Source organism: Ochlerotatus camptorhynchus, unplaced genomic scaffold (assembly GCF_037179485.1).
Source record: "Ochlerotatus camptorhynchus isolate MF236.1 unplaced genomic scaffold, CSIRO-AGI_Acam_v1.1 ptg000305l, whole genome shotgun sequence".
NCBI classification, from domain to species: Eukaryota; Metazoa; Arthropoda; class Insecta; order Diptera; family Culicidae; genus Ochlerotatus; species Ochlerotatus camptorhynchus.
Genome location: NW_027040793.1, coordinates 57,414 through 329,797, shown reverse-complemented (window position 1 = coordinate 329,797; position 272,384 = coordinate 57,414). Strand labels below are relative to the sequence as shown.

General features: G+C 38.4%; 4 protein-coding genes across 7 annotated transcripts in view; 3 read left to right on the top strand and 1 right to left on the bottom strand.

Moving 5' to 3' along the window:
• Positions 1–63,984: 63,984 nt before the first annotated feature.
• On the top strand, positions 63,985–234,767 carry LOC135707225 (protein expanded-like). Of its 3 annotated transcripts, none has more exons than XM_065228990.1 (6): positions 63,985–64,303; positions 209,487–209,621; positions 216,498–216,643; positions 228,875–228,954; positions 229,042–232,504; positions 232,568–234,767. In XM_065228990.1, the coding sequence occupies exons 2-6, from the start codon at positions 209,530–209,532 to the stop codon at positions 233,083–233,085; spliced, it is 4,299 nt and encodes a 1,432-aa protein (XP_065085062.1). In that variant the 5' UTR covers positions 63,985–64,303; positions 209,487–209,529; the 3' UTR covers positions 233,086–234,767. The 3 variants fall into 3 exon arrangements, with proteins under 3 accessions (XP_065085062.1, XP_065085061.1, XP_065085063.1); XM_065228989.1 differs by lacking the exon at positions 63,985–64,303 and adding an exon at positions 200,572–200,664; XM_065228991.1 differs by lacking the exon at positions 63,985–64,303 and adding an exon at positions 201,912–202,024.
• LOC135707233 (uncharacterized) lies at positions 153,915–155,690 on the top strand. The gene is made up of 2 exons (XM_065229003.1): positions 153,915–154,680; positions 154,752–155,690. Exons 1-2 carry the CDS (start codon positions 153,982–153,984, stop codon positions 155,688–155,690), a joined length of 1,638 nt encoding a protein of 545 aa, XP_065085075.1. The 5' UTR covers positions 153,915–153,981.
• A 33-nt stretch (positions 234,768–234,800) lies between the features above and the next one.
• LOC135707228 (amino acid transporter heavy chain SLC3A1-like) lies at positions 234,801–248,372 on the bottom strand. Its single transcript, XM_065228993.1, has 2 exons — positions 247,700–248,372; positions 234,801–236,170 (listed from the first exon to the last, which is right to left on the bottom strand). The coding sequence occupies exons 1-2, from the start codon at positions 248,236–248,238 to the stop codon at positions 234,808–234,810; spliced, it is 1,902 nt and encodes a 633-aa protein (XP_065085065.1). The 5' UTR covers positions 248,239–248,372; the 3' UTR covers positions 234,801–234,807.
• An 8,499-nt stretch (positions 248,373–256,871) lies between these two features.
• LOC135707219 (mitochondrial basic amino acids transporter-like) overlaps positions 256,872–272,384 on the top strand; it is a 16,204-nt gene continuing 691 nt past the window's right edge. Inside the window, exons 1-3 of one of the 2 annotated variants that reach the window (XM_065228978.1) lie at positions 256,872–257,108; positions 270,933–271,252; positions 271,895–272,384. The exon at positions 271,895–272,384 is cut by the window's right edge and continues 691 nt beyond it. In XM_065228978.1, coding sequence (XP_065085050.1) covers positions 271,219–271,252; positions 271,895–272,384 — 524 coding nt within the window. In that variant the 5' untranslated portion in view covers positions 256,872–257,108; positions 270,933–271,218. Of the gene's footprint in view, positions 257,271–270,932; positions 271,253–271,894 lie in introns of both variants that reach the window. The other variant, XM_065228977.1, reaches the window with a different exon arrangement.

Below are 272,384 nucleotides of genomic sequence, written 5' to 3'. Positions count from 1 at the left end.
AATTTATTGATTCCGACAGACGACGAAGACGACGACGATGGTAGCTGGGCAAGAACATGTCAGAAAGAAGTAAATTACCAGCTGTCGTACCTTCTTTAAATGGTGCCACGGAAATTTTGGCAATGCGTGTTATCAGCACGAGAAAAATAACGATGTTTATCTGCATCGAAAAATGGATGATGGATGGAAAGCTCTTTGAAAGAATGAACGGTCGATTGAACTTTCCACAAGCATATTCTTTAGATGGTGGTCTGCGTTGAACTGAAAACAATGCCAAGGATATTGTTAACGTCTTCAATCTCTTTCGTATAAGTGTGAAAACCAAATCAATGAGTAACTGTTCATGGCAAATCCAGAAGACTTAGAATACATGATGATAAATTTTAACAACTGATGTTTTCCAATTGGTAAATAAATCACAACTATTTTTACAATTTCTGTTACTCATAACTTTGCATATCAACAAAGTTATAATTTAGTACAAATTCATTAAAAAGTAATAAGGTTTCCAATAAATGAATTGCATCTACTCGGTTTTCAACCGTGTCTTTCCTTAATTTTTTGAACAAAAAATTCAAAGTTTGTACCAAATATTTTGTTAAAAACACTAAAAATCACATTTTATTTAGTTTTTTTTTTTAAACAAGCTATTACATTATTATTTTTTTGGATTATTATCCATAAATTATTAAGCATTGAACACACTCATTTTCTGAGAAATATTGACCATTTACTATTTTGTTTACGTCTGGTAAGGTCTGTTTATAAATTGTTGGCTTTTGAAAAAAATAAAGCTCTACATTATGTCAATGTTTAAGCACTTTCTAAAAAATTGAAACATCATTTCACATATTTTGACCATTGCCACTTTGTGAAGCATTTAATTAACTGTACAAATAAAATAGAATACATAAAATAAAAAGTCTAATTTTTTTCTATTTTGCCCAGGGTTTTGTTCTACTGCTCTGTGCGGTGTAGCTACTTACTTTACGTTGAAAGATTGCTTGTTATCAAGTAAAAGATTTGATCTGCAATCATTTCGAAAACCTGCTGCATTTTGTTCTTCAACTTTGTTTCGGCGATTTTAATAAATTGGCAAGGCACCACAGCTACTGTGATCTAATAATGCAAACAATCTCTTACAAACTCCAACCTGATCCTGAAAATTCTCCCATCGGTAAAGCAACGCGTTAGCCACAAACCGCAAAACAACAAGTTGAGACTTTCGTTCCAATGCTGCCTGCTGATGCTGACAAGGTCCAGCTCACACCAGGATAGGTCTTTGACCTCCTCCCAAAAGCACGATCGCAACGTGCAAGCGCGATGGCGCGCTTTTTTGGCCACGGCACGCCGCTGCTGATGATGCTGATGCTGCTGCTGCTGGACTGGACAAATGAGCAAACGTGCAACACACGGGACGCGGACGGCAGGGAGATTGACTGAACGATCAGAAGGAGAAAGGCAGACGGCCGAAAGCGATTTGTGGCCTTCATTTCAGTGTGCGGAATGTTCGGAGATGGTCATCAATGGCGACGGAATTGTGATGAAAATATTTGATCAAAATTTTAAAAATTTGGATTTTATCAATCGAGACACGTTGAGAACTTCCTGCCCTCGCGGGCAAATATTACAATTTGAGCATCCCAACAAAAGCCAATCTGCTGGCCATTCCCGCGTAGCCATGCCAAATATGTGCTGCCCGATAAAATAAATAAAAGATGATAAATTTGCTTTTCTTAATATTGCTGATGTGTTCAGTCCAGCATCAGGTCGAAGCGATCGAGAGTGAACAGAGAATGGAATCCATCCAGAACTTTGAAATGAAGGAAAACCATCAAAACCCATACAGAAAAGATCTTGTCTCTCTCCTTCCCCTTTTGGTTTCGGTTTGGGAAGCACTGCGTGCTTCGTTTCTTGATGCAAGGTGTACAATTTGATCTTCTTTCTGCCCGAGCATCACAGTTGGGTCTATCTAGAAGCAACACAACTGGTGTAACCTATTTTAAGCGCAGTAAATGATAGGGTAAGAACGACATTCTTCCTCTTTTTTTCCTGGCTTTGGCGTTCTTACGCGAGCTTGCGCCTACTATCAACTTAGTGTTCTCTGAAGAAATTCCGCAATTATTAATTGAGCGCTTTCTCTGCCAACAAATGCACGAGTTTGTGAGGTAAGCACAATTATACTCTATGTCCAGGGAAGTCGAGAACATTTCCAACCCGGAAAATGATTCAGCCCGACCGGGAATCGAACCCTGCTTTTTGCCGGCTCTCAACTTAGTGTTATAGATGCACTACCACAGTTTTCAATTGAGAGCTTTATATGCCAATCAATGCATACATTTGTATATTGTGTGGCAAGCACTATGATACTCTAGGCCCCGGGAAGTCGACGAAAATTCCAAACCAGGATGATAATCCATTCGCGCAAATGCTATGCAGATTTGTATGGACACTATGTTCTAAAAGTAACAACTGAGAAAATCGCGAATAATGTTTCGTATCATTTCTGCTCTTTGAAAGAAATATAAGTTAGTGCGTTGTTCGCATTTCAACAGAATCAATTTGTTCTAGTGAAAACTACAGAAATTATCTTCAATGAAATTAGTCAAGCCTATTTTTATACGAAAACAATTCAGTGGGACTGTTATGCTGAGAAATTAGCAATGAAGTAGGAAATTCTACGAATATCAGTCCCACTAAGAACTATTACTTTCCGTGTTGCTTTGATGGCCATGTTGCGTTTGACGTCTTTACTCTTGTGGTTGTGGTTGTGTTTACATGAGCGTGCTTGAGTTCTCCGCGAAGTTTTGAAAGTGGATAGTTTGCATAGGTTTGCATCATTAACTGAAACCAACAATAAGTGAGTTGACATTGCTGCAATCGTCGTTTGCTACGTCTATAAAGCCTATAAGTATGGGCATCTTGAGAAACAAATGATGAATGCTCTGTGTAGAACACAGCAAGATTGTCGATCATGGACTTCGATGATTTCAAGAAAGACTTTGGAAAAGTTAACATACACTTAAGGATTTCATTATATTCAACCAAATGCATCCACGGTAGTATATTGAGAACATTCTAACGACTAACTTTATGAAAGGACCATATGACAACGGATATTCTGAATCAGTCAACAGGAACCTTATTTTAACTACAAAATATGGTAGCAGCTATCTACTAGACGATTGAACACATCAAGTGACATAAAGTACCATCATTGTTAACCGCGTTGCTTCGAGTTGTTTTTAGACAATAATACGTACTTTTTTTAATCATGCCAATAATGGAAGATGTTTATACATTGTTGCTACATGCAATCTAATTTTAAATCATGCTATTTTGTCTTTGGTTTATTTTAAGACATGATAATGCACAGTTTGACAACTTAACTATAATCTGGTGTTTGAATATGAATTCCCGTTTCTCTTAATATTTTTCATCATAAAATAAAGATTCTACTTTTATTTTTCATCATAAAACAAAGCTTCTACTTCCCTAAATGACTCATTGAGTTTCTTTTGATCATATAAATCTTGTTTCAATCATTCGTACACTCAAATGGATTCGTTAATAAAAGATTCAGTAAAAAATCTTTGTGGGACATTTATGCGTAGAATTTCGACATGGAACAATTAAACTTGATGTTGTTTTTAAATAAGCCCAAAACAAATAAAATGTTTTTATATTTTCATTCGAAAGTTTACCTAAAAAATTACTGTTATATGAACAAAATGGAAAAACGTCCAAAAGTAACATGGGACAGATATGCGTAGAACGGCAGTATACTACTATTCAAGATTTTTGATTTTCACTTACATCGCTCTAAATTTGGTTCTATTTAGTAGTCTAAACTTTAACAAATATGTGGTTGCCATTGATTAACGAGCCTGTCGTTGTTGGAATGACAAATATTCAATTATCAATGTATATGTATGTATATAATGTCATAATTTTACATTTCTATCTCTCTTGAATTGCTTCAAAAATGACCGTAACAACAATAGATTTATTGGTCAATGTCATAGCAGCTACATGTTAATTTTGTTCAGCGTTCAGACTACTAGAACCAACGTAAGAGCGGTATTTTAAAAATTTCAACTTCTTACATAGTAATCCCCATACAAAATTTTAAAGCACGACCTCTATTATGTTGCAAATACTTTTTTTTTTCAAAATAAAGCACCCAAGTGGACATTTGGCTGATTGTCTGAACACTGCAATAAAGGTTCACTTGGCCCGTGGATAGATCACCTTTCAGTGGTACGTTATGAGATGTTAGACCTACCACCGATTCCTAGTCCTGACTACTTTAAACTAAGGAAGCAGGACTTTTCAGTATTTAAAGGAACACCAAAGATGATCTTGAAACAAGGAAAAAAATTAGTTAGTCTTCATCTATGCGATTCCTAAGCTTCTATTCGTTTTTCTCTAGTTTGAAGTGGTTTAGACTAGGGTTCTGATGCATGGTCATTATAGGTGTCATTCCTTAATTTTGTTACTAAGGAATCCAATTTTGACTGACAAAGGGGTGCGCCTTTGGAGGGTGTTTCAACACTCCTAAGGGTATAAATAGCGGGACCTTTTAATTAGAGACGGATCCTTGCGATAAATGCAAAAAGGTCAACTGTCAATCAAATCGAATACTTCATCATTTCTAAATAGTGATGGAGTAATACGACATGCACCAAATCTAAAAAAATCTATTCCATGTGATTAAAAAATAATCAACTGATTTTCCCGTTAATTTTATTGAGCATTCCTATGATCTTCACATAGATTTCACTTAAAAGCACGTGAATTTTCAAGTCAAAGCAAATGGATTTTACTATAATGTGCAAGTGGAAAAGTGGAAGATTTCATGTTAATTTCGGTTTATTTTTTTATTAAATTTATCATAAACAATGCATTCAAGTTCAGTTGGTGGATGCTGTTTAATTATAGATATGAGGATTATTTCGTCCGCAAATTATAAAATGGTATTAAAAAATTGAGATTTTGTATTGAAAAACATTGATTGTATTTGGTTTTCATGGTTTGTAAATAGAGGCCGCAAAATGTTTTTAAATTTTTCCTTGAAAAATTAGGGGTTTTTTCACATTATATCACAACATCAGCAATGTGTTTTTTTTTTTTTCGTTTTTGAGTTATATTTTTATGAAGTTAACAAGTTTTGGGGTTTCGCTCAATACTCCTATGCGACTAGACTACCATGTGTCGTGACCATGTTACAGTCGCTATAAATCGATGGAGACGTATGGCAGTCTAGTCGCATAGGAGTATTGAGCGAAAACCCAAAGTTCTTCTTCTTCTTCTTCGCATTTCAAGCTTATTGCATATCGCATACTAGCTTATTGCGTGCTCTCAACTTAGTGTTCTAGATGCACTTCCACAGTTATTAATTGAGAGCTTTCGATGCCTGTACCATTTTTGCATTGGTATAATTGTGTGGCAAGTCCAATCATACTTCTATGCCCAGGGAAGTCGAGAAATTTTCCAACCCGAAAAATTCCTAGACCGGACCGGGAATCGAACCCAGCCACCTCCAGCATGGTCTTGCTTTGTAGCTGCGCCTTTACCGACTGAGCTAAGGGAGGCCCAAAGTTGATAACATCATAAAAATATAACTCAAAAACGAAAGAAAAAAAACACATCGCTGATTTCGTGATATAATGTAAGAAAAAGTCTAATTTTTAAGTGAAAATATAAAAACATATTGCGGCCTCTATTAACGAATCATGAAAACCATAAAAAAAACAATACAATCAATGTTTTTCATTATTAAATCTCAATTTTCAATATCATTAAATTTTTCCTTAAGAGTATTTCTAATTTCTAATCAGTGTCTTGTACCTATACTCGACTAAGTAATAGTCGAGCATTAGTATAAGACATTAAATAAGTATTTTTAACAAGGGGTAAGTCACTCAGCACATTGTGCCGGAATTATATTCTACACAGCTTGGGCACATCCATCGGCACATTTTCGGCATACCTTCGGCACAATCTCGTAGGCATTAGATTGGTGTAAATAAAATGGGAGTACTGCTGGACAACTGTCATTGAAGTTGTTCAGAACATTACGTGCTGTTTGACTGTATGCTCAGGAACATCTTCTAATTGACCTCATTAGTACCCTTAATTCAAATATTGCTGCAACTCACACAAAACCAACTAAAGAAGTCTATTACCCTCTATAGTCGGTCTCCAACAATACTACCCACCGGTTCCAACTCTGTCCGGCCGAAAGGCTAGGTTTCTGGTCTGCCTTTGAGGGCATAAAACACTAAAACACAGAACTTTCATTACCCTATGGATCACAAAACACCGACATTTCGCACACCCGCCACATCCCGCGTCATCCTGAATCCGATTTATCCTTGCGATTTCAAACCAAAACATTCAAGGTGTCAGAAATACCGGGTTGCCGGGATGGGTATTTTTTGACCGGCACAATCAGCATACTTGCGGCACACTGACAAAAAATATGACCCAAAATTGGTGTGCGAAGTGACCTACCCATTGATTTTTAATTACCTTTTATTTAATGTTTTGATCGCTGAAATCGGCCCAGTGGTTCAAAGTTATGAATTTTTGAAAAAAGTCATTTGTGAAAAAATCGATTTTTTGGACCAAATGGTCACCCTTATGAAATTGATTTTGATTTTTTTTTCAAAAAGTCATGGCTTTGAACCACTGGGCCGATTTTACCGATCAAAATATCAAATGAAAGGTAATTCAAAAATACTTCTTTAATGTATTATACTAATGCTCGACTATTACTTAGTCGAGTATAGGTACAAGACACTGAAAATATCTGCACATTGTAGACGAAATACGCATATCTGTCAAGGATAAGCAAATAAGGTAGTGGAATTAAATTGAAATTACTAATCTTTCTTTCACTCTTTATACAGGTATTCCACTAAGAATCCCACATTCATCAGCATTCTTGAAAAGTTGCTGCATTACTGCGCATTTACTAAGAAATATTGTCCTGCCCGTCTTTTTGTTTTTCGTTATAGGTTTGGAGCGACCGGTAAGCGTCTAGAATTCGCTTCCAAAAGAAGCTTCTATTATAATCTTCTTAAGAATAAGAACCTCCCTATGGATGGTTCTTTTAGAATCTTCTTAAGAACCAAACCAACAATTTATAAAAAAAAAAAACTAACATTTTTTATGGCTCAAGTGACACTTGCCTTTGATAAAAACACGTCTACTGAGGATCCGTACATCTAAAAAAAAATCATCTAGCAATGAAACCGTCATCGGTCGTCATTGAAAAGCAATGCAACTATGTTCTGTCAATCTAATTGAAATTTTTATTGTCTCTGTTGTCTTGTGTATTTTAGCTATAACGGCCTCTTTTCTGATTTTTATCTCGCAATCTCTGGAATCTACACGAAAACTATATTTGAACAAAATTTTAACAACAGTGTATGGAACAATATGCCGTAAACTACACATTTTTATACCATATGGGTGGAGAGTTCGTAAAACAAATACTTTGAAATTCTTCACTTTTTAAGATATCTTCGAGCATGAAACTAAGTCAAACTTTATTATAATCACTTTGAAAAGTCAACCTATGGTTTCAAAGTTGGTAGATAACATATTGAGCTTTGCTATGAAAGTTATTACAGCAGTTTTCGTTTTTTCAGTTTCGAGATACAAATATTATAGCACCTCTAAATCATTACCGATTTTGCTGAAAAATTGCACAGAAGATCAAATTAACATGACGAACTGCCTATCACAGTATACACAACAGTTGGCGGTAGTGTTTTAGCGACGATGTATTATATTGAAAAATATTCAATGGGTTATGTCTGTTTGTCTGTGATCAAACGATTACTGCTGTGTGAAGGCGAGGTTCCCGTTTATGTAAATTCACGTTGCTGCTTCTTTTCGTTACTCATCGTGACAACATGTCGGGAGCAACTAGGCACGTAGATCCTTGGATGCATTCAAGGATGCAATTGTGGTGGGTTATGATAGCCTGATTGATTAGCTAGACCGTGCTACTGAATGATCCACAATCTCGTCTTAGATTAATTAAAAAATCAGCGCTACTGATAAACGACAGTGCCAGCGCCGGTGGTGTATTTGTAAGCATGACTGCTCTCTCCCCAATTCATAGAGGGCAAAAATTGACAAAACCGCGACTAAATTGAATATCTCGGTTGCCAAACGGTTTCAGTTAGCGGTGCCGGTGGTGTAGTGGTAAGCGTGATTACCTCTCACCCCAGCAAGCCTGGGTTCAATCCCAGTCAGCGCAGCCGGGATGTTCTGACCTGAGGCATAACATCTCTGATCACGTCTTCCTTCGGAAGGGAAGTAAAGACGTTGGTCCCCGTTTCATGCGTTGATGGATCGATAGGTAAGGTCCAGGTGTGGGAGCTGCCTTCCTGGCGTCGGTAGCATTGGTGCTCAGTACGGAAAACAAGATCGATGGAAAACAAACCAAAGAAAAAAAAAACGGTTTCAGTCAACATGTTATACATATTCTCAAACAAAAAACTCTGCTTAATCGATTGGTGGTGGTCTCATTGGCCTTTGCGTACCGAGATAGAGGGCCGGGATCAATCCGAGTTGCCAGTAAAGTAGGAAATGCCACTATCTATCGACATAATTTTACACTTTACTTAACGTATACTACTGTAAATTTATAGTACTAACCTCAGGAAAACTTTACTGGCCTAAAGGAGGATCTGGAACGACCGATAAAGTGGCCACATTATAAAAACTGTCCTAGAACATTGTGATTTTTTCTGTGTTGTTCAGAATCAATAAATCAAAGCGTATTCAATATTGAAACTATATCTTGGGGGTATAGTGGCCATATTATGGTTCTCCGAACAATCTGGATTGACCGATAATGTGTCCACGTTATAAAAATTGTCCTAGAACCTTGAGAACCAGAGTCAAGATTTCAAAGCGAATTTAATATGAAAACTATACTATTATTTTTAAAATCGAAAGGTTCTAGGATCATTTTTATAATGTGGCCACTTTATCGGTCAATCCAGATTATCCGAGGAATCAGGATATGGCCACTATATTTCACAATATTTATTTCAAATTATATACGCTTTGATCTCGTGATTCTGAACAAAATGGATAAACCACAAATAATCTAGGACAATTTTTATAATGTGGCCACTTTATCGATAAATCCAGATTATCCGGAGAACCAGAATATGGCCACTATACCCCCAAAATATAGTTTCAATATTAAATACGCTTTGATCTCTTGATTATGAAGAACATAGAAAAAATCGCAAGGTTCTAGGATCATTTTTATAATGTGGCTACTTTATCGATCAATCCAGACTATTCGGAGAACCAGAATATACCCACTATACACCAAAATATAGTTTTTATATTAAATACGCTTTGATTTATTGATTCTGAACAACATAGAAAAAAATCACAAGGTTGTAGGACATTTTTTATAATGTGGCCATTTTATCGGTCATTCCGGATCCTCCTTTAGGCCAGTAAAGTTTCCCTGAGAGCGTATATGGTGTCTTAACACCATATATACTTAGTACTATAAATTTCCAGAAGTATACGTTAAGTAAAGTGTACAATTATGTCGATAGATAGGGGCATTTACTACTTTACCGGGAACTCGGGTTGATCCCGGCCCTTGATCTCGGTACGGAAAGGCCAATGAGACCACCATTAATTGATTTAGCAGAATTTTTCCTTTGAGAATATGTACAACATTTTGACTGAAACCATTTGAAAGCCGAGATATTCAATTTAGTCGCGGTTTTGTCAATTTTTGCCCAGTGTGCAATGGGTCTGGGTTTCAATCCCAGCCGAAGTCGGTGGGATTTTTCTGAGGTATAAAAATCTCTGGTCACGTCTTCCTTTGGAAGGGAAGTAAAGTCGTTAGTCCCGGCCCATGGGTGCGATATCCTACGCAGGTGTGGAAGCCGTTGGTCTCCTGGCTCTTGAGTTGATGGGTCGATAGGTAGGGTCCAGATGTGAGAGCTGCCTCCCTGGCGTCGGTAGCACTGGTACTTAGTATGGAAAACAAGATCGACGGAAATCAAACCAAGGAAAACAACAATTCCTTTCGAAATAAAATATCCAAATTTACCGCAATTACTTAAACAATACAGCAGATGTGTGCTGTATAAACTGAGAAAAAAATAATTCCCCTCAACCCTTTGACATGATATCAAATACAACATTCATCCAGAAAGTTTCAAGAGAGTGAAATTCTTACGAGTGCTTCATCCCATCTCGGAGGCTTACTGACTCTACGCCCGGCCGCTGCGGCTTGCCGTTGACAAGTGGTTTCAAGAGTGAGGAGGAACCCCCATCGGACTCGTGACGTCCCATCGTTCTTAGAGTTCACGTCGAGGTGCAAGTTGCTGCGCTGAGCCTGACACTTGGCCACTTACACTTGAAGCAATCGACACATCCGATTATCCTGCATTCCTAGTTGGAGCATCACTTCTTTCGAGACATTTCAAACCAATTGTATTCCAGTCTGCTACGCCAAACGTGACAGGGCTTAATTTCCATGAATCCGTATGTAACATCTCTGATTCTTCTATTATTTGATTTTTTTTTTAACTCTTTATTTGTTCCAAATTCAAAATAAATTACATTTCATTTTTAACCTAGGTGCTCCAGTTACTACAGTAACTTACCAGCCTTAATTGTTATGATATATATCTAAGTGTTTTTACATTGTTCCTGTCTTGGCAATTCAGTATTTTAAACAGGTTTTTTAAACCTGCATGTCAGTATAACAATTGTTCTATTATTTGATATTTTATTTCTTTACATTATGTTTCAATCAGTATTCGTAAAAACTTTACCAAATATGGTCCCTATGCGCCTCCAAAATCACATCGACTGCTTGATGTGATGTTTACATATACTAATCTCTAATCTTATCTAATCTAATACAATCACAGCCAGTACGAGAAAGCATCCTGGAAAATGATTAGGTTAGATGAGGTCTAATCATTTTTCTTGTCTAATTTATGTTTACATCATATCTGAGATATGATATCAAGAGCAAATTTTCATTATGTCGTAAGTAACATTCGCACCAATCCGAGAAAAATAAAGTTTTGTTTTGATGACCGAAAAGTTATTCCTATTTCCAAGTAAACACATATAATCTCATAGTGATAGCAATGTTTAACATATTTAGCAGGGTTTTAATCATACAAATGCAAATCGCTAGCTTTCATGCTAAAAAATACTGGTTTTTGAGTCAAAAGTTATTATACGTCGTTTGGTGGCCCCTATTGTTACTTAAGTCAAAGTGTATTTACCAGGATATTCGGGAGAATTATCAATTACGTCTCCTTACGTGCAGCCCATTCATCATTTTAGGACCACCGAAATCATCTTAGCAACAAACAGTTCGATTTATTCACTTTAATAATGAGAAAGCGAAACGACGAACGTACACTTTTCACGGGTTTCTCAGCGCTGTTACTTAAGTCAAATGGCATCTCCATAGAAATTGGGTGACTTAAGTAACATCGAAAACTATTTTGATCGGAAGGTGATTACGTCAAAAAGCAATTTGACTGGCAAATAAATTTAAAAATGGGATTTGATCCTATATTCGGACAGTATATAGTGTAATAGCAGGAGAATCGATTGACACTGATAGCTCGACTTTGTTTACCTTTGTTACATTCGACGTAATGAAAATTTGCTCTTGATATAAACATCAATACGGCCAGGCCTACTAGGATCTTACCGAATTTTCTCCTATGTTGGTAATGATTCTTTTGCGCTTAAAAGTTTATCAAAGGGTTTGGGATGCAGTTCCTCGTCATTGCTCGTGGTTATGTTTAGTCCGTTACGTCCGGGCCAGATCATTAGCCATAATGTTGACCGCATCCATCTGATTTTCTTTGGCCAGCTTTTTGATGGCGGCGATGATCTTCTTTTCCTGCTGTTCCATTTTCATCTTCTCCCGTTCCAAATCCCGCATCGCTTTATTCAAAACCCTGCTGGTTCTTGCGCATCATCTCGTCCGGAGACATTTTCTTACCGAACAGCCGCTCCATTGCTGCTTGCTGGTTGTTTTCCGGATCAAATAGTGGTAAAACTGGTTACATAAAGCGGAACTTCGGTGGTCTCACAAGCTAATCTTGCACAAAATTGGATTCTAAATTGTTTTTCGAATCTAACTCTACTTGTTATCGGAATACCGGTCATAAATGCACTGGGAAAAAAACCTTCTTTCGACCATTAAAATAAAAAATATTCTCAAAAAGTTTATCGATTTTCAAAACTGGCAAATCATCTTCAGATAAAATTTGGAAAACGGTGACGAAAACATAATATACGAGTAATTTGACAGTAAAATTTTTTCGCCTCCGTTTTGAAGCAGAGCACACTTCGATCCTGATGAGGTGTTTACATATACGGTGTTTAACTAGCGCTAGTATACTAGAGCTGTACCAGCATTATTGAAACAGGTCGTCCGCAACTACCAGCATGAGATTTCAGGACCAACTGAAATTATCGCTAGTTGGTTGAGCTGGTGGAGCTTGTGAACTAGCCTAAGTGTAAACAGCTTATAAGCTAATCCTAACCCATATCCCATCCAACTACCCAGCTCCGTAGCATCTATGGGGGCGTCGGTAAGTCGCTGGTCTTCCGTTAAGAAGATGTTACATCAATAATATCCTTCTCAGTAACAGAGAAGATGGGCGTTGCCGGTAATGTTAATTGTCTTGTGTTTTTTTTTTTCTATTCTGAACTCTGATTGAAGAGCTCCCAAATAGTTTCCATAAGCAATTATATTAAGAACGTTAAAGCAGATACATATCAGTTGCCAGTAGCAATCTACAAATTACTCAGTTACAAACGCAACGCACATACAAGATTCGTCATGAATATGGAAATTTAAAACCAATGATGTCTGAATTTTTCCCAACAGTTCGATAAGAGAATAACTGAATTCAATTATATATTCTAAGTGTTATCAAATACCAAAAAATCCAAGCCGCTGCGCATAAGCAAACACTACAATGTAACGAACCCATTCTACCCTCCCTGGCCCGGCCCGGCCCGGTAAATAAGGTGGGACACATTTGACCCTCGCTCGCACGCGAGAGCCTCCAAAGGTTCCACTCACGATATTGTTATTAAAAAATGTAAATTATTGCCAGAGTTATGAATCCTTCAGTCCAGCAGCAGTGGTAACTGCAGCAAACTGTCCGGGGACAAACACGAGCCTAACGACTTTCGAGATACTTTCGTGTCCGTCGTCGTAGTTGGTCGATGTGACGTGCGCGGTCGAGACTTTCTTATTACTGAGCAGCCGCCCCTGGTGGACCCTGGTGGAGTTGGCATGCATCGTCCGTTTTCTCGTTGCACGATACACTCCTACAAGTTTTGTCGTTTTGAACATTTCTGAAAAAAAAAAATCAAATTCCTCCAACACACGATGGACGTAGGCGTCTGCGAGTGATCCAAAACTCTTGCCGTCGCCGGTCGTCACTGCTCTCGGACCTCCTTTACGGGGCTGTTAGACATCGTCAGTGACGAGGGGACGATGAAAAACAAACACACAAAGTGCTACATAGTTGCACGCTGCAAGAGGAAGAGTTTCATTTCTGCATCCTATGGTCCCGAATGCGCTTTCTGCATGTTTTTATTTTCGTGGTTCCGTGCGCTGCCCAGTACTGGGAGGTAGGAAGAACCAGTAGCTAAATTGGTCGAGGCATTTTGTATGTTTTTGCTTTTTCACCTTCTTATTGGCTTTAATTTTTTTGCTCTTTTCATACATTTCTGCGCTGGACCTTGGTGTGGTGAGTAGGGTAGGGCCCATCAGGCCACAGAGCGCAAACACGCAGAGTCCTTATTAAATTTTATTTTATTCACTGCTGGAATGTGCAACATCACCGGCCTGGCCAAACCAAGTGCCTGCAAAGCGGGAGGAAAAAGCTTGTTCTGTAAAAGTTGAACAAATAAATCTTTCTGGCTGTGGCATTCCTGTGCGCGCTTTTTTGCCTTTGGCATGGCGCGACGCGCGAAGTTTTGCCCTTTCCGTTTGCTTCAGAGCGCTCTTTTCCAGCGTACGCGCACGACTCACAGCTGCCACTACGAGGACACTTTGGAGCCTGGTGCAATGATAATTCTTACGTGATGCAGCATCATGTTGCATCAAATGAGACGTCATTCATAAAACGACCCAGGAAGCATGCAATCCACGGCAGATCCTGAAGCCCATCGTCCAGTCGTCCATCGTCGGTTTCGTCGACGAAAATGGGAATCTCGTGTTGCAGCTTCTTCATCCTAACAAAACATCATTGATCTTCATCACAGTTTGGCGGACGGATGTTGCTACTTTGTTGCTTGCGAAGAAAGATAAACATACAGTACTCAAAACGTTGACTTGCAGCAGTAATGGCAAATGTGAATATTTTTAAGATGCAGTAATTTTTCTCGCTAACAACTACAGCGCATAAATCAGGATGGACTTCTTTGTTTTCATTTCGTGCTTTTAACATGCCACAGGCGTTGGAGCGTTCAGCTAGGATGTCGAGTTTACTTTGCATATTAGAGACTGCTGCACCAACAATGAAAGCTGAAACGTAACTTACGAATCCAAAAATACGTTTATTTAGGTAAAAAATGACTTATTCATCGTTTAATCAATCGAAATGGGTGCAGGTTAGTCAAATTTTGATGATATTCCTGGCTTTGAAAACTATTGCTAGAGATCAGAAAAATGCGAAGACCTAGAACAGCTGATGCTGAGATGCCTAGAGAATGTTTTTCAAAATTCCGGTCGAATGGGTTATTGATTCGAAATTAAGATGACTAGTTCACATGACTGTGGGGTCGAATCTAAAGCTAACTTTCGCACCCTCATCATTTCAGCATTAATAAATAATGAGCATTACAATTTGGGAACTAAAATTTCCTTTCTAACACGGATCGAATACCATGTGTCGTCACGACAGTGGCTATTACATTCACGGTACATAAATCATCCACAAAGTTGTTCCTTATAGTTAAGTCCTAATTTTGGTGTCAATTGATAGCTGTACGGCTATTAGGTTAATGGTCATAATGCCGAATGACTACTATGCCGAATGTTCACTAGGCCGAATGATTTTCATCTTTCTTCTTCTTCTTCTTCTTCCTCGAATTTCAAGCTTATTGCTTATCGCATATTAGCTTATTGTGTGCTCTCAACTTAGTGTTTTAGATGCACTTCCACAGTTATTAATTGAGAACTTTCGATGCCTGTACCGTTTTTGTATTAGTAAAATTGTGTGACAAGTACAATCATATTCTATGCCAAGGGAAGTCGAGAAATTTTTCAACCCGAAAAATTCCTAGACCTGACCGAGAATCGAACCCAGCCACCTCCAGCATGGTCTTTCTTTGTACCTGCGCCTTTACCGACTGAGCAAAGGGAGACCCCAGATTACCCAGATTTAAATCAACTATGACGAGCTTCCTCGAACAGCTATGTTTTTAAGATTTTAAACACTTACATATTTTTCAGACTATTCGGTTCAATTTGTGCAATCCATTAAAATGCAATGTTTTTAAGAATTGCAATTTTTCCTATTTTTAAGAATTTTTCCTTCTTTCAAACATGAGCAGTTCATTCGAGTTTTACTGTTTTTGTGATTTTGGGCATTACGAATAAAATATATCATCACAATAATTTTCCCTCTATCTTTTATCACAGCAATCTATGTGACATAGATTGTTTGCGGTATTGAAGACATTTTTTATATCCAAGCACTGAATTTTTCGAAGATTAGGGTTTGGCAATTTCCTAACTAACATTTCCAGCTAGCTTTATGAGCCATATTTTCCAGCGTTGTGCTGTAAATTAGCTGAATAAGGCTGTAAATACACAAATACACAAGCAGAAGCTAGCAAAATAGTTTTGAAGAGTGTTTCCTAAACTTTTTCACAGCCATTAATCAATTTGTCAGTCACACTGAATAACATGAGCATGAGCATAATTGACCGCCCACGGTTGCTAATCTGCCATTGCCAGATCAACTGAAATTACACAGAGAGCCAATAGACGATGCTTGGGACTAGAATTCATACTCAATTTGTAAAAACTGGTGATCTCAAACTAGGCACTACCAGCGCCGGCCGCGCCCGAACGCAGGTCAAGAAAGGAATAGGTAGGAATGTGTTGACGTGACACTCGCTTTGATCGAAGCCGAGGAGTCCACTGTACTCGCACGAGAAATCACTGGGATGTTGAGTTTGCAGCAGGTTTCGTTTTGGTAAACGATAAGCTAGATTGATGTTATGATCGTTAGTGAAGGAGCTTGGGATTGAACCCACGGCTCAGTAAGAAAAAACGTTTGCTACTAGGCAAACGAGCTCCTTTTTAATCATCGAGTTGCTGTTATTACCATGTAGTCATATTTACAAAACCTTCATATCTTTTCAGATTGTCTACTGATTAATAACACATTCAAACATTTAAGAATAAAATTTCAATAAATAAGAAAGTGAAATCACTTTCCTTACCAATCAGGCTAAGACCTTGTTGCCCTCTGCTGTCCGAAGAAGTCGTCTTCACTCTATTCGATCCATGACCACACGTCGTCAACCTCGTAGTCTGCGAAGGTTCCACTTGGTCGGTCAACCTTGGCCGCTGTGCATCTCTTCTTCTTGTTCCTGTTGGGTCGCTTTCGAAAACCACTTTCACTGGGTCGTCGTGCGGCATTCTTACGACGTGCCATGCCCACCGTAGTCGCCCAATTTTTGAAATGTGGATGATGGATGGTTCTCCCAGCAGCTGGTGCAATTTATGGTTAATTCGCCTCCTCCACGTTCCGTCATCCATCTGCACTCCACCGAAGATGGAACGCAACACCTTCCGTTCGAAAACACCAAGGGCACGTTGGTCCACCACGAGCATACTCCAGGTCTCGTGGCCGTAGTGGAGCACCGGTCTTATAAGCGTCTTGTAGACAGTCAAATTCATGCGGCGGCGAATTTTATCCTACCGGAACTTCCTCCGGAGTCCAAAGTAGGCACGATTCCTTGCTATAATGCGTCTTTGAATTTCACTGCTGGTCACCTGTGAGCCCAAATACATGAACTCGTCGACCACTTCGATTTCGTCACCGTCAATCTGAACTAAGGGTGGGAGGATAACATTATCTTCCCTAGAACCTCTTCCTCTCATGTATTTCGTCTTCGATGCGTTGATTGCAAGTCCAATCCGCCTAGCTTCAGCCTTCAGTCTAATGAACGTTTCCGCCATCGTCTCAAAGTTCCGTGACATGATGTCGATGTCATCGGTGAAGCCAAGAAGCTGGATAGACTTCCTGAGGATCGTGCCACTCGTGTCTATTCCAACTCTTCTGATCACACCTTCTAACGCGATGTTAAATAGCAGACACGAAAGTCCATCACCTTACTGTAACCCCCTTCGAGATTTAAAGGGACTCGAGAGTGTCCTCGATACTTGAATAACGCACATCACTCGATCCATCGTCGCCTTGACCAATCACGTCAGTTTATCCGGAAATCCGTACTCATGCATAATCTTCCATAGCTGATCTCGATCGATTGTGCCGTATGCGGATTTGAAATCGATGAACTAATGATGTGTTGGGCACGTTGTATTCGCGGCATTCCTGCAGAACCTGCCGAATCGTGAAAATTTGGTCCGTGGTAGTGCGGGCACCCATGAATCCCGCCTGGTATTGCCCCACAAACTCTCTTGCAAATGGTGACAGGCGGTGGCATAGAATTTGTACTCTCCCACGCATATAATTTTGTAGGCGGCGCTCAGCAGTGTGTTCTTTAGAGAGATATAATTCTGACACATATTTCAATGAAGTTCTGGGAGAAAATTCTTAGGATAAATTTCATGAATTTTTTGGAGTATTTTGAAAAAATTTCTGGATTTTTATATAGAAAGCAAGCAACTTTCAGATATAATATTAAAATTATGAAATAGAAATTCTGAAAATAACGCTATGAAGGGGAATGATTCCAAAACAAATTATTAAGAACATTCCAATAAAATCTTGTAAAGACTGAGCGAAGTTTCAAAAGCTCAATCATAAACAAATTAAATAGACCGAACGTAGAAACAAAGTCAATATTCAGGAAAAAATTTAGCTTTCTTTGTGATTGTTTGCGCCACTAAGCATAAATTCATATTCAGATTAGGCAAACTCTTCTGTCAGCAATATAATCAAGCAGCTACAAACAGCCGAAATAATAGTAGGAAACAGTTCATAAAGGCTATTTTCTTGTGCTTCGGGCAAAGGTCGGCTCTCCCGTCGCTATACAGTCTCGGAAGACTTTAAAACTCCAGTATGTATCCATACAAATAAGTAATTAGTTTATAGGTATCCTGTAGTAACCGTCCTAATCATGTCTATTTAGTTATAAATCCGGCTAACATTTTCAAAGGTGGTCAAGAACGCGATTATCCTTTTCAAAAGGAATCAAACCTGCATATGACGGGACTAGTTTATGTTGATCTACACGCGAACCGTCTTTGATTGGAACTAAAATGCAACAAAAGCACGGATGCTTCCTGTGGACTCATTTGGACTAACTTGGTGAGATCGTAGCTGATTTTATCTATTTAAACTAAATTTACATGATTTTCTTAAATTTGACAAATTCTTAATGGAGTTTTCCCCACACATCCCATTTTTGTGTCTTTAAAATCATCATTGAACGCCAAATGGATTGTCTACACATTTTTGAGCATAAACATTATATTATATACTGGGTTGGGGGGGGGGGGAGGGGGCAGCCTAAGGGAATCAAAGGATTTGTTGACTGGACGAGGGTTCGTGGATTTGCCAGTCCCTTGTCACGTGATTACAGATGGCCATCTGGTCGTTTTGTCTTCCAAAGGTCTCCAATGAAGCTGATTCACCCTGCTGCAACAAACTATCAGGCAGAACTTTACAACCGGTAAAGTATCTTCAGACATTGGTAATCCTTGCACTGATGGTGAATTCTATTCATATCACATCACATCACATCACATCATCCAGTAGTAACCGTCCTAATTATAAGTAAATGTACCTAAAAACTGACTAAAGATAAGTATTATGTATACCGTGTTCCGTCGAATAAAACCTTGACCATCAGTGTAAATAGCTCGTGTTTTCCGTTACTGTGCCCGAGCAAGAAACAATGGAAGAGTCCAGTAATTCATATCCGTGTTCCAAACTGTAATCGTCCTTACCAGACTAGATTCACGGGACCGATCCAACAGACGCTAGAATATGCGTTAACAGTCTCATTTAACCTATTGATCTCTACGGCAAAATTGCATAACTCAACAAGGCAAATTCTAAAATTCCGGAAAAAGGAAAAAACGGAAAATTGCGGACCGGGATTTTCTGGTATTCTATTGATGGGCCCATCCACATAGCGAAATATCGAAACATGTAGAAGTTGAGATGAATGACAATGTAAAAATTCCTTTAATGAAATTGAGATGCAGTACATAGAGATATGGATATTTGTCTGTAACCCATTTTGAAGTCCTTTTTGAATGTTCCAGTTCAGTTTTTTAAAAAAAGGAGTGAAGCAACGGGCAAGCCTCTACGATAGGCTTCTAAAAGAATATTCTAAAGAGAAAGCTTCTAAAATAAGCTTTTTAAGAAGATTCTAAAAGCTTCCAGAAGGAGCTTCTTATGAAGATTCTAAAAAAGACTTCTTTTGGAAGCACATTCTAGACGCTTGCTCATTTGAACAAAAAAAAAACACGGCAAGACAGTATATCTGAGTAGCTATGCAGTAAAGGGCATTTTTCAAAGGATTGTGGAGCATTTCATCAAATTAATATTGCATTTCCTTGTCTGCTCTTCCGGATTAGAGGGTAAATGGCATCTGACTTGAAGCTTTACTATACGGTAATTATATTTTAGCGTATATAAACTAATAAATGATCCATAAAAAAAACGCTCCTTAAAATCACTTAAACTATGTATCAAAATTATCAATTCAATCCATATTTTATGCAAAATTTTACAACATAATTTAAAAAAAAACGTGCCCTTTCCATAATATCCATACCATTTTCGTGACCTCTAATCATCCATCAAACTTTACCATTTCTTACACAGGGTAATATGTTGGTGTTATGAATCAAACTAGAGGGTAGCCTATTTTTTTTAAATATTGCGTTTATTTTTCCAGGCTTATTTGCCGTAGGTTTGCGGAGCCGATTTTCTTTGTTTAGATTACAAAATTTCTTAAAACTAACGTTAGTAAAGCGGGGGCCGATTACTCGCGGCTATCTCGAGGTTAGGGGTAACAAATTGTAACTAATCCCAAGTAACATTTTAAGTTTTATGAAATACTAAAAAGCAACTATAAAACAACATTCATAAAACCCTGGTCAAGGCTATTTTGTCATTAATGCATCCACCAAAACCTCATTAAGACTAGAATATGTCTAGTTGGCCCACCCTGGAGAAGGTTCTGAAGGGTGTATTCTCGAAACTCGTCAAGATTGATTTACTGCAAAAGGTTGTATGACGAACGCATTCAGAACCATTTGAAAGCTACAATAGAAGCTATTTAGCAACAATTTAGCAACCCTTTCCGAGCTATTTTCCCTAGCCGCATGCTGAATCCACTAGGAAAGCATCAATGAAGATAGAAATGGATTTATTAATCCGATCTTATCAAAATAATTAAAATAGAAACTGATGGTATAAAAATATTGTTGAAAATCCAAATTTATTAGAATAGTTCTCATTAAGTGACCTAGTTTTAAGTGCCATATCCAATTTTATGTGAAATGTACGTGAAAACATCGAAAAAATTATGTCCACCCTCGTAAAACGTCGATAAGACCAATTATTTAACATTGAAAAAAAAAATATGTTGTTCAGATCGCTGACATTTTTTTAAATGATTTGGCCGACATTTTTTTAAATGATTTTCGCATTTAAATGTTTGCTCATTGCTAAATTTACCAAAATATAGTTATATCCAAGGCAACATAGATTGAAAATCGAAGATTGTAAATAATATGCAAACTAATTGTAACATGGCGGTGGCATAAAAGTTGATTTTCATGGGTCATTTGTGAAAAAGTTGTTTTGCTTTCAAGAATTCCTTAACAAATTAATAAGGTTTTAAAATGGCTTTTATGAAGAAAACTTGCAGGCTGAATTGTATTTATCTAAAGTCATTTTGCTTGATCCTAAACCATTCAGATTAATGGCAGCATTTATGGAGGCAAAGTTGCCTGGAGAAAGTTAAACGTCAAAGTTTGTTTATCTTTCGATAGTTGCGCTGTGAGATCCAGGATTCTTCCAGGCGGTTTTCTCCCGATTGATTGTGAGCAGTTACTCAGATAGTTTGCGATACTGTTCTACAACATTTCGCATTTCGAACAGCTGGAAGCGCAATCGTTCCCGAAAAAGATCCCCTTCTTCCGGATGGTTACAGAAGTGCACGATCCAATGATGCAGAGATGTACGGTTGAATAAAATTTTCGAAGAGTCTTTCGCCGAATAAAATCGCTGCTTTGGATCGGAAACCAGCTGATCTCCGCTAGTTTCAGTGGTTTGCTGTCGGTTGCTATTTCGATTGTCATCGCAAGATCTGGAGAAGGCTGGTATGTTTTTCAACTTTAGACAATGTTTTATGAGTTCGAGGGCCCCGCTCACTTTACTCTTCTCCGACAGATGGTCAGTCGTTGGTGGTGTGCTGGTTCTTCTAAAGAAGTAAATTTATCTGAAATTGACTTGATTTTTTCATCCTACTTCGTCTATCCTTCGAGATTTCCTTTTCATAGATTTGGCATTTAGTAACTATGAGGAACCATCTTTTAAGCTCAATTTGTAAACAAAGTAATTGGGGAGTTAATGATGCTTTTTAAAAAGGCTAAAAAGCAACAATAAATGCTTTTTTCTCTAATGCAAAACCTAATAGTTTTATGGTGGCTTTTATAATGATAGAACACGTTTATAAAGTATTTTAAAATGACATTAATAAACAATTGCTAATGACGTTTATGCTTGAATTATAGAACAGTTTTAAGGAGGGATTGATAACTGTTTTAAATTTATTTTTAAAACAAGACAGTTTTTGACTTTCTTGCCAGACTATAAAAGGTTTTTAAAACAGCAAAAAGCTGAATTACTAAGCAGGAATGTTTTACACTTTAAAATGCTATATTTAAACTAAGTGGATTGTTCATTGCCGTTATAAAACCATCATAAATCAGAGTGGATGCTAAATGGTTACTGAATTGCTACTTGGGATGGATGGCAGGGTAGGGATTGAGAACACAAGGTTTGGAGAGCAATGTGCTCTTGATCTCGAACTAAGCGACACTCTTATGAAAAAGACAAACATGGGGGTACACCGATGGGCAGCTAACAACTTGGGAGAACACAAGATGACACTAACTACTAAATCCTCAGATCTATCCGTTTTAAAAACACATAAATTAAATTGCAATAGTCGAGATCTTGGCTCGCCAAGATGTCTCTAACGGGCCACATAGGTTGTTTTCCTCGGGCCCTGAGGGATGCGGATAACTCGGATCTAGCAACACAATGGAGGGTGCATGACTAAAGCACGTGGTCAATATCGTGATAGCCACTACTACAAGCGCACAAATTGCTGCCTGCGAGCCCGATTCGGAAGAAATGCGAGTCTAACGAGTAGTGATTGGACATGAGCCTTGACATGACACGTATAAAGTCACGGCTCAAGTCCAATCCTTTGAACCACGGCTTGTTCGATACCTGTGGGAGAATAGAATATAACCATCTTCCCAGATCACTCTCATTCAATTTTTGTTGCCAGAGGACTTGCTGACGAGTAATTGAGAAAAATTCTGCAAAGGCGATTTGTCGATCAAAAATATCGCCTTCCATAGCGCCCATCTTAGCTAGCGAGTCCGCTTTATCATTACCCGGAGGGTAGCCTATTAGATGCCAATACTTTGTTTTATTCAAAATGAAGCACCCTACTCCAAACAACGTAAGAAATTTTTGAGTTCTTCACCCCATGCTTAGACATTTTGACATAGAACAACGTCTTTGTCGACTATACTGGGGTGCAAATCAAAATATATGTGTGGTGAAATGGTGTTAGGTTTTGAACGCTTGTAACTTTGTCATTTATAGATGAAATTAAAATCCAAATACGCCAATCGATAGGATATTACATGACAAATCTACAGAAATGCTTATTTTTTTTTTCAATTTTCCATAAAAAACTTTTTTTAATGTACAAATGATAATGTTATCACTGTTTTCATGAAATAAACGTTTTTCCCAAACCCAGTCGTAATAATCGAGTACCACTTGGTTGCACATCATTCTGCTTCAACGTTAAAAGAAGTAAAACAGCGCTGCTGTCGTGCCTTAACTCATTACCGTTTCTGACGGCGTGGCACTGGGTCCTGCAGTAAGCAGGAGCAAATCAGCGGTTAAATGTGGATCACGGCGTGATCACCTTGACAACCAGCGATGAAGTGCAATGAGACTTGGGTCCCGTTTAACTAAGGGGCTGTTCATTAGCTACGTAGACAGGTTAGGGAGGGGGGTTGGAAATTATCCACGGCCCATACAAATTTAAACAGATGTCTACGCAGGGGGAGGGAGGGGGTCAATAATCTTTAAAAACTGTTATTCAATAACTGAATCCCAGTAATTAATTTAATAAATTCCCAATTTAATTAATTAATTCCCAATTAATCTTGTACTAAGCACCTACCTTTGATTTGAGAAAAGTCACAATATTCTATGTTGCAGCATTCTACGAACACGCTGTAAAGTTCATAATGATGATGCATGATAATTTTATGTAAGTACCGTCTTCTGATAGGAAAAAAGAAAACTACCTGTTACGTTATTATAAAAATCAACCTTCACTCTCTTCTCTGCTTCAAAGACCTTATTTAAAAGTAATGATGGAGCTACTGAAAAAACAGTGTTTTTGAGAATTGTTCAAACCCACAACATGCATGGCGTTTTTGTGTACTATACTGAGGTGCAAATCAACAAAAAATGTGTGACGAAATAGTGTCAGTTCCTATTGTAGTCGATGTCGATGTCGAGTGCACATTGATCACAGCAAACTAGCTCAACATTGAAGATACTTAATGTAGTTATGCAGGCAAAATTCTGTCAATTCTTAACCATTACATTAAATTTAAATACCTCATGCGTAATATGAACGTTGGTTTGATTATGCTAACATGAATTGTCGCGAGTTTTGACCCATAACCGAAACATTGAAATACTTGAAAATTTTAAGATACAGTATAAGAGTCAAAAATGCATGACATACATCAATTTGTCGTAGTTCTATGTCGTACTGCGGTCGTGTCTAGGACGCAACCCTTTAATTTTTTTTAGTTTGTTTGAACACAGCAAAAAAATAATTTTGATATCACATCAAAGTGGATGCACTACAATCATGTCGAAAATTTCATGTAATTTTTATGACCACATAAATAAACAAATGCGGTAAAAGCAGCGTAATGTCAGTTCATGCATTGTACTAATGATAATTTTGTCCTTTTTAGCAAGTAATATTACACCATATTTTCGACATGATTGTAGTGCATTCACTTTGACGTGATATCAAAATTATTTTTTTGCTGTGAATAGTAAGCCCTGGTCTATCAAATAAATGAAGAAATTAATTATGGTAAAGGATTTATGGAAGTTATACATTATACATACATCTGCATTAAAATAAACGAAAGCAATAATTATATTTAAATAGGAATTTAAAAAAAAATATAAAAGGAATCAATGAACGCCAAATTCGTAGGCACGCCAAACATACGACCCCTAGCCGTGAAGTGAATGTACCGACGTAGGCACCCATTGTACCCAATAGTACCCATATCATTGGAATTTGAAGAATTTATTTGACTGGGCTCACTCGATACACGGCATTTTTGTATATAACCTATACCCGCTCCACTCGTTTATATCTCCCGTCTCTCGCGCTCGCGCCAATAAAGCGTCGTCGATCGGATCGTCCAGAAGGAAGAAAGTTGAAAAGAAATAACTACAGAGAGGTACCGTTGTCTGCGGATGGGGTTTTGGCGGGTCGCAGACAATAATTCTGAAAATTACCATTCCTGTAAACTTGTATTTAGAATACTGAATACAAGAAATACTGCATTCAATTTTACTAGGCACATTTTTTAAATTTGTTTGACACATTTCATGAAACGTCTCATAACTTTACATACCTTTTTTTTTCTTGATTTGTTTTCCGTCGATCTTGTTTTACGTGCTGAGCACCAATGCTACCAACGCCAGGGAGGCAGCTCCCACACCTAGACCCTACCTATCGACCCATCAACTCATGAACAAGGGACCAACGGTTTTACTTCCCATCCGAAGGAAGGCGTGATCAGAGATGTTATGCCTCAGAACACCCCGGCGGCGCTGACTGGGATTGAACCCAGGCCTTTTGGGGTGAGAGACAATCACGCTTACCACTACACCACTGGCGCCGCTAACTTAACATGATGTGAAGTTGCATGATTTATGACGCACCATTTATGTGTAGCATATTCAACAGGATGCACACTACTTTTTCGAACTGTGGCTTCCTAAAAACCTGATTTTTAGTAATACAGATACCATTTGCAGTCAGTATTCTTACTACTAAAGCTAAGGTATCAAGAAACTCAAGTCCCGCTGCCAAATCATATTCAGCTTGGCGTTGTATGAAGGGCCAAAAACGGAGGGGTGTACCCGTAACCCACCGGGAACAGAAGACTAATCTCCTTCCAACAAACAATATCATATAATTCGCTATGGAACAAACCCTCGTCCTAAAGGATGCCCCATGAGTGTGGGAAAGAGCCCGCCCTTTATCCAAGAAATGTTAGCGACATGAAGTTGGCAATCCCATTCTCCTAATACAAATCACTTCAATCGGGTGTCCGGTTGGACCCTCCCTTCCCTTTTGTATATGTATTTATATGTGTATTTATATGTTATACATAATGATTAATCACTTATGCGAGTCGATTGAAATCTGCCGAAAATAAATGAGGGCTAAGTTGAATTTTAACATAGAAGCTTAGATGCATTGGTGAAGGATAAGAGAAAGGAGAGTCTAAGGGAGCGATTGAATGCGCAGTTACCAATCATATACCTTCCTATAAACTGGGAAAAGAGAATTCCGACTAAACCACCATCCGCAAACAATGGTACCTCTCTGTATAGATACTAAAAGAAGAAAATAAAAAAGAAAAAAAGCCTAAAACTCCACCTTGGCCGGCGAAGGCGAAGGAGCCCACAGAGAGTAAAGAGTGAAAAATACGAGAGAAAAAAAACCATCCAAACATTCCTTTGCGCGAACATCTTTTCTTCGACATCTTCCTTCACTTTGGGCACCTCTTATATTTTGTCTGCTTCTTTCGTGGGCAGTTTTCCGCCTCTTATTAGCCGCATTCTTCTTGCGATCTCCTTATTCTCCCCCTATACTCGCGATCCGCGCTTTCTGCTGGGCTGCTGCTGCTGCTGTTATAAGTGGTTAAGCGTAAATAAATTTTTATATTCCCTCTTTCTTCGTCTTTTATATCATTTTATTTTATTATATATACACGTTTTATGTGTACGAAGCATTTTTGGTGAATATCAAAAGCCCAGCATCACCTTGCTGCTGCCATACTACCATCATCATCTTCATCATTGGCATCCATCCCGGCCAGACTCTGTTGCCCGTGCCTATAGTTGTTATTGTTGCTTTTTGATTGCCTCGGATGGCAGCAGCAGCCTCGGACGGCTTAAACTCATGACGGTGTGGAGTTGGGGCGGGAAGGAATCGGCGTCGTCATCGTCGTGTCTTCGCTGTGGAACGATTGGAGTGATCATTTTCTCCCGTGGTCACGCGCTGCTGTTCAGCGATCCAGGCGTCCTTTTGATTGGTATTTTTCTTGTGTTTTGTTAGCAATCTTTCCGAATTTGACGACTTTGGCTTTGTGATGCTTCGAGTGGCTTTTGATAAATTAGGACAAACTTCAAGCTTTCTGTAAATAAGACTACAATAGTAGATAGAATCAAGCGATGGTTGTGCTATGCTCAGTGCCAAGATGTTCACATTCTAATGTTTTCCATTGAAAATATGTCGAATGAATTTACTTTGAGGAATCCATTACTAAGATTTGGAAAAACTACTTTCAAATATGAGTAAGGCTTTTCAGCGGTCTTCTAGACTTCTAGACTTCTCAGGGAAGTTCAAGGCACTCAAAAGAGTATAAAACTTCTCAGCAGTGATCGTTTAATATTTGAGCGTGAAAACTTTGTTTTACGCATGAAAATTCTTCAAGATGGCTAAAAATGCTGAGTGCTATCTTTTGATGCACTCTGTAGTTTGATTAATCGCCCTAGAAGTGGGATGAAAAATCAGCTTCAACGTTTTAGACAGCAAAAAGGGGACTTTTTCATAAACGACCCTTAGAATCAATTTGTTTATATTTTCTTGAAAGTTTTTCATTAGCATTGGCGTTAGCATCGAACAAGTTGCACAATATCGTAGGTGGTACGAATTCAAAACTATTAAGAGCAAGACGGATATCTATTACTGGACAGATAGTAAGTAGGAAATAATTACTATCTCCTAGATAAAGACATATCCCGCTCCAATAGTTGAGGATTGTCCTGGCCACGTCCTTACAACTGGTAGGGATAGGAAAGGTATGTTAGTCCAACATTTACTTAAGAGAGATGCAGAGAACTCTACGACCCCTCATAAATGTCGCGGGAATTCCGGAATTATGTTAGCAGGGAAGGCAAGCCACAGGATACACCCAGTCAGTGTAGCTGGCAAATGTAGATTTTTTTTTATAATAGTTGAAATTGCTGTCCAGAGCTTCTGCTGGAAGATACAGCTGCTGAAATAAAATGAAGATATAACATGGTGAACTCACCATCGTTGTCACATCTGCGAATAACTTTACTAGCTCTTCTCCCGTAGGCACAAAACCTCTATGTCTTTTCATCTTGAATCATAATCAATTACAAATTTCAAGAATAAATCATCATCATTATGTCATCTATTAAATGGTACATTATATGTTAATAATGGAAAAGTCTCACCATATAAATCCAATGTTTCAAGTAATCCCGTCCAGTTGGTTGCAAGCTAGTGGTATTGGAACGATCATGGCATCTAAATACTCCTTTGAATAGGTGACGAATCATCTCAAGGATCACACCAAGTTATTTTTGATCTACCATTTTTACTTCATATGATACACAGAACATCATCTGCCGCACAACAAGAATATTCTCCAACTTTTCCGTTTCCGCAGGAGAAAATACTCAACTTCCGATGGAATCAAAAGCAACGGAAAACTGAGTCACAGATCCAATGAGCGGAATACCGTTCAACGCACCTTACAGCGCGTAAATAAACTGAAATTAAACGTTATCACTCGCGATGCCACAAATTTCTGGTCTGGGAGAAAAAAAAACAAACAACGCAGATAGTGACATCTCTTCTGATGCTTGCAAACATGATGAATCACGTTTTCATTCTCGATTCGACAACTTCCCGGAAAGCGAGAAAACCACCAATCACACACGTATAACCGTCCGGGAGGCAAAGTGTCAGCGCAAATCCGGCGAATGCAGCCGAAAACTATGAAAGCGAACGCACGCACAAAACAGAGAGCAAACTTAAAACACAACCGTATCCGAAGGAATTCAAAACTGCACTCCAACTACGAAATACGGCATTGAGATACCCAAAAAACGATACCGTTACAAATGCTTATGTTCTTGAAAGTTTGTATTGAACCTTGTTTATGCATCAAAAATAGTCAATTTTTGAGTCTAGATTACTCGATGGATGGCAGGCGGCAAATCAGACTGCAAGCATCAAAAACTGGAAGATAAATTCTGTAAAATCCATAAAGTTTCATTAGTAGCTTCTAGCATCTAGAAGTCTTCGGAGATGAACAAGCCCATGGCTAAAAATCTCCTAAATAAAGTTTAAAAAACTAACAAAAATCTGGTGGTGTTGTATCTCTAGTAAGACGCATTGTATATAGTACCCATAATCAGTGCCCTTTTATGTATTTGCACTTTATTCATTAGATAGAATTAGATTGTAAAATGGGATAAGAAGCACCCCCGGGGAAAAATTACTTTTTGGCGATAGCATACCTTTCTTACCTCTTTTTCGAGGATCTATTAAGGCACATTACTAGTTCTACTAGCAAATCTGCATGTCATCACGAATACACGATTATATATTAAAAATTTATTCAACTTATGCACAAAATCATCTTTCCCCGGGGTTGTATCATACCCCATATTTTCCTTCTAATTTTAGAAAAAGAATCAGTAATTGCTAATACCGATGGTAACCTCCACATGGACATGAAGATTGACTGTACTGAAGCAAAAGGTTATGTTTAGACTCTTTAATTTTGCAACTATAAATTATTTCCCATAGTGAGACGTATCACCTTAATAATGCTTCAGTATGCCTGTATGTAATCCTTGGTATTCAGTATTCCACGATCTAATTGGCTGCTTCATGCAGACTGAGCAATGCTCATTATAATATCAGATGTGTTCTGTAAACAGCGGAGCTCCGAAACTTTTCACCAATAAAGTAATGATCTTTTCGTAAATTTTACATAATGTTTTATTGAAGTTTTATGATAGCATATTATTTTCGATATATTCAATTAGCATTAGCACACGATACAAGATATTCAATATTACTTGCTCGTTGATTTTACTTGTAAATTTGTAGCATTTGAAACGTTTTAAGATTTTGATTTTGTTTTTTTTTTATGATTGGACAGATATCCTAGTTTGGTTAGAAGTTTTGAAGCTAACGTATGTCTATACGACTGATGCAAAATTTGAAATTTTCGCTCCACAGTGCTTAAACGGTTCCAAATTGGGTCCTGATTAACCTCCCAAAATTTGAACTCCTTTAGTAAGAACCTGACTTGGCACAAACCATTTGAAGTTTATATGGAAATTACTTTGGGGAAATCATAATTTCGGTTCATATCTATCTCAAAATTCACCAGTTTGCTCTACTTTAAAAAATGATAACTAAGCTTGTTGAAAATTTTCTCAGCTACAACTTTGTTCAAGACCACTTTTCGATCAAATGTAAGGAACAAAAATTATCAATGATTCAAGTCACTGATGTCTTATGATAATGCTCAATCAACTGTTTAGCAGGCAACATTGGTGCTTATGGCGCGTAGAATAGAGGACAAAAATCATGGCTACTATGTCACACTGCAGAATACAGTGTTGTCCACAATATAGTTGTTCAATCTTGCCATAAGATTATCAATTTCTTAAGCAATTAATAACTATTTAATTTGACGTTTGGCTGAAAAACGATTTTCTGCAAAGTTGTAGCTGATAAAAAATCCCATGAGAATAGCAAAAGAACTTGTTAACAGTACAATATGGAAAAAAGGCTTGAAGACAATGAACAAAAAGTTTGGTTTTCCCATAGTAATTTCCATATAAACTTCGAATAGCTTGTGCCAAGTCAGTTTCTTATCAAATGAGTTTAAACTTTCGGAGGTTAATCAGGACCCGATTTGAAACCGTTTGAACACTGTGGAGCGATAATTTCAAATTTTGCATCAGTCTAATGTCCATAGGCCTAATAGAAAGAGATAGGAAGAAAAAAGTGTATCATTTAAAATGAGTTTTTTAGAGTTACGTATTGTCTGTAGTTAATATTTTAATTCTGTCATGTACACAGTGTACCTCAAAACTAAGCGTACAGATGTCCTCAAATTTTATAAAAAAAACAGCTTTAAAAGCAAAATTTAAAGAGATACGTTTCTGAATTTCTAACTGCTGAAATTATCAATTATTGGTACAGTGTTGGGCTTATTTGGTTGCGTTTATTAAATGTAAGAGCTATTTGAGAAAATCGCCTTCTCCTGGAAAGACATTAGTATCTTGAAATATAATGAACTAAACTTTTTGAAATTTCGCTCATTTTAAGTCATAATAAAGATCATTTATATTCCACTAATTTTACTGAAATTCGTCCTCTCGTTAATCAAATAAAGTCCTAGAACGATAAATCAATAAACATCTGTTTAATCATTACCCAATATATATAAAGGGGAAATGGATGTAATGTCGGCCCATTAGTACCTTCCTAATGACGTGTCCATCTAGATAAAATAGATACATAGCAGATTTTAAGAGATGAACCCAATCTTAGATCCATAGGCCAACATAAGAGTCATTTCCCCTATATAAAATCCACAAAAGACACTGAATTGGAGGCGGATTATGGTTTTGATTTACAGGCTGCTATTTTGAACATCTCGTCATGAAATTACAAATTACATTTCGGTATTAGTCAACATATGTGGATAGTAAGTTGGACATGTTATTGTTTGAACTTTTACCTCGTTTCTTTACGGTTAAGTACTCTTGAACGCAGTTAAAAATATGAGATGAGGAAGAAATATAATCATTTGATGAAAATACACACAGAACACAGTGAAAAATACTTCCACGGATACTTAAATCATTACTGACATTCACAAGATAAAAGATCTGAGATTGAGAAAACACTTATAATGCCAATGGTACTGACTAATACCGATTCTCAAAAAAAAAATTCAAGAAGATTTTGTGAGCTGATTTCGATAGTCCGGTGTTTAATCGATCTCCGTAGACTAATCCGTCCGGCATAGTCACTTGAAAATGTTCAAACACAAACCCCGATCATTGTAATCCTATGGGGATTTAAAAAAAAGTAATTGCTTATTCCGACAGTACATGATACAGGTGAAATCTTGTTTATAGTATTTATCATCTGCTGATCTCCCACCATTTTCCGCCCTTCGAGTAATCTATACTCAAAAATTGACTATTTTTGGTAAATAAAAATCATAATACAAAAATACCTTGAATAGTGCGGCAGGAAGTGTCAGCCACCAATCGCAATTTCTCTGAACGGAAGATGCGATATACCAAGCTGCGGCCCAATGCAAGAAAATGGAGAAAGAAAAATGTGGAATGTATTAGTGAGTGAAATGAATCATGTCGGAAAAAAGGTTGCCGTGGGACTCGAACCATGAACATTGCGATTATCAGACCTGTGCTTTCTTCACTGCTCTCTCCATGCTTCGGAATATGCATAGGCTAAAAGCAAATAAGAAACGCTCATAGTACTATAATATGATTTTGCATGCTCTGCTGCTTTACGAGAATCGAAGCAAGTGTGTGCGTCGTTCTACAATGTTATAAATAAAAAGCTTGGTGTTATAGTCAAAAGCGTAAAAGAGATAAAAAAAATCATTGCATCATCTGCATGGCCAGCTTATGTCATTCGTTGCGGGATTGGCTGCGGAGGATGATTGGAAATTCAACTAACATTGAATGTAATAGATTTTTGGTTTGCGATGGAGGCGAACCAGCCCAAGGCTGAAAGCCTCCTTAATAAAGCTAAATAATAATAATTTTTGGTTTGCGTGTGGTGCTATTAATTTAGAGCGTGAAAATGTCATATAGAGTAATGTCTAAATGACTTCTCGGAGGAGTTCATATAGCTAGGGTGTCTAGGGCACACTTGCCGCCATTTCTACCCCGATTAAGACAGAAGCAGGCCACTCTCGATGTGTGCCACGCTATCCCCTGTTTACTCGGCAGCAACTATTGTGTAGTCCTCCTCATTGTTCTTCATCAGCAGTTCTTTCGGTTGATGCGTCGTCAAGTTTGGAAAGCAACCATTTTGTGATGAGTGTGTGAGTGCTGACCAAGTTTTGCATCCATTGCTGCAATGCAAGCGCTCTGCCCCCCGTTGGCGATACTACCATACAATGAAACCACTTTGCTTTTGTTCTTATACTGTCTGCGGCTGTGGAATAGTTCTAGCGACGTTTCATCACTACCTAAAGCCCCACGTTGCCGAAAGCATTTCCAGTCGATGGTGTGTTATAATACAATTCTTCTTTACCCAACAATTGTGTTGCTCCTCTCGTAATGACCAACGTAGTCATCTCAGAGAGAAAGCAGTAGAATGGTTGTTGCGTGCTCTGAAAATCGCAAACTTCGCGTATGACTCTAACCAACTCTGAAAATCGCAAACTTCGCGTATGAAGTAACATACAAACACTTTGAATAGTTTTATTGATTTTTTGTTGAGTTACGACCGTTTAAAGTTGAGAATTAGTCTTTTTTGCACAGAGGTTATTGGGGTATATATCAAGTGATTTTTTTTTTACGAGGAACAAAAATATGAGAACATTGCATAAAAAAATGGGACAGTCACTTGCACATTTATCGCTGAAAGCTATTTTTCCAATCATTATTTTATTTTAAGTCAAACTTAACTAGTTATCTAATAAATTCCAGTATTTTAAAGGTAATGTAGTGAATTCTATTAAAATATTTATGAGGATATATGGCTAGATTCTCACTACTTTGTTTATGAACAAAACAAGGAGAACTAAGCGTTAAATTTATTTATTTTTATTGGGAATATTGAACAAATCGCAGAAAATCACGGTTTAAAATAAATTTTATAATAACAACACATTTTGTTGTGTTTTTTTTTCCTGCCATAATAATTAAAACACATTGGTTACTTACATAGTGTAAATTTTCAAAAATAGCAATATCAAAAGCCATACATTGATCTGTTATCATGAACGCTAAATTTGTTATCTTTTTAATAACCTTCATAATACCGATTAGATCTCATTTTTGTTATCATTAATGTTAACTCGACCACACGACTGGCAAAATATGTTATCATGATGTTTTATAAAAAATTTAAAAATTTTGTATTCATTTTGTTTCATTCTCTGCTCGGGTGGCCACAAATGAGGCATGATGAAACCGTTTATTGGGTTTGGAGCGCTTACATGCTAGTCAAGGAGTCCACTAGCAGGCCATGGAATCTCTTTATATAGGGTGGGCGATGTAGTCCACTAACGAGGTACAAGGAGCATACCGCTGGATACTTCCGGTCATCCGGAACACTGATGTATTGCGAACCAAGGTATACCGAAGGGCTGCTTTGGCAAGAATAGCCCAATCAGTCGTTGGGAATGATGAGGTTGATCAGTAAGGTACGCTGAGATTGCCGAAAACACGGTTCAACCGAAGTATAACAGCCGTAGAGAACGCTGAACTAAGGTCAAAAGGAGAAATCAATGTGCAGGTTGACGGGATGTCCTGCTATTGATATGCAAGCGGTGTGAAAGAGTCCTGTTTCCTTGTTGGCAGGCTAAGTAAACGGTTAGACATTGGATAGATTTGACAATTGTCATTTCCGCCAAGGGTGCTGGATATTCAAGGAAGGTATTCGAGTCTTTACAGGAACAATACCACGATCACGTTAAATGAATCAAAATTACATCGTGGGAAGTGACAGGGAATGTGAGCTGCTGTATACGATAGCGGAAAAATGTGATGGTGGCATGTGGTAACATTCAGCTATTAAAATTGTCAGCTCAAAGCAATCTGAATCTCTAACAAGAACCAGGTCAAGAATCTTACCATTTATTTGTGTTGACCAGATCACCGATTTGCTTAAGTACTGCTGAGGGTAAGGACTCGACTACAACAAAGCTCCTATTCGGATGATGCATGGAGAGATATAAATCCTCTGACCTGCTCATAGAAGTCAAAAGCTACGTTAGGCAGGTTCTAATGGCTATCACCTATAGATGTATCATGAAGGATAGACAGCTGTTACACTGGTATTTGATTTAAATTTAGGGTGCTGTTAGAACGAATATTGTAGCATACCAAAAGCGGTTGATGTTGAATGAAAACTTGTACAATAGTATATCCGATATTCGAGCTACTAAAAAGATGTGCGGATTTGTAGTTCAAATTGAATTTCCATTTCAGGGCAATTGAAATGCCACCACTACGTCGTGATATACCGGTGTGATAATTCTTGTTACTTTGGTAGGTAGTGTAGCTTAATATTTGCGAGAGCAAGAAATCTTTCTGAACCTCGATACTATCATGATCTAGTTCTGAACTGCTGGTTGGCTGAGATCTTTAGGTATATAAATATATTTGTGTATCTATATATGATTTCTATTTATATAATCATCAATATTATAATTCAGAGCAAAATCAGGCTTGCAGTTTACTGACGAAAATATGTTCTCAACAACTCCAAAGTCACTGATGAAAATATCCCCGATTGACAAAAAAAAACATGCATAAATCTCAGCAGCTTAAGACGATTTCCGAGAAAATCCGTTCCGAAAGCTGTGAAAGTATAAAATCGGTATTTTTCCACTCAACTATCAGCACCTTTCGATCTGGATGATTTGTCATGAAGATCATAAATGTCAAAATATCCGCTCACTGAAAATTCAACGACAAAATGTAACCCAAAGCCTACCACGCGGCTATCAATTCCATCAGCATACAGCCAATTAACAACGTGCATTGATTCGAATCTAGCAGTAATACTCAAATTTTACGACCCTCCCAACCGGGCATACCTCGGCAATTATCATATTTGGTTTCAATCTGCCCGCACCAGTCATACAATCTCATAAGCATTCTGAATGAAATTAAAACGAGCTCGCGTAAAATGTGATATAAAGTCGTACAATCATGAGTTTTTCGGAGCCTCTGCAAGCAAGCAACTCGAACGTACCCTACCCTACGAGGCAAATGCAAACAAACAGGAGATACGGAACGTTTTCAAGTCAATAAACTTCTCTCTCCATCCCATAAACGAAAGCACACAAATAAAACAGCGTGCAAAAATTCCAACGTATCCCATTGCCGAAGCCACAGCATACCGGAGCCCAGGCTGATAAGCCCCACAGACTGTGGCTCCACCATCCGAAGAAAGCATTATTTTCATATCGAATTAGCGTCGTTAGCGATTTCGAGGTTCGTCTTTTGTGCTGGCGACCATTTCTTCCTTGGGGGCGCGAAGAATTCCAACAACAATCTAAAACGCAATGGGTCCTCCGCTAGCTAGCGGGATCAATTCATTCGGATGAGACAAAATTGACATTACGAGATCACGTCAACAATCGAGGAGAGTTATTCGAATCTCCACACACAGATGGGAAGAAAGCCAACATCAATCATCCTTCCTCCTTCGAGTGACCGAGTGCAACAAAGTTGCCGAAAGGAATGTGTGGCAGCTTACATATTTCTTGGCCGGCTTTTATGTGACTGGTGTTTGGGAAGCCATACCAAAGTGGGGTACGAATGTTTGATGTGTGTGCCGAGAAAGGGGCTTTGTTGTTTTGTATGTGGATCGATCTAACTGGTTACGTCCATGGACAACAACGCAGCATGCACTAAATTCCTCTGAAGCACCTAAGCCGCTAACCACCAACAGGGGCTCGTTAAGAGTTGATTGAGTGGCGGATGTTTCGGGTAAAATATATCCCAGTAAGTGCCATAGAAATTATTTTTTCATTCACCAGCTCAATCACAATTTGGCATTTAACAACGATCTTCCGTACACCGACATCATACCGCACCACGACGGCCAAGCATCCAAGGCGAGGATTCATGATCACAAATCACCCAAACTGGACAGGCATGTATGTAAATTCAAACTAGATGCGATGTCCCCTTAGGAGGATGCACCGGCTTTTAACTGCACAACACCCTTGCATCTCTGCAGAGATAGAGAGAGAGAGTCATTGAGCGCGCACAGTGAAATATCTTGTAGATAATGAGCAGACACATGCCATAGTCAGCAGGAGCCACCATTCCAAACGGTGCAACGGCAACAATGTTGCGACAACTAAGTCTTCCCTTGTCCATATCTGCAAGAGGTCCGGTTTGTTCGGGGGAGGACTGATTGATAGAGCTTTGACTGGCAGCGAATAGCATACGCGCGGTCAATTGGCATTCCAAGTGTGGTCAAGTGAGTAGCCATTAGCGATTAGTTGATCAAAATGAAGAAAATAGTGGTCACCTGATGGGCGAGCGGAATTGAAATGCCTCGCGGTGGCACTCATGGCCGTTTTGTGAAGATTATAATGGGAATGCAAATAATTGCATGTTTGCTGGGGATCAGATGAACATATATCTTAGTTACTGAAATGATGTGCCATGCAATAAAAGGTAGCCAATTTCTAATTATTCTCAGTTAGTATGGATGAAGATACAGACGTTTCAGTGAGGTCGTATAACTGACTAAATGCAACTTGTTGGGATCTCATTGGCACTTATTTTCTTTTTCTTCATCTTCTTTTTCTTATACTCGGCATATTGCGTTCCTACTGTAAAGACAACCGATTTTCAACTTATTGTTCATGAGCCCTTCTACAGGTGTTCTGATTTGTCACTATGGAATAACTGTTAGCACATTCTGTGTCAAGTCCAAGTAACATTTCTGATTTAAGCAATGATGCTTGGGAAGCACAATGATAGTCACCACCAGAACGTTAAGGATAAAAGACTCCCTATGAATGATCAATTTTTCTTTGCCTAATTTTTCATATTCTTTGATTATTAAACTGTTTTTCACGATGATTAATGATTATGATAGATGAATAAACCTTTTATTTCTATGATTATTTATTACACAGAGTTACACAACTTTTGAAGTCACCCATTGTAGTTTTTAGTATTGTTAAGTACAACATGAAATCACAATTGGAATTGTTTTAACACATCCAAAATTTAATTGTTAGAAACCCGATTTTTAAATAAAAACAAACGATTTTGGGTAAGTGACCGCATGCAATCAAATGTAACTCAATCATTTCTAAACCATTTTTTAACGGTTTTGTAAAACAAAAAGTCAGAGTTGGACAATTTATCGTCAAGGTATTTAAATGTGATATTTTAACCAGGTTAGCAAAAATAATCGAACTGGTTACAGTTACAAATATAAATTCCCTCTAGAGTTTATAGTTCCTTCACATCGATATAAATGTGAAAAGCTCAGGTGTCCACCTCTTAGTTTGCCTTTTTTACCACCTAAAATATTCATAAGTATTACAAGCGATCAGGAGCTAATGAACAATCAACAAAGCATCCTATTACACTAGCAACCCCGCAATCTGATGCTACCATAATTTTCAACAATGTCAGGAATCCTCACGAACCCCCAAAATTTGCCAGAAAACTTACTTCTAACTCATGGTATCTTCCAAATAAGTTTCAAAATTGCATTTTTTTTTTATCAAATGTTAAATTCAGTCCTCTATATCTGTAATACGTGCACGAACCTCCTATTCTTTGTAGACTACTTTTTTTTTAAATGATCTACTACTATTAAATCAAATATTAAAAATCCATCATCACCATCGTGGCGAACAAAAATAGTTTTTGCAGAGCTACAATAATTATTAAAAAGTCGTTATGACAGCTATCCATACAAAATAATCCGTTATAGATAACTAAGTCAAGATAAATAATTTGTCAATTCATAAAAAAAAAAATAATTGTGAAATTACACACAGTGTTCACTCGGAAGCAGACCACTCTCGATGTGTGACACGCGATCGTCTGTTTACTAGGCAGCAAACATTGTGTGGTCCTCCTCATTGTTCTTCATCAGCAGTTCTTTCAATCAATGCGTTGTCGACTTTGGAAAACAACCGTTTTGTGATTAGTGTGAGAGTGCTGACCACGTTTTGCATCCATTGTTGCAATGGCTGACCGCCGTTGGCGAATCTGCCATACAATGAAACCACTGGAAGCGGCCCCGTTCTGGTGGAGGGGGCTTATTTGATAGCGGAAGATAAAGTGTTTATTGTGTTGTACCTTTTGACTATAGTTTTAAGATGTATTGTATAGTAAACAAGAATCCTTGGCTCTGTAAAGTTAATTCGGTTGAATTAATAAACAAATAAAAAATCATAAACAAATCACTGGATAATTGTTCACACGAAATTCTGTAACTGTTGCTGAACGTTTGATATGTCTAGGCATCGAGTTGAAAAGATTTATACATTTAAAATATAATGAATTTTGGGAAGCACAAGTCAAGAATTGTGGTGTTCTTATTTCAACCGCGTTTCTGCTTAACCGACAACCATTATTAGGCGTGTAGTATCATAGTAGAGAAAGTGAATCTATTATATTTCAAAATCAAACGCATTATTATATTCTGCAAGCGCTGTAATCTCGATATTTGTGTTGCATTGGCCAGATATAAAATGGAAGGGCAAAAGTCTAGATGAGAAGAGATGATTGATTAGTATAGCTGTATATTACTGGCAATAGTTAAATCGTTTTTCAGTCGACATAGACTTCCATACTTCTTGACAATTTTCTTGATGACATTGTCGATGTGAGAGTTGAACTTAAGTTTGTCATCAATAATCACGCCAAGATATTTAATCTCCCGAACGCGATCAATAGTCTAATCATCAATTACAACAGAGACGTTCTCATTTAATCGATTCCGCGAAATTACCATAAATGTTGTTTTACTTGTATTCAATTTCAACTGCTTATATATAACCATCTACTTAGAGAACGCAAATCTTCATTCAAGTGTGAAACGGCATCATCTAAATCCTTAGCTACAATGAATAACACAGTATCATCTGTAAAAAGATTAATGTCGCAAAGTCGTAAAACACGGCGAAAGTCATTAATATACATATTAAATAACAAGGGCCCAAATACACTTCCCTGGGGCACTCCATGGTTATCCCCCACGGGACTGGAAACAGAATCATTAAAAACAGTCCGTTGAGTTCTGTCAGACCAATAGCTTTCAAACCATTTATATGCAGTACTCGTAATTCCAAAGCGCATGATTGATCTTAACAATAAGGACCTGTAAATTGTTTCAAAAGCGCGTTTAAGATCCAAAAATCAGCAACAATCGTATCTTTACACTTCAAGTTATTTTTCCACTTCGCTAATTCCAAATTCAACGCGGTTTCACAAGAATGCCCTTCCCGATATCCCGTTTGTTCTGGTATCAACAAGCTATTACTATTTAAATACTCCAACAGCTGGCCTTTAACAACAAGTTCTAAAATTTTCTCTAATGAGTGCAACATGGGACGAAACTCTTTGGCTTTAATCGTTCCAGCAACTTTTTGAATAGGAACCACTAAGGATTCCTTCCAAATTTGTGGCACATGTCCAGTTTGTAATGATTCATTAATAATGGATGTTTCAATTATGAGCATTTATTTTTTTTTCCTTGATTTATTTTCCGTCGATCTTGTTTTCCGTGCTAAGCACCAGTGCTACCGACGCCAGGGAGGCAGCTCCCACACCTGGACCCTACTTATCGACTCATCAACTCATGAACCGGGGACCAACGGCTTTACTTCCCATCCGAAGAAAGGCGTGATCAGAGATGTTATGCCTCAGAACATCCCGGCGGCGCCGACTGGGATTGAACCCAGGCCTGCTGGGGTGAGAGGTAATCACGCTTACCACTACACCACCGACGCCGCTATTATGAGTATTTCGAAACATAAAAATATCACATTTATGATGGTGACACACCTTGTTTTAATGACAAAATGAAATATCAATCAAACACACCTTGTTATGTATTTTAGCTGCAAAAAATATATCTTTATATTGAACAGTCTTAAAGTCAAAACTTAAGTGGCAAGAACATTCAACCAAACCTCCGTGCCATTTCCTTTTCACTGGAAGCATAGTTTCTCTCGAAAAATCTCATCAGAAGTACCTCAGCTCTCAGCACCGACAGCAGCATGAATGCCAATCCGGACTATTACAAAAGACAGAATGCACATGATGCCAATGAGCAAGGACAAGCTTAAATTAATACGTGAAGCACCTCTCTTTGCCTGATACATGGTGTATCGTTCAGCTACCGGTTACAACCTGGGTAGAAGGTAGGTACTTATCTTCTCAGAAATAATTATATTATTTAAATTTCATTTCACCCATCTCTCCACGCCGAGCCAGGAGGAGTTCGGCGGCTGCCCTCGTCCAGCCAGCCTTCAAAATACCTATACCGATGCTAAAGCGCAGATACTGATGAGCGCTGCTGCTGCTGCTGTGCGGCAAATTAAATAAAAATTTTGGAATTCGCTTCGAGCTTTGTAAAAAGGTCAAAAATTTCTTCTCTTCCTTCCAGAAAGTAATTCCAAGTAGCTACCGAGATGCCGTAGCAGGCTGCCGTTTCATTTTGATCGAAAACAACCAACCAACCCAGCCAAGCACCACAACCTGAAGCATTCCGCCACCCACCACCACTGCCGCCACCATCCCGTAGCCAGAGCCTGATGCCTCCTGGAACTCCTCTAACGACGCTCCACCCAAACCCGTCTTTCTCTCCACACACATATCTCTCTTCCAAAAGCAGGCAACTCAACCGAACGAGATATTTTGCTGCTATCGCTTTTCAAGTTACAGCTTTTTTGCGCGCTAATGTATGGAGATTTAAAACGCGCGAGATGTCGAAGAAGACAACGACAACAACGACGACGACGACGACGAAAAATTAAGAGAAAAAATCAACTCACGCACACATCTGCTCCACAACAGCCGGGACTCGCCGGCCGTTCTTCGTTCCGGCACCCAAAACCCAGCCCGGTTCAACCCCGAAACCAAAACTCAGAGTGAGCGCGCGCGCGGTTCCTGGACCACAGCAACACCGGCGAGGGGAGGGCTGGTTTTCTTTACCAGAGTCCACCAGCAACTCTCCAAAATGCCGTCCAACTCCATCGTATCTCCTTCGCTCGCTCTTTCTTCCTCCGAATAGCTGGGCCTGTACGAACGAACTTTCAGGTATCGCGGATCGCGCGCCATCGAAATATCATCATAACATGCGAATGTTTTCTCTCTCCGCAGTCGCACCAGGCTGCTAGGCTGCTATAAGGTGTGTGCGCAGTGGCCCAGCATCAGGCACCGATCGGTGGAGGAGGGGACTTGGGGCGATGGACACAGGTGGTGAAGGTGGTTTCCGCGGTGCCAAAGCCCAGCATTCCTGCTTGCCGATCAGGCGTTAGGGATGATCGTTTGGACGCTGCATTTGGCTATCTTTGTCTTTGCATTTGTTGAAGAGTTTCATTAAATTTTTTTTTTTGAAATTGTGAACAGACTTTAAGAGAATTTCGTAATGTTCATGGTAGTTTCAAACTTAAAAAAATAGCAAGAATTTCAGCGATAATCAGTGAACTTCTAAAAAGTTTTGAGATTTTTATGAAGTTTCATTATATTTAGGAATGTTCCAAGTATTTCAAGGACGATCAGATTCTCTGATTGAAAGATCTTCATAGCAGTTACATTAATTTTATGAATATTGCAGGAAGCTCCATGGAAATCCAAGGAAATATTGAGATATTCCGAGAATTTAGGAAATTGCAGAAATCAAAGAAAATCAGAGATAAAAATTAATTTTAGGTGAATTTCCATGAGCTTTTAAGATGTTTCCAAAACTTAAGTAAAATTACGGATACTTTAAAGATATCAAGGAACTTCAGGGTTATTAAATTAAGTTCATTAAAATTACAGAGACATTTAAAATATATTGATTAATTCATGGAAGTCTAGAGCACTTTTGTTTTCCCTTGATTTGTTTTTCGTCGATCATGTTTTCCGTACTGAGTACCAATGCTACCGACGCCAGAGAGGCAGCTCCCACACCTGGACCATACCAATCGACCCATCAAACTCATGGACCGGAGACCAACGGCTTTACTTCCCTTCCGAATCCGTGATCTGTGATTTTATGCCTCAGAAAATCCTGACGATGCCGACTGGGATTGAACTCAGGCCCTTTGAAGTGAACGGCGATCACGCTTACCACTACACCACCTGCGCCACTAGAGAACTTAAGGGAAGTTCAGAGATCTTTCTGGTAGTTCCAATAAAATCAGGAATGTCACTATTGGGGAAATTTCAAAATGATCAAAATGTTTTCAACGCCCGAAAATTCTGGAAAATTTGTGAAAAGGTTTTCAATCCAGAATTTCCAACGAACACAAGGGTCGTTACGATATTTCAGAAAAAACTACGGGGACTGCATAGAATTCCAGAGAACGTCTGGAAAGCTCAGAAAACTTCAGAGAAATGCTGAGAACAACAGGAGAATGCAAAATAATTGTAAAATAACCTTCAGGGTTGTATAGAGAATTGAAAGAACGTCGTGGTAGATCATTACAAATCTATTATTTTTTTTAAAATAGCAGGAAATGTTTAGCATCAGAGATGTTAAAAAAACTTAAATGTTTTATAAGTTCAAAGAAGTTCAGAGAATTTAGAAGAACGATAAGTTCAAGGACTTTTGAGTAGTGAAGAGACCTTCCATCTTCCATTCCAGGACAGTTCCATTAATTCAGGGAAATTACAAAAAAATAATAACGATGTTTCGATAACGTTATGGAAATTGTTCCTAGAATTCCTGAGAAAAATGCGGGAGCTTCAAATATGATAAATTATCGTTTGAAAAGTTGAGGGAACTCTAGAGAATGCACTTCAGAAAAGATCAGAGAAATTTAAAGATTTCATGGGAAGTCACCACAGTTATTTTTATTTTTTTCGAAAACTTCGGAAGAACTTCATGGCAGTTCCATTAACTTCAGGAAAATTGTGTAGCTTTTAATAAGTTCTAAGGTCTTCCAGAGAACTTCAAGAAGTTGTAAAGAAATCATTAGCATATCATTAGCATAAATGTAGAAAATGTCATACATGTTTTCGGATTTTTAGGGCAGTTACGTATACTTCAGCACAGTTCCGAGAACTACGTCTCAGATAGTGTTTTGGTGATCTGAATGCAGACAAGTTATCTGAGTGTCTGATTGATGGAACTACAATGTATGTATATAAAGAAATACATATATGGGGGCGACCCTGGCGTAGTGGTTAGCATCCATACCTCTCACGCCAAAGTCACGCAGCGTTGCCAGATTATTTTAAAGTTTATCGGTATCAAAGATTTTGAAAAATCGGTATTTATCGGTATTTATAGTTTTAATTTATTTTATATTTTAGCTATTTTGAAAGCGAAATTTTATATTTTGATCGGAAAATTCTGAAAAAAAACTCCGGGGAATGTTTGAAAAGCTTCTGAAGGAACATCCAGAGAAAGAAGAAAGAAGCTCTTCTGGAGAAATTCGGAAGTCAGAGCGCCTTCGGAACAGTCGAAATAAACAAAGACATAATTCCGGAAGAAAGAGATTTCTGGGGATGCTCTTATGCTCCATAAAATTTTCCTGATATTCATAAAACATCCCTGAAAACCCCGGAATGCTACTGAAGTTTTCGGAACATTCCTGAATTGCACTTAGGAATATTCCATAATTCCACGGAATTCCTTAAAAGTTCTTGTAATTTTCTTGAAGTTAATGGGGCTGTTTTAAAGTTTTCTGATCATCCTCCAAGTTCTCGGAATTTTCCTGATTATAATGAGGTTAATTTTTTTTTGTTTATTAATTTATTTGATAAGGCTCAACCGAATTAACTTTACAGAGCCGAGGATTCTTGGTCACTATACAATACATTTTAAAACTATAGTCAAAAGGTACAACACAATAAACACTTTATCTTCCGCTATCCAAAAAGCCTCCTCCATCAGAACTGGAGCCGCTTCCAGTAGTTTCATTGTATGGCAAATTGTTGTACGCCAACGAGGGTCAGAGCGCGTCCATTGCAGCAATGGACGCAAAACGTGGTCAGCACTCACACACTCATCACGAAACGGTTGCTTTCCAAAGTCGACGACGCATCGACCGAAAGAACTGCTGATGAAGAACAATGAGGAGGACCACACAATGGTTGCTGCCGAGAAAACAGACGATCGCGTAGCACACATCGAGAGTGGCCTGCTTTTGTCGACAGCCGAGTGAACACTGAATGAGGCTACCTGAATATCTTTAATCATCTTTGAAGGTATCTGGACTTTCTTGAAGATTATGAAATTTCTTTAGTGCTCTCACAATTTTCTTGAATGTATTGTATCATTAGTATTAGCATCCCATAAAATGTTCTCAAAGAATTCTAATGTTCATGTAACTTAACTTCCCTTACGTTTCCTAGATTTGTGGAACATTACCTGAGTTTCTCGGAAATCCTTTAAAATATCATCATTTCCTTGAAATTAATTGATCTGTCCTGATGTTCACGGTCACTTATGTTCCTGATGTTCACAAAATATATCTGATGTTTTCGTAAGTTCACTGGTGTTCGCTGGACTTTCCTGAAATTTTCGGGTTTTGGAATTTGATATGAAGTTAATGAAACTATCTTGAATTTATTGGAATTTACTCAAAAGTCTAGACTTTTTTGAAATTTCAGAACTTCTTAAAAGATCCTGCAGCAAGTGTGAATCCGCAATAAAAATCTGGAAACATGCTTGAAATTCTGTGAAAGTTGAAAAAACTGGTGGGAGAAGACGGAAGACCATTCGAGTGAATGGCTTTCAAGGAAAGTTGAAATAAATTTTCGGGAGGAATCGAAAAATGAATTATGGTGCGAGGTGAAAGGAAATTCCAGGCGAAATTTGGAAGACAATTCAATAAGTAAAAAATAAACAAAATCTTTAGCCACTTTAGGAAGTAAAACAATGATTAAAAAGTATCTCGCGATTTCTAAGGGATAACCGAAAAGAGCCATCAACAGTTTCTCGATTCATGGGTAGCCAAAAACGATGAAGAAATGGAAACATTAGTCAAAAGAGTAACAAGCATATAAAATTTTCAAAGATGATTTTTTTAAAGAATTTTGAGGGCTCCAAAATTTTAGGTTATTCAAAAAGATACAAACCCGAAATTCGAGCGCGTGTAGCCAATAATAATTTTGATCATTTAAAAAAAATCGATATAAATCGGTATACAATTTCAAAAATCGGTGTTCTGAGGAATCTTATCTGTATATCGGTATCTAGTTCGGAAATGGGTATAAATACTGACAAATCGGTATATCTGGCAACGCTGGTCACGAGTTCAAATCTCACCCCCGGACAAGTCACGAATGACGCAAGAGCGTTAAAGTGAGTATAATAAAAAAAAGATATACATATTAGAGTGGATCGAAATAAGGATTGACCAAGCTCAATTGATTTCAAATCAGGCCTTGATAATTCTCCCAAAATGTGAGTTTATTTGAATTCGAACTGGCTCTTTAAAGTTCATAAGAGATTTAGTATGGGAAAAGTGACCTTTATATTCTCAACATCCTAGCACATAATTTATGGAAAAGCTGACTATCTGCTTTTATGTGAAATTTCATCTGCTACAACTTTGCTTAAGACCCCTTTTTGAGTACACTTCAAGGTGATTTCGAAGCCAGTAGCTTTCTGATATGATTATTCGATTTTTTTTTGCCCTATTATTCGGGCAAATACACCAATTTTGCCTGCTGACCAGTTAATAGAGCATGTCAGAAGAATATCATTTTTAAAATTAATTAATAACTAATTATCCTGACGATCAATCCAAATGCGGTCTGGAGTACAGTTGCAGCTGAGAATTACATTGATACAGATAGCAAATTTTTCCGCAAATGATCATTACACCACTTTTCCCAAATTATTTGTATGCGTTTGCATTCAAATGAGTTCAAATTTTGAGAGAATTACCAGGACCTGATTTTAAATCGATTAGGGTTAGTGGAGCAAAATAAATATAATATTTTACATATATTAGAATTTTCGGCGCTCTTGAATGAGGGCGCATGGCCTTAAGCTGGGCTGGACGCGCGGATTAAAAAAATCAGTGAGTAACCAGCTTTAAATTTATCATGAATTTACGGACTGGTGCACGTATCCAAGTCAAAATATGATATCACTACTAAAGTAAAGGGTTTGAGTGATGCCAAATATTCAAAGGATTATAGATTTACGGAGGTAGATTTAAGAATTATATTTATAAAAAGTGATCAAAATAACAGCAACATTTTCGAAATTACGCTGAAGTTTCACTGTGCTTGAGAAAATGTAGTTGAACAAAAGGTAAACTTCTTCAAAACATACTGATATATTCATTTGATATTGATAAACTCAAGACCAACAATTGAAATGGCCTTAACTCCATTTTGTAAACAAACCTTGTAAGGCCATTTTCTCGCGAGCTAGGACAACTTTAAAGGAAGGTACAAATCGGTTTTTTCATCTCTCTTTACCAAACTCCCCCTTTGGAGAGGGGTGGTGAGGGGGAGTGCATTTGTTAAACTGTTGCACAAAGCTTCCTAATAACAACATTCTCAGAATTCTTGCCCCATCAAAGATCGCCTGCCAAACCACACCAGCTGCACATCCCTAGTCGTCCTCCGTTCGATGGCATCGATGAAAAAAAAAGTTGAAACTTCGCGCGCGGACATAATATCTGCATACATTTTTATATGCCTGCCATCTCTCCTGCTCGATCTCTACATCTCACTCGCTCACCGCACAATCCCCCACCCCCTCCTCGTTTGTCGAAATCCTCTCCCATCCGGAGGAATCCAAACACCATCGAAGTGGATCGGAGGAAGAACGGTGGGGGTCAAGACGAGATCGACGACGACGGGCGGCACGGAAAACTGGTTGGTAACATAAGCTCTCGCGAGGATACCAGCATGATGCTTTTTCATTATCTTTCTTAAATCGACACCTGATATTAAATACGAAAAAGGAGGCTATTCATATCGACAAGAGAGCTGCTGCCCAGCCCGAAACCGGAGGCTCCGACAACAAGGGAGAGAAATTTTACACAACACCAGTGGCCTGACAGGCGAAATAATGTTGCCAACTTAGGTAAGCAGACCGCCACCGCACCGCCTCGCTCGACCAGGTCAACACCAAACCGCGACAGGGCCATCAGCGACGACGCACCTCTCGACATTCATTTCTACCGCTCCTCCGTGGCACGACCCGGTCGTCGTTGCGTAAAGGAAGCAGTCCTTATCGGAGACAGAAATCAAAAAAATATGTCTTCAGCCTCCAAGAGATGACTGACGATGCAAAATGGGCGTACGTGACTCGAGGAAAAATGTGATTATTTTTAATTAGATAAGCATAATACATGAGATGCTTTGGATGGTTTTGCCAAGCCTAATCAACAAATGTGAAATTCAAACATCGGAACGCGACGAGGAAGTGGCAATTTTCATTGAAATTCCATTCGATTGGGAGGCTCATTCTACCGTGAATCGGTTCTGGTCGGGTCGACCGAAGGATCTCAACCACAAAGGTTGAACCCTACTTAGAAAAAAACAGCAGCAGCCATCGGGCAAGATGTATCAATCATTCCACAGAAATATATAATTTTAGCACTGTGTGAAATTTTCACCAGCCGTGCATATTTCGATGTCAACCGCTTATTTGCATATTTTTCGGCCGTTTTCCAGTTCTCTTCTCCTTTGGAAGCAGGCGGGCAATGGCAGTATTCGAGGTGCCACAGCCAGCCAAACAGTGGTGGAACCAGTCATCGAGGGGACGCACCAATGTGGCATCATTTATTTCCTCTCCCGAGAGCTGCGTTCAGAAGATACACCAGAAATACCTACACACGACGACGTGCGTATTGTTGTGCATGGCGAAGACGCTGTTGACGCTGAAAAGATCGCTTTGATAAACGCGCATACGGTAGCAGCCGGAAACCGACAATTATTAGTTGTTTAATTTAATAAGGAAATGTTTAATTACGTCTGAACTTTCCTTTCGCTTCGATGGCAAACGGAACGTGGCGCGCACGGATGGAATGGATCGAGCAGAGTGGCCGTATCGCGGTGTGACGAGCGGGACGGGTCCAAAATGTTGTCGGCGGCAAATATATGCTGTGTAATGGAGCACGATAGAGCAGATAAAGAGATAATATGCTTGCCGTCAAAATTATGCAATCGATAGAGTTAGGCTGGGAAACGACTGTAAATAGCTGATTTTACAGAGCATAAGAAAGAAACAACTGATTATGAAAAGTAAAAAGAATTGGAAATTTTAATATTCTATTGGAGAACTAACCATGGTGTTTGATGAAATGACACACTCATAGCGAGCCAAAAACATCAAAATATGTGCGATATGATACTGTTAATATAATGACTCTCATTCCTTCACTGCCACGCGTACACAACATTACAGGAATCAACTTTTTAAGTTATTTTAATAATCAATCGTGATGAGCAGTAGGGTGGGTCAAGGTGGTTTACAACCCCTGTACCTGACAAAAAATCCCACTTTACATAATATTTCCCATACCTCTGGATAAACAAAAACTTTATGAGCTAAAAATATAATACTTTAAACATGAATTTAATAAATAAAATATAAAACTATAAATGTGAATTTCTGGCAAATTTTATAAAACTTCGTACACCTCAATTGTTTGGAGGTGTACAGCTTTTATGTCTTCGGCAACTGGCATAAAATTCTACGTTGTACCACTTATCCCAAGACAGCAAACCCCTATCTTGTGAAATAAAAAAATGTATTGCTTCGCCATCTTTGCGGCCAAAACTTGAACTATGTTTGTCCACCAAATTGTAGCTCTAATTAATCCAAGGAGCCTCAACGTGTTATAATTTTTTTCCTGCAAGATTTAATTCCAGGTCCACTGTGCACTGTGCACACAGTTACCTTGAACCTACATTTTGTCCGTTTTATGTTTGTAGGGGAGAATGATGTAAAATGAACCAGCGGAGTAATATGACCAACTGCAATTTTTCATGGACTTTTCAAACAAAATTTGATAGTTTTTCATCTAGAACTGCTAGGTGGAAACGATATGAAATAATTTGTCTCGTAATTGGAGCACATTTGCCGTGATTCGAGATTCCAGTGATGACCTGTGTTATATTTATACTTGGGTGCTGATCCGGTCAACAACTACCATAGATGGACCTGGATTCGATTGCCCGGTTCTGGGTCGCCACCAAAGCCGAGATTCAAGAAGTTATTTTCACGAGCAGCTCAATATATGGCCAATCATCAGCAACGGAAGATCTTCCATTCGGAACACCGCGAGTTCACGTACATCGACCGTCTGCAGGACCTACAATATCCCCAGCTTGTTCCTGGGTCCGCTGTCAAGCCAGCAAACCCCCAACGTCTAATCGTTCAGTGCGATCATGTTGCCGATGTAGGACTTTCAAGTGCCGGGGAGAAGCTTACAGCTGGCAAACGAATTTGGTTAACATTGGAGGCATTTGGTGAGATCCACTGTATTTTATATAACATTCGTTACATTGCATAATACTGTTACATTCACTCATAACCTAGCTCGGAGCATTTGATACGGTATGTCCAGGCATCCTTCCACCCCTGAAGATTCACTAAATGCATAGCTGTTTAGATATACCATGCCAGCACCATATATGAAGCGTCCCTAATGAAGACGCACTCGTTTATTTTGACAGGATTTTTTTAAAACCTTGTAACATCATCATCCCCAGAGCACTGAAACTAATATTTGCAGAAGTAACATTTCAAAAAAAAAAAAAAATTAAAATAGTCGTACATTATGGAGTGCTACGAATTAGGAACTGCTTGGAATATGGTGCCTCCACGGTTTATTTGAACTCGAATCCTTCACACAGAATCATCTTTGCGGCAAATGCAACGCAGTACCTGGCCATTTTGATGTTTGTGTCATATCTCAGATATGCTGCAAACATCAATGTTGACAAGAAACATGATTAGGTCTTATCTAATCTAATGATTTCCCAGGGTGCTTTCTTGTTCGGGCTGCGATTGTATTAGATTAGAGTAGATTAGATTAGATTAGAATTGCTAGGTGGAAACATTCATATAAATTGCTGCTTTGAAAAAAGGTCTTTGATCGCTGCACAGTGGTCCAAACGGTGAAAAACGTGATCGTGAGGAACAATTTGAAAACTTTTTGTTTTAGGTATATAGTATCATCGAAGAAGTTTCTAGGTATACAAAGCCCCAGCTTTTGACGGTACCCGTTGGTTGATTAATCCTCCTTCCTAAAAGTGAGACTTGAAGAGTGGAGATATAGGGTATAGAGGATGTCTTCAGCAAAGTTGCAATAGATGGCACAACAAACAACTTTGCTACTGCAACAAAACAAACAAGACACCATCATCTATCTGTATAAAACTGTCCCACATAGATAAAAGTACTAAATTTTCACGGGCCAACCTCTAGATTTGAGAATTTAGGTGCGAAAACCATTCCCTGAAACTTTAAGCTCATTTGGTTGTAGGATGAGCTGGTGCTTTTAGTTTGAATTGTGTATGGAGCATTTCCAGCCCAAAACGCAAACCGGTTGGACATGAGTGTTTCCGATTTGAATGAAACATTTCTCACGTGTTCGCTGCTACTAATGGTTGCATTTTTCATTTAAATATGATTTTTTCCTCCAGAGTAACTTTTGGAAAGGGCGTATAAAAAAATGGATTATTTTTTTTTCAAAAAATCATAACTTGAAAACTATTGATTTGATCAAAATGGCATATGAGAAGAAGTTTTAGGTAGTTAAATTATCTTTGCGGAAAAAATACACTGAAAGAAAAACTTAGTAAATTAGTATTTAAAAACGTAAAACGATGATCATCTCAAAACACCCCCCCCCCCCTCCCTTCGATCTTTGGCTAAAATTCACAAGACAACAGAACCAATAAAAGTCAGTTAGATTGACAGAACATATGTAGTTGCATTGCTTTTCAATGACGACCGATGACTGTTTCATTGATATATGATTTTTCCGTAACTATGAATCCTCAGTAGACGTGTTTTTTTATCAAAGGCAAGTGTCACTCGAACCATAACAGCAATTTATAAAATAACGAATATTTTGAATGGTTTGAGTGACACTTGCCTTTGATAAAAAAACACGTCTACTGAGGATTCATAGTTATGGAAAAATCATATATCAATGAAACAGTCATCGGTCGTCATTGAAAAGCAATTCAACTATGTTCTGTCAATCTAATTGACTTTTATTGGCTCTGTTGTCTTGTGAATTTTAGCTAAAACGGCCTCTTTTCTGATTTTTATCTCTCAATCTATGAAATAAACACGAAAACTATGTTGGAATGAAACTTCTAGAACAATATGAGGAACATTATGCCGTACACTACACATTTTTATATCATACGGGTGGAAAATTCGTAGAACAAATACTTTAAAATTCTTCACTTTTTAAGATATCTTCGAGCATGAAACTAAGTCAAACTTCAATAAAATCACTTCTAATAGTCAACCTTTGGTCACAAAGTTGATACATGACACATTAAACTTTGCTATGAAAGTTGTTACAGCAGTTTTCGTTATTTCAGTCTCGAGATACAAATATTGTAAGCCGCAAATTACCTTAAAACATAAAATTAACTTGAAGCACCTCTAAATCAACACCGATTTTGCTGAAAATTTGCACAACAGTTCAAATTAACATGACGAACAGTAATCACGGTTGACCCGTTACATTCCGAACATTTCGTTTAAAATGAACAGGTCTAATATATATTGGGACGTTCTTCACCTGTTCCATTCTATCATCTCTCTTAGCGTTTCAAGTTAAAAAGCAAGTAGTTTTTTACGATGGATAACAATTTCAAGTGTTGTAAACCTCTACCTAAATCAAAAAAGTGTTGTTCAGATACAAGAAACTTGTCAGATGGAGTAATAGAAAAATTAAAATGTTTTGGCTGTAAAATACCTCTGGATAGTTCTTTGAAAATTTGTAGTAGATGTCGTCTTCAAGTTTACCGTTTGCCATCAAACAAAACGCCTTCGAATGACGGAATGCAGCAAGATCTGGAACAACCTTCTACCAGTGGTGTACGCTCAACAGCACCCATAGATATCGAGAGTGAATCCATTGTGAATATCATCCCATTGGTTACGTCTCTGGCTTCATCGACTTCAGCAGATTCTGTTGTTAATAGAATCAGTTTGTCCCATAATATTGAGACATTCAACCAAGGCATCATGGGTATCCATGTATCATCGATTACGACAAAGAGGCTGAGAAGCGCGTGTTATCCTCAACAGAAAACCAAAGAAATCATGGATAGGGTTAAGCGACACATATTCGATCTTTCGGAAGATGATGACCAAGGAATCCTCAACGCCAAGGCTAAGGATTACGATGAAATGATGAGCTAACTAAAGGAAAAATACGCAGATGCAGAATGCACTCGAGAAGAAAAGACACAAGTATTATTCGTATTACCGAAATCTTGGCCTGTACAAAGAATCATGGATGAATTCGGTGTCAACAGATATACTGCAGCACAGGTAAGATTTATATTTTTTTTAAACACATTAAAGGAAAAATTAAAAATAATTTTCATTTTCTTTCTTCCCAGGTAAAGATTTGGTCGCCGAAGATGGAATATTATGTTCCCCTCGTTCCAAAGCAGGACATGGACTGAGAGCAGAGTTAGTAGATACAGTTGTGAAATTCTACGAAGATGACGATATAAGCAGAGTTATGCCGGGCCAAAGAGATTATGTCTCTGTAGTGACGGGTGGTGTACGCCAGGTAATACAAAAACGGCTCCTAACAATGTCGCTCAAAGAAACATACTTGCATTTTACGGAAACCCATAAAGATATCAATATTAGCTTTAGCTCATTTGCAGCCTTACGGCCAAAAAATTGTAAACTTCTTAGTAAATCAGGATCTCATAATGTTTGTGTATGTACGATTCACGAAAATGTTAATCTAATGTTGAACAGCCTGAAAAAAAGATCGCATATTGTGTGATCGCACTATCTATATGGAACAACTTCTTTGCGATTTACAATCTAGAACAGACTTTTGCCATCTTCGAACTACATGAATTGTTACGATACGTCATTATCCGAAACAAAATTATTAGAAATATTGGAAGAGAAACAAATATTAGAAGTGTCGTTTGAACAGTGGACTACGACAGATAGGTGTAATATTTATTGAGTTGAAAACTTTGCCTTCCGAAGATTTTTCATTTTTCTTAACGGAAAAGTTAGACAAATTAATATATCACGATTTTATAAAAAATAAGCAGGCAGAATTCTTAAAAACAAAAAAACAAACACTAGAAGATGGCGAAGTCGTCGTTATTTGCGACTTTTCTGAAAACTACACATTTGTTCTGCAAGATGAGGTTCAAAGCTATCATTGGAATAATTCTCCATGTACAATTCATCCATTTGTCGTTTATTTTAATGATAATGGTACACTAAACCATTTAAGTTTTGTGGTTATTTCGGACATTTCAAAGCATGACACAGTAGTTGTTTATCTCAAAATTATTAGAACTTTTAAAGTCGCAAATAACAGTCCAAAAGTGTATTTTTATGTCAGATGGAGCAGCATCACAATATAAAAACATAAAAAAATTTGCTAGCCTTTGTGGATTTAAAGATAAGCATAATGTAGAAATTGAATGGCATTTTTTTGAAACTTCACACGGCAAAGGTCCTTGTGATGCGATTGGCGGTACCCTTAAGAGAATGGCAACCAGAGCAAGTTTAGCTAAGCAACACGAGCACCCTATAACGAACCCTAAGCAACTGTACGACTGGGCAAAAAGTCGTAAAGAAGATCTTCAAACAAAAATGTCATTTTGTTATGTTTCTACAGAAGAAAACAAAAAGGCTAACACGGAATTTGATCTAATTTTTAAGAAAGTGAAACCAATTCCTGGGACTCGAAAATATCATTGCTATATTCCAGTTTCAAACAACCAAATTGCAGTAAAAATATTCCCTAATTCAAACGATACACCCAAATTATTCAATGTATTCAAATAATATGAGTTGTAAAATAAAATAATAAATATATACGGTTTCTTATCTCAACAAATCTTTCATTTGACCACATCAACGTGCTTCTCTTCCGCTGCCTCTAGATAGAAACGGGTAAGTGTTTTGAGATAATCATCGTTTTACGTTTTTTAAATACTAATTTACGAAGTTTTTTCGTTTAGTGTATTTTTTCCGCAAAGATAATTTAATTACCTACAACTTTTTCTCATATGCCATTTTCATCAGATCAATTGTTTTCAAGTTATGATTTTTTGCAAAAAATCAATCCATTTTTTTATACGCCCTTTTCAAAAGTTACTCTGGAGGAAAAAATCATATTTAAATGAAAAATGCAACCATTAGTAGCAGCGAACACGTGAGCAATGTTTCATTCAAATCAGAAGGGGTCGAGACAAAATTGACATTTTTTTTAACGATTTGAGCTCGATCATAAAGAACGTTTCCGTAATCTCAATTTTATTAAGATATACATAACTTGTAGTTGAGATATTTGCTTTTTAATGTATAGGAAAATTTTGTAGATGAAAATTTCAACCAAATCTCCTATACAAACATTAAACCAAAAGCACCAGTCCATGTTACGTCAAAAACAGTTTGAAACATTCAGAAAGTGATTATCTCACCTATTGACATGAGTCTGGATGTTGGTCTGTGGAAAATATGAACATTTATTTTTTTAGTGGTAATCTAGTTGATACGTTGCATAAGCTGCCTGTTTTTTTGTTGAAAGATACGAACAAATCCATATATAAATTAAAAAACGAATATCTCCATAGTACCAACTTGAATCGTTATGCTGGCTTGAGCAAAACTGTTTCTTATAGTTCAAGCTACGTGTGCTGAAATTCTGAGGTTAATCGAATTTGCTGAACCAGTTCTATGTACGAATGAGTATATGAATGTTATTTCTTCATATATTTTAATCAATATCCCCATATAGATTTTAATTCAAAATGGGGTTGACCCGTTAAAAATTATAAAAAAAATCTCCCATATAAATGTGGGCCAGTCTAATCTGCATAATAAAGATATGATCCTTACTTACCTTACCAATCAGGCTAAGGCCTTGTTGTCCTCTGCTGTCCGAAGAAGTCGTCTCCACTCTACTCGATCCATGGCCACACTTTGCCAGCCTCGTAGTCTGCGAAGGGTCCGCAGGTCGCCTTCTACTTGGTCGATCCACCTTGCCCGCCTCTGCGTGTCTCTTCTACTTGTTCCTGTTGGGTCGCTTTCTAGAACCATTTTCATTGGGTCGTCGTGTGGCATTTTTACGACGTGCTCAGCCAACCGTAGCCGCCCAATTTTTGCAACGTGGACGATGGATGGTTCTCCCAGCAGCTGGTGCAATTCGTGGTTCATTCGCCTCCTCCACGTTCCGTCATCCATCTGCACTCCATCGTAGATGGTACGCAACACCTTCCGTTCGAAAACACCAAGGGCGCGTTGGTCCTCCACGAGCATAGTCCAGGTTTCGTGGTCGTAGAGGACCACCGGTCTAATCAGCGTCTTGTAGACAGTCAACTTCGTGCGGCGGCGAATTTTATTCGACGGGAGCGTCCTTCGGAGTCCAAAGTAGGCACGATTCCCTGCCATAATGCGTCTTTGAATTTCTCTGCTGGTATCATTTCCGGCGGTCACCGTCAATCTGAACTCGGGGTGGGAGGTTAACATTGTCTTCCCTAGAACCTCTTCCTGTTCATGTATTTTGTCTTTGATGCGTTGATGGCCAGTCCAATCCGCCTAGCTTCAGCCTTCAGTCTGATGAACGTTTCCGCCATCGTCTCAAAGTTCCGTGCCATGATGTCAATGTTATCGGCGAATCCAAGAAGCTGGATGGACTTCCTGAAGATCGTGCCACTCGTGTCTATCCCAGATCTCCTGATCACACCTTCTAACGATATGTTGAATAGCAAACACGAAAGTCCATCACCTTGCCGTAACCTCCTTCGAGATTCAAAGGGGGCTCGAGAGTGTCCCTGATACTCGAACAACGCACATCACTCGATCCATCGTCGCCTTGAACAATCGCCTCAGTTTATCCGGAAATTCGTACTCGTGCATAATCTGCCATAGCTGATCTAGATATATGATCCAACCAGCAATATAAAATTGTTTCAAAGGTTAAGCCATGCATGTCTCAGAACAAACAGATTTAATGTGAAACCGCATAAGGCTCAGTATAACAGCTATAATTTTCAAGATTATTTACCTACTTACTTGGATAACTGTGGAAAATCTAGAGCTTATATATATAAAATGCTTAAACCTCGCGAAACCTGTGCAATTATAGCCATACCAATCGTCCTCCGTGACGATGATGTTGAAATCTGGATAATTTTGTTGATCGTTTGGTCTCGTACCGACGACGGATCTTTCAAAGATCTGCCCTATCAACTATTGATGATACACACTTAGAAATACCTAATCTTACACGTGACGGAATCCATCTTTGACATACTATAAAGGATGAGACGTAAACAAATATTTCATGTAAAATTAAGCGCTCCGAGACTCAATAGTTCGAGAGTACCTTTGATTGAGCTGAATTTTGCATCTATTATGACTCAATTTTATGTCAAAATTGACACTCGTATATGTCAGTCTCAGAGCACCTAAATTAACATCAATTTTTCTAAGTGTGTAGTAGAGAGGACAAACACGGTTGTAACGGGTAACGGGGAATCAGGGTTCGATTCCGGAGAGGGAGCCTGAGAAATGGCTACCACATCCAAGGAAGGCAGCAGGCGCGTAAATTACCCAATCCCGGCACGTTGAGGTAGTGACGAGAAATAATATGATGTTTTATATTTGAAATGAGTTGAGCATAAATCCTTAAACAAGGATCCAGTGGAGGACAAATCTGGTGCCAGCAGCCGTGGTAATTCCAGCTCCACTAGCGTCTATTAAAATTGTTACGATTCAAACGTTCGAAGCGTGGGAATCTTCAAAAGTGGAGAAAAACTGGAAGAACACTTCCATTGCTAGGCAGTCGAAGCGATTTATTAATCCAAACATTTCTGTGACCCACAAAATCCTGGAATTTTCTAAGAAAGATCTAAGTATATATGCAGGTCTTATAGCAGGTCATTGTTCGAGCCGTTATCACTTGAAGCTGATTGGAAAACTTCAAGATGATGTATGTCGCTTCTGTGGCATAGAAAAGGAAGACTCGGAACATTTGCTATGCCACTGTCCGGCAATTTTCAATAAAAGGCGTAAGTTCTTCGACAAGGGGCTGATAGAACCCTTTGACATTTGGAGAACAACTCCCAGTACGGCAGTGCACTTTATTCGAAGTATAATGCCGTGCTGGGATAATGCTATTAGTCAAACGATGGCGATCACTTCTAATAATAGTGATACGGCATCTTGATATAGCTAAAGAAAAAAATGGGGAATATGTCACAATAGATCAGAAAAATGGTCGCAGTGATGAAAATACCCGACAAGGAAAAAAAAAACGTTCGAAGCTTGTTCTTGTCCAACACGGGTGCTGCTCCTAATGATGGTAGTAGGTCACTGGATTGTTGTGACTATAACACTGGGCGTTGATGCATTTCATCGGGTGCAGTGTATTCTCCAAAATGCCCAGCTGCAATTACCTTGAACCAATTAGAGTGCTCTAAGCAGGCTATCCTTCTTCTTATTCTTCTTATTCGCATTTCAAGCTTATTGCTTAGCGCATATTAGCTTATTGCGTGCTCTCAACTAAATACACTTCCACAGTTATTAATTGAGAGCTTTCGATGCCACTACCAATGCATGAATTTGTATATTATGTGGCAAGCACAATGATACTCTATGCCCAGGGAAGTCGAGAAATTTCCAACCCGAAAGATTCCCTCGACCGGACCGGGAATCGAACCCACCGCCTCCGGCTTGGTAATACCGTGCCTTTACTGACTAGGCTATGAGGCCCCCAGGCTATCCAACGGTCGAGAATAATCTTGCATGGAATAAAGGAATATGACCCTGGTCTTAAAATTCATTGGTTTGTAATCCAGATCAAGCCCCGTTACGTGGGTAGATCACCTTTTCGTGGTACGTTACGGGATGAAAGATCTACCACCGATGTCTAGTCCTGACTACTTCAAACTAGGGGAACAGAATTTATCAGTAATAAAAGGAACACATATTAGTCCTTGTTACTTTTTATGCCTTGTTGATAGTGATAAGACTCGGCTTTGTCCACCGAAGATGATCTTGAAACAAGGAAAAAATGAGTTAGTTAGTCATCCATGTGATTCCTAATCTTCTATTCGTTGTTACCTAGTTTGAAGTGGTTATGACTAGGGTTCTGATGCATGGTCATTATCGGTGTCACTGCTTATTTTAGTTGCTAAGGAATCCAATTTTGACTGACAAAGGGGCGCGCCTTTGGAGGGTGTTTTAACACTCCGAAGGGTATAAATAGCGGGACCTTTCAATTAGAGTCGGATCCTTGCGATGAATGCAAGAATGATAACTGTCAAACATATGGAGTATTACGACATGCATTAACCTAAGGACACGGGATATACTACAATAGATCAAATTACTGGTCACAGTAGTGTTAGGTCTCGAACAGAGAAAAAAAAATCCAGATCAAGAGGTAAGAACGGTAGTAGGGGGCATTACTATTACGGCGCGAGAGGTAAAATTTGTAGACCGTCGAAATACTAACTAAAGCGAAAACATTTGCCAAGGATGCTTTCATTAATCAAAAACGAAAGATTGAGAATTGATGGCGATTAGAAACTACCCTAGTTCTAACCGTAAACCATGCCAAAGAGCAATGTTTATCTTCCTGATGAATGTGGGCGTCTTAGTGGAATACCGAGTATTAGTACAAGATACTGAAGAAGTCTGCACATTGTAGACGAAATACGCGTATCTGTCAAGGATAAGCAAATAAGGCAGTGGAATTAAATGCTCATTAATGTTTATCTTGTTGATATACACGTTTCTGTACAAACATCCGCTATTATTCTATCCTCGGAGATATTGTAAATGTTTGATTCTAATTGGCACTTAGAATTTAAATAAATTATAGGGTGGCAAATAGTAGCAATTAAGTCAAATTCTATTGGAAAGTACATCAAAAACACTGCAAAATTATGTCAGAATTATCAACATCTGACAACGTCGTGAAAAGATACAGCCTCAGTTAAAAGGAGACAACAAAATCAAATTTCTTTCAACTCATCATATTTGCCTTGATAACCTTCAGACTGCTTTGAGTTGCTTCCCCAAATGGTTTGAAATATGATTTTTCTACAGATTGATTATTTAAAATCATTTTCAGAACTGTTTGAATATCTTTTTGATTTACGGTTTAGCGACTTTGCAGTCAATTTAATTGTTTATAGGAAAGTTTGAACATACTGAGAGGTAAGCACATATCATCGGTAAGAGACGTGTGTGTGAGAAAATTTGCGAAAAAATCTAAGGGCACCGGTGGGATTCGAACCCACAATTGAATATCGTCAAACTGAGCAGGAGTCTAGAATTCACTCTCTTCCGACTCATAAAAAAAGTATTCAATTTTTTTACTCGCACTCAGCTTATGAACACTATGAATAAAAAATATGTTAAAGTGACGCAATGTTATTAGAGATAATGTAACAAGGATGAAAATGCCCATGATATAATTTCCAAAATCGTTTTAACACACTGATAAATATTCACAGTTGTTTGCATTGCACTACTGCAACTTTGCAAAAGACACCAACCGTCTATCGCACATAAAAAAAAAACGTTTTTTGAGCCTCACTTTTAGGGGGATCAACGTCAAAAGATGCATGCCTAGAAGCATGGAAACGAGAAGCAGTTTAAGACAAACTGATGTTCTGCGGCGAACAAAGTGGACGATCCCCAACTAACATTTTCAGCTTTGTAAGCCAACTTTTCCAGCGTTGTGCTGTAAAGTAGCTGAAAAGAAGCTGCAGATACAGCTACAAGCAAAAGCTAGCAAAATAGTTTTGGAGAGCGTTTACTCAACTTTCTCACAACCATTATTCAATTTGTCAGTCGCACTGAATAACATAAGCCAATAAACGCTAATGTCACTTCTATACACACACTAATCAACTTTCAACTTGTAGCTGCAAAACAAAGCTAACAAAGTGAATATATTACTCATTTGATGGCTTCTAAACAACCAACCACTCTTGCTGAATAACATAAACATCAAAAGTGCTTTTTCAACAACTAAACAACCTGTATTCAGCTTCTAAACTGTGTTAGAGCAACTTCGGAAGCATTTTCACAGCCAACTAGGCTTATTTTTAGACGTGTGCAGTTTTACAGCTTTTACTCTGCTCTTTTATAACTAGTCGAGAAAAGTGATTCGTGTGCACTATTATAAAGCCTCTACTCAGCAATTTTGTTGTAGAAGGGAATGTTGATTTGTTTACATAAGTTCAAAGTGTTGGCGTAGCACAGTTGGTAGTGTCAAGGTTTGCCAATGAGGTCGTCTCGAGTTCGATTCCAGGTTCCGGTGCAGGGTAAATAATTTGGTGATGATTTGTAACTAATTTCGATTAATTTGATTCACAGCTAAATAAACTAAATAAATTCCTTCATAAACAGTATTTAACCCGGCTTCAAGAGAAAGCTGTGTAGTGATTATTGGATAACCGGGAAAAGGTTGAATAAGCGCCTTTCAAGTTCACACACAACTAAACAGCAGGATAACAGCTGTATAGAAGCGTTAATGGATATGCAATAAGAGCTTCTCCCGACCGTTCCAACAGCCATAAGTAGCTGACTAAGTTCGCCAAATTTGCTTGTATAGAGATTGAGTAAAGGTTTCCTCATATCGTATAACGTTTGAATACAGCTTGAGGCTGTATAAATGAAATGAGTAAAGCGTTTACATTGTGAAAATTGTTAGTTGGGGAGGTGCTTGTACAGAATCTAATGGCAGGAGTTAAACAAAAGGCCCGGCAATTCAGATTCGGTCAATCAAAAGCAAAGCAGAATATTTTTTCTTTATTTTTTTGAACTTAGAAAAGAAAAATGATTTGATTTTTGTAATAATTTACTTGCTTTCTCGTTTGATCGAAACAACCTTTATATTATTAAATTAATTATAAATTAAAATCAATAATTTCCAATGAACATAATGTTATTCTCATAAATTTAATTTACATTTTATTGATCAATTTATTGTTAATAGATTTGACAGGCAACAGAAAGAGATTTAAAAAGTTTCCTGATACAATTTAAATGATAGCACTAGTTTACACACAAAATTTAAACAAATAACTTCAATGTTTGACCTATGATTCTTATGTAAAATCATGCACTAAAAATCAAATTACAATAGAAAAAATATTTTTTTTACTAAAATGCAATTATCTCCGTCAGTGAAGTTAGTGGAATTGTTGTATTTTTAAATAGTTTATTGATGTATTTATTAAATTTTTGCATATTTTCAAAAAAAAAAATATTTCATCTAGGTAGCAGGTAGCAAGGTTAAATAAAATAAAAATTTGCGTTTGTAGTAGTTGTGCCAATTATTCCTAATTTCATTGACAAATGATTATCAGCTGATCAAAAGAAAAAAAATTTGCTCCTTTAATTAATTGTTAAAACAAAGAATTACAAACAAGATTACAGCCAGAGATATAAATGAACAAAAACCTTTCCTTAACGTGAAATTTAATGTTTTATCTGTATCTAGAAAACTATCCTGCTAAGATCTTTTCTGACAACATTTTTGGATTCAGCGCACGAATTTTCATGGGAAATGACCATCAGTGTACAAAGTTCAAATATGCTGTAAACTAGTGTTATAAAAACAATATGCCGTATGCCTAAAGTACCTTTGTCCAATGGGTAATACTTCCTCCTTACCGTACACATTTTTGTTTATATAAGCTCAACGTGCGACCAATAAGCAAGATGTTATGTTGCACATGACTAAAAAAAACGCTAAACTTGAAATCCATTATGTTATTGGACATGCTCCAATCACAACTCGATCGCAAAATTCCCCTATCCCTGTACCGCATACTTTTCACAGTCATATCACGTCCATTCCAAAGCTAGCTCCCAACATCAAATGCCCTAGCGTTCCGCGAGTTCCAATACAACTTGTTGCTTGCCATTTACGTCGGTGTCGGTAGGTAGGTACCTACATACTCTGCTGTGCTGCTACCGCTCGCTGACTCGGACTTTGGCTGCTATGCTCCAATCCAACTACAACCGCACTGACTCCGTATCCGAACAGCGATGTTTTGCTTCACACCACCAGCATCGAGCTGCTATCTCACCAACACACAATGAAGGCTGATGAGGCTCAATTCAAGCTCAGACCACTACGACGACCTGTTGGTAGTGGTGAAAAACGTGTTCCCCGCAGAACGAAGCATATTTCTGTGCTTTAAAAATATTTTCTTTCCTGCGCTTTCAGTTCACAGAAGAAACTCGCTCAAGCTACAGCGTTTTGAACCACGAACAAACGAACGGACGGACGGTCCCGTACGAACACGGCTGACCACCTCCCACCACCCATCGCCACTGCTGCCACCCGCCCGGCACCGTGCATGTATGTGATTTTGCTGTGCTTTGTGCTGACTGCATTGAGAGCTCGCGAGAGGTTCCTATGCGATTTAGGCTTTTGGTGTAACTGTTATTTTCGCAGTTTTTCGGAGAGCTTCTGGGAAAAATAGTAACAAGTAAGATCGACAAACACACCACCAACCACCAGAGAGGGAGAGTGGGAGAGAGATAGAGACGAAGGTGGTGCATAGAAGTCTGATTTTCCCAACCCTTCTCCCGACCGATTTGACGCCGCTTTGGCAGGGTTGTGTGCATGTGACTTTCTGCAGTTGCAATATTTTGTCTAGCAGAGCGCGATTTTTCCATGTTTTTTTTTGTGTGTGAATCGGTGACCAGTTAGTGCTCTGATTGAATCGTGATAGTCGTTTTGGTGAAACTTTCGTTCGACTGCAACACGATCGAGACGCGACGATCATCCCACAAACGAGCCTAGTTAGTAGCCCCTCAAGGTAGAGTGAGTGAAATTTCCAAACATTCCAATCGAATCGCACCAATCTCCATCGATAAGTGTGAAATATATAACAATATGCAGATATAAATATTTATAGTTTTTTGAAGCAGCGAAGGAAAAAATTTACATATTTGTTTTCGAATCATAAATTTTACTGTGAGTGTGTGTATATGTATACTGTACCGAGCAACAGCAGCAGAGGAAAATAAAAAGATAAAGAAATTTCTTATGAATGCATTATAATAAAAATGTTAAAAGTGACCCTAATTCGAATGAATGTTTAAACCAACAACAACATCGAAAATAAAAGCGTGTGAGGCAAGAGAAAGAGTAGAGTGGTAAAAAAATGGTCCAATATATGTAACTTGCCTCAAGGGAAGGGAAAAATGCTACCAATGAGAAATTGACCAGAAGCGAATTAAAAAAAAAATGAGGAAGATTAAAGCACGTAACATAATTCCAAATTTTGTGCGAATGTACTAAGATATCTGCTAACTAAATACCGAAAGTGTGACCGGATTCAAACCATCACCAATAACAAAACGTAACATCGTAACTCGTCAAGTGTGCAAACTTCTTAGTTATCGTCTAGCCGGTTCTTTTGAAATACAATTCCTGCTCATCAAAACATCGAGAGGACCTGCGTACTAAACCACTGGATTTACCCATCAAATACATTTGTTTTCCATTCGAGGCACTTACGATTATCCAGCATCAATGGTAAGTCAACTCAAAACAGAAATAATAATTATGTCAAATTCGCACAATATTTGTTTTGTGAATCACCCTGTACCTCTCGTAGTATACTTTGATTGACTAAGAGCTTCGGCGCGCGCCTGGCTTGCCGAGGAGGTCACATTTCAAACCTCGCCTAGGGGTCGAAACAAGGCCCAACCTCTAGCCGTAGAAAGTCAGTTTTTTGAACTCTGGGCCCTGCGATCTAAGGAAAACACATTTAAATCAATCATAACCCTTTCGTCGTCGATTGACTCAATAGCTGAGCTTACCGTCGACGACCATCGACTGCCACCGGTGTGGTATTGGTTCAACCCCTTGAGCAGTGTGGTCTGGTGTGTGTTTCGTTTGTGGCTTTGATCGTGTGGTTTTTCCTTACTCGTTTTCTCCTCAGGTGAGAGGGAGAACGAACGAGAGAAACTTGAGAGCAACCTATACACAACTACGGCCCATGCTAGTACGGGTTGAGGAATTTCATGTCGCTGATAGTTTCATAATACGGCATTCCACAAGCGGGTGACCCAAAAGTTGCCCCCTCTCTCGGGCAGGCAGGGCAGCACCACAGCAGCAGCTCGGTTTTGGCTTTGACGGGCGCGCGCGTACTTACCTACTCGCGAGAAGCCAAATCGGCGCAAATCATATCGATCACGGCGCATACCAATGAGCTTCGAGTTGTGGCCTAGCCTAGTTTGAAGATAATATGGTGACGGCTAGTATCTGAATTCAGGGCAAAATTTTCGGCGTGTGAATGTTTGCTAGTTGGGTATATGCACAGGAATGAGCTGGCTTTTGTTTTGGCTGACAAACCATTGGGTGTTGGGGCAGCAACTCATGTTTACCATTTTTGCACGAAGCTTTATGCCATAATATATGTAGCATTTGGGCTCAGGAAAGCATTTATCGTATTACAGACATTTAGTGATACAAAGTAGAATTAGATCCATACAATTATCGATGGTTATTTGTTCAATAACTTAGACCGGATTTATCAATGCAATTGAAGTCTGAGTGCATAATTCATGCGATGGATTCATAATTTAGAGAGCATGCAGGCACAACTTATGCATGAAATATAAAAATCATAAAACCAGGTTAAAATTAAATCTGGACGCAGGTTCTAATGAGCTACTAGTGGTCTGAAGCAGAAGCTTTTGACAATATTCTGGTAATTCTTGTTTGACGAGCCACTGCTAAAAATTCCGTAAAGTAAAAAGAATTTGTGTATGTAGCCATTAGACTGATGCAAAATTTTACTTTTTCGCTCCACAGTGCTTAAATGGTTTCAAATTGGGTCCTGATTAGGCTCCCAAAATTACAACTCATTCGGTTAGAAACAGACTTCGCACAAGCCATTTGAAGTTTGCATCTAAATTACTATGGAAAATCTCAACTTTTTGTTCATTCCCTTCTAGTCTTTTTGCATATTGAGCTTCAATTACTATTCTTGTAGAAAATTTTCTCAGCTTCAACTTTGCTGAATATCGTTTCTATGTAAAAAGAGACAGGAAAAAGTTATTAATTTTTCCAGAGATTGTTAAACTTATGACATGATCAAGCAGCTGCTCTGTAGGCAACACTGTATTTTGCAGTGTGACATAGTAGCCATGATTTGTGTGTCCTTTTCAACGCCCCAGAAACACCAATGTTGCCTGCTGAGCAGTTGATTGAGCATGATCATAAGACATGAGCGCATTGAACCATTGATAACTTTCAATCCTTGCATTTAATCAAAAAGTGATCTTCAGCTTGTAGCTGGGAAAATTTCCTACAAGTGCAGTTAAAAGTTTTTGAAGCAGACCGATATGGTGAATTATTATATAGACATGAACAAAAATCTTGGTTTAACCATAGTAATTCCCATACAAACTTCAAATGGTTTGTGCGATCTCAGTTTCTCACCAAATGGGTTCAAATTTTGAGAGGTTAGTCAGGATCCGATTTGGAATTGTTTATGTATTGTGGAGCGAAAATTTCAAATTTTGCATCACTCTAGTAGCCATGATAGCGTGATATAAATCTTTTATGTAGAATTAATTCACCTGAACACTAGAGCCATTAATGATACAATTCCGGAGAAAACTATGAATGATACCAAAAATCTTAACCTCAAGATCAACAAATCCATTTACCTGAAACCTCTTATAAAGCCTTCTCAAGGAACCAGGTTTATTACGGTCATCGAGTGCCGTATAAACCTCTTCAAAACCACGATTAATCCAGAATTGTTACTTGGGCTAGACATGACATGTAACACACTAAAAAAATCTGAATTTTTCTGGTGATGTAAACATCCATGCATGCAAACATTCATGCATGTAAACTTCCTTTTCACGTAAACTAGCAGCTTGCAAGAAATGTTGCAAACAAAGGTAGAAAGTTGCATACAATATATGGAATATTGCATGACATGTCTCATAAATTTACACGATTTATAATGTAAATTTGTATGATTTATGACGCTCCATTTATGTGCATCATGGTAACGGAAATTTACACTACTTTTTTTTAGCTGTGAAGGATAGAGTATATTTACACTTTAAAGTTTGTATGCAAAAATGTATGGGAAACCGAACGAAACTGTTCGTTAGCATGAGTTCTGCAAAATCTTGGTGATATTCACAATTCTGATTTGGTCACTCATTTTAACTAACAGTCATCGTCAAGGCAAACCATACCAATTGCTCTACAGAATGCACGAAATTACACTTTTCGATACCAGGTGAAGCTTTGTCATTTACGAAAAAATGAACGAGATTTCGAATATGTTTTTTTTTAGGATCAAATCTATCAGTGAAAAACAATTTTGACAATATCGTATGAAAGTCTGTTAATGACAATGACAAATCTAAGCACTGGTTAGCATGCCAAATATTTAAAAATTACTCGATTTTCACCAATCAAGTTTAGTGTTCCGCGCATACCTACAAGCTTATGTATTAGAGTCTAATAATTAGACTGATACAAAATTAGACATTTTTCCTCCATATTGCTCAAATCAAGGGGTAAGCCACTCAGCACAGTGTGACGAAAGTAGATTCGGCACAGCTTTGGCACAATCTTGTAGGCATTGGATTGTTCATTAAATACAATGGGAGCACTGCTGGACAGTTGTCATTGAAGTTGTTCACAACATTACGTGCTGTTTGACTGTGTATTTCAGAAACATACTCTAATCAAATATACTTGAGGAACTCACACCAGCAGTTCGATTCTCGGTTCATATTTAAATTCGAAATGTGGACTTCCGAGGGCTGTCGATTGCTATCGATGCCGGTCACAAGTATTTCAGCTACTAAATACGCAAATGTAGTGTACTATGAACCGGAATGCAAGAACAATTTGGATGAATTGGATCATGCAAAAACTCAAAGGAGAAGAATACTGGCTAATCAAGAAAATTGTATGTGGCAGGATGTGGCCTTGGGCCCTACTTTTCAGCAGAAATTCACCAGAAATCGGTTAATTGGCTATCTACCAAACCAAACTCACCTGAACAATACCGAACTACTTTTCACGGCACAATCACACTGAATTTTTATTTCTTCCACTCAACGTAATAAACTTACAATTTTTTAACTGAATTTCACTGGTTGAGGTACTACGATCAAATTCTCCCGGAGCTCCAAACCGATTGCAAAACCAAGTATCTTAGCTTGGAATCCTCCTTCTTAGCATAATCCATTCCAAAACCGGAAACCTCCGAAAGCTTCTTGCCCGTAATCATCACCTTCAGCAGTTCCTCTTCCAGATTCAGCAGAAAAGTGTTTTTGTCGGATTGACCAGCAACGTTCGGACGTCATTAGAGCAATAGAACTTGTAACGCAGAGCACAGATGATCCATCCGAAGTGCAGATAGTTCTAGTCACTGAATGCCCTGAACTTCAAACTGTATTTGCCACCCGACTGGATAATCGCCGGATAGCACATGTCCAACTAGTTGGTATCCACATCGGAGACGTACCTGTTGTCTGTCAGAGCCTGCTCGACACCCTCCGACAGTTTGGCATGTTTTACTTTCTTATCAGCATCGATAATCACCATAATGTGATCCTCGAGGTACTTGTTGAATACATCTACCGTCACCAGGCACACTTTCATGGTGGTGATAACCTCGGAGTGCTCCTTGGAGCACATGCTGTACCCGATTGGGACACTGATGTCCACCGTGTCGAAGCTCTTGTCCTTGACGAAGGCTGCCAGGTCTGCAGCGAGATGGATTTGCTGTAGTTTCCTCGTCAAAAAAACCTCCGTCAGAATGCAATCCACCTTCTGCAGTGAATCATCATGGGAAAACTCGGGTTCCTTCCAGTTGCGTAGAAGCGTTTTATTCGTTGGTAGAAGGAATCCTTATCAAGCACGATATTGGACATATTCGGGGCCTTTCAACTATTGCATCCAACGGTTTTCCATGCGGGGACACTTCCGGTTGCTCTCCGGCTTTTTTTCTTTGTTGCGTCCTGTTGGACGGCTGAGACCGCTCACGGTCCATCTCGCCAGCATCCCTCCTTGGTTGTCGCTAGACCTATGTTATCCTTGCGATTGCAAACCAAAACATTCAAACTGTTTAAAATGCCGGGTTGCCAAATATACCATAATATTCGGATTTTACAAATCGCAGCTGTTCTGTGACCGGCACAATCGCCACACTTGCGGCACAGTGAGAAAAATGTTGACCCAAGATTGGTGTGCGGAATGACCTGAAATTAAATGACACAACAGCCAAGAAAACGCCAAAATATGTAATCTATTAATCATAAAATGGCATTGCAATTCCTAAACGATTTAAAAAGCACCAATATATTTAGAGGAATTAGATTTCGTTAAAGGATTTTAATAAGCATGTGAAAACTTTTAATGCTACTGATTCTGACCAAGTTGTCAAAATTGGTTGCGAGTTATATTGAGAAACGCTGTTATAAACACATTTGAATCATTGGGAAACAAATTTTTGCAATGCAGATCTTTTGAAGACATTTCATTCAAGTTTAAATCTAGATAGAGCTGGAATTAGGGCGTAACAGCCTTTGTAAACAATGACTTCCATCGATGATTTCTAAGAACTCAAGGCACACCCACGCAAACAAACATAACCATCGGGTAGGGGAAGTCTTCCCCTACCCGATGGTGTTCTTGATTTGCGTCAGCAAGCCTTAACTTTCTAAAAATCATCGATAGAAGTCATTGTTTACAAAAGCTGTTACGCCCTAATTCCAGCTCTATCTAGAAATCAAGTTTGATCAGACAATCAAATAAATGTTGACTTTAGAAGACTGCAAATATTAAAATAATCCTCATGGTCAACTTTTGAAATCCTGACCATATTTTTTCTAGAATCAAGCCTCATTTAAATCAAACCAGTATTTGAAAGCACAGATTGTCACTACTGATGGCACTTTAAGTTTGCGTGGTTGTACTTCGATATAAGAGAAATTTGCGTTCAAAGCCATTGTTTACGATTTGCCGTTTGGTCTATTTTTTATATTGTTCTAGAAATATCTTCCCATGGCTGACAGAAAACAGGAACTGACAATTAATGGTTTTAGCACTTACAGTACATTAGAAGAGTGCTTTGGTTTGGTAGAGCTGCATCCTTGAGTTCTAGCAGTTTTTAATGTTTCTGATCTTCTATCGTTCTTGTATTCATGAAGCTCAAGAATTTATTGGAGTTCTTTTGAGTTCTAAGCGTTTGCGGAAATTGAAAAGCTCCCGGGGATATTGAAGTATTTCTTTGAGAGTACCGAAATTCCATGTAGCCTCGAGAGTTTTAAAAATTGCTGGAACTCCAAAAGTGTCTATGGCTTGTACTTCGGTAAAAATTACTAAATATCTGAGAGTGCTGAAAGTGAAATCTTCGTTTAGCAGGAAATCTTTGAACAATTCCTGATCGAAAATCCAGTTTGAACAATAACTAATGGACAACGTTTGAATTTTTGAACACTTGAAGATCTTCCCAACAATACTTAATCAAACTGAAGTCTTGAAAAAATATGCAGACTTTATGAAAACTGTCGGTCACCTGGAGATAATTTAAATTTTTGGTCAATCTGCCTTCTTTGGAGAATATCTGAAAGACGCCATTTTAATTATTGAATAGTTGAAGATCTTCAGATCTTCATATTAATCAGCCTGAAGTATTTAAAAATGAAACAGAGCACTTTCTTTAAATGTATGATACGCTGTAAATCAGTCAAATATGAACCTTGGAAGAATATCTAAGAGACAAGATTTGAATTATTGAACGGTTGCAGATCTTCAGGATATTAGTTGATCAACTTAAAGTATTGAAAAATATACAAAAGATTTTATTGAAAATCCGTGCACAATAATCCAGACTTCCGTTGATCGATAATGTTTAACAACGGAACTGTTCGTTAAAAGTTTCAAAATCATTGAAAAACTAAAAATAAAAAAATTTGTTCAGATAACCCCATTTTATGATAAAAATTAAATTGGTTGATTATATTAATTTCAACAATCATTTTAATAGTTACTGACTTCATCATCTGTTCAAAAACCGTGCAAATTTTAACCGACTTCAGTGCGTAAATATATATCTTAAATTCAGTTAAGTTTCCTGGAATTCTGCGAAATTTCATGTACTTCCACAAAGTTTCATGAAGTTAAAAACCAATTCTATCAACTCAACCTTCTGAAATTTTTTTACAATCCATTGAGATTATCCGAAGCTCCCTGAGCCTCTATAAAATTTCCTGAACTGGTGGCAAGTATTGCAAACTCCTGGGAAGGTCAGTTAACTTCTTTGAAGCTCCTTGAACTTCTAAGATTTAATCATAGGTACAACTCAATGTCTACCTAGTCTGCTGAACTTGTACGAATTACCTATAGCTCATCAAATGTTCCCTTATCATCTACAAAGTTCGCTATGTTTGTAGAAACAAGTTTCAACTTTTACTTCCCTGGACTTCTCCCAAGGTCCATAATTATGATTATCCAAGCTTTCTAATTTTTAACAAGATCTCAGAACATCCATGACCTTTTCCAAACTTCAGGGAAGAACCTGAACCTTTTTTTTAACGCAATTTTCGGAACAACGGGTTGAAACAAAGTTCAAGGATGTTCATTAATCATATTTGAAATAAGTTTTCTAAAAAGCTGCTACGATGTTCCCTAAAATGATACGAAGAGCACGAAATTCTCAGAAGGTTGCTGGGCTATATTCCCTAAACATTCACGAAGTTCGCTAAGCTTCCTCTGAATATCTACGGATTCCTTTAACTTCTATGAAGATTTATCAAGCTCCTCGAATCGCTACTTAATCCTCTTAACTTCAACTAAGTTCGCTGTACTACTTTGAAGTTCGCTTCACTTGTACGAAACTACATGAACTTTTAATAAATTCGATAATTTTCTAAGAAGTTCTACAAAGTTTCCTGATCTTCTACGGGATTCCCTGAAAATTTTCTAGACAGTTGAGCTATAACTAAGTGCCCTGAAGTCAAAACAAGCTCCAGGAAATTTTAACACAATGTTCCCATAATTGCAACAAATTTCTTCAAACATGTACAAAGGTCCAACTTCCGTGACGGTTTCCCGTTTTATAAAAAGGATCCCTGAATTTCTGAAATTTCCCTTCAATATTCTGAAGCTCTGCGAAGTTCCCCGAATTTCTATTAAATGGAAATAGTTTCTTTGGGTTTTTCTTAGCATTTACTAAGTCTTTGAAGTTTTACGAAGTTCAATGAAGTTAAATAATAATTATTGAAATTCAACGAATTTCCCCAAATTTCTTCAAATTAACTGAATTTATATAAAGTTCGCTAAATTTCTTCAAAATTTGATGAAGCGCAACAAAGATCTCTTAATTTCTACAAAATTTACCCAAAATTAACGGCACTCTACAAAGTTCGTTGAACTTTTACGAAGTTTGCTGAGCTTTAACAAAGTAAGTTGAGCTCCTTTAACATTTGCTGTACTTTCCATAAACTTCTATGAAGATTTATCATGCTCCTTAAATTGCAACTACACTCGCTTGATTTCTACTAAACTCGCTGGACGACTTTGAAGTTCACTTCACTTCTACGAAGCCACAAGATTATTTTTTTTTTTCAGAATTTAGTCGTTTTCTGAAAAACTCTTGTTTCTTGAATTTCTACGGAATTTCCTGAAAAAATCTAGTCAATTGAACTTTAATGAAGTGCCCTGAAGTCAAAAGAAGTTCTCGGAACTTTTATGAAGTTTCCTGAAATAACACAAAATTCCCTTCACTTCAAAGCAGTTCTCCAAACATGTGCAAAGTTCCCACTTCTACGAATTTTCCCTGATTTATAACAAAGATCCCTGAATCTCATAGCCGTTCTACAGAGTTTCCCGAATTTCTTTTAAATTTATTGAGTTTTTATGGTATCCTCCGAACATTTACTATGTCCCGCAGAGACGAACCAGCCCACGACTGAAAGTCTCTTTCATTGGGAAATCAATAAATTTACTAAGTCCCTGAAGTTTTACGAAACCCAATGAAGATAAATAAAAATCCCTGAACTTCAACCAGTTTCCCCGAAATTCAATACAATTTAAAGAGTCTCTACGATATACTCTGAACATTTGCTATGTCCCTGAAGTTTTACGAAGTTCAATGGAAAATATAATATAAAAAATACAAATATAAAACCCTGACCATCCCCAAATTTCTACAAATTTGTTTATTTTATATAAAGTTTGCAAAATTTATTTAATATTTCATAAAGTTCTACTAAATTTACTGAAGATTTATTAAACTTATTAATTTTTGGCACTCTATGCAGTCTTTGAACTTTTTCAATGCTTGCTAAACTATTATAAAGTAAGCTGAACTACTATAACATTTGCTGCAGAAAGAAGAATAAAGTTTCCAGAACTTCTACGCAGTTACCTGAAAATCCTTGAAGAACTACAATGTTCCCTGTCCTTTTACGAAGCTCCCCAAACTTTCACGAAATCGAATGATAATCTCTTAACTTAAATCAAATGATTATCTCTTAAATCAACTAAATCTGAAATAGTGAAAACCTTCCCCCAAACGCAAATGTTCAAAGCAGAAGACATTTCATCGATCTCGTTGAAGATGTTTTTTTCTAGATACATCGACATCCCTGATTAAAACAAAAATTAAAGTAAAAAGTATGATTTATAGTGACGCGAATCAAAGAAACCTTGACTGCGAGAAATAAACATCATGTTATGCCCTAGAACCCTCCAGATTGACTAAGGGCTTAAAGATAATTCTAGATACTATTAGGCATACTATTGGGACCCCAGAAGCCATCGGAACTTCGAGAACTATTCGTTGAGAATGCTGGATGGGAGATTTGTAGTCATTTTAAAAAAAACTCTTTAAACTCCGGGCAGCATAAAAAAAAATGTTGATGGACATTCAACTTGGAGAACGAGGAAAGCTATTTTTACACACGATCAGCCCCGCCTTAATACATTATTGATGCTAATAAACCACCGATTATGTATTGTAGTTTTCAATCAAGCAGTTATGCAATTCTTGTTTGACGCGTATTTGAGATTGTTCAATCCTATTTAAAAGTGATTTTTAAATCTGTTTCTGCTATTGGTTGCATAAAAGGATGACGTTTAAGAGAATTATGAAAAATGTTGAGTTTTCGAAAACACGGACAAGACTTTTGATAAAACAAAATGATACACCTTTTCCTTGTTTGCTATTCACATACATCTTGATTGATTCGTCGGTATGGCATCTTGATTTTTACATACACCCTGCATGATTCGTTGATTTGACAGATCGGTTTTAACATGCGTTGGATCAGTTACACCAGTTTTTGTTTTGTAGTGAAGATACGTCGGTAACTCGGAAATAATTTAGGATGCTTGCGCTGGGAATATGTGCAGAAGCAATATGGTGTGACTCATCAAGCTGAGTGGCTGCATCTAAAAAAACATGTTCAAATTTTACGTTTTTTACATAGTTTACAGCAGTAGCTGAATCTTATGAATCTACTTAGAAACAACTTCACGCATCTGATGATTGAAAATTGTTGATTTTTTTCACATATGACGTTTTACTATGCGCGTATCTCCAGTTTTTGTGTTATCATCAAATGTTGACAGTTAAGTCATGATGACAATAAAAGGGTGTATCAAAACAATAAAAACGATGAAAGAAGACCACATAGAGCGTCCATTAAATATATTTGCCATAATTCATTAAAATTTCAAACCTTGTTTTGCATTGTCTCGTAGGAAAAGCACGTATTTTATAATTGGTTCGAAGCAAAACATCTACTTGTCTATTTTTGCAACTTACGTCCTTTTGACAAATGATTGTTTTTTATGTAACTTAGCTGTGCGTCAGCGCTGGTTGGAACAAACTGCTGTCTTCCGCAACTCCACTATTCATCAGCAACTGAAAGGAGCTGAGTGGTCTCCGTCACGAAATTCACTTTTAATTTCACTATTTATTTTTTTCAATTCCGCTTCCCAATATTAATTATTTCAAATTTGAATTTAATTGTACACAAAAGTAAATCACGCAGCAAAACAAAAATACGTCAATTCAGTGGCGCGGCTTACTTCGATCGATCATGTATTGCCTAATAAACAGTTCGTAAAATTCTAGTTCAAGCCACTAGCGTGCACAGGAATCTTGTGAAGGGGGGGCAACTGCAATGACAATGTCGATGATGATCAGTTCGTCAAATGGTTGCAATAGACGGATTTCACGCCAACTCGTCTTCGGAGTTGGCAGCACCCTCTCAGAACCCTATGAAACTTTGTGGGTGTGGAGACTTAGCAATTTTAAGCAACTTTGAGTACTTATTTTTTTCAAAATTTATCGCGCCTAACATTTGATAAGGGTCAAAGTTTTTTGTCGATTTTTTTTTCAAATCGATATAGCTTAAAAATGACAAGCCCTACAAAAAAGTGATGTATGGCGAACTTTTAGCAAATAATCTGAAATTTTATAAAAAAAATTTAAATAAAATAAAAAATCGGTTTCTACACTCTAAAAAAATATATTTAAAAATTAAAAGTCATTTTCCCAAAAATGGTACCCCTCAGATTTGCTTGATATTTTTTCTCATGAAAGGCAATATAATTACCTAACTTTTCTTCATACATCGCAAAGTGGGTGCTTTTAAGGAAAAAAAGTTGTTCGAACAACAACTTTTTCATGTTAATTTTTTTTTAGCGTGTTTCACTCAAAGTTGAATAATAATACGCGCACAACCTCATTAAAATCCGTTGAAACTTAATGAGCATAAAGATTTTGACCTTTTGATAATCTGGGCGTGCTTAAAACAAAAATCTAGCCTAACATTTGAAAGGGCCTAATACAGAGGATTTTCCTGCATTTCGAATGGTGTTTTAATAAATGAAAACTCTAGTGTTTTTGTTTAGTGCATAATTTATTTTCCTATAATTCTCCATACATAATTTGAGTTTTTCATTGATTATTAGTCTATCGGAAACAGAGTGAAATTTTTCGGAGTTTCCTTTGAATGTGAAAATCGCTTAGTAGAAATTATGTTTTGAGAAATAGGTACAAAACAATGAAATTTTTGTGTACCAGGTATAGTTTTTACATGACTGAACAGCTCCTTGAGTTCATCGGACATCTTTGTGTATTGATCATTTGATATGAAGCAGAAGTTCAATTTTGTTATGCTTGTATCTGTTTGTTTAACTGCCCAGTCATACAGTTCTTGTGGAGTTGTGATTGTGTTTCCATAATCTCGAGCAAGACTTGCTCTCTTTGCTCTTCGTTTGAGAGTTCCTCCAATTGCGTCACATGGGCCTTTCCCATGAGACGTTGCGAAGAAGTGCCATTCTGCTTCCAATCCATACTTGGACTTGAAGTTGCCACACAGTTGAAACAGTTAAAGTTATTATTATTTACCTAGTGTATCATCAAATTCCTGATGTTCTGATTGCTGATGACTTGTTGATGGTTGCGGCTCTTCAAACTTCCGAGCATGGCTTGATTCTTTTCCATCCGATCGCCTCTTTTTCGGGAGAGGTGTCCTATTGTGCACTAAAATTCCACGACACGATTCACAAATACGCATTGTTACATCCAATTGATGATCAAAGCCCCATGAATGTATTTTCTCTATGAGACTTGATGATAAATTACGTAAATTATTGCGGCTGCAATTGGGATTGTTTATGTTGGCACTACATTGCACCCTTTTAATAATCAATTCAGCAGATTTTTCCATTGTTGTATATATAAACACTTTTTCGTTTCAACAACTATGCAGCACTACACTTTCAACAACTATGCACTACAGCAACTATGAGCATTGTTGTGATATCACCAAACTTAAATATTAGATTATGTCGGTAGAAACAGACTGCGGTGCTTTAAGTTTATACCTTATATCTCTCATATCTCTCATACCTGCGTTGTTATATAACTGCTATATAGCAGGTAACTTAACGATTATTTTAGGCATGCCTTAAATAATCGTTAAGTTACCTGCGCTATTATATGTATTCACTTGAGAGATGAGGTATAAACATATATGCATATTGCTTACTAATGGACACACCTAATACATAAAAATAAATGAATGATTATTTTTCTAATTAAATTAATCACAAATACATGAATTGAAATCTTTTCATGAATAAAACATACTAAGTGATTTTTACTTAGTTTACCTGTTGATTTGGAACAATTTGAGGGTGGTTTTATAGAAGTTGGATAGAGTGTATGCATATATTATAATACAATCCATCACAGGAAAGTGCAAACCATGCTGAGATGGCTGTTCCTCATTAGAACGTTTTGTTCTGAACTCTTATTGGATGATTTGCAGGTAACTTCTCTGTACCCTTTTCAAATGTTAGGCTAGATTTCGCCCAGATTATCGAAAAGTATACCCATAAAGTTTAATCGAATTTTAATAAGGTTGTGCGCGTATTACTATTCGACTTTGAGTGAAACACGCTAAAAAAAATTAACATGAAAAAGTTGTTGTTCGAACAACTTTTTTTCCTTAAAAGCGCCCACTTTGTGATGTATGAAGAAAAGTTAGGTAATTATATTGCCTTTCATGAGAAAAAATATCAAGCAAATCTGAGGGGTACCATTTTTGGGAAAATGACTTTTAATTTTTAAATATATTTTTTTAGAGTGTAGAAACCGATTTATTTAAATTTTTTTATAAAATTTCAGATTATTTGCTAAAAGTTCGCCATACATCACTTTTTTGTAGGGCTTGTCATTTTTAAGCTATATCGATTTGAAAAAAAAATCGACAAAAAACTTTGACCCTTATCAAATGTTAGGCGAGATAAATTTTGAAAAAAATAAGTACGCAAAGTTGCTTAAAATTGCTAAGTCTCCACACCCACAAAGTTCCATAAGGTTCTGAGAGGGTGCTGCCAACCACTGGATGAGTTGGCGTGAAATCCGTCAATAGTAGGGCTTTAACCGAAATGATATATTTGCTGCAATGTTGTTGCCTTGGTGGTTGAATTCAGCTGATGTTACTTCAGATGGTGGTGATAGCACCGACAAACCGACATGAATGACCAATAAGAATCGCATTCTCCTTTCGCATGCACACTGTGTCGACAAGTACAAGGTTCAAATAGTGCGCATAGCAGTGAACAAACAGTATATTGCTCTTGATCAGTCCAATCTTGATCAGTGGTGTTGAGTAATTGGCACTCATGAAGTCTGCAAGTAGTAGACGAAATACGCGTATTTGTCAAAAGAAAATAAACCAACACACTGAAAGTTCTTCATAAAAGTATATTGCTGTTTTCGTCCTTGCACTTGGCTTGTACTCCAGCAGTGCTGCCAGCCATTGGGCTGGCACCGTCAAAATATACTGCCAACACCTGCTCCCAAGAAATCTGCATCGCTGTCAGGACCTCAGCAATAGTATTGAAGATGGTCGTCGCGTCTGTTTTCAACACCTGTCTCACACCCACGATCATTATCAATATACCTGATGACAATCGCCAACTGCTCGCTCGTATCATCTGCAATGATTACCACTGGTTTTCCTCGCAAGGATTTCGCAATGTTCCGCAACATTACATTGTGCAACGATGTAATCATGTCATTTTGAATACGGTTACTTGTGTACTGGCAATTTTTGGCACCTTCCTCCAAGTGTTTTTCCAGCACAGGATCGTAGTTAGCCACCAACTGGGTGGCACACTTTCCGCTCCTTCCGAATGTTTACGAAGTGGTCGGCCACCTTTGCAAAGTATGCGCATAATATCGATGAAACGTTCCATTATATAGCGATTTTGTAGCCGCTTTGCCTTACTAGCAGCAATCATACCTCTTTTTTTGGTGGTCCAGTTCTTCGTCGATACCCTTCCTGGTTTTGAAATTCTTCCACGCGTCCATACTACCAACATGGGTATCACTGCGATTGTGTTTACCCAGCATCTCGGTCACTTTCTTCCAATTTCTGAACCCTGTAGGAATCGTTGTAATAATGTTTTGCAGCATGCTCTTCTTTACAGGTTAAAAATATAAACCAAAGAAAATATATTCTTCAAGGTACTGGTATCATCTTTTATGCAGTTACCTTTCTGAAATTTTGTGCAGTACGTTTTTGTATATTTTGACTATTTCAACGTTTTGTAAGCCCTTATATGCTGTTGCAGTTACACACTTTACTATTACCGTTGCGAGTACGTTGAACTTGGTCATTTTTAGCGAAAATTGTAGTTCTATTTATTTTCAAATTTTGACCTAAATACCAAGGCTAATACGATCATTAAAGAGGTTTAACAAATATGTAACGACTGGAACAAACGCGAACAAAACTATTTATTAACGGAATGACGACTTGTGCGAAAAATTGAGCATGTCAACCCTGTCCCGAAGTACCGCCAGTCGGGGTGAGATAAAATAATGCCGAACATTAAACATGTTTTAAAGATAATATAAAGGCCAAACCCGAATTTATTGCAACGCACATAAACAGCTGTAACTTTTTAACCACGGTAACAAATGACTTTAAATTTTCAGAGAAGATTCTTAGACGAATTTTTAGTAACACAACAATAGACCAAAGTTCAATGGCAAACTAATACCCATTTTTCAATTAAGGAATCCAAAAGCTGTCTTTAGACTTTGTACAGTTGCAAAAAAGTCCATCCTCAGAATTCCTTGAGGTTCTTTTCGAAATTTTTAGAACTCTATGAGCTTTTTTTTTAATTCTTCTCAGAAGTTATCTGGAATTATTTTTAGAACTCTTCTTGGTTTTACTCAGAACACCGTGGAACTATAATTCCCTTGGAGTTTCAGAAGAATTTCCTCAGTATTATCCAGAAATTATTCTCGGAATGAGCTAGAAATTATCGGTATCGGTTATTTTCTCAAAATCCCTTTAGAATTTCACTCAAAATTTAATTTTCTCGGTATTCTTTTCGGAATTATGTTGGAACTATCTGTAGGATTCACTAGAAATTATTCGTAGAGTTTTCTTGGAATACTCCCCAGAAATCCTTGGAACTGTCCTCAGAATTCAATATCCTTGACGTGCTTCGCAGATTTTTTTAGAACTCTCCTAAGAGCTCTTTTGATATTCTTCTCAGAAGTCCACTGGAATTATGCTTAGATCTCTTCATGATTTTTTCTCAGAACACCTTGGAACTCAAATTCTTTTAGAGTTTCAGTATTTTTTTTTCCAAAATGAGCTTGAAATTATCCTCGGAATTCGCTTGAAATTTTTTTTTAAATCCCTTTGGAATTTCACTCAAAATTTGATTTTCTCGGTATTCTTTTCGAAATTATTTTGGAACTATCCGCAGGATGCACTAATGTCTTTGGGGTTCTTCTCGGAATATTTTAGAATTTTTTTTTTCTTCTCAGTACACTTGGAACTATCATCCCCAGAAATCTTTTCTTTTGGAATTGTCCTCAGAATTCAATACCCTTTACGTTCTTCTCGGAAATCATGTTTAATTTTTATGTACATTCACCAAAACGTTGTATAAGGGGGCTAGATTTTGATAAGTTCTTTAGTGGGAATGACACTGATGAAGACTGCACATTGTAGTCGAAATACGTATCTGTCATGGATACCAAAATTAATTAAGTGGAATTAAATGGAAGATAACCTTTTTTTGCTGTTTTAGTTAAGCATTCCGCTAACAACCCAATTTCATTACTTCATAATAAACCTTGCTTTTACATTCACCACAGTGTTGCGAACTTTCCACCAGAAATTTTCAGTTAAATGTGCACCTCCAAATTTTTAGCGCGATTCAATTTTAGTCCCTCCATGCACAACCTTGATGATATTGTTACATCAGAAATATTCAATAAAATGCTTTTTCTTCGATTTACCACCACGAAGGTGAATTTTTTTAACCTTAAATTTACCCTTTTCTTTTAACCCTCCATGAACAACCTTGAAAAAAAAAAATTACACCAGATTTTTTTTGTATTCACCAATGTGGTGCAATTTTTTGACCAAAAAAATTTCATTGAAGTTTGTCCCTTCATGCACCTTTGTGGTGCAATTTTCAGGCACCATCCCAAAGAAATTGACGCAATAAAATGGTTTCAATTTTACCTTCAAATCAAATTATCAAGAAATCTAGATAATGTTTATTATAACTTTGAAAATGTGGAAATAAAAATCTTATTTATAAAAGGTGGGGTAATTGCCCCACCCTGTGCACGCCAGTGGTTCAAGCTACGTTTTCCAATTCTACAAAGCTCAACTTCGTGTATGCACCCCATCATGGAAAAATCTTGCTAAGCCAATGCAAATACTGATACGTCAAGCGAAGCTCTATGAAAAGCATATTTTCTGATAGTTCTTAATTCCATTTCTCATCTTTAAGAGCACCACAATCAGCTTCTCATGCGCATGTGTAAACAATGATGAAGATTCATGTTATTTAATCTCAAACGTCAAAAAACAAACCCAATTAATTTTAAAATATTTTCAGAATAAAAAGATTTTCTTTTTTCAAAATTCTTTGAAGGTCATTAAAACTTGAGGAGTTGGCATTTTTCTATAGATGGATAGATAAAAAATCTGTACAGAAATGATGGCATAATGATAGTTTTAACATTTTTCAGTATCATACGTTGTAGGTTTTGAGAGGTAAAGTCGTTACACAATTTCATCCAAATTGACTTGTGTGATATTTACCATATTTGCCTTGGAATTGCGACGTTAGAACTGAATGTAAGGTCTTTTAAGATATCCATTTATCTAAAAATAAGTATAGCAATCATTATACTTACCCGCGGAGGCGAACCCGCCTCAGGCTGAAAGCCTCCCTAATAATGCAAACCCTAACCTAGCCTCATACTCACCCGATTAATTAAATATCATTACTCAGAATAACATTCCGCTCTCATCCCATGGTGCCACACTTAGCTCTTGGCTGCGGACGATTGACTGGGTGGCTTCGATCGGGTTGAGACAGCTCGGCTTGTTTCACTCCCCCATTGGCCGTGGAATGTGACCAGATTTTCCGCTTGCTCGCCGCTCCTCGCTCGCCAAATCAGTTGCTGCTGTAAAAGTGCCAATAAATTCAAATTGTTAACAGCGTGCATTGTCGGTCGGTCGGTCGGTCGGTTGGTTGATCGTTGGTAGGTACCTACCCGTTGGTGGTCGTTGACGGTGAGTAGTGAAAAGCCCTAGACAATAAAGTACTGGAGATGTGGGTATTTATATTTGGGAGCGAAAAAATGCCGCACATGCTTACTCATAGCTTATTTCCATAACTGATTGGAACTGGCGAAGCGAGGAGAGTGCCACACGTTTGGGATCGCATGGCTCCTATGTCAAGCACCAATAATGGCAGCCCGGTCAATACTACTCGTTCGGGTGGTCAAGGGGAGCTAGGGGCAGAAAGGGCGGGTTGTAGATAGTAAATTTTGCTGAGTGATCGCTGAAATATTTCTTCAACGCTCTCCCTCTCGACCTTTTTGCGGTTTGAACCTCTTGTGGTGCTGCTCGGCCAGGGCACACAGTCAGTGTGCTCAAGTCGCGTGAAAAGAGCTGTCGAAATTGGCTGATTAATGGTCATCTAAGACAGGCGGTGAACCGGTAACCGGTGCCTCGGTTAAAACATGCCATTCGTCATATTTTTTTCCTGGTCAGTTTGTCGAGTGTTGAACAGATATTTATGGCAATGACAAGTTTCAACCGAAAGCTCCCGTTCGTTGGTTGAAAGGCATGCACTCAAATGGTGGTAGAGTGTCATCTGTTTCAAACAACATGGAAGTGATGAAAATTTTTGGAACTGTTTGAGCGTTTGCCGACAATGGCATTTGAAACCTCAACAGATCCTTGTGCAAGCAAAAGACTTTTGAAATGTAGTTCAAGATGCATTGCATTCATTGACCAAATGTGCCCATTTATGGCATCATAACACCATAAAACTTGATTCAGCATCGTTCAAGCCAACCGAGACCGTTCCTTTCACCTCACCGAGCGAGCTTCATTTCCGTCACTGAACTCGAAATTGTTTAGCGAGAAAACTCGACCAGCAAACGAAACCGCGTACTGGAACAGAAATGGCGACCATTGAACGAGAGCAAAATTATGTGACATTGGAATTCCACCATACCAAGCATGCCATCGCGCACTGGTCCTACACAACACAGCCGGGCCTCTCGATCGGTCCATATCGCTGCAATCGTCGTCGTCGTCGTCGTCTTGGGCTGCCTCTGTTCTGCGTAGGCATTTTCAATCGCACCATTCTGTTGTTGGTCAAACACGATGCTGATGCTGCTCAACCAGTAGCCACGTACCTATAGTGCAAGACCTACAACGCGACGATGTTGGTACGACGACAACATGAAGCCGCGCCGCATGGCCAATATACTTTTATGGCAGCAAAAATCGATTGCATGGTGACCACGATCCAAGAACCGCCGAGGTGAGGGTCCGAAGAAGCCAGCAAGTAACATGGACCAGTTCGGCAGGTTCCAGTTTGGGTTCCAGTTTTTCCCTCTATATTATCGCGTGCGCGCGCTTTTTTGTCGCTTCTTGGTTCTGTGCGTCAATTTCCATCGAAGGGAAGCCGTGATTCAGCAACACAGATATACGAAAATGTACAGTTCGAATTACATGTGCGCGATCACGAATATTCGGGAATCTGGGAATGGGAAAAACCGGTAGCGATATTTTTTACGATTCTTGTTTATTTTTTTCTGAACCAGAAAAGGACAAAATGAGTTCTTTGATCTCCCTGCGCGGTCACTTCTCTCGTAGGAAGTGTGATCAATTAAACGAACAATTGCCTCGTTGTCGATGGACAACATCACAAATGCCATTGAACTACCTGGCGTCGATGGAGTTTCCTATGCGATTACGAAATGACGTCGCTCCCCTATTCCTTCCTACAGCTACAATGCGCTTTTATCGCGTTCATCGTGCACATCCATCGCACTGGACGGAGATATATGTACACACATGTGCGGCTCAAGCATATTAACAACAACAATAGAGAGAGGTTGAAACCTGTCCAGCAAGCTTGGGCATATACCAACGACGACGACGGTACTGGTGGTGGTGGTGGTCTTGTGCTAGAGACCCAAAGGTGGGCCCGGGATGGCCAGAAGGAAATGGTTGCATAATTATCTGGCGATGGCATAACATGGCTGAGCGATGGCGTTGACGAACGGAGACCCAGCACGACGAGTCAGTGACACGTTTGAATGGATACTCACTCATTGCAGGGTACCGGTGGCCCAATGGTTATTGGGTAGAAGCAAACTAGAGCAGTGCTGACCAGGACCCAGGAACTTGGTGGAATTTAATGAAATGTTTTGGAAAAGCGAATAAACTATTAAGTAGACAATTTACTCTCTCTTTCATCCCTCCTTGGGATGACTTCCTTGAGATTTTCTGAGTTTTAAAGAAGTTTTATACAATGTTCAGACATTTTCTGAACTTGTATGAGATTACTTGAACTTCTCATTGATTTACTGTACTTGACTTATCTGTCCAAAACTAATTTAAGGTTCCTTGACATTATCTGAACTACTCAGACCATTTCACAGAAATACTCTGCATCCATCCCGGAATTTTTTCGACGCTCCTTAAACTTCTCTGAGGCTTCTTATTTTATTTATGATTTACAAAGGTTAAATGAGGTTCCCTCAATTTTCAGAAATGTTATCAACTTCTTTGAAGTAGCCTGAACTTATCTTTAACATTAATAAATTTCTGCTGATCAACTTATAAGGTTCACTGAGTTTATTGGGAACTTCTCAAACTTATCTGCCCAACAAACAATCGCCTATTGAAGAAACGACATTTTGACGATATTATTCAGCTGCATGCTTAATAATACTTGTACAATTTTTAATAATAACTTCTGTTCAGGCTTTGTTTACATAAATCTGGATAAATTATTTAACCACAACATGGTGTTGGCTAAGGTATGTTGAGAAGCTTTTATTCGACTTCCTTGATTTGTAACAGAGCTTATTCGATCATTTTTTTTTTATTATTCAGCGTTTATAAGACATTTTTCTTCCTTAGAGAGCGATGATGGATACGCTTTGATTATCATTTTAAGAAACGTTTAAATTAGACTCTTATGCATTTATTAAACGATTATTCAACTGCAGGAAAATTAACCCGAAAATAAAGAACGGTAGAGATAGACAAGAGTTGTCTTTCCTTTAGTGATTGTTTTCAATATTTCTGACGCACCACACAACAGATGCTAGAAAATTTATTACATACATTTACATGTCCGTTACATGGGTTCCGAACCATGTACCTTCCGATAACCAGCCGCTTGCCTTGCCATCTGAGCTATCCTAGTCATATGGGCTGCTCAATATTCAATAAAAGCTTGCATTGAACTGAATACCTATCAGCACTCCCGATCGCAACTATAGCTCCTTCAAGGCCCTGTGGGAATGATTAATTCATTCATCGTTGTTTTACATGAGACCAATGTTACCTCTTCACCTCTCCAATTCCAAGAAAAGGATGCTCGGTTATTTTTTTTAACTCTGTGTCGTGAGTCATGTGATCGATGATTACTGTTTAAAAGAATTAGGCGTAGACCACAAATAAAAAAGGGTTGAACTTGGGATTGGACTCACCACCTTCTGCTTGGAAAGCAGAAACGGTAACCACTACTCTACTGATTTCGTCTTGCTGTTAGAGTGAACCAGTGTTGTGGAATAATAAATCTAATACGTCGTTTATAAAGCATTAACAAGGCATTCAATTAAAACATGGACGCATAGCTATTATGCTGACAATCTTCTTCTTCTTCGCATTTCAAGCTTATTGCATATCGCATATTAGCTTATGGCGTGCTCTCAACTTAGTGTTCTTGATGCACTTCCACAGTTATTAATTAAGAGCTTTCGATGCCTGTACCATTTTTGCATTGATATGATTGTGTGGCAAGTCTAATCATACTTCTATGCCCAGGGAAGTCGAGAAATTTTCCAACCCGAAAAATTCCTAGACCGGACCGGGAATCGAACCCAGCCACCTCCAGCATGGTCTTGCTTTGTAGATGCGCCTTTACCGACTGAGCTAAGGGAGGCCCCCATTATGCTGACAATATCCACCTTTATTCAGCAATATTGTAAAGCAATGCAATGAAATCTAATAATGGAGCTAGAAATCATTTATAAGACATCTAATAAAGCATGTTATTCAATCAATTGAAAACAGTCGATTTGAAGTGTGCAAACTACACTAATTCTGTATGTTATTGGATTATAGTTCTGGTGTGGAATCAGGAAGACAGTCAACGTTTATAAAGCTTTTAAATAGTAAATTAATCAGATCAGAGCAAACAACGGAATAAAGGTGCATCTATCGCTCTCAATGAGTTTTTTTCAGCACATAATTCGACATCCCGTTTTATTCAGCATTGTACACTGTTATACAGCGTTTATTCAATATGTATGCTTATTTGTGACTCTGAGTTGTTTGTTGGGTGATGATTCTTATATACACACTTAGAAAAAATCATGTAAATTTAGGTGCTCTGAGAGTGACATATACGAGCGTCAATTTTGACATAAAATTGAGTCAAAATAGACGCGAAATTCAGCTCAATCAAACGTACTTTTGAACTTTTCAGTCTCGGAGCACCTAATTTTACATGACATGTTAGTTTACGTCTCACCCTTTAGGTCAAAGATGGATTCCGTCACGTGTAAGATTAGGTATTTCTAAGTGTGTAGGCTTAACTACAAATAATCGAGGTAACTTGGAGCTTATTTTCGCCGTGCTTCTCTTAAATGTTTGCATTTAACATCAACTCGATAGGCACCGTCTATCCGAGGACAGTTTTTGATACATTTTAGACCCACCCTTCCATGTGACTGGAGATTGTGAATAATGTATAAATGAAATCACACACACCCCTATGGAAGATAAGGCTTGAGTCAGAATGGTCTCTTGACCTGTGGATGGTCCATGATCTACCATAACAAAGATATATGAAAAGATTCGTCCCAATCGGAGATAGTGTAAAATTGTTCAAAATGTTTTGGAAAATTAAGGTTGGTTAAACTTGTCGATCGAATCCTGATGAATGTGGGCGTCTTAGTGGAATACCTGTATAATGAGAGAGAGTATACGTACAAGACACTGAAGAAGTCTGCACATTGTAGACGAAATACGCGTATCTGTCAAGGATAAGCAAATAAAGTAGTGGAATTAAATGGAAAATACTAATCCTTCTCTCTCTCATTATGTCGATCGAGTAAAGAATTAATGAAAAAGTCACAATTATAATGAAATCGTGGCGAATATAGTCGGGTTCAGTTTGCAATCACTACTAAAGGGTGATACGGTCAAAATTTGGTCAATATCAACTTGACGTATTTCTTTCAATTTTGCATTTAAAAAACCTGAACACCCCTCATTTTGAAGGTGTGTGTGTGTAGAATGTTGCTCCTATTTTGATTTTGGAATTCACTCTTCAGTTGTCAAAATGCTGTCCAAGCAAGAAGAGCAGCGTATCAAAATTTTGCTCGCGCATCGCGAAAATCCGAGCTACTCGCACGCAAAGTTGGCAAAATCGCTAAAAGTTGCCAAATCAACCGTTACAAATGTAATTAAAGTGTTTGGGGAACGTTTGTCGACAGCCAGGATGTCTGGATCGGGGGGAAATCGAAAACCGGAAGCCGCTGAGACGACAAAGAGAGTTGCCGGTAGTTTCAAGCGAAACCCTAACCTCTCTCTCCGAGATGCCGCAAATAAGCTGGGTGTATCGTCTACAACCGTGCATCGAGCCAAAAAACGAGCCGGACTATCGACTTACAAGAAGGTAGTGACTCCAAATCGCGATGATAAACAAAATACGACGGCCAAAGCGCGATCCCGGAGGCTGTACACGACGATGCTGACGAAGTTTGACTGCGAGGTAATGGACGACGAAACCTACGTCAAAGCCGACTACAAGCAGCTTCCGGGACATGAGTTTTATACGGCAAAAGGAAGGGGAAAGGTAGTAGATGTTTTCAAGCACATGAAACTGTCAAAGTTCGCAAAGAAATATCTGGTTTGGCAAGCCATCTGTACCTGTGGCTTGAAAAGCAGCATTTTCATAGCTTCCGGGACTGTCAACCAAGAAATTTACGTGAAAGAGTGTTTGAATAAACGTCTGCTGCCTTTCCTGAAGAAACACGGTTGTTCCGTACTGTTTTGGCCGGATTTGGCATCTTGCCATTACGGTAAAAAGGCCATGGAGTGGTACGCCGCCAACAACGTGCAGGTGGTTCCCAAGGACAAGAACCCTCCCAACACGCCAGAGCTCCGCCCAATTGAGAAATACTGGGCTATTGTCAAGCGAAACCTAAAGAAGACCAAAAAAAACTGCTAAGGGCGAGCAGCAGTTCAAGGCAAACTGGCTTTCTGCGGCGAAGAAGGTGGACAAGGTGGCTGTACAAAATCTGATGGCAGGGGTCAAGCGTAAGGCCCGGCAATTCGGATTTGGAAAAGCGGAAGCCTAACTGAATATTTTTCCTGAATTTTATACTAATTGAACTTGAAAAAGAAATTTAATTTGATTTTTTAAATAAACGATTTCACCGATTTACACGCGTTTTCCCTTGACCAAATTTTGACCGTATCACCCTTTAAATACTGGTGATTTTATATGAGATGTTTGGTTTGCGTGTATCTATGAAAAATTTTGAACTTTTTTGGATTATCCTAATATTTTCTAAACAGTTATAGCTTCTCTGAAGTTTTTTGAGGTTTCCTTGGACATCAGACGGATCTTTTTGAGATTCTCTTGATCTTCTAAGAAGTTTTACTAGCCATCCCTGAGGTTTCCATAATCTGTTTTAAGTTTATCTTATTACTTTGTTTTTCCTTTTAGTTATTTTACTATTGTATGACTGTCATGTTCAGTATTTCACTATTTGCTTTCACTATTTACTTTCACTATTCACTTTTAACAAACTGTATCAGATACATATTTCGTTTAGTAGTTCAAACTTCTTCACTGTCTAGTCATAGACTACATAGACATGCAAGTAGTAAACGAAAAACGTATCTGTTATAGTATTTTTGCAGTGATAGTGAAAGTGAATAGTTAATTAGGGAATAGTAGTAGAATATAAAAGGAAAAATAACACAATAAGTCATACAATTATGCTATTAAAACGCTCATCATTCAAATTGACTATTTCTGAAGTTCTCTAGACTTCAATAAAAAGTATTAATAAATTAACTATTTACTTTGAAATTCGGAGAAAGGACTATGCAATATTTTAAGTTAAATTAAGTTCACTGAAGTTCAAAAAAGTAATATATGAACTTCTCAATTAGTTAATCAATTATTTTTAGACAATACTGCTGAAAAGCAGAAGGTCCAAAGCTCGGAAATAGTATACGAAGTCTTGCAAATTACAGAGAGATGCAAGTTTTCGAGACTTAATTTGTGTTTAATCGTTTCATATACATTCTGAGTACTGCATAACCAGGCATGGAAAATCATTTACATTCGTTTGTCCCTAACTTTTTTCATCAACAGAATTCCGCAAAATGATGTGATTATAGGATTTGTTATTAGCTACAACTTTTGTTAACAACTCAAATCCGTATCTCTTATGCATGACGAACCAGAGCGAACAGAAGTCACTACTGTTTTTCAGTGAATGTATTTTACATTCACTGAAAAACAGTATCAAGTTCTGCCCGCTCTAATTCGTGATGCATAAGAGATACAGATTTAAGTTATGGGCAAAAGTTGTAACTAATAAAAAAGAATAATAAAAAACCTACAAAAGCTCTGTACATCATTTTGCGGACTATTGTTGATGAAAAAAGTTAGAGGAAAATGAATGTAAATGATTTTCCATGCCTGTGCATAACCCTAGTAAAATTACTCATTTCATCGAAGTTTTAAAATATTCTGATAGTGTAGATCATTTTTGCAGAATTTTGTTCTCTGCATGATAAAAAAAAATCGTACTTGGGAACTTAATTCGGTCTAACTATTTCAGCCTATTGTGCCAGCACCATAGTTTGGAATAATTTGTACAATACAAGATAGCATTAAATTTCCGAAGTCCATTAAAAAAATTCAAAACTGAATAAAATTCAAAGGTCTTAGATTTGAAAATAAAAGCTCTGGATTCAGCCTCTTTCAAGTATTTTCTTGAGAGTTTAGATGAGAAATCTGAATGAGCGATTTAAATTTCTTTGTAAAGCGTGGGATATTTTCAAGGGAATTGTGATTTTTAAGTAAATTTTACGTGGAATATCTCGGTTGTTCTCAGAAGTATTTCAAATAAATTAAAAGGTTAATCCTGATAAATCCTTATGAATGTGGGCGCCTTAGTGGAATAGCTGTAAAGAGAGAGAGAGAGAGAGAGAAGGGAGAGAGGGAAGAGAGAGAGAGAGAGAGAGAGAGAGAGAGAGAGAGAGAGAGAAGAGAGAGAGAGAGAGAGAGAGAGAGAGAGAGAGAGAGAGAGAGAGAGAGAGAGAGAGAGAGAGAGAGAGAGAGAGAGAGAGAGAGAGAGAGAGAGAGAGAGAGAGAGAGAGAGAGAGAGAGAGAGAGAGAGAGAGAGAGAGAGAGAGAGAGAGAGAGAGAGAGAGAGAGAGAGAGAGAGAGAGAGAGAGAGAGAGAGAGAGAGAGAGAGAGAGAGAGAGAGAGAGAGAGAGAGAGAGAGAGAGAGAGAGAGAGAGAGAGAGAGAGAGAGAGAGAGAGAGAGAGAGAGAGAGAGAGAGAGAGAGAGAGAGAGAGAGAGAGAGAGAGAGAGAGAGAGAGAGAGAGAGAGAGAGAGAGAGAGAGAGAGAGAGAGAGAGAGAAAAGGATTAGTAATTACCATTTTATTCGACTACCTTATTTGCTTATTTCATCTACAATGAGCAGTCTTCTTCAGTGCCTTGTTCTTACAGTCGACCCGAGGATAATATTTAAAAGAATTCTGAGGAGAGTTCTAAGGAAATTATGAGATTTCCATAAAACTATATTCAAAGGAAATATGTTTTACCGTATGCGTTCTCAATGGATTTTAGAGGAAATTCAGATAGAATTCAGGGAAAATTCTGAGCAATACTCCAAAGAAAATCTGAGGATGCTTTCAGGGGGATGCCCAGAAAAAATCAAGGGAATTCTTAAAGGCCCTGTAAATGCGTTACGGTCTCTTCGTTCTCTTTAGGTAATTTGAAAGGTACTGGATGGAACTTTTTTCATAGGTTAAAGGCTTAATATAATTTTAAAATTTTGCATACTAAAAGTTAATCAAAAGATACAACATTTTGCAAAATTTACCCTGAAGAATCATGACCGATTTTGTCAGAATAGGGTTGGAAAAATTTTGAAATGAAATCAGTCGAACCCTCATTCCGTACAGAAGGGGCTCTTTTGTGAAATGTTGGAGGATAAATGAATAAAATATTTATTTCATTTAAATATTAATTTAAGTTACCGATCAAAAGTTTGGGGTCCCTCGACATTTTAGTGTTTCAGTGTTTCAAGTTGAGGTAAAATGTTACTCTAAAAAGGTAATAAAAATATGATAAGTTACTTATCGCATATCTCAATTTAGAAGGAAAATAGCAAAGATATGATCAAAAAACATTTTCAGGTTTAGTTTTGAGGGTGACCCCAAACTTTTGAGCGATGACTTGAATAATTTTCATGATTCAAATATTTTATAAATTTATCCACTAAATTTCTTAATTGAATGAGGGTCCTACCACCACTTTTAATCCAACATTTGGTCGACCCTGTTCAAAGAGAATCAGTCACGATTATTCAGTTTAAAATTTTAAAAATTTTGTAACTTTGAATGTTGTAGTTTAAGTATACAAAATCTGAAAACTAAAATTGAGCCATTTACGTACGAATTAAGTTTCATTAAATACCTTTCAAATGACCTAAGAAGAACGAAAATTAGGCGTTAATGACAGAGATATGAACAAAACATACTTGCATGTTTTTTAGGGGGTGATCCCAAACTCATGATCGGGAGTGTACATTCAATTTTACTAATCTCTACTCGTAAACGAGTTCTCGTGCTTGCAATGTATTTAAGAAAAGTGTTGAAACCTATTTTCATCAATATTACGTATAAATATTAAATTAAGTCTGGTTCATAGCATCCCTCGAATAATGTTTCACTAATTTCAATTTTTAAACTGACTGCTATGCAGTTGGTGGTCATCATTGCATTGAATATCTCACATTTGAGAAAACCGACATCAGTGCATATGTATGTCTTTAAGTATTTTGTTCAGCAAATGTTGTCACCCTTTTCAACAACATATTTATGCTGTTGACATTCACGAAACATGTTCACGACCTTCATGATTAATTTGAGCTATGTTATTGTCATTGTTCATCATAAGTGTATCTTTTGAGACTATTTTTTTTAATGTCAAGAAATAACGTGTTTGGAAGAGGTGCTCTAAGGTTTAGATTGAACAAAGAATGATTAAATTTAAATTAATGTTCTGGGTAAAAAGATGACAGAACTCAAACAGATTGGTACTATTTAGATAACCAAACCAATCATTCAGTGAATCACTAGTTGCCTGAGGTGAATCACGAAACCTCCTACAACAAGCATGTGCTTTTCTCATATGGCACACAATCAAACATGCAGCAAGGGTACACATATTTACGTAAAATAAAATGAATGTCTGCCTGCTTGGCTGCGTTGGCCGTTCATACCGCTATAAGAGCGCAATCAAAAACCGTTTAGCCGTTGATTAGCGATCATCACTCTCTCCGTTTGTCCGTCTCGACCTCTTCCTCGAACAGCGAACAGACAGATGGGGTGCTTCCCATCGTAGACAGTGCTTCACCAAACACACATTTTTTTTTTTTGCTGCTGTTGATCATCGATTCCGTCAGCCAGCTTCCAACATACCACATAGATAATTGTTATGATTGCAGCTATTTTCCTGCTTCCCAATACCCAATGATTCAATTGTGCGATTTTCCCTCCAAAGTGGAAGCACGTGCGTTTTGTACTTATTAAATCCAATCATCCATTTTTCGAAGCTCAGCTTGCCTAGACGTAAATACCTAGAGCTGTAGGTAACCAACAGCAGAAAGCAGCGGCCATTCGATTCCGGACGGTACGGTACGCGAATGAATGATTTGGAAAAATGGGCTAATCGTGTACCACGTTCGCTCCTCTCCGTCATCAATTTCTGGACACTAACCGTAGAGAGGGCTTTGCGATTATGCGATAAAGTGAAAAAGAGCACATTTTTAACTGGATCACTCCCTGGAATGCAATCTCTGTGGAACATGCATGCGGTGTTTGGCCACAGCTGGTTGAAATCTCGCTGAGAGGATTTCGATTGTATTCTACCTCGGGGGTTATGCGAGGGGAAATGGCGGATCAGAATGAAAAACAAATCATTATTTGTTTACACTGGCAGCGAAACAGAAAGAAACGTTAATTTGATAATGAAAGCAATTTTTCGTATTTTATTCGAATGGCAGAGGGGGGAACAAATTTGTGTGCGTCCGTTGTTGTGGCTACGAGTTGGATGAAACGTGGAAAATTCCATTCTGCAAGCATGCAGCGATCGTTCCATTTGTAGTGATGCTCGAACGCACCGGGTCACGGGTTCAATTCCCTCTGTGATCCAGTTTCGACCCAGAAGCTGACTAGGTAAATAGGTCACGTTGTTTGTGCACTTCTATCAATGATAACAGTTTATGAGCATCATTAGGCCACTGAAGTCGTCAACCACCGCTGTCTGTACAGGCATCTCGGCACAAATGGATTAGTGGTTTTCGTAATTGGTCTCTTCAAGTTATGAGCACTCCACTGACTCCACACATCGCACACATATATCTCGTAGATGTACTCAAGTTTCCCAATACCACGGAAACCGGCAGTTTCCGAGGCGAAGTGAAGCCCCTTCAGCTGTTTTGAGTGCACAAAACACTTATTAACACCTAAGCCAAAGTTTATGATTTCCGCATTCCGGCGCAGAAGCTTTGAATACATTTTACCATACCGCTGAAACCGCTACGACGGTGATGACGACAACGTGACGCCGTAGCCAGTGGTGTCGATTGATCCTAGGTATCGAAGGGGCTTGTAGCAGTATTATCGAAAGATCGATTCTTTTGTATCGATTAATTCCTTTGGTTTGTTTTTTTCCGTCGATCTTGTTTTGCGTGCTAAGCACCAATGCTACCGACGTGCCAGGAAGGCAGCTCCAGTGCTGAGTTGCATCACGGTACTGACAGCCTTTAGATTGACAAAAGAGATTCCTACAGTTAATAATCAAAACAACTGAGAACCCTCACTCCGTAAAACTTCTCACCAGTATGATACAACAACCGTGAGATATCGTTTTTTGCTTTTCTCACTCATTCGCAATATCACTAACATCTATCATGTGGTACCATCATATCACCGAGGAAAAATAAAAAAGACATATAAATTGACCGTCATCTCATTGCGAGCATAAATACAGTTATGACGGTAATTTCTCTTCCAAAATCACGGATAAGGCGATAGTTGGGATGTATAAAGGAAAAAGTCTTACCTGCAATTATTATTGTGAGAATTCATATCTGCATGAACACGTACTACCTGCAGTCAAGAATGCTTATTCATGGATAGAGATTTTGCAGCTATTTATTTTTCTGGATACCGTGACGCTTGAGCTCGAATAATAAGGATATTATCGTTTGCACATTACCGAAGCCCAAGTATCAAGGGATCCGTAAAAAAATCCTTGCGTAAATAGGAATTCCCCTCTAAATATGAATTGTAGCTAAAGGTGTTATTGCTAAGTAATCAAACGTTGAACTTGTTCAAATCATCGTATATCTTTAGGTTAAACACAATACAATATTTGCTTGGTTTACCACAGTTCAGGATTATTTCAGAAAAAAGTTGACAAGCATCAAACTCAAGGGTCATACAATAACGTTAGCAGTTTTACGAAATTTTTCAACTCGCCCTCTTCCAATGTAAGACTTTGTAAAATCATACCAATTGCTGCTCCACTCTTATTAATATCCTACAGCATTCTGCATTTGATTTCTTCATCCTTAAATAAGATATGTCCCTCTCTAGTAAACATATCGTTAGAAAATTGCAAGCACCCCATCCCTCTTTAATGTTTACACAATTCAAGACCAACAATTGAAAAAAGCCTCAACTCCATTTTGCAAACAAACCTTGTAAGGTCATTTTCTCGCGAAACGAAACCTACATTCACAAACCTTAATCACAATCGGGTAGAGGAGAATTTTCCCTACCTGTTAATTTTGTTCGATTGCGTTGGCGGACTTCGGTTCGCGACAAAATGGCTCTGCAAGGTTTGTTTACAAAATGAAGTTGAGGCCTTTGCAATTGTTGGTCATGAATTATTGCACAGTGCATTATAAATACACATTTTCTTCACTTGAGGTTTCAACAATCAAAGCAACCATTCGCCTTGACACCAGTCCTAAAGTGACGTTTCTTCACACACATTTTGACAGTTCCTTAAAGGGTTTTGCGTTGAAGTGAAAGAATAATAAAAAGTCCGCCATGTTTCACACATAGACTGACAGTTAGATATGAGATTTTTCCATAGGAGTAAAGAGTTACAGAGCTCTCGTCAACGCCAATTGGTATCCATCAACAAAGAAATCTTAAAATCGTAACTTTGAATTCCGTAAAGAAACGCAGTATATTTCAATAAATCATCGCTAAAATTAATAGCGAATTCGTTTATTATTCAGTTGCAACCTGGATCGGGTATCAATATTGGATTTGCTTATTTTCTTACAAACGTCAGTTTGTTCGTTTGCTTTTAAAACCCAGCTCAGATTGAGGTTCGCACTGACAAAAAGTTCGGTTTCGCACTGATTTTGTCGAAGGTCCAGCTGTTGGTTCCATGATGGTCCTTGAAATTTTTCGGAACAATTAAAAAATCTTAGATTTTTCGCTTCACGTTTTGCACGAAACGTAACCATGTTGAAAAGTTATTTGTTTTGACATTATTTAATTCTCGTGAGCTTGTCAATTGTGAGTTGTGTCAGTTTTGAGAATTATTAAGCATCGTACACAATGATGCGTACGTAAGAGAGAATTGATATTGCCGATGGAACATAAAAAAGTCATAGTGGCAAGTGAAGAAATTGCATTTTTGTAGATGAACGGATATTTTTCTACATTGTAACGTAACAGCACCCACATATTTATTTGTTACAAGGAAAATGAAAATCCAACGTTTTATTCAAAATGTTTCGTATGTTCTGAACTTAACAACTTTTAGCAAGAACAGGAAAATGAGGGAGCATTATTCCCACTTCCCACTTATAAATATTCAACAGAGATGATCAGTGAGTGAATGATTTTGCTACTCTCTCCTTGTCATTTAATCTAACTGGCATGGATGGCTTCGATGAAGACGGTCTAGTGAGGTAAAGGTGTTTCCAAGTGATATGTTAGTTGACCGTCATTTTTGTCATTGTGACGGTTATATGAGGATGACCATCAAGGTGCAATAACCGTTATGATAATGCACAGCACTGGGCAGCTACCACACCTGGACCCTACCTATCGACCCATCAACTCATGAACCGGGGATCAACGGCTTTACTTCCCATCCGAAGGAAGGCGTGATCAGAGATGTTATGCCTCAGAACATCCCGGTGGCGCCGACTGGGATTGAACCCAGGCCTGCTGGGGTGATAGGTAATCACGCTTACCACTACACCACCGGCGCCGTTCGTATCGATTAATATATTTTTTGAAGCACACCGAAAATTGACTCTTTGGCTCCGATTCAAAAATGAAAAATAAAACCTATTTTGCATTTTGTTCGTTGCATGGTTCATGGCTATGTCACTTTCAAAAATTATTGCATCTGAACTCACTATAATGTAATATGGAATTGTTCTTGTATTTTGCGAATTCTTCGAGGCGGCAACCCCGGCGTAGAGGTTAGCATCCATACCTCTCACGCCAAAGTCACGAATGACACAAGAGCGTTAAAGTGACTATTAAAAAATAAAAATAATCGATTCAAAATGATTGATCGATTTAGTCAAATTGATTATTTTGCTAAACTTGATCAAAGCTTGAATCAGTTTCACGCCAACTGAAGAATCAATTTCATTTTTCCCTCTTCGAATTCCATGAAACTTCGCATGATTAATTGTTCATTAGGGGAAATGAACAAAGCTTGTGCCGGAATACGCACATTTTGACTAACTATTTTTTCAGAATGGCGCATTCGATATTTTCCAATAAATCATAGCAAAAAAGCGGCTCATTTAACCGGAATGGCAAAGTTGTAGGAAACTGGTTTGCCTTTTAATGAAAAAAAACACTGAACAAACTATTACACATGTTCGGCCAAATTAAATAAACTGTTAAAAACTTCAATAATAATAACGTTAATTTTTAAGATTTTTAAACTTATGTTTATTTGAAAGCATATTCAAACATATATTTTGATTTGAAATATAACTAATAAATTTCAATCGAAATCAAAATTTCAATACCACAAATCGATAATGCCTAAGATATTAAATAGAACATTTGCGAAAGCTTATAATAGGGATATAAAATTTGAATTTCTGCAGGTCAGTGCTGAATACATATTTACATATTTGGTTGAGGTCACAGAAAATAAATAATGTTGTTAAGTTCCTCAAGCAAAGCAAAAATTATCAAGTTCCTTCCCAACAATTAACTAAAGAAATAATATATTTAACTATCGAAACATTCCTGATGATGTTTTTAAAAATGTATTTCATGTGATAAAAATATAGACATTCCAATAGGATGCTAGAATTCATACTGAAACTTTGTCAAACTCTTTGGTGCTGCACGTGGATAGTTTTTAAGAGGATTAAGATTTTTAAAAACCCACCTCACCTCGACTGGATAATCATCCATACAATTTTTTGTCGAATATACACCTACTCTGCTCCCTCTAAACTGTTCACGTGGTTTTTGAAATATGTAGGGTCAAATCAAAACCAGTCGTACCCACTTAAAACTTAAATGCCAACCCGGTCATCAAGTCTTTAGAACCTTGTAAAATCCGAGAAGACTTGCTCCAGCTCCTGTTTTATAAGTCTCCTATGCGACACATTCGCTAAATAAAACTTAGAATTGTACTACAACGGGCGACAGCATGTACGAGATCATTTGCTCCCTTATTTCGTTTAACATTTGAGAATTTTGTACGACTTTCTAGATACATATGTGAGAAGAACATTCTAGAATAATTCCCATTAGCGCGTCGGTCGTGTAGTGGTAAGCGTGACTGCCTCTCACTCCAAAGGGCCTGGGTTTAATCCCAGTCGGCACCGTCGGGATTTTCTGAGGCATAAAAGGGAAGTAGAAGGGAAGTAAATCCGTTGGTCCCTGGTCCATGAGTAGTTTATGGGTCGGTAAGTAGGGTCCAGGTGTGGAAGCTGGCTCCCTGGCTTCGGTAGCATTGGTACTCAGTACGGGAAACAAGATCGACGGAAAACAACTCAAGAAAAAAAAAAAAAAAGTATGATGATGACCCATTTTTTAGTACTGTGGGAGCATTCAATAAGATTGGTTGCATTTTGTATTAGTTCCAAAAGCGCCTTGCAAGTTTTTTTTTTATTATTATAGTCACTTTAACGATCTTGGGTCATTCGTGACTTGAGCCTTGCAAGATAATATGATTGAATTAGTTTGTTTTGGGTACATTTTGTTCTCGAGTCATTAATTAGTATGAGTTGAACATGCTGTCGAGACAGTCACATTTGAGTTATGCTCTGTACGTTTTTATTTGTTGTTGCTTGTTCTTTTGTTTTCGCTAAATTTTGATCGGATTGATCTTTTTTATATACGAAAATTGAAGTGTTAATGTCGAGAGAAGATATTAAAAAATGATTTTGAAGATATGTTTATCATATTTATTAAGTGACTGTTAAATTTACTTTTTATTACAGTTACCGTGTTATTTTTTACGATCTACTGATAACTCTAAAATATGAATTATTGTACTACATAGCTGTACGTTATAAAACTACCTCCCCATGGACATGGAGGTTGACGGTACTGAAGCAAAGGGTTATGTTTAATTTCTTTATATTTGCAACGATGATGATTTCCTATAGTGACACATATCACCTTCTTAATGCTTCAGTATGCCTCAAACGATTAATTCTTGGTTGTTAATAGAACTTCCTTGATGAAATCGGCTGCTTCATGCAGACTGAGCAATTCTGATTATAGTATCAGATTTGTTCTGTATACAGAGGAACTGGGAGGGCTTATTAGAAACTTCTCACCAATAAAGTAATGACCTTCTAGTAAATTTTGCATAAAATTTTATTAATATTTTATTTTATTTAAGCATATTATTTTTGTTACAGTCAATTAGCATTAGCATACGATACAAGAGATTTAATATTACTTGCTCGTTTTTGCGTAAAATAATCAATATTTATTTTACTTGTAATTACCTTTGAAAGTTTTTTTTTTCAAGGTTTTTTTTCTGATTTGAAAAATTTTCCAATTTGGTTAGAAGTTTCGAAGCTAACGCATGTCCACAGGCCTAATAGAAAGATAGACAGAAAAAGTGTATCATGAAGAATGGTTGCATACAAGGTTGCTTCCACTCACTAGCTATAGATGAGTGATTTTCGGATTTTTGAATTCGTTAGATGTTGTAATGGAGCCTGTCATTTTCGCTTTCAGAGTGTCGCAGTCAGCGGTTTTATGATTCGTGAGCGCTCGCGATTCGTAGAATCGTTGATTGTGACTGCAAGTGGATCTGGCGGGTTTTGTGTGTCGGACGCTTGCTTTTTGGCCTCTTCTTGTGTCTAACAAGTGCAGAGTATCATTATAGCGTCTAATTGTTTGAAGATTCCTAGTTGCGTGAAATATATTTGTGAGAATATCTTTTTGAGATTTTAGTTGGCACGTTTTGTTTGTAGTTTATGTTTTATTTCTTTCATGTAATTATCGTAAATAAAAGTTATTCAATAATAGATAGTTCATCCATATATTCGTACTTTGATGCGAAGCGCTGTGGATTATGAGATGCTTGATAACCCTGGAGGGATCGATTTTGCTTACTGAGCAGAAAATCATGTTTTTAACTCCAAGCTCTTCCACAGCACAATAAATCGCCACCATCATTTGTATATTTGATATTAAACATTAGCCTCGGAAACTATTTGCATATCAAGCGAAAACGTAGTCCTGTATTGTCGAGAAGTGTTATGGTTCTGAGATGCTCGATGGAGGGATCGTTTTTGCTTACTGAGCAGAAAATCATGGGTTTAATCCCAAGCTCTCCGTCATGACTCTTAAAATTCATGATCACTAAACAAAATGAATATGTTCTTTCGATAGCCGGCTATCGAGAGATTAAATAAACAACAAATAAACAATACATACTTTTGGTTGCATCGCCAACTTGAGGTGAATCCTAACCGAATACCCTACCCAACCCTCCAACTCCGTAGCACTAATGAGGGTGTCGCTAAGTCGGTGGCCTTTCGTTGAGTAAGTACTACATCAACATTTCCTTCCCTATCCCTAGTTATGGTAAAGATGGGCGTGGCCGGGAATAGCGACAGTCATGCTTCTGTTACTCTTGTTTAGATTCGAACCAATGTTTACTTCCCAGCATTATTCCTGAAAGTAGTCTAACTGAGAATTTCAGAAGAGACGTGAGTGTCGCTAGTATCCAATCTACGAAGTATATCATAACAACGCTAACGCTAACATAGCTGTACGTTATAGAACTCACTCGGAAAGATGTTCAACACATTGGTCACATCCAATTATGCTCCAATCTAGTCGAAACACTGAAAATGAAACTATCTCAGAGTGTGATTCACTTTTACTCAGTTGTGAGTCACTTTTACTGATAAGTATGGAGAAATTTCTAAAAGCGTAGGTCACTCAGTGTATGAGTAACCCGCTTTTAGAAATGTCACGAGTGAGTAAAAGTGACTCACTCTCTAAATAAGATTCGTTTACAGTGAATGTAGACTGCTTAAGCAAGCCTATTGAATCAAATGACACTAGCACTGCTAAGTGAGTGAATGCTGAATCATGTGATAGGTCTTGCCCATCCGAATAACTTCACTGAATACAGAAACCTACAGACTTAGAAAAAATCATGTAAATTTAGGTGCTCTGAGAGTGACATATACGAGCGTCAATTTTGACATGAATTTTAGTCATAACAGACGCGAAATATAGCTCAATCAAACGTACTTTTCGTCGAGCAACCAACTTTTCAGTCTCGGTGCACTTAATATTACATGAAATGTTTGTTTACATCTCATCTTTTATGTCAAAGACGGATTCCGTCACGTGTAAAATTAGTTTTTTTTCTAAGTGTGTACATACCTTCTGATCGTGCTGTTAAGTTAAAACATGGAATTTGATGCAAATTGCACACTGTGCTTCACCATCCATCCAATAGTCCTTATGCATTTGAATCACCATTTTCTAGCAGAGATGGTAAGATATGCGCTGAGTGACCGACACTTTAAGACATTTTTGCATACAGAATGAGTAAAAGAGACTCACAACTGAGTAAAAATTACTTACTCATTGAGCTATTTTCGTTTTCAGTGTACAACACAAAGTACTGCCTTTTTTATCACTTGGCAGTCAAACGATGACTGCTGTCCAATTTTCTACGTTTCTCTTACTTAAGCATTTAGATTAGCATTCTAAGCCTTTTTCTGTATTTTGCTGAAGTAAGGTAATGAATAGAAAAAACCAAAGAAAAAATATTGAGTGGTACCATCTCATCTCTCTGTTCTCTCGATAGTCATAGCAAGCGAGCACATGATTGGCTGATAACAGCTAAAAACTTTGATATCAATTTTCAATAACTATCATCTTTATACGAAACGAATCTTATATTCAATCTGAATAAAATGGTGTATTTTAAATTGAATTTAAATCACAAATTACCATGTAATAAGCGTTCAAAACCTGACACTATTTCATCGCACATTTTTTATTTTTTTATTTGAACCCCAGTATAGTCCACATAGACGTAGTCCTACGTCAAAAACCCTAAACCGGACCGGAAATCGGATCCAGCTGCCTCAACAGCTTGGTCTTACTTTATAGCTGCGTCATCACTGACTGAGACCCCATACGTGTGTTACTATTCCTTCCAAATAAAATAAAGAAATTAAGACATAAATGTTACTATGTTGCCATGTGGTTGTATTATCTAATTGAAACGAAATGTCCGTATTAAAGGATTGTCTATTATTCGCAGCATTACAGAAGTTGATATGTTCTCAGTTTGAACTTTCGGTTCATGTTAGTTTTGTTTGCTGAATCTCGGAAATTTTGGTACCTAAATGCTCCGAATACCAGATGGTTCGTTAATCTGGACATTTCATTTTTAATTAATGATTACGTCTACTTTGCAACATACTACACATTTGTGAATATTTTAAACGATACCAGTAGATGAAAATCTGAAATTTTAGGCTGACAAAAACGGGAAGCTAACAAAATCGGGAAATTTTCTTTTTCAATGTTTTATCCATCAAAATCAAGTTTAACCATTATTTATCCACTATTAATGGAATTATTGATAAATTTTTACTATTCTTACAACAAAGGGTACACCAAATGTCTCGAAAAGTTTGCGTGCGGTTTGTTGAGCCAGTACGTACTGTTCGGTTTCCGTAAATTCCGCTTGGGTTTCAACGCTACAACCAAGGCTGAACGTCTATCTCAGTATCAACGTAAATACACTAGCCAGGAGTCGTCCCGAGATGTTCGGTATGATTCTGGTTACCGCGTTGATGGCCTTCGCTGCCTTCTCGTAGGCGTATTCTACGTGGCTATTGAAACCAAACGGTCGTCGACCATCACTCCCAGCCATTTCAACACGCAATTCTAGCTTATTGCGTGCTCCCTAACGGTAATTTCTGACTTTAAAGTTAAGTGCTTCGAAAAACTTTCACGATGACTTTCAGGTTTTCTAAGCACATTACAGCTGGCGTGTTTTGACATCTGATCTTGGTCATCACGACACGCAGCGTCTTGAAAGCTCCAGTTGACAGTTTGACTTGCTCTACTTTATCTCTCGTTTATGTTGTCATCCTCTGTACTGCCACAGGATTCCGTTGGCCGATGCCATATCGGATTGCCTGATGGTCACTATGGGTATATCCTTCACACACTTTCCAATTCATGTTTTCCACCAGCTATGAACTTCAGTCCGCATAAAATGACGTCGATAATGGATTCCCGGCCATCTCTGCAAAAAGTGCTGGTGGTGCCTTTATTGAATAGCCTAATCTCCAGCTTCGCCAGAGCCTCCAGCAGAATGTGCCCTCTTGCGTTGGTACATCTGTTTCCCCACTCCACTGCCTAAGCATTGAAGTCTCCTCCGATGACTACCGGTCTTCGTCCGATCGGCTCTTCGGTAAGTCCAACCAGCGTCTCGTGGAACTGCTCCATCGTCTATCGGGTGCGTAGCAACTTGCATATGAATATTCCGTTAATTTTGGCGATCACGAAACCTTCTTCTTGAATGGGGTATCTGCCTATTACTTGTATTGCAGCCATCCCAGCTATATGCACCACCTAGTTAACTTTATCGGAAGGGACTCGATACAGCTGTGCAGTGTCGCAATAATTGAGGTTTATTTGAGTTAACCCTGTTGTTGTTGCACCAAAACAATTAAGTGTCATTTGGAGCAAACTGCTTGAGAATTCATGCTCAAAAGCCAAAGAGTTTAGCAAAATCTTCAGGCTGACAAAATCGGGAAAGCACTGTAATGAACTATTAAAAGTGCCCGGATTTATGGACTACGTGCCTGTATTTTGATGTTTTACGGTACCACCGAGAACCTAGGCAATATGTTTTACTGAAATTTCAGCAAAAGTGACGTTCTGTTGCTGACTCTTGGAAAATATTCCGCTGTAACTCAGCAAACCGACCTGCGTTGAATATCTACGTTCACAAAAAAAGGAATATATTACGAAGAGAGCAAATTTGGGAACCGTGAAACGGGGTAACTTTGATAGTTTTTAGAAGTTTTTCAAACTTTTTTTAAACAAGTACTGATGATCCTAAAGCCAATTTATTACTAATATGTTTAACGGAAATTAAAGCATTCGCACTATTTTTAAAGTCTTGTGACGGAACATTTTTTGATTTGGGGTTACTTTGATAATGCTCGACGAATGTAGAAGAAAATGCATGGAACTCAAATAATTTAATCTTTTAAATTTGTCGAACCTCTTGACGGAATCCCCTTTATGAAGAGCTTTGAGTGTGTTGGTATTTCCTTTAAATTTCGGTATAATTGCTTATCTTTTGACAGATACACTTATTTCGTCTACTATTTGCAGACTTCATCAGTGCCAAGCACTCAATACCACTGAAGAATCCATCTTTTATCTCCGAGTTAAATACTAATCAATAGGTACTAAAAATCAACAGGCATCCACTGCCATGTCACAATTTACCTAAACAGTGTGTGTGTGTGTGTGTGTGTGTCATCCTCTATCCCTCACCCAGCCGGGGCGTTGGACAAGTAGAACTGCGAATAATTTGATCAAATTTCATGCTCCGTAATGGTGCTCTTTATGTTGTGAAGACTAGTACTTCAAAAAGGGTAACTTTTGAGGCAAGACAGGGTGTCCTCAACAAGTTAAGGGAACAGGATGCACTAGATGTCCACAACAGGTACAGCAAAACATCACATAGACGCCCTTATTCACACTAACTACTCAGGGGGTAGAAGGTCAAGAAGAGCCACCGCCGCCAACTAAAGCTTGAACCGGGTACCTGGAACTCCTACGATATACCCGCGGCAATGGTCAGCAGACGATGCCCTGTGCGTATTTAGTATGTAATATGTTTTATTTGGATACACAAAATGTTTGAAGCCATGCGTCATCTAAACCATAATTTGCATAACCACAAATACACTTGTCAACAATCTTCAACTGGAACGTACTCACCAGCACTTCACCCGGGAGCACATTCCCGATGCTTCCACCATGTCACAATTTACCTAAACAGGTACCTAAATTTAGACAACATGTAGATGCGTGCTACGATGTGTGGTTTTAGGTAGCTTGCTACACTGAAAATAAAATTTCGTTTATACTATGAATTGCGTTCGTTTACCCCACGAAACCATTCGTTGTTTTCTGCAACGAAATAAATTCGTACCATATAAGAAGCTAGATTCGTTAAAATACGCAAAATTATATAGCTCGTAACATTCTTGTATTTTACGAAACGTTTTCACACTCACTACGAATGTTCCATGAAATAAATACGAATTATTCGTATCTAAAAACCTATTGATTGAAAATAGTACGAAACATCCGTACACACACAAAACAACATGCGTACAATGTACGAATAACAGTACGTAGGGTTACGAAAATTACGTTAAAAATAGAATTTTGTTTTTGGTAGGCAAAATAAAAACTTTATTATATTTTTTTTACACTAGCTCAAATATAACTTTTAAGTTCACTGTAGAACCATTCTCGAAGCTGCAATCCTGTGACATGTGAAAATCAAGCAGCTCTTCCGGTGGCAGCATGTCACCGATGCTCGAAACCCGCTTCGGTTGACACAATTGAAACTGCTCCAGTAGAAAGTAGGTCAGGGCCTACCAACAGGGTCCAGAATCTCGATCCTTGATGGGGGAATGAAGTATTCAATAGTGCATAGAATGGAGGAAGTCCAGGTTGTTTACCAGGTAGCACTTGATCACCATTAAGTTTGACAGTCATCTTCCGATGAAACTCTGCCGCCTTTTCGTTTGAGAAACGATTGTCATGCTGTTAATATGATAGAAAGAGAATATTAGATCACAGATGTATACTATACGTTTATAAATTACTTTTTCCATCTAGGACAGCGAACCACTCGTTTTGGAGATAATCCTTAAATATGTCTATCGAATCGAGGGATTTCTGATATCAACCATAAATTAGACACTAATATTTTGATTTCTATTGCATTCGTGCCACAAACGAATCCAATTCTTACAACAACTAGTGCACGTAATGTTTACGAATATCGCGCGTACAATAACGTACGCGATGATTTCGTATTGTTCACGAATGCCGAATAATTTTCGTAGCAGTGTTTACGTTCGTACGAAAAACGGTTCTTGTATTGTACGAATTTTGTGTAATATTGGCATTATATCTAACGAATGTTTTGTTTAATTAGGGAAAAAATGGTTCTATCTACTATACTTATTTTTACGAAACGAGCGTGAGACAATTAACGAAAAAATATTTTCAGTGTAAAGAGTCTCGAGTATCCGTTTGCTTGATCTCTATTAAGCAATGTTGATGAATTATGTTTGAATATTTTTTAAACTTTCTGCTACGTCTAGTTTACAAGGCGAAGATACACTCCGTAGGATATTAATGTTATCCTTTGTCAAATTGTGCCCCTTTGTAAAGATATGTTCTGCAACCTTGAATTTAATTTCATAATGCAGTCCTTTATCCATCTCTTTGTTAGCCTTTTTTACCTTTGCAATGTGTTCCTTAAACCTTGTTTCCAAAGTCCTTTTCGTCTGAGCAATGTAGATTTTATTGGCAAACATACTTTTGAACATAAAAACCAATAAATGATCCATAAAATATTGGAAAACGTTCCATAAAAAACATCCAAATGTTCCATAAAACTTCGGAGAAAATCCTTAAAAAAGTGTGAATGATCCATAAAAAATATCAATATGATCCATATTTAATGTAAAATTTAGCAACACAATTGTAAAAATGTACCGCTAAATTTCTAAGGAATGAGCATTGAAATTGTACGAATTACCCATAAACATATTGCAATTGATCCATAATACATTCAGCAGTGAACCTTAAACTAAAGAAAGTGATCCATAGAAAATCATGTTTGCGCACTTAAAAATATAGCCATGTTCGTATTAATGAAAGCAACTTCCTCAGAGCAGTCTCGTTTTGGACAGCTTGAAGCTGAAATAGGTTTTATTAAACTAATATAAAATCAAAACCAATCTTAATGCTTATAAGGTGGCAAAAGGAACCAAGAAGTCTGTCTCAAATAAACCACCTAGCAGAAATAATAGAGTGAGGAGTGATGCCGCAACCGAATCTGGAAAAGGAAGTACCAATGTGGTCAGCCTGGAAGAATCCCTAGACCAGCTGCTGCAGAAGAAAAGCGCAAGTAAGAAAGCGCTGGAGGAAGAGAAACTCCTCCATGAAAAGCGATAGGAGGCTGAGCGGGAGATTTTCCGAGAGTTATCTTCCATCACTCTTTCAACAAAGATTTGGCTAGATTTAGCATTTAGGGATTCAATTATTATTTTAGTTAAGCACGCAAACGATGTAGAATGAGCTACTTACTAGTTACATAGGGTAAATCATGTATATAGCGTTTAGAAACAAATTGTAGGTTACCAGATTATAGGATCAAATTGTAGTATCTAGATTAAGCAAATATAGGGTTATTAAATTCAATATTTGCACGAATTCCACCTCCAACTAACCTACTTCAGTAGCTACATAGAGGTAACTTTAAGACCAGAAGGTCCCGAAGAAATGTGCTCAACTTTTTGGCTAAGCTCTGGTACTATCTTCGGTCCCAAGCTTATCGATGCACCCATATAAAACACGAGAAAATCCACGAACCCCTCATTTTACCTGTCAAACTTTCATAGCGAATCAAAACAAACATTGTGTAGTACTAGAATTTTGACTAGAATGGGGTACGTTAATCGATTTGCTTGGGACCAATAGGCAAGTCAAGTAGTGAGCCAATTTGAAATCGTTAGTTTCGTATTGATTGTTGGTAGCTAGTTCACTACAAATAACTACAATTTAATTAAACGATAGGTATATTAACAAATTTAGGCAATTAAAATAATTTAGCTGTAAAACGTTTTTTAAATGGTTTGGAATTGTATCTTCCTTTCCTCTTTTTTTCTCGTTCATACTCCGACCTATCTAAGGTTTGGTTCAACGGAACTGTGAGTTCACAGTTCCGTTGAACCAAACCTGACGTCTGTCATTTCTGACAGCGACCTTTACCGTAGCTCTCTGAATCCCCCACAGGGTTGTCACTGGACTTGACGGTACAGGGTTACCCCGATATTCCGAACAGCCATGATCCATAAATTAGATGTATATTATTCACGTTTTGGACACTGTATTAAAAATTTTGATCCATAAACCATGAAAAATTGCTCCATTACTGCTTAACTACTTAGATTTACTGTCCTGCCGTGTTTTTAGGTAGATGTGCGTAGATGTCAAGCGTCTAGAATTAGCTTCCAAAAGAAGCTTCTATAATAATCTTCTTTAGAAAAAATGAAAAAAAATGTTAATTTTATGGATCATACCTAGGGTAGGTGTTCCAGTTGTTGGTAGGCGTGCTTATTTTGGTGTGTTCCAATTATAGTCTATATCTCGGTCTATATACATATGTTTTTTTTTAATTTGATCAATAAACCTTGGAAAATTGCTACATTACTGCGTAGCTGCTCAGATTTACTGTTCTGCCCGTGTTTTTTTTTTTGTCAGAAGAGCAGAACGATGGGCGAGCGTCTAGAATAAGCTTCTTAAAAAGTTTCTAAATGAAGCTTCCATAGGAAACGTCTTAAGATTATTATTATAGAATCTTCTTTTGGAAGCTAATTCTAGACGCTTGCCCGTGGCTTCGCACATCTACCTTAAATACACGGGCAGGACAGTAAATTTAAGTAGATAAGCAGTGGAGCAATTTTTCAAGGTTTATGGATCAAAATTTTTAAAAATAGTGTCCTAAACATGAATAATATACGTCTAATTTATGGATCATGCCTATATTTTTAAGTGTGCAAACTTGATTTTTTATGGATCACTTTCTTTAGTTTAAGGTTCATTGCTGAATGTTTTATGGATCAATTGCAATATGTTTATGGGTTATTCGTACAATTCCAATGCTCATTATTTAGAAAATTAGTGGTAAATTTTTACAATTGTGTTGCTAAATTTCACATAAAATATTGATAATATTGATATTTTTTATGGATCATCCACACTTTTTTAGGGATTTTCTCCGATGTTTTATGGATCATTTGGATGTTTTTAATGGAACGTTTTTCAATATTTTATGGATCGTTTTATCAATACTAAAGGTGCAAACTTAGGGCTGCCGATTTTATTGCAATCTGGACAAGATATTTTGTAGAGTCCGGCTTTCCCTAAGACATTTATTGAACCTTTTGTGGACCCTAACAGTGACTTCAGCTGATTTGTCCTGCTGCTGAATACTAAATCTAGGCCAGAACTTCTAAACTTCGAAATCAATGTTTTGGTAATGTTTTTGTCGAATTTCACCGCTACCCGTTTTAAACCCTCAGTAACTGGTGTAAGAGTTGTCGAGTTACGCCTAAAATGGTTTCATATAGACTTCGAAATTGAACGAAGACGTTTCCCTGATGATGGAGACTAAATTTAGGTACCTGTTTAGGTAAATTGTGACATGGCAGTGGATACCTGCTGATTTTTAGTACTTATTGATTAGTACACTTGGCACTGATGACGTTTGCAAGTAGTAGATGAAAAACGCGTATCTGTCAAAAGATAAGCAATTGTAACGGAATTTAAAGGAAATAATCCAACACACTCAAAGCTCTTCATCAAATAATTTTGTTCGTGAAATATGAAACTTTGAATGCGTATATAATCAGAAAACATCATAAGCAATAAGAATACAACTTTGAATTTGTGATGGCTATATAGGAACAATATTTCATAAGTGATGGTTTGAGTGCTTTTTCAAACAGGCGAAAAACAACAAAATTGTTTTTTAACATGTTTGTAAAATATGTAACACATACTGTATAAAATGTATACACCATATCAACGGAAATACCTTAAGCTACACTATGGGACCAATGTTTCCAATTCGGAAAAAGCGCAAAAAGTAAATTCAATCATTATATTCTACTATCAAAGTTACCCGCATTATCAAAGATACCCAATTTTACGGTACTCTTAGTTGGATCTCTAGGTGTGACCGTTGAAGTTATGAATTTCTTAATCCAATGGGAAATTAAAATTATGTGAAGTGATTTGAAAAAATGCAATACGAAATTGAGGAACTTCATTTGTGACACTAAGAAAGCTTCGTAAAAACTTCCATCAAAACCAAAGAAAAACTTTTGTTTTAAGGAGGGTTCTGTAGCCCAACGAAAAACTTCTGTCAAAAATACCATTGAAGGAAAGTTATATGACGTCTTTAAACATTTTAAATATTACACGATTTCATAGAATGTATATTTAAATTCAATACACAAGTAAAATATTGAAAGCAGCGAACAAAGCACAATTGCTAACCCTCTAGAAAAATATATTATTAGAAACAAACATCGGCATGCCCCCTTAACTGATCACACTGCTAATCCCTAGGCGCCACTGGTCATAACTTTGAAGAAGTGAATGCAAAATGCACGCAAACGACGACGCCGGCGGATACCCCCCATCAACCTACAAGTGGCCCTGGTTTCAAGCGGTTCTGGAGTATGAGCTGGAGTTTTTGCTAGTACCGGTGGTGGCGACGACGGCGATGGTGGTCATTCAACGGGAGTTCTGCATCTACAGTCAGCGCCAGTGAAAATCCCGCACCGAATATACCCCGTTTGTGACGAATTTGCTATGAATCAGCTGCCCACTGTTTCGTCACCTGTGTGTGGTGCCGTAGAAAATTATAACACAAACACAAACAACGACTCACCAGGCAATAGTTCCGCACTGAATCACCACCCGGGAGCGCGAGCCGCATTCCAATCGGTGAAACCGTATCAAATCGATTGCCATCGAGTTGAAAGAATTTCGTTGTCCCAATAAATGCGCTCTCGGCTCAGTTGGCTAGCCGATGATAGGTATGGGCTCTTTCATTTCGCAATAGAATCCCAAATTCCTCATGTCGTCGTCGATTGTCAGCAGCCGGAGCCGGAGATCCGGAACAGTCAGTCAGTGGCACAAATATGTTTCTCCCTCGTACCAATGTTCAATTCAATGCACATGAAGAACCCCCATTTGATCCACACAATCGGGGCGCGCTGCCTGGCTGATGATGGCGACGACCACTCCCTTCGTTCTTTGGATCGTGAGCAGATTTTTTGCGCTCATCGCCGCCACGGTCAGCCGCCAACGTTGTCACCGTGCCGTGTCGTTGTCGGCGAGCTGCAGTTTGATCGAGTGCACAGCAATAAACTTGCCTAGTAATGGCATAAAATATGCAACAATATGCAATTAAACTTATATTGACTGTGGTCGTTCAAGGGGAAGGTGGCATTCACGTGAACTGCAGCCTTTTTAAATCAGACTTTTGGAGAAAAAAAAATCCATGCTAGATACTGCTTTAGATGTTATAAAAATGAAACTATGAATTTTAAACTTTTGTAATCGTTACATACTCACTCATAAACGTGCATAGGTGCAAAATGGCCATCAACAGAATCACACCACAGCTCTGCGATTGCGTCGATGAAGAAAGTAATATAGAAATCAAACACACGACAAACCACTCACGCGGCTGAATGTAGTGTGGTGGTCTGCTGAAGCAAAGGCAAAGTTCCCTAACAACAAAGCATTTGCCAGCAGATTCCTACCTAGATGTGGCCAGCAGCGAAAGACTCCAACGTCGTCGGTACAAATCCAATACGGAAAAACACGCATATGGCTTTGTTGGTAGCAAACAACATTCTCCTCAGCTCCACTAAAGTAGCCGGAATGCACGGTTCGGTTGGAGAATAATCAAACCAGAGGCGCACGGCCGGTGAGACCGACTCAAAATTGAGAGGTTTTTCACTCAAAACCGCTAAAACGTAGGTTACTCATAGACTAAGTAAAACTGTCCTCGCTTTTCCTCAAAAATCGGTGTGCCCGAATGTGAGGAAAATCGATAAAAATTAAACTCTATCTAGTAGTATACTAATAGACTGAGTGAAAGCTCTCCCGATGTTACTCATATCCAAAAAGTTCAGCCTGAAAATTTCAATCAGCCGTTTTTGAGAATTTGAGTGAACGTGACTCAAATTAGAGTTGGTTTAATCGGCCGTACAAGCGGTGATGGCCTCCCTCCCTGGATGGTAAATGCGCTTTACTACCATAAAATTCACTTTCTACCCACGAATAATAATAACAGACTCTCGGATAGTGTGTACATAAATCTACAACTGACTGGAGAGCGAGTGTTATGCTGCAGTAGCCCAATGGAGTTCCCTCGTTCGAGCGAGCCCGGGAAAGGAGGAAGCGGATGGTGGGTAACCACACAGGGTTTTACGCTAGTTCCATGCACCACTCTGATCGTCGTAGTAGTACACAAATCGTGGTCGAAGGGAGCCAAGGTAAAAAAGAAGCATGAAAAGATTATTAACTTACTCAAGTTCATTACCATTACAGTTGGGGTTTGGTGTGACTTCTTTGGTGCTGTTGGTTACGTGTGGCTCTTCTTGCGTACAATGCTGCTCTTGAAGAGAGCTCCATGGGTGCCTAATGCAACAATGAAAGCACGGAACAAATAATACGACGACGTGCTCTTTATAACGTAGTCGTCGTCGTCGTCGTCATCGTGCACTGTTATCGCAGGCTCGGGCAGTTCTCATTGTTGCCGATTGAATATACACCTTTCTCCTGAAAGGTATATCTCATCCCCACAAGCACCTTTCTTCCATGGCAAATCTATACGGCATTCTTCAACACTTTGAAAACATTCTCATTTGACTCACTTGAGGGTAAGATTCATTCCACTTGCAAGTGGATTGGGGACGGGGGATTAGGAAGAACTAAATCTTGTTCTTCTCGCTGCTCGGAACACAGCTTCGTGATTGCTAGCAATACATTCTGCTTGGTAACTGAATACCACACCCCTAGCCTCGTGCACTCCTTCTCCTGCCATGCATTGTTATTCTATCAATATAAAGTTTGAATTAAAAGTTCATGTTCGTATTGTTCCCGTTGAATGCGCGTAAATTCAAGCACCTTTCTTTTGTTGATATTCCTCCTTCCTGTGATTTCTCTCTATCTAGCAGCAGGAGGGGGGTAGACCAGGTCTTCACAATGTCTAGGCAAAGGTTGTTGAATTCTGAGCGCTCATCAATGCGGAGAAAAATGTTGTGCTGCGATCAGCTGCAGAGAGGTGTGGTTAAGTCAATCAAATGATTATATCTATTTGGAATATCGTGTGTTGAGGTTCATCTTCAGGAATTTTACGGCCCACCTGTGGCTTAACGTCTGCCCTCAACTTACAGTTTTTAAATGAGAGTTCTCTAAGTGTGATCCATTTTCGCAATCGTATGGCAAGCTCAGTGATACCGTTTGTGCAGAGGAGTCGAACGAATTTCCAACGCGAATTATTCCTTGACGGGACCGGGAATGGAACCAATTGAGCATTTCTAGGCTAAATATTAAAAAAAAAAAACAATATCCGACTTGACCTTCTCTAGTTTTCATGAAATTTTGCATAATTTTTTTTTATTGTCAATCAATCATTCGAAAACTTCAAAATGACGTATTCGATATTGTTCAACTCGAAAAAGTCATTTCTAATCATAGCATAGCATAGCATAGCATAGCATAGCATAGCATAGCATATGCGATTGTACAAATCGTGGGTGGCTATATAATGGTCAACTAATACGTTTTGCAGAAAATATCGAGTGTTGACGCAGAAAATATCACTTGGGATTAGTGATTTTCCCCACACGAAAATAAAATCTACAATACAAGCATCGCATTATACACCTGGCCACATCCTTACAATCGCAGGGGAAGGGAGGGAAAGTTAATCCAACATCTACTTATGAAGGTTCAGGGAACCCATACTACCTTCATAGGTGTGAAGGAAAGAGTTGTGTTAGTGGGAGGGTGAATGATTTGGCAACTCTATTCGTCAATATAGAGCATTTGATAAATCAGTGACAAAAAATAAAATATAAATAGATAAAATGGAAAGATCTCACCCGATTGGCCTAGAGACTTTGCAGCGTCATGTTTTCAGAAATGCTTTATTTAATTTTCCTTGAACCACCGCAATCACTGATAACGCTCTTCTAGCTCGTACGTACAAAAGAACGCACTCCACGCATAATCAAGGTCATGTATTTTCGGACTGTCTTCTTTAACACCACACAAAGAAGTTGCTCATCGCAGCAACAGAAAAATATATCAGCGTGATAGAGGTTGTACGGGGCAACAAAGAAAAACGCAAGACCACACCAAGCACCATTGCATAAGCAACAAGAGATCAAAAAAAAAAAAAAAATCACGCACGGTATTCAAAACTTTTAAATGCGATCACCAGTTCACCTCCAGTCACTCGAGAACAAAACGCATGCGAAAAGGTTTTCAGCAGCAAAAAAAAGCACAGAAGAAACAAAACACATCCGTTTCGGTCGCTGGTTCAATCAGCACTCTGCTTTCTCCTTGGCTTCGATCAGTGCCCTTTCGGCAGTTACGCGCAGTCCTCAGCGCATCCTGTTCACGTTCGGCAGCAATACTCGAAAAAAAAAAAAAAAAAAGTCATTTCTAATCATGCCACAAAGTCGTACGAACAAATAATTTATTTTTAGAAAAAATATACATTGAAAAAAAAAAAATCATATAATTTTTGGATAAAAATCCAAGCAAGTGTTTCAAACTTAAAAGTAAGAAAATGACCTTGAAGGGGAAAATAAAATTTAACAAAAAAACAGAAATAGTGTAAATATATCAATCTTTTTGGACATATGCGATCAATTAAATTTAACCATCAGTAATGCATTTGTAGAATATTAAAAATTGAACTTAAAATAAAAATATTGTAATCTTTTTGCATTTTTTTTCAAGAAATATGCACAAAATTTTCTGAAAAAGATTGCAACCGTGATTATTTTGCATTTTAACCTGAATTTCAAGGGACTTTGGCGTCAGTCAATATTTGGCAGGCTTTAATAAATTAAGACGCCTCTTAAGGACCTGGGCTTGACGGAATTTCTCCAGCATTTGTGAAATGTCTAGCAATGGAACTCAACGCCAGTGCTGGATTTAGGCTCCGGGTGGCCGAAGCTACTATCCTTATGAGGGCATATTATCTGCATTCAAAGTTTGAATTTCAAATGCGCCATCGCATTTTTCTCCTACCATCTTGATATGAACAAATAAAATAAGTTTTAAAAAGTCAGAAGAAACTCAATGCTTGTATAATAGACTGATGCAAAATTTGAAATTTTCGCTTCACAGTGCTTAAACGGTTCCAAATTAGGTCCTACTTAGCCTCCCAAAATCTGAACTACTTTAGTAAGAAACTAACTTGGCACAAACCATTTCAAGTTTATATGGGAATTACTATGGGAAAACTTATGTTTTTGTTCATATATATCTACCAGTTCACCACATCACTATGCTTTTAAAAATGATAACAGTAATTGTAGCTACAACTTTGTTGAAAACTACTTTTCTATCAAATGTAAGGAACAAAAGTTATTAATAATTCAAGTCACCAATGTCTTATGATTATGCTCATTCAACTGTACAGCAGGCAACATTGGTGTTCATGGCGCTTAGAATAGAGGACAAAAATCATGGCTACTATGTCACACTGCAGAATACAGTGTTGCCCACAATACAGTTGCCTAATCTTGCCATAAGATTAACAATATCTTAAACAATTAATAACAATTTAATTTGACATTTGGCTGAAAAACGATATTGCGCAAAGCTGTAGCTAAGAAAATTTCTCGTAAGAATAGTTATAGAAATTTTCGAAAAAGCAATATGGAAAATGGGTATAAGATAATGAACAAAAAGTTTGGTTTTCCCATAGTAATTTCCATATAAACTTTGCATAGGTTGGTTGTGCCAAGTCAGTTTCTTACCTTAAATTTTGGGAGGCTAATCAGGACCTTATTTGAAACCGTTTGAGCACTGTGGAGCGAAATTTTCAAATTTTGCATCAGTCTATTGTATATGGAACATCTATTTCGAATAAAAAAAAAATTAAAAATTTAACTACTGTGATCCGTGGGAAAATTGATCACCGGGGTAAAAATGGTTGGTTGGTTCGTTCGCAAAAACTCAAAAACTCAAATCTCATTCATGAGTTTATGCGCCTATGAGTTTTGCCTTCCAGAGATGGGGATGGGCCTGATTAAAGCGATTTAGATGGGGAGAGTGGAATTGCCAACTATGTGTTGTTAACATTTCATGAATTGAAGGCAGGCTCTTCTACCCACTCATTGGGACATTCCCTCGTATAATGGCTTTTTCTGTATCGGGTTGGCAAATTTTATCATTGGAAGGAGATTCTTTTTGCTTTCGTGGATCACGTCAATTATTTCTGCTTACGGGTTCATCATCCGATTTTCGCCCTTCATTTAATACAATTGTAATAATGTAATACAAAATTACCAATAATACCAAATATAATACAACCAGGTATCGTACTTGATCAAGTCATACGAGGTGGACAGTTCACTGTCAAATGGCTTTTTTTTTTCCTTTGGTTTGTTTTTTCCGTCGATCTTGTTTTCCGTGCTGAGCACCAATGCTACCGACGTGCCAGGAAGGCAGCTCCCACACCTGGATGGACCCTACCTATCGACCCATCAACTCATGAACCGGGGACCAACGGCTTTACTTCCCATCCGAAGGAAGGCGTGATCAGAGATGTTATGCCTCAGAACATCCCGGCGGCACCGACTGGTATTGAACCCTGGCCTGCTGGGGTGAGAGGTAATCACGCTTACCACTACACCACCGGCGCCGTTACTGTCAAATGGCTGTGCTCTGCAACAATGAGTCGTATTCTTTACATACATACATACATACATACATACAATGAGTTTTGCCTTAAAAAAAAAGACGTCGTGAAAATCAGGATGAGTTTTCAGGATTAAAAATTAATTTCTTTATATGTCAGCGCATTCAGGGGTTGGAAAACCAATACAACATGCATAAGCATGCTATCAATTGACGTTTGACTGCTTTTTATTAGTTTAATGCTGCAACGATTGTTGAACGTTGTGAGTGAAAGTGCGTGAATATATAGGGTAAATGTTGGCTTCGGCACCCATTGACTGTTTTCGGCAACCAAAATTTAAACGATAATTTCACTATGTTTTCCCATCAACACACTTCCCTGAATGTATTCAAACGATTCTTTAGTCTTTCAGCTTCAATCTGATTATATTTGTACGACCGAGCAATCCTATTATGCCAGATTTTTCTTCAAATGAAGTATACGCACTACAAAATGGGGCTGATTTCGTGTTGCCGATAATAGAACAGCTGGTTAACACGCAGTTCTAATGGGAAGGTTGCCGAAGAAAAAGAGGCTGCCGACAATAGTCACACTCACCTGAGAAGTTTGGAGCGTTGTAAAATCGCTTTCAAACCAGTTTGAAAAATTCTGTCGATTGGAATGGATAGAGAAGCAAGCAGCAGATGAATGTTAACAAACAGACACGTGATATATGTGCGTAACGCTGACAAAATGCTAATAGAAGTGCGGACGCTGCTTAGATTGACGAGAATACGTAAATTCCCCTATATGAGAATCTCAAGCGTGAATTTTGTTTGCCGCATTCGCACGAGAGCTTTTTCCTCGCAACGAGTCTTAGTGCATGACATTTGAGAATGATTTTCCGAACACTGCTGGTGAGATATACCAAAAGACATCTTGATAGTATTTCACTATAAGACTCCAACGGTAGCTTGACAGCCATTCAATAGCAAAACGATACAGTAGTTCTCAAAATTTAGTAAAAATTTGTAGTTTTGTGCCTTATTGCAAAATATTAGACCCGTTTTTTTTTTTTATTTTGCCATTAGCGTGACCATTTCCATGTTAGGGTGGTCCAAAAAATCGATTTTTATTTCGATTTCAAAAATGACTTGTTATTCTATCAATCAAGTTATTAAGTTTTGGGGTTTAGCTCAATTTGAAACAATGATCCCAAAACTTCCAGCAACTGCTTAAGTCAAACCCTTAAATTTAAAAAAAAAACTTTTTTTTTCCTTGATTTGTTGTCCGTCGATCTTGTTTTCCGTGCTGAGCACCAATGCCAAGGAGACAGCTCCCACGCCTGGACCCTACCTAACAACCCATCAACTCATGATCCGGGGAGCAAAGGCTTTACTCCCTTCCCTTCGTGATCAGAGATGTTATGCCTCAGAACATCCTGGCGGAGCCGACTGGGTTTGAACCCAGGCCTACTGGGGTGAGAGGTTATCATGATTACCACTACACCACCGACGCAGCTGATTTTCTTAAAACTATACTGAACATCTTATATACTTCCGAAGCTGTTACGAAATATCTTAAGCATCTACAAGAATGGAAGAATTTCTAAGAAGTTCCTTTATCTTTGAAAAAATCTCAGCACTTAGAAATTTTGCGAAATTTCTCAAAGTGCTATGTTTGTTATCCTCTTGACAAAGTTCTTAGAATTCCTATTAACTTTGCTGCACTTCTAAAAAGTTCTCTGAAATTTCCTGATCTATTTTAATTTTATTCTTCTTTCTTCTTCTTCTCCGCATTTCAAGCTTATTGCATATCGCATATTAGCTTATTGCGTGCTCTCAACTTAGTGTTCTAGATGCACTTCCACAGTTATTAATTGAGAGCTTTCGATGCCTGTACCATTTTTGCATTGGTATAATTGAGTGGCAAGTCCAATCATACTTCTATGCCCATGGAAGTCGAGAAATTTTCCAACCCGAAAAATTCCTAGACCGGACCGGGAATTGAACCCAGCCACCTCCAGCATGGTCTTGCTTTGTAGTTGCGCCTTTACCGACTGAGCTAAGGGAGGCCCCCAGTTTATTCATCTTATTAATTAATGACATTTTAAACATTAAACTAAATTACCTTTCCTATAACGAGTTTTCCCTAAGTTGTAATATGATCAAAATTCATAGACTTCATAGATCTTCAAGAAGCATCGTAAAACTTTTGAAAACTTCGTAGACATTAATTGAACTGCGTTGAAGTTTTGAAAACGTTCTAGAAGTGCTGCAATTCAAAGTTTATAAAAACCCTGCAAACGTTGTACAAGTTCATTAAATCATAAAATAAACTTCGTGGAAAGCAACATCTGTCGGTGTGGAAACGGTTACGATGACATCGATCACGCAGTTTGGCAATGTATGGATAATGACGTCACGAAGACAACCCTATGTCCCTATCAGAGACGTGTTGGGAGCTCGCGATATCTGCTATATGCAGTCGGTTTATGTGTTTCTGCAAATGTCTAGTATAAGAATTTAATTCCTGTGTCTTTTGTCTCTATTTATTAGTTTTTGTTTGTCTTGTCCCCCCGTCTCGATGAGTCTCATCGTCGCCCACTGGTCACCATAGCCGGTCGAACTCCAGACGAAACTAGAACCGCACTACCGTTCATACTGGCGACAACGCTCTGATGAGACAACGAAACCTTACCCCCAAGCTCCTCCCCTGAATCTATCCTTCGGCAATGTACCTCTCTAACTTCGAGTAAGCCGCGAGTATGCGGCCCAACTCCTACTAGACATAGAATTAAGTGAATTTTGTTACAAACAAAGAACAATGAACAATCGGCTCCGTAAAGCTAACGCGATTGAGCCTTCCAAATAAACGAACTAGTTAAAAAAAATCTCATTTAACTTCACAGAACTTCAGTGCAATTCAGTTGAACATGAAACTTCTGATAATTGTGTAGACCTTAGCAAGTTTTGTAGAAGTTCAGAAAAATTTGAAGAACTTCATCACATTATGTTGAAAATTAGGGAACTTTAAAGAAATTAAAAAAAAATAAGAATAAGAAGGAACAATGCAGAAGTTTACGCTTAGCCTCCTCCTTACTGAATTATTCAAAGCCTCTGAGCTTAATGCCAAAAGCATGGAGAAAGGTTCGAGTTATATTCATTCCAAAAGCTGGAAAAAGAGATAAAACGACTCCGGAAGCTTTTAGACCCATAAGCCTGTTTTGTTAAAGACAATGGAAAAAAAATGGAGATGATTTCATCAAATCCACAAGTTTAGCGAGATTACTTCGTATATTCCAACTTGCTTATCAATCAGTTAAATCTACGATAACGGCTCTACAATCGCTTGTTAATAAAATCGAGAAATCGTTTAAAGCAAGGAAGAAACTATTGTTGCTTTTCTCGATATTGAAGGTGCATTCGACTTCGTGTGGCGGCGAATTTTATTCGACTGGAGCGTCCTCCGGAGTCCAAAGTAGGCACGATTCCCTGCCATAATGCGTCTTTAAATTTCTCTGCTGGTATCATTTTCGACGGTCACCAGTGAGCCCAAATACACGAACTCATCAACCACCTCGATTTCGTCACCGTCAATCTGAACTCGGGGTGGGAGGCTAACATTCTCTAGAACCTCTTCCTTTCATCTATTTTGTCTTTGATGCGTTGATGGCACGTCATTCAGAGAAAATCGAAAAAAATTGGAATGCTTTGGTGTAGTCCTTATAAAAGTTTGGCAAACCTCGTTGAATTTAAGGTTATTTTGTTTATTTTTATAGAACTTCATAAAAGTTCAACATGCCGGCGCCGGTGGTGTAGTGGTCAGCGTGACTGCTTTCTAACACCCCGATGGGTCTGGGTTCAATCCCAGCCGAGGTCGGTGGGATTTTTCTGAGGCATAAAAATCTCTGGTCACGTCTTCCTTCGGATGGGAAGTAAAGCCGTTGGTCCCGGCCCATGTGTGTTGAATGGGTGCGATATCCTACGAACGTGTGGAAGCTGCCTTCCTGCACATTCGATTGCCGTCAATGGATGGCAATAGATGTCCGTCGATGATTGGAACTAGATTGCGGAACAGAGACCCACGATAAATAAAGGAATGAAATAAAAGTTCAACACTGAAGTACGGAAAGTTGATGATTTTTAATAACTTCAGGGCACTTTGAAGAAATGCAGCAGCATTATGGAACTTCGTAGAATTTAAGAGAATTATTTATAAATTCCAGGAATTTCGTAAAACTTCATTGAAATACTGTTTTTTTTTTTAATTTTGACAAAATTATAAAAGCTTAGCGATTTTTGTAAAAAAATCAAGTTCATACAAGCTCATACAAATTCAGCGAGTATTGTAGAAGTATAGCATGCTCTTCAGAACTGCAGTGTTTGATTTGGGAACGTACTGATCCTTATAAATGCTTGGCAAACTTCGTTGAATTTAAGGTTATTTTGTTTATTTTTATAGAACTTCATAAAAGTTCAACACTGAAGTTCTGAAATGGACTTAAAATATCATTTCGAAATTCCGTAGAAATTCTGATAATTTTTAATAACTTCAGGGCTCTTTGAAGAAATGCAACAACATTCTGGAACTTCTAAGAATTTAAGCGAATTATTTAGAAATTCCAGAATCTTCGTAAAACTTCATTGAAATGCTGTTTTTTTTTTTTAATTTTGCCAAAACTGAAGAAGTTTAGCAAAATTTTTTAGAAAATCAAGTTCATACAAGCTCATACAAGTTCAGCGAGTATGGGTGTACTTGAGTAGGGGAACTTACTAGAAATTTTGGACACTGTGTTTTGCTTAGATATTCAAATAAATTCGTAAAAAAAAAAGGTTCAAGGTGATTTCTGAAGTTTTTAGGTCATTGGTGATTTAATATCGTGATACAATTCAGAGAACATGGAAAATATATAGAACTTGGAAGCGATGGAAGCTTATAGAAGATGAGAAAATGTTCGGGAAGTAAAATTAAGGAATCTTTGTAAACATTCAAGGATCATTAGAACAATTTAACGTCCCTCAGGATTTTATTTTCGATGGCAAATGACACCTTGGCCTAATTGTATTGTTTAGTGAACAAGACATTTTGGCACTGTAAGGTTCATTCGGTTGTGCCTAATAAAGTAGAGTAATTTATAAAAAAAAATAATAAATATCACTGGCATGGCAACATTTTGACAGGTTGCGTGACTGATTTTGATCCGCCTGTGGAAGGGAGAGAAAATAATTAGCGGGGTGGCATGGCGCGGTGGCGTACAGGACTACTAAATATTTCAAAAGTGTCCTTGTCCGAATGTTTTTTTTTTATTAAAAAAGCTAATGTAAAATTCAAACTTTTGGAATGTTTAAATTTATACTCACAGAACAATGTTCAAAAAATTGCCGTAAATACACAAAGAATAGTACTACCAGTTCTTGTTCTAGGATTTTTGACAGTTTTGAAGTGTCCATGGTTTTGAACATCCCAAAAGTAAGCATTTTTCATAAGGTTCGTAAGCTAAACAACAATTTAAAAAAAAAAAAACGGCACCGGTGGTGTAGTGGTAAGCGTGATTACCTCTCACCCCAGCAGGCCTGGGTTCAATCCCAGTCGGCGCCGCCGGGATGTTCTGAGGCATAACATCTCTGATCACGCCTTCCTTCGGATGGGAAGTAAAGCCGTTGGTCCCCGGTTCATGAGTTGATGGGTCGATAGGAAGGGTCCAGGTGTGGGAGATGCCTTCCTGGCACGTCGGTAACATTGGTGCTCAGCACGGAAAACAAGATCGACGGAAAAAACAAACCAAAGGAAAAAAAAAAACAATTTAAAAAATCGAGCTTTCTGCAAGTTGTTATAAGAAAATAATATGATACAGCAAGTACGGGAGCATACCTTTGCTAATTGTTGTACAGAATCTTACAGAAAAGCAAGTACGGGAACAGACGTATAGTATACTTGGTGCAGCTGTCATTATAAAATCTGGAGGGTTACACTATCGTATAAATTTAGGCAAAATATCAACATTACTAACATACAACTTGAAATCATTAGTACAATGCAATGGTGGGGCGTTTGAAAGCCTAGTCAGTAAAGCCGGAAGCAGTGAGATCGATTCCCCGTCCATTCGATGAAATCTTGACATCCCTGGGCATAAAGAATCATTGTGCTTGTCAAACAATGCAGCTCTGACTTAATAACTGTGTAAGTGCATCAAGAAAACTAACTTGTGAGCCTGGCAAAACGCTCGCAAAACAAGTGTAGAAAGCCTAGAAAAATAAGAAGAATTAAATGGTATGTATTATGGAGAACACTCTTGCATACCAACATTTGGAGTCCTTGCAACTACTGGTAAACGAGCGCGGCTGGAATAGGAACTCCCCACTTTAATGAATACTGATGATGCTTCCAATTTTCACGACCTCCCAAATCTGTCTTCTGCGCTGCTGCCGTGCTCAAAACTTTAATCAGCTTATCTTGAGCAAATGTGTCGTAGAAAAAAAAAACATTGACGCACCCAATATCATACAAGCGAACAATTTAACCCAACCTTCATTAATCATTCAAACTGTCCACCGCTGGAAACCCCCAGCGACAGTTCAATTTAAATTCAGTAGTGCGACTGCCTTTTGCACCAAGCCGCTCTGTGCAGTCTGAAGGTCACATTCCATGCTCCCGTTCAGCCGGAACTCTCGATGAAACAATCAAAAACGATATCCCGGTTTTTTTTTTTCAAAACCGGCAGCATGGAAAAGGAGTGCCCCCATTGTAGTTATAGCCAGTCAGTCAGTCAGTCAGTCAGTGTCAGCCGGCCTCGAGTAGACACCAACGAGAGCATCCAGAAGCAGAAGGACCCAGGCAAGCATGCAACAGTTTTCCGCTTTCAAGTTCAGTGAGAAAATAAAAACACGCAAATGGGGAAAAATGTGGGCTGGGCCCTACAGTGCATGAAAGGGCTACCACTCTTGCGGGCTTCCTGTCCTGATAGTATAATTTAATCTTTTTTTGAAGCTCAAAATTATAAATTTGAGGGCAGTTAAAAAACATTTAGCATTTCTTGGGCCCTGCTGTTCGCTTCTCGTTGCCCAAGGGCATGGGATGGAGTTGTGGTTCACGGTTCGACGGACCCTTCGGGATGATCCTGACGGCTGTGGAGAAGCTGGATGCCAAGAGGGAGCAGCCCGTCCTCGAGAAAATATATTACTTGTTGCTTCTGGATAATTCTAAGGCTCACACAAATTTTGTATTATAAACCCCCTCGAGATATGTCCGAGTCCGACTCCGAGAAGGGGAGAAACTAATTTACGTTCCTGTCTTTTTATGGGCTGTTTGTTCCGAGGAATTCATCACTTTTTCCATCTCACTTCTTCTTTGCGCGCTTCAAAAATATGCCCCAGGGGCAAAATTTCTGTTGGTTGTGGTTGCTGCTGCTGCTGCTGCGGGAATTTCGTTTCTAGTCCAGCCAAATCTTGAGCCCGATGAGTGTTGGCCGCAGCTTGTACGACTTCCAGAATTTAAAAGTTTGCCCCGGGGTTAGTCGTCATAAGTTTTTTTTTTGTTGATGTGATGTTTTTTGTTTTGCTGTTTCAGTTTTTGACTAAGAGGTGATTTCGCAGAAGATGATGATGATGATGATGATTGCACTGCTGCAAGGTTCTGTGAAAAATGGTTTTCCTCGAAGCGGTTGAATCACTTTCGCGACGTTGGAATGTCCGTTTTTTTTTATTTGGTTTGTTTACCGGATGGGTTCGAAGAGCTATTATTACCAAATCGAAACGCATTAGTGTCATCCAATTATCTCGAAGCACTGGTCATAGGCATTCGACGTCAATTAAGCAGATGGGAGGTTATGAGGTTATACATTTTTTACTGAGGATCAGCGCCGGTTGGATAAAAAATATCATGCTATCACAAATTATTGTCTGGATTTGAAACAGAGACTATCGAAACCGACTTATCTTAACACGTCTGTTACCAAGAGATAGAGGATTAAAAATGAATAACGTCTTCATCAGTCGAGACCATTATGATGCTTCATTTTGAAACAAAAAACAAACTTCTCACCCTAGAGTAACTTCATCAGATCAGAATTAGGTATTCATTAGTTATTTTCTCCTCCTCGGGTATCGCTAGGTTTTACGTGAATTTACTCGACATTTCAGGTAATGTAACCTTCCTAATGCATTAGTTAAAATTTGCACAGTGTTTCCAGGCCAAAAATGATCCCAATGCACTGAGAAGGTTAAGCTCAATATCGCTTAAATCTTCAATGTTGTTTACACGCTTGCAAACAATTTCGAAATGAGATTTGAAATGATGGCAAAAATTCAGATTTTTGTCTGTGTGACTAATACGGCCAACAGAACTTTTCACCTGCCTTCAATTGAGTATTGAACATATCCACCGTTGATTTCAGAGCGCTTATTAGACCACTCGTCTACAATGATATTGTATTTCCTAGAAGATTAAGAAATTTCCCAAGTCGAAAAATTATTGTTCGAACCAAGAATCGAAACCATCACCTTTACTGACTACTTATCGCAGGGTGTCACGAGACCTATCCAGAATTGCTAACATTTGCATAGAGAACGAAAGCTGAATGCGAATAATTCCAAAATTCCCCTTCGAATAGTCGAGAGCTCCGATTGTTTGATCAAACTCCCCACATTTACAATTCTTTGATTTCCATCGAATCAAACCACATATTTCCGTCCTCCAACATTTTTGAGCAATTCCAGCCAACCCATCCGGTGTCCGTAGGATTCCCCTCGCAAACCGTGCCATGTCGCCACTGATCCTCCGGTCGATTGGCGGTTGCGGCAGTGCGGCGATGCGGTGGTGTGGATGACGAAAAACCGTTACAACAACTCCTGCTCGGTAGCCCGGTCGCTATTAATCATAAACGAGATTAAGATAAGAAACAATTTAAAGCTACTGGTTTTTAGCCATTCGGCTTGAATCCGTGATGGACTCCGGACCACGGGTTGGACCCATTTGGAATTTTTCTGTCTTTCTTTTATTTTGCTCTCACATCTCTGACGAGCCGAGACTAATTCGATTCGAAACGGCCGCCACCAGTAGCAGAGCCATCCGCCTCTGGCCTCGTCTCTAGTGGCCGTGTTCCAACAATCGCAGGCCTTGTCAAGCAAGCGGACTCGATCATCGGACATACCAGATTCTGGCAAGATAAGAGCTTCCTAAGGCCTGCCTGTGCGTAGAAGACACACCTGGGTCCGCACACTCCACAGCAGTCAACAAGTGGTGTAGCGAAAGCCATTTAGCTACTGTTTTGAAAGCGACTCGAAATTATCTTCGATTCTGTGCGTAATACGGTGAGCTGTTCCTCCAGGTGGAGCAAACTGGGAGTGGAATACAATTTATGCGTACTTGTGTATGTCTCGGGAAACTGGAGATTAAATGCCTAAGCACTATCCAATAATGCCGCCCACGCATCGCGATACTTGGGCACGTGAAAGTCGTTCTGCCTTGAATGGGCGGAAGGCAAAACAATGGTTTAGTAGCTGTTGGTGGTCGAGGCTACTACTGTTCCTGTGCGTTGCCAGTTTTTTTTTTTCGGAATCCGGGGGAAGTTGAGGGCAAAAAATGGAAAGTCAATTAAGGTAAGCATTTCGATAAGATGACAGACAAGAGCGTTTTTTTTGTTTCGAGCGTGGTTTAGTCATGCAAATTAAGGTCTCCAATGTATGCCTGTGGTCTCCCCGGTATACCCAGGTGGTCTCGAACAAATGAAAGTTGCACTCGGTGAAGTCTCCTGCGGAGGTACTGATTTTGTCGCAGGGATTTTAATGAGCCAGAAATCTCTTCAGGGTTTTTAGTTTGGTTTGAAGCGATTCAAATTTCAGAAGGACAGACAGTTTTTCCCGATTCAACCCACAAAACATCATCAGCGAAAGCCATGGCGCGTCAAAGCGTCGATTTCAACATTTCCACGCATCGTTAGACCCCTGAAATGAGGCGCTTTCTAAATTATCACCACCTCTTTTCGATCCATTCAAGGTATACATATTATTAATCTACGGTGATTATAAAATTTCGTCAACGCGTCTCTGTTGGCACCCGAAATAGCAGTTATAGGCCAGTAGCCTCCGCAGTGAGTGTGGAAGGGGGCAGCTTCTCCGGACACCGACCGTCTTGCCTACGGTATGTCGCTATCCGTCCGAGCTACCAGTCTTGGGCGTCGATGAAATGGCTTGAAAGCGAAATAAAATAAAAACTGATACGCTCACACGTCGTTTTTCCTAATCACGTTTCATCGACGACGGCGACGACTGACTATGGTGATGATCGCGCGGTGGCTCATGCCTGTTTCCAATTCCAAAGGACTGACTGGTTGCGATATCGGACAACGAAACACGCATTCCATTCCACTAACTACACAACAACAATAACCACAGTCGAGCGGGGCACCAAACAAAATGAGCTTCCGCACAGGAAGCGCTGAACGCCATCGTCGTCGTCGTCGATGCCGTTGTTGGTTTGATCGAACAAATGTCGGATTATTTGCTACAGCTGAGAGCAGGTGAGTGAATGCCCGCTTCGGTGGCGTCTGGTTGGCGCCGGGAATCAAAATTTAAATTAAGAAACTTTTTATACGGTTTGGAAATTATGCGGCTGAACGCTGGAAGTTGATGCAAGGTTTACGACTTTTATTAGGGCTTTCAGTGGCGACGAAGGTTGGTTAAGAATTTTCGGAGGGAGTTGAGGAAATGAAGCTGGCGGTTGTTCGGTGTAGTATTATTGAGTTGCTCCAATATTCTAAAATCCATAAAGTTCATTGTGGAATATCCAACGCATAGAAAACGTGCAGTGCTTACTTCGTGCAATGCTTGACTCAACCGATCAATTTGTCTCTGTTCCAGCGTTTGTTAATGCAGTCCGTTATTTATTAGTTTATTGAATATTTATTCACAGAGCACATAACCATAGTCAGGTTTCAAATTAAACGAGGTCATTTTTGTGGTCTAAGGTTGTTCTAGATGCACTTCCACAGTTGTTAATTTAGGGCTTTCGATGCCTATACCATTTTTGCATTATTCTAATTGTGTGACAAGTACAATCATATTCTTATGCCCAGAGAAGTCGAGAAATTTTCCAAGCCGGAAAATTCCTAGACCGGACCGGGAATCGAACCCAGCCACCTCCAGCATGGTCTTGCTTTGAAGCTGTGCCTTCAGCGGCTGAGCTAAGTGAGGCTGCAAAGTGTTATGCTAACTTAATTGGGTCGAGACTGCTAGTCTCCAGTTTCTAGAGCATCCCACACTCTCTAGATCGTGTTCCAAATATTCCAACCACCTAGGTCGCTATGCTCTTCTGAGCAGTTCCACGCCAAATGACCAAACAATCTGACGCAACCTTCTCCGATTTGCATGAAACTTTGCATAATTGTTTGCTATGGTCAATTATTCTGATTTGTGCTAAAATTCGACCATTGTCAATCTTGCAAAAAAAAAACTACAAGGGACAGCCCTATGGGGTTGTACGCAATGGTGACGTAGGGCTACGTGGTTTTATTTAATAAATGTTATTTGTTAACTGCAGCAGGAGCTTGTATTTTGTGTAGGAATAGGAATTTGATCGGTGTTTATATTTACTCTTTAGTATGACTATGATGAACCTTTTGATATGAATTGACATGTTCAGAAACTTAACTCTTTTGCAAAATCTTGGTGGCCTTGAAAAGGGCTGATGGTAGTACACGCATAAAGCCTTTGGAAGATGATGATGACGTGCAGGCAGCTGGATCAGCAAATCGGACCGGACAATCCCATATTCTTCGGTTCAATGATTGGGCACTCGCAAGAGTCTCTGTTCGTCTGCTGCTTGACTGGTGGCTGCGACAGCTTGGAAGGCCGCAGAATATCAGTATCCACCCAACTAAAGCTCCTTCCCTTTTTAGTTTTTCTCGTTAAATTTTTTCTCTCAACAAGTTGGTAAATCTTAGCCTTTGGCAGTATCACGGTTAACACTGTTTTCAATGAATTTATGATCCCGTTTTACGTCATGGTTCTTCTGTATGCCTGCTAAGATAAATTAGTGCTTGTATTTATATTCTCTACTCTAAATCAAACGAGTAGAAATAAAAAGGGATGTCGGTTACCCGCTCGAATAATTGAAAATTCGAAAAATATTTCATCGAACAGCTGGAAAAATCTTTACGATTAATCGTTAATCGAATAATTGGATTTCTAGGCATCCCTAGAAAATAGTGTAATTTCATGTTTGGTGGTCCTTCGAAAATGTCAAATAGCAGATTTGCAACCAAAAAGTGTAACCTAAGAACCAACAGCGATGCGATGCTAGTTTTCATTGCTATGACGACGACTGAATTAAGGGGCTTAGAAGCAGAGGGGTGAAAGTCAATTCTCTTCATCGATTTCCTCTTTTGATGACCATGGCTTCACTAACATATTTCGCACTATTCCTGTTATGCTCTTCTATCATCCAGGAAAACAAACGTATCAATGAATGTGTTTGCCGTCGAGTTATTAACGAAACAGAAAGTCGATGAAGAGAATCGATCAAAATCAATTACACCCCTGTTTCTAAGTTTGGTAACAAGATTACAACTCTGGAGAGCATTTTGTGTGGTCGTTGGGGGCGTGTGGTTCTGAATATGGTGATGAGTGCAGATCGGAGGCGAATGCCACTTCGACTTGTTTCGTCTACTAACGACCCTCTGATGACAATGTTGGGGAGCAGCAATGCTACATCGACATGTTTTGTCTAGAAACCATTCTCTGATGACTGTGTTGGGGAAGCAGAAATATGCATGTACGTTATTGGTGGATTTGCTAGTTATTTCGACGCTTTTGGACATTTACCACTTTTTCAATAGTTTCTTGCTAACAATCAACATCCGATGCGTGGAAATATTTCTGATCGATTGGTGATAAAATGATTGAAATTGGTACAGGGGCAGCTGAGTTATTAACGTTAAAAATCTTTCATAATTTCGTTACATGTTCCATTTTCGGTTTTCACGAAGTTTGCCCCCATATTGAAATCACAGACGTAGTCCTGCGTCAAAAAACTTCAAAATGGTGTTGTTACGAATCAATCGAAACAATTTCCTAAAACTTATGTTTATATTGGTGATGTTAAATTCTTCCTGTAAATGCTTGATCATAAATATTAGGTTAAGTTATAATGATATTCTTATGCAGGTAACTTTACTTACGTTTAGTACTTTAAATTATCGTTTGCGGTATCCGGGTTCCAGTCCTCTACGGCATAAACTGTTTCAACAAAACTTTATGCTTTAGAAATTTAAGTATTTAAAGTTAATTTAAGCATAGGATAATTCTTCTGGGATTAGCATATTTATGTTTAGGTTAAGTATTTTACCTGATAGAAATCAAAGTTTAGCTATAGAGGATTATCAGTTTCGTCCGTATAAAAAACGTCATGCTGCAGTTCAATACGTTCTATGTTCAGTACGCAACAATTCTATACGAAATATTAATCTACCAACTTCATCTATTGTTTTGTGTTTATGTCCTGTATTGTATTGTTTTCTTCGGCTGCTCGATGTAGGTTGCCCGCTGAATGTCAATCGGCTTCAATCCCTCCGATGGCCGCGGGTGTGGCTGACGTTCGCATTGGCGGAGCATTATCGCCAAAGGGCGTAACACTAACCCTCTCCCCCCCCATGTGCTATCTCAACGTGTATTGCACGAACTGTCATGCATGTGAGGAGCACTCCCCATCGTTTTTCGACGCGGCGGTCCACTACACGGTCATAGGGCCACTCCTGTGAATGGAAAGGACCTGAAAAAGGCAGCTAGTCTAGCTGGCGGTAAATCGGCCATCATCGGAGGTTTGCGACGTGCTGTATTGTTCTTGCAGACCTGACATTCCCTAATGATATTGTAACACAACCTGCCTAGTCAAGGAATTCTGTTCTTTTGGAGAAGCTCAATTACGACAGTCTCATGGTTCAGGTGATGATACCGTTCATGAACTGAACGTACTAATGTCATTTTCGTTTTTGCGGTGTAGCACCGCTGTAGTGTAAGCAGGAATTAGCGCGAGTCTTTGACAGCTCAACATCATTTGTTGGTAGGCAAAGGTGCATCCTATATCTAAACCCTAAACTATTTCGGTGTACGGCAGTGTAGCACCGGTGTAGCTACACCGCAAAAACGAAAACGACATAAGAGCGCCGTAATGTGGTGGTCTCTTGGTTTGATGCATACGGTCCAGAATAAACACATTTTTGTCCTCTTCCACGCATTCGCAATATACCATGCTCGTCCAGGTAAAGCGATAGGCCCTTGATCAAACTGCTCTTCGGCAGCTTGTACCTACCCAGCACATGTAAATTTAAGTACTCTGAGAGTGACATATGCGAGCGTCAATTTTGACATAAATTTGAGTCATAACAGACGCAAAATATAGTTCAATAAAACGTACTTTTCGTCGAGCAACAAACTTTTAAGTCTCGGAGCACTTAATATTACATGACATGTTTGTTTACGTCTCATCTTTTATGTCAAAGTTGGATTCCTTCACATGTAAAATTAGCTATTTCTAAGTGTGAGGTTTGTAACTATTGCTATCTCTTCGGCGTTTGGTGCTTGCTACTTGTGCTTGCTTGTAGATGTACTGTTCTGCTTCTTGTAGTTCTTCAAAACACAAACTCTAGATTAACATTTGAAATGGGCCTATGTCCAAAACGTAAACAAATCGGGTGTTGATACCATTCTTTAGCACCACTTGATAGCTACTAATCGTGTAGTTCCGCATAATCGAGAAAAATCATTGAAAATAACTCGATTTTCGAAACGGCCGATCAAAAGGCCAGCCTTTCATTTATTTTATTTCATTGATAAGCATAGTGACGTAGAAGGGCCGATGATTGAAAATTTTCAAACCAAAGCTAGGCCCTACTGGTTGAGGCAGGGCCGATGATTTGTTTTGAATTTATTTGACGGTGCGAAAAGGCTTAGCAAAGGGCGTACCATTTGTGATGAAAAACACAACGGCTTAACAAAAAGGGCCTATCCATTGAACGATTCACAAAAAGGCTTATTAATTTATAAAATTGAATTGTTATCGCGTTTCATATATTTTTGATAGTTTTTCGCATATTTTGGATGTTGTATACTGAGATACAGTAACTATTGTTATTGTGAACAATATAAATGCCAAAAATACTTTAATTTTCTTAAATATGAATTGAATAGTGACGGAAAAATTTAAAATTTTCTGGTTTGTTTACGTTTTGGACATAGGCCGATTTCAAATGTTACTCTAGAACTGTAGGTGAATTTCCATGCTAATTTGGCCCGGATATTGCGTGAAAACCGTAGAACACACATAATCAAGCGAAAAGCCGGTTCCAGCTGGAGAAATTATCGGCTGCTTCTATGGAATGGTGAACACCACGCTTCAACTCTTCTGATGTGGTCCCAGCACGTTGCTGCAAGACTGGCCATCCACTTCGACGATTCCAGAGAAAAGAAGGGCCACAAAACCATCGGCTGCTGGGCGACAGGTCAGGCTGTCTCTGCCACTTAGTTCCTTCTTCGACCATGTTTAATTTTGTTGATACCGATTGTCATTTCGTGATTTCCAGTATCTCCCCAGCTCGGAATGCAGCAGATAGCATCCGAAGAACCGTTCGTGAATAGTTATTCGGTGTTGCTCAATGATCGATTTCGCTTGCATCGCTCATATTACAGCCGCTTGTAATTCTAGTCGAGGAATCGATACAAACCTTAACGGTGCGTGTTTTTGCTGTCACGAAGGTACATGTATTCGATCGTTCCATCTTCTTCGTAGCGAAGCATCTGCTTCAATCCGCTCTCGCTGGCGTCTAAAAATATATGCAGTTGCACTATATTGTACTCATTTGAAAACGAGGTTTGAACCCAATGGATACCATTTCAACCTTGCTCAAAACTGTGAGCCACGTATGCCATTTTGCTCATTGGCTATCGATTCATCACATCCTGTTCCGTTGCGCCATCCTCCTACAAAAGAACCTTTACATCAGTACGTTTGCCAGTATCCCCAAAGGATCGAAGATCGTCATCAGGACTCGCAACACCGCTGACCGAAAAAAAGTTGCTGCTTCAACCTGGTGGGCAACTTGAAAGTGAAACTATTTGTTATTGTGTTTCACCACATTCCAAGAATCTTCTCAGGGGCTAAATAATTGAGCGACTACGTTCAGATCTTTCTCCGACGTCGACGGGCACCTCATCGCAACAAGTACAGCTTTAGAATTGAAGAGGCATCCTCGTATTTCGAAACCCGCTTGAGCATGTATATATGACAAACATTTATTGCCAGACTCACGGCTTCATCCTTACTCTCGACAGTCCTCGTAATGACCGTTTATGATGGCGTTCACGGCTTCCGGCATTTCTTGAGAAAATCGTTCAGCGTTGTTGGCGAGCACGTTGCCCGAAAAGTCATAACGTTCATAACGTACACAGACGAATTATATCGAGGTTCATCTCTCCAGAAGAACCGCAAGCAATGTTTAGCCTCTTTGTTTGATAGAACCTGGTGAAACATGTCACGTGTGTCTCCTGATACAGCAATTCTAAATTCTCGAAATCGTTGCAGAACGGCAGGAAGAAGTTTCAGCTGATATGGGTCTTTGAGAAGAAATGTGTTCAGCGACACTCCACGTGTTTTGGCAGCAGCATCCCATACGGACCTAAGCTTGTTCGGTTTGCTGGGATTCGTTACTGGGAAAATGGGGAAAAAGCAAACACGATTCCTCGGTGCCTGCTCTTCTGCTATTTTCACGTTCACGACCCATTCGCTCAAACAACGGAAACGCTACAAAGCCACTTGTTTGCTGTCTGGTAGCTGAACATCATCAAACTTCCATAACAAAGTGCTCCCCCGTCGTCTCTAGACATCGATACTTTGGCGTTGATCTGTATCCCAAAGCTATCCAGCGAAAAATACTCCTTCACAGTGGTATGCAGTGTTTCGCATTGACATATGTGGTAGCTGTAACTTTCCTGACAGCCATTCTGCTTGGACTCGTCAGCGATAGAGCAAGGACCATAAATGATCCATTCTAGCCGAGTTAACGCAGCAGCGGGTTGATTGTCCTGGCCTTCTTTTGAATCCAGCGGACGTCCCAGTTGGATATTGCCGTATAAAACTCTTGCCCAGGACACTGTTTGACGTCTGCCTTGACGTAGGTTTTGTGCGAGTAGTTCAGATTTTTGCGATGCGCGTGCAAAATTTGGATGCGTTGCTCCTCTTGCTTGGACGCCATTTTGATAACTGATCACTGAAAATCAAAATATAGGCAAGATAGCAAAAAGCTCTCGTCAATGTTTTCCTTTGCCGGCGCCGGTGGTGTAGTGGAAGGCGTTACTGCTTTCTCACCCCAATGGGTCTGGGTTCAATTCTGGGTTTCTGAGGCATAACAATCTCTGGTCACGTCTTCTTTCGGAAGGGAAGTAGAGCCGTTGGTCTCGGCCAATGTGTGTTGAATGGGTGCCTTCCTGCACATTCGATTGCCGTCAATGGATGGCAATCGATGTCCGTCCTTGATTTGGCACTAGATTGCGGAACAGAGACCGACTTTAAATAAAAGCAAGAAGAAGAAGAAGAAGAAGAAGATGTTTTTCTTTTATTATTTCACACGAAAGAACCAGATCTTCTTTAAATCTGAAGTGATGTCTCCGAGAAACCCATTTTTGATTTTTTCAATTTACTCACTAGGTTACTTTCACCTTAAAAATAATTACTTTAAAATTATCCTTAGACCTTGGAAATAAGTTTTAGGCTCACATGAATTTCAATATTTATTTATTACAAATTTCAAGAATTCCTCTTACTAAAAATTAATGATTATTCCAGGCTTAGAACAATTTCGATACATTTCGAAACTTGGTCATATTTTCAAAACATTTCCGGATTGCGCGAGATTTTTGATGAAGCATGATCATGAGCATGATTGACCGCCCACAGTTGCTACTCTGTTATTGCCAGATCAACTGTAATTACACAGAGAACCAATAGACGATGCTTGGGGCTAGCAATCATCCTCAATGTGTAAAACTGGTGATCTCAACTAGGGAATACCAGCGCCGGCCGCGCTAGAACACAGGTCAAGAAAGGAATGGGTAGGAATGTTTTGACGTAACACTCGCTTTGATGGAAGCCGAGAACACCTCTGCACTTCCACGAGGTTCACTGGGATATTGGATGAGATGGTTGGGATTACAGCAGGGTTCGTTTTGGGATTGGGATTGAACCCATGAGCTTCTGCTCAGTAAGCAAAAACGTTTGCCACTAGGCAAACGAGCTTCTTTTTGATCATAGAGTTGTTGCTATTACCAAGCAGTCATATTAACGAATAAAGCAAGGCGAATCTTGAATGTGGATGGGCCTGAGATTAGACTCATGATGTTCTTCTCACTAAGCAAAAACGATCGATTTAAGGCCACCGAGCCCCTTATATACCATCATACCTTTACTCGAGATGTTGTAATCATTCAAACCCGGCACCGACTACGACAAGTTTCGCAAAATACACGATAAACAAGCGATTTGACCATAAATCTCTTTGATATGAAAGCACCTGGGACCTCGTTCTTCTGCTCAGTAAACAAGCCACTGCAACTGACGATCTTTCAAATCCGAAATATAAAACTATGAAAAAGCACTTAGGCCTTCATTAAGTTCCACTTTCATCCGACGCATTGTTCAGGCTATCGTGCCTCTTACAGTCTTACATCATAGCAAGCTATGACCGACGTAACGATTGTGAAGGCCTGCTTAAACAAGATATTAAAATGAAATTACGTTCTCTAAAGCAGTCAATAATGTATCCCAAACGGGATCAAGCATGCACTCTATTTTTCTAAACATTCCAAAGCGTTCCACCCAAGATCAAACAGGTTCAATTTTCTACAATAGTGGCTTGGGATAAATCGTAATGAGAAACATGGCACTCTTCCTAATGCAAAAACCACCACCATCTGCGCGAAATTTTTGAGGAAGTCCAAAAAAGTTCAATCTTCGGTATTTGTTTGTTCTGTCATCTGTTTTCTATTTTTTTTTATACCGTTGTGACGGTTATTTTCTCAACATTTCATTGCTGGTACCTGTGTTTGTCATTGCACCGTAAAATCCAGATTATTATTTTTAACAAAATTGTCCAGAGACCAGTATTCTTTCAGTATTGCAATTAATAATTAGCTACTTAACTACTTGAAGTCTATAGCTTTGTGGGAAAAAATATTCAAGGAGAAACCAATCAATTTTAACATGCTAAAATGGATTGTCTATCGACTCGCCGAAAATGTAAGATCCAAAAATTTAAATCACAATCTTATCAACCATACGACATGACTATTTAAACCATAAGAAAGGGGACCTTAAATCCTTTGAAAAAACATAAAATCTTCAAAAATCCGTTGAAAATCACCGAAAATATTCGAAACAATAGTGAAAATGTGATTTTGGTTTGGTGCTCGAAAAGTTAAACTCGCTTATCGTCATTCCCTATCAAAAGCATCTACCTTGTTTTTACGACTCGACCCAGAGTCATCAAATTCAAACCGATGCCGGTGTTGTTGCATTCGCGGTTTCCCGGTGCTGTGTTGTGCATTAATCGCCAAAAGAAATGGGGACAATCTTAATTGGTGCATCGCACCAAGCAAGCAGATTAATCCACGTGATCAAGATCGGTTTCCGAAAAAAAAACCGCCGCCGGAATCTACAAAAAAAAAAAAAAATACAATCATATTGAGGTGTTGCTTTGGTTTGATTGGTGAGGTGCCGTTCCGTTGATGATGGGACGAGGGCAGCAAGACGGCTGATTGCAAGCCCTGCTCTGCCTGTGTTTAATTAAACTGATTAAGACCGAGACCTCGAAATGAGCAAAAATATCAAACCCAAATTAAACGAATATAAGTGCGCTTGCTAATTAAAATTTCAGTCAGTGCAAACAAATAAGGTGCCCAACCGGTCAGCCACGCACAGCGGTCAAAAAAGGCATTGCTATGGTTCAGATTCAGACTGTTCCAAATAAAATAATGACAAAAATGTACACCAAGTTACTATCAACATTACTGATTTTTTTAAAATTTATGCCAAGATTGAGTACATCTCGGACCACTGTCCGTCGCCGTGCCTTCATCGGTGGGAAAAAGTATCCAAATTGAGGTTCGTTTTTTTTTGCCATGTTGGGGCAGGGAAAGGGGGATCGGTCTGATTAGAGTACATACATAATGTTACGTGAACGAAAGGTCCCCTCTCGCACCTTTCGGCCCATGTCACGTACCAGTCGTCGAGGGGACCATAAAAACCGAAATGAGTGTTTTTCGACAAGAATGTTGATGCTACCGGTTTGATATCGTTTAAATGACAATATAATTACGGAATCACGATACGACCGGGCGGTGCTGTGACTGTTATTGAACTTTTGTCTAGGGAAGTGCGGCAGAGAGCCATAACTAGACGGACGCTCTTCGCTGGTTCGTTAGCTGGTTGACTTGACCGACGACCATGTACCTACACACATTCATTGCACAGGAAATTGACTCGTAATTACGGTCATTGTTTGTCGCTTTTCATGTGCGCGAATGCGGCACTCGCAGCGTGTGTGTGTTTGTATTAAGATTCTGCTACTTAGCGGGAAGTGCTCGCTGTGTGTAGCATTTGAGGAATTTGCGTACACGTGCTATTTTAGAGTTCATTAGATCGAAGGTTACGTTCTGCGGTATGCGATGAGTAAGCTGATGACGGTTTTGCTCTACCGGCGTTGCGCTAGCGTTGTTGATGGGGTGAGACAAAATAAACTGTGCGAACACATTTTAATGTTTTGTGTTATTAGTCGAACTGTTCAATTAAAGCGATTCTAGAGCAGAATCTTTTGTATAACTAGAACGTAATTATCAAATTGTGAATCCTGTAAAGCTGGATTTATCGGGAAACAAACAAATACATTTTCAACCACCGATGCCAAAAACGGGTTCTCAACTTTTTTGAATATCATTACTATTGTCTCTATATCTGACATCGCACAGTGTTTCGTTGGAGATCTTCTTAAATTTATTTTCCCATGGAATTTTCCTCCAAAGTTCTGAGTTAGAACTTCTTTGGATTTCTACTCATAACTACGACTAGTACTACTACTATTTCTGAATAATTCTGCTCAGCATTTCCTAAATAATCTCACCTCGGAATGCCACCGAATAATTCTCCTTAGAATTCCTTTCGAGCTATCATCAGGTTCAGACCTCTTATCACAATTCTCCAAGGAATTCTTCTTTTAAGTTTCCATAGAATGTATCTGAAGTTGTCCACACAACGTCCGTATCCAACCGGGAGATTTAAGGTTTTATTACAGATTAGGATAAAAAGTATACAGAATTTGATTTACGATATGAGCAGATACTTTTATTATTATTATTATAGTCACTTCAACGCTCTTGGGTCATTCGTGAATTTTCCCGGGGGTGAGATTTGAACTCGTGACTTTGGCGTGAGAGGTATGGATGCTAACCACTACGCCGGGGTCGCCCCCTAAGCAGATTCTGTAATGTGGTCGTCAGAAGGTTTTTGAAATAATTTTCAAATTTTTAGATGTTCGTTGGTAAAGGTAGGCATCGTATTCAGCCGTACATAAATTCCGAAGGAGCGGAAAAATGCGGATATTACAAAGACAATTAATTTTCACTTAACAAGCCTCTGCAAAAAAGAAAATATATTCTGGCAACCTAGGCATCAAGCATCTATAATTAGGGGAAAAAAGAAGAAATACTGGCAACCATGGTTCGTTCCTGTTCTAACATCGTTTGGTTGATAATACACGGACAGAAATGAGCCTAATTTAAAACAACCATAAATGTTGGTGGAGTTCAAACTAATAATTGTGTTGTTTAAATGTCAATGATTTGGCTTGAAAATGAATTTTAGTTGAATTTTAGTTTTTTTTTAACCAAAACCAGATTTAATTCAATCAAAATTTGGGTGGTTAGAATCGGCATGCATAGTTTGATCCATCATTGCAAATTAAGCAAATGTTAGATAAGTTCAGTGGGATGTATATAGATACAAATAAAATGGATTTGGTTGCACTCAAATCACCTCAGTCATCGCCGAGAAAAGCGAATGAGTATTATTAATTTATTGCAAATTTTCACATTTTTTGGCCAAGTGAACTAGACTCAGGTTAAAACTCACTTAAATGAAGTATTTAAAAAAATTGTCCTTATCTTCGGGACCAAATGCTCGATCGCGATGATCTATATATATATAAAAATAAATTTCTGTCTGTCTGACCTTTATCGACTCGGACTACCGATCGGCGTGAAAATTTGTATGCAGGGGTTTTGGCGCCGGGAAAGGTTCTTATGATGGTTCGAGGGAGGCTCCCATACAAATGAAACAGAAAAATATTGCATGATTTTTTGAATCGGTGCCTAAACTCAAGCTTATATTGAATCCCGAGCAAGGCCAGGCACAGTCAGCTAGTATTAAATAAATTCCTATGGCAAATAAATTCAACCAAAATAGAATTGTGTGAAATGAGTACTGTTTTACTTGTCAAATTTCACAATTTTGGTTATACCTTATTATTTCAGCCCTCTTTTCTAATGTTTTAATGAGTTTGATCATGAGTTTTTTTAATGGTCTTATTGCACCAAAGTTTACTATAAACAATGAGAAAGATTTGAAATAACGGTTAAGTAAAATTATGAAAAAAAAAACAATACTAATGTGCCAACGGGCAGATAAAATCATATGATTATTGGAACTCCTAAACCAGACATCCAATCGAGAAAAACTGTTGATGAAGTTCTACCGAAGCAGGAAACACACAATTTTTTGTTTTTTTCCACACAAATCGGTTCAGTCATCGCCTAGTAAAAAAGCTAGTAGGGGCAGGAACGGAGGCTTGACGTAGGACCGCTAGTGGACGTAACCAATATGTTGATCATTTAGTTTTTATGTCTTTCCGTTTTTATATTAGTGGCCCTGAAAAGGCCGCATCCTGGGCAATTCTACTAAACATCCAAATAATAGTTATGTGTTGTGAGAAAATACAATAAAGTTGATAAAACATATGAACACGATTGCAAATAGAGTAATACAGATGAAACCATCCCAAAGTTTTTCACAAAAAAAAATACTGTGTACACTTAGGTATTCTTTAGAAAGCAATATTAAGGTGATACTCAAAGGAAGCCTTAGCGTGAAACTTCAAAGGCACAAATGTCAGCTTCCACAAAACATACAAATTTGAAATTGCTACTCTCTGTTTGTAGTAGCACAGCAAACAAGGAGTAGCAATTTCAAATTTTTATGTTTTGTGGAAGCTGACATTTGTGCCTTTAAAGTTTCACGCTAAGGCTTCCTTAGAGTGTCATCTTAATGGCTTCAAGATTCTAATCTATGAACAAACTATTTCTGAACTTCAAATGAACTTAAAGTATATTTACGACGATCCGCAATAAGAGCATACCATAGAATTTATACACATTATTTTAAAATTTTTGTCAGCCAGAAACAGTTTAAAAAAAATTACGGAGAAAATACAGATTGAAATTAGAAATAATATGGCAACACTGCGTCGTCTTCGTATTAGTGAGATGTGTGCTATTCCACTCATACGTCGTGTCTAACGCTTATCCGTCCGTTGGTCGAAAGCAAATGACGAAGAATTTTTTTTTACTTTACTGATCGTTATTTCTTGTATTTTTGTGGTTTACATGTATTACTTATCAAGTGACACAGATGCGTCTTTTAAAGTTTAGTTCTTTTGAATTTCAATTATTATTAGTTACAGTTCCTAGTCCTATCAGGCCTGTTTTAGAGAATGACCACCTTGGTGGGATTGGTTTGTTTTAAGGTAAAGAAAGAAAACGATTTGGCAAGCATTTTTATTATCGTTGCTTTTCTGCTGTCATTTTCCAAATTAACACTGAATATTCATGACTGATTTTCTCAGAACTGAGTCGGCAAAATTTTCAAATGGAATTGGTAGTAGGACCCTATACACAATAAGGAACGTTTTTGAAAGTTTGGTGAAAAAAATAGAATACATTTTAAATCAATAAAATAGCTATTCAAGTCATCGATCAAAAGTTTAGGGTCACCCCACAGTATACGGTTTCACTGTTATACATTTAGGTGAAATTTAAGTAAACAAAAACATACATATTGAGCCACGTACCAGATATCTAGAATTGGAAGGCAAATGGAAGAGAATTGAACAAAACTTACTTTTGAGCGATATATACATCGTACTGTGGGGTGACCCCAAACTTTTGTTCCATGACTTGAAGAACTATTTTATTGATTTAAATCAGGGTGCCTTCCATTAATTTTGACAAAAAAAATGTTTTAAGAAATTATGGAATAATAAGACATTATGAAAATATTTTGGTTATGTAAACAACAACAAAAGATTTTTAAGTTTGTGTTTGACACATAATACCTGCCAATTTAGCTACATAATAGGCGCAATAAGCGATTTTGTAATTTATCTCACCCACTCTTCGCTCTTCACTCTTCGCGAAGAGACGATCAGAAAAACGCTCATTGTGACTCTTTCAAAGCTAAATTTGCAGGTTTGGTGTGTGGAACACAAACTTTACAATGTTTTCTTATTGCTTGCACATACAAAATATCATCGTAATATCTTATTATTCCATAATTTCATAAAACATTTTTTTTAGTCAAAATGAATGGAAGGCACCCTGATTTAAATTGTATTCTTAGTTTTGCTTACCAAACTTTCATGAACGTTCCTTATTGTGTATAGACGAAGGGTCCTACTACCAATTTTAATTCAAAATTTGACTCACTCACTTCTAAGTAAATCAGTGTATTTTGGTGAAGTTTAAGAATGCAAAATTTTTAAAATATCCAGAGCCAAATACCTACAAAGAAATTTTTGTTTAATACCTTTCAAACGGTCTAAAGAGAACTAAAATTGGACGGAAAATGACAGTGATATCAACAAAAACACATTTGCATGTTTTGTGTAAGGTGGCCCCAAACTTATGATCGGAAGTGTAGGTGTACGAGAAAGGCAAAAATAACTTTTGCTAAGGTTTAAGCTGGTTTCAACCACCAATTTTGTTTAAAATTATTCTGCCAGTTCTTTCGACAGGTATTTTCAGATACTGTTGGAACCAAATTGATGGATAGACTAATTGGAAAAGATTAGATATGATAAAAAAAAAACTTCGTTGAATTAAAAAAGGGTTAATGAGCAGTGAATGACATTTTATGCATGTAGTAAAAATTTGTGCTTGAAAAGTCCGTTCTTTTGGAGGTTGTAAACATTAAAGTTGTCCTAAAAATAAATGATATTCAAAACCTAACTTTTTTGGTTTTGAATATTCAGCCATTCCATAGCAAAACGATATAGTGGTTCTCAGAATTTCGTAATAATTGGTAGTTTTGCCTTATCGAAAAATATTAGACCCTTATTTTTGAAAGTGAGATGGACAGATTTTCTGTGTCAAACATATACTTTACAATCTCTTCTTGTAACTTACAACAACTAATTTTTATTAAAACATGTAATGATTTCATAATTCATAAAAAATAAATTGTTATAAAAAGTGAGTAGAAGAAACCCTGATTCTGAGAACCAGTATATCGTTTTGCTATGGAATGGCTGTATAAGGACAAATGTTGTTCAGCAAAGCTTTAGCTTAATTAATTTAAAGCAATCTAGTGAAACTTTTGCTAACTCATTTTAGAGCAATGGTTCAGAATTGCAACTAGTATTTTGTTTATTAATTTAACAATAATTTTACCCCCCCCCCCCCTTATCGTCACGTTTTTCCTATACCATAATATATGCATCAACCCTAATGGAAATTGAATCTCGTAATATTAACTATATTCTTTATAAAGAACGCCTTTCTCAAATATACTCAGCATGGGGCAGACATACACAAACTTTCAAGCAATGCGTCATAAGAAGCCTCAAAAACCTCTTGAAGATGACTTTCATGAAACATTTGAAATAAAAAAGTTGCGGGCAAAAGATGGTTTGCAGAGGGCTACCCTAACGATAAATTTAAATAAAATGTGCTAGGCTACATTTGTGGCAATATTTAGACTTTTGGTGTCGTCGGTGAACTGTTTGTGCTTAAAACCCCCTTCTTTTAGAGATTGTAAGCAATAGTGTGGTCCTCGAATTAGTTGCTACATATTCAGAAACCAACTTTATTATTTTTGAAAATATAGACACGCAATCTCCAGTAAAGTTGTAGCTGAGTTAATTTCAAGCAACGTTGAGCAAAAAACATTGTTTCTATCTCTTAACGTTCTTTATTTAAAGTAATTTTTTAACTTTACTTAGTGTGTTCCTGAAAATTGAAGATTCTTGGCACTAGATTTTTTATTTCAAATTTCTCATAAAAGTTTTCTCCGAGAAACTATTAAACCTTTTAAGACGCAAAAAAAAAATATCTGTATCTCGTTTTATAAAAAAGTTATAGAGGAAATGCCTCTAATGTTGGCCTATGGGTCTAAGATTGGGCCCATCGCTGAAAATCTGCTATTTATCAATTTTATCTAGATGAACGCGTCATTGGGATATTTTTGGTCGCTGTTGAAAATTTAGTTGATTGCTGAATTTTTGTATGCGCCCAAGTTAGGGGCATTAAGGCCGATATTACATCCATTTCCTCTGCCTTGGTATAAAAAATACATAGTCAAATTTATTTGATACGAGTTTTAAAAATAAAATATCCATAATTTTTTTTCGTATACTGTATATCAAGTTGAGCCCTTTTCAATGGTAACTTGAAAACATGTGTATTTTGCCCGTACAGAGTGTAACACTTTTGTAGAGATATCCATTTGCTTTGCTGGGCAAAAAAGTGTATTTTATCTAGTTCTAAAACAAAGGATTTAGAGCTAAAAAACTAAAGCTCTGCCAATTTAGAATCGATACGCTTCTTTTTGTCCAATACAGCGCTCCTAGTGGTCGGTTCTGGAATATTTTGACATAACTTTGTTTACAATGTCGTTCTCTTGAAATCGTGTGCGAAAATTTAAAACCAATGTTTTTGTTTTCTTGAATTGCGCGAATGGAAGAAAATAGAAGAGAATTAATTTTGCAAACAAAATATGAAAACCTGACATGTTAGGGTACGAGGATCGCAAAGGAGTTGAAAATTGTCAAAACCACCGTCTGTACAGTGCTGTCTGTTTACCGGAAACTGCGTCAGAACGTCATGAAGGCTTTCAAAGCTAATCCAGGACGTTCGGACGTGGATGTGGTCAACAAACTCGGTGCTGTTTGCAGTACAGTTCGGAATATATGCGTTCGGGAAGATTTCTTCAAGTATCGAGTTACTAAGCAATCGAACCGGAGCGTAAAGCAAAACATTACGGCCAAAACGCGGGCCCGAAAGCTGTATGACCAAATGCTGACCGAATTCAACGGATGCATATTTATGGTCGATGAAACGTATGTCAAATTGGACTTCAAACAGCTTCCGGGACAGAAGTTTTACGTTGCCAAGGGTCGCGGAGATGTTCCCAAAAAATTTAAATGTGTTTTTGCGGACAAGTTCGATGCTCAGCACGGAAAACAAGATCGACGAAAAACAAATCAAAGGAAAAAAAAACTTTGCTGAACAACGTATGTCTTTGAGATTAAAAATTAAAAATTTAGATGTTGAATACCAATTATTTTCAGGACAACCCTTTTATTTACAAGCTGAAAATGAAGATAATTTTCATGCACAAAAATTCACCAAAAACACCAAATGTCTCAATATTACAGCAAAATCTCTAGGACTACTATTCCGGCTAAGTCCTCATTCAGAGCCACTGTGCATTGCCTTGTTGTCCTTATGGGAGTCGTTAAAGTCATCCCTTCGATACGTATAAAATGTCCGATCAGGGGAAAATGAAACTAAGTGGGTAGAGGGTGAAATTAGACTATGATAGATGCTGAAATCTTTAAAATTATGTAAACGGTAACGTTTGTAAGAATATAAAAAAAATCGAAAAAATTAGTGATAGTTTTGATGGAAAAAAAACCGTCAAACGTCAAGTGCTCATTTAACTCAAAACGGTAATTGAATCCATAGGCGACATTTAAAACAGACAATAGACTAGCATGTATAATGCACGAAAACCAAACGACAAATACATCAAATGAAATGAAGCGTTCAAATTTTTTTAAATTGTTATGATTAGTGATGCACCGAATATTCGGCTGCCATAGTATACAGCCGAATATGAAGTTTTGCAGGGTCAACATTTAGCTCAAACACCTTGTCGGCCACTTTTTAGGTGGGAAATGGCCGAGTATTAGTTAACATGTTGGTATAAACGCCGAATACCTAACCGAATAGCACTATTCGGTGGATCACTACACATTTCAAAAAAAGTAGTGTAAATTTCTGCTCAATACAACGGATCTCCATGCGGCTGTACTAGCACTTCGGATTGCCATGCTGAGTACCGGAATTATGTATTAGCTCTCCGGTGCCAATTCCTTCGGATTGAGTGGATCTACAGACATCATGAATGCAGCATTCGTCGCATCGCTTAACACCGTCTCTAACTCCTTCAAGGAAATCCAGGATTTATCATCATTTCTACGCAAACCGACAATAGAGTCCAGCACAAAGGAATACAATTGTAACTGTTTACATTTTTCATGAATGGATGTCATTTTACAAAACACACCAATTTTATTAGATCTCGGGTAATTTCCATTCGAGCACGAACTGGTATTTCCGCAAGCAAAACTTTTCCACGAAAATAGCGAAATCTTTAGGCTTACATTGGAAAACAGTTGTTTTTGGAGGCCGGTATGCCGCAACTATTACAATGACTTCTACTATTATATCGCTACTTGTTTTGTTCTGTAAGTTTGTTTTGGTTTGATGAATGTTAAACCAAGGGTATAGGGTAGAGCGCTACTTCGTCGTAATCGCCTATTTCCGTTCTATCGATCAGAAAAGATCAATAATATCAATGATTTCACCGTGCACAAATCGACAATGGGTTTGTTCCGTTCTAAATCCTATTAGAGCACATTGTCTGCATACTTACGCTTATTGTTCTCAAAACAAAAGAAGCGCTCCTAGCGAAACGAAGAAAATCTACTGACGTTTCAATGCGTTAGGACGGAATTAAAACTCGTAGGACGAATTTAGAATCAAGAAGAACTATAATGTTTTAAACAATATCTCAACAATTTTGATTCTTTATCAAATCGTACCGTTGGAAAGGTGAATAAATTTAGAAGTCATCTTTGATAGAAATATTCCTTTTTTGTTCAAACCGTTCAAAAAAAAGAGGTAACGTGTGGGTTGTGCTTAGTAAGACGGAAATTAGATCAAAAACCCTACAAGGCAAACCCTTGCAGCAGAAGCAATACGCAGCACAAAGAAGAGAGTGAATTGAATTTTTTGTATAATTGTTCATTGTTTAAAATGGTATAAGGGTACGGCCTTATTTATCACTAGGTTCCTGATATTTTCATAAAATTCCTACCAACCCTGATCACAAGTAAAATTCAGAATGTTTTGCTGTGCATGGATCCACCAAAATACTTTATATTCTGTTATCATAGCTCTGATAATCTATAATCGCTAAACAATTTAAATGGTTCCGTACCAACAGATATTAAAGGATTGACATCGATCAAAGGTGAAATGATTAAATTTAATGATCACGACATCCATGACGAACATGGATGCAATAAATACCAAAATATTTTGAAAATTATAGTTAACTAAAACAATAACTGCATCACTACATATCTAACCGAAAACTATTTTCTCATTTTTTTTTCAGGTAAGAATCAAGTACAAAACATAATAAGTAGAATCCATCAGTTACCCAATTGTAAGTAAAGTATGAAGCTCCTAGGATGTATAATATATTGTATATGCTTATCCTTCAAACCCATGCTACGTGACGATACAACGGTTTTGATAGTTTTTGTACTGTAACTGCAAATAATGAAAAGTATCCCCTAAACATTATAGCAGATTTCGAAAATGTGTTAAGTTTCCCATGAGAAATGATCAAGTGTTTCTGATTTGACAAGCTCAAAACGTGTTGATGAGTAGCTGTTGAGTAGTATAATTGAGAAGCGCAAATAGTTGTTACGTCACGCGACATAGCACCTCACCAAATAGTTTTGAGCTACTCAAATAATAAACTACACACTTAAAAATAACTATTTTTACATGAGACGTAATCCATCTTTGACGTAAATTATGGAACGTAAACAAACATGTCATGTAAAATTTAGTGTTCCCAAACTGAAACGTACGCAACTTGACGAAAAGTACGATTGATTGAATTTATCTTCTCGTTTCTTTCAACTGATTATTATGTCATTTGGGCCGCTTGCTTGTGTCGGTCTCAGGGCACGGAAATTTACATGACTTTTTGGTAGTGTGTGGATACATCCCGGTAGAATGTGTCACCAGTTTATCCAACTTTGTTACTTCGAAATAGGGAGCAGAATGGCTCCAGCTCCCCCCTCCCCCCTCCAAGACCCAAGTCGAAGCACGGGGTTTTTCTAAAGAATATTAATCAGAAATCTATTCAAAAGATGCTCTACACACTAAGAAACGACTAATTTTACACGTGTGATGGAATCCATCTTTGACATAAAGGATGAGGCTTAAACAAACATGTCATGCAAAAATAAGTGCTCTGAGACTGATAAGTTCGTTACCCGACGAAAAGTACGTTACGACTCAATTTGATGACACAATTGACGCTTGTATTAAACCATCATGGGGGAATTGACGTATTCTCGTCAATCTAAGCAGCGTCCGAACTTCTCAGCGTCACGGATCCATAAGACGTGTTTGCTTATTTACATTTATCTGCTGCTTGCTAGATCTTGCTAGAGATCCATTCCAATCTACATAATGGTTCAAAACTGTTTGAAAGCGTTTTTACAACGCTTCAAACTTCTCAGTGTGACTATTGTCGTCAACCCCTTTTTCTTCGGCAACCTTTCCAATTAAACTGCTGTGGTTAACAAGCTGTTCTATAATCGGCAACTCGATATCAGCTGCATTTTGTAGTGCGTATATATAATCTAAAGAAAAATCTGGCATAACAGGATTTCTCAGTCGTAAAAATGTAATCGTATTGAAGCTGAAAGGCTAAGGAATCGTTTGAATTCATTCAGCGAAGTGTTTTGATGAGAAAATACAATGAAATTAACGATTGAATTGTGGTTGCCGAAAACGGTCAATGGGTGCCGAAGCTGACATTTACCCTATTTAAAAAAAATGAGCATTGTAAGTAATTGTTTACCCTGCTAGCGTCTCGGGGGGCTTCCGACGCCGTTCTCCAGCCTAGATGTACTATTACTTTTCCGCAACCCCAGTCCATATTCCCACAAAAATTCTCGCACATCAAGTTGGTGGCCGATCCACACAATCCACCTTGATGCTGGTGATAGTGTTGGTAGGCTTTAGCAAATCAGCTCGTTATTTGAATCTAACATGCATTCCTCAACGGTGATTACCACACACTGCTCGCAGCGTGCTGGCGCGGCTAGGTTCACCACCACCACACATCATAGAGGTTAGCTGACGATGATATTGTATTTAAGTAAACCCCTTTAGATTCGCGAGACTGTGTGGTGGATCCGCTTGCCCCGAACTTGCCGCCGCTTTACTACACCACATGTAAGCGAAGAAGATAACTGCGCTCCCTTGTGGGCACTCAATGCATGTGTTGGAGCAAGTACAAGCTCCAATCGCTAAAGTATTGGGGACTGTTTATAAACAACGTAGACCGTTCTTTAGAGCTTTATACCCCCCCCCCCCCAATTTTAGAAATTGGTGTGGACTGTAGACACTTGGGCCGGGGGGGGGACTCGTAAAGTGTGTACGTGGTTTATGAACAGTCCCTTGCAGGGTCACTTTACTACACACTATCATTCGTCTCTCGTACGTAGAGCAGCGGGAAGGCACTTTAAAGCCACCACGCGACCAGTCAAGTACCGAGAGAGAACGAACCGGAGAGGCCAGAAATAATAAAACAGCGGAATGCTTATTTATGAAACACGTGATTTTCTGCTTTATGAATTTTCTGTTATGTTTCTAGCACTATTCATTGGCCTCCGCTTCGCTTTGCGCCCTAACCCACCACCACGGCCGCTCGCTCACCCTAGTTAAATGGTTATTGCTTGTAAGTCACTGTTTTATGTTTCGCGAGGTGCAAATGGTTCGGGGTGGAACGGTAGCCGCGCACTCATTCGGGTGCGGTTTACGGTTCACCACAAGAATGCGATATGCGAAATGATGTGCCAAAAGTCCAGCTGCGCGACTGGGTGGTTGAACCGGTGAACTTTCGGGCGAACAAGAGGGCTAGCGTGTGTGAGGGGCTGAACTTTCGATCGTAAATCTTCTGGGCTTGTGAACAGCTACCATCATCGGCATCATCTTCAGCTTGTGGGACTCAAGTTTTGACCACAAGAATCGTCGTTCAACGAGTGGTTTATCTTTATTGTCTGCGTTGATCGCGCCCCCTTTCGTTAAACTTCGAATGCATTAAGGAGGTGCAGTTGGTTTGATGTGCTTTGCAAATTGCATCTTTTTTCTATGTCGGCTGTTCGCGCATAGCTAAAATTATTCTTTTTTGGTGAACAGTAACGAATGGAGACTTACAATTAATTAAATTATGACGGCATAATTCGAAAATGACAAAGTAAATTTTATGCGAAATCAAACATCACTCGCTATAAGTTGAACCGGGAGAAGGAGAGAAATAGAGACTGCCAAGTGTGAGCGACCGGAATGGTATGCTGCTATCTTTTCAATACACACTCACCATGATTCCTTTGGCACGAAGGAAACGAAGCACGCGACAGCAGGAGACGGTGGCTGGCTTTCGATTTTTATCGCAGTGGCTTTAGATAAATACTTGCCGCCTCTGCCACCTGGGTTACCCTGGCCAATAACCAAACGATCACTGCTAGCTGGCTGGATGACTGACTGAATGGAAAAGGTTTTGTATGCGATTCACCAACATTGCAGCAGTCTTGCTGAATGGATGGAATTCCAGATAGCCCAACATCATCTGGTAGATTAATACTTCCGATAGAGGATAGAAATACGCTTGTATGAATAGTTAAACGATTGTAAGAGCTCATGAAGGAAGCTTGGGTGAACCGGGAGGAGGAGAACCAGCTGGCAGAGGAAGAGGGTTGGCGATACGGTGATGGTGATCCCGGATCGGACCGGTATCCGGGATGGCTTCGGCCGAGCGATCATCGGTCGAATGAATGGTGATGAGGAATTTTATTGTTTTCGTGATTAGCTGAATAGCGGAGAAATGGGGCCATCATCGGTGAATGTTTGCGGGGATTGTGATTTTTGCTTTGATAAGATTTTGTAAAACGCGGCTGGAAGCCTTGATGAATAGAAACGGTTAACGCTGCTGCGGAGCACGGTGCAGGTTTTGATTCACAACAAGTTAATGCTATCTTGAATGTGTAATAATGTTTACAGATAATCATGAGGGTGTAATTCAGGTCATGATCGTGTTCTCGACATTAACTCTAACTTGGTTTTTCTCACATGGTTTCCAATAGAAAATTATGTTAACCATATGACTAGAAAGAACATTTGGTGGGTAGTGAATATTTTGATGGAAAAACTATTACAATTTTGTCCAGAGATAACTTTTTTTTATCAATTTCATTCTGGGCATTTTCCCGACCTAACGCACTCATAAGCAGTATGTGTTTGCTCTATCCATTCCAATCAGTAGAATTGTTCAAAACGGTTTTAAAACGCTTTTACAACACTCTAAGTTTTTCTGGTGTCGGCAACCTGTTTTTATTTGGCAACCTTTCCAATTGAACTGCGTGTTAGACAGCTGTCTTATTGTTGGCAGCTCGAAGTCAAACAACATTTTGTAGTGCATATGTTTCATTTCAAGAAAAACCTGGTAAAATGTGACTGCTCAGCCGCAAAAATCTAATCAGATTTATGCTGAAAGACTCTGAATTTGCTTGAATACATTCAGTGAAATGTTGTGATGAGAAAATAATATAATTTTGGTTATTTATTAGCTTGAGATTTCTAAAATTTGAGAACCAAAACTCTTAAAACTGAAATTGAGATCCCACAGAATTTTCCTGGCATCATAAAGCATCTCGAAATTAATTCTAAATCTGACATTTGGAAGTCTTATCAACTTCCCAACAAACAATTTGATCTGATTAAAGGCTGAATAAGCCATTTTTTAGCTGAAGAAGCATATTTTTGCCTGAATAAGCTCTCATGCTGCTTCGAATGTTTGTTGGGTTAGCAATCCTTATGAGTATCTGATCTCTTAACACTTCGAACACGATGCCTCCGGTAAAATGTGTAACGGCGATTTGGCATTGTTTGAAAAATCATTGCTCAGCAATTTATCTATAGATTTCAAATTTATTGAAACCGAATACTTTTTTAAAGTATGTAGTTTTAAATGGCGTCACAAAACTTGAAATTCGTCAATAAATGCTTGAGCTATGATTTTTCAAATATTGTAAGTTTTTCGTTACACATTTTACCGTAAGCAACGTGTTCGGAGTGTTAAGCAGCCCCGTAAGCTAGGGCAGACATATATTGGTATGGTTGAAACGCTTAAATGTCATCCTGAATGCCCGAGCAGGATAAACTAACTAATTTATACCTAATTCTGACCTAATACCAATATTTGGTGTTGATCAGTATGACATAAGAGGTAAAATACCAAAGAATAATACAGAAAAATTGCATGCAAAATACTTTGTAAATAACAAAAAATTGATATTTGGATTCCAAAAGAATACCTGCATTTGCTTAATGTGGTATTGGAATGGTATTGTGGGAAAATATTTTTGGTATTATTTTTTGGTATTTTACCTCGATGATTGGTAAGTTATCGATGTATTGCTGTGGTGGTGAAGCCTGATCGATTTCGTCAAATGGTTATATCTCTTCCTAACTTCGTTTCAAATAAATGCTTTAATCATGAAGTAAGCCTAAAATACCGTAAAGAAAAGAATAGAACAAAAGAACAATTACCAAAAAAAGCATTTGTGCAAAATAGAATTGAATTAGTTATGTCAACAAAACTCTCAATTTTAAATTAAGGCTAAATATGATGGTTCAAAGCTGGCTACACTACCGATCATAAGTTTGAGGTCATGCCCCAAAAAAAAACATAACACATTTATGTTCATATCTCTGTAATTTTACGTCGTTGGAAAGGTATTGTCTGGCAATTTCTTCTTGAGTAAATGGATCAAAATAATTTTCAAATTTAGTATACTCAAAGTTCACCCAAAGTTATAATATTTTTAATAATTTAATATGTTTGATTTTCTTAGAATTGAGATGGCCAAATTTAAATATGGAAGTAGTAGTAGACCCCTTATGAGATAGACCCCACGGGCAATTTTTGTGAAAATTTGAAGGACAAATTAATAAAGTATTTAATTCATAAAAAAAATTATCCAAGTCGCCGATCAGAAGTATGGTGTTTATGGTGAAATTTTACTTTAAAAAGATGTGTTGTAATGTGAAATTATACTTAAAAAATAAGAGGATTTATTAAAGCAGGGTGTCGACTCAAAGTAGAAAAAAAATCCCTGACTTTCCCTGACTTTCCAGTCGGTTTTCAGAAAAAATCCAGTCCACAAAACTTCGTTAGTTTAACCTCAGAAGCTACAACGTGATGTGCTTTATTATACCGTAGTGCAAATTAAGGTTAGTTTAAAATGAGCAGCAGGGTAAGCTTTCGAAAATATCAAGAATAGCATACTCATGGCACGTACAACAGAACTTGATGATACTAATACAATTTTTACAGAACATATGACCGACTACCTACGAAGGATGTGAATAGACCTAGGGCTATAAATACATATTATAATATAATATTGAATAACTACTGCTCACAACTAGGTTCACTATTCATTACTAAGTAATAAAAGGAATATTTAATCAATGTCACCAAGCTCTCAATTTGTGTTTATAATTTCACAGCCAAATAAAAATCAACCCCGTAGACGATCCTTCCTCTTAACATATAAAACAGGGCAGTGATTATTCTTGCTTTGGCAACCGAACCTGAGGATGCACTGCTCATGCATTAGTCAGTTTCGTACTCTTTAGAACTCCATATGACAACCGCAGACATGGCAAAATAATTTAAGTTTAATTATCATTAACATTTTATTCTCTCAGTGAGTTCACATTACAACGAGAAATTGCAAGTTGAATATGTGTTTATTTTCGGATTACTTTTAAAAATGTTTATCATTTGAGCAGAACAATTTTCTCCTGCAAACTCTTGGCTTCTTTTTGAGCATCTTGAGCTCTCGGAATCGAGAGCTTCTTTCATACGACGATCCTTGTCTACATGGAAAGCGAATGAGCATTTCCAGCCCAAAACGCAAACCGGTTGGACATGAGTGTTTCCGATTTGAATGAAACATTTCTCACGTGTTCGCTGCTACTAATGGTTGCATTTTTCATTTAAATATGATTTTTTGCTCCAGAGTAACTTTTGAAAAGGGCGTATAAAAAAATGGATTATTTTTTTTTCAAAAAATCATAACTTGAAAACTATTGATCTGATCAAAATGGCATATGAAAAGAAGTTTTAGGTAGTTAAATTATCTTTGCGGAAAAAATACACTGAAAGAAAAACTTAGTAAATTAGTATTTAAAAAAACGTAAAACGACGATTATCTCAAAACACCGCCCCTTCGATCTTTATAAAATTTTTTTTTTCAAGAAAACTGAAAAAATGCCCTAATTTTTGGTGAAGAGTGTATGCTGGTAACTTTCTTAAAAAAAAATCTATAATTTTTGAAATTTTTGTTGGTTTTTACAAGTTGGTGAAATTGCATATTTTTTAGTAAAATAATAATTTATTTGGATTCTAGGCATAATTTTCAAAAACTTTGCATATAGAAACTGTTTTCCTAAGTCCAGCCGTTCTCAAGTTAATGCAATTTAAAAAAAAATATAATAATTTTCTACATTTTGGGCAATTTTCAAATGTTAGTCGTGATGTCCAGCAACGAGATGTTTTTCCATGAATATATATAAAAAAAAAAAAACAAACAATTCATTCTCAAATATGGTAGCTGTCAGACTTACCCGTTTCTATTTAGACACAGCGGAAAAGAAACAAGTTTATAAGTAAATACTCTCAAATATACCCAAATAATCAACAAACCCACTCATGTGCCTTTTTTCTGTCCTCTATTAGTTGTATACCTGGATAGAATTGTGTATGTCATAACAGAGGCTCAAAACATAAACAGGTAAACAAATATGTTATTAAACCTGTAATTGAGATAAATTCTCTAGGTACTTCTCTGAAGTATACCATATTGTGCCTTAAGAGCTCATCCCGCGATATCACAACTACATAAAAAGGCACCCCGTGGAGGTTTCTTACACTCACACTTAAAATAGTTTGCTATAATCAATTGTACCTAATGAAGATAGGTATAATGTCATATATATATATATATATTGGGACGTTCTTCACCTGTTCCATTCAGTTCATCTCTCTTAGCGTTTCAAGTTAAAAAGCAAGTAGTTTTTTACGATGGATAACAATTTCAAGTGTTGTAAACCTCTACCTAAATCAAAAAAGTGTTGTTCAGATACAAGAAATTTGTCAGATGGAGTAATAGAAAAATTAAAATGTTTTGGCTGTAAAATACCTCTGGATAGTTCTTTGAAAATTTGTAGTAGATGTCGTCTTCAAGTTTACCGTTTGCCATCAAACAAAACGCCTTCGAATGACGGAATGCAGCAAGATCTGGAACAACCTTCTACCAGTGGTGTACGCTCAACAGCACCCATAGATATCGAGAGTGAATCCATGGTGAATATCATCCCATCGGTTACGTCTCTGGCTTCATCGACTTCAGCAGATTCTGTTGTTAATAGAATCTGTTTGTCCCATAATATTGAGACATTCAACCAAGGTATCATGGGTATCCATGTATCACCGATTACGACAAAGAGGCTGAGAAGCGCGTGTTATCCTCAACAGAAAACCAAAGAAATCATGGATGGGGTTAAGCGACACATATTCGATCTTTCGGAAGATGATGACCAAGGAATCCTCAACGCCAAGGCTAAGGATTACGATGAAATGATGAGCCAACTAAAGGAAAAATACGCAGATCCGGAATGCACTCGAGAAGAAAAGACCCAAGTATTATCCGTATTACCAAAATCTTGGCCTGTACAAAGAATCATGGATGAATTCGGTGTCAACAGATATACTGCAGCACAGGTAAGATTTATATTTTTTTTAAACACCATAAAGGAAAAATTAAAAATAATTTTCATTTTCTTTCTTCCCAGGTAAAAGATTTGGTCGCCGAAGATGGAATATTATGTTCCCCTCGTTCCAAAGCAGGACATGGACTGAGAGCAGAGTTAGTAGATACAGTTGTGAAATTCTACGAAGATGACGATATAAGCAGAGTTATGCCGGGCCAAAGAGATTATGTCTCTGTAGTGACGGGTGGTGTACGCCAGGTAATACAAAAACGTCTACTAACAATGTCGCTCAAAGAAACATACTTGCATTTTGCGGAAACCCATAAAGATATCAATATTAGCTTTAGCTCATTTGCAGCCTTACGACCAAAAAATTGTAAACTTCTTAGTAAATCAGGATCTCATAATGTTTGTGTATGTACGATTCACGAAAATGTTAATCTAATGTTGAACAGCCTGAAAAAAGATCGCATATTATGTGATCGCACTATCTATATGGAACAACTTCTTTGCGATTTACAATCTAGAACAGACTTTTGCCATCTTCGAACGTGCATGAATTGTTACGATACGTCATTATCCGAAACAAAATTATTAGAAATATTGGAAGAGAAACAAATATTAGAAGTGTCATTTGAACAGTGGACTACGACAGATAGGTGTAATATTGAGTTGAAAACTTTGCCTTCCGAAGATTTTTCATTTTTCTTTACGGAAAAGTTAGACAAATTAATATATCACGATTTTATAAAAAATAAGCAGGCAGAATTCTTAAAAACAAAAAAACAAACACTAGAAGATGGCGAAGTCGTTGTTATTTGCGACTTTTTTGAAAACTACACATTTGTTCTGCAAGATGAGGTTCAAAGCTATCATTGGAATAATTCTCAATGTACAATTCATCCATTTGTCGTTTATTTTAATGATAATGGTACACTAAACCATTTAAGTTTTGTGGTTATTTCGGACATTTCAAAGCATGACACAGTAGCAGTTCAGTTGTTTTCTCAAAATTATTAGAATTTTTAAAGTCGCAAATAACAGTCCAAAAGTGTATTTTTATGTCAGATGGAGCAGCATCACAATACAAAAAAATAAAAAATTTTGCTAGCCTTTGTGGATTTAAAGATAAGCATAATGTAGAAATTGAACTTCACACGGCAAAGGTCCTTGTGATGCGATTGGCGGTACCCTTAAGAGAATGGCAACCAGAGCAAGTTTAGCTAAGCAACACGAGCACCCTATAACGAACCCTAAACAACTGTACGACTGGGCAAATAGTCGTAAAGAAGATCTTCAAACAAAAATGTCATTTTGTTATGTTTCTACCGAAGAATACAAAAAGGCTTACACGGAATTTGATCCAATTTTTAAGAAAGTGAAACCAATTCCTGGAACTCGAAAATATCATTGCTATATTCCAGTTTCAAACAACCAAATTGCAGTAAAAATATTCTCTAATTCAAACGATACACCCAAATTATTCAATGTATTCAAATAATATGAGTTGTAAAATAAAATAATAAATATATACTGTTTCTTATCTCAACAAATCTTTCATTTGACCACATCAACGTGTTTCTTTTCCGCTGCGTCTAAATAGAAACGGGTAAGACAGCTACCATATTTGAGAATGAATTGTTTGTTTTTTTAATATTTATTCATGGAAAAACATCTCGTTGCTGGACATCACGACTAACATTTGAAAATGGCCCAATATATAGAAAATTATTATAATATTTTTTTTAAATTGCATTAACTTGAGAACGGCTGGACTTAGGAAAAAAGTTTATATATGCAAAGTTTTTGAAAATTATGCCTAAAATCCAAATAAATTATTATTTTACTAAAAAATATGCAATTTCACCAACTTGTAAAAACCAACAAAAATTTAAAAAAATATAGATTTTTTTTTAAGAAAGTTACCAGCATACACTCTTCACTAAAAATTAGGGCATTTTTTCAGTTTTCTTGAAAAAAAAATTTATAAAGATCGAAGGGGGGTGTTTTGAGATAATCATCGTTTTACGTTTTTTTTAAATACTAATTTACTAAGTTTTTCTTTCAGTGTATTTTTTCCGCAAAGATAATTTAACTACCTAAAACTTCTTCTCATATGCCATTTTGATCAGATCAATAGTTTTCAAGTTATGATTTTTTGAAAAAAAAAAATAATCCATTTTTTTATACGCCCTTTTCAAAAGTTACTATGGAGGAAAAAATCATATTTAAATGAAAAATGCAACCATTAGTAGCAGCGAACACGTGAGCAATGTTTCATTCACATCAGAAGGGGTCGAGACAAAATTGACATTATTTTTAACGATTTGGGCTGGAAATGCTCGAATGCGATTTTTCGAACTCGGTGAATAAGTTCATTTAAAATTTGTAAATATTCCAACCCGCCTGCATGAGTAACACCATCATAGATCTGACGTCGCGCTACGACTGAAGGCCCAAACGCAATGTGGGCGGAAGCGAAACGGAAACGAAAAATTTGAAAATTGTCACAAATGACATCAAGATGCCTAACCGCAGTCGATTTGATTCTAACTAGTTTTCAATCCGGCAAATAGGCTTACTAAGATCGGGCTTTTCCGCTACCACTGCCGTTACGCTTTCATTGCGCTTGGGCCTTGACTCTTTTTCATGTTTTGAAAAAGATATTCTGCATTTACCGAAAAACCAACAGTAGTTCTGAATACGCCAATCAATAACCCATAGGAGGCAGAGGAGGGCGACTACCCCCCCCCCCCTAAACTCAGTAACACAAAGGCTTTCGGGGAAATGGCGTTCGGTGAAATGGCATTCGGTCAAATTTTCCATGGTAAATTTTGTTCGCCCCTCCCTAGCTCGAATCCTGGCTACGACCTTGCAATAACCTGTGCCAAAAAACGTCCAGTCGTTCCTTTTTGCGATCATATTGATCAAATATGTGCAATATTGTTCAGATGATCAATGTTAATGAACCTTTCCAGAGTGCCTCTAACCATTTGAGACATCGCGTTGTACAAAAAAGGCACCATAGGGTTGTCCGTCTGAAATTCGCATAGAAATGGTTCAACTTCGACAGCAACTGATTTGAAGAAAGCCAGCTTAATACCACGTTCAGATTACAGAGTTATAACATGTTATAACGGTTGTCAAATAATTGCAACACAGAAACCACCATCAAGATAGTGCTATAACATGTTATAAATCTATAGTCTGAACGTACTATTAGTCATCAGCAGCGAGTCATTCAAACCGTTTTTAACATCTTGGTAGGAAGCTGACGTTGGTTCGATTTTGTCTCTCTGGACGCTTTGAATAAATTTTCGTATTTGTGGAGAAATTTTGATTGCCCTCTGAACATCAGCACTATTTTCCAACCATTAGTGATCGCAAAACTTTAGCGGGAATATGGTAGATCCAGAATACATTGTGATAAACGCTCGTCTTGCTGGTACATCTTTGAAGATATTGTAGATACCACGCACATATTTGACAACATCCCAACTGATACTGCGAACACTATCCTTGAATGCATTATGCAAAATATACAACCCACAGCTTCCCAGATCTATCAGCTTCTCACCACGTTTTTGTACCTCTAGCTTCAATTCTCATTGGGCCCATCCATGGACACTTGCAGCAACTTGTTCGAAGAGATATCGGCAAGGGCGTCCATAAACGCAGCAAGTGGATCTGATGCCCGGGATCTCCCCAAAAACTTTGACGTCATGCACTGATAAAATTTCAAAGATTGTTTTTATGTGTCCCACACATGATTTTTTGCAATGTGATCAACATTATTTTTTCCCTGATGACTTTCCAGATCATCAATAGAATTCCCTGACATTCCCTGACTTTCCAGGTTTTTCCAGTTAGTCGACACCCTGTAAAGATACGACCGTAGATTTGATAAAGGATTACGTGCTCGGTATCAATATTCGGCGACTGTGTTAGGGAAACCCCTTTTTTCCCATCACGGAACGGTCTCCGATGACAACACTACACATTTTCGTGCACAAAACGCACGGAAATTATAGCTTATTCAATAGATAATAAAAAAGCAAAAAATGATTGGTCAAATTTTCCAATCGCGAGGTATTCGTGATCAATCATATAAATTAGGTTTTTTCGATTTTTTCTAGCGTCCTGGAGAAAATCCTACCTTGATTTGAAGTGTTTCTGGTTAATTAACAAGGTCATGTGGTATTCGATCATTACAAGAATTTTTATGTACGACTTCAATACTGTTTCGCATTTGACCACAAACGTTTGGTTGCTGGGTACATTATCAAAGAGCTTTGGGGGTGATGTGGCTGGTAGCAAGGCGAGCGAACGTTCAATGAAAATTAACTCCTAAACAACAATAATTTATGGTGGTCCTGAAAAGAACCGCTTTGTCGTGATGGTTGAGCAATGCTAAGCTATTAGGGTGTTCAACATGGATAAGGCTGGCGAGCTGTATGTTGTTTGGAACGAGGCTGACTTAGCATAGATTATCCACAGCAGCTCACGACGAGCAACTGAATCCGATCAGTGGTTTAGGGCAGCCTTGATACCTAGCTGCTTGCGGAGAGCCTTTCGTTGTGTATTGGAGAACACCACTACTCACCACACGTGGTTATTGAATGAACACCGTTCGGTGAGACCGAATGAAATTCAATTTTGAAATCTGTGTTAGGGAAAGCGCTCTACGCAGGCAATCGGTGATAATTTTAACAATCATAGGAACAGTTGCACATTCGTGCAATTTTCGATAGTGACATTTTGATAAATTATAGTCTTATTCTTCTTCTTCTTCTTCTTCTTCTTCTTCTTTGCATTTCAAGCTTATTGCTTATGGCATATTAGCGTATTGCGTGCTCACAACTTAGTGTTCTAGATGCACCTCCACAGTTATTAATTGAGAGCTTTCGATGCCTGCTACTATTAATGCATTAGTATAATTGTGTGGCAAGTACAATCATACTCTATGCCCAGGGAGTCGAGAAATTTTCCAACCCGAAAAATTCCTAGACCGGACCGGGAATCGAACCCAGTCACCTCCAGCATGGTCTTGCTTTGTAGCTGCGCCTTTACCGACTGAGCTAAGGGAGGCCTCTTATTATAGATTATAGATTCGTAGAAAAATGTCCTATCGATTGGCGTATTAAGAATTAAAATCCATCATTTCTGGATCAAAATCAGACCACTTCTATGCCACCACCGATTTTGGTTGTTGAATTTAGACCCCCAGTGTTGCCTTAAAAATATATGGTAGATGGTTAGATTTAAACATATTGTAATTAATATCCGATTGATGACCTAGACAAATGTCCAGAAAATACTCTTTAACAATTTTATGGTGGTTCTGAAACGGACCGTTTTGTCGTGATGGTTGACTAATGCTGAGCTATTAGGGTGTTCAACACAGATGAGGCTGGTGAGCTGTAAGTTGTTTGGAACGAGGGTGACGCGCTTTGCATAGATGGCCCATAGCGACTCACGAAGAGGTACAGAGTCCGATCAGTACCGGTGCAGCTTCTTCCTCCTTCGGTGAATGGACGCTCATGTGGACTGCAGCTGGCTGTTTGCGACCTTTCCTTATGTACTGGAGAACAATGTTCAACGCCACGCGGCGAAAGCACTTCTGCTGCTGCTGATAACGACCGACCTGACACCACCACACACGGTGATTAAATAAACACTGTTTAGTGTAACCGGATCGAATTCGATTTTGAAATCTGTGTTAGGGAAAGCGCTTTTTGCAGTGATAATTTTGATCACCATTGCAACAGTTGGACATTTGTGTTATTTTCAATATTGACCTATTGAAAATTAATACAATGTTCATTTTAGCAGACTCGAAGAAAAATTTCATTTTCGATTGACTTGTTTAGAATTAATATCCATCCGCTATTGACAGAGTTATATGTGGACAAAACCTGACCACTTTTCGTAAAGCGGTCGGCTTTGTTTTTTTTTAAATTGCGCCCCCAATATGTTGCCGTTAAAATGTATGTTAAACTACTAACCACATATCTAAAATTGGACGTATCAAAACATATTTTCTGGCTTTGTTTTGATGGTGACCCCAAACTATTGAGCGATACATACATGGTACTGTGCGGTGACCCCAAAAGTTTGATCAATGACTTGAATATATGTTGCATGATTCAAATGTTTTCTATACACAGCAAAAAATAAATTTTAATTTTCCAGCCAAGAGGATGCACTTTAATCATGTCGAAAATCTCATGTAATTTTTATGGCCGCAAAAATAAACAAATGCAGTAAAAGCAGCGTAATGTCAGTGCATGCACTGTATTAACGATAATGTTATCCTTTTTAGCAAAAAACACAATATTTTTGACATGATTGAAGTGCATCCACTGTGATGTGATATTAAAATTATTTTTCTGCTGTGTATGATTCCTCCAAAAGTTTCTCAACTGAAGCCCGTGGGAATTGAAAAAGGATTCTACCACCACTTTAATTTCAAAATTTGGCCCACCCAAAGATGAGAAAATCAGTCATGATTATGCAATGTAAATTTTGAAAGATGTTGTAACTTAAGGTGAGCTTTAATTATACAAAATCTGAAAAATAAATTGAGCGATTTATGTACAAGGTAAGTTTCATTAGATACATTTCAAATGTCATAAAGAGAACGAAAATTGGACTTAAAATGATAGAGACATGAACAAAACCACATTTGCATGTTTTTTCTGGTGACCCCAAACTTATGATCGGGTGAGTATATATTGTCATCATGACATCCATCGAGATGAGGATGGTAGTTTTTAATGACACTGTGGCATTGTATTGTTAATCAAGTAACCCCATGGCCAATTTTCGGTGAGTAAATTCTTTACTTATCATATTTCTTTCGCAAATATGCCTAAAACGTCTATCCTCTACGATGCAAAAACACTGAATCATTCGCTTCGAACATCCGAGTAATTTCAAGCAACTCAAATTCATTCAAATTGAAATGGCACTTCGACTTCCCGTGTGGTATGCTCTACCCCTGCGTCCCTAGCAGTCAATCAAACCGAGATCTCCAACTCTCCCCGTGAGTATGAAATCTAATCCACATGCGCTGATGTAACCGACTGACCGTAAGAGTTTACCAACAAAGAGACCCCATTGACACCTTGCCGTCAGAGTGGTATGCGCATAGAAGATTGAGTACTTTATGATGTGGCTCCGTCGTCACTATTAAGCATGGGAGGAGGATCAGGTTCGGGTGTGGTGGGCGGAACCGATTTCTTTGTCTGTTTGATGTGCTATTTATTTCCTTTCAACTCGCATTTTCCCTTCCCCGTCCGCAGCCGTGAGGTATTTTAATCTCATTTGCCATCACTCTTCCAGTTTAACAAATATTACCGAGAGTGCACACGCGTTTGTTGCTTTACCGGGTTTCCACCATACGACATAACACATTATTAGACGTTAAATTAATGATATACACACAAAGGAATGCCTCGCGCGCTCTCTCGGGGACGTCACCGTCGTCATCGCCATAGTACCGGCCCCGCGTACCGCGCGTAATAAGCATTAACTTGAAAAGTCGTATCGAATTTCCCGATGGTGGAATGCATCATCATCATCATCATCATCATCATCATCATCATCAGCCCGGAGTACGGATCAGAACTGTCTATCGCATTGCTACTCCTGCTGCAGTTGATCCGATCCTGAACCACCAACGTGGAATTTGAAGTGACATGTGTGATGCAGCCCGTAGCGGTACCACCAGCATTCTATGGAATTGATGCCGATAAAATTCTGAGTACACTCCAAGTCAATGGTCTCGCAGAACGTAGAAGTGTGCTCACCAGAAGACGACACTCTGCCGCCGCGCCGCCGAGGAGGTAGAGTCATTACAGATAACTAAAAAAAAAAGATGGAATTTATACTCCCTCTTTAGGCAGCAGCGTGGCAACGGCAGGGCAGTGGTGGTAAAGATGCAACATGGACGGATGAACGATCGCTGGAATGCTTGGAACGCATTTCATTCTCTTTAATCTGGGACGGTGCGGGGGAGAGAGAGCACGTATCCATATCGAGCAATCGAGCAAAAGCGGTGGTGGAATAAATAAACATAAAATGCGCCAAATGTTGCAGGCGATAGAGAGATGCTTCGCATTCCAGAGGGGAATTATTGTAATGGCATTGAGAAATGATGACCGTTCCTTGCTGGAGCCGGTCAAAAGGGTTGGAATTTTCACGATCGGATTCCGTGTCTTAAGCGGCTTTGCTATCAGCGTGTCGCTGACAGTCGAGGGGCTTTCTCACGTGGCTGTCAGATTAGATACAAGTCTCTAAAAGGTCATCAGAATACCACAATGACCAATCGGAACACAGAACTGTAAAACTTCATAAACATTAGTCCCAATGGCTCCTCGTTGGAATGCGGCGTCTTGGTTTGTTTTTTTTTTTTTCCGCCGAAGTCACTCTGAATTTTCCGGTAGCATTACTCGCCGTTGACCTTTTTCACGACGTCATCGACAACGACGACTCGCAGATCCATCCGCATTGTGGCGCACATCCATAAAATACCAAAGTCGTGTCCTCCGTTATCATCTTCGCGTGAGTAGACCATAAAAATTCCTTCGCTTCCATGAACAGAACACACACACTCTCAAAAGCATCTCTCGCGTACGGGCACCTCTTCCCGCCGCAGCATCCTCCAGAAAGCCCCATCAAGAACCGAGGCATTTGGCGTTGCTCGGATGGTGCTCTTCAGGAGCCCCATCATATTGGTAGGCTTCGCGCTTTCCTCTTCACCTGGATTCTGTTATTGAGCCCTCGAGCCCCAACCGTCGTCGTCGTCGTCGTCCAGCGATTCAAAAAGCCTCCGAAGATCAGAAAACCGTTGCTCGCCTGTGTTGGTTTGGTTGATTGGGTTTGTAGCAGAAAAGTTTTCACGTTTCAAACGATACGCGAACGTGGCCGAGGGAATGCGGCCAGCCAGCCAGCCAGTAGTGAGGGTAGGGACGATGAAGAGCTGAGGGAAACGATAGCCAGACCACGATTACGCGACCACATTCTGCCCTACGGCGAAAGAAATATTTTTCTATATTATACACTCACACCAGCGAGTACACGCGGTCCAGCCGAATTCATCCATGGGCTCCGCGGATGGTGGAGCCTATTGAACTCCGGCGCGCGCTCTCTCCCCGAGAACAGAGCGGGGGCAGGAGCGACGAAATCAACCGCCGTCAAACGAAGACACCAAAGCAAAAAGGTCTGAAATCGGGGCCGGCCAAAGGGGAGGTTAAAATAACGAATGCTTGGAATAAAATAGAAAAGGTCAAATTTTTGCTGAAAAAGCGAACCTCGGAGAGTCGAACTGGGCCCGACCAAGTGTTGTTGCGTTGCGCGTTGTTGTGTAGTAAAACGTGGCCCGGTGTGGCCAGCCACGATATGATTAGGGTAGGGCGGTCCAAAACGCACCTCTGGGGTAAAATGGACCGGCGTGGTTTTTCATCTAGCTGTTCCATTATTAATTCGAGAATTGAACGTGCACCATTGGTAGTTCAGCGTTCAAAATTGCATTTCGGGACATAAAATCACACAATTAGTAATACTAGAGCTGCAAAAACCAGCGTGATGCCATTTTATCCCTGGGATGCATAATGAAGTGTTCTCCTCTACGGCCACGTCGTCAGACAGAACTTGAACGAACATTTTTACGTGGGAAATTATTAGCCGACGCACATAGGAGTGTTTGACCCAAAAGTTGGTTAAACTCTAAATCGTTTATTTTTCGTTGAAATTGGTATAGTAAATTTTTTTGCTAGTAATATGTTTTTTTATAAAATTGTGTGAAAAAAATAGTAATTCACGTAAAAGTGCAATATTAATTTTTCACTATGTTTAATGATTTATCTAATAAAATGTGCTATGTTGTAATATTAATTCATTACCTATCATAAAAGCACCCTAAATATAGACCAAAATGACGTTCTAGACTCTGAAAAACTTAACGCAATGATAAGGACTTCCAAAAATTTCACTCAAGCATCTTTTTTGAAAATTGTCAGGAGGAAACAGAAGGAAGATTTTCTTCTGCAACATTGTTCAAAAGACTTTGATCTTCGTTTTTGGTGACCAATTTTAATTTAATCTAAACTAACACCAACACAGCCAGTTCATGAAAGCAACCTGGAAAATGGTGGATACAGGGGAAATGGGTGTAATGTCGGCCTAAATGTCCCTTATTTGGGCCCATACATAAATTCAGCAATCGACTAAAATTTCAATAGCGACCAAAAATATTCATAAGTACCGTCCCAATGACGCGTTCATCTAGATAAAATTGATAAATATCAGATTTTTAGCGAAGGGCCCAATCTTGGATCCATATGCCAAAATTAAAGCCATTTCCCCTACGTATATAATTTTTTTTTTTTAATTTGATATAGGGGAAATGGCCAAAAGTTGTTTCACATCGAAGATGCGTCACACATACAAAAACGGCCAGGCCTACTGTGCAGCATTTAAGGGGCAAGATGATTCAGAAAACATCGGGCCTGTTTAAATCGAAGATTTAAACACGATCTTCAGATTCTAATAAATGGATGAAACGTAGATATCTCGTACCGTACGTTCCGTTTTTGGTAATTATATGATTGCTGCTCGTTGAAAGTATCTAAGCTAGAATTTTTGCGTAATGCTCCATTGTTTTGATGGCTGGGACATGAGCACTAAATCTTGTCCTAGCCCTTTATGATTTATGGTTATAGCGCTATTACTCGCTTTCTGAAAAGAGAAGATGGTAAAGAAAAGGATAAGAAAGGATTAGGACAACGGGAATATTGAAAAAACAAAAACAAAAATAAGGTACTTATTTATTTTTCTATTTAATATAAAAAAACGAGAAAGGTTATATTCACCTACCTGGTGGATCAATGTGGGCTTTTACATAGAAGTCAAAAGTTCAAATGAAATTGATTTAATTTTCAACGAGCAATGATATAAATAAAATCTAAATTGAATGTTGTGATGTTCATGTATTTTATTACTCTGGCTGCTCTCTTTAGGCAAGACTGAGAGCAAAAAATCGGTTAATTATCTAATCTCACAGCAAAACGAAAACTATATTTTATATCTCGTAGACAGAAATCAAATTTTTGATTTCAGTTTGATGCTGAAAGCAAAACTTCATACGGCACTTCAAATCACACGATAATTCAAGAAATAGTGAACTGGTTGTCATTTCTCGACATGTTCCAGGGAGGAAGTGGCCAGTTTCTGTCTTGAACCGAAACCCATTATATGACACCTCAAATCACATGATAATTCAAAAACTAATTCATTGCTAATCATATCAAGTTCCCAGGACCTCATCGACCACATTTGGACATATTATTGGTACCCCCGAGGAAGTAGTCAGCTTCACAATAGGGCTAAAACCCATTATGCGACATAATGCGAGAAAAATTTCGTAATAATATGAATTTTATACAGCTGTAAAAAGGGTCTGATCTCACCTTCTTATTTTTCGAGCTTATCAATTAGGCAATTAGCGAACAATTTTGAGGAAAATAAGTAATTGTAGTAACAATTCTAGAGGGGGCTCCATTAATCCTAGCTTTAACCACCCTCCACGCCAATAATAAATACACGTTTTTGATATTTTAAAAACTACCCATGGTTGCTCCATGAGTAACGAGCTCCGACAGCCGATTAGGATTTTTTAAGCAATACTAACTCTAAGCTCCAAAATGCATAATCAAATTTATGAAAGCCCTTCTATTCTTGCGCTCATGTAAGTGAAATTGAGCGGCAAACATCGAACAAACAGTAGATTCAATCAGCATACCTAATTTATAAATTGTTTGTGCAGAAACATACTACCGTCAGATACAAAAAATTTAATTTTATTTGACTCATGTGCTTTTGTAGTACCTACATTTCCAAAGGCATTAAGAAGTTCTTGAATGTCGATTTACGCTAGGCAATCAAAGTGTTAACATATTGCTCGGCCTCTAGTGATAATAACAGCCGCTTGGAAAAAAATCACTGGTTTAAAAGAATGTGAATTGCCTCCAGCTGAAATTACTTAGGAAAGCATAATCCGAAGATTTATGTTTGGCATTTTAATGTATCATCCGTTGTATAAATACTCAGAGGGAGAGATTGGCGGAGAGAATGTTTTAAGCCAAATGAACTGTCAAAATCTGAGCCAATCGAACATTCCCATTAGAATTTTTCCGAGGATTTCTTATTCTTACTACATTAAATTTGAGAGTATTGCAATATAACAGAAATTCAATCACCTTTATGTTTCGTGTGCTTCTCAAATCCAACTAGTTTTTGGAATCAAAAACAATATTCTAACTCCATTGATTAATTGATATTAGTTGGTGAACTAATGGCACCAAGAAATGTGCAAAATATTGTGATACACTGAATTATTATTTTGCCCGTATATCGAATCAAAAGAAAAAGTCATGTGAAATGCTAGTTTCTTGCAAGGGTTGCAAGATAATTTAGGTACAAATCCCTGTTGCCGGATAGTATTTTGATTTCTCCGCCCATCTCTCCCTCTGAGTATTTCTAATCCGTATTTGGTCTGTTTTGAAGCAGTTTTGACGTAGAACTACGTCTTTTTTGACTATACTGGGGTGCAAATAAAAAAATATGTGTGGTGAAATAGTGTTTGGTTTTGAACGCTTGTAACTGTGTCATTTATAGATGAAATTAAAATCCAAATACGCCAATCGATAGGAAATAACTCTACAAATCTGTTAAAACAAAAAAAAATGAATTTTCTATAAAAAAAAAAAACTTTGTAGTACAAACGATTATAATATCGCGGTTTTCATGAAATAAACCTTTTTCCCAAACCCAGTCGTCATAATCGCGTACCACTTGGCTGCACATCGTTCTGCTTGAACCTGATAAAACAGTGCTGCTGTCGTGCCTCTGCCCATTCCGCTTTGGACGGCGTGGCAGCAAGCAGCAAACAGGAGGAAGAGGTGCATTTTCTTCCTCTCTGCCGTCGTGCTAAACATTCTCGTAGTGGAGATCGAACAATCGGTCGTTATCAGGACCACAAATTTTTACTCGTCAGGCAGACGATTTCCCGAAACGACCCAAGACCGCTGCATAGATAGTTCGGTGTTATCGGGCCAACACGAAGGAGGTTAGAGGTAGCGCGTCACCATCTACTGATTGGGACGCTGGAGAAGGTCGTTCAACGTGAGGCAGGAAATTCAAATTAACTTTTAACAACCTTTGGAACCGTATACATTCGACAGGTAACTATGATGCTTCCTATCAAAACATTGAACAGGTGGAGAACCTGTATACGAGCTTATGCGCTCTGACTTTTAAATTCAATAACTGAATCCTCCTTATTTTCAATTTATCTTATACTATGCACGAAATATGCAATCTTTAAACAGAACAAAGAATAATGAAAGTTGTGTGGCAAATATTAGCGCTAGTGTAAGCAGGTCTTAACTTGACGCAGCAAGTTACGTGTGTGCAGCCCTTCGAAGTAAGCGCAACAGTTCAATGCCAATTTTACCTGGTGTCTCACTTTCCGGCAGGAGCTTCCAAATATTTAATATTTTGTAATCGTAAAATTGAACATATTTGAAGTTATTTGGCGAACGTTTCAGCTCAATTGATCATAAGTAAACAAAGTTACACTACTGATCATAAGTTTAAGGACACCTCCAAAAAGTCATGCAAATAGGTTTTGTTCAATGATCTCTCTTTTTACGTTCAATTTTCGATCTCCAAAGGTTATTTGAATGATATGAATGATATAGCATAAGTGTTCTACTACTACTTTTATTTCAAAATTTGGCCAACTCAATTCTGAGAAAATCAGTCACGATTCTGCAGAGTAAATTTTAAAAAATATTGTAACTTGGGTGAACTTTTAGCACACAAAATTTTTAAATTATATTGTACAATTTACCTACGAGGAAAGTTTCATTCAATATCTTTCAAATGATCTGAAGAGAACGAAAATTGGGCGTAACATGACAGAGATATGAACATAACAAATTTTTCATGTTTTTTTGTGTGTCCTTAAACTTATGATCGGGAGTGTACATCATGTCAAAGTTGACCATTTTGTATGAAAATCCGCATGCGCTGCTATTTTATCGAACACAGCTGTATGTGTTTATGAAGCGTTGCCATAGAGACCTCCGTTTACCGGCATTGAACTGTTGCGCTTACAGCGAGGGGCTGCACACACGGCTTGCTGACTCGTGAAGCGTCAAGTTAAGACCTGCTTACACTAGCGCTAATATATACCACACAACTTTCATTATTATTTGTTCTGTTTTCTTTAGATAAAGATTGCATATATCGTGCTTAGTATACATTAATTGAAAATTAGGGAGATTCAGTTATTGAATTTAAAAGTCATGGACAACTCTACACTCACTTTCGGACCAGCTCTTCACAACGTAAGTCGCACAAAAGTTATGAACAAGAAATTTATGTTGTATAGGGGAAGGAGGGGCACAGTGAACAGGTGGGGCATAGTGAGCTTCCTGTGCTATAGCCTTGGATTTCGTATGGTTCGAATTAAACTAATTGGTCATTAATCATTGCAATGGTGATATTGAACCTAGTACCAATTAATTTGTTTCCAACCATTAGAGGTTTGAGACTGGACTGCGGGATGCTCATTCTGCCCCACATGTTCACTATGCCTCTCTTACCCTTCTATGGGGTTTAATCCATTATATTGGGTGCATATTAATTAAATGAAACAATCAAATTGACATTCCATTTATTCAATTACAACGGTTGCTATTTTATAGATTTTTAATTGAGCACAGGTAAAGAATAAAAGTCAACTTAGATCAGTTTTAGTTGAAAGCCACTTGTCGTTCATAGTTCTGCAACGTATAGATTTGTGATTTTTTATATATTTATTTATCACCGTCTTCGACTATTTTACTTATAAACTAGAAAGTACTACTAATCCTATTTCTAAAAACGTTTGTAGTCAAGTTAAAATCGAATTCGTCACAGACAACTGCTATTAAAGCTGAGCTCCGAAATCGTCGAAGAGGAATGTTAAGCGGGATCTGTGCGATAAATTCAGGGCAATCGATAGATCCTCCAATGACATCGAAAATAAATAGCCGCTGCATCGTTACTCGTCTGACAGATAGTGGTTCCAATCCTATGAGCTTGTATCGGTCAGAATAAGGAGGAAGATTGGTCGGATCGTTCCAAGGAAGTTGTCTCCGTGCAAACCGTAAGAACTTTGTCTGCACCCGTTGAATCGTGAGAACATGAGCTACATAATAAGGGGACCAAATCGGAGCAGCGTACTCCAGAATGCTACGAACCAACGAGCAATAGAGAGTTTTTAAAGCGTGGATGTCGGTGAACTCGGAAGCGTGGCGACGGATGAATCCCAGCACAAAGAAAGCTTTGGCAGTGGTAATGCTCACGTGATGGTAACGCCAAGGTCACAGATGGACGACACACGTTCCAATGATGCAGTTTCCATTCTGTATCGATGAAGAATGGGGTTATTGCAGCGACCGAAGGTAATAACTTTGCACTTCATGTTACTGACCCGCATGCCGTTATCGCCACACCATACCAGTATAGTATCAATATATTCTTGTAGGGCAATACAATCCGGAAGAGAAGCTATGACACGATACATTTTTAGGTCATCAGCTAATGAAAGCTTAAACGAGGAAAGCAGCAGACACAGGTCATTTATAAAAATGTTGAATATTAATGGTCCCAGAACGCTTCCTTGGGGTACACCAGACGTGTTTTTGAAAGTGCGGGATCCAGTCGAGTTGACCGCAACATATGCAGTACGATCGCACAAATACGAATATATCCACTCTGTAATCCAATCTGGAAAACCTATGTGCTTCAGTTTTTCCACTGCTAGAATGTGCGGTACAGTGTCGAAGGCTTTCGCAAAGTCAACTTGCCGCCTCTCTTCTACTTCGCGGGACAGTGCGGTGATGTCAGGAACATATGGGAACTGATTTTATAATTTCAAAAATCGGATCCTAGTTTTAGGATTTATTCAACAACCACCTCATTTATTTTTTTTTAATTAATTGTTCATTTTGGAGGTAAATTCCTAACCCATGTATTTTGATAAAAATTAATAATATGTTTATATTATTGAATGGAGCAGCAAAACTAATCTCAAAGCTCTACGCCAATAATGCGGTCGTGCTTTGGACAGAACCCTTAACTTTTTTTAACGAGGAACTTCAGGGCAGTTAAACTTATTTCAGGAAAAAAACAGGAATTTTACAGAAGTTCTGAAAAATTTAGGGAAGTCCAGAAAAAAATAAGGAAAGTAGGAGCAAGATCAATTTCGTAAACTTCACGAATGTTCCAAGCAAGCTTGCAAATGCTCATTACAGCTAAAATGCTATTTTTCGGATGAATAGAATGAAGCTATGAGATATTTTAATGATAATTCTTATTTACAAGATACAAGAAAAGAAGGTGAAGTGTGTGTATGACACATAAAACCTGTCAATTTAGCTTTCAGAGGGTCACAAGCGATTAGCCATAACGATGAGCAACGCGATGAGTGAGCAATCAGCGATCATAAAATCGTTAGTTGTGACCTTCTGAAAGCAAAATTGAAAAATTTTATATGTCATACACAAACTCTACCACCTCTTCTCACTTCTTACAAATAAAAATTATCATTATAGTATCCGTAAGTTTCATAATTACGAAAAGCCTGGTTCCAAGAATCCTAGGAAATATCGGAAACATTAAGAGAAATTTAAAAAACTTCAAGTTAGTTCCCCTAAAGGTGCAGAAAAGTTTAGAACTTTGAGAGCTCTAAGGGTAAGTTCCTAAAACTACAGGGCACTCAAATGAATTCCAGGAAAATTTATTGAACTAAGATCAAGAACAGAGAACTTTGCGACAGCTTTATTAACTTTAAGAAAATTGCGATGCTGAAAAGATGCACTTTTGCGCAACCTTTGATGAAACTTTTCAATCTTTCGTTTCAGCAAAGAGTGCTTCCCTCGAATTGCAAGTCATCATTCTTTTTTCCAGTGTTCAAAAAGGGGGATGAACGACTTCTTCTTCTTCTTCCTCCTTGCATTTCAAGCTTATTGCTTATTGCATTTTAGCTTATTGTGTGCTCTCAACTTAGTGTTCTAGATGCACTTCCACAGTTATTAATTGAGAGCTTTCGATGCCTGGTACCATTTTTGCATTAGTATAATTTTGTGGCAAGTACAATCATACTCTATGCTCAGGGAAGTCGAGAAATTTTCCAACGCGTAAAATGTCTACACCGGACCGGGAATCGATCCCAGCCACCTCCAGGATGGTCTTGTTTTGTAGCTGTCCTTTTACCGAATGAGCTGGCCTCCCTTAGCTAAGGGGGATAACCGAGATGTGAGCAATTACCGTGGACTTGTGGGCATGTTCAAAGGTATTTGAAATCATAGTGAACGACGTTCTTTGTACCCGCTCTAAACATTACATTTTGGTCGATCAGCATGGATTCTATCCAAAAAAGGTCGGTTGCTACAAATCTTGCTTAATTTACCTTACTGTGTATTCAAGCAGTTGATTCCGGAAAGCAGGTGGACGCTGTCTACATGGACTTGAAAGTGTATCGTCTGCTTCAGTGGATTGGTTCAGGTCGTACTTAACCAACAGATCGTTGTGTGTAAAAATCGGTTCACGTCAATCGGATATGTTCGTTAATCAAACTAGCGTACCACAATAGAGTAACCTGGGACCACTGTTGTTCTCGTTGTTTATCAACGACGTGTCACTGATTCTACTTTCTACTTTTCTATGCTGTTGATGCTAAAATTTATGTCATTGTAAGCAGCTGTGAAGTCTGTCTTGAACTGCAGAATCTCTTGAATTTCTTTGAAAACTGGTGCACTGTATGACTCTTAGCATCGATAAATGTCAGGTGATCACGTTCAGCAGAAAGTTCAAGCCAATCTTGTATCCATATTCGTTATCCGGACAACCTCTAGCGCGGGTACAGCGTAGTCGAGACCTGGGAGTTAGTCTCGATCATGAACTCACTCCAGAACAAACAGGCAGCTTGGATTCATTATGAAAATTGCCAGTGGATTTCGTGATGTTTTATGTTTGAGGTCATTGCATTGTGCTCTAGTAAGGTAAATTCTGGAATTTGTCTTTTTCACGATAGTTGGATTACACGAATCGAATCTGTACAGAGGAAGTTTTCAAGAACCTTCCATGGCATCATCCTCAGCATCTGACACCGCACTGGGATCGTTGTCAACTACTTGGAATAGAAACTCTGGAAAGTAGACGTCAAGTTGCTTAAGCAATGTGCGTCGTTAAAATACTCAAGGATGGCATTGATTCACTATCCTTACTAGCAAGAATTAATATCTACAACGTTTACTACGATGACGAAAGTTGCTACAGCATGAGCCCCGTAACACCCAATATGGTTAGCATGATCCGGTTAGATTTATGTCAGCTACTTTTGATGAAGTTTTTCATGTATTCAACTTAACGGTGTCCACGCTGCAACGACGGTTTACTGACCATTTTCGTACTTCTCTTTCTTGAACGGTTTTTAACAATAAATTAAATGTTTCTATCAAAAATGACTTCTAAATTTATTCCCCTTTCCATAAGTACCGTTGAATTTGATAAAGAGCCACACATTGTTGAGATAGGGTTTTTGATCTAATTTCCGTCCTACTAAGCACAACCCGCGCTTGACCTCTCTTTGCTGAACGAGTTTAAACAAAAAATGGAATATTTCTGTCAAATATGACTTGAAAATTTATTCACCTTTCCATACGTACCGTTGGATTTGATAAAGAGTCACAAATTGTTGAGATATTATCTAAAATCTAACACTGCTTCTTGATTCTAAATTCGTTCTACGAGTTTCAATTCCGTCCTAACGCATTGAAACGCCATTAGATTTTCTTCGTCCTACGGATAAACGTAGAAAAAGGGGATTCGCTAGGAGCGCTTCTTTTGTTTTGAGAACAATAAGCGTAAATATTCATACAATGCGCTCTAACAGGATTAATGTTGTAGCTAATGAGCTAGCGCATAGGATCAAACCTATTATTGATTTGTGCACGTTGAAATCATTGATATTATTGATCTTTTCTGATCGATAGAACGAAAATGGGCGATTACGACGAAGTAGCGCTCTACCCTATTGTTAAAAATCTAACACTGCTTCTTGATTCCAAATTCGTCCTACGAGTTTCAATTCCGTCCAAATGCATTGAAACGTCATTGGATTTTCTTCGTCCTACGGATGAAGGTAGACAAAGCAAGTTTGCTAGGAGCGCTTCTGTTGTTTTGAGAACAATGAGTGTAAATATTCACCCAATACGCTCTAATAGGCTTTGTGTTGTAGCTTGTGAACTAACGCATCAGTACAATCGTATTACTGATTCGTGTACGGTGAAATCATTGATTATACTGATGTGTTCTGCTTGATATAATGGAAATGGACGATTACGACGAAGTAGCGCTCTACCCTACTTGACTTAAATTGTTGCACTCTACCCTACTTAACTTTTTTGTTAATAATATTATTCAGTAATACAAAAAAGTGTCAGATGAATTATATCAAATAACAATAATAATAATAATAATTCCCAAACAGGACACTTCGTAAGGCGAATATCTCTGGAAGGTCTCTGAAATCCCTTGAGTCACATTTCCTTTATTGGAAATAATTACCTGAAAACTGCTAAAAGTTACAATTAGATGAAACACTAAACACTGGAGTCGCTTTTACGCGGGTAATACGTGCTGCGTTAAAAAATCTCGTGTACATTCCGGAATCCCTGTAAAAAAAACCGCGTAAATTTCGAAATCCGCGTAAAAAAAAACGTGTAAAAAACCGCATAAAAAGCGACTCCAGCGTACAGCCATTTCCAAAATATTGCTGAAACATTAAGGAAATGTGTAGGTTCTGTATTGTTCTAAATTACCAGATAACAGTTTGTGATAGGGTGGGTGAGCCAGAAGTGGAGATACTAAGCCAATTTACTTATTAAAAAATAAATATACGATGTACATACAATGTGTATAAGTCAATCTATAGCTTTCAATCTCTTTTTTGCTAGAAAAATATAACATTGTAATAAAATTGCATACATTTTAAGAAAACTCATCCTCCATTAATAGGAATACTGTTCCAGTAGTGGTGGTAGTTGCTAACTTTGGTTCCTATAATAGTGGAATGCATTGGTTTCTTATGGATTCCACTATTATAGGAACACTACCGCAACTATAGATGCAAAAGAGTGAACATTTTAAGGAAAATTTATTATTTTAGGGCATATTTTAAGTTTGAAATATGCAAATATGCTTTATTTTAGGAGAGCTACCAATGAAAAATAATCTTATCCGGGTCCTCCTCACTATTCCGCCACAACCTCCATTAGACTGATGCTAAATTTGAAATTGTCGCTCCACAGTGCTCAAACGGTTCCAAATTGGGCCCTGATTAGCCTCCCGAAATTTGAACTCATTTAGTGAGAAACTGACTTGGCACATAATTTCGGCTCATATCGATCTCAAAATTCACCAGTTCACTCTACTTTAGAAAATGATAGCTGAGATTATTGAAAATTTTCTCAGCTGCAACTTTGTTAAAGACCACTTTTCGATCAAATGTAAGAAACAAAAATTATTAATTATTCAAGTCACTGATGTCTTTTGATTATGCTCAATCAACTGTTCAGCAGGCAACATTGGTGTACACAAATCATGGCTACTATGTCACACTGCAGAATACAGTGTTGCCCATAATACAGTTGCTCAATCTTGCGATAAGATTATCAACCTCTTAAACAAATATATATAACTATTTAATTTGACGTAGCTGCTAAAAATGCCCATAAGAATAGCAATAGAATTTTTTTTTAATAATCCATTTATTTGTCAAGGCTCAAATGCGTTAGCTTTGCGGAGCCGAATATTTTTTACATTGTTGTGTGTGAATATCATTTTCTTACAACTAATGTTAGTAGAACGAGGGCCGATTACTCGCGGTTTACTCGAGATTGGGGATTACATTTATTGATCATTTGGAAGGAGGACAAGGGAAAGCATTTTGAACTAATTTAAAACTTAAACGTAAAGGATGACTAAAACACAAAACATTAAACACATACATCAACAGCTTTAAGAAAGTCGTAAATAAGCTTCATAATGTCGATATCACGGCAAGTCTAGATGTCTCTAATTGGCTTAAAAGGTTGTTTTCCTCGGACCCTAAGGGAATCACACAGAACGGATCTCGCCTCATAATGCAAGGAGCAGGACCAAACAACATGCTCGATGTCGTGATAACCGTTTCCACAGGTACATAGGTTGCTGTCGGCGAGCGTAATACGGAAGAGGTGGGCGTTTAACGAACAGTGATTGGACATGAGCCTGGACATTACACGAATAAAATCACGACTCATATCCAACCCTTTGAACAAGGGTTTGATCGACACCTGTGGGACAATAAAATGTAGCCATCTTCCCAGATCACCATCATTCCACTTTTGTTGCCAGTTGGCGAGGACTTGCTGACGAGAGATCGTGAAAAATTCGTGGTAGGCGATTTGTCGCTCGTAAATATCGCCTTCCATAGCGCCCACCTTGGCCAGCGAGTCCGCTTTCTCATTGCCCGGGATAGAGCAATGAGAAGGGACCCATACCAAGGTGATGATATGCGAGCTGTTTGATAAAGCACTCAAAGACGATCGTATTTCCTGGAGGAAATACGCCGAGTGTTTCATCGGCCTCATTGAACGCATAGCCTCCAGGGAGCTTAGACTATCCGTAAAAATGAAATAATGGTCAGGTGGAAGTGAGGCAATACGCTCTAACGTGTACGATATAGCTGCTAGTTCAGCAACGTATACCGAACATGGCTTTTGAAGCTTGTATGAGGCGCTATGAAGATCGTGGAATACTCCAAAACCAGTGGACGCATTTATCACTGACCCATCTGTGAAAAATCTCTTCTCGGTGGGGACGTGGCGGTATTTGTTCGCAAAAATAGTTGGGACAATCAGGGCACGGTGAGGCTCTGGAGTTCCTTGAATCTCCTGCCTCATTGTGAGATCGAATCTCACGGAAGAACGAGGAGGGGCCGATGTCCAGAGTCATGTACTCGTAGTACAAGCTCATGAATCGTGTTTGAGGATTCCGCTCTAGCAGCTTCTCAAAGTTTTCGATCACCAGCGGGTTCATGACTTCACAGCGGATGAGGAACCGGAACGATAAATCCGCAAAACGATTTGTTAAGGGGAGGACGCCCGCAAGAACTTCAAGACTCATGGTATGCGTCGATTGCATACAACCTAGCGCGATTCGAATGCAACGATATTGAATACTTTGGAGCTTCAATATGTGCGTCCCCGCCGCCGATTGAAAGCAAAAGCTACCGTACTCCAAAATCGAGAGAATGGTGGTCTTGTAGAGTCTTATCAGATCTTCCGGATGGGCTCCCCATGAAGTGCCGGTAATGGAACGAAGGAAATTGATTCGCTGTTGGCATCTCTGCCTCAGATACGCTATGTGTTTTCCCCAAGTGCACTTGGAATCGAACCAGACATCTAAATACTTAAACGACATGCTGTGAGTGATTGTTCTACCCATAAGTTGAAGCTGTTCTCCGGAGTTCTCGGAGTTCGAAGTTCTCCGGAGAGAATTCGATACCCAGATTCATTGCCCAAGTAGACAAATTATCCAAGGTATCTTGCAATGGTCCTTGCAGGTCCGGTGCTGTTGGTCCAACCATGGAAACCACGCCGTCATCTGCAAGCTGTCTTAGCGTGCAATTTTCGGCCAGACATTCATCAATGTCTTTGACATAGAAGTTGTACAGGAGGGGACTTAAACATGAGCCTTGTGGAAGACCCATGTAGCTGATTCGTGCAATTTCCGTGTTGCCATGAGAGAAGCTCATTCGTTTCTCGGACAACAAATTAAACAGGAAATTGTTGATAATCGGAGAAAGCCCACTCGCATGGAGTTTTTCCGAAAGGATGTCGATGCAAACAGAATCAAACGCCCCTTTAATGTCCAAGAAAACTGAACCCATCTGCTGTTTCTCAGCATAGGCTAATTGGATTTCAGTTGAAAGCAACGCAAGGCAGTCGTTCGTCCATTTGCCCCTACGGAATCCTAGCAATAGAATTTGTTAACAGTACAATATGTAAAAAGACTTGAAGACAATGAACAAAAAGTTTTGTTTTCCCATAGTAATTTCCATATAAACTTCAAGTGGTTTGTGCCTTGCCAGTTTCTTATCAAATGAGTTTAAACTTTCGGAGGCTAATCAGGACTCGATGTGAAACCGTTTGAAAATTTCAAATTTTGCATCAGTCTTACCTCCATACTGTAACTATAGGAACACCACTATTACTGGAACACCTACCCTACCAGAAGAATATTGAATGAAATGGTGGTTATAAAAAAAAAATATGCTTGGCATGTAACGATATTAATGAAATATAAACTCTTCAGCTTGTGCCCAAATTGGTGCAGTCAGTTATCTAGCTGGTCCGTGAAGAATGTCTTCAAATGTTTCAGATTATATCAATCCAACTACCAGATCAGTAAAACTTATGCCCACAAAAACAACACCCCCGGAATTTGCTGGCTGGAAGCCTTGAATTTTAATTACATCCAAAACAGCTACCTTCGAATGTGGGAACGATTCTTCTTAACTTAATCTCGAAGATAGATTGGAATTTCTCGTTCCCCATGTGCGTGCAAAATATGTTAACAACCTAGTTTGGAGGAAAAATAAACTAGTTCACCATGGAATGCCATTTGGGCACCTCTCTTCAGTGTCAATAGTGTGCTGGTGGTGCTCTAGAAGCGGAAAACAGCCATTAAATAGACACAATGCCAAATCGTTTTAAATATCAAATCGATCCCCGCATCATCGCCGCCTGCTGCCTGCCATAAACATCCATTTCGGTTAAAGCCGTAAGAGGTGAGATCCTCCAAATCCGAATCTATGCTTTTGAGGTTGGCTTAAAAAAAAAACCTGAAATCCACAAACAGAATATAAAATTCCGCGCGTCGATGACTGTCCGGTTTTTTTTTCTCTTATTCCTTTCGAAGGTGCTCATTAAAGATCGGAACAGGTGCCACATAGTGTGAGCGCGAAACGTGAATACGAATTTTCGGACGTAAAAAAAAAATCGAGGCGATATGTGTATTCCATTTTGCTCCCCAGCTAATAAGAAGTATTCGCCCCATCGATACGATCAATGGATGGGGGGACGAACGAGCCCCTTGAAGACCGGCCGGGTAGAAGCAGGCAGATTTTGCAACAATCATTTCGTGAATATATTTTTATTGATGTTTTCTCCTTCTCGTATTGGGTTGGCTCTCCCTGCTTTATGGGCAGCAGCAGCACTTGAAGCAGCTTCGTACCACTGTGCCTGTGGTGCAGTTACTTGAGCTCTCTCGAAGCTAACAACAACCGGGCAGAATATTAATGATTGCCAACTTTTGATCGTAAACAAAAAAATTCCCACTTCCAACATTTGCTACAATCTGGTGCGCGTTGATAGTTTGGATTGCAGGCAAGTGTGTACGGGGCAAAGAAACGGCATAAATTTCAAACCATTAAGTGGCGATTGTTTTCAGTCGATGGATGCGCCCCACGAACGTGTGTGAAGACGATAGGGAGTGAATATTCGGAAGGCTGCATGGGGAAGAGGAATGTAATTGTATTATTCGAGGGATATTAAAAATTATACCCTGACTGAATGATACAGTCCTAGTCGGAGAATTGTGGACAACTCAACTGGTTGAATAAGCCTAAGTTATTACCTGCAGCAAATGTTTGATATGCATACTGAGAATGGATTCCATCCTATAAGGCATGAGCACAAATCAAATGATAATAAAAAAAAATCTGCAGACCTTCTACAAGATCTATAAGAAATCGAAATATTCAATCAATTATCAACAAAATAAGGGCATTTCGAGGGAAGCTGCTCCAATCAGAGCATCAGACTTCATGCTATCTGTCATTATTTTGCAACATACACCTTGTTTTGATCTTCTCTAGCATTAGTTTCAAATAATTCCACATTCCATCCAGCTGTTCGACGCCAGTCAGCCACCTATCTAGCAGCAGACTCCCATTTTCCCACAGTTTGCTGGCAGGGAAAATACCATACCCTCGACAGGCTGACCGACACCAGACACTAATTACGATCAACTGTCGAACACGTTCGATAAATGCGGATATAAATTAATTAACCTCGAAAAAAGAAATGATTGCTTCCAGCCAGCAGTAGCACTAACCTGAAGGCTAAGCCAGCCCTCACGAATGTAGGTACCTACGGAGACTCCTTTATCACCATCTCGCCTTTGCCTTCGCATCGAACGCTACCCTGTCAGACATCATCAGGCAGCATCAATACCTGCAGTAGCGCTCGGGATGGTTTGATGGGAATGCGCCACCACCACTCGCACTCGCACTGCAGCATACCAGACGAGCGCCGATCTCTAATTAATTTCTTGCTAGCCAACATGACATTCAATTAATCATATCAAACACCCCGGATCGCGATGATTGGGTTAACGTCTGTGATTTCTGCTACAAGCCTTGCTGGTTCCCATGTACAGCTCCTTTTTGTTCATCACGATTCAAATTCGAACGGTTTCGAGCAATTTGGAACGAACCTACGCAAAAAAAAACAAAACTTCACATGTGGCAAAGGTTCACAACAATACCGAATTTTATGAGCCAATATTTCATCCTCATTAAGTTTTTATGCAAAAATCATATCCAAATCCGAAGTAATCTGGATGGCATCAATTAAAGACCTCTTTCACTCTCTCTCTCCCTTTGTTCCCGGGACATGGTAGTTCGATGGAATAATGAGCAGTTATTTAATTAACTTTAATTGGAAGTCAACGAAAAGCGAAAAAAAAGACGAAGCTCACGAATCTTCGAAGAGAGCTGTTGTTGTTGCTTGTATATTGCCCCAAGCGCGTGGGTGGATTTGGAGAGTTATGAATGAATACGATTCTCTTTCTTATTATTTATACATTGAATGATGCTCCAACCCCCTTTTTGGGACGACGAGGACGCTGGTTGTGGGCTTTCGAAAGAAGAAACACCTGGTTGTTGGGTGAGGGGACCGGAGGTGAGCGGATTAAAAGTGTTGAGAAATGCAAATTTTCGGTATTCACGAAGCACTTCGCAATCTTCCTATCCGAGTGTAGGTGTTGGTGGAATCTCACAAATTTCCTCACCCTGCGCATCATCACCGTCGTCGTCGTCGTCGTCCACCCCGGCAACCAAGGGTTTTTAATTCTTTTCTCCGGGGCTCCGGTGTGTGTATATGCGGGAATGCATATGCGAGCTTAATTAATTAGATATGCAAATCAAGCCGCACGAAGCGAGGGGATTTACAATGAGTGATGATCTGTAGATTGGAATTTAGATAGAGCACCAAGTCTCCCGGGCATTCCGATGCCCATTTTGGGAACTCTGCTCCGCTGATGGGGTTATATTTGGCGAGTGGGTGCCCGGGATCGTTAATGACGTGTATGACTTCCCAGAAGAATGTGTTGATTGGCAATCGTAGCCTTTATGGCTTTGTATAAATAATTTTTAAATTAAATCGTAAATTATTAATCTAAAAACAAAACGCGTTAACAAAAGGTTCTGAATCTCCGAATCAGAACATTTTTTTCGACCCAGAACAACGGAAATTTGCTCCATGTCCGACTTGAGCAAATATTTATTTTCTAATTTATAATTTTTAAAATTGTCTGCAAATATGTACTGTTTTTGGATCCTTTAATATTTATTCCCAGCTATGACGTAAGACGTTTTAAAAATGTTTAATTTGGACAATTACTGAACTCCGAAATTACAACACTCAAATAACAAACTTGAGTGCGGTACAATCGATAGAACTATTTCACATCGTCGGTACATGAGCAAATCGGTGATCACCTCTTTTTGCCAGTGATGGCGGGGGAGGGGATACTCCTCACCACCCCTCTCCAACGGGGGAGTTTGGTAAAGAGAGATGATTAACCCGATTCGTACCTTCCTCAAAGTTGTCTTTGCTCGTTTCTACCCTCTATATACAATAGACAGATGCAAAATTTGAAATTTTCGCTCCACAGTGTTCAAACGGGTTTAAATCGGGTCTTGATTAGCCTCCGAAAGTTTAAACTCATTTGATAAAAAACTGACTTGGCACAAACCATTTTAAGTTTATATGGAAATTACTATGGGAAAACAAAACTTTGTGTTCATTGTCTTCTAGTCTTTTTACATATTGTACTGTTAACAAATTCTATTGCTATTCTTATGGGATTTTTTTTTATCAGCTACAACTTTGCACAAAATCGTTTTTCAGCCAAACGACAAATTAAATAGTTATTAATTGTTTAAAAGATTGATAATCTAATGGCAGGATTAAGCAACTGTTTTGTGGGCAACACTGTATTCTGCAGTGGGACATAGTAGCCATGATTTTTGTCCTCTATTCTACGCGCCATAAACACCAATGTTCCCTGCTGAACAGTTGATTGAGCATAATCATAAGACATCAGTGACTTGAATCATTAATAATTGTTGTTCCTTACATTTGATCGAAAAGTGGTCTCAAACAAAGTTGTAGCTCAGCTATCATTTTCTAAGGTAGAGTGAACTGGTGAATTTTGAGATAGATATGAACCGAAATTATGGTTTCTTCATAGTAATTCCCATATCAACTTCAAATGGTTTGTCCCAAGTCGGTTTCTCACTAAATGGTTCATATTTTGGGAAGCTAATCGGGCCCCAATTTGGAACCGTTTGAGCACTTTGGAGCGAAAATTTCAATTGAAGTAATGAAATTGTGTTGTTAGCGGAATGCTTAAATAAAACAGCAAAAAGGGGAAGTGGAATTAAATGGAAAACTTCAAATTTTGCATTAGTCTAATATAAATTTTTTACACTGCCGTACTCTAACAGAACTATCAACTCTATTCTTTGATCTTCTCATCTATCGTGTAATAATTACCACTTTAGTCTGTTATTTGAAATTAGCATCTTCAACTATGTAAATAGCTAACTTGACGCAGAAGTAGTACAAACAAAATAGTTAAAGTACACGAAATAATTTTTATAAATAGAAGACTTAAATACAATCCCGGATATAAAAATGAAGAACATGACATATTTTTAAGATCAGATTTAGAGTGTCGTTTCCCGATGGACTTGACAAAATATTTGCATCCTGGCCTGACTCCAGTTTTGACATCTTGGATTCGAGCACGGGAGATGAATTCACTCGCGAGAAAAGCACAGCATCAAAATAGCCATCTTCGAGTGCTAGAAGACTACTCAACGAGGGTAAGTTGCTCCATGCAAGTGACTCTGCCTAGATATTTGGGTGCACCTACAGGTTTTATGTTTTTCCTTGTAGCAAAAATATCCCTAAATTGGTCTAAATAAGTATTTAAGCTGAATTGTGAACAGTAAGAGATTGAATTAAGAAATTGCTTAAGAAAATACGAAAAATGATCAAGATCTTAAACTAAAAAAAAAATTACAAATACTGTGGACAAACAGAAATCGGGATGGCACTGGCGATTAAGTGGTAAGCGTGACTGATTTCTCAACCAAGTGGGTCAAGGGTTCAATCGATCCTGAGCTCATTGAGATATTCTGAGGTGAGAAATCCACAGTCACGTCTACCTTCGGAAGGAAAGTAAAACCGTTCTTGGTTCAGACCCATGTGTTGATGGGTTCGATAAGGGTTCAGATTATGAATCACCTCATTGGCTCACACTTGCTTGTGGAACATAAACCGATGGAAAATAAAACAGTAACAACAAACATCATCACTTACTTACTTATCCTGGTCCGATATCCCTCAGGATTGCACCTGCATCACAATGTTACGCCAATTCACTCGGTCTGTGGCTGCTTGATTTTTTGACCGTCCCACACTTCCAAGATCCTGCTCCACTTGGTCTAACCTCCTTGCTTGCTGTGCTCCTCTTCGTCTTGTACCGGCCGGATTCGAGGTAAACACTATTTTTGCGGGATTGTTGTCCGGCATTCTTAAAAACGGTCCCGCCCATCGTACCCGTACAGCTTTTACAACTTTCTGAATACAGGGTTTGCCATAAAGTTGCGCCAGATCGTGGTTCATCCTTCGCCTCGTTCTCACATACCCCGCCAAATATGGTCCTAAGCACTCGTCGTTCGAAAACACCCAGTGCTTGCAGGTCCTCCTCGAGCATCGTCCACGTCTCGTACCCGTAAAGAACTACCGGTCTTATCAGCGTCTTGTACATGGTACATTTAGTACGGAGGTGAAGTTTACCCGACCTCAGGGTCTTGTAGAGTCCGTAGTAAACACGACTTCCGGCAATAATACGCCGACGAATTTCTTTGCTGCAGTTGTTATCCGACGTCACCAATGATCCGAGGTACACAAATTCATCCACCACCTCAAACTCATCTCCGTCGATTTTTACGCTTCTGCCTATGCGAGCCCTATCCCGCTCGGTTCCTCCAGCTAACAGATACTTTGTCTTCGACGTATTCACCTTTAATCCAACCATCTCTGCGTCACGTTTAAGCCTGGTGTACTGCTCCGCAACGGCCTGAAACGTTCTTCCGACAATGTCCACGTCGTCAGTGAAGCAGAATCTGCTTGCTAGCGGCGATAAACGGCGAAAGATGATCTGGGAGAGCACTTTGTAGGCCGCGTTAAGAATAGTGATCGCTCGATAGTTCTCACATTCTAGTTTGTCGCCTTTTTACTCCCTCTTTCCACTCCTCCGGTAGCTGTTCTGTATCCCAGATCCTCATTATCAGTCAGTGCAGACAAGTGGCCAACTTATCCGGGCCCATTTTGATAAGTTCCGCTCCGATACCATCTTTCCCAGGTGCTTTGTTGTTCTTAAGCTGTCGGATAACATCCTTAACTTCACCTCATCCGCTGTACCGACGAAGCCATTCCTCCTGCCGCCTTGGTCCTCCGCCTCTGCGCCGTTCAGATGTTCATCGTAGTGCTGCTTCCACCTTTCAATAACCTCACGTTCGTCCGTTAAGATACCCCTTTCCTTATCCCGACACATTTCGGCTCGCGGCACAAAGCCTTGGCGGGATGCGTTGAGTTTCTTGATAACGATACAGCTGCTCCATTTCTTCGCACTCCAGCTCTTCCAGGCGGCGCTTCTTATCCCGGAAAAGATGGGTTTGCTGTTTCGCTTCTGTTTATATCGCTCCACATTATGACGGGTTCCTTGCTGCAGTATCGTCTGACACTCTGCATCAAGGGTTTGGAATTTGAAAAACAAAAATATCTTATTATGAAGCTTGGTTAGTTTTTTAGAGTCTGGGCCAGTGATTTTATATTATTCGAGTTTTATTACTCTTTCAAAGAATAGGAAAAAAAATCAAACATAGAAAAGATTTGTAGAATCATTTACTATGGATGTTGGATATTGATGATGTGAGACATTGACAAAAAATCTAAGATCCGAGATGATTTAATTAAAAAATATTGTTTATATAGAGATTATATGGAAACCTGACAATTTTTAAGGACAATAAAATTGAATTCCTAGAGAATTTCGATGAGTTCCTGAGTGGGAAATAAATTTTAGTGGCAATTCGAAGAAAACTCTGTGAGGAATTCTCACAGAATACATTTGGAATAAAAAATAGGAAAGCTGACCAGAATTTGACAGCCATTCTGAGGTAAATTCCAAGGACATTTTGGAAGAGATTTTCATAGGAAGTTATGTGCTTAATTTATAGGAGCTTTTTAGAGAAATGCAAAGCAATTGGTAAGAGAACTTCAAGGAGAAATCTATAATAAATCAGAGTAAAACTGTAGGGTGATTCCTGAAGATCTGAGCCATGTACGCAGTAGTTTCATTTCACCATCTTTTTGTATAGTTGTGAGGAGAAATCTAGGTGTTTTTTTATGGAGGGACCCAATGCAATTCAGACGAGATTAGATGCTAGTAAATAACCTATATTTTCGTAGCACAGAATAAACTCATCAAGTTTGTTCAGGAAAAATATGTGAAAATCAGCTAATTGGTATCTGGTCCCATTGTGTAAGAGATAATGGTACGCATCAGTTTTCAAATGTGTTTTTCTATGACTTGCTGATTTCCAATAAAATAACGAAACCCTATTTCCTGCCTATAAAATGTTAACGTAAATGTAATTGGTCCCATCCCTACTATACGCAGATTAAGGTGAAATTTGAATTATTACAAACAAGAAGAATCGGCTCTGTAAAAATACCACCATAAAGCCTACATAGTAATATAATTGAAAACAAAAACCTGGACTGTGAAGTGGAATGAAAATTGATCAACTCCGACTCATATGATTTCAAATTAATCGACTCCAACTCCGACTCCGCCTCTTTGACTCCGACTCAAAATCAACAAAATACAATTTCTTTAAAAAAAAAAATCTCTAAAAAGTTCAAGCATTTTTAAGTAATCTTTAACCAAATCTGTCATAACTTCTAACAAATGCGGTTACAAACTTATGCAATGAAAATGGACACTTCTAAATTCAAAATACGTCAAAGTTTCAAGCAAAATAATAAAGTTTAGAAATAAAGAAGAAATTTCATTCAAATTTTAAAACATTTGTATTTACATTTGTATTTGCATTTGTATTTACATTTGTATTTACATTTGTATTTACATTTGTATTTACATTTGTATTTACATTTGTATTTACATTTGTCACAACTTATAACGAAATTGGTCACCTCTTTGAAATCATATTTTTCAATCAAATGGCAAAACGTTTAAGCAAAGTTTACCCCATCTTTCATAATTCACAATGGTCACAATTTTTAAGAGAGAGATTTAACAACTTTAAAACTTGTCAATTTTTTTTAAATAATGAGCATTTTGTTGTAAAGGGTGATTCAGAATAACTGGCACCGATTTACCAAATATGTAATTCTTACATAAATCGTAATATGTAAATCTCAATGGATACCCATGTGCTCAAGTTTTTTAATTTTAAATATCATCTTGTATTAATAGTAGGATTTGAAATTTCATCCGTTTTCGATTTCAAGCAGCTATGGACGTTAAATGGAGTATGTCATAAATCTGTATAAAGGGTGTACTCACCAAAATTAAACCGATTATCGAAACTTTCTTGAAATTTTCAGGGAAAGAAAACTACTAATGAGTTATGATTTACAAAATTTGTTTTATTAATTTTGTCTCCCGTCCCGAATGCCCACACCTTCCTTTTCACTCCACCAATCAAACTTTGTACAACCAATTTTCCCAGTGTTTTTGTTGTTTTTACCAATTTTTTTTTTTTTTTTTTGTCAACTCCAGTTCTGTTTTAATATTTTTGAGATGTTTTCGAAGTTCCGTCTTCATAATTGCCCAGAATTTTTCAATTTGGGTGAAGTTCCGGTAAATTTGGTGGGTTCATATATTTTTGTACAAAATCGACTCTGTTGGCTTGGTATCACTCCAACACGTTTCGAGCGTAGTAAAAGGATGCTAGATCAGGCCAAAACAGAGCTGATTCTTTGTGCTTCCTTATGAATGGCAAGAGACGCTTCTTAAGGCACTCTTCCTTGTAAATCGCCCCGTTGGTTGTTCCGGAAGTGATGAAGAGAGCGCTTATTTAATCACATCCGCAAATCGCCTGTCAGATCAGGAACTTCTTTGCAAATTTCGATAATTTCTTCTTTCGAACATCCTCCGGAACATCGAACTTTGACTTAACAACGAAATATTCTTGCCCAAGAAGTTGACGGAAGTCGGCCTTGACGTTAGTTTCGTCATCCATCAAGATGCAACACAATTTGGTGAGCGACTTGGTGTAAAGTTTCCGGGCGCACAATCCGCTAAATCAGCTTATCACCGCCCTGGTAAAACCAACCCGCCATCGCACTATAGCCGACGTACGGTAATAGACGCTCTGGCCGGACCGCCATCTCACTGTAGTCACCGGTAGAATAGTCAGTGGTACCGCCATCTTTCCGATAAGGTCAGCCTTTCATCGCCCACCATCGAAGTCAAAGGTATGTGCCAGAATGTCGACCACACCACACAATCCACACCAGAGTGCTATATAGCATATAGTGTTAATTTGAAGAAATACAGTGTTTATGTTGATCCACTCTGTGTTTCAGTTAATTTGAAAGCTTGAGAGTCTTTTAGTCCCCGTAGCCCCTCCAGTTTGTCCAGTAGTACGCTGACTCTGAGACACAGTACTAGGAGTCTCGTGCAGCTGAATTATTGTCGGGCAAAACTTTAGTTTCAAATTGTAGGATGATTTTGAGGAAATTTCAAGAAATTCATGTGAATAGTTTCAGAAAGGTTGTCTGCATTGACATTGGAACCGGTGGAACAACCACATATATATTCAACAGCGTTATTTGCCTAAGTTTTAATCACATTGTAATTATTGAAGAGAATCATTTCGTCTCAGAGATTCTTAGTAAATATATTTAATTAACGAAGCGTCAGGTGTGGGCCTCAGCGTGCTGGTGAATAAAGTAGGAATTCGGCCACCTCAGCTTGCAATTTTGAACCGTGAAATGTGACATTGCTTGTCAATTTCTCACGCAAGACACGAATAATGGTCAAAGCTATTGACGTAAAGACTGCATGCTGGTACATATTTCAGTAGTCAGCAGAAACGTTGCAAAAAAAGCAACACAAAGCTGATAGCCGTTTAGCCGCAAACCAAGCGAAACGAAGTGATTGTGTACCAAAAAAAAACAAAAATAGAAAGCCCAATCACGCATTCCAACTGCATCTGTCGCGGTTCGACCCGAATGCGTCACTGGTGCTAGTGTTGACCCAATCTTCAGCACTGGCAGAGAAGTGAAACAACCAGCCAAGACTCCTCATCTACCTGCACGTCATCGTACACCTCCATCGATTAAACTCAAATCTGCCGCAAATCTACTCGAAAATCTATACGCCCGAGCCTGAGGTGACCCGGGTGGAGTCAAAATAGAAACAGCACGACCCCTTGTAAGTTCAATATAAAAAAAGTGCCAAATGACGTCAATCCGGTCCAGTGGAAATGGGTGCCATAGGTGATGAAATCTCCCATTTCACCGATTTTTTCTTTCTTTCGAAACTCGATAAACGATACCCAGCGAGAAAGGCTCAAAATGCACCACATCGGTGCTGCAGAGCACACTGCTGGGGCTTCGCTATGTTCACCCCCTTCCTCTCCTGCACACATCACAAGAAGGAAGCAATCCATGGATCATGGCAATGCGTGCTGCGTGTGTAAGACGACATGCATCACTCTTTGCCACCGCAGCCCGTTGTTGCCGTAAGGTCCACCGTCAGCTGCTAAAAGTGGCAGACCTTGATGAAATACCAATCTGTGGTGCGTCATACCTTTGACGACTTTGACCAAAAACCTACGGCAATGGACAATAATAACAACAACGACGACGACGACGACGATGAAGTTGAAGTTAATGATGAGGATGAGAGGCACACACGCGACATTGAAACATGTCCGGATCACTCTCTCGGGTCAGAGAGAGAGAGAAAGACTTGTGAAGTTTTTAGGCACTGGCAGCAAACAAAAAAAAAGATTCACTCCAACGTCCAACCGATATCGTGAGGCCATTGGGAGTAGGGCCCATGGACACACGGAGGAAACCGTCAGGGAAAATATGTGGCTTTTTGGTATTTTCTTTCGTTCTACACTCCGGTGTTTGCGTGCCCTGAAGAGCATAGTGGAAGGAGTGCGGAGACGTACGAGACTTGGAAGAAGAACCTTAACTTGATGATCTTCCTCTTTTACGTTTAGACTCTATCCATCATCTGCTGCGCACTGCTGCTGCTGCTGCTGCTGCTGCTGTATCGTGCCTCAGGCTTGGAATTCGATTCTTGCTTTGTTGTTTTGTACGTAGAAACCGAGTGTGCGACAGCGAGAAGATCAATTTCAGATCATTTTTTTAATTGCTTCCAACAAATTCAATAATTACAAATCATAATTCCGAAATCGACGCTCTCGACGTGTCTCGTCACAAACCTGGCAATTCTTTGTTGAGATCTCAGGCGCGATGAACCGAGCCAGAAAGAGCAACCGTCCCCGTGCATGCCTGCATGCATGCGGGTACGCGTCGTATGAAGAAACATTATATGTAGTGGAGACTCTTTGGAATTTCGAGGCCGTCCGACAAAGGTCGAAATTCCTTCCTCACCTTTATGGCTAAAGGAACTGTATGGGGTTTCGACTTGGTCTTTTTTTGTTCATGTTGATGATTGTTTCTTACGATGTGCAACTGTCAGTCTTGGAGTTTTTTTCATAGAGATGAAGATCGTCTTAATTTTTGTAGGTATAGCCTGTTTAGAAACACAAATATCGTAACGCTTCGCTAGTCCATTCTGTTGATCACTGGGTTTGTACGGTTTCCATCGTTCGTAGTGTTTGATTGTGATCAAAGGAGCTCGTTAGTCTAGTAGCGACCGTTTTTGCTTACTGAGCAGAAGATCATTCGATAAATCTTACCCTTTTTTGATAGAAAATAATGTGATAAACTGCTTCTGATGGAACTCGGACGGAACTGTGCGGAAAAAAGTGGTATACTCAATAAAAATATGACGTATGATCGATCTGGGTTTGAAATGATTGTTAATCTCAAATGTAAAATCAAAAAAATATTTCCCGTTGTTTATCTTCTTCGTTATTTGGTTCTCGTGGTCCTCTTTATTAATGATGACGACTACCGTTTCCTTTATCTGCTTTCACGTAAAACACGGGCTTAGCTTTCAGTGCCTTGACAGTGCGAATTTCCTCTCTGTTGGCCTTGCTGTGTGTTAGCTCCAGACCTTTCTTTTTGATGTCTGATGTAATATCGTCGATTTCGTGCAATACTGGCACAACTCAAAACTGTGAATTTTCACAATCAACGTTTGAAAATTGAGTTCAAACAACCTTATGCATGCCTGTGTTAAGTTTTAATTTAACGAATCTTTTCATTTCCATTGGACTGAAACGTACAACGATTGTTACCGTCGTTTATTTGAGGTGTGCCCCTTTGTCATGCAAAAATGAGTTGACTTTTTTGAGTTGGGACCATATTGCTTGAAAATCAACATGCTAAAGGACAAAAAATTGCTCAACTCAAAATGTGGCTTTTTTGAAAAAGTACCAAAGACATGTCTATTTATAACTTTTGATTTTCACAAATTTAAAAATGGGATTTTGTGGAATTGAACACTATTCGCCGTCATTTGCGATCAAAATCTAAAAACAAATTATTATTTTATTTATTTATTTTAGAGTATTGCATGAAACTGTCGATAAAGTGCTGGCTATATTTTGTGATGGTGTGGGAAATGTCAAGGCGATCGCTGTGCTCACGTTGATGATAATCTTCTTCGCATCAAGATTAGTTGTAGCCACGTATCCTAATCCCTTATTGAAGTGTGTCAATGAGGAATTTTCGAGACCTTAGAAAATAGAGTCGTAATGGAGTTAAAAACACTTCAAGATATAGTTTCTTAAACAGTTTGAAAATTTTCTGGTTTAAAAAAAATACTCGAAACTCTGACATTTTTAAAACGAGATTGGGACTTTTCACAAACCACGTAGACATTTAGTGTGGGGTTGATGAGTGTCTACAGTTCATACGTATTTTTTTTTTTTTTTTTCAATATTTGTGTATGAATTTTGCTGAGATCTCAGTAAAAAATATGTGTTCTTACTGAGTCTCGAAAAACTTTCTGCTCAATCTCACCAAACAACCGTCATGATTGCTGAGATTCCAGTCAGGCACTCGGCTGTGCACTGGCAAAAATAAAAAAAAAAACGAAGTGTGTACGTAAATAATGGACTGTTACTCAGGGCCCGGGCATGACACATTTGTCAAATTAATAGTTCTTTGGCACATGGAACATTGTTGAAGATGCTAATTTCAAATAATAGACTAAAGTGGTAATTTTCATACGATAGATGAGGAGATGAAAGTATAGAGTTGATAGTTTCGTTAGAGTACGGCAGTGTGAAATTGTTTATATAGAGAGTAGAAAGCGAGCAAGGGTAACTTTTATGAATGAAGGTACAAATCGGTTTGATCATCTCTCTTTACCAAACTTCCCCCTTGGAGAGGGATGGTGAGGGGTATTCCCCCCGCCACAACTGGCAAAAGAGATGATCACCGACACGCTCAAGTACCGACGATATGTTTGAAACAGTTCTATCGATTTTTACCGCACTCAAGTTGTTATCTGAAGGAAAGTCGTAGCTATTCCAGGAGAATCAAGATAGCTTAAAAATTTAAATTCAAAAAACCTCCAACACAAAATCTGAAAACGTTTAGAAAACTTACAGGGTAAGTTAAATTTACTTCATGTCAAGGGAATGACATTAATCTGGGTAAACTCATAGAGATGTTTGAATGATCAAAACATGAACTCAAATCGATTAATCAAACAGCTTTGAAGTTCTCGATCAACTATCTAGAAAACATAAACCAGTTAATTTGGAAGATTCATATCATGCACAGTATGAAAAAAATGTGTAATTGTCTGTTAAAACACATATTCCATGATAAATCAAATATGTTTGCATAAATTCTTAAAATTACATGTTGTGTTTTGTAAAGATATTAAATTCAATGTCATGTAAATTTATTCTCATAGATGGGTTTTTGATTATACCGCTTTCCTTCGGATAATTTCGAATGATTTCATCGTATTTTTTTACTTATTTCCATACACTAACTAGATTTCAAAATAATAAGGACACCAATAACTCCAAAGCACGCTCTCCATGAATGCATATTTTGACATCACTGTGACCCGCTTGCAGCGCATAACATGCGAATCGATGTTTTTAAATAAGTCCTGCTGGTCCTTCAGGAGCACCACGATCGAAATTTGGAAGCGCAGATCCGGTTTGAATTCTCGGGAAATTCCACGTTCTAAGCGGTGGAACGGAAACTTATGTAACATTAACACAGCAGATTGTTTGCATAGTGACGGATCTGACGAAGAGCTTCTGTTCCCGAACAAGGACGATGAGGCCTATTCACTCTTCCGTTGGCCGGATCTCACTTATGTCTTATGTGAGTTTATCGCTACGTATGAGGTACATTGCATCTCGTTGATTCCCAAGCGGTTCGCATAGTATCGGACCATCCATATTCAGATTGGATGAAATTACGTACTGAGAAAATCGAAGAAATTAGTGTTGTGCGTATAATTTATGAAGCTGTTACGATTGTGGTGCTTACCATAATATTTCTACATTCTGTTTCTACTTCCAGTGCGTTTGGACGAATTTACGGTTCTGTGGAATTTTGGAATTCCGGAGAACTTCGAGATTAGGGCGTAATTACTTTTGTAAACAAAAACGTAATTCGCCGATTTCTCGCGAATTAAATCTTAATCTAAAAAACAAACAACACAAACAGGTAGAGGAATGGTTCCTGTATCATTTGATATAGTTTGTTCACGAAATTGACCTTCAATTCGCGAGAAATTACGCCCAAATCTCAAAGTTCACCGGAATTACGGTTCTGTGAAATTATTGAAAGATACAAGTCTTATGCGTGGATGAACTAACAAAATCGGGTCATTACTGTACTGTTAATACGGGAGCAAGTTTGTTGATGAACGTCAAATATCGATTAGTTTTTCGTTAGGACGTATCAGCTTTTGTAAATACATTTGATCGTCGATTTGGTGTACCTGGTGGCTCATCCACGCATACTAACACCACTATCAGTTAGGGGAAAATTTCCCCTATCTGATGGTAGTGTTAACATGCGTGGGTGTTATTATGTTACGCCAAATCGACGATCAAATGCATTGTTTACATAAGCTGATACGTCCCTTGGAAAAAGTAATCGTGAAATGCTGCATGCCGAAGAAATTTTATGTTTAGTAAATTTAAAATTATAGTGTTTATGATGGAAAGTTGAATGTGGCATGTTAAATCAAACTGATTTTCAATTAAATGTAAAATTATATCAAAAGGGATCCAAGATCTATTAATTTGGTTGTACGTCTTAAAAAATGCAAAATTGTGTGCGATATTGCCTTACGTGAGCAATTATTCATCTTCTTGAATAAAGTGACGGTTGGTTTTCATTTATTTGTGTTGCATGGGCTGTCCATCAACTACGTAGATACGTTTTAACACATTGACCCGTTCTTTCTTCTACGTAGACAAGCGTACATACACATTTTTTATTGGATTGTAGACACCCGTTCATCAACTCCCTCATCCTCCTAAAGTGTCTTATATCCCAATTCAGGACGTGAAGGTTCATTTATGCACACTTGAAATATTTGCGATATGTCCCGAATAGAACCAAACTACTAAACTGAAACTAATAGAAGTGCGCTTAGCCATTTCAAAATCTCCAGACACGACTATTTGGGATTTCTTCAAAGTCATGTAGAATCTTCAAATAAATGCATCATATTCGGCCTGAAGTCCACTGGACCTGTCTTTAAGTTCTCCAAATTATTCCAAGTTGCTTCTTAGGTGTACCATACTCGAGCAAATATTCATATCAACTTATAAGTACTTTTGATGCTGTACTAATAGATTGCCTAAGTAAAATAGCACCACCATTAGGAAGGGGCAATTATTCCCTTACTGAGGCTAGTGTTAGCTATTGCTTGAAGCCATTGTTTACAAAAGTATATTTTTTTTCAGAAAACCGTAATACAAACTCACTATTCTCGTTGATGGCTGAACCGGTTTAAGAGCAACGGGATCCATTATTATTTTGTATTTATCATTCATAGAACCCTTTTCAATTGAATCCCGATCGGACATTTAGGTTTGGAGATATAACCAACAAATTAAATATGGCTATTCACTCACTTTTCTCAGCGATGGCTGAACCGATTTAAGTGCATCCGATATCATTGTGTTTGTTTTTATTTTTCATAAAATAGAATTCATATTGAATTTCATTCCAAGTAGACATTTGGTTCCGAAGATATGACCAAAAGATATATCCACTACTCACTCACTTTTCATGAAGATGGCTGAACCGATTTGCATGGAACCTGATGCATGGAACCTGATGCATTTTGTTTATATCAATCTCACAAAGAAGTTTATTGAATTTAATCCCAATCCCAATGTTCTTGTGATATGAAAAAAAAATACAATTAAACAATGGTACTCACGCAGTTTTTATGGATATGGAGTCAGTTTAAGTATAAACGATTCAAGTTTGATAGCATCTGGATGTCATAGAACTTAATTCCACCTGGACATTTGGTTTCAGTGATATGAACCCATATGTAAATTTAGAAACTTTCTCTCCACACATATTGACGCAGAAGTTTTTTACCCAAAATCAGGCATATCTCATCCTGCTACAAACATAATCTAGTCTTTTGATCAGTCGATAATAAGAGATCGGTTCCAAATCCCACTGAAATTAACTTTTAAAGTTTTGGTTCTACTGCTGCAGTACCTGCTGAAATTCCTTACTTTTGAGCTTCATAATTCTTGTGGGATTGCTTGTCAATAGAATCTATGGTAAATGGGGAAATCTACAATACAACAAGGGGGTTTTTATGTATCTTAACCGTACAAAAATCACTTTTTCACTATTCAGCTATGAATAATTTTATTTTTATTTTGTTGAAAATCCATACTACATGGGACGTAATGCAGATCTATTATAATAACAACATTTTTAGTTAACTTGTATGATATGTATTATGTATAAGATCGATTGTTAGCAAAAGATTGTGTTTTGATTTTATATTATTTTATGGTATTTGTATGGTTATTTTTTCCGGGTAGTCACCGGTAGATGGATCAATTAGGTTTATTTTATTACTGATTCGACTGTGCAGGAGAAAAAAGTTCATACATGGTCTTTGTAATAATAACTTTAAAACAAAACATTGGCATTCCTGAAACCTTCACCATTTGAAAGAGAGGACTTTTCCCATGATTTTAACAATACAGTCCCTTCCCGTTTTGGACAACACGTGATATTTGTATTTTTTTTACTTTCTATAAAATTCATCGATAGCTTCATTTACTTTGTGATCATACTAGAACATTATTAAGGGATTACTGATCCTTGGTATTTCATAATAAATGTCTAGAAAGCACTTTAGTAAATCTGAAGAAAGTAGCTGCTGATGAGATTGTGTTGCCAAAAACGGGACGGCCCTTTTTTTTATAAATATTTTCCATTCAAAAACATTGAGAAAAAGTGACCCATAGAAATAAACGCTCAAATTGACCCCAATGTTGTATGGAAAAGTGCCCCGATGTATAACATAAGTAATAGTGTCAACATGACGAGAAAAGCCTCCTCTTTCGAATGGTGGACGTTTCGGGAATGTCCAATTTTATGTTTTAAAGTAATTCTAACAAAGACACCGTAGATAATACACCCCTGGGAAAAAATTCTTGCCGCCCAATTTCATTGAACAGTGGTCCAGGATGGGAATTTAGCAGGAATGATTTATAGCCTGAAATTGAAACTTTGGGGATATCAAAAAGTTTCTTTCACAAAATTAAGCCCTGGTGTCAATTAATATGAGGCTGGTTCTTATTTTCATAAAAAAAAAACAATTTTTGTATAAATGAAGGACGTTTTTCTTTTAAAAATACGCTATTTCAAATATTATATATATAACCAATATAGAAACTATCCTTAGACGACATTTAAAAAAACGTAAATTATGCTATATAATTATAAAAAAAGAGTTTTTGAGAAAACAACATGTCATGAAGCTTCAACACTCTCTCGTAGATGACTTCCATGAGAAATTTGAGTAATAGTGCTAAAAATTTAAATTTTTAGGTAGATTCTAATTAAATTTTGAAAAATTGCTCTACAATGTGAACGTTAAGAGAGAAAAAAAAGTTTATTGAGCAAAGTTGCAACGCATTTACTGAACTACAATTTTGCTGAGAAACATATGTCTTCATTTCCAAAAATATGAAAGTTTTTTTTTTAATATCTGATAATTTGAGGACAACCCTAATGTTGACAAGTATCCTAAAGAAAGATTTGTTTAAGCATAAAAAGTTCACCGAAGACACCAACCGTCTAAACATTAAAACAAAAGTAACAAAAAAATATATAATATGTCTTTAGGGTGGCTATCTGTCACAGAAACGCATTGTTATTTTAACTAAAAAATAAGAGCAAAAAAATTGTGTTAGAAACATCGTTAGTCAATAGAGAAAAATTGCTCTAAAACGGAAAATTTAAAAGAGATAATGAAGTATTTTTAACAAACTTGGTTCAAATTAGCTGAGCTAAAACTTTGTCGAAGACCGTACACCTTTATTTCTGGAAATAGAAAGTTCTTTTTTTCAATGATAATAAGCACCACCCTAATATTGATTGACACCTACTATTAGGAGCATATTTTATCCATGTTTCAATTTCGGGCTCTAAATGCATCTTTCATGCTAAATTCCAATTCTGGATCACTGTGCATTACATTCTCATTTCCAATTCAAGGATTTTACTTGCAGAGATGTTAGCTGAAGTAGGGGAAATGACGGCTTCGGCATGACAGACTATTTTCGGCAACCCAAATTGAAACGCTAATTTCACTGTATTTTCTTACTAAAATACTTCGCTGAATGCATTCAAACGATTCTTTAGGCTTTCAGCTTCAATTTTATTATATTTTTACCACTGAGATAAAGCAATCTAGCAGGTTTTTTTTGATGGAACATACGCACTACAAAATGCTGCTGATTTCGAGTTGCCGATCAAAGCCCAACACGCAACTCAAATAGAAAGGTTGCCGAATAAAAAGATGTTGACCACAATAGTCGCTCTCACTAGAGAAGGTTGGGGCTGTGTAAAAGCATTTCAAAACAGTTTTTGACAATTCTTTCAACTGAAATTGTTAGAGCAGCTGGCAGCAAATGATTGTAAACAAACCAATACTGCATATGTGTGCGTTCCTTAGAGAAAAAGGCTTTAGAAAGTTGCTCGCTGCTTAGGTTGCCCAGAATATGTAAATTAGCATTTTTGTATGTCAAACTCATGAATTATGAACGACAAACATTATGGGCTGTGTTGTCCCCTAAAAAGACTAAAAAGTTCATCCAAGCCTGAGATAAACTACACTCAAAAAATTCTACACGTCATCATCATGTGTCTCGCACTTAATTTTGCGCTTATTGTGAAACACATCCATTTCATTTGTGAATCTTATGCTATGTCCCATGCTTGAACACTGTGGATTTGAATTGTGACACACTTGGATTCGATGTGCCTCATATGGGGATATCAATAGCTTTGCACAGCATAGTTCAATATACTACTTTATCGACTTCTACTTTGTCGACTCTTAAAATTAATTGACAAATATATAAACAAAACTGCCAGAGGCCAGAGCTTTCAGATACATTTTTAATGGGTCTGATTTGGGATTCGATCATGGACTGTTGTGGTGTGCTGCTGCCGGAGTCTTCGTTCGACCCCATTGTGCCACGGTTGTTCTCATATATGAGGCGGGTTGATAGGATGACTCTTGTTTTCGATGTTTACCTTTCTGAGCAAGCAATTCACATCGCATTGAAATGCAAAACAATTTAAATCCATCTGTTTTGAACAGTAGTGTGATTTGATGTGCAATACACTTGAATAGATAGTGAAAGATTTTCAACATTTCAAAGTTTGAAACACTATAAATTAACGTGTATAACACATTGCACCAAGGTGAAATACACTTAAAGGAAATGTGATTGTGCATTTAAAAAATCAAGTGATTAAACGCTTCGATCAAACGTGTGAAATTTTTTGAGTGTATTCTGTTGCTTATCCCATATTTATTTAAACAACAAAAATACTTAGCATGCACTTTCATTTAACGGCAGTAGAAGTGAAAAAGTCCGATCTGAGGAAGCCTGCCGAGCAAAGTCTGATATCAAATAAAAAATCAAATTTGATATTGTAATGTGATGATTACTGAGGTTGCCGCCGTTTTGTTCGTTTTAACGGATAAAATATCAAAATTGAGAGCATAAAATCTTCCTGTTACATAAAATGGAAAACTTATTCTGCTGTCAGTGAAAGCAAACTGAAAACTCGATTTGATGTGCATTTTACAGGTTGATAACAAAAAAGTATTCATTCTGGAGGTGGCTGGGTTTGATTCACGGTCTGTTCTATGAATTTTTCGGGTTGAAAAATTTCTCGACTTCCCAGGGCATAGAAGTATGATTGGACTTGCCACACAATTATACTTATGCAAAAATGGTACAGGCATCGAAAGCTCTCAACTAATAACTGTGGAAGTGCATCTAGAACACTAAGTTGGGAGCACGCAATAAGCTAATATGCGATAAACAATAGGCTTAAAATGCGATGGAGGAGAAGTTCTACAAAGGCAATAAAAACAAACTGCAGCATCATATTCAAGAGAGAGTAAAAGTACAGCAATATGTCAACAAAATTTATAATGAGTTGCGTCGATCGCGTGAACTGAAATCCAATTATGATTTCAATTCGATGTTGATATCATAATTTTATTTCGATTTGCTGTCATTTTATTGCTGGACTTTGCTCGGGCTCGGATAGGAAAGCAGTTAAAAGCAATTCGAACCCAATACATAGTTAGACTGCTTGTAGAAATTTGTGACAACTTTTTAAACTGTAATTTGGAGCAGTTGCGTTTGAGGATTAACAGCTACAAAGAGCCATATGCCACTCTGGGCCACATTCCTCGATCATATATGGTGATTTGACCTCTTCCAGATATTGTCTGTGAACAAGCTTTTGGTCTGTTTCCTGATCCTTGGTAAACGCACTGTCTGAGAGCATTTATTAACATTTTTAAGATTCAGTTTAGTGCGGAAGCCGATAATACTTGGTATGGGCAAAATAATAAAAATGATCAATAACTATTGCGATCCTTACCGTACAACCTCGATATTCTCCCGACGTAGTCCGCACTGCCACAAACTACGCGGAGGCCACGCAGCGGAATCCCATCATAGCAGGGTTGCTTCCACTTACTTGCTATATAAAATTCAAAGTGTTTTTTGTTACTTCATGCGTGAAGTTTACGATTTTCAAAGTTGGTTGCAATTCTATGCTAATATCAACATGAAGCTTTAGTGTGATAATTTATTAACTAGAAAAAGTTCTGAAGAGGAGTGGTTGATAGTTCCGCTAGAGTACGGCAGTGTGAAAATTGAATAGAAGTTTAAATTGAGCGACGGGCCATTAATGCGACAGTACTAAGTCAAACGCACACTCCTTTACCTAACTCATTCAGTAATGGATGAGGGGACTTGAACGTTTTCTATGATTTCATAATTCCGAAAAACAATTTTATATAGCAAGTGAGTGGAAGCAACCCTGCGATCACAGTAAGTACAGTCAGTCGGTCGATCAGTGAGGTGTTTCTGTACTTACTACCCAACCAAGATCAGCATCAAGAAGCGCGTTGTTTTAGTGGAGCGCGCGCCTTCGTTTTGTTTGAATTTACTCATATAAAAGTTACACAGCAGCAACAGCAACTACAATAATAACAACAACAGTAACAGCCACAGAGACCGATTTGAAGGCCAGCCGCATTCCAGAGCGTTGTGTTGTTGGAGTTCTCCGGGTTGCTTTGGTTCGCCTGTCAGGCTCTCAGTTCGAGACACCATTCGATTCAGTTCTCTCGCTTCTCGTTTCTCTTTTGCACCAGCGAGCGATCGCACATGATCTCACTCACTGCGCTGCGCTCTCCACGGTTTCGATCGTTCGTGCAACAGAGCTTGCTCTCACAATGTGTTTCCACCAGAAGGTGAACGGTACGGCGTCGCGTTCGGTCCCGCAAAGGTTCGAGATTTGAATTATTCGGAACGGTTTTTTTTTATTTGCTGTTTCCATACTGTGAGATAAGCGCAGTCGTGCAACGCGGTTAAGTCGGTCGGTCCCCGGGCCGAATAAAGTGTCAGAGTGAATTTAGTTTTGAATTGAAAAGTTTAAATTTGAAAAACTTCAAACAGAGAAGGATTTACTGAAGATCTAAGTGTGACGATTATATTCAAAGTGATGTAAGTGTAAAATGTTTTTCGATTGTTCTATAAGCCAGTAATAAGAAAGTGATTGCCGGATCCAAGCGGATCGAAAATAGTGTCCGGATTGGCTAGAGCAAAGCCAGCCGGTCCAGCAGATGGTGTAAACTGAATCCATCGAATGTACATTGTATTTATTTTGTTGTACGTCCTCTCATCGCCGGAGGGCTCAAATTCTTCGCTTCCCTCGTGTGTTTTCCACACTTGTTAATGTGATTCCTTTGCTACGTGCACGTATCGCGTTTCAAACGTCTTCAAAAAGTCATTAAACAACGGCAAGCGGAGGTTTGTGCTTCCAGCAACGAATAGCTACACAAACACACATATACATGGCTGGAAACTGGAGAAAAAGGATCTCCGGATGGATCTAATTTGATGGTTTCAGCATACTACAATGTATTCCAGCGCGAACCGTTTCGCGTTTACCTCTGCCCACAGGGAGGATTAGTGGGTCTTACAGGGCTTCGCTGCTGACAGGCTGACAGATGCGGACTTTGTCTGAGTCTGGCTTTAGGGAATATTAAGATTAATGAGTGCTTTGGAATGTATACAGACCTATAATTATCCTTCCAAGTCAACCACATTTCGGGGAGTGTCTGTGATGAGTTCTATGTCAGTGTGGGGTCTGAAAAAAGAATCAAAATACTACTTTGTTGTAACTAAAACTTGAACCTCAAAGTGGAAGATAATCACACGGATATGCATGCCTGAAATCTAGCCTCACCGTTTAATCATCGATTTTTTTTTGTATCGCTGTGTTTCGGCAAAGCAAATTTTACGACACCTTGACTTGGTATTTCAACGGAGTGAAGAAACTGATGAAGAAAAAAAAAGGCAGTTGAAGAGAGAGCGCGATGATCAAACTCTCGAATAGTTTGCTACAGAAGACGAAGAAAACGGAAAAGAAGAAGAAAACCGAGAGACGCATTCCATTCCCGAATGAGAAGAAACGCAGAAGAGGAAAGGTTCGATGAAGGAAAATGTATATGCTTGGTTCGGTTTCGAGAAGAAGGCATTTAAACACGCAAGCTAAGTTGCAGGCGAGTGTATGAGTGAGCGCTTGCCCGAGAGTGTATGTTGGTACCGAGTGAGTGAATAGCTTTGGGAAAAAAAACATAAGATCGAACGACTCCTGCAGGGATCGATTGTGTACTCTCAACACATACTGGTGATGCTGGAAACAGAATCTTGGACGACCAGCTTGCTATTGTTGAGATTTTCTCCCAGTGTGATTCCTACATCCGAAGAAAATTCCAAGTGCCTTTCTGAATTATCCAACAGTGCGTTATTCAGTGACTGAGAACAGCTAAGAAAACTCAAACGCAAGGTGTTAAAACGCGTAAGACCAGAAGCCACACATCGCATGATCATAACCAGTGCCATAAAATGAAGAAAAGCAGCAGCCAGGTTACGACGACTATGCCCAACATAATGGACCTCGCTCGCGGTAAAGGTGCTGGCCGGGAAGCTTTCTGGATGTACTTTTTGCAAGAAATGTAGAAAAAGAAGAATACCTAATTGCATTACCGAGGCCCTTTGCATTGTTGATGCTGCTGTTGTTGTTGTTGTTGTTGTTGTTGTCGGTGGCTTATAACAACCTGTTACAAGCTACCGTGCTGCAAGCCATTAGCCTGCTGGTTCCATCGCACTACTAGACAGATTTATGCACATGCATGTCGGCAAGTTACTGGTTGTTTAAAAGTGGTTTTTCGAAGGCAAAAAGAGATAGAGAGAAGCATACATTGGTTTATGATGAGCTTGATGAGTGGACAAATGTGCATAAACTTTGTTTCTGGATCCGTGTTTGGATTTGTTGAAGAGTTGAAAAATCTGCTTGTTCGTGCAAACGACATTGAGCGCCATTTAAGCATTTAATATTTAGTAGTTGAACCAAATCATAGGTGTCATCACTTGATCATGTATAATTGTCACTATTCTTTATTGATTCTTAACTGTAATGTCATTACAATAAATCTCAATTGTTCATCCAGGTTCTACCGTGCGCAATCAGTGCTGAATTAAACCGAAAGCTTCTTCATTTTTTTTTTATTTAAACCATGTTAATTGAAACGAAAACAAGAATCCACAATTACAAAATCGGTGAGACTTTGATAAAAACCCTGAATGGCGAACAACTATCCACATAGTTCATTAGTTTTTCGGCATGTACATACATGGAGATGGATGGTATGCTACTTTCTTAGAAGCACAGCACAGTTACTTTATTAATTTAAACTTAGGCAAATTATTTACATTCATGTCGTGCCTTCACTTACATTCATTCGCTTCTAACATTTTTCCTCACCAGAATTCCGTAAAATAAAATATGAAGCTTTTGTTGATTTTAATAATATTTTAAACTTTTGTGAATAAATCAAATCTGTTACTCTTATGCATGACAAACTAGAGGGGACAGAACTTATTATTATTTGTTCAGTGAATGTAATTTACATTCACTGAAAAACAATGATGGGTTCTATTCGTTCTGGTTCCTCATACAAAAGAGATACAGTTTTGAGTTGTTGACAAAAGTTGAAGCTTATATCAAAACCTACAAAAGATTCATAAATTATTCTACGGAATTTTGTAGATGAAAAAAGTTAGAGGCACATGAATGTAAATGAATGCACGAAATTAATGTAAATGATTTGCCTTGCCTGCTTAGGTGCTTTTGCTTAGCAATCTTAGGGAAACATTGAAAACTAAAAAAAAATGTGACTCGATATTTTTTTTAAATACAGGTATACCGTGCCGATTCAAATTTCGGACACTTTATTCGAATTTCGGACACTTTTAAAAGTTGATTATCTCGGTCGAATATGATCCACATGTCTTGTAAATTTTAATTTTTTTTGACTAGTGCCCTCCACGATCATCTAACATTATTACTTTGTTTCTAACTGGATGTAATATTTAATTAAAAATGAAAGTGTCCGAAATTTGAATCGTCCGAAATTTGAATCGGAACGGTACCTCGACATAGAGATTGACGATGGAAGTCAAAAGTGACAGTTACGTTATATCGAGGAATATATGTGTTTGAAAGCGTTTAGAACACATGGGAGGCTTCGTTTAGTTTAGATATTGTCCTGAATATAATATAGGCTTCAATTATAACTGGCTGACAGTTATTGATTCATTTTTCCGAATTCGGGCTGAATTCTTCCAATGTTAGTTTTGGCTGACTAGAAGGAATTGCATTTATAAGCATTGAGAAAAATAATTCTGATAAATTATGTCACAAATAACTGTTGGTAGAGGTTTCAATATATACGAAAAATTAAAGCATCTTTTAAGGAATCATCTTATATAAAAGGTTATTAGTTTTCATGTTAATCCACAGTTTGTGTTCTCCTTTTTTTTTAGTTTGTTAATTTTTTTCCAGCCTCAATCGAATAAACTTTACAGAGCCAAGTTATCATTTGTGTTATACATTACTAATGATTTAAATCTAAAATTAAAGGAATTGAACCGAATTGTGGTTGTTAGGATAACACTCGGTATTCCTAGAACCTCCACCATTAGAAAGAAGAGAGTTTACATTGATTGCAAATCGAAATGAAGTCAAATTAAGATCAACTGGTCCCAACCCAACAAACCATCATGCAGCTAAACTAGTGTATACAACCAAAAGCTAATCTTCAGCTAAAACTGTTAGCTAGGCGAGCAAAGACGTCTCTTTAATAAATAACCTAACCTAGTTGGGTGATGGCTGTACCGATTTGAGTTCAACCGGTTCCAAATTATTTGTATTTATCTTTCATAGAATCGTATTAATTTTAATCGCGATTGGACATTTGGTTTCGGAGATATGACTAACAAAGTCCAATATAGCTATAAAACAGTAAAACTCACTCACTTTTCCCGGCTGAAACGATTCAAGTGCAACCGATATCATTTTGATTGAATCTGTTTTTCATAGAACCTTAATAAATTGCATTCCGATCCGTCATTTGGTTCCGGAGATATGACCAAAAATTGTGATTTTGCAGTAACACTTTTCGCGGTGATGGCTGAGTGCAACTTGGTCGTTGAGTTGACCAAGTTCATCATCATCATTTTCATTCCAATCAGACATTTGGCTACGGAGACACTAGTGGAAATATGTCAACTAAAGTGATAGGCAATACAACAGTGCTACGGTAAAAAATCTCATAGGGAAAATGTCGTTTTCGGCAAAGCCTTTGCCTATTATCGTCAGGGTTAAATGAAGTCCTAGAATGTTAATTTTATTGCAGAACGATGCTCTGGAACATGATGAACCTTCATGCAAAAAACCATTGTCCTAGGACTTAATTTATCCCTGTTGATAAAAGGTTTTTTGAATACTTTATTAGCGAGATTTTTTAGCTCGTTGGCTAGTCTATCTTGTAGGTTGTTAATAGGAATAAAGTAGTACCGAAGCCATACTCTCCTCTAAATAAAAATAATATAAAAAGTTATACTAACCCTCGTTTCACTTAGATGACTGAACCGATATAAAAAAAACCGGATCCATGTTCTTTGTATCAATCTCTGAATGCCATTGAGCTGAAAGGTTGAACTTTGGAAAGTAAATGATTATAGTAAAAAAATCCTTTATAAACCATGAGCTTTCAAACAAAAACTTAAGATCCGAGCATGAATTAAAAAGCTTAGGATCAGCCGTCCACTTGAATGAACCTGCAGAAAAAAAAAATCAAAGTTTATTCCGAAAAGAACTCCTATAGCATTTTTAAAACTATTCTTGATGGATTCCAATGAGACTTGAAAGTAATTCTGAAAAAAAATCAAAAGCTTTGTAATGAAAGCTTTAGGTAAATTCATTTGATAATTTAAAGGTAGTTATAAGTAGATTCAAATCGTTATTCTGAAGAGCATTCCAACGGGATTGTGAGTAAATGTCTGGTAAATTTCAAAGATTGTCTGAGAAGAACTCAGAGAGACTTCAGATCCCCTGAAACAATCCAAAACTCCACAAAACCAAGTTAGCTCTGACAAGAGCTTCGAAGCAATACTGACAAAAACTTTTAAGGAATTCTGATATAAATTTAAAGAAAATTGGAATGACAGACACTGCTTATCATTTACCCTCATACGCAAGGAGTAGCAGTAGCTGCAACACAGTGTAGATGAATTGCGTTAGTTTGGAATGAATTCATCAATTCAGCATGAGGCAATTATTTTCAAAAACACGTTCTACTGCGCTATACTTGGGTAATATTATAATATCACTCCAACAAAATTAAGACGATTATTAATATTGACAACAACACAGGCGATAATGAACATCCAGCCACGAATGAACTAAATCGAATGTTGACTTCGATACTCAGAGGTTGCCTTGATCAATATTATGTCAAAATTCAAATTCATGCAGATAGTTGGTCTGTCTGTTGAAGTTGTCCTCATTTCAGATAAGTCGAGTGTAGAAGAAATGACGAGAATTCTGCATCGGAGTTTATTCGATCCCAACGGAATTCTAGGGAGAATTTATTATTTTCAACAGCGTGAAGAGGTTAATTTGCAGTAGTATTATATAAAGGAATTATCAGACAAATTATAACGATATTTTACAGAAAATTCGAAAGATTTTTTTTTAATTTAGCGAAAAAGAAAAACTTCTGATGAGAATTACAATTAAATCATGACAAGAAAAACATTGGCATGTTGACAACAGTTCCAAAAGAATTCTGTTAAGAAATCCAAGGGAATCTTAATCTGATAATAGTTTCAAAGATATTCTAAAGACAATTTCGATTTTGAGGATAGTTTCTTGTGAATCACGAGAAAAATTCCAAGAGGCCTATATGGAGAATATTAAAGAATTTTTGGATATATTCCATGCAGAGTTGTTAATCGACAACGTCAGCATTAACGTCTGCCATGGTGAATTTGTGTTGAAGCCGTTAACGCAATCGTTATCGATGGTTATCGATTAACAACCCTGATAGAAATAAGTGCTTCAAGAACACTGAATGGAAAGCTGGCGAAAGCTCGTGTAAGACACGCCCAACAAACAATTTTAACTGCAGACAGGCAAAAATGATATGTTTAAGCCATTTTTTGGCTGTTCAAGCTAATCTGTAGCTAAAATTGTTAGGTGGTACCTATGAAAGAACACCATTAAAAAAACCATCGCTGAAGCACCCATCAAATCAAAGTTTACTTTCTCCCCATTAATATAAAACTTGTCTGAAAATGTTCTATCGCCGGCTAAAACATTTTTAATTTTTTTTCGTATTTTCAGTGTTCAGTTAAATCACATCCAAAAATTCTTTTTTAATCCCAAAAAATGTATGGGAAAATGACCTCCGATAGAACATATTTATAACAAGCTTCAAATTAAAGTGGAACACCTAAGGTTTCGTTTGGTTGGTGTTTCAGCGATATTTAGTTTTTGTTTTTCCTTGATTTGTTTTTCGGCGATCTTGTTTTCCGTGCTGAGCACCAATGCTACCGACGCCAGGGAGGCAGCTCCCACACCTGGACCCTACCACCTATCGACCCATCAACTCATGAACCGGGGACCAACGGCTTTACTTCCCTTCCGAAGGAAGGCGTGATCAGAGATGTTTTGCCTCAGAACATCCCGGCGGCGCCGACTAGGATTGAACCCAGGCCTGCTGGGGTGAGATATACAGCGATATTTTTTTTAATAATAATGCCTAGACACACCGTGAAGAGCGTCAAAGTCAGGAGGAAGAAGAAGAAGGTTCCACAGAATTTAATGCTACAACAGCTTTATTTTTTTTTTCAGTTCGAAAATACTACCCAACAAGTCTGTGTTTTGCTAGCTAATCGGCTTATTTGCAATAAAATATTGTAATAGGGCTTCCGAACTTTATACACATTAGTCGTATATCTGCCTTATTTTGCAAAAATATTAATTAGGCTACTTGTTGGCTACTTGGGTAGGGCGCTACCTTTGAGACACGTGAATAGTTTAAGAGGCTAGGGAATTGTAGACCAGGGTTTTGTAATTTTCAAAACAAATTTAAAGTGATAAGACAGATAGGGGTCTAAAATCTTAAAAAAATCGATCCACGTAGCTTATGGACAGCCCCTAGCAGGATTTTTAGCGAGGCTACAGAGTCTTTGAAAAATATTTCAACTTAAATCTCTGCCGCCTCTGACGACAACCAAAAAATAATGATTAGTTATATTCAATAATTATTTTATTGTTCTCCGGAGACGAACCAGCCCAGGGCTGAAAGTCTCCTTAATAAAGTTTTAAAAAAAATATTGTAATTCCTAATAGTGTATTAAATTACACGTTTGCAAGAAATGATAGAAAAATATTCTAAGTAATGTGTTATAATAAAAGCCCCATGGATATTTGAGTGGTAATACCGATGAGTTTCTATAGGAGTATGGCAAAGAAGTTGATATCTCATTATTGTATTCAAATGCATTGTCGAAATTCTTAAGTACTGCATCAACAAACAAATCTGTGAAGAAGTTTGTTGATCTTAAACTAAATTCACTTATCTAACTCTATAAGTTGATCATTGATATTTAATACCAAACAGTATCAGCCCACATTAAATTGAAAAGAAAACGTTTCGAATAGCCAGCGAACACTTGTCATGCAGCTTCCATCTTGATACTAGTCTCATTCAACCACCCCGAAAAACAAAGTCCGTCACATTCCATCCATCCAAATCACCTTTCAAGATCACTGAACACGGAAACCTGCTCGAATCCATCCTTCACCCCGTTCTCGAGCAGCAGCAGCAGCAGCATCAGTAGGTACCTAACAATTCTTCTGGTCTTCGCTCTTGAAAAACCACAACAGCTCACTCGTCCATGCTCGGAAGCATGCTCAGCGCTTCACGCGAACTTCAGCTTTCGACTACACAACGCGCGGTTTCAGGGAATGGAGAAGATGGAATTAAGCCAAACACCACCAACAACAGCAACAGCAACAACAACAACCAGGCAGCTGAGCCAGTAAGACTGCGAAGGAGAAGCGAAGAAGACAAAAAAAACGGATCCACATTCCTTTGGTTTATAACCCGAAGGGATGTAAAAACCTCTTTTCACAACTCACCATCTGTTCTCTTCATGCTGTAGTCGTTGTTGTTGTTGTTGTTGTTGTTGTGTATAGCCCGTTTTTACCTTCTCCATCTTCATGCTCCTCATGCACGCTTACTTCGCTTGGCGTGGCTCTGCCAGTGCTCCTTCATGACAAAAATGAAGATCAGAAAAAACTACACCAACCAGAGTCTCAGGCTGCTGCGTCAAGTTTGCTCTCGGCGGCGACGACTGCTAAAGCCCCACCATCTCCTTCGAAACGAAATGCTGAAGGAAAAAAGCGTAATAAATGATCTGAACGTGAGCGAACGATTCCCGAATCTTCAGACGCGTCCTCCCGAAAATATACCAGATGAAATGAGATTTTTCCCTGCAGTATCCCATCAACGGACGGCGACGGTTGGCTGCTGCCGTGATTCCCTTGTTGCGGTTTCTTGAAGGCTAAGGCTTACAGCAGAAAACGGCAACAACTGCAGCAGCAACAACAACAACAACAACCGAGCGAAAGGATAATTATACAGTCAGTGGTTTTCCAATTTCAAGCTCCCCTGAATTACGAAGAAAATCATCAGCTTCGAATTACTACCGAATTTTTCGTCCTTCCTCTCCGATGGCGTGCAAGGCAGAGATAGAGTGTACGCCACACATCCAGGAATAACAATGTTATATTCTGTTTCGCTCGATTCTAACCAAAAATTACCAGCACCACAGCCCGAAACGAATCCAAGTTCGATCCCCAAACTAATTTTTGCCCCCGTTCTCGCTCTGTCTCTCTCTAATTGCAGGAAATCTTTCGTAAAAGTTAGTTGCAGCTGGTAACGATGCAGCATGCGAGCTTTTTGCACTGTCAGCGCACCCCTCGAGGTTTGCGCACCACCGTCCCGCCCCCTGCCTCCGGGTACCAGATTTCTAGCTTTAAAGTAAGTATGATTGCCGTTGTATTTCTTTACATAATTAGGTTTCGCAGGAATTCATTAAATTAGCGGACTGATAACCTCAGGAACGCGGGCAGGGTGTGATTCAATACAACATAATGGTCATAAATTTAATTGGATTAATACAAACACTTTAAATGAATATACAAGAGCTATATATTGCAACAGACTAAATAGGACAAGCAGTAAGTGCCCAAAATAATTAACTATGTGTTTTTGTATGTATGTTAAGAATTCTTTGTGAAGAACCCGAAAGGATGGAGCACATTAATTTATCAATGATTTCTCCATGCCTTACTACACCGTGGAAAGATGTCTGATACTACTTTTTTTTTTCTTCATAAAAAGCCTGAATTGATGAGCCGAAGGAAAAAGTGGTCGAAAGTTCCGGATACTGACCACCGTGCCTAGAATACTATTCAAATTTGAGGAATCTTTGGAACTCCATCGTGCTCGTCATTACAAATGAGCTTAGATTGATTTGTTGTTTGCTCATGTTCAGTCAAAGAGTTGAGTTGGTCTCTGGAACCGAACATCGGAAGATTATACTGACCCCCATGGGCAGATTACAACTTGGTAGGATCTTTGATGCTCTAGCATACACATAATTGAAAATTGTCCTGAATTGAAGAGTGTCCGATTATTTTCAGTCGCCAAGGAGCAAAATCAATTTCCAAATGGTGCAGTTATGAATTTTAGTCTTTTTTCGATGTGAAAAATCTGAAGTCAGTCAGTGGTTTGATAGGATTAGATTGGATTTTTTTAGATGAGAGATTTACAGTTCTTCTCCGAGCCGTCAGTGGCAGAGCTAATCAATATCAACGGCTATTTTCAATTTTTGAAAAAGTGGACAACTCTATTTTATGCAATTTATAAAAAAAATAATCTACAGCAGCGTTTCGCAATACATGGTCCGTGACCCAATACTGGTGGGTCACGGCTGTGGTTGATCTAATAAGCATTTGGATGCATCCGTGAATTATATCTTTATATTTAATAGCGGGAATATAAAAAAAAATCCAAGCTGAAAATGTTGGGTTTTTAATCATTTTAAGCCCAAAAAACATGTTTTCACAGGGATCAAGAAAAAATTCAAAGTTAGTCATCCAGCATAAATCTTAAGGTCCAAATTCCCAAAAGTTCCACCATCTATAATGTTTTATTAAGAGTAAGATCTCGGACCAATCTATACCAAAATGTCGAAGGACAATAGGTCGGGACAATAAGTCCAAAGAACGAAACTTGCGTAACTTTTCAAAAGGTCCTAAGTAACGAATGTAAACAAATCGAGTTAATCGATAGAAACTATTGCTCTTCTATCATTTTATGTGATACATAAATACCCATCCAAATTTATTTTCATTTATTTAAGATAATCATAGGTTAAAAATTGTCCAATGTACAGCTTGAAATGATGAGTACGTGGTTGTTACTTCAGACATTTGGACTGCCTAACATGATTGGTGTTCATTTTACAAAAACGGAGCATAGTTAGGTTAGGTACTCTATTCTAAAATCTGTGAAAGGGAATCTAGTATCATTTAGAACAAAACAGTATCATGATTATGTAATTAAGGAAAATCGTCCAATGTAACATATCCGATGTTCAACTTGGCAATTCAAAACGTTCTACATGATTTTTTTTTTCTCTAAATTGTAGCATGAAACTCAAAGTAGAATTGCGATTTTTCCGTTTGTAGTGAATTTTCAACGTTATTGCAAAATTTGTTGTTTCTAGACAGTTAAAATAATAAGCTGTCGAACTTCAACATAGATTTTCTTAAATGGCGAATATGTTACATTGGTCTATTTGAAAAGTGACACGAGAAATGTTTGAAAGGTCATATTTTTGAATGGACACAGGGTCGAAAAGACAAAACGTTGAAATTGACAAAAGTGCGAATGAAATTTAACATAATTGAAACGAAAAAATTACTGATATTATATGTTGTATAAAATAACCAAAATTTTCAAGGAAAAATACAAAAACATATTGCGCCCTCTGTCTACAAAATACAATCAATGTTTTTCAAAACAAATTCCCGATTTTTTATTATCATATATTTTTCCTGAAAAGTATTTTTAATTACCTTTCATCTGGTCATTGAAATCGGCCCAGTGATTCAAAAGTTATTATTTTTGGAAAAAAAAAAGTCATTTTTTAACAAATAAACATTTTTTGGACCACCCTAACATGGAAATGGTCACCCTGATGACAAAATAAAAAAATATACGGGTCTAATGTTTTGCGATAAGGAACAAAACTACCATTTTTGACGAAATTCTGAGAATCACTTTTGTTTTGCCATGTAATGGGTGATTGAGAAAAATTTTTTTTTATAGCGTAGTGAGTGAAAAAAAATGGTGTTTAATATCCTGAAAAAAAACTGCTCATGATATAAAGAAGTACTCAACTCCAAGAGTGAGAAATACCTTTCGAGCATTTCAGTTCGATTACTTATAGCCTAAGATTAATTTAATTGCTTTATTCAGCATATTGCACTTCCGACCTTTTATTCGTTTGATTTGTTGATGCACTAAAAGTGACTCAACTTTTGACCTATCTGACCTCCATGTCCATGTGACATTTAAATTTAATTCCAGGTTTTGTCATTCAACTCTTCTTCCATTTAAATTTTATTCGACGGTTCGTCCATTCGACCTTTTGTCCAATTCAAACTTGTGTGCCTTTAAATTTAATTTGACCTTTTGTCCATTCGGCATTTTGTCCATTTCATCCTTTTGATAATTGAGTCTATTTTGACCTTTTTTTCCATTTCGACCTTTTGTCCATTTAGACCTTTTGAACCATCCAATTTTTGTCCATGTGACCTTTACATTGAATTCAAAGTTTTGTTCATTCAACTCATCTCCCATTGGTCCATTCGAATTCGAAGTTTTGTTCATTCAACTTATCTCCCATTTAATTTCATTCAAACTTGTGTGCCTTTAAATTTCATTCGACCTTTTGTCCGTTCAACGTTATGTCCACATCGACATTTGACCATTCAGACCTTTCGTTGATTTCAACCTTTTGTCCATTTCGACCTTTTGACCATTTGACCTGTTGTCCTTGTGCTCTTAAATTTAATTCGAAGTTTTGTTCATTCAAATCTTCTTCCATTTATATTCCATTCGACGAATGGTCCATTCGATGTTTTGTCCAATTTATACTTGTGTGCCTCTAAATTTAGTTTGACCTTTTGTTCATTCGACGATTTGTCTATTTCAACCTTTTTTTCCTTTTCGATCTTTCGTCCATTTCGACCTTTTGTTCATTTCGACCTTTTATCCATGTGACCTTTAAATTTTATTCGGAGTTTTGTTCATTCAACTCTTCTTCCATTCAAATTTCATTCGATGATTCGTCCATTCGACCTTTTTACCGTTCGACCCTTTTTTTCGTCGACCTTTTGTCCATTCTATCTTGTATCCTTGGACCTTTTGGCCTACAATCATCTTGGACAAGTTGCAAAGGCTTCGTACACAAATTACGTAACGCATGAAGGAGGAGAGGGGAGTCGAGTTTGTGTAACTTAATGTTACATATGGGGAGGGGGGATATTGGAAAATGTTGCATAACAGATCGTCCAAAGTAAAAAAAAAAGGTTAAGAAATGCACGTGACCCAAACATAATACAAACTTTTCAAACTGTTAATTGAGATTTTTTTGTCAATCTTGAAATCGAGTGAATTAATTTTACGTAATTGTAGGACCGGGAGTACTGTCATTCTAGATGATAGTGGTCTACCGCTCATTGTAGTACAGAAACTAGTCCGATAGCTGTAGGCTCTCCTCACAGTTGAACTTGATCAAGGTCAATAACCTCTGATTGTCATCAGCAAATCGCTGTTTGAAGGGCTAATAACGAATGGATGGATTGATAAGCAATTCGCCTTTTCAATTCCTTGGAACAGTTAAGAATTTCCTTCCAACAACTTGATCAGAGAACGAGCCATCCAACAGGAAGATGCCCCAATGAATGGGTAGAAGAACTCACCCTTTATCCACAAATTGTTAGGAACAGGTAGTTGACATCTTCACTCTCCCCATGCAATTTGCTTAAATTGGGTGCCCTAATGGTTCCTCTTCATCCCAAATTGTTTATATGTATGTAATATAATAATCAAATAATCAGAAGTATAACATCCTCAAAAAATTGCGAGTCGATTGAAGTCTGCCGAAAATAAATGAAAGCTAAGCTTATTCTTAACATAGAAGCGTAGATGTATAGGTGAAGAATAAGAGAAAGGAGACTCAAAGATGTTGACATGCAAAATTAGATCCAGTTGATCCAGTTAAATATCATATAAATTTGCATTTCATCTAGTTATAATAATCGTCAATAATATTTACATTTCGATGAACATGGTCCTACCTATTTTACCATTTATGTTACCAGAATTAGGTGTGTGCCAGGATAAAGAAAAGTGTTTTAAATTCGTGTTCTTATTTTTTTTTCTCTAAAACGTTTTCCTCATGTCCCATAATTACATTGATTTAACTTGGTTCGAGGTCTTGCAAAATTATCAGTTTTTGTAATCTGGAAAATGTATCATGAGATAACAATTTGTACATCCTCAAATTCCAGAAGCATGGAAAATGTCCATGGAGTAGTTTGAGGCCAAATAGCAAAAACATTTTTTTTTACTTAACCTTCTCCGATTTGCATGAAACTTTGCATAAATGTTTGTTATGGGGAATCATTCACATTTGTGCTAAAATTTAGAAATTTTGAATCTTATGATTTTGTTCCCAAAATGGCGTCTTTGACAATTGTTCAATAAATAGTGGCACTTCAGATCGAAATGATGTCTGACACAAAGTTGTAGGGAAAATATATGAAGAAAATTTTGAGCAAGGAATAATTAAAACTTATATATACAGCCATTCCAAAGCAAAACGATATAGTGGTTCTCAGAATTTCGTAATAATTGGTAGCTCCTTATCGCAAAATATTGGACCCGTATTTTTTTTATTTGTCATGACTATTTCCATGTTAGGGTGGTCCAAAAAATCGATTTATTTTTTTCAGGAATGACTATTGCGCCCTCTGTCAACAAACCATGAAAACCATAATGAAAACAAATACAATCAATGTTTATCAATACAAAATAAGTTTCTTAAAAACAGTTTTTCTTTTTTTTTTAATATTTTTAATTACCTTTCATTTCAAATTTTGATCTTTCAGTGTTTCAAATCGGTCCAGTGATTCAAAAGTTTTTTTTTTAATTGGGCCACTTTAACATGGAAATGGTCACCCTAATGAAATAATAAAAATTACTGATCTAATATTTTGCGATAAGGAACAAAACTACCCATTTTTACGAAATTCTGAGAACTACTATATAGTTTTGCTATAGAATGACTGTATATCAAAATTTTCTTGTGCAATTTTTATATTTTTTTTATAAAAAGCTCATGAAAAATGCAAACTTTTGAAAAATGGACACTAGAAGATGGACAAAAATCGTAGAACAACAACTTTTGGTGATTTTTTTCATCTTTTGTTGGTACCCTGCATACATCTGGATGATTGCCTGCAACAAACAATTATTCACAAACAAACAACCAAACCGAACCAAACAACAACAAACAAACAAACAAAGTTTCATGCAAATCAAAGAAGGTCGAGTCAAATCATTTCGTCTTTTGGTGTGGAACTGCTCCTTGGTTCTTTAAAATAATCTTAAAAGAAATCAAAATCCTAGATCTTGAATATTTTATCTAGTCAGTCTCGAACATTTTTTAAAGCCCAGAGTCTTATAATATTTCTTCAAATTCAGCATTTTGGCATACAAATATGGGCTATCAGCTGATCTTAAATGGAAATTACTAATTCGTTGTTCTCTGTTGTTGTTATTCAATGTTGTCAATCAATTTGGTTGAAAAAAAAATTAATTTCCATTATAAACAAATAATGCTGAAGTTAATAAAAACCGCTTAAACTAGAACGTGGAGATCCACGTGAAATTTAGATAATCTCTACATAATTTAATATTCTGATAAATTTTCCATAAACATTTAAAAATGCTTTCAGCAAGAAAATATTTAAAAAACGATACCTTGGTACCTAGGTCTCTCAAGGACATCATAACTCGCAACTAAGCAGCATTTTCATAAAACTGGTGTAATCCACAAACACCTATAGTCACGATAATCGTAAATCAATTGTTCTAAGCTCACACCACGCTGTAGGCTTAAGGATTGATTCCAATGTCTATGTAGGCTCGTTAGTCTCTGAAGTAGTTATAATTTTCGTGGGCAGTTGGTGATTGGCACAAGGCCTCCAAACCACCGTTATAGTGCTGTCATCGTAGGTGTAGCTTGAGGGAATAAATATGCCTTATTTAAGAATGTAATGCTCGTGCATCCTACATTACGAATAAAAAAAAAGCTTATCTTAACTTAGATAACCCATACATTGACATAATTCTTTGCTGTCTAATCCTATCCCTTCCTAGCACGATAAAATCGAATCACGAATCGTCTCCTCCGACGCAACACTAGAGCGTCATATCAAATTTCCCAAACATTCTGTTCGCTTTGATAAACAGCCAGCATCCCGCATTTATCATCGAAACATATTCAACATTCCACTCCTTCCTTCCAATTAAATGAGCCAAACACACGCGCACACACCACCCGAATGATTAATCTCTCTGACCTCCTTTGGTTGTACCACACTCATAAATCACAACCCCCGAAAACTGAACTAATTCGTTGTTTTTTTTTTCTCTGGTTTATTTTCTGCCCTCCTGTTGATGCTGCTGTTGCTGCCACAATCACCACTATATCTCAACATGCCATCGACGACGACGACGACCACGAACCAACAACCATCGCTGCGCATTCCACAGATTATTAGGAACACCACAGCCACGCACACTCTACTTCCTAGTCGAAGCAAAAAGTCGCGTCCGCGAAGTATACGCACAAACATGCCATCACTTCTCCAAACAGGGCATGCTGGACACCGAACTGTTCGGCCTAGCCGTGCTGATAGGTAAGATAGTTTTTCCTTCATTTTTTTTTCAACGTAACTGGTAGGTGCCACGTCGCCAATTTTTCACCCATCAGAGGTCTATTAACTGACGTTGCTGCTGCTACTGCGAGTTTGTCGAAAGATCTACGCAATTTTGTCGCTGTAAATAAAAACACTCTCGCACACAAAGGGGTCAAATGACCGGGGCTAATTTTCAGGGCATTTGGAAAGTGATTTCGTTGGGTAGGACAACAACAACGAGCACAAAATCGGTAGCTTATGTAAGTCGGACGGGTTCGTTGCTTGGCGTCGTTGAAGTCTTTTGAGTCAATCGAGGGCAAACGATTAAATCGGTTCAGATTTCCGTGTCTGAAAAGCATTTTCCAATCAAATTAAATTCAATCAATCATTAGTTTGTGCCGTTTTGAAAATTTACCTTTGACTGGTGCTCAATTGAGAACCCCCATCAATCAACGAAATCTATCAATTAATTTCATCATTTTTGGAAATTGAATCCTCCTTCCCGAACCGACATTCCTTCGAGATCAAAAACCTCCCCCCACGCACCCGGCTGCTTTGCAACAGCATCCCTGCACAATACCCCGTGAGTGCAATTTAAAATGCTGATCCGGTGATTTATAGCGGCAGCCGCAGTTTATGTGCACATTTTTTGTCGACGTTTCACTTCCAACCCCCTACCTCCCCTCCACTAAGTCCCTTTCTGCTGGGCAATTTATTTCCCCCCTGCCATTTAGCCGAGCTGATGAAACGCGCACGACGAACTCTTTCACCCGCACAACTCCGCACAATCTGTTTTGGGGTGAGATGCACAAAATCTCCATCTTGTCATAAATATGTACATGTGGCAGATAAGCCATCGCCAGTCAAGCAGCCAGCCAGCCAAAGATCGCTTTTTTTCTACGCTTCGATCCAACCAAACACCACAAACCATCCCACTCCTCCTCCAGTGCTCACGTCGTCCTCGAGCAAGCTCGTTCGCGGGCTTAACCACCGGAGGACCCTCTCCGCGGGGAAGAAGAAATGGGTACACAAATTATAAGCGAACGAAACGACGACGACGACGACGACGTCCAAGACCAAGACGACGGAAAAACAACAACAACAGGCCCAACAGCTACCTGAATTACTAAACACGCGTCTTATGTCTTTCGGGATCCTGCGCTGCTCTCGTGAAATGAAATTCCTCGTTTTTATTCATGCTTCGTTTTTCTCCGCCGATTCCTTCGCCCTGTCTGTTCCCCCGCACTCGTTTCATGCATTCGATCGTATAATCTTCCTTTGCTTGATCTTTCGCTGCTCGCTGGAGGAAGGAGTTTCGCCCCTCTTGTGTTGTGCTCCACACAGCCGGAATGCCTGGCTCTGCCTGGCATTCCCGCACCACCATCCCCTAAGCACTCGTACATATCTGCCCCGCTTCTTGCTTCGGTGTCTGAGTCGCCTTCATGTCCCGAGGCAGATTTCCTGTTCAACAGCATTCAAGAGCGCGCGGCCGGGGCCCAGTCCTCGCGCGCTTCATCACCATCGTCATCGTCATCGTTTTCGTCGTCATTGAAGCCCCAGTAATGGACCAACAGCAACAGCAGCAGCACGACGATGTGTCCTATCTCCTGCTTGCGGTTCGCTGTGATTTCCAATGAAGGGCGTTTTGCGATCACTTTGGACCATTTCAGTATGAGTCCTGTCTGATGTATTTGCTACCTCAGACGAATTTTTAGGATCACATTAGGATTTTGGTGATTTTCTATGATGAGGATTGCCCCGTAACGTGGGTAGATAACCTCCGTGGGTAGATCTACCACCGATTCCTAGTCCTGACTACTTCAAACTAGGGGAACAGGATTTTTCAGTAATCCAAGGAACACATCTTATTCCTTGTTACTTTTTATTCCTTGTTGATAGTGACAAGACTCGGCTTTGTCCACCGAGGATGATCTTGAAACCAGGAAAAAATGAGTTAGTTAGTCTTCATCTATGTGATTGCTAATCTCCTATTCGTTGTTCGCTAGTTTGAAGTGGTTGAGACTAGGGTTCTGATGCATGGTCATTATCGGTGTCATTCCTTAATTTTGTTGCTAAGGAATCCAATTCTGACTGACAAAGGGGCGTGTCTTTGGAGGGTGTTTCAACACTCGGAAGGGTATAAAAAGCGGGACCTTTCAATTAGAGTCGGATCTTTGCGATAAATATGAGAATGACAACTGTAAAAAAATCGAATACTTTATCATTTCTCAATAGTGATGGAGTAATACGACATGTACTAAACTGAGCACACGGGATATACTACAATAGATAAAATTACTGGTCACAGTGGCGTAGGTCCCGAACAGAGGAAAAACATGATGAAGGTTTTGGGGATTTTCTAAGATAATTAATTTTTTTAAATGCTACTTGGATTGCAATTTCTACTGAAAGTAATATGAAGACTGAATTAAGCCTACAATTTAATAAGATTCACAGGTAGCATTTAGAAGAAGTTCAATATATATATTTATAATTTCAACCGAGTTGCTTCCTCGCAATATAGCTGGATCTATTCTGGGATGCCATTCCAATCGCTTCTGGAATTCCTTTGATACAGAATTTTTCTCGTGCTCCACTTCATTTTATTAAGGACACCCAATCATACTTGTCAACTAGGATGAGAATTGCTACAGAGGATGTGCTTGCATTTTATGGAGGAAGACGTTCAACTCTTCAACCGTATGAAGCAGAATATATTAAAGCATGGTCCACTTAACAATCTGGACGCAAGAATTCTAAAAGGAATCCAAAGAGTTTGTAGTCAAGTTCTAGAAATATTAATTGAATACCAGAGAAAGTACTGAGACTAGAGATGAGTACCGAACCAAATTATCAATATCCTAGAAACAGAAATAAAATCAAGATAAGATCCAGATTTGAGAATTTTTTTTCAAGATTTCAAGACTTCGAAAACTTTGTGAATTATCGTAATAAGAAGTGATTTTAATACCTCATGTCATCAAGACTCGTTATTATTATTAATATTATTATTGTTTGTTAACATCAATAGGCTCAATGTGGCCCCAATGATGGTTTAAAAGTGTAATATAAAAGTAAGGTCAACATAATAAAATATATAGTCATTCACGGTTTGGAGTCCCAGAGAAAAACGAAGCAAACGCCGGCGTAGCATCCGTCGTGGCAGTTTGAAGTCATATATCGCTGAACCGTTGGTTCCAGCGTTCCAGAATGGAACGTACCAGGCAATAATACAATGATTTGAGACAGTAGATGTTGGAAAAATTCTGAGCTATCCTGAAGATAAAGCCCAATGTTCTTGACGCCTTGTCGACAACATATGCGATATGCTGCTTGTACGTTAGTTGAGAATCCGGAATTACTCCCGGATCTTTAACATGCATCACATGTTCGATTATTCTACCTTGAAGTTCGTAATTAAACGAAATCGGTTCTTTCTTCCGAGAAAATGTGATTACTGAACATTTTGCCGGGTTAACCGTCATTCGGTTAAAATTGCACCAGTTGGCAAAGGCTGCAAACTAACTTTGAAGAAAGTGACACTCGGCTGTCGATAGAAGCAGACCACTTTCAATGTGTGTTACGCGATCGTCTGTTTACTCGGCAGCTACCATTGTGTGGTCCTCCTCATTGTTCTTCATCAGCAGTTCTTTCAGTCGATGTGTCGTCGACTTTAGAAAGGAACCGTTTAGTGATGAGTGTGTGAGTGCTGTCCACGTTTTGCGTCCATTGCTGCAATGGAAACGCTCTGACCCCCGTTGGCGAATCTGCCATACAATGAAACAACTGGAAGCGGCTCCCGTTCTGGTGAAGGAGGCTTATTGGATAGCGGAAGATAAATTGTTTATTGTGTTGTACCTTTTGACTATAACTTTAAAATGTATTGTATAGTAAACAAGAATCCTCGGCTCTGTAAAGTTAATTCGGTTGAGCATCACAAAGCATCGATCTTTCGGTTTTGCTGAAAGCCAAATATTTTCATTTCATCATGATTAAAACATAGTTTTTAATTTAATTTTCTGGAAAAAAAACTGATTTTCTTAGATATTTGATACAATTTCCCGATGTTTAAAAAAAAATAAAAAATAATTTTTTTTTTTTTTTTAAATATCGGGAAATTGTATCAAATATCTAAGAAAATCAGTTTTTTTTTCCAGAAAATTAAATTAAAAACTATGTTTTATCATGATGAAATGAAAATATTTGGCTTTCAGCAATTTTTTTTTAAACATCGGGAAATTGTATCAAATATCTAAGAAAATCAGTTTTTTTTTCCAGAAAATTATATTAAAAACTATGTTTTAATCATGATGAAATGAAAATATTTGGCTTTCAGCAAAACCGAAAGATCGATGCTTTGTGGTGCTCAACCGAATTAACTTTACAGAGCCGAGGATTCTTGAGGTATTCCTGAGGGGGATTGGTAAATGTCAGACCAGAAATCACCGACTGCAATCAACAGCTGACGATCAGTAAGATACGAGTGAAACCATCGCAGGAAGTTTCCACTAACCCCAAGTCTTTGTAGTTTGGCAATCGCAATGACGTGGTTTAGCTTATCGAAGGCTGATGACAAATCCGTATATATGACGTCTGTTTGTGCCCGTTCAGCAATGCTTTCCGTGATATACGAAGGTGGTGGAACGACCGGAAGTGAAGCCGTGTCGATCAGCACTTAGATACTGCCTACAATACGAAAGCAGAGGCTCCATAATGACTAAATCAAATAGCTTCGAGGTAGCGCATAACGAAGTGATTCCTCGATAATTATTCAATCGAAATGTCTGAGAAACAAGATTTCACAAACATTATAAATCTTGGAGACAAAAAAAACTTTGAAACTTAAAGACATTAATTTGCGATGTTTTTAACTGTGCAATAATTAGGAAACGTGGTCTTAATTTTGTTTTTTTTTTTACGTAGGACTACGTCTTTGTTTTCTATATGGGGGTACACTTTGCGAGTATGTAACGAAAGGGTCAGGTTTTGAACGCATATATCTCCAAAGCATTAGTGTGAAATATGTCATGCAATATGCCATTCGACGGGGGCTTACTCCAGAAATTTTGTAGCATATAGTACAAATAGCGCAAATAGTTAAACAACTAAGAAATTTAAATAAAATTTGTAGCATCAAAATTTCCCATACATTGCTTATACCATAAGGTGTATTTCCTAACAAAGACATCACATAGTTGGTCCCAAACGAATCAAGCCGTTGCCGCATTTCTTTTCGAACTTCAGACGTGTTCGAAAGGCTCCACAAGCAGCTTACGCTCTATACAGAGTAGCAGTGATGAAGCCACACTGTCACTGTTTGGGTACAGTTGCTCATCGTGAGAAAACATTGTGGGCCACCGTCATCAAGCACGTTATCGTCATGTCGAAGCTCACCCAAGCTCAAACTAGCTCACCGTATCCGTGGTAGTCTCAGAATTCTCCATCCACGAAATCGAACAACCCGGTAATGTGCATCAAACCTGCCGCGTCCAGAAGAATACGAACCTGTGATAAGTGGCGTCATGATATAGTGCTTGTTGTTCATCGGTGAACAGCCGGGTAATTTAATTGCCACTCGAAATAAGACGATGCGTATCAAACCAGGGCGACACAAATAGTTCCTCTTAAAGAGTTAATTTTCATTAACTCATAGAAGCAAAACCCGCCTGAACAAAATTCACACAAAACCGTCTTTTTCGGGGTGCCAATATTAATTTTACCACCTAAGAGTTGATTTTGATAATTAACCATATTGTCAAGCTTCTGCATTCATTTTCCATCATATGTCAATGCTGTTGTTTGAAACTACGCAATTGTTCACTCCGTTAATTGTTCACATAGGACAGTACAGTGCAAAACTTGTCTGGTACCTCTATATATGCATTTAGATTAACATTCAAAGTCCCTCCCTTTTTACATATTCTGCACAAAAAATACATCCAAAGTCCCTCCCTTTTTACGTATTCTGCACAGCATACTTTGTGCAGAATATGTAAAAAAGAAGAGACTTCTGATGTTGATCGAAATGCATATATAGCCACAAGCCATCAAAACGACCCTTTTCAGGGCCACCACAATTTTCAAAGAAAGAGTTAGTTTGGAATATTTTCTAACACAAGAATAATTACACATGAACTGAAAAAGAATCTTATTAGTATTAAACGGAAAATGGATACTGACCAATTATTACACTTTGGAAGAAATTCATTGTTGTCATAATAATATCGGGAATTTTAAATAACGTTCGTTCAAAATAGTTAACATATGTGAGCGTAGTCCTACGTCAACTGTTCATGCAACCCCATTGGGCTGTCCCTTGTAGTTTTTTTTTTTTTTCAGAATACAAAGACCATGAGATTTTTTTTCAAATTCGGATTTCTTTTTCTTTTTTAGTTGTTTCACTTCATTTGATATTTTCCCCCGTATATTTGAAACTTTTATACACTTTTTTCAAAATTACCATTTTGTGAAGTAAAAACATTGACTTGAAAAAACAAAAATCAATTTTTTACACTAAAATATACTTTAATTTTTAAATTACTTCGCATGTCTTCAAAAGTCTGCACAAAATAATAAATTTCTTCAAATGTCTATGAAAACAAAAAATCAAATGTCTTCAAAATAATTGCTTGGTTTAACGGCTTTGTTAGTCTGCGACTGCGATGTAATCTACCCGACGTTTCGACCATGAGTTGTGGCCTTTTCAAGGGAAAATATTGTCCTTGAAAAAGATCACAACCCATGGCCGAAACGTCGGGCAGATTACATCCTAGTCGTTAGAGTTTTAGAAGACTGAGAAAGCCGTTAAAACAAGCAATTTCCCTTACGTCCCAGCAGTCTTGTAAACGGTCACTGTAGTCGACACATTTTCTGTGATAATTGACTGCCTTTGCCTCCGACACTTGCAAAACAAGCTATCATAGTACAGTACCAAACTAAAATGTCATATGACAGGCTCTGTCATACGACACTGTCGCCGAAGACCGTCACGAATGTATGTATTTTAGTTTTTCTCATAATAAGAGCTGCTGATGGTGTGCTTGTGTGAATTCTGAAAATAGCAAGCAATGATGTCCTAGAAATAATATTTCTGATCAGAAATGGTTTGATTTACACCAAATTGAGGAATTACAACGAAATCACACATGTCATATGATAGCTATTTTGATAATTTTCTTTTAGCTCGAATTTTATTCTACCGCTAGTGTTGTGTGAGAGAGGCGACGGTAGAGCATGAGTGTTGAAATAAAAATAGACTGTCGCGCACGACAACGAAGCGAGTGTAGTAAAAAACGTCAACTGTTTCAACCCCTGCGTCCCAGTCCCAATTCTCGTATTAAAAAAATAATGATTTCAGCATACGCTGATTAACACAATTAGGGAAAACTGCCACACATCGACGAACCGTGAATACAAGACGTAACGGTCGATGGAATCCCATGTCTAGGGTTTTGAAGGTTTCTGTGACTCCAAGTCCTCGAAAATGTTTCCCAGTTCCCGCATCTTACAATCTTCCAAATCTTAGATCTTGAAAATTCTCTTGGATCTTGTAATTGTTCAATGTTTGGGGTTGTGAAAAAAATGTCCATGTTCATTATCTAGGATAATGTTCTTCGTCTAAATCATTTAAATCCATGAAAATTCTCCACAGCTGAGATTTTTTTCTGAATCCAGGATCTGAAATGTTGTCTAAGTTCTGGATCTTGACATTTACTCAAAGTTTGAGTGTTTCAACTGGTTATTACGTTCTGTCAGTTTTAACTGGTTATTACGTTCAAAATTCAGAAGGTGTTGAAAAGTAGGTTTGGTGAGATTTTTGGAATAGACTGTTGGACTTGGTAGATTTGTTAGAACAAAGCTGACTTTGAAAGTGCGTGCTTCGATGAGACATGCTGAATTTTGACGGAGCCTGAACCACTTCACCAGTGTTACCTGCTAGTCGTCGTTCTGGACCATAGTGTCTTGAATAACCCTTCACTCTTAGCTCGCATAATCATATTCTAAAAAAATCCTTTTGTTAATCCGTTAATCTAATAATCATAATTTAAAATTCAGTTTTCAATAACTCAAAGATCGAAACTATTATATCCTAGTAACAAACATAAAAAGGAAACAACATCTGTCAGTCACCCACTTATCCGTCCCGCATCTTCTAATCCGTCCAATACACCGGTCCAGATCAACGGTCAGGACTAGATATATCCCGATCAACGCGAGAGTGCAAATGCGAACAACTCGCGCGCAGAAAAGAAAATAAAACAAGAACAAAAATTTGGAATATTCAAATTTTTTTCTTTTCGTTTTCTCATCCACCCATCTCTTATTCCCGCAAGCAGTGGAACGCGTTCGGTCGTGAGGGGGACCCAAAGAAACAAGTTTTATTCGATATATACGCGCGCGAGAGTCGCGCAATGTGTCCCACCACCACCACCACCACCGTCGTCATCATGATCGATCAACTCGCATCTACACATACCTACAATCCTGCCCTGCTTGGCCAAGTGTGTCTCTCCCCATCATTGAAGCTGACTTTCGCTCCGGACAGTGGGCCACGCACCGAGACGGGGGGTGTACCGGAGCAGCAAAACCGGACTCGCCCATAAGCCTTGAACTCTCCCTCCCCGCGGGGTCTCTCGGGCACACATACAAACACTCAAAGACACATACCCGTTCGCTTCGTCACCTCAAAAGAAGCTTTTCACATTTTTCTCTTCTCGATATCCAAGGCCTAACTATTCTTTTCTTTTTCTGCTGGGGCTCCACGTGGATGCATGCCGTTCCCTCCTCTGCTTGACAACATCGAACAGTATGAACTCTCGCCCATTGCAATGACCCTTACCCCGACCCAAGCGATCGACAGAGGAAAAAAAAAGCCAAGCATCCCACCAAGGGTCAGAAGACGAAAAACAAACTCGTTAAAATTTTAATCGCTATCATCCAATTTTGTCTCGACCAGTTTTCGCGACGACCGAAAACTGCTTGGACGAACGTCGTTCAAGTCTCTCGCTGGAAAGGCTGGTTAAAGTAGTCTCAAACGGAGGAAGAAAACTGTCGCAGCAGTATCCAAAAATGGTTTTCTGGACCTGCTGGATGACAGGATGGCAGCTGATGGCGGCGGTGGCGGTGGGGAAGCCAAACAAAACCCAATTTACATAATCGATTTGTATTTGTCATCATCAATTTTACTTTTGGACATTGATTTTTTCATTCCGCTTCGCGTGTTCTCGCATCTCCCTGGTCAAGCCCCGGACTACAGCAAGCAGTAGGTCGGAAACCGAAAATTGGAAAATGTGGATCTACAATTTCCACCCGGAGTAGTTGACTATTAATAATTTAAGTCTACTCTTGGGGCGCAATCACGGAATGTTCATGAAAATACGCACTTCAACGACATTTGATACGAATATCAGTGGTGCGTTTCACATCTAACGTCGTCATCGTCGTCGTCGCAGATAATGACTGTCAGAACAAGTTTCGCAGGCGCGTCTTACCCCCTCCCACGAACACCCCTCTAGTGCACTAACCTTCCCAATGCAATCGTTTAATTAGTATGCATTCCGATCGGTTTCGAGAGACGTGTTGCACACTCGCCAGCTCTCTATGTGCGGGACACTGGCGGCTATGAAAAGGGCAAGGCGAAGCGTGCCCCCTTGCTATGATTTTGTAGTTAAAAATTATGTATTGAGCAATGCACCGTTCTGATTAATACTTACTGCTATTAATATTTTGAATCTTAGACCCTTTGAAAACTGGTCCAGTATGGACGAGACCCGTGAACCCGGTATATATTTCACATTAGACGCCGTTTACTCTAGTTTACCTGGCTTTTAGGTTTCGGACCCATTAAGATGTCCAATCTACAATCTAAGTTTTGATTTGGAGCCTTTCTTGAACTTCTTCAAAATCGAGGTTTCCCGACCTTGTTTTCAAAGCTTTTCTGATGTTTTTTTTAATGTTCTATTCTGAGTATCCTTAAATTTTCGGAAATTTCTACATCTTTCGCTGAGGTTCCCCAATATTAGTAAAGGATTCCAAAGCATTATCAATATTCCCCTAATATTTTTTTAAAAAATTATCTTAACTTTCCTGAGGAAACCTAAACTGTTCTGTAGTTCCTTTGACCTTCTCTGAACTTACCCGTAGCTTTCAAGAGGTTCACTGAAGCGTCTCCGAAGCATCTTCTTGAAGTTACAAAAGATCTATTAAGTTTTTCACACATGTCTGAGGCACTAACTGAGTCATATTGATATTCCCTAGTATTTCTTTAAATTTTACCGAATATCTATGAAATCCATTGATCTCCTTTGAAATTCAGAATGATTTTCTAAAATTAGCAAAAATTCTCTGGAGAAAATTAAATTTCTATAAAGTTCTCTGAACTTCTCAGAGAACTTCTCAGGAAACTCCTGAGAGGATCAGGGAGCTAATGAAAATATATCAAGCTTGGAGAGGGTTCAGCGAATTTTGAAGATCTTAAAAGTGCTTCAGAGAAGATCAGATAGGTTCAGAGAACTTCGATGTCCAGGGAGCATCAGACGAGTACATACATTTCAACGGCTGTTCAGGGAACAGATAAAGTCAAGGAGTTTTAAAGTATCAAATACTAAAATATGTTCTGACAACTATAGAAACGTTCAGTGTTCACTCGGCTGTCGACAGAAGCAGGCCACTATCGATGTGTGTTCTTCATCAACAGTTCTTTCGGTCGATGCGTCGTCGACTTTGGAAAGCATCTGTTTCATGATGAGTGTGTGAGTGATGACCACGTTTTGTGCCCATTGCTGCAATGGAAGCGCTCTGCTCCCCGTTGGCGATACTGCCATACAATGAAAGCACTGGAAGCGGATCCCGTTCTGATGTAGGAGGTTTGTTGGACAGCAGTAGAGCCTCCCTGGCTCCCTGGCGGTAGCATTGGTGCTCAGCACGGAAAACAAGATCGACGGAAAACAAATCAAGGGAAAAAACATAATTTTCGGAGCGGTCAACTTCCTTTTAAGGACTAGCCGCAACCCATAGATTCAGAAACGTTGACTTAAATGGTGGTAACTGAACAGTATTATATAAAATCAGAATCGATTATACCAGTTTACATGGGATTAAATGTTGAACAAAACTTTACCGATTTATCTGAATTTTACTCACATTGTGCCACCAGATCTCCCTGAGAAGCTTTCTGTAAACTTTTGTTCAATGCATGGGTTTTATTTACTCTTCGAGAAGTCAATGACGTTTTCTGAAGATCATGATTAGAAGGATGAGACTGAGAAATCTATTGCTTAATTTATGGGGGAGTAATATTGGAAAAAAAAAAGTAAATGAACTCCGGGGAACAGTTTGTTAAGAACCCAGTCCACAGTCCACCTGGAGATGCCTGTGGAATGCCATAGTCACCAAGTAATCGAGAGTTGCTCACCACCATCCAATAGCCATCAGCTGAGAGTCATCGAGGTGTACTGCCTCCGAACCGCCGGCTAATGGATCTGGCAGAAAACTGCCGTCCCCTGGTAGACCCCTCGCACCAGCAACGTCACCGACCAGCCAACGAACCAACCGACTGCGGTGACTGAAATATGTCAACTCAAAAGACGCAGCTCTCTCATCATCACTCGACGTGGGCCCCACACACTCACACACACACACATACACATACGGTAGCAGTTTCGCAATTCAAGGCCACTCTACGCAGTGCATCAGAGCAGCAGCAGTTTGGTGGGGAAAAGGGGGAGGGCAGCGAAACGCTTGCACATCGCAATGTCTCCGTAAATGATGCGAGACTGGCGCCATTTATAAATATTTACATGTACTTACCACACCCCACAACGAACGAGAGTGCTACGACATCGTACTTAATTTAACTGCGCTGAACAACCTTTTTTGCTATCGACCAATGCAATTAAGTCGCATTCCGTAGCGATTGAATATTCACGTTTCCTCCGATGCGATCCTTCTCTTCATGTGATCGTCAGACTTCAATTTATGACAGCGTAAAACTTTCGAAATCAAGCTGGGATATTATTGTATACATAATTAGGACTTGGCCATCCACAAACGGATTGCGCCACGAATTCCCACAACAATCGCTGAATTGTTCAAATTCCTCCCTGAAGTGGCAATTAACACCACTGCAGTGGCAGCAGCAGCAACAGCAATAGCCTCTCAACCATGCGATCCTTGAAATATTTACGAACAAGTGCTAATTATACCTTTCCGATTGTTCGATTCTCTCCCCAGATGGCGAGTACTTGTTTGCCGACCCCGAGAGCAAACTGTCCAAATACGGACCAAAAAGTTGGCGTTCATCACACACGCACGTAAGTATCCCCCCTTACTCCATACATCGAGGATCATTAACCCGGACCTAATTGCCTTCTTCTTCCTTTTCTTCTTTGACCTTCCAGGGCTTAGACGCAAACGGGAAACCTCTCCTGGAACTACACTTCCGTGTGCAGTTCTACATCGAGAGCCCACTCATGCTGAGAGATGAAGTGTCCCGCCATAACTACTACCTGCAGCTCAAGTACAATGCCATCAACCGGGATCTGCCGAAGGAATACTCCGAGCAATCGCTGTTGCTCCTAGGTGGCCTATCGCTTCAAGCCGATCTCGGCGATTGTCCGGACGAGAACGGAATCGTCACCGATGGTACCAGCAGTACAAGTGGCAGCTCCAGCAGCAATGCTGGCAGCACTGGCGGAAGCACCACTAGCACAACCAATTCCGGTAACGGCAGCACCAGCCACAACAACAACAATAACAACAACAGCAACAATAGTAGTAGTAGTAGTAGTAGCAGTAGCAGTAGCAGTAGCAGTAGTAGTAGCAGCAGTAATAGCATCAACAACAACAACAGTAGTACTAGTATTAGTAGCAACACCAATACCATCAACAACACCACCACCACCACCACCCCCAGCGGCAACAATGAATACTTCAGGCCGGAAGAGTACATCAACCCGTCGCTCCGGTCGGCGTGGGGCATTTCGGCGCTTACCTCTTGCCATCGGGAAAACCGAGGAATGTCTCGGGCCGACGCCGAAACGCACTACATCCGGGAGGCTTGCAACCTCAACGAAGCCATCAATGCACACGTGTTTCGCATGAAGCAAACCAAGAACGAATGCGGCATGGGCACGGTATCGCTCAGCATTTACGCAAAGGGCATTCGCATTGCCATGGACAACTCAACGCCAACGACGTTCAACTGGCCCAACATCGGAAAGCTGAGCTTCGATCGGAAAAAGTTCGAAATCCGATCGGGAGACACCAAAATCATCCTGTACTCGGTGAACGACGACAAGAACAAAATGATATTAGCGCTGTGCCGGGAGACGCACCAATTTTCTATGAAAATTGCCCCGCGACTAACGGAAGCCATGAAGCGGGAGGAAGAGGAAAGCAGCTGCATTCACGGCTATCCATACCTGTACTCCCGGGCACTAAATCTACCGTACAAAAGCAAAAGCGACCAGCGAATATCGGTCATATCCAGCACCAGCTCGAATACTACCTCCGGCATCGTGAGTGATCGAGTTCATTCCGAGGATGAACTAGAGATCATCATCAATACGCCACCTACAGCAACACTCGCAGCTCCGTCGACGGAAAGTCTTGCATTGGCCCATCTGCTAGATTGTCCTAGCGTAAGCCGGCAAACTTCCTCCGTTGGACAGGTATCCCTGAAAGACCTAGAAGGCACACTGGCGGCTTTGTCGGTGCGATCGAACACCACAAGCCGATCGGCCAGCAGCGATGGAGCAGAAGGAAAGGAGCGGTCGGTTAAAGATTGCGAATCATCTCCCTCGTCACAGCACAACATAGGTTCGCAATGTTCGTCCACGTGCAGCACCGTAGTTGTAGCTACCGATTGCATAAGCTTACCTCAAACCAGCACCAACGGGTCAATAGAACGGCGTCAAACGTCAACTTGCAGTAGCCTAGAACTGGGATACAGCCATACGGCCCAGAACAGCACTTTAAGTGTGGCAACCAGTACGTGCCTAGACCATGACATCAATGAAGAGGAAGAGGAAACCAACTCCGGAGTCTATACCCTTGCTCACGCACCACCGACCGAAACTAGTGGAGTGTACACGATGAACAGCAGTGAGATGACGGGTCAGTCTTCGGAAATTGCTGAATCAGAATCTCATGAGAGTTCACACTATGGCAGCTTCCAACCTTGTCATAGTGAGATTGCCGAACCGTTAGAACCAGCTGATTCAGTGGATGGTGATTTCAGGCCCCGTTTAGACAGCGATATGAACGAGTTCAGATTACGATCAGATTCCACTGTATCTGCCGCCGGATCATTCAGAGGCGATGGAAGTGATCCAACAGACAATACGCATACGCTCTTAAGTGCGGAGGAGCTGACCGACTTGATCGTTGGACGAGGAACGTATCCATCGAGGAAAACTGTCAGCCATACGCTCGATTCAGACAGTGACTACGTAACGCTGCCATTGCCCCTGGATGGAGAGAGTTATCTGCAGGGTAGCGAAGATACCGCTCCTACGGAAGACGAATACGATGACGACGTTCTACCTCCAGCTCCTCCGAAGAGAATCGACAGTAATATGCCAGCGCAGCGACAGTCGCTCATGAGTCTGGTTAGCTCCAATGATTCTCCTCCACCACCTCCTCCACCTTACAATGCGCATCACGAAACTACCGGGCTGCGTGGACCGGACATACGTCCGGACGAAGCACCAGTAATTCCACTTCGTGATCCACCTCCGTATCCACAGAAACCAACAACTATGGTAAGGGAACGACCAGTTCCACCTCCAGTCATTCCGGTGTGCAGCACATCTAACATACAGACATCTGCAATACCAGAGGAAGTACCAGCGCGTTTCATTACCACCAGGCCTCAGATCAATATCCTTAAAGCACATACCAGTGTAGTTGGTGAAACTGCAAAGCCTAGCTATGCGGCACCGACGGTCAACAACATCAGTAATCTAGCGCAATCTCCACTACCCACTACAGTGACAACAGGGCCATCAACGCCCAGCGGAATCGGCATACCGGTTGTTCCGTACCATAAAAGCATTACCTCGCCTCCACCACCATATCTGGAAATGCCGAAGCCACCGCATCGAACCTGTGTATTGCTACCGGTAATCAAACCTCGTCAGTATCATCCACCTCCACCTCCGACAATGCCACGACAACCTCCACCACCTCCTCCTGCTCATTCGCTAGCTACGGTATATACCGGTCAGCTGGCACGGTCCCAGATCGAGCTCTACCAACAGCAGCTCTACAGTGACGTAGACTACGTCATCTACCCGATCCAGGATCCCGCGATCAGTCAACAGGAGTATCTAGACGCTAAGCAAGGCTCGATACTGGCAGCAATGGCACAGAGTCCACCTCCACCACCATATCTTGCCTATCACACAGTTCGAGCTCACAATCGAAGCTGGGAAGCTTGCAAGAATCACGCCATCTACCGGAGTACACCGTACCTTTCCATGGCTCTGTCATCAAACTCTCGATATGCTTCCACCCAGAATCTATCGGATACGTACGTTCAACTTCCTGGAACATACTCTCCTCTGTACAGTCCTTCGATAGCGAGCCTCTGTTCATCGTACGAACCACCTCCACCACCTCCGCTTCGCCCGAGGCCCATATCCAGCAGCTCATCGTCTATGTTCGTCCGATCTCGCTCTGACGACAACATCCTGAACTCTGTCGAAAGTACTCCGAAGATACGTCGGTTGCCACCTCCACCCCCACCGCCATACGAAACAAGAAAAACCACCCGCAAACCACCGATACCCCTTCCCACTCCAGAGAAGCATATGCTATCAACGGTCAAAGCTGCTACCATCATGCAAAAACCTCCCGAAGGTGAGATCAGCGTCAACTTCCACCATCAACTTGATATTATAACAAGGCTTTTCTTTTTTACAGTCCCAGCTAAACCAACTCCCACGAAACCGTGTGGCCCGAGTGCCAAACTACAGGCCCAAATCAGGAAGCAATACCCAGACATCGATTTCAGCACGTCTATCGACATTCGGACTCTACGGGAAAAAAGCAAAAACCTAGACCTTCCACTCATCTCCGCCTTAATGCATGACCGATCCCTACTGAAGCAAACCCGTGCATTCGTTATGCCCAAACATCCCAAGTCTGGATTGATCGGTTCCCCTAATAGCATAACCACCTCCACCACTACCACCACCACCAATATCACCACCAGTCCCAGCCAACAGAATCTCCTGAACCACAAGACCAAGTATCCGGTGTCTGGTCTGAGCACCACCCAGCTTGTCAAACCCCGCAAATCGTCGGTCGTAAGCCATAGGCATCCGAACGACAAGTTGCCACCGCTGCCGGGACAAACGGCGACCGAAGGCAACAACTACGTGATGGATCCGACCCCGGCCAAGCAGAAGAGCTACAGCTCCTCACAACCCAGTGCCTGAGATATCAGAACTTTCGGATATCACACAGAGAGCTTGGTCGTCGTCGACGCCGTCGATACGTGTCAGATAAATTCTATAATTTAACGATGAAAACGATAGACTTTTACATTTGGAAACCTATTGTGTCATGCTAAAGCTAAGATAGTAGATTTTTGTCGTCTTAATCGGGAGAGAGAAATTTGTGTTACTTGCATTTTTATAAAATGGACCTATAGTTTGTTGTACTATTTTCTCCTTTAGAATACGCCAGGCAAGCCGGGAAAGTCGAAAGGAAGTTCTTGGAACGACGTTACTCACAATAATGGCCCCACCGAACGTACTCTGTCCGTTTCCAAATCGAGCATTCCCCCCAAATATTATGTTTTTCCTACTCTCTCTCGCTCACTCTGTCGAAAAATGCACAAAACCGCACGCCCACATCGTTCCAAGCTTTCTTGCGATTTTCAAAACCCATACAGCACTAGCTGCAATCCGACTGTGTCAGCTCACGAAGAACAAACATCAAAACACACGCATATTAGAATGTAAACGCGCGAAGTATCTTTCTTTAGTGGAAATTACTCAGGATATTTTTTTATTAAAACAACGCTCTTTGTTTAGGCAAAATCTAGTTCTCTGTTTTAAGCGTAAGTGTGTAAATAGGTTTCAGCGGACAGGAAGAGGGCACACCTAAACAAACGGAATTCTATTTTGGGTACAGAATCGTTGAAGAAAATTCACCTTCATTTTTGGCACAGAATCCTTTCCGAAGCAAATAATGATTCGAAAAAAAAAAATCCATGAAATTCGTGCCAAATTTACCCGCTAAGTAGAAAAACGTTTTACAAATTCGTTAATCGTAACGCAAATCTATAGAATAGATAGAGTAAATTGAATGCACACACACAAGGAGGACAAGACTAATGACTTAGATTAAAGCAATTTTGTAACGAGTGAATGCAAAGCAATAACTGAAAACTTTCTGTATTTGAAACGTTGGTAAATATGCTGTATAGATTAGGATTCATCTGCCTATCGGGAATAAGCCCTTGTATTTCTGGAAATGGAACAAAAATCTCGAAGAAGTAATTTACACTCAAAGTGAGTCGCCATATTTATTTGTTACTGAAAGCGTTTGAGGATACTGAATCGTGAATGAGAAAAAAAATAGGAAGAGAGAGAGCGTGAGCGAGAAAGTGAGTGTACGTGAGGAGAACTTTTTGGATGGCAAATACCCGGTTGAAGAAAAAAATAAAAGTAATAGTGAGCTAGACAGGGGCAAGTTTATGATCATAGTACATTTTTGCTCAAATTACCTACTGTAGGAAACCTTTGGTGTAAGTGGTGCACAAGTGCATTGGTTTATTTAGGTTACGTTGAATTTTATTTAAAACAATATTTTATTTTAGCGTCGTTCCGTGCGAGAGAAGATGGCGTGTATTTTTACTAGGGAACCACTGACAAATGAAAACGAGTACGAACTGTTTCTAGGGAGTAGTAAAGTAATCGTTATGTTTTCCTATAGACATTTTTAATAGTTTTTTATTAACATTCTCTCTACTCTATACAACACAGCTAAGGTTGACATGTGTACAGATCAGGCTAGGACGTTAAGCTACTAGTAGGTTAGAAACTATTTGAATTTTCTTCTTTATAAGAAAAAATCCAGAAAATAAAATCCAAAATGAATCGAAAACAAAAAATCTTCAATGATATTGCTGTTCTGTTTATTATTTTTTATTTTTATTTGTGTAATCTCACAACTACTGTCTCCTGAGCGTTCACGGTGAACTCTTTGAAATAGACCCGTTCGTTTTTCGTCGACAAACTGGCAAGCACGTCTCCACTGTAGAACATGACGGTCAAATCCAATGAAACGTTCTTCGAGTTAAAATTTGTAATCGAGGCAAAAGAATTCCTTCTCGGGTACCATCTTTGGATAACGAGAATGTCATTTTTACTCGACTTCACTTCCGCATTCGGCAGGATTTGTTCGTCCTTGACCACAGCATTCAGATAGATCGAAGGTGAGCGCTTTCTTAGGGCTATCAAATCACGCACGATATCAAGATGGTGGAACGACGCGGAGGCACTTTTCGGTAGCCACGGCAACGTTCCCCGTCCCGTAAACTGATTCTGGCCTCCACTCCAGCTCATCGCAGGCAAATTATGCAAATGTTGCGTTTCTTCGTGCTCTCCGTTTGGATCATGCGCCTCCTCCAACGCAATTTCATCACCATAGAAAATGCTCGACGTTCCTGGAAGCATCAGTTGCATCAAAGTCGCTGCTAGTGAAACATTTGAATTCATTCCGGAAGCCAAACGCCGTTCATTGACCCCACCGACGCTCCAATGAACCCATGGGTGCTCGGCTCCTTTGAGAAGTTGTCCATTAATTGCATCGCGAACCGTATTGGCAATCGCTTCTGTTCCATTCGAAACCTCCAGCATAACGTCAACCAAATCTACCTGGTTCAACACGTCTCGGACGATCGCTTCCGGAACTTTATCAATAAAATCCTGGCTAACCATCAGCACTCTATCCCCGCCAAGGGTATACTTCCACTCTTTGATATTTTCCAACAGCAGAGGATCGTCGTGGAAGTGCTCCAATCCCTTGATGTAAAATCCATCAACTCCACCCTTAGCCAGCCAGAACATCAGCACACTGGTTATGACATTTTCCCGTTCCGCTTTAACCGATCGAGCTAGCCTCAGAAACTCACTAGTCGGAACATCATCCGTCCTATTGGGCAAATGATCCACATCCAACGTGGGAGGATTCAGGTGGTTCACAAACGGATAGATCGGTAAATCCAAGATCAGCGAAATGTTCCTCTCGTGCAGCACGGCAGCGAACTTTTGCAAATCTTCCACCTTTCCTAGCACCTCGTCAACTGCCGTCAGCGATGTAACGTCCTGGAAGTGGTCCGGATAGTGCGCCGAGGGGAAAATCGAGTTCAAACGAACGGCCCCAATGCCAAGGGTTTTGAAATATTCCGCTCGGCTGATCAGGCCCCGGATGTCCCCCAAACCGTCGTCGTTGGTGTCCTGGAAACTGGCCGGGAATACTTCGTAGAAAACGGAGCCCTTGTACCAGGGCACTCTGAAAGGGGAGAAGGAAATGCATTAGAAACAGATCTATTTGTGTTGAAAATTACAGATGTGGAGACCATTCAAACTCAACGCTTCAAATTTGGCTCTACGCTAATGGACGTATTTTACATTGGCATTTAATTATTTTCTGTCAACCTGACATGTACCATGTTGAAATGTTCTGAAATCAAATAAAAAAAAACCTGTGGTGAAACCCGACCCTTCTTACTAATTAAAGATCCAATGTAATTACTCAAATCTGCATTTAAGGAAGACAAGTCAAAACCATTTAAAAATGTCTCCTGAACATGTGGCCAATGTGGTCCCTGACACTCAATACGACCTGTAACTAATATGATATATTGTTCTTTAATTCCACGGTGTACCCTAAACATATGTGAGTATGTGGCCCATGTGTTTTTTTGGCACTCAATATGACCACCAATGATCTTGTTCGTGAATTTTCATCTGAATTAGAATGTTGGGTTTAGCTGACATCATAATTTTGTCACTTCCCTGGAGACACACGGATCATGTCCGGCCAAATCTAATGTGTTCCTGGGCAATCAATGGAGCCAACAATTATCTTGATTTGGAATGGTCATGTGATGTGACGTTGGCTATATAGCAATATAGTCCTGAGCACCCGAAATGACTTGTTTTCTAATTCTTATTTGAGTTGTCGAACGATGGGTTTTAGCTCAAGCCTTAAACTGGTCACTTTCTCGTAGGCATCCGTAACATATGTAGGTGTAGTCAATGTGTCAATATTGGGCAACCGTTTTGGCAACCGTTGATCTTGGTTTCCAAATCTCATGTGATTTGAGGTATCGCATGATGAGTTTTGGCCCAAGTAAGAAACTGGCCACTTACCCAAGGACTCCGAAAACATTTCTTGGGGCACTCAATATTAATGATGCAGCGAATATTCGGTCGAATACATAGGCCGAATATTAAGCTTCGTAGTCTCAAAATATCACTCGAACACATTATCGGCGACTTGTTAGGTTGGAAATGGTCAAATATTAGGTAACACTTTGGTCTTCATATTATTTTGCCTTTATTACATCCTTACTGGGACTTTATGCCATGGTGTTCTTTAAGCACTCAATCAGCTGTGAACTAAGAGCTTTCAAAGCCTGTTCCATTTTTGCATTTGTATAGTTGTGTAACAAGTACAATCATACTCTATGCCCAGGGAAGTCGAGAAACTTTTAAATCCGAAAAACTCCTAGACCAGACCGGGATTCGAACCCAGGCATGGTCTTCAGTGACTGAGCTAAGGGTGGCCCCATACCACTTTGATGAAACACCGAATACCTGGCCGAATAGCACTATTCCGTGTTTCACTAGAAACTACTCGACATGACTACCATTTAACTTATCATCGAGTCCTGAAGGGAATGGCGTCTTAGTGGAATACCTGTATAAAGAAAAAAAAGAAGGATTAGTAATGTCCATTTAATGACACTACCTCATTTGCTTATCCTTGTCAAGGATAACCAAATAAGGCAGTGGAATTTAATGGCAATTACTAATCCTTCGCTCTTTCTTCTTCATCGAATGTTTATTTAATTTAATGTGCAGCATGGATTTGACTCAATTTTGGTCGGTTTTAGTCTCATGCCCCGTCTCAGGTTTCAGTGATATCTCCGTATATATCAAGTAGATCAGTTCAAAAAATATTCAATGGCGTCCAACGTAACCACGGTGCCTTCCATTTGACATTGGTGTTGTCCAATTTGGTGCAGAGGTTTCTGAAAAACATTATCTCGTTACACCCGTTCCCTGTTCCCGGGCATATCCGGATTGCCTGGTGGCTATAACATGTATTAATTTAGAAACTGAGGTGTGAGAAGCTAGTCTCACACTTAGAAATAACTAATTTTACACGAGACGTAATCCATATTGTACGTAAATCGTGGAACGTAAACAAACATTTCATGTAAAATTAAGTGTTCTCAAACCGAAACATAAGCAAATCGACGAAGAGAACGTTTCATTGCATTGATTTTTTCGTTTCTTTCAACTCATTATTGTGTCAAAAGGGCCGCTTACATGTGTCGGTCTCAGGGAACCGAAATTTACATGACATTTTCGTAGTGTGTAGAGTTGACCCTTTGGTGGAGAAATTTTGAATTATCTTTTGAATTTTAACGATTTTTTAATTTTATTTTTGGAAAAATTGTTGTACGTGGTACTTGGTATATCGAAGATGTTCCGAACCATTTTCCGGAACTGATATACTAGAAATAGAACTAGATAGTGGCGCCGGTGGTGTAGTGGTAAGCGTGATTACCTCTCACCCCAGCAGGCCTGAGTTCAATCCCAGTCGGCGCCACCGGGATGTTCTGAGGCATAACATCTGTGATCACGCCTTCCTTCGGGGGAAGTAGGAAGTAAAGCCGTTGGTCCCCGGTTAATGAGTTGATGAGTCGATAGGTAGGGTGCAGGTGTGGGAGCTGCCTCCCTGGCGTCGGTAGCATTGGTGCTCAGCACGTAAAAGAAGAAGAAAAACAAATTAAGGGAAAAAAAGAACTAGAAAATGCACGGCGAGGTGAGGGTTCGATATCCTCTCCAGTGGGTGGAACTATTCGTTTACAGGGAATTAACCTACTGGTCTACTGGGTATTTTGTGTAGTCCGTTATCTACAGGGTGGGGAAAAATTATCCGCTTCTTTTATCTCAGTGTACAACTCATATTTGACGGATGCTATTTCAAAACAAACGTGCAATGTTTCGTTCGAGTAGTGCAGTAAAGAAGCCATCACGTAGTGCAGTAATCTAGTAAGAAAATCGTCCGATATGTATCGCTAGGATATTGAGAATGCCAATATTGTTCGAGCTACAATAAAACGATATGATGAGCTTCACAAATTTGTCACAAACATCCTTGGATCGTTTGAAAACTACCTATATCTGTAGAGGGACGAACGTCTATCGTCTATCAAGCTATCTTAACGATTGAAGGTGTGTGTGTGGCAGCCAAATTAAGACATCTCAAGGCATCCATGTAAATTTTACGAAGTACGATAGTGTATACACTTTTTCCAACATATATTGTAATTAAGAAACATTGAAGGCGTATAATTTTTCCTCACCCTGTAATGCTCAGTGTTTAGTCTGTGCAATCTCTGGTCGAAGATTTTCAATTTTCATGGAATATTCTTCAGAATTCCCTCCATTGTAATTCCTTTGAAATTACACACTACGAAAAATGCATGCAAATTACGGTGCTCAAAGACCAACATATGCAAGTGCCCCAGTGATTAAATTCAATCAAACGTGCTGTTCATCGCGTTACATTTGTTTCAGATCCTGCACGTGAACAAATCTAATCTCCGAAATGAGACAAATGACTAGTGATTTTTTGAACATTATGTTATGAAAGTACACCATGAATAATATTCATGATATCGTAACGCAGACAAGATTCCCGAAATAATTAATCGTACGAGTTGAAATCATGAACTAAATTCATGTGAATAAAATAAAGCATCAAATTGGAGTCGAACCAAGAAACTCGGGATCATTAAACCCATTCTTTGACCGCCAGACTATAAGTACTTGTATACAACTGCAGGCAAAAGGCGTATAAAATCTCCCCATGGAGTGCGTTTTATAAACACGGTTTGCCAGGTACATGCAACGCTGGTAGTGCTCATGATTCCGTTGCATTACGAAATCATGAATTTCCATAATGAAATCATGAATCATTGGCATGATTTCATTGTATGGCATGTTTTTTTCATTTCATTATTTTGTATTCATGAAAATGGAATCGGAATTGATCCCTTGTGGGGACAACCCCGGCATGTCATGAATGACCCAAGTGACTACAATAAAAACATAAGAAGATTTTTCGGTATTGGGACACTTAATTTTATATGAATGTCTTGCACACATTTTAACATTTACATCAATTGTGGATTGCGTTTCGAGTAAGATTACTTTGTTCTAGGAGTGTATACTTAAATTCAGATTCTTTCTGAATTGTTATCAAAACATATTAGGAATTCTTGTCAGAATGCTTTTGAAGTTCATGTCAGAATTATATTGGAAGCTCAGAAATCATTCACAAAAATTATTTAGAAATTTTCTCCAAATTCTATTGGAATTGTTCTCATAGTTCTATTGGATTTCTTCATAGAATTTTCCACAAATTCTCCTCTGAAATTTTGAATCAGAGCTACCTTGGAATTAATAACTACTACTACATACATACATATCCCTAGGAATTTTTATCCGCATTTCCATAATAATTGACCTTGAAATGTTGTCGAAAAAATATATTCTCCTTAGAACTCCTTTGAAACTATCTTCTTGGTACAAAAAATCGTTTTTTTTTTTTCAAAAACTTTTGAACCATTGATCCGATTTCAATGAACAAAATATCAAATGAAAGATAATTAAAAATTATTTTTTTGGAAAAATATAACAGTACTATAAGTTTGGGATGATGTATTGACAAACATGTATTGTATTTGTATTTTATGGCTTTCATGGTTTGGGCAGAGGGCACAATATGTTTTTTTAAATATTTTTTCCATGAAAATTTAGGCTTTTTACACAACATATAAAAAAATCAGCTAAGTGTTGTTTTTTTCGATTGTGAGTTATATTTTTTATGTTATCAAGTCTTGGGTTTTTTGCTCAATACTCCTATGTGACTGAACTACCATGCATCTCCCTTTTTTATAGTGACTGTAACATAACAAAAATCCCAATATTTTAAAATCATTTTTTTTTTTAAATAAGTATTTTCAATAATCTTTCATTTGATATTTTGATCTTTGAAATCAGCCCAGTGGTTCAAAAGTTATGAATTTATGAATAAAGGTCATTTTTGAAAAATATCGATTTTTTTAATCACCCCAACATGGAAATGGTCACCCTAATGACAAAAAAATATGGGTCTAATATTTTACGATAAGGAACAAAACTACAATTTTTTACGAAATTCTGAAAACCACTACAGGGTGCGTGACGAATTTTTGCAGTAAATTTCAAATAGTAATTTCTCATGCTTGTGCATCATGATTTAGATATATTTGGCAGCACTGGATAGCTTATACTGTTAGGTGTAAGATTTAAACAAACAATGTTGAGTAAACGTAAAGATGTCGAAACAAGAGAGCAATCTGTCAGCCGTTTTCGCTTTGATGCGCGCCGGAGTATGCATGAAAGAAATAATTCGGTCGGTAAATGTGTCTGAAAGAACAGTGTATAATATTAAAAAAGGCTTGGGAAAGTGATAAGACGGAGCACCTGCTCATACTGCTAATCAAGCACAGAAATGGCTTACGGAAAATATTTCGTAAATTTGGGAGGAAGAAATTTGGCCCCCAAGCAGTCCCGATATCAATCCGTTGGATTATTTTGTATAGGGCGTCGTCCAACGGGATACCAATAGAACCCCTCACACCACACTTAAGTCGCTAAAAGCTAAAATCAAGGCAGTGATGACATCTATGGATCGAAACATTTTAAAACGTGCATACTGCAATTTCCGGAAGCGTCTAACTACAGTCGTCGAAAGGGAAGGCAATTTTTTTGAATAAATTTATTTACAACTTCCATGTAAAAAATAAAATAAAAACAACTTCCAAAATAATTCCATGTGCTTTGCAATGAGAACTCCATACCAAGGTTGCAAATACTCATTTCAGCTAAAACAATGTTTTTTTTTTTTAATTATGAAATAATTAAATGCTATGATCATATTTTGAATTGGTAAGATAAAATAAGAGGTTGCAAAGAATGTGTTTGACATATTAAACCTGTTTATTTCACTTCATGAGAGTCACAATTAGCGATTTTTCTCACACTCACTCACTCACTCAGAGATCAGCAAATCGCTGATTGTGACTCATGGAAAGCAACATTTACAGGTTTTATGTTTCAAACGCATACTTTGTAACCTCTTCTTGTAAGTTACAAGTAAAACATGTCATCATACCATCTTTTGGTTTTATTATTCGGAAAAACATTATTTTAGCTGAAATAAGTATTTGCAACCTTGCTCCAGACAAACTCATAATTATGAGGAGAATTCCATTGAGATTGTAGGCAGAAGCGCATGAGTATTCCAATGCAAATTCTAAGCAAAATGTCAATGAAATAAGAGGGGATGTTTTTACTACAATTCCAAGGAAAAGTTGACAAGGGCTCCAAAGAACTCCTTACATTAATTTCTAGAGAATTGCGATTATATTTCTTAATCTGACTGGAGAACATACATTTTAAGATAGCATAGGTACCAAGGAAAAATTGCTTAGGGAATACTGAGGAGAATTTCCAATCAATAGTAGTAATAAAAGTTATGGATAGAATTCAAAGGTAGCTCTAACTCAGAACTTCTTAAAAGAATGTAAAGGGATTTTCAGGAGAATATTGGGAAAAAATTACAGAATTTTTAGAAAAATTTCATTGATTTATTTTCCAGCGGAATTTCAAGGATAATTCTAGGTAGAAACTGAGCCATGATACACAGCTAATGATGTTTTTACCGGTGGAATAGCAAGAATATATCTGATTTCGGCTTCTGCTACTTAAAAATGCCTTGGACTCCATTCAGGCTCTGACCCAACTCCACAGCTCTAGATATTTCAATCGGAATTTTGAGCAGAATTTATAGGAAATTTTGAACATACACAGAAAAAAATCTGTATTTTAACCATCGCCTAAAATCTCCCCTCATTTAATTTTGAATTATAACGCGATTGTTTAATACTCCGAAAATGATGCCTAAGGTAAAATGCGTTACGGAAAATTTGCAATATTTTAAACATCATTGCTCAGCAATTTATCTTTAGATTGTTAATCAGTTGAAACCGAATAAATTTTTAAAGTATTTAATTTCAAACGGCGCCAAGAGATTTAAAATTCGTCAATAAATGTCTGAGCTATGATTTTTCAAACGTTGTAAGTTTGGAGTGTTAAAAGCTGGTATACAACATTGCTGATTTTAACGATATTGTTACGTAAAATCTAACGTTAATTATGTGTCCGCTATATATCGCTGAAATTTACATGAATTTTTCATGCGGTGTAATTCTGGTGATAATTTCGAAGATTCTGATGAGTAAATCAAGGCAAATCGGTCAAAAGTCCCAAAAATTCAAGATGCTATTATAATAATTCACATTAGGAACGGGTTAGCATACATTCATTCTTCTCACGCTAAAGGTCACGAATCCAAATATCATCCACGAACAAGTCACGAATGATCTTAAATGTGTTAAAGCGACATCCGGAAATCGTATAAACATGCCGCAGATTAAGTCCACATCGTAAACAAGAATGAATTTCATCCCATAATGTTTGAGTTTCAAAATGTCGTCCTTCATACGATGTATCACTTTGTATCACTTGTCAAACTGATTTTTTTTAAACCTTTCACTTTTAGAAATTATCGCCGACTTCGGTAATTTTTACCGAAATCTAAACAGCTGAACTTTTCGGTAAAATTTATGCAATTCAATTCAATTGCTTTTCAACTACTTTGAAACTAAATCTCCACTAAAATGACAAAATTTAATCATTTAAACAAAGTTGAACATGTTTTAATATTACTTTCAAATTCAATAGCCTTTAAAATGAAGGTCAAAGTTTTACCGAACGTTCAGCTGTTCTTTTTTTTTCCCTTTGGTTTGTTTTTTCCGTCGATCTTGTTTTCCGTGCTGAGCACCAATGCTACCGACGTGCCAGGAAGGCAGATCCCACACCTGGACCCTACCTATCGACCCATCAACTCATGAACCGGGGACCAACGGCTTTACTTCCCATCCGAAGGAAGACGTTACCAGAGATTTTTATGCCTCAGAAAAATCCCACCGACCTCGGCTGGGATTGAACCCAGACCCATTGGGGTGAGAAAGCAGTCACGCTTACCACTAGACCACCAGTGCCCGTTCTACTTAGTAGTAGAAGTAGGAGAATTAAAAGGAAAAATCGACGTTAAATGTAAACAATTATTCCACTAAAACGCTCATCAATTAGATGATTTTTTTTTACTATAGGTTAAGTCGTACAGTGAACTATTCACAACTCGATATTCAAGGAACCATCGAGTTATAGAATTATCGAGATATACAATAACAATCCAATAAAAAATCGCTATCACAGTAGCCATGAAATTATTTTTTACTATGGTTCTATAACTCGATATCGAGTTAGTGGAAATCGTCCAACTAACAATTTTCGCAATTTAAACGCTTTACTCATTTCATTTATACAGCCTCAAACTGTATTTAAATGTTATACGATATGAAGAAACCTTTACTCAAACTCTATACAAACAAATCAGGCGAACTTAGTCAGCTACTTATGGCTGTTGTGACGGTTGGGACAAGCTCTTATTGCATATCTATTTTCGCTTCTATTCAGCCTTTATCCTGCTGTTTAGTTGTGTGTGAACTTGAAAGGCGCTTACTCAACCTTTACCCGATTTATCCAATAATCACTACACAGCTTTCTCTTAACGCCAGGTTAAATATTGCTTACGCTTTTAGTTTTGTTCGAGGAATTTACCATGTGTATTTTACTGCGAATCAAATTAATCTAAATTAGTTATAAGCATACCACCAAATTATTTACGCTGTACTGGAACCTGGAATCGAACTCGAGACGACCGCATTGGCGAACCTTGATGCTACCAATAGTACCAACCAGGCTTGCTGAAACTCCTCAAACTCACTGGAGGTTTTAAAACACTCTTGTCCTGTGAGTTTAGCCAGCCCTCACCTCGAGTGAGTGGTGGCAGGAATATGGAAGAAGTAAACAAAAACTCCTCGAGAGAGAGGGAGAGTGAACTTCAGCGAGAGGATGATTTGACATGAGGTGCGCTTTTCGAGACTTCGGATGACTTTTTTGTTCGACGCAAGAAGCTCAGAGTTCATCCAGAGTGAGAGTAAGAGCGTGTGATAGAAAACATGAAAATGAATGACAGCAAACCTCACTCTCATTTTATCCCCCTACGCTCACAACCTCTGAAGCTCAGTTGAATGATTTGGCAGTAGCCATTCTACTCCTCAGAAAAATGCTACGCTCGGCTCTATCAAGCCTGCTACCAACTTCGCTACGCCAACACTTTGAACTGACGTGAACAAGTTAATATGCCCTTCTACAACAAGACTGCTGAGTAGATGTTTTATAATAGCACACATGAATCACTTTTCTCGACTAGTTAATTCAGCTTTGTAAAAGTGCAGAGTAAAAGTTGTACAACTACACAAATCTAAAAATAAACCTAGTTGACTGTAATATAACTTTTAAAGTAGCGCTAACACAGTTTACTAGTTGAGTACAGGTTGTTTAGTTGTTGAAAAAGCACTTTTGATGTTTATGTTTTTCAGCAAGAGTGATTGGTTGTGTAGAAGCCATCAAATGAGTAATATATTCGCTTTATTAGCTTTGTTTTGAAGCTTACAGTTGAAAGTTGATTAATATTTGCATAGAAGTGACATTAGCGTTTATTGGGCGATGTTATTCAATGCAACTGACAAATTGAATAATGGTTGTGACGAAGTTTAGTAAACGCTCTCCAAAACAGTTTGCTAGCTTCTGCTTATGGCTGTATCTGCAGCTTTGTTTCAGCTACTTTACAGCACAACACTGGAAAAGTTGGCTTATAAAGCTGAAAATGTTAGTTGGGTGAATTGTGGAGAGTTGACTTTATATGATGTCACATAGGATCACTTACAAAGTACTCACTTTTGTAGACCTTTGTTTGCATTGTATACGATATGATTGTAGATGCTTATCGATCTATCTATCTATCTATATATATAAAAATGAGTTTCTGTCTGTCTGTCTGTCTGTCTGACCCTTATAGACTCGGAAACTACTGAACCGATTGGCGTGAAAATTTGTATACAGGGGTTTTTGGGGCCGTGGAAGGTTCTTATGATGGTTCGAGACCCCTCCCCCTTCTGTAAGGGGGGGCTCCCATACAAATGAAACAGAAATTTCTGCATAACTCGAGAACTAATCAAGCAAATGGAACCAAATTAGGCAAGTGGGGGCGAGTGTGGGGGTATAAGGAGATAATCATAGGGGGTAGTCCCTTACATAATAGGGGGAGGGGGCTACGTACAATACAGCATGCTTTTTTTTTTAAATCGGCGCGTAAACTCAAGCTAATATTGAATCCCGAGCAAGACCGGGCACACTCAGCTAGTATATCATAAAAATCAACTTTAATATACACGTATTCTAGTTGTCTAAGTCTAACTTTATGGAAATTACTATAGGAAATGTAAACTTTTTGTTTTCCTCCTTTTTTTTTGTTCAATGAAAAATGCTATGGTTTGGTTGACGTTTCCTCTCGAACTTGCCTGGCGCTCTCTACATCGGCCGTACATTGAGAAATCCAATTCTTTTAGGGAAATTGATAAATATTTCGGTAGTCCTATTGTGGAACAAAACAGTCCACCAATTCCAATATAGATGACATAGCAATAGTAGCGATCACCATTGGTTGTTACCTCGCTGACTTGACTCCCTTCATACAATATATAGAACCTCTTAGTACATGTATAACATTGATATTAATTTAACCTATGCTATTGGAACGAGAGAGAGAAAATCGGTTCTATTATTGGACTATTATCTTTATATAAAAATCAAGACAAGACAACAGAAGCATTATCCACACAGATCGACAAAGAATTGACGTTTGGTGATTACTTTGATCAAATCACAAAGAACAATAAATGCATGAAATTCAAAAATAACTTTAGTTTAAATTTCTCATTTAGAACAACACAATATACCCAATATAGAATATTATCAAGTTCATTGAATAAAACGCATTACGGTTTTAATCAATGTGCAAAATGCTAAGAAAAATTTATCTTAATGTTTATTAAAATTAGGCGGAAAATGCGTCAACACTTACGCGCCTTAAACGGCTATTATGAATTGTTACATACTTGGATACTTTTTACCTAACCTATATTTGAAACATGCAATTCGAACTTTTACACGAACAACCTACGTCAATCGAAAGCGCTGTGGAAAGTCACGCGCTTTTTTTTTTTTTAGAATCCGTATGTATTTGTGGAACGAGAATTGGTCGCTCTCATTCACAAAAATAATTGCAACCGACTCAAAACACAAACGCTTATGCCACAAATCCAGAAACTGAAAATTAATCACTGCCTACTATGCTCAAAATAAGACGTAAATGTTATCACGGTGTTTTAGTAACGTTCAGAATCAGAAATATTGCAACGTAGACGTTATGTGAACAATGAAATGTCCGGATTAACGAACCGTCCGGTATTCAGTGCATTAGAATACATTTCGGTACATTCAAAAGGGAATGTTTGAGAAATAAATTTTAGTCTTTCAAATAACACACCCTTCATTATACTAACTAGGTATCACGTGCTTCCCATTAAATCCTATCGGCACACATTTCTCCACGGCACAGCGCTTCTGTTTTTATTTGTCTCAAGGCTCAATGCTCATCGCACAAATAGCACAATCAATCACCAACTGAAACAAAACAAAGAAGAAAAACAAACAAACTTACGAAGGATTGCACGACTTGGGCAGCCTCGCAATCATGGTCACCACAATGGCAACCATGGCGACAATCCCGGCCAGGAACACGAAGAACGTACACTTGCGAATCAGTGGCCAGTCCCAGTGCACGAAGCTGGGCATGTCTTTGGTGAGGGAAATATTCAGCGCACCGTTGGCCATTCCGTTTTCCTGCATCTTTCCGTCGCTCTTCTTCCGCAGATGCTGATACTCGTTGTTGTGATTGTTGAACAGATTGCCCGCACCACTGGTGCAACCACCCACCATTTCAATTCCCGAGCTGCCAGACGAGCTTGTCTCTGCAGCGAGATCGTCTCCGGCAACATTTTCACAATTGTCCGCATTTCCCATGCTTGGCGTCAAGGGGTGGGTAAAATCCAACGGAGGGCTGGGCGTACCCGGCAGGAGCAAACAGGTAGATGCGTCCTCTTCCGGAAGAAAGGTCGACACCGATGGCGACGTCGTCAGTGACTCCGGCAGATCTGCGCCCAACAGTGTTGGGTCGGTGGATATTTGCAAATGATTCATTTTTTCTTCCGATCGGGTATATTTTCCTTCTACCACAGACACATTCGATACGCTACAAGAACGATCACGTGAAAATGCAAAATACACTAATTACACAACACTTATCCGCTCACGAAACCGCGCTGACGAAATCCACTGCACCAGCTTGGGCGGTCACTTCGGTTATGTGTGATGCTCACTAGATATTCAGTAGGTATTCTCCTTTCTGGCGAACGAATTGTCACCCTTAGTGAGCAACACCAATACCACACCAGCTTCGGGCAGTATGGGATACGGGGTGGACGATGACGACGACGACTCACCGAATGTGTGAGATGTCGCCGCGATTCAATTGATACAAATTAGTTTGCCGTGACGACACCAAAGCAATCAATTGATCGCAAATTTGCTAGACCAGCACGGAGCAGATGGATAAACACTTTTTCACAACCACACCGAATCGAACGAATGTTTCACAGCTTCACAAATGATAATAAGAATATTCCTTCGAGAGCTAAGCAAGGTTGACGTCTTTTACGCACCACAATCTGAGGAAAAATCACTTTTTATGGCAAGAGGGAAATGTCTGGTTTGCCATAATACGGAGTGAAACGCATGCGCGTACATTGCCCGTGGTTTTTCGCACCGACATATGGTTCGGGTGTTTTCCTAAATACAATACAATGTTTACATACAAGTGGGTGAGTGTCGGTCACGGGAGGGCAAACTTGTTTGGGATTTTGAAACCCGGTTGCGCGGTTGAAGGAATTTATATCAGATAAATGAATCAGGATGAATTAATTAAACTATATAGGGTTAGATGGAGTAAGATGCACCCCCGGGGAAAGAGGATTTTTGCCTAGTTTGCTAGTTTGCATTGCTAGTTCAGTAGTGTAATGAACTAGTCATGTTCCTTCACAGATCCAGATAAATTTTCCCCGGGGGTGCATCTTACGCCATCTTACACTGCATTACCTCAGGGCCTCCCTTAGCTCAGTTGGTAAAGGCACAGCAATAAGGCCAGACCATGCTAGACGTGGCTTGATTCGATTCCCGGTCTGGTCTATGCATTTTTCAACTTCCGTAGGACAACTGGGGGTAAAATGAACACCATAAGCAATTTCACCGTTTTCTCTTTTTATAAACCAATAGAATATTGGACGTATCGCATAATCGAAAGCTTCCTTTCATATTCAATAGACAATAGCAATGTATCAAAATGAATAATGTTTCGAGGTGGTGGTGATGGATGTGACGTCCCCATACGCCGAAAGTGGACTATACCGAGAAGCAGGACTGGAAAGCGCCTCAGAGCGGTTGCAAAGCAACTTTGTGCATGCATCTCACAACACTCGACAAAGAGTGTGTGGTTTTCCCATTTGTTTCGCACACTCTTTTCCAACTAATCTTTGAGAAAGCGATCCACATAATGAGCGGTACACTTCATGCGGCGCAGGGAGCGAATATAATACAAGAAGCGCCAATGTTTCTTTGAGTTCTTTTCAGACTTTGCTTACCACGACTGCATGCATAGGAGATGAAGAAGTGCACAACGAAGAAGAATATTGTCATTATGCTAGGTTTCCCATTTGCAACCCTACACTGAGTGACGCTCTTTGTGTCGGAGCCGTCTTCTCCGCTGCTTTACACTTGCACAGGGCGAAAGACTGCTTGATTCTCACTTTGTTTATTTCAGGTAATCAGTACATTGCGCACATTGAGTGATCAGATGACAGCCCTGCCAAGAAGGATAATGGATGAAAAGAAGCCAACCAACACAAATATTAGTTAAAAATGACACAAAAACCTATTAAAAACTTTTAAAAACATGCGTGTTGAAGATTTTTAAACTTATGTTTATATAAAATGCTAACTTGTCTGAAATGAACACAATGAACTTTTTTAAATTAATCCAAATCTCAAAATATCAACTATTTGAACAAATTTTGAACTTTTTTTTACATAGGGTAAATGTTGGCTTCGGCACCCATTGACTGTTTTCGGCAACCAAAATTCAAACGTTAATTTCACTATGTTTTCCCATCAACGCACTTCCCTGAATGTGTCCAAACGATTGTTTAGCCTTTCAGCTTCAATCTGATTATATTTGAACGATCGAGCAATCCAGTAATGCTACATTTTTCTTCAAATAAAGCATACGCACTACAAAATGAGGTTGATTTCGAGTTGCCGATAATAGAACAGCTGGTTAACACGCAGTTCTAATGGGAAGGTTGCCGAAGAAAAAGAGACTGCCGACAATAGTCACACTCACCTGAGAAGTTTGGAGCGTTGTAAAAACGCTTTCAAAACGTTTTGAAAAATTCTGTCGATTGGAATGGATAGAGAAGGAAGCAGCAGATGAATGTAAACAAACAGACACATCATATATGTGCGTGACGCTGAGAAAATGCTAGTAGAAGTGCAGACGCTGCTTAGATTGACGAGAATACGTAAATTCCCCTATTGCAATTTTTATTGATTTTATATATATGCATGTTGTTTATTATTTATTATTCCAGAAAATCATTTCCTATGCAAAAATTACAATAATATTATTTAAAGTGACTATTGTGTTCATTTCATAAAATTTAGCATTGGTCTTTCAAATAAACATAATTTTAAAGTTTTTAACAGTTTTGCATTTTTGACGAAAATTTCAGGTGGTTTTTATGTTTTTCCCTTGATTTGTTTTCCGTCGATCTTCTTTTCCGTGCTGAGCACCAATGCTACCAATGCCAGGGAGCTATCGACCCATCAACTCATGAACCGGGGACCAACGGCTTTACTTTCCTGCAGAAGGAAGGCGTGATCAGAGATGCTATGCCTCAGAACATCCCGGTGGCGCCGACTGGGGTGAGAACCCAAGTAACAATTTCCAGTTGAAGAAACGCTTTCGTTTTGATTTTGTTCAGCTGTATGTTGAATTATAATTGCACAATGTGTTCACCACAACTTTTATAAAACTCTTGTTTACACTGGTTTGGAGAACCTATACAACTGCAACACAAAAGTGTTATCTAACGTATTCAGAAAAAACGTTTACCCAACATCAATTTCTTGTTGAAGAAACGCTTCCATTGTGATTTTATTCAACTGCATGCTGAATAATAACTGTACAATTTGTTAATAAAACAGCAAAAAAGGTTATCTTCCATTTAATTCCACTTAATTAATTTTGGTATCCATGACAGATACGTATTTCGACTACAATGTGCAGTCTTCATCAGTGTCATTCCCACTAAAGAACTTATCAAAATCTAACCCGCTTAAGTACTCATCCCCTAGGTAAAAAAGTCAAGATCATAGGTATAAAAATGAAACTACAATGTGTTGAATCGGAACCTACCTAACTAATAAAAACCAAAGATTTAAGTAAGCTAAAGGAGAAAAATCTATACAACTCTCTAATAAGGAAAATCCCCAAAGGCTTGGTAGCCATCATAATGAAGTAATGAAATTGGGTTGTTAGCGGAATGCTTTAATAAAACAGCAAAAAAGGTTATCTTCCATTTAATTCCACTTAATTAATGACACTGGGAATGACACTGATGAAGACTGCACATTGTAGTCGAAATACGTATCTGTCATGGATACCAAAATTAATTAAGTGGAATTAAATGGAAGATAACCTTTTTTGCTGTTTTATTAAAGCATTCCGCTAACAACCCAATTTCATTACTTCATTATGATGGCTACCAAGCCTTTGGGGATTTTCCTTATTAGAGAGTTGTATAGATTTTTCTCCTTTAGCTTACTTAAATCTTTGGTTTTTATTAGTTAGGTAGGTTCCGATTCAACACATTGTAGTTTCATTTTTATACCTATGATCTTGACTTTTTTACCTAGGGGATGAGTACTTAAGCGGGTTAGATTTTGATAAGTTCTTTAGTGGGAATGACACTGATGAAGACTGCACATTGTAGTCGAAATACGTATCTGTCATGGATACCAAAATTAATTAAGTGGAATTAAATGGAAGATAACCTTTTTTGCTGTTTTATTAAAGCATTCCGCTAACAACCCAATTTCATTACTTCAATGTACAATTTGTTTATTACAACTTCTGTAAAACTCTTGTTTACACTGGTTTGGAGAACCTGTTCAACTACAGCATTATATGTATACGCGGTATAGGAGTAGAAGCAACTTTTATACAACGTTTATAGATACATATTTAAACTCAAGCTTTATTATTTTGGTGAAAGCTCTTATACAACGTTTGTTGACACTTCCTGACAGCTGCTTTTAAATTTAGTAGAGAGGAAACCTGAGAGGCGTTTGTTGCACTCTTTCATGACTCCTAAATAATCATTGTACAGCAAGCGGTGAAAAGCGTTTATAGCACTTTTCAATGACTTCTTAACAACCGTATAGAAGCAACTTTTATACAACGTTTATAGATACATATTTAAACTCAAGCTTTATTGTTTTGGTGAAAGCTCTTATACAACGTTTGTAGACACCTCCTAACAGCTGCTTCGAAATGTATTAGAGATTGAACCTGAGAGGCGTTTGTTACACTCTTTTATGACTCCTAAATAATCACTATACAGTAAGCGGTGAAAAGCGTTTATAGCAATTTTCAATGACTCCTTAATAACCGTTGTGTAAGTACTCACAATATTCACAGATTAAAATTAGTTTAACAATTGTCGTGGTACGCCAAAATAATTGCTTGTACAGTTTTTATTAATTTAATTTATTTGTGCACATTGAAAAAATATGTAATTATGCCGTAATTCACATTCTGTGATCATGGAGGAAGTAGTAACAAGAATCTGTTTAATTTTTGATTGATATTCTTTCAATTAATCTCTCTTCTAATCATTAATTGAGAGAATTTATCTAGAAATGTTATCGTTGATTATATGATATATGTCTTAAATTAATGTTTGCATTTATTAATAACACCTATATATAATTTACCTCTACTCCACCGAGGGTTTCTCGAAGCAAGATTCGAACTCATGATCCCCGGATTGCCAGCCGCTTCTGTTTCCATCTGCTCTATTCTTGAATACATATTTTGATCATATGAGAGAAGTATATGAAGCTCATCTTGAGTGACTATCACTTGTGCTATTTTTAGCAACAAAATTGTGGTTGGTGGTTGGTCGAACGTAAACAATAATTTAAGAGTGCTCCAAGCAGCTTTTGAAGCTTTTAACCAAATGGCAATACAACTACTATCTTGTTCAACTCTGGAAGCTATTATTCAACGTTTGATCAACTCAGGTGTTTTATAAGAGCTCCCAATTGTTTGTTTTGATGCGTTTATTCAACGTTCTATATGGCTCCTGCCAAACAGTTAAACCGAACGTAAACAATCATTTAAGAGTGCTCCAAGCAGCTTTTGAAGCGTTTAACCAAAAAGGCAATACAACTACATTCTTGTTCAACTCTGGAAGCTATTATTCAACGTTTGATCAACTCAGATGTTTTATAAGAGCTCCCAATTGTTTGTTTTGATGCGTTATTCCACTTTCTGTATAGCTCTTGTGAATCAGTTCAACTAAGGTGCTATAAAAGTTATCGTAGGTCTTATAAAGCATATAGTTAAACCGAACGTAAACAATCATTTAAGAGTGCTCCAACAGCTTTTAAAACTTTTAATCAAATGGCAATACAACTACATTCTTGTTGGTAAAAAGGTAAATGAATCATTAAACAATGACGATGTTCCTTAATAAGTAAAAAAAATCCCCCTAAAATAGATCGGGTTGCTCCTAAAATGATTGATCAAAATACGCTAAAAATCTTAAAATGCTCAGTAAATATTTAATGTACGCTCCCCAAAATAGAGAAAACTTTTCATTAAGCATTTGAATATGCTCCTTAGTATGCACCGCTTTGCACCATTTTGAAGTGTAATTGTACCATATATCATCGGAAAAGCTGCTGTAGAAAGGTTAATAAGTACCATGAAATCAGTTGAAATGTTCAGTAAATCATTGTGTGCATTTGTGAATTTTTACTGAACATGTCAACTGATTTCATGGTACTTATTAACCTTTCTACCAAAATTAAAAGCGATTCTCAAAAGCAAAATAATCAATTTAGTTTTGGGCAAAACGATTATTTGGAATATTGTTGACCCTAGAGTCTAAAACTTCAATGTTTTCATCAATTCAGCAATTCAGGCAGTAGTTTTCCATCGATCTGTATGTATAAACCAACACAACACGTTCCACAGTGCTATATTTGTGTTAAATGAAAATAATCGATTCGCAACCATCCCCACCAAGATGAAGACGAATATTAATATTAACAACAACAACACAGGCGATAATGAAGATCCAGCCACGAATGGACAAACACAAATGTTGACTTCGATACTCAGGGGTTGCCTTGAATCAAAATTCAAATTCATGCAGCTAGTTGATCTACCTGATAAGGTTGTCTTCATTTTCAGCTAAGTTAGGTGTAGGAGAAATGATTTTGAGCAGCACTGATGCAGACATATATCTTATAAGATACCAAGAAATACTTAAAAATACTTAAAATATATTAAGCGTTAGTTGGTTACCATCGTTGCTATACAAATTTTATTTGTTTATTTATATAATGGAAAGTTTTTGAGAAATTAAAAAAAATCATATTTTCAACCACTGTGCATCGCAAACTACCAAACGTACTACCCCATAAAGAGCATCATTTCATCGATTCAGTTGAACTATGCAGGATTATCGCCGATCAACGGCAGTGCCGTCAATGCTTATCAATTACAGAGTGAAATTCCAAGGGTAGGTTTATAGTCTATACAGTGCGTGTCAGCACAAAAGAGCCATCTTAAATCTTACTATCAGTAAAAACATTGGATCTCTTTTGTTTATTAACCAACATTATGAAATATTCAGGAGTTCCCAAGATATTGGCGAATACGTAATATTGGATGTCCACAATTTTTTATAAAAAGTATAGTAATTTAGGCAATTCAATTTATTTTTTTTCATCAATCGAAGCAACTGAATTGTTTCGTTATTCAGGCTTTTGTGTTCGTCGAAAGTTACCTAATCTTTTTGCTATAAGATTTGCTTAATTTGAAACTTTCAGGCAAAGTATCTGAAACTAAAGCAATGAAACGTTGGTAAATTTTCGTTGTATTTAAAAAATAAAATGTGTGAATAAATAATAATTTTGAAGTAAGTAAGTATTTTTTTTTGTTTAAAAATACTGACATCACGAAAACAAACAGCTAGTTCATTGAAAGATGATTAATATTACATCATTACCCAAATCACAGAAGATTGTCATTAACATTCAGTGAATGTTTAAAGAACTATTGGACATAAGGTTTTTTTTTAAAGCCTTGAATATTTCATAAATATTTATTGGTAAACAAAAGAGATACAACAACACAACGGCTTAGCGACGCTTTCATTTTAGCTGGTTATATTGTTCTGACACGCACTGTAGTATTACACAGCCCATTATCTACGTGGTTTCTAATACGCAAAATAAAGCATCATTCGTATCAGCATTTATTGCAACGCAGATTTGAAATCCTATGAATGAAATACATATGAATTTGATTCCAACTGAATCTAGTTACAACGGAACGGAAAGTTCAAAGTACGGACTTAGAATGGGTTTTTGTCGAGGCATGGATTTGTCGAAGAACAGAAAACATGCAATTTTGCAAAGCTTAGGAAAAATACTTAAAGGTGACCTGGATGGAATTATTTTAAATCATAACATTACATTAATTACCTTTTTAATTCGTAGACTAAATAAATCCGAACTGACCAGGATTTGTCTTAATGTATGGCCCTATCAGAAAAGACAAAATCTTCAAGCGATATCAGTTTAAGTCAAAACATATACTCATGTCCCGTTTCCGTTACACATAATCGTTAAATTCATAATGGACTCTTGGAACATACGTTATCACCCGAGTAGCACGTGCTGTTGAAAATCGGGACCGAGAGGTCAATGATGGTTGCCGTACTGGACATCACGTGATTACTGATGCAGGATCTTACTTTCAACCCAGAACCTGCACGGTTGTGTGGAACGAAATATTTGCCGTACGTGTAGTTTCCGTAACATGAACCCCTTCAAAATGTTCATTCCATCATCTAATGCTAAGGGGTCATATCCTTATAACCAAAACCGTGATTCTAAGAGGTTAAGTTACTCCAATTACGTCAATCTATTAACACTCAACGGCCTGCTTATGCCATGCGAACTGCAGAATCATTGCAAAACCACAAAAGACCTTTCCTAGCCATTTATTGATAACAATAATTCTCCGACACGAACAATATTCATCAACATAAATCGGCAAAAACACCACAAGAGGAGCCTATTGGCGATGGTGATGAAATCCATTCATTGATAACCTTCCACGAGACGTGCGCACAGTTCTCCCGATTCGGCCGCAGATCAAGCCCTCCCGGAACACACGTCGATTACCAGGCTGGATGTTCGGTCGCCTTATCACCAAGAAACTTCGTAGTTTGTTTTTGCTCCGGAATATTTTCTCGTTTGTTGTCTGTTTACAGTTGCCGATCAGCCAATCCCGACACGAGTTGAGATCAGCAAGACTCTCCTTCGCCGCCGTTCATGGGCTATTACGGGCAGGATCGTTTATTTCGGCCACAGTCTGGAAGTTTACGCGGTGTCGCGCAGTTGATCATTTTCCCCTGGAACGGATAGTACGCTGTATTAGTCCAAGACTCAAACGGAACTTGCAATCGCTCGGGAAGTATCAACGGTTTTCGGCGGTTTTTTTTTTATAAAGAAAAACGAACGGTACCATTTAGAGAACTAAGGTCCGCTGTTGTGTGCTTCCGGGTAGTGCACTGATCGGTGTGACAGTGTTGGAAAAAAAGTGTTACACCAAGAGATCAAGTGAAGTCTGCTGTGAAGAGAAATCATAAGCCAAGGTGAGCCTGAGGCGATCACGTAAAGCGAAGAACTTGAAAGCAACCAGACATGATCTTATTGTGCATAAGAGCCATTAGATACAAACTCAAACCAGTTATAGACAGTTCTTGACAATAAAAGATCTTTTCCGAAGTACGCAGCAGAAGAACCATCGTTTGGAGGTAAATGCATCAACGTAACCCTAGATGATTGTTTGTTATGTGACAGTGAGTGTGAAATGGATATAGTTTTGCCGAAGTTGAGGAGAAATCTTGATAGTGATTTTCGTGAGCAACGAGATACGATCAAATGCAGTTTATAAGAAAATTAGTAGTCTACCTGGACAAATTCATCCTATGCTGACATGATTCATCCGAAATGTTATACGCTACGAATTAACTTGTTTGAAATTCAAGGAACGTTGAACAAGCTTCTTAAAATTTAAGTTCCAAATTCAACATGTCAATTTAATGTTATATATTGAGAAGAAAATAAATATTCTGAATTGATTCTTAAATGATGGGATTGTTACAAAGAACAATTTTTAACTTGATATTTCAAAGGGGTAATTAATTATTCAATTTACCTATACCATCCTGAACATGAGATTTGAACTCGCTTTATCATGAGGTTCCTGAAGTTTTAATGAAAATTCTTAATACTAAGGTGTTTGGATCATTAAAGATTCTTATTCTTTTTCTTGGCTATTTGAATCCGACTGAAACTTAACACCTGTCCTGTTAGCACAGTTGTGAAGAAGCTCTCAGAATAAAATTCCGTCCCGGAAAGTTCCTCGATCGGACCGAGAAACGAATCCACTGCCTGCGGCATGATATTCTACACCTATGCTGATGAGACTAACGGGAGATCCCAACTGAGCATGTTCGTGCATTTGGCATGGGCTACATGGAATTGAAGTATGTACTTTAATGTAAGTTGGTTTCAAGAAAGCCTTTTGTAACCATAACGTCACTAATTCATATAAGGTGACTACTAGTACATCTCATTTATTAGCTATCTGTAGTAATTGCTCAAAATCATTCAAATATTGACTCGGTCATTGCCATATGCAGTGGCTCAAATGATGTACCATCCTTTCTAGCTGAAGAACTCGCAATGTATTTAAGTTATCTATGAACAAATATTAAATTAATGTAAGAACAATATTCAGCAGAACCGCAGTCAAATCTCCTGCGAATCCGACACGTTGTGATCCTTTATCTGTCTGGCCAGACGCCCTCTGCTATCAACCAGCTCAATTGCGGCGTAAGGCTTAGTAACACCAAAGGCTGCCAACAAATAGCCAATTGTTTCCAAAACAAAGGAACTTCTTTTTCGATGCGAAATATTTCTCACGTCTTATCGCGCCAGCAGTTCACCGTAGGTCAACATGAACTCGGCTGGCGAGTCGGTGTTATCATAGTGTTATTAAAAAATGACGGGATGCTTTTTTGTTGGGCTATAACGATCGATCGGTTGGCAATAGTGGAAATTTCTACATCCGTCTGGAAAGTTGGTTGGCGTCATTCGAAGTATATCAGTTGTTGAGCGCAAATCTTCGAAGAATTGTGAAATAGTTTCACGTGCCTAAATAATGATCACTTTTATATATTACGTCAAATGGCAGATGAAATGAGTCATGCAGAAGTGGAGGTATTCGGCCAACCAATAACATTTTGTTTACGGGATCTAATCTCAGCCAATGATTTGTAACATTAGATTGACACAAGTTGTACCTAATTTTATCTATGCCAGCTTGGTGAAGCGTATTTGATTAGCAAATTCTGACATAAGGTACTTCAATCCTGCAATAGGCCTTTACTTTAGTGATATACCTAAGTAACGAGTATACGCTGACATTGGATCCCATGACCCTCTCACACCCCCGTAATACTTCAACATACTTAAAAGCGAAATGGTTGATGGACTGTTTTATTCTAAAGTCTGGTTAAAAGCTGAGTCTGGCGAAGACAAAACAAAGTCACCTTCCGACTGCTGTGATGGATTTCAAATTGATAAACAAAACAAATTAATGCGCGACTCTCTCGTAGTCAATGTAGTCGATGAGTTTGATTTTTTACTTTTTCAATAGCAAATTGGAATGTGGAGCTACGATTGTGCACAAACCATTGTCGTGCTGAACCCAACACAATTGTGTTAAGTTTATCAACAGTTTCTGTGTATTTCTCGTGGGTTGAATTTTTCAGTCATTGAAAGGAAACAGTTTTCTTGGTCAATTGTGAGTCTTGTCAAATCAACTTATTTAAAAAATAATAGTTGTAACAAAAGCCTATGAACATTGATTCCGTAACGAAAAGAATACTCTACAAGACACCAGCAAAATGGAACACGATCGGGGGAACTATGTTAAAGCTATTTGTAAAAAAAATATCGATTGGCTTTTCACTCAAAATTTAATCCTTTTCCTTTCTTTCCTTCTTGTAACATAAAAAAATATCGATTTTGACAGTTCAAATTGGTTTTCAAGTAAATTTTGACGCAGGTTTTGATGTACCAATGCGCCCCTAGTGATTGAAACCAGAATATTTCGACAGCAGATTACTGTTCTTCAGCTATCTGTGCTTTGATTCGTTTCTAAAAAAAAAACTTCTATGCTCTACTCATGCTAAGAGCTCCTTATAACACTTAATTAAGATGCATCTATTGGTTATGTTAATGTTAATCCTTTTACAAACATGGAAGCAGACCACGAGAAATTCTCCTGGAATCTTACCTTACCTTACCAATCAGGCTAAGGCCTAGATGTCCTCTGCTGTCCAAAGAAGTCACCAGCCTTGTAGTCTGCGAAGGATCCGCAATTCGCCTTCTACTTGGTCGATCCACCTTGCCCGCTGTGCGCCTCTTCTTCTTTTTTTTTTGGGTCGCTTTCGAGAACCATTTTCACTGGGTCGTCGTGCGGCATTCTCGCGACGTGCTTAGCCCACCATAGTCACCCAATTTTTACAATGTGAACGATGAATGGTTCTCCCAGCAGCTGGTGTAATTCATGGTTCATTCGCCTCCTCCACGTTCCGTCTTCCATCTGCACTTAACCGTAGATGGTACGCAACACTATCCGATCAAAAACACCAAGGGCGCGATTTGACCCGAGCGTCCTCGTGAGTCCAAAGTAGGCACGATTCCCTGCCATAATGCGTCTTTAAATTTCTCAGCTGCTATCATTTTCGGCAGTCACCAGTAAGCCCAAATAAACGAACTCGTCAACCACCTCGATTTCGTCACCGTCAATCTGAACTCGGAGAGGGAGGCTAATATTGTCTTCCCTAGAAACTCTTCCTCTCATGTATTTCGTCGTCGATGCGTTGATGGCAAGTACAATCCGCCTAGCTTCAGCCTTCAGTCTGATGTACGTTTCCGCCATCGTCTCAAAGTTCCGTGCCATGATGATGATGTCATCGGCGAAGCCATGAAGCTGGATGGACTTCCTCAAGATTGTGCCGCTCGATATCTAATATCTGTGCAACAGGAATTTTCTTATTCCAAGTTCCATGGTCCATTAGACTGATGCAAAATTTGAAATTTTCGATCCACAGTGCTCAAACGGTTTCAAATCAGGTCCTGATTAGCCTCCCAAATTTTAAACTCATTTGGTAAGAAACTGACTTGGCACAAACTATTCGATTTTTATATGGAAATTACTATGGGAAAACCAAACTTTTTGTTCGTTGTCTTCTACCCATTTTCCATATTGCTTTTTCGAAAATTTCTATAACTATTCTTACGGGATAGTTATACGCGATATTCTAAGCTACAACTTTGTGGAATTTTGTTTTTCAGCCAAATGTCAAATTAAATTGTTATCAATTGTTTAAAAGAATAATAATCTTATGGCATGATCAAGCAGCTGTTCTGTGGGCAACACTGTATTCTGCAGTATGACATAGTAGCCACGATATTTGTGCTCTATTCTTCGCACCAGAAACACCAATGTTGCCTGCTGAACAGTTGAATGAGCATAATCATAAGACATCAGTGACTTGAATCATTAAAAACTTGTGTTCCTTACATTTGTTTTCAACAAAGTTGTAGCTGAGAAAATTTGCTACAATCACTGCTATCTTTTTTAAAAGCATAGTGATGTGGTAAATTGTTAGATAGATATGAACATAAACATATGTTTTCTCATAGTAATTCCCATATACACTTAAAATGGTTTGTGCCAAGTCAGTTTCTTACTAAAGTAGTTCAAAATTTTGGGAGATTAAGCAGGACCCAATTTGGAACCGTTTAAGCACTGTGGAGCGAAAATTTCAAATTTTGCATCAGTCTAATGGTCCATAGCTTTGAAACGTGTTGATCCAAATGTTCACCAGTTACCTACTCGTCAAGGTATAATAAAAAAAATGCTGGCTCTGACTAGTAGGGGCACGGTGGTACATTAAAACCTGCGTCCAAATTAACAAGTGCTTGTATCAATAGGCTCAATAACGAGTTCTATTTGAAGTCACGATTTCATTCATGCAGCTTTAAAAAAATCCATAAATCTTTCTAAATCTAAATCTAAATCTAATCTTAATCTAAAATCTAAATTTAGTCTAGCAAAAGTATAATCGAAAACTCGTGGTTAGCTCGTTATATTTTTGTTCGCAGATAGTATTAGGAGAGGTGTTTGGAAATGGGAAGCCTGGTCTCATCCGAAAATTATTGTCAAATGAAGTGGAAAAAAAAATCGTTACATATTGCATTTAATACGCATATATGGCATCCAAACTGAATCAATCGTTTTTATTTTACATCACTTTTATCAGGACTAGAATACCGAGAAAAACTGATAACTGAGCATACCATGGTTGCATCTGAGTTTAAATTTACAATAGATTTATCAGTGATTCGTATTTCGTTTTTTGAGTGAGTAACTCTGCAACTGCAGGCTAAGCATTTTGTAGAAATATTCACTAGTTTGCGTTCTAGCTTTAAGTTTTCAAATTTAAATTGACATTGATATGAGGCTGTTCATATACCACGTGTACAATTCAGTGTCCACGCCCCTTTTTAAGATTTGTATGGCTGATTGAGCACGTAGGAGAAAGAGCGAGTTTACTGTTTAATTTTTACACTTTTACTTTGATTTGCATTCGAAAGAGAAAAAAAATCGACATTCCATCAGTTTTTAGTCTGTGATACTACTGTTAGTCTACGACCAGAGCTTCCTTTTGCATATTTATTTTGACTTGTCTGAGGATAAGATCTGAACTCGTGACCTTCAGTGTGAGGGGTATGGATGATAGCCACTACCCCATGCTAGCCAATCCATGCAGAGCTACTGGCTTGAAAGAATTTACATTCATTCAGCAATCTGTAGGCAACCGAGAATGGCTATTTGCCATGACCCATGACCATGATAACGATAGTACTATGAACATATTTATTGCGTCTGAAATTCAGCACACTGTCGAATGGTATGTGACGATGATACTCATCTGCAATAGAGAGGAGGGGGCAATATACAATTAATTAAATTCTAGTGCTGTACCGAATATTCGACCGCCATAGTATTCGGCCGAATATCAGGCTTTGAAGTAAAAAAATTTCACTCAATTTCACTTGTCAGCAGCTCATCCACAATATACAACAAGTTTGCCCTACAGCTGCATGGAATAATTTAATCACTGTTGATAGATAGTAGTATGAAGTTTTTTACTTTACTCTTGGCGCTTTGTTAGCTCATTTATGCAAAACTGCCTAGCCATTTCACGAAATTTAAGATAGATAGTAGTGGTGATTCAAATTGCAGCTCCACCCAGCTCAATCGATTCCAAATTATGTTCTGATGATTCTCCCAAATTGTGAGAACATTTTGTTGCAATCTCATACTGCACTAACTTTTTTTTTGTTATTATTAATTGATTTATTTGTACAGGCTTAATCGATTAGACTTTACAGAGCCAAGTTATCATTTTCGTTATACATACTTAATCCTAATCTTAAATCTAGAGTTACAGGGATTGAACCGAATACTCGCGGTCGTCTCGAGGTTAGTGGAGATTTACAATTTTATGGATGGGGAGAAGGACGAGGAGATTTCACTTTTTCTAAAACATGAACTTATTTCTTTTAATCTTGTTATCAGCTGTATAATTGTACAAAAACAAAAACAAAAACCAAAGACACAAAATAGAAACTAAACACAAAGTTAATCAAACTTACAATCTAAGGTTAATATTCTTCAGGAAAACATATATAAGTTTCATAAACTCCAGATCGCGTCTAGCCAAAACATCCCGAACTGGAACATTAGGTTGTCTACCTCGAGCCCGAAGGGAATCGTACAGCTCAGATCTGACTCCACGATGCTCAGCAGAAGACCAAATGATGTGATCTGCGTCTTGGTAGCCTTGTCCACATTCACAGAGATTGCTGTCCCCCAGCCCAACACGGAACAAGTGAGAGTTTAACGAATAAAGATTGGACATGAGGCGAGACATCACACGAATGAAGTCTCGACCCATCTCCAACCCTTTGAACCAAGGACTTTTCGACACCTTAGGATGATCGAATATAGCCATCGTCTCAAACTCCCTTCACTCCTTTAATTTTGCCAGCTGACTAGTGACTGTTGACGATAAATGAAGAAAAATTCATCGTAGGCGATTTGTCGATCGTAAATATCGCCTTGCATAGCGCCCACCTTAGCAAGTGAGTCCGCCTTCTCATTGCCCGGAATCGAGCAATCAGATGGGACCCATACAAAGGTGATGACAAAAGATCTTAAAGATAGAGCACCTAGAAGACCTCGTATTTTCATGAGCAAATACGAGGAGTGCTTTACCGGCCTCATGGAGCGAATAGCCTCGACAGAACTGAGACTATCCGGAAAAATAAAGTAGTGATCTGGTGTAAGTGGGCACTAACCCTTTGAAGTTGATATAGGAATTATTATGGGAAAAATGTACTTTTTATTCTCGTCGTCCTAACCGCTCTCCAAAGATCGCGGATTAGGTCATATTTGTTTATAATTGTCACTTTAATACTCTTGAGTCATTCGTGACTTGTCCGAGGATGAGAGTTGAGCTCGTGACTTTGGCGTTAGAGGCATGGATGTTGATCACTACACTGGGGCCGTCCCCAATATAACTGTTTTTGTTTTATAGGGAGCCCAGTGGCCTATTGGCTACTGGTTTTGATTACTTTGCATAAAATCATCGGGTTCAATCCCAGTCTCCTTCGTATTATAAAATCATTAGTGTTGTCATGGTCACACCACTTACGATGGTGAACGCTGATCAGCTACCATTTCTTCTAACATAAATTTCCTTCCCAAGATAGATACAGCGATGCAGAGGTGTTCTCGGTCTTTACCAGCAACGTCTATAAAACTATCAATACTTCCTCGATGGCCTTACGGACGTGGCCGGCGCCGTTATTGATTTTTAAAGTAATTGATTCACCACCATTTGTTCACTGATAATAGATTGGTGATCCAAAGCCCCATGCATTTGCGTGGTGTCTCTTGTAAGATCTGCATCGCTGAAACACCCACCAAACGAAATCTTAGGTGCCCCTTTTTCAATTGAGGATAGTTTCGGGGGTCATTTTTCCATATATTTCTTGGGCTGCAATGTTCGAGAGAATTCTATCGGGAGTCACTTTTCCATTTATGTCTTTGTCAGGCTTTCTTTCGCTGATGTATGCCATGAAAATTGTAAATCGTAAACTGACAAATCAATACGTTACAAGCCAATACGTTACATTCATGAAATCTCCAGTTCACAAGTAACGACGGTAGTTCCAAAACAGCAAAGAAAATGAAAATTGAATACAAAAGCAAAGTTCCAGTTGGGACGTAATAACTAGGAATAATAGGAAGACTTCATAAGAATTTCGGATTAAAGAATCATTGTTTCCCTGGTGACAGAATTCTGAGCAAAATGGTGCACCATCCAATAGGTATTGTGAATCTGAATAACTCGGACAAAGGCAGCTTTTTTTACAATTAAACTGGCCACCATACAAAAGGTCTTATAAATCTGATCAACTTTGCCAAAAACAGCAACCATATCCCGAGAATATCGAGATTGCTTTTGTTAACAAACAGGTCACCGCTTTTTCGCTATTTAAAGCTCAATTTAAAAAACTAACAACACAAACATGTAGAGGAATTATTCCTGTATCATTTGATATAGTTTGTTTGAGGGATTGAGCTTTTATTGGCAAGAAATCTGCGATTGACGTGTAGATAAATTATATCTAAAGGGTGGACCGGTCAAAAATTGGTCAATAATGATTATGTTCATACTAATTATGTTAGTGTATAAATGATCAAACTTTATTTCTTTTTGAAGCTTAATGACAACAAAATACAGGACAATTATTTGATTAGGCTTCCGATTTTCCAAATGCGTACTGTTTCACACCTTCCATCAGATTTTGTACCGCCTGTGTTACAACCTTATTTGATGCTGAACGTAGATTTCCTTTGAACTGTTTCTCATTTCCAACTGTTTTCTGAGTTTTCTTGAGGTTCCGCTTAAAGATTACCCAATAATTTTCAATTGGGTGCAGCTCTTGCGAGTTTGGAGGGTTTTTGTCCTTCGGTACGACTTGCACGTTGTTGGCGGTATTAGGTTCCTGAGCCATTTTCCCATAGTGACAGGAAGCGAGGGCTGGCCAAAACATCACGTAACAACTGTGTTTCATCTGCCTAACAACTTTGACAACTTTTTCTGCATAAACTTATCTTGGAACTTTCCCTTCCCGGTAGCCGTGCAAACTCTTGGCATGGGAGCCGTTTGAAATCCGCCTTGACGTATATTTCATCGTTCATTATAATGCAACCAAATTTCTGACGCAATCAATCTGCGTGGGAATAATATGGATTTTGCTCAAGTGCGAGTCAAGTCAAGTTTGCTCAAGACATCATATTTCTATCTCTTTTGGTTGATGAGTTAATATTCTTTTAAACAAGCAGCTTAGGGTGGCCCCTAGAAAAACAGCTTTCCTTAAATATCTATATACGTTATACGTTCATTTCTCGTAAAAACTTTGTTCTAGACACTTTTAGACACTTTTTATGACGCATATTTTTGCTAGACCAACTAAGCGGTTATCTATTTTATTTGAAAAGTTATGGCTAGTTTGAGCTGAAAAATATGACTTTTTTTTTAGTCATAGTAAATACTTTAAACAAAATCGCTCTCGCAGTTTTTTCACCCAAAATGTAGATAAACGATCTTTCAAATGGAAACAAAAGTTTCAAAATTGGTTTGCCCAATTTAGAGATTTTGACAACTAAAAAGAGAATTTTTTTCGAAGAAATTGGTTGCTTTATGCAGACTGGGCAATTCTGATGAAAGTATCAGCATTGTTCTGTTTACAGAGGAACTGGGAGGGCTGATTAGAAACTTTTCACCAATAAAGTATTGATCTGCTAGTAAATTTTGCTTTGTAAATTTTATTTTATTTAAGCATATTATTTATGTTACAGTCAATTAGCATAAGCATACGATACAAGAGATTTAATATTACTTGCTTGTTTTTGCGTAAAATAATCAATATTTATATTACTTTTCTTCTTTTTTGTGATCTGGAGGGTGGGTGTTTGACGCATAGAGCCTGTCAATTTCGCTTTCAGAGTGTCGCAGTCAGTGGTTTTATGATTCGTGAGCGCTCGCGATTCGTAGAATCATTGATTGTGACGCTTGCATTTTGGCCTCTTCTTGTGTCTAACATATGCAGAGTATCATTATAGCGTCTAATGGTTTTGAGATTCCTGGTTGCGTGAAATATATTTGTGAGAATATCTTTTTGAAATTTTAGTAGTCACGTTTTGTTTGTAGTTTATATTTTATTTTTTTCGTGTAATTATCGTAAATAATAGTTATTCAATAATAGATAGTTCATCCATATATTCGTACATTGACGCGAAGCGCTGTGGATTATGAGATGCTCCTGGAGGGATCGTTTTTGTTTACTGAGCAGAAAATCATGGGCTTAATCCCAAGCTCTCCGTCATGATTCTTAAAATTCTAATCACTAAACAAAATGAATATGTTCTTTCGATAGCCGGCTATCGAGAGATTAAATAAACAACAAATAAACAACACATACTTTTGGTTGCATCGTCAACTCGAGGTGAATCCTAATGGAATACCCTACCCAACCCTCCAACTCCTTAGCACTTATGAGGGTGTCGCTAAGTCGGTGGCCTCTCGTTAAGTAAGTACTTCATCAACATTTCCTTCCCTATCCCTAGTTATGGTAAAGATGGGCGTGGCCTGTAATAGCGACAGTCATGCTTCTGTTACTCTTGTTTAGATTGGAACCAATGTTTACTCTCCAGCACTATTCCTGAATGTAGTCTAACTAAGGATTTCAGAAGAGACGTGAGTGTCGCTAGTATCCAATCTGCGAAGTATATCATAACAACGCTTACGCTAAAAAGAGATTTTTTTTTTCGAAGAAAATCTCCTTTAACTATCTAATCAAAAAAGATAGCAACCTGGTTTCTTCAGCGTCATGCGCCATCAAACGTTCAAAAAGCGTCTTGAATAACGTTTTTACGAGAAATGAACGGATGAAAAGATATTCAAAGAAAACTGTTTTTTAGGGGTCACCCTAACCTGCTTGTTAAAAAAAAATAACTCATGAACAATAAGAGATAGAAATTTTGTGTATTGAGCAAAGTTGCTTCGAATTGATTACCATACAACTTTTCAGAACATTTCATTGGTCTATTTCAAATAATAAAAAGTTTGCATTTTCAATTCACCAATTTTATGTACAACCCTAAATTCACGAACACAAAAAGTTCGGCAAAAAATATGAAGCAATTTTCCCCAAGACACCATATACCTAAAAGTGATGGCTGTCTGCATGTATTGTTTTTTTTTTATTATTATAGATTTGACAGTCAAACTCCGATTAGCGAATCAAACCCCGATAGTCCGGCCATGATTTTGTAAAATTTTCCTCAAAAATCTGCTCGATTATGACGAAAATCCGAGGGGGGCGACTCTATCTACGATGCAGGAAATATTGTGTTTTGCTGTGGCTAGCTGCGCGTACGCTGAGTAGATAGAAAGAAGATTTATCGCGATTATGAAGATTTCATGCAAAAAGATGATGCGCGATGCAAGTAGATGCGAGAAATGAAAGAAGATTTTTCGAAGATTTATTCACAAGTGTGAGATTTTTTGAGCATCTAGAATTGAGATTTAGATGTGTCGCCCCCCTTGCGAAAATCGAGGAAAAATGTACCCAGCCGATAAAAGTTACTCAGTACCTGAGTCGAATTCAACTTAAAACTGCATTGCTAGCACCATTGGAGGCACCCACTAAACGAGTTCATATTGAGCACCGTTTAACTGCAATTTAAGTTATTCAACTAAACGGGTCTTACGGTACTCAAGAAGTTTTTCCTGGGAAATCAAGGAAAAATTTACTCATTTATTGAGTAACCCAATTTTTCGGAATTTTGTAATTTTGAAGAAAAGTAAAGATTGGATTCATTCCGTCTTTTGGTATTGTTCCTAGAATGAGTCAATTTTCTTCTTTTTCCGGCAGATTTTTTAGGTTTTGCCAGGAAAGCATGAGGTAAATTTACTCATCAATGAGTTTCTGCACTTTCTGCGATTATGAGTAAACTAAACTCAAATTTGGGTCGTTCTCATTCGTCATGAGATTTTTGAGGAAAAACGAAGAAAATTTTACTCACTCAGTGAGTAACCCTCCTTTCTACTGTTTTGAGAGAAATCCTACTATATTTTGAGCTAGTCTCATCGGCCGTGTATGACATCTAACAAGTTGACAACCGCTACATCGACCGACGAACTGAAACAAAAAGTACAGGTTAGCTCTTTTCTGACCTCTCAATCGGCTCGTCTCTCTCGATAGTCATAGCAAGCAAGCATGTGATTGGTTGATTGCGGTCCAAACTTTTTGACCGTCAATGTACAAGATTTTTCTCATAATAAATAACTATAATTTTCATTCCAAGCAAATCTTTCATCAATTCTGAATTAAATGGTGTGTAAAAATGCAATTCATCAATAAATGGCCATGTTATAAGCGTTTAAAACCTGACACTATTTCGTCACACAATTTTTTAATTTGCACCCCAGTAAAGTACACAAAGACTTAATCCTACGTAAAAGTACCGAAAATCGACTTTACTATACGTTATAGATAGTATCGGAAGTAGTGCGCTGAAATCGCACAATGAAGCGCTATAATGCGCTATACGTCCGATACTCAGTTTAACGTATCGAGCGAGTGTAAAATCGGTTTTGATAGTGTATTTTCCAGTTTTCAACTGTAACGACAATGTTTTTCAAAAATCATAGCGCAATCGAAATGACGTCTGAGACAAAGTTGTAGGAATTAATATATCCATATCTGGAAAAACATGCAAAGTAAAAATAGCGGCGCCGATGGTATAGTGGTAAGCGTGGTTACCTCTCACCCCTGCAGGCCTGGGTTCAACCCCAGTTGGCGCCACCGGGATGTTCTGAAGCATAACATCTTTGGCGTCGGTAGCATTGGTGCTCAGCTCGGAAAACAAGATCGACGGAAAACATATCAAGGGAAAAAATGCAAAGTAAAAAAAGTAATTTTGAAGGAAAAAAACAAAATATGTTCAGTTAAATTAAAAAAAATCAATTGAAACAATTTGCAAGATTCAAAATGGCCGTGTTTCACTTGAAAAATTTAAAAAAAAAAACAATTATGCAAAGTTTCATGCAAATCTGAGAAGGTCGAGTCGAGTCAAGTTTAATTTGCTATTTGACCTGGAAATCATCTATGCATGTGTTGCTACAGAGTTTATTCGGTCAAATTTTCGATTGGTCGGCGTTCACTGCTTACTTAAACAGCGATATGGTATACGACTGATTGCCGTATTAGTAAATTTACTCTTATTTGAATTTATTAAACGATCATTCAGCATACCAATTCATCATACCCCCAGCAAACCCCAAAGAATTTGTCTATCAGCAGTCGTAATTTATAACTCGTTATCAAAGAACGTTATGGATGAATGAAGCTGTTTGTTCTCATTGTTTTTGACGCGTATGATGGAAAGTGTGTCCCATATGCCAAAGTATTGCTACATCCTACGGACAAATTAATCCGAAAATAATAATAGAGCTGGGATTTTTAATGATTGTGTGTATTCATTACTTTTGATGAACTGAAGAGAGTACACACACACTGTCCTAGTGTTCGTGTTTCAACTTCCAACAGTTATTGATTTAGAGCTTGCTATTCTTAATTTTTTTTTGCTTAGATTCCAACAGCTTAGTAGTTCTGCAATTTATTTTCTGATATTCAGTAAAACAATTGCCGAGATTCAGCTAACAAACAGATATTTTGCAGAGATATCTGCAAAAAAAATGCCGAGGTAATCGGCTGTTGGAGATTTTACCGAGCTAGATTTAGTGTGTAAGCAATGCATGATTTTATATATTGTGTGGCAAGCACAATGATACTTGATATATGTCCAGGGCAGTGATGGAAAAGTTCGCGATAACTCACTATGACTCACGAACTTTTCCCATGGTGAACTTCGTTAAATATCGCGAATTTTTCCAACACTGGTCCAGGGAACTCGAGAAAAAATCCATGCAGAAATATTTCCTAGACCGGACCGGGAATCGAACTCACCGCCTCCTGATCGGTATAACGTGACTTTACCGACTTGGGTATAGAGTACGTCCTGCATTAGAAAATTCAATCAAGACATGACAGTGAAAAATAAAAACCTTTCCGGAAATTCAAATCTTAAGTCTAAATTTTTAATAATTGCATAGATAAGCTCTCGAATTTAATTCCAAATGCCAACCGTACCAAAGTCATATCTAATCACAACTTATTACTATTTCTTCCAGATCGCCAACCACCATCCTGGGCAGATCCTAAAAAAAAACAACAAAATCAACCGGAAGCCAAGCACTCAGCCAGGCATCCATCTCCTATTATCTATTTCGGACCTCGTTTTATTTTCATCTTCCTTGGATCGTCAAATCATTCCGACGTTCTTTCTTGAACTTTCTACTTCTAATGACGTCATAGTGCCCCCCCTGTGCTGGAGGCTATCAACCCATTGCGCAGAACGCAACACTTATCAAGTCTTAAAGCGCCGAAGCAACAAATTAGCACCACCAACTGGTAAAGATGGCACTCGATTTCGCTGCAGGATGTCTAGGAGGTATGGTATTGGCGGCTATGAAAGTCGCTTTTCAGCCTAATGTAACAATCATCCTAGCACATATCAGGGGCCACTCTCACGTTTCAACCACTCCGTTGTCATCTCATACATATTGTTTTGTTATTGTTGTCCATCGGTCCCACTATAAATCAGGTTACCATTGCCAAAGGTCAAGCAACGCTATCACACGGGACTAATAACAGGATTGATAACACGGGCACACAAACTGCGCAGGGAATGGGATACGGCCATTAGTGAGCTGAGTGCAAACTCACTGCCAAGGTTTCAGCTCCTTCCATTATCATCAGTTCTTCCTTGATCAGCATGTTTGACCGAGTACCAACTCAAAATAACCATATTACAGGAGCGATTATCATCAACGACTTAATCTGTTGCTCCCGGCTTCCGAGGGGTCATGTTCACCATCATTGGAAATTGCATACATGTCATCGGATGCATGATAACAACCCGGGGTATGTTTTTCACTAACCATCGGGATTATGAGAATAAATGGGTTCAAAATATTTACCGCCGGCAATCACGGGAGATTTCATGTCAACAAACCTTACAAACTCATTCGCCAATATGATAAGAGTGATCTCGTGCCAATGGAAAACTTACAAGATTATCATCTATTTTTAGGTTGCGCCGGTGTTCTGGCCGGTTACCCTTTCGATACGGTTAAAGTCCACCTACAAACGCAGGACTACCGGAATCCGCTGTACAAAGGAACGCTCGATTGCTTCCGCAAGATCATCGCCAAAGAAAGCGTCCGCGGACTGTATCGTGGAATGTCCAGCCCAATGGCGGGAGTGGCAGCAGTCAATGCAATCGTTTTTGGTGTTTACGGAAATATCCAACGAAGCACTGCCAACCCGGATTCGTTGTATTCTCATTTTTTGGCAGGTAGTGCGGCGGGCTTGGCACAGAGCTTTATTTGTTCTCCAATGGAGCTGATCAAGACGAGACTTCAATTGCAAGATAATCTACCGAAAGATGCTTTCAAGTTCAAAGGTCCGATGGATTGTACTAGACATATTTGGAAGACTCAAGGATTCCGTGGCCTATTCCGGGGGCTGGGAATCACAGCAGCTCGTGATATGCCAGGTTTCTCGAGTTATTTTGTTGCTTA

Bases quoted from the DNA above. Each gene is read 5' to 3' on its own strand.
- LOC135707233 (XM_065229003.1), top strand. From the start codon at position 153,982: ATGGATAACAATTTCAAGTGTTGTAAACCTCTACCTAAATCAAAAAAG. The intron at 154,681-154,751 runs GTAAGATTTATA...CTTTCTTCCCAG, and splicing joins ACAGATATACTGCAGCACAG to GTAAAAGATTTGGTCGCCGA.
- LOC135707225 (XM_065228990.1), top strand. From the start codon at position 209,530: ATGCGAGCTTTTTGCACTGTCAGCGCACCCCTCGAGGTTTGCGCACCA. The intron at 228,955-229,041 runs GTAAGTATCCCC...TTGACCTTCCAG, and splicing joins GGCGTTCATCACACACGCAC to GGCTTAGACGCAAACGGGAA. The intron at 232,505-232,567 runs GTGAGATCAGCG...TCTTTTTTACAG, and splicing joins CATGCAAAAACCTCCCGAAG to TCCCAGCTAAACCAACTCCC.
- LOC135707228 (XM_065228993.1), bottom strand. From the start codon at position 248,238: ATGAATCATTTGCAAATATCCACCGACCCAACACTGTTGGGCGCAGAT. The intron at 236,171-247,699 runs GTAAGTTTGTTT...CTCCCCTTTCAG, and splicing joins CCCAAGTCGTGCAATCCTTC to AGTGCCCTGGTACAAGGGCT.